The sequence below is a fragment of the Folsomia candida genome, unplaced genomic scaffold (genome assembly GCF_002217175.1).
Source record: "Folsomia candida strain VU population unplaced genomic scaffold, ASM221717v1 Fcan01_Sc021, whole genome shotgun sequence".
Classification (NCBI taxonomy): Eukaryota; Metazoa; Arthropoda; class Collembola; order Entomobryomorpha; family Isotomidae; genus Folsomia; species Folsomia candida.
The window spans coordinates 1,391,823-1,674,744 of NW_019091213.1; the positions used below are offsets into that span (position 1 = coordinate 1,391,823).

Consider the following 282,922-nt stretch of genomic DNA (forward strand, 5'->3'; position numbering starts at 1 on the left):
TAAAAAATCCACAACACCTAATTTGCATTGCATGATATTGAGTTTCGGTTTTGTCGTCATTTAAAGGCTGTTTGGTAACATTTGGATCTGCGGAATAGTATCTAGCAGTATGAAAAAAGTGAGAAAAAAGGAGTCAAGCAGATGGCAAGTCAAGTAGCAGATGAGATGAAAATAATTCAGCTTCTCTTCTCCTTACCAAGTCAAAATCTAACCAAAAACAACCCTTTTAAAAGAGTAAAAGGTCCCGTAAACCTGATTCTCACCTCCAATAACGTGCAACATAATGTGACGAGGACAGTGAGGAGGATGACGAGAATAATGAGGAGGAGACAATAGGATTGGCAACACAATAAAATGAGAAGAATTAAAACACGTTGGGAAAAGGTGTTTGTCACCCTAATCAAATTCAGTTCAGTCAGAAAACGAAACTTCCTTCCTTCCTGCCTGCCTGCCTGATTTACTTGCTTACTTTTCAGAGCAATAAAGCACAACAATTTTGACACCAGGGAGCAGAGACACATCTTATGAGCAAGATCGGCTTATTTGTTCTACAAATAATCATTGTTCAAAAATTTACAGCTCTAAAGTTATACTGTTTCTTTCTCCTCTCTTTAAGAGCGGCAGTTGCACAAGAGACTGAGAGAGAAGAAGATTCAAAACATGGCCATCATTTCAAAGGACTTCCTCCACCATTGGAGATTTTGACGTTTTGCTTGACACGAGTTAAATGAGACAAAAAGAGTGAAAACAAAGGGTATCAAGAAGAACGGACGGAGAAGTATGCAAGATGAACAAAGAGGTCATTTCATTACACAAATGTATACGCAGTAGTGAAGCCACTACTGCGCTCTCATGTACATGATACCGTCAACTTATAATGGATGCGGATGGAATGAATAACAATGAAGCATGCAAAATAATTAAGATTTTCAATAAAATTAGATCGAGGAATACAAGCAGCAGCAGCTGCGGTCCGGTTGACCGCAAATAAATAGCCCAGCGTTATTATGTATGTATGATGTATCATTGTTACGTATTATGACGCATGACGCTATGCATATGTATCCTTTGTTCGGCCGACTCTCGTGCCTAACTTGGCCATAAAATCAATACAACAATACGATCAATCCCCAATAATCGTACTACGAATGGGTGAAACAGTGTGAACTAAAAATTTTCATTTTATACAGAAAATTCACCAGTCATTATAAAGAACACGCTCCCAACCAGCACCCGACAACGTGTCCAGAAAATGCATCTGCCTGCCTTTTCTTTTGTTCTTTATCGTCACACAATACAATGCAAAGGAAAAGACATCTGCATCTTGCTTCTTTTGAGAGATCACGGGTCAAAGTCATGGTGGCCAGGTAGGTAAAATCGTAATATGCATGATGAGGCAAAACTCCGTACCGATGATGAACAAGGTGAAAAAATATGATTCGTTTTGCATTTTTAAATCGTTAACCAACTTTGGACAATTAGTTGCCCGTTTCGTTCAACTTCCTTCCTTTGTCCCACCACGAAAACATATAGTTTTAGTGGTCGTACGTAGTAGATGTTGAAGGAATAACAGCGACAACACGAATGACGAAATGGGAGAACCTCTCACAAAAAGGACGACGCAGATATACATCCACAAATTTGAGAAACACCTGGCGTATTCGTTTTTGTGACGAAAAAAAAGAAAAGAAAAAGATCTTCCGTTCCTTCCTTCATCCGGACAAAAAGCTATCAAACGCATGCATGACACGCTCTTTGTTAAGTCAGCAAGTCGCTGTTTTAGGTAGGTCAGATCGTCTGATGATGGGTGAGACTGGGTGGGTTTTACTTAATGCTTTGACAATACCACACATAGAAAATAAATATATATGTACTGGACAGGAAAGAAGAGCATGGCGATGGTTATTATGCAGCAGCAGCAGCGAACAAGACGAGAAGGCAAAATTAAACGTGGTAATAGAAAAAAGAAATTGTTTTGCAATGTCGTTCTTCTCTAAAATGCGAAGATATTTAGATAGATGAACGAGATGGCTGGTTGGTATGTGTATGGACGTACATAAAAATACATACGTACCTATTTTATAGCTGAAGCTCTCCAAAGCATAATGTACATGAAAGTCTAAAAAGGTGGACAAGTGAGCGGACGTACAGTTTGTAAAATGGAAATTAGCTATATCTCCTACTTCTGAGCAGAAATTGCACACACATAACATTTCATACCGACGGGGCGAATATAGTGCAAAACGATGAGACGATATGAATCGGCAGCATCATGAGACCTTCAGACCTGTTCACTGTTTAGTAGGTCTGGCTCACTTTTTATTTCAAAAAGGTGCCAGGCGAGGATACTAAAAGGCTTGTTAACTACTTGTAAAGAGTTCCATTGTATTATCTTTTTATCTCTGGTTCGAGAAGAAAAAGGGTCGCCTTTCTTCTTAAGCAGGTTGCCTAATGACTCCGCACTGCAAGTAACAACTAACTACCTTTGTTTCTTCATCTTCACCATCCGTCGGACTTTGAAATTTCAGAATGGTCAAACAAGGAAAGAAACGAGAAGAACCAAGAAAAATGCAACACAAAAAACAGCCTACCAGATAACCCTTTCCGTTTCGGCAATATAATGTAACGCACGCAAACAATGTTCAATAAAATAAATGAACAACATTTCTGGGAAATATTATACGCAAGAAAGTAAACATTTGATTCTGCACATTTGAAATGCAAAGTAGATATAATATTGCAGGGATTTTTTGATGCGGATTTGTGGTTTTCGAATGTGTTTGCAAGAATGAGACGTGTAGACGTACGTATGTAAATGGACTATGCAGCCACACTGGCTATTGCAAACTTGAGACAGACTTGAAGACACAATCTTTGGGTTAAATCGCAAAATTTCCAAGAAGTTAAGCTTATCCTCTGACAGTGCTGACTGAATGAGATCATTGTATTATTTAAATACAGATACAACGAAATGATATTCACTCGGAAATCTTCTTATATTTTGGGCAAGTTGATTAATAATAATCCAGAAAGAGTTTTAAAAAAGTTTCAAATACGTTAATAGTCACTCACCTTGTGTTATCCAAGAATGTATATGTCCAAATCGGCATAATGAAAGTAGACATACCTAAAATCAAATCAAACAGTAATCATTATTCGTCCAGTTTAATCATAACTTGGTAAATTACAACTTTACGAATAACTAAATTAGCACTAACTATTTACCTTTAATTCTGATCGTGGATAAAAGTCCATCAAAACAGCATTGTTTAATTAGAGTTTTGCCTTTCTTTGAAACTCTATTTATCCAAGCTCCTACAAAATAATCAGAAGTATGAATGTAATTCGTACTAATGAACACGTATGAATTACACAAATCCAAGTGCAAATTTTCTCAACAATCTCATGCAAATCTCACCTTCTAATTCAGTAGAGTTATTTCCATCCTTTCCAATTATAAATAATATTGAACAGACCCACAATAATTATATACAATGAAAATACGATCACTAAATACATTTTTTAAATGAAATACTTTGTCTTCAAACGTGAACAGTCCCGACATGCGTCTCTCCTCTTCCTGAACCTGAGTGAAACTGAACCTCTCTTCAGCAGCAACACGAGAGCCACCACAGAAAATTTTGCCCACTCTTCCCTTCGGTTTTCACGCAAGTAAAAGCCTAAAACAGATATAATGAACTAGAGGAAACGAAATGCTGAAATTACAAAATTTATGCAAGATGCAAGCCAAGCAAGATGTGAAATGGATATATTTTCGATATATTTCCTTATGCCTCGTTTGCTGCCAAATGGTTAAATGATTCAAAATGGGACATTTTTAACATTTGAGTTAAAACACACGGTCATGAGGTCAAAAATTCCTTTGAATTTGCAAAGTACCCTTCTTATCCTTGCAGAATAAATAGATCAGAAAATCTCAACTGGCCTCACACATCTCAATCTCATCAGCCATTTTCTCACTTGACCCACCGACTGACTTGATCTTGACGGCGAGTTGGCGCTTCTTCATCACAGTCATCAACCAGCCGGGTTCTGTTTTGCAAAATTTTAATTTTTACCATTTTACAGTTAAAGCCAATTAAAATTTTATGACATAGACAGGAACGTCGACACGACGCGATTTCGACAAGTAGTAAGTGAAAATGAGGTTAAGCTGTATCTTTTCAAAAATCGTCTCTCACATATATTACGATTCGTAATTCGTAATTTACGAATTACGATATCATCGCCACAGTACAAAATATCAATAATTCCTGTAGTGGTCATGTCGCATGTCGTTTTATTAGTAAAGTAACAATTATTATTATAAAATCTTTCCGCGATCAATGTGATAAAAAGCCGATGAAACAATTTTACTAGTCAAACATCAATTTATGGTGGATAATTTAAGAGAAATTGTTCAGCCTAAAACTATTCATTCAATAATTTGTTACTAACTTTCTTTTCGTTTGAAACCTTAGAATCAGGACCACCCGACACACCCATGCCGAAGTTAAATGGTGTTGCTGGTAAAACCTTAGAATCAGGACCACCCGACACACCCATGCCGAAGTTAAATGGTGTTGCTGGTAAAACCTTAGAATCAGGACCACCCGACACACCGATGCCGAAGTTAAATGGTTCTGCTGCTGTTAAGACAGAACCACGATCAGCCGACACACCCATGCCGAATTTAGATGGTGCTGCTGCTGTTAAGACAGAACCACGACCACCGGCCACACCTGTTCCGAAGTTAAATGGTGCTGCTGATGAAGGCGATGACGACATCCAAATTATTGAAGCTAGTGAAGAAGCCCCCCCTGATAAGAGATACGTCCCGGTATATGATCCACGAGCACAAGCCATGACTGTCTTTGATCCTGAACTTGAAGAACTCGACTTAGAGTCACCAGATCCTGATGTAAGTGGAATATACACGTTTTGGTACCTTGTTTAATTTAACTGGATTCTAAAAAACTTTATCATCGCCTATTAGGAAGAAATATTACCCCAATGGGCCCAGGACTATTGGGATCTTAAAAAGAAAACATGATTTCCTTGCATTCCATTCAAATTAGTATCATTACCAATTAATATTTGAATCATTTGCTATTTCATCTATTGTTATTTAACTATTTTAATTGTTCTTATTCAAACAACTAATTCATGTAGCTTTATTACTTCATAGTGCATGCATTACATGCATTACTTTTATACTGTGGTATGGTAGTAATCTCATATTCATATAAACTAATTCTTAAAAAAAATGTCTTCCATGATACAGTTCAAAATTCAGTACAAACGAACAAACTTGTTAACTAGCTATTAATAATTGAAATTTCAAGTTATTTTTTTGAAAATAGAAGTCGAAGTTTTAATGTGTGTTTTCATGAACCTGCAATAAAAATTTATTGTCAAGCTGCTACTGTAGTAGTTGGTGTATGTAATTGTGCCATACACATACACGGCGTACGATTTTGGTCGCATAGTGACTCGCATGTCACAACATTGTATGTAGAGGTGCTCACTCACAATTATGTCCTGATAAAATACGGTTCTTGTATTTTTGCCAATTCATCTTACTCCTAATGTTCAAGCTATATCGTGATTACGAGCGTAATGGACCCAACAATTGAATTTGCAGTAAGTTGGTCATTTAATATTAGAAAACATAGCCAAATTTCTGATTAATTTAAACTTTTGCAGAGTCGAATAAAACATGCCTGTCGCAATGGATATTTTCACGAAATGCAACGTGTTGCGGATGATGCCATGCTGCGATTTCCAAACGAAGTTATCTTCAAATTCTACAAGGGACTAGGCCTACTACAACTTAAGAAGAATAATGATGCCCTAAGAATTTTCGAACCTTTGCAAGTAATTGTTTTCTAATTTTTCATGAATATTAAACAGCAACCAACAAAAGATGAGGATTTAAACTCTGGTTAAAACTTGTATTTTTATTTATTAGAGAGAACATTCAATCTCATTGGCAGCTTCGTTGGCATCCATCACCGCACACAAAGCTTGTGTACAAGTGGATCGAGAGTCTGTGGCATCCCTGGAAGCACAAATTAAGGACAGTAAGAAATTATCTTCACAAGACGTAAGTTTAGAGTTTAGACCCACCTGCAATAATCAGAAATAAATATTAAGTCATGTCGTCACAAATTAATTAATTCATGTATGTATTTACTAGCAATTATGTTATGCCGGAATGTTCTTCAGTCTCACTGGAAAACCAGAGAAAGCGAAGGAGTACTTGGACCAAGCACTTAAACAGCCTGGAGCTGGATCGCAGGCAGAAATCCTTTGTGCAAAGGGATGGCTGGAGCTGCAGTTTGCATGGAAAGATAATAAAGGAGGACAAAAACCTGCATCCGAGTATTTTGAAGCGGCTTTGAAAGAGTAATTAAGGAATCCAAAATTATTTCCGTTTATGTATACTATTCCATTTACTCATTTATGCGTAATGATTATTTTAACAGAAATAGAAAACATTTTGATGCTCTTCTTGGACTTGCATACAATTTCGAGTTGAATCACAGATTTGAAATGGCCATCGAAAAACTGAATTTGGCAATAGCTATTTCGCCAAATTGGATTCCCGCATTTGTAGAAAAAATGAAAGTTGTTGTCGCAGTACCGGATTGGGATCAAGCTCAAGATATTGCAAATAGGTGAGAGAAAAGTTTAATAGTTTTGCTGTTGATGCAAATAATTAAACTTATTACTGGTTTCTATACTTGAAAAGGATTCAAAGTTTTGAAGACAACTTGGAGGCTCGCCGTGTGAAAATTCTTTATGTTTTATGTCGCGAAGGGAATCTAGACTTGGTGATACGAATGCTACAAGATTTTTTTGCAAGTTGCAAGAAATATGAGCCCCACAATGCCAGCTACTTTATAGAAAATGCGAGGCTTTTCTCTCAACTCGCCAGTTTCAGCATGCCCGTCCTAGCAGAAGCAATCAAATTTGCGAAATTTGCGACAGAATTGGAAATTGATAATGCAGAATACCTAACGGATGTAGCCAAGATCCATCTATTGATGGGGAACTTGAAAGAGGCCCAGCAGGAATTTAGGACTGCTACAGACATGGACAAGACTTCAATACCTGCTTTATATGGTGAATATCTGTTATGCTATTACATACATATGTTACTGGATAAAAAGGAATTGGTTAAAATGTCAATTTATTATGCAGGATTAATTTCATGCAAACTTGTAGAAGGAAATGTGGATGATGCAAATCAACAATTGGAATTTCTACGAGAAATGGCAAGCTCCATTGACAAGTCTCCCGAACTCTTGTACCTCTCTGCAATTGTTGCCAGAGCTAAGAACCAGTCGATGGAAGTGGTTGTAAAATTTCTTGGTGATGCTCTAGAATCACATTTTGCCAAAATGAAAGGATTTGCATTCAATATTAATTACCTCAAGCTTATCAATCCCGATTTGGTTTTGAAAATTGTGAACGAATATTTACAATTTGCTCCTGAACAGGTAACTATTACACGATCTTATACATTGTAGAGTTTTATGAAAATGTAAAAATTTATGATTTATAAAGCCAGTGGGGCCAGGGATTCCTATTCCAATTGCAGTTAAACAGTCTGTAATAATTTTGGATACAGTGATGAAAGTTTGCCCGAGTCATAGGGATGCACTTTTCATAAGTGCTCGATGCAAATATCTGAGTGGGGATGCGAGGAGTGCAATTGGCACGTTGGACCAATTAACCAAAATTGGTAAGCATTTCCAATTTGAAAAATAGTGTATAGGTCCAATTTAAATAATATTTTCTTATGATTTCCAGATTCCTCACTAATGGGAGTACATTTACTTCTTGCACAGATCCACTTGTCACAGGACGAGTTTGATCAGGCATCAAATGCTTTAGATAATGGACTCAGTTGCAATTTCAAGGTAAAAAAATACCTTAATAATAATCTGACTTGGTTTGACATATTATTATAAATAAATACTTTGCAGATCAGAGAGCATCCAAAATATCAATTGCTTCTGGCAAAAGTACAGAGACACAAGGGTGACCTGCGGAGTGCAGCCAGGACTTTGAATACAGCCTCAACCATTGCAAAGTCTTCAACGGGGTCAGGAATTGGGGACTTTAATCAGATTGACAGAATGGACTTGTACATGGAACTTTTGTCCTTGTACCGACAACAAGGGAATTATGAGGACGCCGAAAACTGCATGCAAGAAGCTCTGTCTGAATTCAAAGTGATTTTACATATTTAAAATATTGAGTAAACTGAAAGATAATTGTCATGCATTTTGGAATGAGTTTTTAGGGAACTCCGTTGGAAGGTCGATTGGGACTTATACAAGCAGAAGAAATGATAGACAAAGGTAGCAGTGGTTTTCATTTTTCATATGTAATTAATAATATTTGGTATAAAAATAAATTAAGGTGAACTCGACAAGGCGATTGCTCTGCTGAGAGCTGTTCAACCCGAACAAAGTCATTTCCTGGAGTCGAGGAAGCTTATGTCAGAAATCTATTTGAATTATAGGCCTGATAATGAGCAGTACATTAATTGTTTCACGTAAGCTTGGTCCACTTTTTTATGTGCATTAGGAATTTTAAAATAAAGTAGATTTGGTTCACTTTAGTGAAATCGTCAACAATAATCCTGTGCCTGTAAACCTGGTTATGCTTGCTGATGCGTACATGTCCATTCAAAATCCTGATAAAGCTGTCGAGGTTACGAATATACGTCAACTTTTATTCACTAGTGATTTTTTATCCATTTTAATCTATACAGATCTACGAAATGGCTCTCGCCAAAAATCCCCGTGATCCCATCCTAGCATCAAAAATGGGCCAAGCTCTCGTCCTCACACATCAATACAACAAAGCAATCAACTATTACAAGGAGGCTGTGAAAAATGATGACACTTTCTCCCTTCGATTGGACTTGTCTACTTTACACATGAAGTTGAAACAATGGGACAAAGCGGAGAAAACCGTTCAGCAGGCTTTAAGTGAAATGAACGACAGTACTTTGAATTCATTAATGATGCAAGTCAAGTTTTTAATACTTTTAGCAAAGGTACCCACATGTTCCGTCAGTATTTACTAGCAATTATATTTAGTAATAAATTTATTTATTTTCTACGCTCATTTATTCAAAAGGTTCTTCAAGGCTCCGGAAGCAACAGTTTAGCTCAACAAAGTTTAGTCAGGGCGAAGGAGAGTCAAAATCGAGTTCTGAAAAGGATCAGCTTCGAGCAACCGTCAAACTTGGAAGAACAAAAAACCCAATTTTGTACAATTTGCAAGCTGCTTGGAGACGTCGCAGATAGGCCGAACGAGATCGATTTTGCTATAAGAAGTTTGAAAGAAGCCTTAGAGATACGCCCAGAAGATTGGCAGAGTTTGATAGTGTTGGCAAAATTATTCATGAAGGTATTTAATGACTTTTCCTTCGCTATATGAATCACATAACTCCGAATTTGTCGATTAAAAAATCTATTTCAGCATGGAAATCACGTCCAATGCCAGCAAACTTGTCAACAATTACTGAAAGTTAAGAAGGATTGTGTAGAAGCCAGTTTAATGCTGGGCGAACTCTATTTCAGGTTGGGTTTAGTACATATGCAATTTTCAATGTTTGTAAGTTTATTTCTGCCTATTTTTCATTACAAGATCGACCTTATTGATTATTTTCAGAAAAGCAGATTTTCAGAGTTCTTCATTCCATTTCCAGCAATTTCTTGGTGAGCTCGCACCCCGATCTTTTTACATATTTAATATATGCCTGCCTAGTTAACAACAAAAAATATGCAACTCTTGTAATTTGTAGATAGTAATCCCACTAACTGGAGCTCTTTAATGTGGTTTATCGAATGCGGCCGACGAATGGGTAATCTTTCCGAAGCTGAAGTCTATTTGAAAGCTGCCTCCGCCGTTGCTGACCCGAATGACCCTGGTTATGGATATTGCAACGGGATATTTGAGTGGTACAGTGGAAACTCTAATGCTGCCCTAAAAATGTTAAACAAGGCGAGGAAAGACACAGTCTACGGTTCTAAGGCACTAATAGCCATGGTGGACATTTATATTAATCCAACTGGCATCGTCATGGGTGGGGATGCGCTAGAAACTTCAGGATCTGGGGATAGTTTGGCAAATGGGAGTGGAATTAGGGCTGACTTCCGGGATGTTACGCTAAACACGGCCGAAACATTAATCAATGTAAATAAAAATATTATGATAGACTGGAATAGTAGTTGCATATATAAATCAATAATGTTAGAACTTATGTAGTCCAATTTCCTCTTTTTATTTACAGGAGTTGAATGCTAAAAGTCAGGATGAAAAATTTCGTCGTCATATTCTGGAATGCTTTGTCTTGATTGCCAGCAAAAATAAGGCCAAAGTGGAGAAAGCTACTCAAGAGTTATCTGGGCTCATCACTACAGATGCCGGAAAGGATTCAGTGATGTTGATTTATGCCCTGGCAACAGGGTACATGTTTGCAAAACAGGTTCCCAAAGCACGAAATCAACTGAAACGTGTTACAAAATCTAACTGGTCAGTTGAAGATGCCGATTATTTAGAACGATGTTGGCTTCTCCTGGCAGGTAAAAATTGTATTGCTAATAATTAGTAGGTCCTGTTAAAAATTATTTTTTTCCTGACAGACACTTACATCCAAAATTCAAAATTTGACTTAGCCACAGAGTTGATAAAGGTACGAGAAATGTTGTATTCGTAATGAATGAATTGTGTTGTTAGTAGCCAATTAATATATACCTTTCTTAATGTAGAAAGTCTTACAATACAACAAATCTTGTTACAAGGCAAATGAATATTTTGGATTTATCATGGAAAAGGAACAAGCTTATGCGGATGCTGCCGCAAACTATGAAGCTGCTTGGAAATTGACAAACTGTTCCAATCCAGCCATGGGTATTTGTGTAATGTCACATTTTAAATCAACCACATTCTAATTTTCAGTCTTATTAATTGTCTTAGGTTATAAACTTGCCTTCAACTATTTGAAAGCAAAACGATACACGGATGCCATCGACGTGTGTCACATCGTGATTGATAAATTTCCAACTTATCCGAAAATCAAGAAAGAAATATTGGATAAAGCGAGGGCTAATTTGCGGCCATAAATTAAGAAACTAAGAAAACTATAAATATTTATTTTGTTATTTGTGTAGTACATTGCCTCTCATGCATAAAATTAGCATAATTATTTTATGTGCTTAAAACTGTTATAAGCTCAAACATAACTTGGATAAATTTCCATCTTGAACAATAGATTGAATACACAATGAGAGAAATTTGTACTTGATTCCAGTAGCCTGCATACATAAAATACAAATTCATGGTTTAGAGAAAAGAATATTCAATTTCATTGATTACTATCTGCTACTAACCGATTGCATCATATCAGCTTGCGATTTTTTAAATCTGACGTATTTTTCATTTGTAACATTATCTCGTATGATCTCGACATTTAATTTGCCTAGGTCCGTGTGGGTTTCATCGTTGGAGGAATACAAGAGTTGTGAGGTTATCCATGATAAGGGAATCTTGCAGGAATCTCTCACCCCATATGCCATGCACATTATATGAAAGGCAAATCTGTGGAACATAAATTACATCATTCCACTGGTTTTAATGCCTTATTGAATTAATAGAATTTGCTTATACTCACTGTCGCATGGATTGGACATGTCGTTCACAGTACATTTGCAAAATGCATGGCAGTTGTCCAATTTTTCTGAAGAAATCGACAAAATTTTTACACTGATATGCCAGTGCCATTTCAATTGAAATGTTTAAAACATTCGAATTCCTGTAAAACAATAATTACCAATTGGATTGTTGTATTTTATAACGTTAACGTTAAATATTGGTTTGCTCACATTTCAGTCCTGATTGAATACGCTCGTGTCACTACTTGGTAAGAGTTTATGGAGACGAGACAATTCAACGCCTCGAATTCATGACGTGACGAGTCCTTGTAATTATTAAATTCATATAAGACCAACAATTTACGAAGGCAATCGACTAAATGTTTTTGATTTATGTGAGGATCGTAAATGGATATATGCTCCTCTCGCAACCTGCAGATAAAAGATTGCAACATTGAATAGGGCTAAAATTATTACTTAAAATGCTTATTTAATAAATCCACCTAAATTCGGCGTAAATATGGAATTTGACAATGGTCTCTAAAATTTTGATAGCGTCATTATCTTCAATCCTTTGAATGACCATATCTTGACGAATTGCTCGCAGTCGGTCAAATATAAAGTCATACACGATATTGAATGGACAGTCTGTTCTCGGAAGTATACTAATAGACGAAATTTACAAATTTAGTATCAACTTTGTAAGCTTTTGAGTAAAGTTGCTGAACTAACTCTTTACACAAGTATTCCACGGTTTCCTTCAGAATTATTGGTGGTCTCAAATCCTCCGGAAGGGTTTTATCTTGACCCGCAGCCGATCTCGCGAAAGACTTGATGGTCCTTTTTGAGTCTGCTTTGGGGAGGAGTTTTCTATTTCCCCTGCCACCATCACCGCGTCTCCCATTTCTTCCGTCTCGTAAGATTTCACACGGTCCAACATTACCAGAGCTTTCAACAGGCCATGATGACGAGGACGACGTCGGATGCTCAAATACTTCAAATTGGTGGAGAAGGCCTTCACGTTCCCGTCTACAAAATGGTAGAGTCATTAAACTTGTTCAAAAATAATATTAATAATAATAATAGATGCTCCAATCCAATTGACCTTACAACAATCTTTCCTTTGCGGGACACATCTCTCTACAGACGCCAATAATTTTAGAGGCTCCTTTCGTCGTCGTGGGTCCTTCTGTGGACAATGCAAGTTGTCTTCCTCCTCCTGGCCTAGGGACACCACGACCTCTTTGATAATGATTGCTAGGATGTCTGTGACCGCGACCTTGTCGACTATAACTACTGTCCCCAGCCGAGTTATGAGTAGTTGCCGGTCTTCTCCAATTCGTGTCTCTGTCAGGACCACCATAATTTTGACCTTCCATAGTGTTGGTCCCTCTGCTGGTGTCATGCTGGTGATAACTTCGCATTTCCAGGTTTTTTATCCTAACTTGAATGTACTCCAATTACCTATTCGCAATACCATAAGGAAATGATTAGTGTAAAAAAAACTATGATCAATCATATATGCGCAATTTATACCAATAATTCATGAATGCATGATATAAATATTTATAAATAATTGCTTAAAATTATTTTAGAGAAAAAAATAACGATTAAATTCAATGATTGAAAATTGAATCGTTATTTTTCAGTGAGAAATCAGATTGAATTTCAATCTGATCGTCGAAATTCTAACACCAAATATATGAAAATAAAATGAAAAAAATTCTACACACATTTATATAAATACTCTTACCAAAATCTTTTATTGGCTTCACGTCGACTCAATTTCCATTTCAAGTCTTACTCCATCGTGCAAGTGTATTCTTATGAAAATCTTAAAATTATTGTGCAACCATTGTGCAACAAACTACGACTTCCCGGCCTATAGATTTTTTAACAAAGCTGAACTTGTGAGACGATGAGCTACACAGTGTGAAACCATTGTCTTTGAACAAGTAAAATCCATCACCCGTCGGTTTTACATACTTCACTTGCGTTATGATATGACCATAAAATACTGGAAGAGCTGTTGTATTGGAAAGATGAGATTGGTATTGGTATGCTAATCAAGTTTTGATAGATGGATGAGCTACTAAAGCAAAATCCTACTACATATGCGTGAATATCAGTCAGTTGGTCATCATCATCGTTTAACGTGAATGAATACACGGTGATTGGCAAACTTGGCTGTGAATATAATTTGCTTTCACTGTATTTAGATTTAGGATTGACATAGTTGAGGCGTGCTAATTTATTTTTTATAGGAGAGTCAATACTCAATATCTGCCACTTATAAAATTATAGGCTTCACCTCAGACACATATTCTACATAGGTATATGAATTACTGTGTTAGTGATGTGAAGTTCTTTTAAATGAGATCATAATCATCGCCATTTTCGACTACTTATTAAAGCTACAAAATAAATATTTTGCTTTTTAATTACAACTTTTGGGAAAAAAATATGGCATCCGGCAGTAAATTTGGATTCGGACTTCATTCCGGATTTGGTCACCCAGTTTTGAGACAATGGCAGGAAAACAATACGCAGATTAGTGCAAGTAACCTGATGTACCCGGTCTTTATCTCGTAATAATAAATAATTCTAATCTCACCGAATTACTGGATTAAATATAATTATAATCTCGCCAGGCATGATCCAAACGGTGAAGAAGAGATCCCATCCATGCCCGGGGTCAAGCGTTGGGGTCTCAATACGATTACAACTCATTTGAAACCAATTGTGGAAAATGGATTGACGTCCATTCTAATTTTTGGCGTCCCAAAGACCGATGTCAAAGTAGGATCTTGATTTTATTATGCATCATTTATCCGACTCTCTAAATTGTACAGTGATTATTTTTTAAATGATTAGGACGAAACTGGCTCTGCAGCAGAAGACCCAAAACGTTCCCCGGTCGTGCCAGTGATCCAATTGATTCGGAAAGCATTTCCTAATCTTTTGGTGGCTTGTGACGTTTGTCTCTGCACTTGGACAAATCACGGCCACTGCGGAATCATTCCTCAAGATGCAAATGGACAGATTGACAATGCCGCGTCCATCAAAAGATTGGCGCAAATTGCAGTTGCCTTTGCGAGGGCTGGGTGTCAAGTTATTGCTCCAAGCGACATGATGGATGGGCGTGTTCTGGCGATTAAAACTGCTTTAAAAGAAGCCAATTTAGGAAGACAGGTACATAACGAGTCATTAAAGTAAGAGAACGTTAATATGCAATTGCGCAACAATAATTAATTAAAGACGGAGAAAATAAGCCGTATGAATATTTTGTACGACAGTTAAAGGTTTGTTCCTCTAACTGGCAATTTAGTAATTAGGACGCTTCTTCGAGACCGTAAAAATCTTTCTTGATTTTTCATAGTCAGTCATCATTTGATCTTTTTATACAAGGTAGGATTATACGCAATAATCGATAAAATGGTCCAAAAAAGCTTTATTTGTTTGTACTGACAACTTGTTCTTACTTTATTTATGTCTTTCTCTCTCTGTAAATCACTCCAACTTATGCTCGTAAATAGGCCAAGTCAAGAGTTTTGTGATGGTGACGACTTTCTTCACTTCTCATCCTCCTTCCTTTGCTTTGCCTTGTCGTATGTAATAATGTTCTTTTCTCTCTCAATACGACCAAGCCACTAAAACCAAACCACCAGCTTTCTTTACGTCTGGCAATGACACGCTGGCAAATAAATTGCTAGAGACAGTTGACGCTTTAGGAACTCAAAACGACATCCAGGCGGCCTACGTAGCGCCTAGCACATTATTAGCTGAGATGGACTAAAGTACGTGTATTGAGATGCGACAAATTCAATAAAGTATGCTTTCACTTATGCTTTCACCACCTAGTTGTATGTAATAAATGGTAAAAATGTACTATGTACATTAGAACTGGATGAGTCAGAAGCCTATGTTTATTTTTCGTATTTTTGTCTCTGTGATCAGGTTCCTGTGTTGTCGTATTCTTCGAAATTTGCTTCCTGTCTCTACGGCCCATTTAGAGACGCTGCAGGATCTGCTCCTTCGTTTGGAGACCGGAAAACCTACCAACTCCCATTAGGATCGGCAGGATTAGCAATTCGAGCAGCGGTTCGTCCATACAAAATCTTAGAAAATCAAGAAATTTAACGCTAAAAGATGTTATTCGTTTAATAAATTTAAGGATCGGGATGTTGAGGAGGGTGCCGATATGTTGATGGTGAAACCAGGAATTTTCTACTTGGACCTCATTTCAAAGATTAAGGAAAGACATCCAAACCATCCCATGTTTGCGTATCAGGTAAAAAACAGAAGGCATATATACATATGTATTTCTGACCAGTTCTACTTTATTATTAGCTTAGCTTCTTCTTCCCAAGTGTACAAATCTTGCATACTTCATTTAGCCCGAGTCAGTGAATCCCCGGCTACAACATTTGTAGAAATTTACTTCATATTCGTAAATCTGAGTGAGATGCACTCTCGCCTTCATGTCAAATTTCAGCAATTTCTAATCAATTTCAAAAACCAGTGTGGATCACAATGTACTCTCTGGTGAAACTAGGTTTTTTTTAAAATTTTACTTCATATTCTTTCATAATGTGCACCGACAAATTGTAAAATTGACCACTTATATATGCAAATATGTGACCCACACAGATCAAACACTGCGCTGCCCATCTTCGAACTTATCCCAAGCCTTGGAGATGTTCGTATTTATTTTAAGACTAACTTAGTCAAAATCAGTTCAGTGGTTCGTCCACTACTAGCTTGTCACAGAAGGACAGACCAGCAGACAGACATGGCGATCCCATCAGGCCTGACTCGGACTAAAAAAATGAAAGGAAATAAGTAAGCGATCAACATCGAAAGGCTTGAGAACCCATCAACAACAAGACCAATTTGGAATTTCCTTTCTCCACGCACGAAAACATGCCGCAAAATTAGAATTGAGAAGAGAAAGCAGAAAATTCGTCTACAGCCCCGAAATTCTCATGACTTTGACTTTAACTCATCACCATTTACATTCACACAGTCAGTCTGTCTGCTTGTCAAACTAAACAGACCAATGAGAAAATTGAGAAAGTGTGTGTATATGTTATTGTAAGGTACTTACGACTGACTTACTGACAGGTAGTCACTTAAATAGGATTAATCAGATGAGCCAGAAATGAGCTGAATCACGATAGTTTTCTCCATTCTCAATAAACATTTGATCTCATCCCGTTACAATTCCTCTGTATCTTGTCTAACACGTACCTATTGCTAAAACCCATGTATGTAATTCCGTTTTTAGGTTTCTGGCGAATATTCCATGTTGGTTCGAGGATCAGAAGCAGGACTGTTTGACTTGGATACGGCCATTATGGAAGCCCTCCGCTCGTTTAGACGTGCTGGAACTGATGTCATCATTTCCTATTTTACGCCACGAGTCCTGGAGAATTTGCGAATATCGCAAAAAGTGTGAATCCATAGATTTTGCTTCACAATAAATTTGCCTCATTTCCTCTCCTCCCTCCCACGAGAGGCGTTTGATAGAAATTGTAAGACATTTGTAAATGCTTACAAATAAATGAGAGCACATTATGAAGTATGAATTCTTTGAAACATGTTTTCATTAAATAGATTCAGGTTACTAGTATTGGTTACTAGTATAGTTATCACGCATGATTGTCTATTTTTATGTAGAGTTTGCATGCCTCCAATCCCTCGTGGATTTATGGAACCTTTCTATACGTAAATTCTGTCTTGGTTGCATGTTTAATAAATGAAAGCCTGCTATTTTGCATCTTTGTAAAATTTTTACTAGTACAATCATCTCAGACAGATTCGTTTCTGACTTTTCACAAGTTCCGCATTTTTGGGTTCTTTTATTGAACATGGGATCAATCCCCATTGTTTATTTATAAAAATATATCAAGTACTGAACGAAACAAGATTGAATACAGTTTCTAAACCCAGGCCACAACTTGTGCTTGGCCCTTGTCATCGTCGCAATGTTCCTCAACCCAACCCAAGCAAATCTTCTTGTTAGCGAAGAAAAGTTCTCATTTGAAACTTGTACCATAAAATTTTTCATTCAAGGCTAAAAGTTGAGTTGGATTTTCTCTAAATATGTATCCTTCCAGATTTTTTGTAATAGATGAAAGAGGGAAATGATGTTTTTGTTTCTTTTTTTTGAAATTCCTCAGAATTCAGTAAAAGGAAACCAATTTGTTTCTTGTCTCGCAATCTGCTCGTTATGCTTCCCTGAGAACATGCAAAGTGTGCAGTGCAGTGCAGCCATGCTTTCTGACGAAATGTGCGAAGGGAAAGTGAGACGAGGAGAAAGCAAAACGAAACGATATTAGTCGAACCCAGGCCTTGCTTTCGTTTTATGTTCATGCTCGTTGGGAAAATGTGTTCTTATAAATAGATCGAGATTCTAGTAATTCTTGGTGAAAACTGCATTTTGATGATCGTAGGAAAGCTTATTTGTTTTGTGACAAAGATTAGTGTGAGAAAATATGCAGGCTTAGGAACATAATCAGCAACTTAATTTTACATAGCAATGCATGATGAGGAACTTTCTGACCTATGTTGCCAAAATTATTAATAGAAAACGGCTCACATTTTCTATCAAACCGCAAAGACCAGCCACGACGAAATGTAACTTGATATAAGCCACGGTATAACAGAATAAGTAAATTTAAACCAGTGTTCAAAGGCATTTGAGTAGAAGGAAGATATGAAATTTGTACCATTTCAACAGTTTCTTGAACAAGTCTCAACTTTCATAAGAGAAAAGTGATTGTTAAATGGTTTGGATGCAGACCGTAGATCTTTCCCAGGACAAAATCTCAACAACCGCTGGCTGCTCTGCGTACATTTTCCGTACAGTCATAATCGCTCATCCTTTGTTTTACCCGTGCAAAAACATTTCACCAAGTTTGTCCGCAAACTTCTGCGGTCGGGTAATAAATCTACTCGATGAAATACATACATTTATAGTGGTGACCCATTGAATTATTTTGAGCCTATTGCAAAGCCAGATAGTCTTAGCATTCAAATGAAACAAAAGATCTTCAAAGCTTTAGGTTAATTTGAAAACAAGTGGAAATGAAAGCGCAGAAAAGTGTGGCGCAGCTCAAATTAGAAAAGCTTTGCTCATCCTGAGTAGAAAGACATGGCGTTTACAAAATTCTGGGTGACAAAAATTAATTGAAATTTAATTATGATCAATTTTCGTAATGTCACTCGTGATCATTCGAAATCTCGAGTCCAAGGACTTCCCATGCACTTAAACCTATTTTTATTTAAATACGCGTATGAAGCCAGATTTTGTTGATTTGAAATACAAAATATAATTTGTGCATTATAAATTTAATTAATGTGGGGTATACACACACAGAAAACGTCACTTACATCAGTATGTCGATTTTATTGTACGGTAATTTTTGTATAACGAGATTATTATAACATAAGCCATCATACATTTAGATTGAGATTTATTTGGAACCTGGCTACTTATTCATTTCAATCTATGAATGAGACACATCTAAAATAGAAATACGAATTGACTGACTGTTCTACTGCATAAGCCACGTTTGAGAAGTTGAGATAAGACTGACTTTTAAAAGTTAGTTAACACCTATAATAAGTACGTATGTACGTATTTGACTTTATCCTTCTGTTCTGTCTTTATATCATCGTAAGTGTTGAAGTGATCCACTCGTTAGTAAAGTTAAATAATGTACTAGATAAGGTATGTAAACTGTAAGGTAACTGCATTTTATTGTTGAGTTGGTAGAGAATCCAGGTAATTTGCGTGAATATATGACAATACGTCTCGTTAACTAATTGTAAGTATCCCGTCAGAATGGGTGTAGATTATGCAACTTATCATCCTCGTACGTCCAAAACCTCGAGACAAATCTCTCAATTAAATAACCGTCATTCATAAATTGTACATTTAACGAAATTCGTAAAAAATATCTAATTATGAGCTGGTTGGAAGTTGAATATCGTCAATATTGAAAAAATACCAAGAAAATTAAATTGCCGTATGTGCACCATAATGATGAACCGTGTGTATCTGACTGATATATGTAGCACGCTGAAGGAAGTCTTTATGAAACTCTTGCCTAATTATTTAATTTTTTCACCTGTTCATACTGATAATTGAGAATCTTGCATAGCATAATTTTTGTTATTTATTTATGTATGTAACTCTTAACGAACAGCACCACGAAATATGCATAAGTGCATCTTATTTCATGACTCATTGCATCCGACAAAAGGGCACTCGGTTATTCCATGAACTGACGACGCGGTCATGTTGTCGATGATCGTGCAGTGGTTGGGTTGGGGTCCTCGACGCTGCTTCGACGCTACCTGTACTAAGGGACCTTCGGAGTTGATGTTGATCACCACACCCACCACCACCGCCCGGGGGACTGGGGGACGACTTGGACCTCGACTCCTTGTTGTTGGTCTGCAGTTGTAGTTGAAAAGATGCTGATACGGTGGGCAGCGAGCGTCATCTTTGACTCAAGGTCAATGCGAGGGTTGAAATCATCGGAGGACGCTGAAAAAGTAAGTTAAATTTCCGAAATTGTGGTACAAAAATGTGAAGAGTGTGATAGGTGAAATAAGGCAGTAAATTCTACGAAGCCAACTTACCACGGGTCTATTGTCCAAAATAGTCTCTAATTCGTTCATCACTGTCGAAGTGAGCCGTGGGATTATCTGCGACAGGAATATTATTCAGCTTTATTGTTATCCAAGTATTTTTGTATGGGGATAGAAAATTGTGGAAAATTCTCCTTACTTGTAATGCCTGCAAGTATCCGATAAGCTCGGAAGTGGTGGTCGGCCCGATGAGCATGCAGTGTAAAGTGTCATTCTTTAAACACCAACTGATCACTAACTGAAATATTATGTCATTATAAAATTATGTCAGGATTGCTAAAATATAAATACGTGTACTAACTTGAGCCAGGGTGCAGCCATATTTTTCTGCGAGTTCCGCAATTTCACGGCTTATCCTTTGTTGAGTCACTTTCTTTTGGTTGTACGTTTCCTCAGAGGAGATGGACCTGTCGCGATTCCAACCCTGGAGAAAAAAGTGCAATTTAGTAAAGGAATCCAGCCCAAAACCAGCGTGTTCTCATACATAAACTCGTGTTTTATTTCTGTACACCATGCCCACTTAAAGTTAATCTTTTATTATTAACAAGCCTATCCGACAGACCAACACATCACAACAATCTAATAACGGAGATCTATGTTGATGATACATCCAGTGCCCATCCATTTTTCCGTAATAGTCTTCCGAACCAATCTTGCTACTGAATTAGTAATAAAGTCTCGAAATAATGGGCACCCCAGACTTTGCCCAAGTTTTATGTTGCTTTCTCTCCTAAGAAAATTTAGACTGTGCCTGATCCTGACTCTCGCGAGAAGTGGCAATTTTTCTCTACCTGACGAACCCAGCACGCAAACAGTACTGTCAAAGGTAACTTTCTCCCCGGTTCCTTCTATTTTTACCAAGGAATCTTGCCAAAAGATGTAAAAACAGAGAGTTGTTGGTCTCTCAGACAGAGTTGGTCAGGCTTTGGGGTCAGAAATCCAAGATTAAGAGGAATTTAGGAGCGCTCTTTTCCACTCCACTTTTACTACTCTTTTCTCTCTTCGTCGTATTATTATCACCAACTGCGAATCCTGCCCTCACTCCGCCGTTCCGGTTCCCATTAGACTCAAATTCCACTCGGATTTAAGGACATAAAAATGATAAAAACCACTGCTGAAAGATGACGCAGTTTGCGACTGACTGCTACTACAATTCCATTTTCACACCGGAGTGAAAGTACTTAGGCATAATACTCCCTTACCTACTTCTATTTATGGAATGCTCAATTAGTAATTATATTCTAGGAAACCTGCCATTAAAAATCTACTCATGTTGACTAATTTATTAACGACCTAGATAGCACACACATACATAATTGCTGCATGACAAGGCTGAGTCACTCTAATGAAGGAATTGTGACCAAAGAGAAGACGCAGATGTGACCGATAGCGTATCTAAAGAAATGTGCTGATACGCAGCTATACGGATTCCAGTGGTGCAGATGTGAAAGCTACTTTCACCAAGGAGCTAATTGATGGTTACACGAAAAGGGTTGGTCGCATTTTGCCTCCTGAGCACACCAAAATTACAGGATGTGCAGACATGTATACGTGCACGTGCTGCTGATGCTATGCACACTACGCAGTGCCAATTTTCAAATGTCAAGTGTATACACTGATCCTGAGAGTCCTTCATATTTTAAAGTCGTCGTGTGAATAATCGCAATAAAATCACGCTGCTATTTACTCCCCACTTCATTCAGAACTAGTGCTTTCCCCTCACACAAGTTTATGACTGTGAGATGAACAACATAAAATAAAACTCGGTTGAGCAACAGAATTTTAAACGGTCTTAAAATTCAAATGGACAAAAAAGGATTTATATAAGGCCATTATGCAGCACTTATTTTGTGCTTTCCTTTCAACAAACAACTTACTAAATATTACCATCAGAAAGACGTAACACTAAACTCGGCCAACCATGTCATGCTTAAATTCTACTTAAAATAGTTTATTTGAATTTGAGGAACATCAACAATACCTCAGCTTTCCCTGATCCAGTCTCCTCCTCATTCCAACTGTATTGTGAAAGGTATTTATTCTGCAAGAAGGGCAATGAAAATTGTATGTGCAGCAGGCCACACGTAATCCTTTTGCAATTAGGGAGGTGTACAAGTATTTACAAGGCAAGGATTTGCACTACATTCATTCATACACAGCTGCATCAAAGTTCATTAAGGATAACAGCATAAAATTCGGGCTTGAGGAGACGACACCTTTTAAGTAAATACTTTATCCTATCGAAGAGTTTAGTCTGCTGTAACACACCACTGACCAACCAACTATTCGACTTTTGCATATGTGAACAAAGGCATTTCCATTAATGCAGAGCTTAGCATAATTCCTTCAAGTATTTCAGACAGACATCTTCTCTTTCATGTGGTTCACATTCTTTCAACATGAAGGATTATTTCTTCTGGTAATAGCAAGACTCCAGTTTTAATTAAGAACTAGTGTTGCCTTAATAATTTACCGAAATAATTGAGTCAATTTGCCTCACTGTCTTTTTGTTTGTCATGCATTACTTATTTTCTACTATGCAATATTACGTATGCAATAATGGGTTAAAAAAAGTAGAGATGTCTTTGCAGGAGGGTCTTCTTACCTTGAAGGAAGAAGGGCGCAGGGATAAGGCCATCGTCTCGTCCGTCTGTTTTCCCAAGGTTTTGTAGAAGCTCATTGTCAGCGGGGACCACGTCATCAGACCAACTCCTGAACACAAACCGTCATCTTGTTCGTATTATTAAGTTATGAAACTCTTCTTATCAAGATTGAGTATGTAGTGATGCAGGGAAATCTCGCAATTTAATTAACACGAAGAGTAAGAGGCTGCCTGCTGCACTAATTTCTTACCAATTTTGTTGTACAACTCTTGCATGTACAGTTCTGCTTTTTCTCTAAGGATATAAAGTTATAAAAGTTATACAAAGATATTTCTCTTATAGAATATCATTTATAAGTAGATACCTGGCGAAAAAGTGATATTCGACTTGCTCCATGATGGGAGTCACGCAGTTGAACTGCCTGCAGTTGGAATACGCTTCCATGATTTCCGTCGGCGTCCATCTATTGATAAGTAACAAAAAAAGTTAATATTATGCTGCCGGACACTTCACAAAGTTGACATTAAGAAGACCAACGCACTTTGAAGTTCCCCAGTACATTGCGAGTCCTTGGTTTATCACGTAGGTCATGGCTCGTACCACTTCTGCTCAGCGGAAAGAGGGGAAAAAAAGTAGAATAATTTATTCCCATATTGTAATAGATCATAAAATGTTGAGGGATGATTGTCATATGGATAATGGATCGGTAGCGTGATGGTTATTGATGGGCATTTTGGTAAATATACACAAAACACCATTAGTCACCATCACATATGTATGTATGTACATGCATGATACGTAATGTCCACAAGGTTTTAGAGTGAATTTGCAGCAATAACAATTTGCAGAGAATGCTCTATTGTTTGTTTATACATGTCTTTATTTTGGGTGGTGTGGTGTGGTGTGCTGGGATGGCGAGATTGGTTATATTATTGCGTGTTACTTCAGTATTTACCTTCCATGGGGCAGCTTCCATCTGCTCGGTGGACGACGATTACGTCGATAAATTCCAGTTGTAACCGATCTAGAGATGCTTTCACAGATTCGATAATGTGTTTTCTCGATAATCCTTTCTCCTCGCACCTGAAAATCGTGATGTTTGATTAGCCAACGTTGCTTCGGATTAGTAATGTTCACACATGTACAGGATGCCACAGTTTTGGTTCAATTCTTGTAAACTGTACAGTCCCATTTTATACAGCCTCGTCTCCGTCAAGGTCCTCTGGGTGCCTTAACATACCTAATTCTCTGCAGATATCTGCTTTACACGGACGACTCTGCGACGCGTGGCCCTACTTTTCCCGACGAATATGTATGTACGTAACAGTCTCATCCTCATCATCCGTACGCTCTGTGGGATTTGTTTTAAATTCAATTTGCTCCAGTTACTTTATAACATCGTGACTGGAATTGGGCGGATGGAATTTAAATTTTTTTTTTGAAAGGAATGGAAAAATTCAGAATGTCACATCAATCTGTGTGACAACTCGTACTGCAACTTGAGAAGCTTGTATAGCTCTTTGTCCCATTTAATAAATGTGCCAAGGAACAAATTCATCCTGGTGAGAGACAGGCTTGTTTCTCAACTGACATCATTTTATTTGCAGAGAGAAATAACTTTTGTCCATGGCTCGAGTACATAAATAAACCTGTTATTTGAGCTTACTTGTTTGTCCAGTAGATTTTGGTCAGCACGACGAAACTCGTCCTTCTCCAGTTTTTCTTCTTGATAATTTTACCCAGCTCGACCTCCGCAGAAGTGCCGGAGTACGCTTCGGATAAGTCAAACACATTAATACCACTATCATAGGCAAGCGTTATGACGGATTCGGCCACTTCGGGGTCCTCAGAAGACAGCATCCATGTAGCTAGGCCTACATTTGAGACGCGAAGACCACTCTTGCCCAGGTTTCGGTATCTATAAAAAGAAAATAAATCAGTAATAAATGAGATTTTGAATGGCACTTTTAAAGCAATTTTCACTTATTACTACTTAAGTACCTGAGCCCAGGTGTGTTTTGAGATCTGGAAGTTGTAGCTCCTGGAAGAGGTGATGGGTGAGGTGTTTGCCCGTTCGTGAGCTCCCCATCGTTCGAGGTGTCGGCTTGAAGGAATATCTCCATTTCATCAAAACCTTCCTCGTTACATGCCAACGGTGCTCTGTACACGAGAGAGAAAAAAATAACGGGTTTCGTAATTAGCGAAAACTTTGCAAAATCTGATGATCCCGAAAAGTAAGGTTGAAGCGTATGTACATAAGTATTTAGAAATAAGCTGTCTTCTAGCAAGAATAAATAGACAATGTCGCATTAGGATTTTGTGGTGACAGCGTGAGAACAAAGTGTGTAAGCTGATTATTTTTTCCGGTAAGTAGGATTATTCCCGTACCACGCAGTACCATTGCGAGACATTTGACCACGTCAGGAATAAAAAAGCACGACAAGACATGGTCGCCATTATCTTATCAAGATGATGGCGACGAAGGAGAGATGTTTATCTGTGCTTTCTCTGATGCTTTCTCCAACTGAAAAAGTGCAGAGGGACCTTTACTCAGAAAACCAGAGATGGTTTCACTCTAAGCTTAATGGATCGATTAAGAGATTTTTTGTCTTATACTTAGCGAAGTAAAAGGCGTGCCTATAATTGTACATCTTTTACAACCATCGCTTACTTGAAATCATGGGAGAAAGTGAACTAATATTTCACGCTTTCTCCCACCAACTTTCCCCAATAAAGAACATTTATCCTATTAACAAATGGCTTTGTCACAAATGGATTTGTGACAGCTCCGGATGTCATGTTATTCATAATCCTAATTAATAAACATCCTTCATTACAACAATCAGCATTATGTAAGCAAGTTTCCGTCCATAGCACTGCACTCGTACAAACATATTATGTATTCGCACTACTACTGCGTGTACCACATACTCTCGCGTACTAATCTCCGCTTCTCTAGATCACGTGTCTAAAATAAAACTCTATCCTTCAAAAATGATTTATTACATTAATTATTTTACGGCCCAAGCAAAAACTCTTGTGTTTGACATTTATCCCATTCTCGTGCTCGGAGAATTCACTATTTTGTGTTCATACTCACGCCCTAAAACTAATTAAAAAAATCTTGCGAGTTATCAAATAAGGAAGAAACCTTATAGGTACAGATAACTTGTAAAACTACTGCATGCACGGCTGCCCGTCTCCTCAAGATAAGCGACTTATCTTCATTACTTTTAATTACCGCACTTGGCCATGTCATATTAAATTTCTTCAGCAATCATCTCCTCTCTAGATTTGAACCTTGGCCATGTCGGTCTAACGAAATAATTCCAGATGGAAATCCATCCAGCACCCCGTTTATTTTTCTTGCCTCTGTAATCCAGACGTACAAATTTCAGCAAAGAATGCGTATATTGTTTCAAGATTAAGAGAAATCTGTGCCTGACATGTTACAGAGTCTTCACGTTATGATTTCCACATCAACCTTTCCCCCTTTGTGCATGTCGTACGTAGGTAAAACTGGTAACTAACCAAACTACATATTAATGCTGCATGGCTGGTCTGCAGTCGTACTTACGCGTACTTTACTTGGTTCGTTCGTGTAAGGCGAAGTGTGTCAAGAGCACGGGCACGATTGCAAAGTTAGATCAGATCTTTCTTTTGTGAGAGAGCAGGCCAGGAATTTTGGCAGTTCGCCCTTGGCTTTCCACCGCTTCTGCCATGCCATGCCATGCCACCACTGAATTGCTAAATACGTATGTATGTACATACACTCGCACGGTATTACGAGAACTTGGCTGAGAATCAAAGAAGGAATGGAAAAGCTCAGTGAATCGTACACCAGATAAATTCAAACTTGATTCTCTCGCGTTGAAATGAAATGAATTCACAATAATAGTAATTTTTCCATCTGCAGAATATTGTGCGCCTGTCTTTTTTCCTACGTACCTACCACTTGAACTGCTATCAGATGCATTTCCCATGCTTCCGTCCTGCAGATATTTTTTTATCCACCCCTCGTAAACAATTTGATTGTAGGCAGGCAGGGAGAAAATGAGGGCTGTGCGCATTGTTTGATGTGCCTGTTGATAAAACACAGGGTTTGTTTGGAGATGGAAATTTGGAATAATTTGATAACATTGAAAATGTGCTGAACAAGGAGAGATTGATTTATAGATTTGTTAGTACCAGCAGCGGCACATGTGGTGTCGTCAATTATTCAAAATTGTAACCTCGTCGTCGTCGTCAGTATAAACATGCTATTTTCTTGTTGGGCTATATATGCATATGGGGGAATTGTGACATCCCATTTATTTATCAGTACATACATGGAGAAGAGATAACATTGTCGTACCATAACAAATCCAATATCCGCAGTCAAACGTTGTGAGTTTGTGGAATTTAATATTTTCCTGGCCTTCCACTTCCACACCACCTCTTCATCCTCTTCAAGAGCGGAACTCTTAATAAGACGAGAGCGGAATAAGAAAGAAAGAAAGAAAATTCAGTCGCATTGCCACTTTTAAACAAATTCTTAGCACAGAGAAGTACGAGAAAATTGCTGGAAGGCTCTCGACTCCTAAAAATGTCGGGTGTCATGAATTTTTGAAAAGATTTTTTTTTCTCTCTGACTTTTCCCTATCCGGGAGCAATTTGCATATAGGAGGACAAGGAATATGTATGTCGAGGTTTCGTTTTTGAGAAGGAAAGCGTGATGATCAGATGGCGGATATGGATTTACGAAAAATTGCTGAAATATGTATTTAATATTTACGAAAAAATGCCAAAATATTTACTAAACATGTACGAAAAGGACGAAACAAAATTGCCTCATAAGTTTGTATTTTATGTTCTCCAATTTCTTTACGCATAGAAATTTCCTCCAACGTCGTTAAAATACTTACAAAATATGTGTATTTAAAAAAAATATTTGAAAAATGGATGTATTTAAAAAAATATATATTTGAAAAATGGATGTATTTTTTTAAATGATAGCAGAAATATTTATAAGTATATTTACATGTCTGAAACCTAGAAATATGTAACAATATACATATAAATATTTTGAAACTTTTGTGACCTATGCGAGTCAGGGAACATACCCACAAAGTATGCCTGTCAGTCGTCATCAAATGAAAAACTTGAGTATAAATACATATCCGCCCTCTGCTGATTATGTCACCATGGTTGTGACACGACGGTCGTATTTGAATGAATGATTTGAATTGCAAGTTTGGTAGCTTCCGCTAAAAGCTGAAAACTATGCAATTAATTGCTTTTCCAAGTATTGATTTATTCATCCTGAGTGGGCCATAAATTCACATTTGCTTTATGTCTTGTTAGATTTCTGGCCAAATTCTCATCGCGTTCCATGTTTAATTGATGGGACTTGACTTTTGGTTTGTACTACTTATTGCTTCTCCTCCTCATCCTTATCACTAGCACTTTGATTGCGAAGAGAAGTTATGGTTGAGATCCTTGTATTTATTTATCGTGACGGTGAGAGGGAGAGAGTAGAAATGTATTTGGGGAATTTGGGATTCCTGGCAGTGGAATTCCTTCCATAAGAACATAACGACATTGATTCATGTACCACCGTGTTTGGGAAATCGGATAAATCATCGTTTAAAAAGTTGGCCGAATTCAACAACATTACTCACTTGTCACGACCTGCTTTCACCGTTCAAAAATTGCAATAATCCCGTATATTTCAAGTTGAACGAATTAATTTAATTCCCAACTTTTCCAAATCATTGAACTAACGCAAACTACATAATCAAAGAGCTTAGAGTTACAGAAGGAGAGGTTTCTCTCACAAATTGCTACAATGGGTTTCTCGATCCAGTCCAAACTGCCATTCTTCCTGATCCTGGATTGGAGTGTAGCAGAGAAAGCAATAAAATCGTGTCAACGAATACAAAAAGGTGGCGTCATATAGTAAAACGTAAAATGATACCACATGAAAATCATGTGACCATTGACCTCGTACTCACGGTCATGGGTTAGCCGGAGGTCAAAAATGTTGACTTTGTAGTGAAAGTTCTTTAAAATGACCCCCCATAAGGTTAAATGTAATTTTGCACCATTCCCCTGGCACTGTGTGGGGTGGTCCGATTGACCCGGTTATCGACCTCGATAACTAAAAATTAGAAGCACAATGGCGAAAACGGAGTATGATTATGGTGAGAGACTGAGAGACGTTCTCGAGATTTCTGCCCACGGCCGGTTAGACAGACCGACAGACGGACAAAACGATCACAATAAGCAGCTGCCACCACTTAATAATGCCCTCCCATCCATCCACCCATCCGACATTATAAAAGTTTATGGTGTAGCAGGCAGTCGGACTGGTGATGGTGGTAATCTATAATCACCTACTTATTCTCGTAACAAGTTTCCCCACTTTAATTTCAAGTGTCATTCTCATTCTCATGGTGCGTCACTTACAGTACTCGTACCAGTCGGGGATATTTATTTACTTTGGTGCACGCTAAACCTAAACTTGCTAAACTGTATCATTGCAGATGCAAAACTTTCTCCGCGGAAACTGCTCCAAATCCGTATGAAAATCTGAGGCGAACGAGTGTGATTATGGAGTCGGTTGTAATGTTAATGTTAATGGCTGGTGAGTATAAAGTATGCCAAAAGTTTAATTAGCATAGTTAGAAAGTTGGACACTTTGCGTACTCCCTCGCTATTACGGGGATTCCACACTTGGGTGGAACTAATATACAAATCTCGGCAGATATGGGATCAAATCAACATCTGGTGCAAACAGGAAGTAGGGATATTTCTGTCTATAAAGGACAAATTTGGTGACTCGAGCAGATTGCGAAACTATGACATCAAACCAGGCAAAGTAACAATGGAGGTCTCCCAGCGTATGCTCTCCGATTCTGACCAAACATAATAGTGCAAATTAATTTGAAATTTGCAAAAGACACGATCTGTCAATATTCAGGTGCATGTTTAGCGGAGATATTTGCATCCGAAAACGCTCAGTAAATTTGGAAAGTGTAAAATTTGTCAACTTTAGGGCCCGTTTTCTCCTCTTCGGATGCAAATATCTCCGCCAAACGTGATCATTGGGAGATGATGTCTTTTTTAAATTGCATTATAATTAAATTCGTGATCAATTGACACTAATTTGGTCAAAATCGGAGAGCATACGCTGGAAGACCTCCATTATAAGGTTTGATACGCTATATATTATATGCACCAAATTATCCTCTGACTTTGAACATGATTAGTTTCATTTGGAACAAATCGAGTAGCTGAATCTGCCTGATTTCAGTTATCTCAATCATGCCACCCCATCGTCCATCCATTTGCATGAGAGAAAGTTGTTTATCCCGAAAAAAAATCAAACCCCATCGTAATTACTTTGCAGGACTAATTGTAGTTTAGGAACATTGTGCCACACCCGATACTATACTATTATTGCCTGCAGCCATGGCACGAACCCTGGTGTTCGATCCAAATCAAGACACGACACATGGAATTGACACAACCGGCTCTATTATAACCAGCGGCGATTCTTTGCGAGTTTTAGCAAACTTTCACAACCCAATAAATTTATGGGAGTTGTCTTGTTTCGCCCAATACCCAATCCGTTATCGTTAAAGGCACCACCACTGGAAGGGAATCTTGTATGTGGCTCGTTCCTATCTGCAAGATCTGAAGTGGCTGTGGCAGTTTTATGCCATGCCATCATAACCATTACAATATCAAGATCTATTTAATGACGAGGCTGTATGTACGACAGCCGTAAAATTTCCATGATAAAAAAATAAAAGGTTTATTTTGTATCTCACTCCTCACTTCGTGCCGAATGAATACGCAACGTTTATTCAAAATTTGACAAATTGTTGTTATGCTGGCAAATCCTGCCCCTCCATTTGTTTATACTTTGTAAATGTGACATGATGGAAAGTAAGCGAGGGCATTTAAATCCATGTTGGATTTGCATAATGGGAAATTGTAGACATAACTTTAAACCTTCACCCTGACGTCTCTCTCTCTCTTTCCGGGTGGAAATGCCTACATACATGGATATATGCGAAATAAGGAAAATAGCGCACCGTGTAATGCCAATTCTCAGGCAAGAAAAGAACCCTCAAATCCAAACTTAGCCCGTCTGCAGGGCGAAAGTATGTATGTATTTGTACGAAAGAAAGGAGCAGTCCAGACGGAATGGCATACAGAATTTGTGGACGAAGGTGAAAATAAACTGCTGCGCCGGAATCTGACTTTCTCCAACATCCGGTGAATAGTTGCCGCTATTTCAGTTCAGCCAGCCTAGTTTTTGTAGTCGCAATAAATCTTTAAATCTAACCGAATTATGTAACAGTAGGCAGCGTTACAAGGAAAGGGAGGATTCCACCAATGAAAATGAGACCTTCGACAAAATTATTTCGAAGCATTTGCAATTTTTAAAGTTGTAGATAACTTTCTCAATCTTCTCCTTCTCGTACCGAGTTTCACATACACTTTGTTCAGCTGACCTCGACCTGGAGACTTACGAATGGCATGGAAATCAGCATAAAGTCAGGCACAGAAGGTTACACCCGAGAATTTATGCAGACGAATAAGCATAGCATGGCATCACCACATTTCCTTTCTCTCACTTAACAACTTTCTTCCTCTAAAGTTTCCAACCTGACGAGGAGTAAAGGGCGATTGACATATACAGTTTGGACGCAAGGAGGCAAACAGGCAGGCAGGCGTTAAGTTAACTGCATCAAAATAAAAGCGTCAAACAGATCGATACATTACTGCTGCCAGCCTAAGCGCGTCGGGTCAGCAAAAAAGCAGCGAGTTTGGTTATAATAAATGTTGCGTTTTTAGCGAAATGTTCCACGAGAGACTGCGGCAGCATGTACATGTGTTTTAGGCTGGTAGTATATTGTGCAAAGTCGGAATTGTTGATGGCTCCTTCGTCGTCTGCATATGAGGTGAGGTGCGGAGGTAAAAGGTTTGATGATGAATCGAGGCAAAATGGAATGTCACTAGGAAGCAAATTGCTCCAGAAACGGCTCCCCTCGATCATATCAACGGCCACTAATAGGACCTGGTTAAGAAATAATGGAATTTCCAAAGGGCAAAAAAATGGATTCTTCACTGTTTTATATAACTTTTTCATATTTTTAGATTTCAACTACATACATACGCCCATGCTTTCCAATGTTGTTATTTTCGCGTAATAATGATAGACTGAGAGACAAGCAGGCTTAGGATTGGCCAAAATATTTATGTAATATACATATGTAGTTAAATTGACATGTGTATAAATATATAAACCAAATTGCCTGAATTATGCACACACTTTATAGTTCAATATTCAGTCCAGTCAGTTATGCTATGCATGGACGTGTTGTGTGCGTGCATATGCGGTTAATTTCGTACGTCAGACACGCAACCGTTCCCAGTCTGAGGCGATTCATGCAAAATTAAATCACAATACTTTCCCACTCTAAAGTTTTTGTTGCGTTTTAAAGAAATTAATAATTTGCACTGGGTTTTTGTCCGTGCAAAAACTACAACTTACCAATTCACAAAAATATGCCAATTGTTTTACAGCCTAATTGCTTATAAATTCTTTAAACAAAAAAAATGGATGGAGTTAAAAATCAACCTTAAACTTCACTCAACATTAACTTTTTTTAACCTTCTTAACTCTTCAAAGACATTTTGTTGGCAGCTGAACCTTGTTTTGCTGGCGACACGTACGTACATATAACATTTTAATATTCAGAAACTTAATATATGTTTGCAGGATGCAATTTATTCTTGGCTCACGAGAAAAAATGCTTCCTTTACACATATACGTATATGTACACACATGCAAAAAATTATGAAAACTTGACCTACTTTATTAAACCGAATGTTGAATAGGCATTCATACAAAGTAAACTTTTAATAGTGATTTTTTCCTCAAATTGAGCAATTCACTCAGCACGCATGCAGTACTTAATAAGCTTTCGAATATTGGTTCACCTTTTCCCTTACAAGAACTAATAATTGATTGAATAAAGGAATTTCTTATTGACTTTCAAAATGCCACCTGCCTGCCTGCCTCCTTCCTGCCTTCCTGCCCTATGCAATGAATTGATTTATGAGGAAATTGGAACTTTGAGCAAAGTAATAGAGTCGGTGGGTGGAAGGGGAATGAAGCGGCTGGTCGTGGTCGTACGTGCCTCCAAGTAATATAAAAAATGTGACCCCAGAGACTTTTTTAAACTCTGAGCTTGATCACGCTGCTGAGATGAAGTCATGTCAAATAAGTTCATAATAATGTCTCAACCTCCGCTTTATTAATGCCTACGCAGCTATGTACCTGACCGAATCAAGTCCATATATTTTACTTTATTCCCTCAGTGAAACTTTTGTGGGAAAAGCAGAAAAGTGCAAATACTGATCGCACTGAATGTATGTACAACCTACGGACGGAATGACACCACGATTCCATTTTTTGTTCACCTCCTCCACTTTTATTTATGTGGTCAGAGACTTTGATCGATACTCCAAAAAACCATATGGATCAATTCTGTGACGAATAATAAAAAAAGTAATGTCGCGAGTATTCCTGGAACACTGCCAAAAAAGACGACATTCAAGAATATAAGAGGTGATTGACAGGGGGATGCAGTGTTACTGCTGCCCATGGATAAGTATTAAGTGATGGGCTTTGGTGTGCATGCAAGTGATGATCTAATCGTCACTAATTAAACAAACCTGCTACTACTGCTACTCTTCCGAGAGCGGAAAGTAGTCGTGGCCAAGAGTGACTTTGTCTCGTCGAATGCGTCTCCTTCCTCCAAATCGTCTTGGGGTGTGGCCAGTGTGGTTATCGTGGTCGTCGTAGGAGCAGAATTCCCACCCTCGTCCAGTGGCATTTTCAAGTAATTACTCATCTTATCGATGCAACAAGAACTAAGAACAACTAGTAACTAGCACTATGATACATATATCACTATTCTAAGTCAGCATATGTATATAAAGGAAGAACAAATGTCATAAAGGATGGGTACACACATTGATGGCAAATATCTTATAATTTGACGAGTACAGCACAGGCAGGACACGAGGGGTTTCACTAATCTATGCAATTAACTATAACAATCGGCACAATTAATGCAATTAAACAAGGTACATACGTTTAACAATTATCAACTTTCACTGTGGAAAGTATTATTAGCACCGTTGCATAAAATCACATTATACGATACACACGAGGAGCGATACAAAAGTGGAGAGGAGAAAGTCTTTTTGTAATAAAGAGACGGAGAAACACTCACAAATTGGTTTGATCTATTTCCCGGAATGGATAATTTTTCCTTCTCACTTGTCCAGTGAAAAGGCGTTTTTTTAGATTGATACTTGTCGATAAGTCTTAATCCCAGCGGATTACCGTAACACATTCCTCACATCACCTCGGGTCAGGAATCCAATAAATTTCGTTGGATTTAAAGACTTGAAAACTAATCCAATCCGATTCGAGAGTGAGAGTGAGAATTTTATTGTTTTATTTTGAGAGACAGGTAGACAGTCGGAATTGGAAATTGGAATGAAAAAGTAGGTGTTTCATGATGTATCACGTGGCATTTCTCACAACCAGACTCAGACTTATTTGGCTTTATTCTTAAATAACTAAAAAAACAATATATTGAGATATTTTAGAAAGGAGGAAGAGTTGGATAAATGCGACCGACCGAGCCCCTGGTCTGGCACTGGTAATGTAGTGCACCATTATACATGGCCAAAGTATGCGACATTCGCCTATTACTAATTCAACCTCTCGTAAACGGTGATGAACCACGTATGTATGTGTGCACATACATATTTCTTGGAGAATTTGGGAATATTGGTATTCAACTACATCGATGACATATCGTCGTAGTGGTGGCCGCGAGGTAACTATTGACATAACAAACTGCATAATTTACTATTGTGCTGCCCAAATCGTTCCAAAACCAAATGTCATAAGGTGGCAGACAGTCAGCTAAATGAAACTTGTTCAATGCCGAGGAGAAACACAATTTCTTGCGTAATAATAATCAACAAAAGTAATTCTGTCATGTTTGACACATTCTAATCGGCGTATACAATCTTTCATCGATTGAAAATTAATAAAATTACTTATGTATATATTCTGCTTGGCGGGTGGGCGGTCGGTGGGCAGACCTCCTCAGTTTCTGCATGGCCTTATTAGCACGAACGTAGGCATAGACAAAAAATGTCCGTGAAAACATCGGAATTCGTAACAGGACATGAAAACGTGAATTGCTTGACGACACGGAAGAAGAAAAAACGGGCGCATTGTGATGACACGGAACCAAATCAAAAGGCAAACTACGTATGAACTGGCACATCGCGGAGCAGCAGTGGCAGAAGAGAAAGAAAGCAGGAGGAGAAAGCCCAGAAAGAGAAAGCAGACCGGCTAAACATCTGCATTACCGGCGGCCACCACTGCACTGTGTGATACACCAAAAACTACCAACTCCTCGACCAACCAACCAACCCAATTTGTTTCCCCATGCAAAAAGCATGAGCATTCTGCAATACTCTTCTGCACTCTGTATTTACTACTACGCGAGCTAAAATTCCTCCAAATCCACTACTCCATCCACGTTGGCTTTCTCTAATGGATGGGAAGGAAGGAAGCCGTATATATGTGGGTCTGCCTGTACTGAATGTATCATGACTTTCACTCTGGATGGACCTCCTACACAGCGCAGTAAATAAGTAAGTAATTGCCATGCATTGTTTGGATCTTCGGCCTTACACAAATTAATCATACGTCATTATTGTTACACCATGAAGATCCATGGACTATGAAACCGCAGGAGTTTGGTGGTTTTGTGTATGTACGTGGGTGAGAAGGACCACATCACAGCCACAAGCTTACATACGTAACAATACGGGTTTGCCAGCCACTTGGCTAATTAGTCTTGTCATCATCCTTTATTGTTCCTCCAAAATAGCAAAGGAATTAATGAGGCGAGCGTTCAAAAGGCTACGCGATGATTAATTTGGGATGAAGGGATCAATTCAATTTTAGATCCGGTAAAATTATTCGTTAGGGTGAAATCTTTGAAGGATTTTTAAGAAACTTTCTCCCAAGATTGGGAAGAACTCTTCTAATTAAAACTAAATTTAGCCACAATTTAATATTCAAAACTTTTGCGTGTAATTTATTGCAAACACTTGATCAAATCAAAACCTTGCCGAGAATCTGCACTCATCGTCGCATTTATCCAACCCGTGGAAAGACGTGGACGGACACGTCTTTCCACTTTCACTTCTTCTTGGTCCCATAAATACATATATCCCAATTCAAGAGATCTTTTCCACAACCTTTGTGCTCCTTCACAACCCGCAATCTTACCCAATCCGCTTTCTCAATTTATAAATCTTAGGATTTCCTTGAGCAGCAACTCAACCACAACTTGTACTTGTCTTCTTCTTTCTCCACCATATATACATAAAACCAACCCGGACAGGCCAAACCAAGCCTTGAAATGTTTCAAAGCCCCCGACTACTTGATCCACTTGCTTTCACCCAGCACCGCACCAGCACCACCAGCACTACACCATACACTTTATTCATTATGTAATTTTATCTGCGAAGGGAGACAATACACAGCATGTGCACAAAACCAGCGTATCTTCCGCTCCAAATTCCATCCCAGCGGACGCACTATGAATTCTTTATGTTGGTCAATTCTACATTTCCCAATCGAAATATTTAGTCCTCTCTGGGTGAAGGGAAGCAAGGCCTGCCAAGAATGGACAGACAGATATGATTTGATGCAGAGTTTCGCAATCACTGCATCATCACATTGCATTCTACAACATACGAGTATTTTCCCCAAGTCTCTCACGCAACCACAACCACCACGGCTAAATAGCAACTACTCTTGAGGAGAGTGAGACGAAGGAATTTCTACACCATTTCTTCTTCTTCTCATTCCCCTTTCTTCCACTTAACAACAACAACTGCTTCTTATTGGACTAGTTAAGCTAAGCTAAGCAGAGAAGGATGGCCGTGAGTGCACCGAGTAAGTAATGCAATGCGGGTAACGTATTTTGGCTGGAGAATGGAAAAAGGGTAAGCCATGGATTTGGATTTGCTTCAATAGTAACGGAATTATGAACCACCACAGAGAAGAAGAAGAACGAGGCCAGACATGAAGTTGGTGAAAGCAGCAGACTTTCTCTCCCTCCTCCGTTCTCGCTGTGTGTCCAGTATTGTGAAATTTTTTTTCGCATTACTTCCTCTATTTCTTCCATATTTTATTAACTGCGTAAAATGGGACGCCTACGACGAGTTGTAATATGTGCCATCAAGAAGAAGAAGCAGGCGGCCTCGAGTAGGACAATAACTTTACAACATGGGCTTTCTCTTCTAAGAAGTCGTGGAAAAAAGAATAAAATAAAATAAAGATAAGACAAGAGTCGTCTAAAGACAATATTGGTCCTGGTTTGGTGATTTATTTAATAAAACAATTTCTCAAGAGATCATAAACCCAATCCGGAGATAAAGTTTAAATTGTGAGAGATGTAGCAACGTCTTATAGAAAATAGTTTCAGAGTGTAAGCATGTCTCCATCGTAAGGATTCCCTGGTCTGATGTCACAATCAAAGAGAATTCAGAGTCCACTTTACTTTCACTATCTACGCTTCGTTTTTTATACTTTTGGTCTCATCTTTTTCTCCCACTCTCTCAAATTTTAATGAGGGCGAGACCGGGAGCAAAAGTGGTGGTGGTTACTCAACAAGTTCATCCATTCACTATATGGTCCAGATCATAATGCTTCTTTCAGAGATCAGTCTCATTTTCCTCACTTGAGAATGAGATTGGATGATTGTGGAAGAGATTGTGGGCTCGGTTACTACAAGGTTGAGACTGCTTTCTCTCTTCTCACTTTCTCCTCCAGCCAACCCACCATGCACCAACCAATTCTGCTACTCCACTACGAACAACGACCACTGCACCAAGAACTTTCCTCCGCCGCATAAAGCGAAACTTGTAAAGAAGGCAGCCAAGCAGCCAAATATCGTGTCTGCATAAGACGCGAGGCGAATGCAATAGTGCAACATACGTATGTATCCTTATATACTTACCCTTTTCCGTATTGCTGTTACTGCATCGCACCACGATGTCGTGTCGCAAAGTCCTGCTTTCTTCGTCCCCAACTGCACTTTAATTTACATGTTACACTCTCACTTTCACTGGCAAACAGTTAGTTACCTATAGACGCGGGGAGGAGGAGGGGATATCCGTTCAATTCGGTTTTGTCGCAATTTTACGTTAGTAGGAGAAGAGTCGTTTAAAAAGGGGACTTTGGTGGTGAAATGGTGGATTCAGTCATCAGACTGTGAATGAGGAATCAGTGGAGAAAGTAACCCGCACGGACGTGGACAGACAATGGAAGAATGAGAGGATAATAGAAGAACGGATGACCAAGTTGGTGTAAAGTATTTGGCAGGATGAAACCTTGGCAGTTTCGACTCTGCAAGGATGTATTCCATCCACGGCACAGAAGTGATGCTGCTAAAAGCCAAAGTGTGGTTAGCTGGGAGAAGTGTCTTTCTTTTTATGTGTACAGGAGTGGATTGGATGGGGTGCGTGGTAACAAACTGCGACGACGACGACGACCAAGAAGCGACTCAACTGTCCTCCCATTATCATCGTGTGCTCCCCTGCAATGCTGAAAACCGACTGAGTAAAACTGACATGCGAGAATACTTGGTGTCTTTCGTGGAGGAAGGAAAGCAAAGCATGAACTGCGAATTCTCCCACCATTTCCCTTCCTGTTTTTTCTTATGCATGCCACCCGGCAGCAAACCAGACCAACTCTAAGCTAAAACTAGATAGCAACTTTTGCATGGTAGGCAAACTTAGATTGGGATGAGAATCCGATCCGTAGTATTCCGTAGAATATATATGGCTTACTCTTTTAGATAATAATATGTGAGTAGTAAGAGAAAACAGAAACGAGATGCACACATGAATTTGTACACAGAAATAGAAAATTTCAAATTTGTACAAAGGCAACCATAATTACTTTTTTATTAAGAGTAATTCACGACTGCTTTGACTTTTTCTTAAATACAAATAAGAGATACAAATAGGAGGAAGTACACGTGCGAATAAATTAAAGGCACCGTTCTTTCGTTTCATTTCATTCATTGTTTTTAGTAACAATTATAAATATATGTAGAATGGATTATAAAGGGAATTAAGGGATTGATTTAAAACATGATAAACAAAACAATTATCAAATATATTCTATCAATTGAGAACAAATCTAACCGACATGTTTACACGGGGTAGATTGTAAATAAGTCATACATCACAAAAAGCAAAACAACAGATTACACTGTTGAAAGTAATTTAATTCAAGTTTTGAACTCGGAAATTCTTGAAAAAACTGAACAAGCCATGATAAAGCATTTTTTTAAGCTAAGGATAAGTAATCAAATAATTTATGGTTTGTATTTATGTATGTTTAGTAGAAATCTCTTAATCACTATTCACTAGGTTCCGTTTCTTAGTCCACTTGGAACAAAATATTTCAGCATATGGTGGAAATACATTTTTTAGCGACTGCGAGTAAATATATATGTATGTATAAAGCTTTGGCGATTATGCGAGATTAATATCACAATGATTCACATTCCACCATAGCGAAATATTTTACACCAATGACGTAATAATGTAGTATTATACTAATATTAATATACCTATGTATATTTCTAGTTACACACATACATGTAAATGTGTACAATATATTACTTGATTCGTAGCTGTTTTTATTATTTAATTCGTGCTCCCACCTTCTCAGAAACTTTATACTATCAAATTTATCGAGCTCATTCATCTCACAACGACGCTCAAGGACACGAAGATTGTTATAAAATAATCGTTTTGGATAATCTAGACAATTCAGATTTATAGAGTACAAAATTAGTCAAAATTAGTTTGATTTTTGTATGGCTTGGTGTACAGAGTAAATTCTATTGGTACTGACGCAACGCATGTACTTATTCATTCCAATATTCTGATTTTCATGATCCTGTTTTTCATCAAATTTGTCATCAATCGTTATGGTGTAAGGGAGATTGTACGATTTTAACGATATCGTCGCTGCACGGGTCTTCGTCTTGGTTGTGCTGTTGCTTGTCCAAGGTTGAACATATTTCCACCAGGAGAAGGAGCCGTTGGAGTTGTTGATGCTGCTTGTGATGCAAAGTTGAATCCCCCAGAAAGTCCTAAAAGTTAAAAAAAAAGTTAAAACTTATGGCATCATGGATTAATTATTACTTTGTTGGTTGGATAAATTGACCACATGCCCACACCGGCTGCTTGAGGTGCTCCTCCGAATTGGGAAACAGGAGGTTGCTGCGTTCCTGCAGTAGCCGATTCAAAGTTAAAACCTCCATTGGCTGCAGACTGAGGTTGCGCTTGCCCGAATGGGAACGGCGTTGCTATTTGTGGGGTTGCCGCTGAGCTGGTATTTGTTGCTGCTGAAGTGCCAAATGCGGGAGTGGGAGTGGTCAAGTTTCCACCACCACCGAATGTCTGTGAAATTGGGCTTGATGCAGGTAATCCAAAGGCTGGGACAGATGAGGGAAACCCAAATCCAGAAGTGTTGTTATTGTTCGCTATAGGATTTGTCACTCCTAAAGGAAACGATGGTCCACTACTAGTGGCAGCAGATTGACCAAAATTGAACCCACCAGTCGTTGGAAGGCTTGTAGTCTGGATTTGATTGGCATCTCCAAACCCGCCAGTCGTCGTATTAACACTGCCAAACACGGAGGATGATGGATTTATCGATGCAGGTGAAGCTGTCGAACCAAAAATTGATCCTCCCCCACTTCCAAACATGGGCGTAGTGGATCCAAATGCAGGAGGTGCTGAGGTTGTTGTCGAAGTCGGAGCAGACGAGAATCCACCCAAACTAGCGTTGTTATTGGTAGCTGCCGGCGCAGAGCCGAAAATGCTGGGCGTTGTGAATTGTTGTGCGGGTTGTTGATCTAATGGAAAAACGGTAATTATATTTCTTAATAAAATCATATTTAATCCAAATCAATAAATGTACCCGTACCTGCACTGGCTTGAGGCATTCCTCCAAATTGGAAGGCAGGGGGTTGTTGCTCTCCTGCAGAAGCAACTGGTTCAAAGTTAAAACCTCCATTGGCTGATGCGGGCTGAGATTGAGTTTGCCCAAACTGGTACGGCGTTGTTGCTTGTGGGGCTACGGCACCGAAACCCGAGTTGGAATTCGTTGCTGCTGATGAGCCAAATGCTAACGTAGTAGTAGTAGTCGAGTTTCCCCCACCAAATGGTTGTGAAATTGGGTTTGGTGCAGATAATCCGAAGGCTGGGACAGATGAGGAAAAAGTGGAACTGCCAAATCCAGAAATATTGTTGTTGTTTGTTGTAGTATTTGACGATGAGGGGGTCAACGATTCCAATATATTGGATGGTGTAATGCTATTGATGCTATTTTGTCCCCCACCCAAAGAAAATGCCGAGCTGGATGGTGCGCTTGTAGTGGTGGTAATTGTCGTAGATTGACCAAAATTGAACCCACTTGTCGTCGTCACCGCGGTAGACGCCTGGACTTGATTTTGATTATTATTTCCAAACGTGAGAAGTGGTGCGGCGTTTGCGCTACTACCACCAAAGGATGCAGTTGTCGTTGTTGTTGGAGCTGCAGCACCAAATTCCGTTCCACTTCCAAACACTGACGTAGGCGCCGATGTTGTTGGTACAGCAGACGAGAATCCGCCAAAACTATTATTGTTAGTAGTTGCCGGCGCTGATGTTGTCGTCGGAGTGGAAGAGAATCCTCCAAGACTAATAGTGCCTGCTGGCGCAGATCCGGGAAGAGGGGGCATTGTGGATTGTTCTGCAACGGTAGTCGTTGCCTGTGACCCAAAACTGAATCCTCCAGTGCCTTCTGTTACAAAATACAAATAACAACACGTCTTCAAATTGCACATAGATACTTTATAAATATATTATTAGCTACATAAGACTTTATTTAAAAAATTATTTAAATACCATTTTTTATCAACTCTGTAGTCTTTGTGTCGAGTTTTGGCTGTATAAATTGGATTGATTTGGCATCAAAAGCATCCGCTGATGTCCCGCCAACCGAGTTAGAAGCCGGGATTAAATTTGCTGCACCAAATGTGACCTTGGGCGCTTCGCTGACGATGGTAGACGATGATGCATAATCATTATTGCTGGCTGTATAAGTTAATGTGGTCGTGGCTCCTGTGACTAGTTGCGACAATGAAATCGTGGATGTCGCAGGTGTAGGTGGAATAGCTTCCAGGGTTGGCAGCGGTGAAATTTTATTAGCATTGCCGTCCATCTCATCCATAGGTTGTTGATCTGAAATAAAGATGTATTAAATTTCTCAATAATAATATTCAATCATGATTTCTAATTATTCTATGAAATATGAAATTACCGTCTTCTGCTGGTTTAGTCGGTTCTAATCCCAAAATTCGCTTAAATCTTTCAATACGTTTTTTTCGATCATAATCATACTTCTCCTTTGTAATGAGTGTCGGCTGGGTAGCCCTACTGTAATTTTAATTAAGTATGAGCATTTGTTAACTACATTAATTAAAATGTGATTTTTTCTTTTCTTTATTTGACACTCACCGTATAATAATTTCCGGCGTGGTCATCTCCATGTGGTCATAAGTCGGGAGAACGGAAGAAGTATTCATTTTAGAAGAAGGAGACGCTTCAAAAGTTACAGTCTTTCTTGGCAGTTGAGCTGACGATTTTGGTGGGGATGCAAGTATAACATTATTATTCTGCGTGGAAATTCCAGCCGCTTCCGCATAGCACTCGTTACAATGACAAAATTTCCCAGTTTTCGATTTAGGATCTTGAGCAGTTTCGTTATCTTCTACTTCTACTATGCTGATCCCGTTTTCACCCACTTTCCTTTTACGAATTCCACTCAATGGGGTGTTGGTGGATAACTTTGTCCTCTTTGCAGCCGACGTTATTGGACTGACGTCAGGAAAAAAGCGCTTCTCTTTTTGATTCGTTTGTTCCAGGATGGATTTCGAAGTCATGAGGTTATTTCCAGTAGGCGGATCGCGGTATACGTCATAATTTAAGAAGAAGCGATTCGAGGGATGCCCAATGTCTTGCCCGGTCAAGTATTTTACTTTTTTTGTAAACTTATTTTGGTTTCCAGAACTCGTGAAGGATTTTGGAGTTGAATTTGAAGGTCCGGCCCGATTATCAATTGGGTCTGCTATTGTAGAAGAATGAACGCTGCCGTCAAGATCTCGACCCCTGTGCATAAAATAAATAACATTTAATTTAATCGTGCCTTGAAATTTAAAACGTAATACATTTGTTTATTTATGTGGTGTACAAACACCTCACCTCTTTCGATTGTGCATAACACCAGCATCAAGAATACTAGGATGTATAGGATACGTTCCCATATATCCAGTTGAAGGTGGTTCAGGTCCGTTACTTGTTCCTGGATAAGGATATTTATCAGGCCACCCAAGCCGACTAAACCTTTGTGCTAAGGGAATCCCACCTAACCCAGGCGATGTAGGGGAATTTGAACGAATTTCTCCTCCTAGTATTCCCATTGAGGGACCGTAACTACCGTATTGCTGCTGGTCATCCCAATCGAAATAATTATTGTAGGAATAGAGGCCACTATTTTGGATAGGAGCAACGGGAAGCCCTTTTAAATCGACGGGGGCTAGCTTGACGAAAATAGTCCCGGCTCCATTCACGTCCCTTTTATGAACTCGGGAGAATCGATTGAAAGAAAAACTGCTTTTATTCGGCGACGGGAAATTGATCATGGCAGATGTCTTCCTTCTTGGCGAGGTTGAAGTCGGTAGTTCTCCCAATCGCAGGCTTAAGTTTGGCGATCTGTTCATTGAGGCTCGGTTGATGGTTGGACCTCCAGTAAACGTTCTCAGATTTTTTGAAGCCACGTCCTCCACTCCGTTTCCGTTGGCTTGTTGCACCGCTCTGCTCGTAAATCCGGGACTGGTGACGCTGGACCATACTCTAATGAATAATTCAAATCAAGTCAGTAATTGGTGAACAAATATGAAAAATATACATAATTAAAACTCATTTGTATTAATTGTGTTACAATAATAATTAATTAATTATGAATATTTCAAACCACATACGTACCGAACATCCAACGGTTCTCGATTATACGACAAATAAGATCTATTTCTAATTCTCCCATTATTAGTTCCTTCCCGATTCCCACTGTTTTTCGTCCCGGACAACGAAGAACTCGTAGATTTTGAATCAGAGTCCGAATTATCTTCATCCTCCTGGTTGGCACCATCGTCATTTAAGTTCCCATCATTTCCACCCAAAACACTTTCATCATCAGGAAGAGACCATCCCCTTCCGCCTGCGGAAGAGCTGTCCCCACGGAATAGAAACCCCGAAAAGGAATTGTTCAGAGTTTGTCTGAATGACGAAACAAGTCTCGAAGTGGTAGTTGTAGTGGTCACATAACCATTACTTCTCGTCTCCCCCAATAAGGTCACGGATTCGCCTTGCTCGTCAATCCCGTCTCTGGTCCGGATAGAAATTTCACGTTGGACAGGTTGACTCGTGCTGCTGTCCTGCTTTCTCCCAATTCCGAACAGCCACATTTTATTTACACCAAAACTTAATTATTATTTCACAGGCATGTCTTTTACTTTATATTTCTATTTATTTTTTGTACAAAAATATTCGAACACATGCAGTCAAAAAGATAGATGAAAAAGGTGCCAAGCACTTTTGCCGGGTCGTCGTCGGGGCAACTGGTGAGCGAGGAAGGAGACTGGACCGTCTGCTGCGATGAGATGAAGAAGAATGAGACTTTTGCTCGTGAATCTTCCAATTTTAATTCGGTCTTAATTTTGAGATTGAATGAAAATCTATATTGTAACTAAATTTTGTATTGTGTGCATTGTAAAACTACCTCCGTATTTGTAGATATGTTGTTATCTTTCCGGTTCTAATATAAGTTGATTGAATGAAACAAAAGAGAATCAAATAATGCTGCTCTGAACACAAATGAATGGATCCTATTCTTATTTTGAGCTTATCGTAGGAATGTATCATGATATCAAGTAGAATTATTATCAGAGTTTGACAGGATGTGCTATTGTTACTCAGAGTAGCATCTCGGGAACAAATACATATGTATGAAGTTAAGAAGAACAACGACAAATTTTGTAACCTTTGTTTCATGTGCAGAGAATTGGCGACAAAAATAATCCCTTGAAATATTTTGGCCAAACGTTTTCGTAAGTTCAAGAAGAAATGAATTATTCACGTTTTAATCAGTCCCGGATGTTTATTATTCTCTGCGTTATCTTCTACAATCTTATTGTTGGTCTGACTGAGCTTCTTTTTCTATGAAAATTAAATCAACTTAACATTTCATCCAACTTAATTCAATAACCTAATCTTAAAACTTATACTCGCTCATTAACAAGGGCGTCATTCATTTGTCTCAATATCTTTTGTTGCCCCAATGTGGATGTACATACCACAATTTACTACGTACTTATTACTGATGCTACTAACACAAATGACAATTTACCCCAAGCAGTACTCTATTTCAGGCAACCTTTTATAGTTAGTCTTTACAGTTTACGTTAGTTTACGTTAGTTTTATTGCTAGTCTTTACAGCTATTACATCCACCATTGTGCAAGGAGAAGGAGAGCCCCTGTGGTAAAATGAGACTTTAGAGTAATATTTTACAACGTTAAAGCAGATACTGAGAACTCGGCACAATGGATTCACATCTCTCTCTCTCTTCTGTTACGGTTACATAATAATACCTAAAAACACAGTAGTGAGTGCATAAGCAACATTATGCAGAACAGTGTTGCCTGTTCACATCTGAAAAGGGTGGATCCCGTGGAAGGAGCATGTGACTGGGATCTGCGAATCCTCAGCGAGAACCCCCTCACTGCGCACGCCGCCGCGCCGAACCAATCTCCTTTGTTGGCTCAAACAAGCTGGACGACCAATAAGACATGTCCTACTAGATTTTCCCTGCTTAACAAAGCAACATGCCAGATAGTGGGGGAAGAAGATCAAATGACAAAGGAAAGATGAGACAATCTTGACGATAAGTACGTGAAAATGAGCAGCTCTTTTTATTTGGAGGCAACTTGATACAATGTGTGAAATTGTTACAACAAAACTCTGATTTTTGTATTTGACACGAGTTTAATGAAGTATGTAAATGTTTTCATGCAACAATAAGAGGTCACCGTTACAAAAATTGTTGGTGATTTGAAATTTTTACTTCTGAGTCATCAAACTGACATAATTGTAACTTTGGGTTGAATTTCCTTTAAATATGTACTTGTATGTATCTTTAAGGAAACCAGTTTACTTAAAAAATTAGGTACTACTTCTTACTCAATTTCCACTTTTTCAGTTCTTATGCGCACGATGTGTATAACATGTTGTCTTGTTAAAGTGAGTGTATTATATTTCTAACGATTGCTGAAACAAAGAACTCCTAGAATTTCTAGAACAATTAAAATATGTAGTAGCGGCGTTGCATTGGGTAGCGGGAAATTGAGACGATCCATTCGTGCCACTAATGTTACATCAATGTCTTATAAAATCACTACTGATTTGACTTGATCATGAAAACATGATGTTCCATGTTGAAGTTGACCAATTGTTTTACATACTCATTGACGAACTGCTCACACGAGAGCATATTCGTGAAAGCTTGATCAAGTACATAAACTACATTAACACAGATCCAAAAACTCCACTGAACTTCATCATATTTTGTCAAATTCTAATGGCTGCTTTCGTCCTGTTAGATGAGGTTTTAATAACTATGACCACTTGCCTAATGTCGACCCTCTGCATCTCCCAGTGTACCAAATAATACATAAGGCATTCGGTTGTCGATTTTTGGTTGGTTCTTAACTTTTACATAAGCTGGCCCTGAGGGTAGTTTTAGTTGTTGTTTAGGGCTTTTATGGATTTTCAGTCCGTCATGTTTCTGAAGTAATGACCCAGAGTGAGATGACTATCCTTCAATCCTGGCTGGAGGCAAATCATTGAAGATGGGGTGTATCGGTCGAAAAGCTGCCCACGTTCAAGTACACCCCTTGCAAGGGATGTCTGGTGACTGTATCTACATGACAGTAAGAGTAACAACCCCTAGCCAACTATTTCCACAGAATCGATTTAGCAATTTATTTAGTCGCAGTCTCAATGGGTGGTGACGAGCTGGTGGTGGGTTGACGTGGCCCAAGGGTACAGATTATTAATATGAAGGCCTCGGCCCTTCAAATGCTGCTTGTAATAAAACATTTTTAACGCGCAAACGTCTCAAACTGTTTAAATACACATACAAATGATCACTTATGTAACACCTACAGTATATTTTTTTAGCATCCTTGTTCTCAAATTAACATGCAGCATAACTAAAGGATTTCTGCATTTTAAATGAGGTAGTGTCATATTCAGGGTGTTATAATTAACTCATTATTAGCAATTAATTTGGAATTGCAATTTGCAATTAAGCATAAAATCAGTCTCATTTGTAAAGAATAAAATAAATATGGAAAAAAATACAAATGCAAGAAGGTGGAGGCAAAGTGGTTGAGCACCTTTCCTTGAAATACTTTTTACTGAAGGATGCTGCCATTTATTAAGCTGCATTTTTGGGTACGCACAATAAGCGTAACGCATGGTCGGATGATCTATCAATAGCCTGGAGCCGGATACAAGTTGGAGAGAGAGAGGGGAATGTTGTAATAGTTTGGACTTTGGGCTGCTAGTGGGGGGAGAAGATGGGAAGGGATCACAACAAAGAGGGTCTTTTTTGCTGCCTCTGTCCGTACGTGCAAGGGAGATGCTTCGACATACGTGACGTAGGTCTGTGGGTCTCACAAATACAGTGGAAAAGGTGGTCTCAGTGCTGTTGTGGAAGGGTCGTTAATGCTTTTTTTCGGTTGGTTTAAGCCAAGTTTGGCTTGGCTTAAATTTAGTCTGTTATATGCTCATCCTTGAGTTGTAGCTGAATAATGCCTCCTCTCATCTCATCTCACAGTTGAAGCACGAATACGAATCATTACCTCGGTATCTTGACATGCTAAGTTTTGTGGTACTAACTTGGAAGGATGGGTTTAATTGGTTCTCAAGTAAGAAATCAGTTAGTGGTTGATGTTAACCAATTAATCTAGCTCATTATGTTAAGTATTAAATGCGATTTTAGCGTGGCCACTCCCAGATATTTGATTAGCATCTTTGAATTTTTAGCAACTTTGTTAAGCTACCAAAGTATAGCGTTTCTCCATTTTAGGCAGGGTTCGTCTGCATGTTTGCATTATATATCCTTCGGGTAACGCTGTTAAACTTTTAATTGGGATAATATCTATGATCAATTCTACCTAGTCATCCTTATGATATGAAACAATACAAGATTGAGATTCTCAAGATGAGAGTATAGAGTGTGTGCACTTTCAGTGAGTGCAAGCAAGTAAATCGTACTACGGGGAGAACGTACGATGTTTGCAACTCCAAATTTTGATGCACTTTGGTTGAATATGTCGTATGACTTATGAGTGTAGAAAAACGAAATAGAGGTCCATGTGTGCATTAACGCTGGCCACACCCCCCTAAATTTTTCCAAAGCATACAGCCATTAAAATTTGAAAAGTTGAATAAATAGTTTTCTATTAGATTTGACATATTCAGGAACTTCAAAAATTAAACAAAAAATGCTTCATTGCGCAAAATAGAATTTTGGTAAATTTTTTAATACACGCAAGGATTTGAAAGAGAGTTTGAGTGGTTTTTAAGGTTTAATACCTTTTAGTGGGTGTGGCGGGTGCAAATTATACGGTTTAGTACGCTCATGGGGTACCACAAAATATTAAATATTTTAAAATTTTCTGCGGGCATCAAAATTTGTGAGTGATTAGTTGTGAGGCTCTCCTCGTAAGCTACACAAATCTAAAGCTGACTGCTAAAGTTGCACAAAGACCTATGGCAGTGCTTGAGCAGTCATTTTGTTAAGCTTGTCCTCATTAGTCTTTAACGATCGCCGATTTTTTGCAACTGTATATTCTGCACCTGTAAATTCTGTTAGTTACAATTTCTTCAATTATATACGAATTGATTGCAATGTCAAACCGTTCTGTATGTAACCTCATGGAATATGAAATCTTTAATTTTTAATGTGTTCGTGCTACCCGTATCATCTCGACTTTTATGACTTCCGTAAAACTACATCCCCCTGAGTATCTTCTAGTATCATCACGTCATCACTTGCATTTAGTACCACCAACCAATACCCACGCCATGTAAAATCCACTGCATCTCTCTATCCCTCAGTATTGTCTCATGCTACCAAAATCCCCTTTTTTAACCAACACTTTTACTCTCTTCTCATCCTACTACTCATGCTCAGTAAAAAACTCCAATAATCTCCCCAGCATTGCGAGCACAACGCTAACTTCCTTCTATTTTCCTGCCTGATATAACGCCGATGATTCCTCTCGACGTTTGTGGGGGCACGCCCTCTCCTCCGAAGAATAAACGATGCCTTTCCATTGGTCCAAGCCCTGTAAACCAATCGAAACTTGGGACGAGAGGACGAGTGTTTTGCGTATGCCTAAAGCCAAACCAGTCCTCTCGTCAGTCGCCAGCAAGCAACCAAGCAGAGATCTTCTGCCAGCGTTCCCAGATATCTTCCTGTGCTAAGTTAGCAGAAGCCAATTCGCCCAGTTGCCAAGTTTCGCCCATCGCAAGTTCCGCTAGCACTTTTTAACAAGACCTCGACCCACCGGGCTACGCCACTACTATCAAACTTCACCAATCCAATCCACACGGATTCAATAAATAACATATAAGATTGTGCAAAACTCTAACTAATAAGGAATGAAATGCAATTCCTGAAATAGTTTACGTATCAAGGAAACATGCCGTAATAGCATTCCAGTTGAAAATAAACTTTTAATTAGTAATCTTCACCTAAGAAAATTAAAATTCGAAGGGAAGTTTACCATTCACATTTTTTGCACGGTTTTAATATTTGCCAAATTTGGTGTCAACAACTTAATCGGAAGGAAGAGACATTATACACGTTATAAAGGTAAGATAACTCAAATTTCGGTTAATTCGTCAAGTTACTGGTATAGTTAGTTATTTTAGCAAAATCTATATTTCTACATATCAACTACTTCCTCCTGCAGTACTTTATAAAGATATATATATTCAACTTCATACCCGTTAAAAAGATTTGTTCATTCGTCTACTAAAATATTCAAAGCCAAAGTAGCCAGCTCTTAAAAAGTAATAAAATATTAAAAGCCTTCCTGAGCCGAGGTGCACATTATGCATTATTAAGTGGTGAAAACCACTTTATGGGAACGTTATGTCTGTCCGTCCGTCCGTATGTCTGTCTGATCGCGCTATAACACTTCAAAAGTAATGGCAAGCTCAATATTCAACACGATAAGTCAGACCCTTCACGGTCAAAGGTCACAGGTAAATAATGTTACATAGTAACGCGCAACATGATACGCATGATACACATCATTCGAAAGATTATTTTCAATACCTTTCAGAATATATACGACACTGTTATCTGTGACCTTTCCATAACCGTTAACCACGGTCAAATATCAAAAAATCATAATGTACCGTGTGGCATATCGTTTTGGGGTAGAAATTAAATCTAGCTAAAATCCAAAGATAAAATGAGATTTTCAACTTCGTTTCACGTTACTTGAGTTCATAATTTTGAGTACATTAGCCGAATTATTTTATTATTTGACATCAGTTATTTTTATTTTGGCGTTTAAATTATTCAATTTCGTATGTAGTTAAACGGAGTTTAGGGTACATTGAAGGTATAATAGAATTTACGATTTGTTCGAAATACTAAGTAGAATGATATGATAGATGATCAAACTACATTTCATGAAGTGTAAAAACCAGGTTTATGTTAAAGATATCTTGAAATTATTTTGAAACGTATAACCACGGTTTTCGCCACTTTGTTACATCCTATTTACACTGCTTTATTTCTTTAACACAACGAACTGCAACTGCACTTTTGCATGACATTTTTCACAATTCCTTCTCCACAACAAAATGAAATACAACTTTTTGCACAATGACTCTTCCTTCCTCTTTCCTCCAGCGCAGCATCCAGGCAAACCACATGGACACAAGATTACATAAAAAGCGTAGTCCGTCCAATGTGTATACGGGCACAAAATAAATAAACCTTTAAAGGCAAGAGCTCACTTTTACTTTATCATTGTGCTGCTGCTTATAAAGCTCGAGGAGAGAGCCCGGTGGTGGTGGTGGTATAAGGAAGAGTTCATTCTAGGCCTAGGTCGTTGTGCTCGTGTGTATTCTCTGCTACTTCAAGCTGCAATTCTCTCAATCTCTCTTCACGTTAGAATCCCTCTCTATACGAAACTTACGCACCGTCTGACTCAGTTTTCAAGCAGGGTGTTTGGTTCATCAGGAAGAATAAGACCGGCTCTCATAGGTATTAGATCCAGGCAAATATATCCCCTTTATGAGAGAAAGATGAGCTAAGAGGAACCACAACGTGCTCAAAATTCTGCTGCTAATAAGGACAAAATCTCGAGATTGCATAATAAACACAATTCCTTAATGAATCTTATTTTTGGACCTGAGTTTTTCTCGGAAATGTTATGTTATGTATGTCTGTAACGTTATCAAGTGCAAATATTGTATGTATATTTCCAACCAATAACTTTCTTATCATTGTACATAAATGTAAGAATTTAAGAAGAACATCATTTATCACTTTTGACGAAGCATCACTCATCCAATAATAACAGATTCGTTCGTGGGTCCATCTGAGAAAAGGGAGAGGATAATAATAATGATGGAGAGTGAACAATGAAATGAAGTCTTCAAATATGAATCATGTCGGTAGGGAATAAAGTTTAAGATAATTTACTATTCGTTGTCTTACTTTTTTAAATGGTATTCAAATTGATGATGTGTCGAGTTACGAGTTGGTGGTAACAGCGTCCTGGAGAGTGGAGCGTTCTTTTTGTTGTTACTTCATTGGGTGTAATATGAGTTACCTTGGGCTTTATTACTTGCGTGAACATTCTTCTCTCACTCATTATGAGTTTTTTTTACAGATTAGCGAATGTGCTATTTACTACTGCTCAAATTTACTATTCATTTAGTCAAGGTTTAACCAGTGAGTGGTTAACTTTAATTATTATGAGGGCATGAAAAACTGAAAAAACAAAACTGAAAAAAAACTGGCCCGAAGTGAGGAAGATAAGAGATGCTAATAAGGATTGTGGATATGCGCACAGTTTTAATACTGGGTTTATTTTGAAACTCGTTATCTCGAAGCGAAATTACTTTTTGAAAGGTGTATATATTGAACTGTAGATTTTTCCAAGCGAGATGAATTTCAGCTTTTCCAGCCTTTTTTGGTGTGGCAGATTGATCCGAAATATGCATGCAGTACCCTTGGGTGTTAGAAGAATATTCTGATTCCTTTAGCGTGGGATGTAAAATTTTGACACAAATTTGAATTTTTGCTTGTTTAGTAGCCCGAACAAGTTATATGGGCACAAAAATAATTCCATATTTTCCCTAATAAACCCTAATTAAAACAATGCGCTTACTTAATATGGATACGATCCTTATCTTGCTCTGTGTACTCCGTTAGCCTGTTTTTTTATTCTTTTCCTATTTTGTGAGTCACAAAGAATACGTTATACTAAAATTGAGCAAGATATGTACTGTGCGGGTGGAGCCTAATAGTGAAAAACCATAGATTTCTCCTCTCTCCAACCAACTCTCTTGTCCTGAGGCCTACGGTTTTTCACTATTAGGCTCCACCCGCACAGTACATATCTTGCTCAATTTTAGTATAGTGCGTAACATAGAGATGTCAACGAGTTAAAACTGCTGGAGAACCAATGCTTCCAAGGTCTTTATCTTGTAATGTGCATACCTCCAGTAATAGCAGCCGTGGCAGCGTATATTACATATTATGCTAGAGCCATTTAAATCTCAACTTTCCATTACAGAAACAGAAAAACAGGTTTCCGTTTACTTCTAGAAATATAAAACGTCACTTCTTATCAATATCGAATGACGACGACCCCCATCAAGTCGACTACTTGTCAAATGAACCAAATTGTAGAATTCTGGTCACTGTTACATTAAACTTAGTCCACGTCCACAACGTACATTGATCCATATTGTTTAAAAATTAACGACCAACGAGATTCTGTAGGAACTAAGAAAACCATAAAATCACGTGACTTCCCAATAATGATCAGATTTAACTCACTCGCTGCAGATTCATTCTCTCCGTGTATAAAGCATCTCAGGCATGACTGCATTAATCCCCAGAGTGTTTTTAGTGTTCGTCTAAAACTTAAAGCCTCTCTCACTCTCTTTCTTTCTCTCCTTCTTTTCTCATACAAGATGACGATGACAAAAGTGCATTTCTTGATTAAAATGGCTTCCACGTAGAAAATCTCACGTTGGAGGAGTTAGTTAGAGGTAGGAAAAGAAAGACGACGAACCTTTACAAATAATCGATACGCCTGATCTTTGCCTTGGCTATGGAATCCTTAAGAAAGCGTGTTTGTGCATGCATTGCATGCATGTCATAATAATTTAGAATTTTACAACTCAATTCTTCTGGTCAAGAAGACGTCAGAATATTTAATAACATGGGGTTGTTTCCCTTCCAAGAAGAACCTGACCGGTCCTTTTCTAGGGTTGAAATCCGTAATTTTAAATGGATTCAACCCTTTTGCAACTGTAATATTCTATTGCGCTTAATTGGATGAATACCGCCGGAAAAGTGGAGTAGTTTGTACATATTTTCGCCATCACTTCATTACGAATGGATGTAGCCATCTCCTAATATATTAAGCAATGAAGGAAGGACCTGAACAGCCTCAGAGAGAAATAGTAATCCAGCCAAACTCATCCTGGCAAGAATGAGATTTGGTTCGAAGATGATGAGAATTTTGGCCTGGAGCATGAGAGTTCTTTACACGAGAGTTGCAGATGAAATGAAGTGAGCTTGCTTGGCAGCGTTGAGAGAATTCTAATACCCAGCAGCAGCGTATGTAAAGAAAATACAATGCCATAAGAACAAGTGGGGATAAGAACGGCTGGGGATGATTTGGTCGTCTCGTGGCTTTTACTAGATCTCATCTCTCTCTCTCTCTGCTGCGTTATCCGAGCCGTTGTGGGAGGGAGGGTTGCATTATATTCCATCTTCTCCTCAGTTCGAATAAGTTGCACGTTATCAACATTATTATTTGCCTCCCTCACACAACTCCTGCTGCTGCTCTTGCTGCTCGTGACGCTGGATACCTCAGTTTGTGGAAGTAGACAAATCTCATTGGGGGCGAAGAAGGCGAGTGTAAAAAACTAGCTCTCTCTCTCTCCCTCCATGCACAGCCCTCTTTGAAAGTTGCACCTTCTGCTGATGCTGGATAAAAGTAAAAGTAAATGAAATATTTCGAAAAGATGTCGAGCTTCTAACTCTCAAGGAGCAGAAGAGTAAACCCATGCCCATGGGGATAGTCTTTATTGCATGGCAAAAAAATCCCCTGTCACTTTGCATTAATCGATTGTGCACATAAGAGAGACGTGTGCAATTAATTGGATGCGAAAAGCAAGCACTCGAGATATGCCATAACTTATTTGAGCAATGCAAGACTCGAGAGGGGCGCAATTCCACGAAGAATATATTTGCAAATTCGCATCTTCGGTGGTGCAATATGATTCAAGCTGGAGTGAAGTAATTTGATTTCCTCTGCTGCTCCCCTTCCACTGCATCCGCTGAGAGGTTTCCTCCTCTTTTTGGGAGAGATTCAAGCCCCATAAAAGCATTTCCAATTCCAAAGAAGAAATTTACTACTGTCAGCCAACCAACCAACTGCTTAAAGGCATTCTCTCCACTATTCCTTCATTCATTACCCAGCACACTTCCGCTTTTCGGGCGGAGATGGAGAGGGAAATGAAAGGCGAATAGTAGATGCGTAACGCAGCAACTTTACCCAAAAGCTGCTACCCCCACGACGACGACGAATAATAACACCCGGGTTTTTTACCTCGCATCTTTCTCTTCACGGGAGGGAGATTGCGGGTGCAACCGAATTGTGTGTAATACTCGTGGTGGAAGGAAAGTTTTCCCCTCGTCGTCAACTATGGTAGCAACAACCCTCCTCGTGCTCTTCGTGGGGTATTGGTTTTTGAAACCCAGATGCGTATTCCTTTCTTTCACGAGTTGAGAGCTTATAGGATTTTGTAATTCACATCTCCTCGCCTTCCTTCTTCCTTCCTTCCAACTTAAGGGTGGTTTCATGTAAGAGCTGCAATTTTAGCTTTTAGTCTTCTCAGTTCCTTCCTTCTTTGTATGTTTGGAAGACTGGATGAGATCCGTGTAACCCGTCCATGTAGTAAATATGTACATCCATGCATGGTTTGTAAAACCCATGGCTCAGGTTAGATTCAAGTGGATTAGAGAAACATGGATGGACTTGGATGCATACTACTTACCCACGCTCACCCAGCTTTTGCTATAACGGTCGTCATCATCATTCATCATTCAGCATGTGTAAAAATGAAAATAAGAACCTTTTAGTAAAACATGGCTACCATCCCGATTTTACATTGTCACTCGAAAAAAAGCATTTCAATTCATTGATCCGCATCATATTCCTCGAGCGTATTTATTAGTCGTCCTGCCTGATTTTATTGGGTGCTGCACAACTCTTAATCCTATCGCGTCGCCTAATTAGGAATCCTCTCAACTCAGGATCAGCTCATGTCTCTATGTGAAAAGGGTGTATCTCTAGACAAACAAAGGACGAACCAATGCAATACGCTACACACAAAAGTACATATGCACACGTAGGCAAAATATTAGAAAATAATATGGATGCATTTCTCTGTGCTAGTCTTTGTTTCGCTTATTCAAATGAGTGCACAATAGACTATTCACCAACCACCACGCTCTGTCTCTTATCCCATGCATGACCCGTGTACTTTTTGGTATAATAGTACTTTAGCTAAAAAGCAACCCCGTAATTTTATTCGTCCACGCAATCCATCCAACCAAGAAAATTCTTTAGAAGGCAGATTGCTCAACCCAGCTCGGTTTCAATTCAATTAAAGTGTGTACCTATGCTATGCCCATGTCTGCATAAAATGGACGGGTGGGGATCAGTTGTGTACATACAAATACATACAGCCTGCACACATAAGAAGAACCAGTCTTTTACAATACTTAAAGCAGGGGAGAATAACATGCTTACTTCGGTTTCAATACATGCATATTTGGCCATCAGAATAGCATGGGCCGAGGAGGAAGAAAGGTGGATTGGATATTATGAAGGAGGGTGGATACGAACGGAATGGATTTAACAACATGGAATGAAAATGCAGGCAGCAGGAGAGAATCAGAGAGGTAAAAACAGGTAACAAATGAAATAAGAGAAGGTGAGAGCACACAGCACACGAGGGGATTTTATTTAACAGGCCAACATATACCTCTGCATGAGTAGGAATAGTAGGGGAATAAATAATAAGAGTGGTGTTGCCAATGTTGAATTTCCAAGCATCCATTCAAATTACGTGATGGACACGAACTGAGAGAAGAAAGAAGTAAGTTTCGAAGGGAGAGAAAGGGTTGAAGTTGAATTCCATTAACAATGCACGTACGTACATACAGTTGAGATGCATCTAGTTGTATGTATTGCTTATCATCCTATTTATGTATTTACTATTAGTGTGCGTACAGCATTGCATAGATGCTTACGTAGTGGATTTCATTTCACAAGCACGACTGAGGAAAGGGTCTTCTTCTTCACCCAATGAAATACACTTTTGTAAAGGTCTCACGATTTTTCTTTTTGCTCGAGGAACAAGTGTTGAAGTTGAATGTGGCCTTAATTAAGATGGAAATTGTATTGAGAGCTTTGTTATGTTAAACTAGACTATAAATTGCTTCGAATCCTGTCCATTTGCTGGGATGGTTAGAAATCTGAGCTTATTTTACTTGTGCTAGTCTCGCATATAGTCTGGTAAGTGTATTTAAAAGTGAAGAATATTTTCCCGAGATTGGAAGAGGAACCCTTTTTCTCTTGTCAGTTTGAGCGAGGCAGTTTGCTAAGAGAACCTTATTTCTCCCTTCCTTTTAAACCGTAATGATGATAATGATAGACAGCCATGCCACGCCAAACAAAATTCCTATACTTTTGTCTGGAGGAGGATGCGAGGATATGCAGGATGGGAGGGATGCTGGCAATAAGTATTGGTCTGGGCAACGCTGTTACGTAAAGCTTTGTTGTGGGCGAGTAGATATGTAGAAGAGTAGTTGTTGTTAAGATCGGCAGTATAAATCATGCATCATTATGATGGAAAATGCTGGACAAATAAACCATTGTAAGACACAGAGTAACAAAGTGAGCGAAGCAAAGCTATGGTTTGGGCATTAGAAATAGACATCGTTTTTTAAATTTTTAAATATTTTGGCAACTATGATCAATTGTAAAAAATAAGCTCGACCAACAGACGGATAAGCCGTTTAGATAAAGTAACCTTTGCTCACTTAATAAATTGTACAAGTTGAAGCTTCGTAATATGCATGTGAAAGCTTGAATTGCAATTTCAAGTTAATGCCATTATGCATAGTCATAAACCTGAAAAAAAGTAGTGATGAGATGAGACGATGAAAGTGTTCAAAATTTTCTGAAATTTATTTTATTCTTTCGAAATGCGATAAGCGGAGTAATCTACTAAACAGATTTTTTTTGTACAACTTAAATGATTGTGTTGAATTATACATGTTTTTTTGATAGAGATAAAAACTGTGGAAAAGGGGAGGAGAAGGAGATGTCATGTAAATATGAACATTATTGTGTTTTTTGTACTTACTCGAGTATTATGCACTGCATGTACATATCATGCGAGCAATGTTGAATCCAATGGCAGGAGAGACGTACACAGTTAATCTATGGGCTCATGATGAATAAGGAAGGATCCCTTTTTACTCGGTTTAGTTTTTGTAATGTGATCTTCTAAACGAAATAAGACCCAAGCCAACACATTAAAAAAAGTACGTGTAAAAAATTGGTGGTTGAAAGGTGCAGTTGTCCAAGTCGGATTACTTGCACTGGAAGAAGAAGGGATGATGATAGTAATAATGTCGATCCGTTCAACAACGGATCCATGTAGTTGATGCCAAAGGGGGTCCTTCCAATACTCGATAAATATTCGATACGTATGTACGGAAGTCGGTTTTAAAGATGCTTATTAATAGAAATGGAAAGTACACTTTGTTCCGAATTCTAAAAGTAGCTCAGCAAAAAAAAACTGCAGGTGAAGATGTCTACCGGTGCAAAAGTACCTATATTTACGGATACCTATTGACATTTCCAGCGTAAAAGCGGAAACGACACATGCATGATTTAATTGCAAGCTTAACCGTTAAATATCCAAGGAACTGTACAGCCTTTCTCTTTCTATTATAATTGCCATAATCAACGTACTTCTTTCTTGAGCCTCACACTAAATTGCATGCAGTTAATGGCCGGATGGATTAGTTAAATGAGTTTATTATAATTACTATACTGTCTCCTCAAAAGCTCACAAAATTCTTCTTTTATGCAGATGTCATCAGTCGACGTGCAGAACCAGGGACAGGCTTCCGGGGGGTCGAACAACGACCAAGGTCAAGGGGGTGGGGAACAAGTCGCTCAACAACAGCAGCAGCAGCAGCAACAACAACAATTACAACTTCAGCAGAACAATGCTGCCCAAAATGTTCAAGGGAATCAGCAACAACAGCAAATGCAACAGCTCCAAGTGATCCAACAACCCCTTCAAAATCAGGCTTATCTTCAACACGTGTACAACGCCCAGGGCCAACCACAACTTATCATGCAGCCCAGCAATATCGCTTTCAATCAGTTAAATCCTCAAATCCAGGTAAATTAACATGACTTCTTTGATGACTAAGAATAATAAACTCGATATTACATCATCACATTTGCCCATAAGTATGAGAGCATACACATATTTAATAACTTTCCTGCCATGCTGCTCTAACTACTTTTCCTTTTTCTCATCCTCCTGCCTGCCTGCCAATGATTATTGGTTTCATCCTCCATCATACATAAATGCCCACATTTTTCCAGCTTTGACATTGATTTATCGAGGTGCCACCAACCAATTACATAACCACCAGAATTGTCTTTCATTTCTTCCCAGATCTCTAGTAACCTCACAAATCTTTGAAATTATTTCAGCCAGCACAACTTGCTCCTTCCATTCAGGTATCACATCATATCTGATCTGATCCTTGCTATATACGCCGAATTAGCTAATTCTACCCCCGAATGTGTATTATGCTGCACTTGTCTAATGAATGCACTAACCTAAGATAGAGGATATACGCACGATGATCAATAATTATTAGTACTACTTATTTCTACAAGTATTGCCCACTTTGTGCTTTCCCTTCACATAATTTTAACCTCTGCAATTGCACCATTAAAATGTTGCTTATCTTTCTTGAAATCTATTTGCAGGTAATCACAGGAAAACCGTTCCAACCCAACCAACTCAGCAGTCCTCACATGCTCACCACAGCGAGTAAGTTTACGTTTCAGTCTCATTCTAGCCTTTTGCCAGAGAAGTAGTCCTGCCTTGTTAGGTTTTGTAGTTAAAAATTAATATTGAAAATGTATAATTTTTACCCGCACCACCCTCACTTCTACCCGAACCCTCCTCCTCCTCCCACTAAAGCAGCCGGATACGCCACGATCCCCACCAGTGCGGCGAATAGCGCCTACATCATCGGAAATCTGGGACAACTCATCAATTCTTCACAGCAAAACATTCTCCAACACCAGCAGACAAACAAGCCTGGGGAAATGCAGAAGGTACTTGATAAATATTTTCAGGATTCTCATTCGTACATACAGAATTTGCATGCGCAATAATTTTACAACATTCCATTCCATCTATTTTACAAAGTTGAATATTGGCAAATAAGTAAGCATTCACCTCGGACATTTTTGTTTTAATATTGACTTAACTGAAATGCTTGGCTCCGTCGAGAGATGAATGATACGAGTCAGTCTAAATTAAACATGACGGCAAGCTAACCTATCAGCTTTAAGCCTACACAATCTCTATCTTTGAGAGAATTGAGTTGCATGCACATTAGCCATTTAATCAGTAGCATGTATTATCAGGAGTACATATATACATTAGCAAGATATGTACATATAGTATAAGACCGCTGCTTATGTATGGCGTTGCCAACCAAGCACCAGATGGATGCAATTGGCAGGTTAAGTTTAGTTTTTGCCATATACAACCTATGCATGTATGTATTATGTACGTATTTATATGTATGTTGTACACACGTAAATATGAGATGCGATGTGACACGGGATGAATATGAAATAAAAGCAATTCAACTTGTTGTTAACTTGTTGAACGATACGATATCATATCACAGCCCTCAAAGCATGAGACCACTACCGACCCATACATGCACACATACGTAGCGAGTGCTTCTTGACGATAATACACGAGTTCAGTAATAATAATAATAATTATATTTTGCTAACACATTTGTCTTTTTTTCTACCTGTGTGCAGGTGATCCAACCACAAATCACTCAAGCCCAGTTGCAACAAGGGGTAATCAAAAATATTTAATGATTTCATTAATCAATATTTTATAACAATTTGCCCACTTTTTCGTGATGCCAGTAACATATCTATGGACTTTAGTATAACGGTTAATTGTTATTTTTTAGATAACGTGGGCACCCCAATTATTTCAAAATCTCCAAAATCCCATCTTTATCCGGGGCACACAACCGGATCAACAGCCCATGTTTATTCAACAGCAACAACCACTTCATAATAATTCCGGATCTCACCAACAGTTCACTATGCGTGAGTAAAATAGTAAAATAATACAAACCAGATTAATGCTTGGAGTTATTAGAGGACGACGACGACGACGCGTTGTGCATTAAGTTTTCTACTGGGCAGTAAAAGCAGTAGTTGATGTATTCATTCATTCATTTATGCAATATGCAGAGAAAGTGTATATCTTGCCAAGTTTGGTATTTCCTACACTTTCTGCGAGTGCTGCATGCAAAATGCGATACGCTAGCCGACTATTCCTTATTATTTACACAATCAAATCAGTGGTTTGCCCAATACCCGAAATATTGATCGTCGTCCTTGCCAATTTGACACTGGCACAAGTTTCCTTCCTGCTGTATGCACTTCATGCATATCTCTGTGTGACGCATAAGGCTGATGTGTCACGACATTTTCTTCTGCAACTATATATTATGTATAGAATCGTTGTTGGTTATTTTAACGAGGCGTTTTTCTTATCTCTCATACATATCTAGCGCTCACTGCCACAGGTCACACCACCACGTCAAACGGTCTCCAGATCTCGCAACAGCAACAGCAGCAAAATCCACAAACGTCTCAGTCGGCACAATCTGTGATGTCGGTGCAGCAAAATCAAACCCAATCAGGAAATGGAAGTGTGACCTTGACTCCAATGAAGGCTCCAGGTGAGCAAACTTCACTTGATAAATACCGATAATGGCACGTTAATAAAGTAATAAATATTTATCTCTTTCTCTCCAATAAAAAGGTCAAGCAAACCTTCAACCGAAACCGCAACCACTCCAAATCCAACCTAGTCCTACCAACCAAACCAATCAGCAACAGCAGCAAGCCACGCATCATCAGCAACTGCAAAATGTGAACGTATCCATGGGGGTTGGTGGTCCCCAGTTTCAAATGATTCCTCAAAACTCGCAAGCCAATGTGCAACAGATTCTTACTCAGAATGCGCAAGGCCAGCTCACAACCCAAGTCATACAACAGCAACAGCAGGGAGGTCAAGGGCAACCTCAGCAGCAGAGACATTTGACTATCCTCCCCCAACAAGGTGGGGGACATCAACAACTCACCTTCATCCAGCAACAGCCTCAACCCCAACAGCAACAACAGCAGCAGCAACAACAACAAATCCGACCAAACTACACGGTCACAGCAGCTTCTCCTATTATTCAGCAGGGCGGAACTCCCACGACAGCGACAGCCCCACAGCAAAGACCCAAAATTAGAAAGCCTGGCGTTGGACGGGGAACCGTGAACCAAAATCAGGGTCAAAATGCACAATCTCCCAACCAAAAGGCCATGTACCCCAGACCAACGATGCCAAACGCTGTAGGCCAAGGAGGGCAGATCCAAGTGAAATCAGTGGGACCTAATCAACAAGGTCACGGATCCCAAACGGGGGCCACGATTTCAAGGATAGCAGTGGCAAATGCTGGTCAGCAGCAACAACAACAACAGCCCTTGAAGACAATCAACTTGTCTGCACTGCACACCCCGCCCACTTTGCCCGACGCCACGTTAACACCTCTAATCCCACAAAGTAATCAACAAATAACGGCAACCTTAATTCCTCCCCCAACTCAACAACTGCAACTCTTTACAACGACTCATCTGCCCACTCCAAATATTTCTATTACACCGGCTCCTCTACCAACTAAGAAGGATGAAAGTGGTGGTGGTGCAGAAATGGGTGGAGAGCATAGAGGGTAATTTAATCAGCAATTTTTCAGTAAACGTTTCGAGTCTTGTGGATAATTATAATTTGTAAACTTTTTTGCTTTGCAGAGAGACTGAGAAGGAAAACACAAAGATGAAGCAATCTACACAGTCTTCCGAAGATGATTCCAAGCAGAAACTGCCCAAAGCAATGGTGAAACCGCAAGCCCAAATTCTGACCCATGTTATTGAAGGTTTTGTCATCCAAGAAGCTGGTGAACCGTTTCCTCCCGTCCATAAAAATGGAGAGTGTGACGAACCACCGAGTAAGTTTGATGATAAAATTGAGATTATGCTTCCCATTTTCATGTAAGTAAAGCTTACTGAAATTATACTTCATTTTACAGAAAAGAAATTGGCTCTAGCCCACTTGGGACAAGCTGGTGGAGAATTTGGAAAGTGCGAAATGTGTGGAAAGCTTGACCTAAAGTCGAAATTTAAAAAGAACAAGCGTTTCTGTTCATCCGCCTGTGCTAAAGGAAGCAAAGCTCAGTCCCAACAACAAAACAATGTCCCACAAGTTAACAATAGTAATAATTCCAAGGCGGCTCGGAACAATAAGAAATGGGTACGCATATTCTTAATAAATAACAAATTGATGACTCTTTCTTTGTGACTCGTTAAACTATAGCAGAAACTTGTTGTTTCTTTATGCAGGTTGAATCAGGGGATGGAGAATTGACTGATGAAACGAGCAGTTCCATGGGGGATACCACCTGTTCATCTCCAGCCATTCATGACGAACCTGACCCAAAAATGAATCCCGTTAAGTGGAATGTTGCAGAAGTGGTACGTAGAATCACCATATTCCGCCAGTTATTCTGAGTCTTTTTAATTGGAATTTACATATTTGTACAGGTTGACTTTGTTCGTTCTCTTCCTGGATGTTCTGAATATGCTGACGATTTCGCTGTACAGGAAATTGATGGACAAGTAAGAAATCTCTTTAAAATATTAATAATACCTTGTATGTGAATACAAAATTAATTTGATGTACGAATCGTGATCTGCTTAGGCTCTCATGCTTTTGAAGGAAGACCACCTCATGTCCGCCATTGGCATGAAGTTAGGCCCAGCGCTTAAACTATGTGCTAAAATTGAGGCGCTTCGTATCGCAAATTCTGGAGGGGATCAAAGTTCTTGTAAAGCTTAATTCAATCCATCTTTACTGCATTCAACAATAGCTGATAATATGAATTAGTTTGTAAGTTTGTTAAGTCTGTGTTCACGTAGCTAGTAATATTTTTGGACTTGCATAAACATAGTAAATTATTGTAAATTATTGTGTAACTTATAATTATAAATTTTCGATAATACATGTGTATTTTATTTGCTCATATTTTTATACTAAATGTCTACAATTAGTCAACGTTTTTTTGACGAGTCAAAATAAAATTGAATAAAACCTGAAATATACATTTCCAGGATTAGTTGACATTTGCTTAATTGTGTAGTTTTACGTAGAACGTCTATCAATTAATCATGCTCCATTATAACCGTATTTACCGTAATGTGAGTGCTTAACATTTCAATGAAATTAGAACGGCTTAGCAACACTGGTACAAACAAAAGTTTTAAAACGTTCCATGATGACGTCCAATTGTGGAACTATCTCATCTCATCTCATATCGTAAAATCAGGAGTGAACCGCAAGGAATAAGTTATCCTTAACATCAATCATGTCTTTCCTTCGATATTCAGGTCGGCCTTATACGGTACGTAATTTTACTCGTTTCGTAGAGATTGTCAAAAAACCACATGAACAAAGTTATTCACAAAAATTCTAATTCAGAACCAAAGCCGTGAGGAACAATTTCTTCGCTACTTTCGGGACTCGGGAGCCTCACAAGCACTCCAAAAGGCGATGATCCTCCTCTTCAAAATGCCTATAAAACCTACAAACTTGGAAGAATTTTTTGCAGAATATTTGGATAACGGAGCTCGTGATTTAGTCCAACTCAGCCTTTTAAAGGCAGAACTATGCTACAAACACTCCGAGGTATTTAGGCTACCACGCTAGTTACTCTCAATAGTTATTTTTTGGAAAATACTTTTTTTTGTAGACTCAAAATATGCATCGAAGTATAAAGCATTTGCAGAACGAGATTCAGGTATTCGAGTCGAAAGGGTACGGAAAAAACAGACCAAGTCGTCCGGAAACCATTCTTGAAGAAAATATTGCTCCAGGCCCCGAGAAAAACGCTCCACTTTTCGGAGACGATCAACAATATCGGTTCAGCGTTCTGGAACGATTTCTTGGAGATTTAGATGGAGCATCGCAAGGACGACCTTCCGTCGCAAATACGGATGCCAATGTGGAAAGTGGAGACGAAGAGGAAGAATCACAAGATTGGACTAACAACATCAAAAAATTGGATCCGTAATTTATTTTCCATCGCATATGTATCCATAAAGATATTTTGTGCATAAGTAACAGAAGCACTATACTCTAATCCAGGTGGGGAATTGTATGCACGACGAAAACAATGAACGTTCGACCCTCTGTCGCAACGGAGGACGACATGATCACCAGTCTCCAACAAGCTGACGATGCTGGTGGGAATGGAAATAGGAAAAGTAGTACAGGAAATGGGCGAGCATCTCTGGACCAAGCCGACGTAGAAGGCAAAGAAGTTATGAGCGAAATTGTGTCCTCATCCTCGTCCCGAAGTGATCCAGAAGACATGAAATATGCAGAGTCGGATGAAGCCGAAACCCTTGCAGAGATTTATCACTCTTACGCCACTGCTTTTGATAAGCATGCGACCTCGCGGAGACAAAGTGACGACCCGGTTCAGCGGAGTCTCAAAATGCCGATTCATCACTTATACCGACACACCCACCATTGGAAGAATGACATCACAATTCCCGCTGATAAGGAAATGGACACAAAATTCTTATCTGTGGCCCAACCCCCCAAAGGAGCCAGTACACCCACTATTCCCAGCAAGCTTGGTGAAATGATGGGATGGTCTCGCTACTTTTGTAACACAAACACCAGTGTTGTTGAGGACCAGCCCACGACCTCTTCAAAATCCATCTCGCTCAACAAGCCTTCCATCTTCCCAAAACCAAACTGGTCACAATTCACCGAACTTTACAATGAAGATGATGATGCAGACGACGACGGAGGAAGAAATGTGGACCCCTGTCTGCAAAATGTCGATTTCTACAGCCACCTAAAATGGCAGGATGACGATACCAAGAATTTTCCAATCTCTCCAAAAGACGAAAGTTTTCTCCTCGATTATGAAATGGCTCGTATTGCGAGAAAAATGGAAAACGACGACCCCGGATTTATGTTTGAATTCTTGCAAAAGTTTGAAAACGCAACTCCGGTCGAAAAAGATGGAATTTGTGGCCAGTGCAAAAAATGGAAGAAACCGAAATCATCACCTACTAAAAGACGGATCGATGCAGCTACAAGCACAACTGAGCTGGATGTTTGCCAATGTGAGGATGATTGTCCTTGCGACTTGCCACCACCACCCTGGTCAAGCAAATCTTCATTGCGTCAACCTGGAAAAATGACAAATTGGACCAAAGACTATGCCGAATATCCTGGGGAATACGAAGTTGGTGGTGGCGAGGGTGACTATGCTGGAAAGATGAAGTCAAAAAAATCTCCCACGACCACTTCATTAGGACAATTCCTCCACGAGTTCATGGACATGGAGGACGTCATCACACAGGTCAAATCCTCTTGCGAATGTGGCCTCGATGACGATGATGACGACGAAGACGACACCCTTCTCTATCCCGACGAGTGTGAACATTACTGTAAAATTTCTGCCGCTTCAGAAGAAGATGACGGCAAAGAGCAACGGGGTCGACAACAGTCAAACGTAGTGAAGCGCGTCAGCGGTGATGGAGAACGAAGAACATCCATCGATCCAGAACTGGAGCGATCCTTCCGAGAGAGTGGAGGTTATGCGATGGTGCAAGAGTTGAAACAACGACAAAGGGACAAAGCATCGTCAATAAGTCAACAACCACAAAATGATCTGGATGCTGAACTCCAGCAGCCAAAGTTCCCTTCGGAAGTGTACGAAACTCTAGATTTGAACGTCGAGGTCAAGAAAGCGTTCGGAATCGACTAATCAATATTAAATGATAATTAATCTAAACATAATATCGACCTAAAATCATGATTATGGCACATAAGATTTTCCAGTACATACATCTTTACCACTACTCACTATTGCTTATCATGAAAATACCGATAACCTAATTTTCGAAATAAAGTTAATCATTTTGTTAAAATTTATAAATCTGATTAGGAAAATTGGGATTTATTTTGAGAGTGAAGAAACATGATGATCAGAGGTCATTGACCGTGAGAGAAATTTTCAGGTTTCGTTTTCAGCAGGTCGGAAGAGTCGGTCTCTGGAAAAAGAGTCAGTTTTTCAGTCGTTTTCTCACCTCCACAGAAGCGCATCATAAAACACCTCTTCGAAATCTCCGTTTTCTAAATTTTCGAACATTATCATAGCATCGCAATTACTAAACTTGAGGAGCAGAAACCCTTGGTAAGCTTGATTTTGTATTAATTTGTAGTACACACTTAATTCTTACTTATTTTGATTCATACTTGATATTTTTTCATTGGACTTCTCCCTAAAGGTCAAATCAGTACTTACTTTCTAGAAATGAGCCAGTGGCAAGCTGAAGGAATGGGGTACACGGAAAATAACGTAATTCACGTTGAAGTTCGAGACATGTGGAAGTTTGAGGAAGTGGAGACTGTTGAGTCGTCTGGAAGGGGAGCAGGACCTTCAGTTCCGGTAATGACGATAATCGATGAGTCGGAGCTGGGTGGACAGAAGTTTGTCGAGCTGTGCGACATTTCCGAGTTGGATGCAGTACCACCTCCTGTTGAAGGGGATCTCGGGGGATGTACTATTTCACACCAGGATCAACTGGTATGCATCAGTTAATGATATTTCTTTGCGGTAATCACATACATACGTATGTGCAATTCACAAATTTCTAATTTCAGAATAATGCTGAAAATGGATCGGTGTCACAAGGTGTGTTTCAATGTACAATGTGTCCAGAAGGCTTCGATAAAAAATTGCTCCTCAACAATCACATGAAGAAAAAACATGGAATTAATTTTGTGTTCACTGAGAGGGGGTGAGTGACCTGTAGTTCATGGTTCATTCAGTTTTACTATTTTAGGTGAAGTCTTAAATTAACGAAAATGTGTAATATTTAGTCGAAAAGTGAAATTGGTACGATTGCCGGAAGAAGACACACCAAAGGGAAAGGGACATGCTAGTACTTCAAAGGATGTTGAACAACAGCGTATTTGTGAAGTACTTGAAAATAAATCTGATGAAGATGAGGTGAGTTAATGGAAATAATGATTGAGAAGTGTCTATACGTTTAATATATAACTTTGAATTGGTTATATCGTATTTCAGGAAGGATCTGGTCAAGGGCTTGGGTGTGGTTATGCCGTAAAAGTTGACACTCCAGCGTACCATAAGGCAATAGAGAGGAACGAGATCCCATTTGCGGCATTCTTCCCTATAAACTCGAAGACAGGGTACTTGCTAAGGGTGCAAGAATACGGACCCAACAATAATGTGAGTGCAATTATCAGAATTATTCATTATATTACTTTGTATAATTAAGTATTATTAATTATTATCACTAATAATTGGATATATTTTGCTATTTACTAAATATTTGTTCTTTGTGGATAGTTATTGGACCCAGCTAGCAGGAATGATGTCATCAGGGCGTTTCAATATCACAGACAAATCGGTTCATCTTACACGGCAGGAGACTTATTGCCAATTGTTGCATTTGTTCGTCAATATTACAACCATACCACGCGATCAACGGATATTAGCATTTGTTCCCCGGAGAATATCCCCGACTTGGAGATGAAGTATATAAGTCAAGACAATTTCACCACTATTGCTTTTGCAAATCCGGGAAACAATGTATCAGTATGTACTAATATTCTTTATTTTGCTTAAAAAAATATGGCTATTTCGAAATAAACTTTGCAATGTAAGGGTGCTAACATATTCGATGATTTCATTGCATTATTAGAGCTGTGATCCTGCCGACGATGAAGAGATGGATGATGAGGATCCACTACCACCACCCACACCAAAACCAAAACGACGAGGTCGAAGGACAAAGAAGGAAATTGAAGAGGCAAAAATGAACGCGATCAAAGCCGCACAGCCACTGCTAGCCACATCGTCCAACGCTCATGTGGAAAAGAATGATAATCTGCAAACTGAGAACGCTGAGGGGTCAAACCTTGGAGGTGATGAGGGCCGAGAGGTGACACCAACTGCAGCTGTAAATGATAATGCAGACAACATGCCGAAACTAATTCCTGAGGTTTTACAACCGTCGTTGGATGTGGTAGAAACACATAACCCACCAGGTATGATTAAAAATCAGTTGAACATTCTTAAATTTAAATAACTAATTTATAAAAATATTTATTCACTAAGAAATGCCACTAGTGGAGTCAGATCCACTACCCCCAATACTCACACAGATGAAAGTGAAAGTAGAACGCACAGATGAAGAATCAATGCATTTGGATGAATCAGTTTTACCCGTCACTCCATCCAAAACAACAACTCCAAAATCACGAAAGGGTGATGGCAAAACTGGCAAAGGTCGAGGACAAAAGCCGAGGTCAACTTCGAAATCAACGGGACTTTCTTCTCCCAAAAAACCAAATTCTGCCCAGCACGTGAAGATTACAAACGTGAAGGAAGAACCAATGGATCTGAGCCAGAATTCGAACACTCGCAATGATTTTGAAGATGGAAATGACAAAGATTTTGTTCCATCGATTACATGCGCTCCGAAACGACCCCCACCAACAGGTCCAAAACGACGAGGTCGCCCACGTAAACTCAAGTTTGATGAATGTAGCGACAACTAAAGTCAAATCAATCTCTCTTCGCCTCCATCATCACACATTTCCCTCAGAATGGAATTATTTATTTTCAATTCAATTTATTTATTTACAGTCAAGAACAAGTCAGTAGTAGTACAGCCATTTAGTTTGTTCATTGCAATCGCAATGTCTATAATTTGTGCATAAGTTATGTATGTAATAGTTAATAACTATTTTAAAGTAATGTTGGCAAAATTGAATTCTCAAAATTTGAATTGTTGGAACTTGGAAGCACATTATATAATTTTGGCACAGTAATTCACTTGTATCAAAGTCTTAGTTTCTATCATCTTCGTAAAGATTATAATAATATATAACAATATTCTACTACGTTATGTAATTAAATACTATTTACAGTCAAATAATAAGCATCTAAATAAATGTAATGCATTTTATTATTGTAATAATTATTGTGAGTCTGCATATATTTATGTATTATGAGTAAAAGCGTGGAAATCAATATCATTTAATTATGCTCGTTTCTTCTACTAAAGGGAGGGCAGCCTGGTGGATACGAATTTGGCCTTGAATAACCCCGGAACGGTTTGTCGTAGCGGGTCAAAATTTTGAACAGACGAGCATGTTATCCTCAGATAGTTGTGTGTAAAATTTCAGCCCTCTACTTTCAAAAATGCCTCCCGTACAGCCCCCAGAAGTTGAGACACTCATTTCAATTTTTTCCAAACTCCGTCTAAAAAATTCGGTCTCCGCAGAAAGAATTTCTTTTTAAGTATCCGAACCCAAAGAAGTCTATTTGACTTATATCAGGGGATTGTATAGGTATTTCACTATTCGAAATGATTTTTATTCCTAATCTAGCTTCAAGGTCATTTGCATAATCTTGGGTCAACTTTATCGTCTGGGAAGACGCTGCGTCACGATAAAAATTACCTTATTTATTTTTTTACCGTGCTATTTAGGAAAATGTTACTCTAAAAGTGGTTTCGAGACACGGTCAGCATATTGCTTTGCAGATTTCTTCACTTTTTGGGGGACTTTGATACGTGGGAGGACACCACGATCGGACATTGCACCCACAACTTAAAACTGTTTACAAAAGTTCTCCTCACGGGGAAACACCAAATTCCGTGAATTTTTTTTCGGCATTTGTCGTGTAGTAAGCTCTTCGAGCTCAATTAGTAACTTGTAGAGAAAATAGTGCTTCGTCAAATGTGACAAATAACTCACTCCTATTCCTCAACAGAAAATTTAAATAAAATTTTTTGTAAGCACGAGCCAGATTTTTTCTGGAACTATTTGAAATGACTATCTCAGCTTCTGGGGGCTGTGGGGCAGGCATTTTTCAAAGTAGAGGGCTGAAATTTTGCACACAACTATCTGAGGATAACATGCTCGTCTGTTCAAAATTTTGACCCGCTACGACAAACCGTTCCGGGGTTATTCAAGGCCAAATTCGTATCCACCAGGCTGCCCTCCCTTTGGTAAATATATTTATTATGCCTTAGACACACCTTCTTCGTTGAATGCTGGCTGCTTCTCACGGACTAATTTATTACATATAATTTACTACATAGTCTACACCCTACAATATAATGCTGTCTGTCATATGCAGCAATACATACATAATTACCTTATTCGTACTCAAAACCGTTTCAAGGAATAAATGGAAACTTCAAACAATCGGAATGACAGGGATTTAAATCACTTTTCTCTCGGGAAGTATAATAAATAAAGAATAATATTACTAAATAATTATGATGCGACAAAATCGTATAGTATTTTATGAGGAAAATTGGCTGGACATTTACTTAAATACCGACGACGCGACGACTCTCTACAAGAAGACATTTATTACGTAAATATATGACACCACACACCACGAGACAGATGAAGACAGATTTCTAATTGTATGTAATTAATTCAGAGAGTATTTATCTATGTATGTTAAATTTAGTAGTAGTGGAGTAGAAATATTTTGAAAAACATTCGGCATCACATTCCATATTAAGGACTATTTTAATAATATTGTCTCAAGTTCGTCATTGGTTGTTTTGTTGGTTGGTTTCAATTGGTTGCTGCATTATATTAATTAGTTTAGTAGTAATAGTTTCAGTTTTGTTTACTCGCACTCAAAATTATTATTTAGAAAATGATAAAATAATTAACTATACATTTAAAACAACACCATGCTGACCACATTAACTATGTCATGTTGGTTAAATAAGTTATTATGTTATGCTTGCATTTGCATGCAACTAGTAAAAAGCTCTCTCTGGATTTAGCAGTGGTAATAAAAACTATAAAAATCTGTCTGACTATGAAAACTGATTGTTACACATTCATCTCTGCTGAATGAAAGCTTGACAATTAAATGAAATTGCACGCAAATTATGTAAATGATTGAAAAGCAGGATTCTTCCGCAAATTAATAAATTCCGCATGTACTGCACTGTGTAAAAAAACTAGAAACTGATTAACTGATGTTGGAGACTAGGGTAATAATATGTAAAAATTAATTATATTCGTATTAAATTATAAGATTATGCAATCATGGCTTTGGAAAATTAACTGATTGACAAAATCATGATAATAAATAATAATATAAAACGGTAACTTTTCCACCTTGGTTTTGTGGGGGGTTCTCGCGAACTGGTAAGTTAAATATTTAAATAAAAGTCTCAATTGCGTCTAGTTTCCCTTTGAGCATACGCGTTGCATAAAAATTGGCACACAAGTTAAAAGATAAAAGCTGTACAGATTTGAATCTAGATTGAACAGCTCGTTATACTGAAAATATTATGTATGATGAGTAATAATTTCATTCTGTTGACTAAGCAATTAATATCTGAAATGACAAGCGGTTACATAATCTTACTAAATAAATCTTAGCTTGTAATATTTAGATTTAATATATCATCTCATCTCATCACTACCTATTTCTGTTTCCTACAATACAATATGCCAGACCAGACCAGAGTCGTCGTCATATTATGCTCTATGTTCCACTAATTTTGAGTATTTTCCACAGGTACCCCCTGAATTTGAACGTATTTTTCCAGACCGAATAATAAATCAATCAATGTTAAATGTTAGTAATTCTGTTAAATTTTTGGCACAAAATTTACAACTTTCATACACACACATGTAGATACATGAATATTATGCTTTAATTCTACACTATGTGAGTACATATACTTTACCTAATTCGTTGATTCTTTCATATCTAAATTCGATGCATAAGTAAAGTAGCACAGTTTTTAACACAACTAAATATGTATGTATACCTAGTTTGTTTGGTAATATCCTCATTTTACATATATATAATTAGAATTCGTTGTGGTGAACCTGGCTCAATGAGTTGTGAAAACTGCATTGTTTGGCACATATTTACTAAACACGATACATAGACACTAATTTATATTATCTAAATACTTTCGTTATAGTTGAATATATGTATTTAATCTAAATACGACCCGAACTACAATACAACAAGGAAGAGTAAGAGATGAGAACTGCATAAAATGTTTGCTAACTATTTTTCATTTCGTTTACAACAAAGCGCCCATTCCTTATCTTATAAAAGTCTGCGCGAGAAAGGACCGACTTTCATGAAGAAAACTGGATGGAGACTTGTAGGCCTTTGAAACTTTAAGACTAATAAAACACGACGAGATTACTTACGAGACTTTGATGGTTAGATAATGCATGCGCGTTAGTTACATAATACCATCTATGGCTTAATAACCATGCAACATGTAGCTACATACATAGTAAATATTCCTTATTATTATCTGTACTGAGAGTAGTTTGTGGTATATCAGATCCGTGAGTGAAGAGCGTCATAGTTCTAAAATACGTACTTTTAATGAGGTGGTGGTGAAAGGAGTCGTAGTGACGATGATGCGTCGGGTGGACACAATTGGTTCAGAGGCGAAGTTCGCATTTCACAGGAAGTTGACCTCCCCCATTGTCGACGCCACCACCGCCACGACTTTGTGGTTTACAGTATGCATAACGATGATTCATGTGTTGACTGTAAGACCCTGAGTGAGAGAAACGCTTTCCGCACTTATTGCACTGGAACGGTTTTGCTCCTGTGTGAAGTCGGAGGTGTTCAGTTAAGTGGTGTTTATGTTTGAATGCTTTTTCGCAAGTGTTGCACTTGTAGGGCCTTTGACCTGAGGAATTAAAAACACATCATTAGTATACAAATTGTTTGTATGCATTTGTACATTCTGAACCAAACCGTGCACATTTTTGTCATGTTATTATGAACTTACCTGAATGTTCATATTTGTGCCGAGCAAGTGAGCTTTGTTTGTTAAAGGATTTCTCACACTGGTCGCATGCAAACTGTCCATGTTCATCCGGCATCGAACCAATTCCACTATTGGTCGTAGAATTGGTGCTACTCGAGTTGACACCATTTCCATTCGTTTTACTCACACCATTGGATTTTCGTTTTTTGGTGGGGGTTTGTGCAAATGCGGGATGAGAACGTACGTCAACCAGGGACAAACCGTTTACGTTCTCTCCGGAAGCAATGAGGTTTAGAGGGGAATTGGAGTGGTTGTTGAATCCGTTAGTGTTTATCCCGGGACTGTTGCTGTTGGACAGAGCTAAAGTACAAGAAGCACGCGTTAAAATATGTACGTATATACACAGTTCCTCAGTGATGATAATACTAACTTATCTCACCATTATTAGAAAATAGGAGTGGCGACGACGAGGGTGCTGGTGGTTGAGAGAGTATCTTGGCGAGACGAGACGACGAGTGTTTGGGGCTGGAAGAATTTCCATTCAGGGTCAGATTAAGGTGAAGAGTTTCTTCAGACATGGCAAACTTGAGGGATGTTGGGGTCACAGTGTTGCTGCTACTCATTTTTGGGCTGGAACTTGGTGATGCCTTCTGCAAATATTTAAATTATGACATGTCAATTGATAATATGACTAAAATTTATGTATTTGTTAAAGTAAATGTTACCAAATTAAGGGGCTGGCTTCCATTACTGCTATTGAGACCATCTTCATCATCAGAACTGACCATGTCTGAATTTATCAGAGACGGTCTTGGAGAATTTGACGGTGTGGATTTCTTGGTGGTCAAATCCAAGGGCTGTTCACCTCTTCCTTCACCCCCACCGACAGAGTTATCCTCGGGCTCGGCGTCGTCTATCGACTCTGCTGAAGTGTTTCTCATCAAGTTCCATCCAGCTAGACCAAGCCCCATTCGAGAAACGGATGGGAAGCTGTTATACAAGGCGGCTGCAGACATGACGCTGGGAGAAAGTCTTCCACTTCCATGTTGTTTGGAATTATATGAAGAATTTTGTGGGGGTCGACCTTCTCGACGATCGCGAGCACGAGAATTTTGGAACCACACCTGTGCATAATATACAGAAAATAATATATAGAAATTGCTCTTGCTACACATATCCGTCAAACACAAGTTAATTCCATCCGTGTAACCTGAACAACTCTCAAGGGCAGAACCAATTGCTGAGCCAGGGACAAGAGATGCTCTCGTCGAGGACGTGTGTCGATGGCGTAATGATGTCTCAAAATTGCGAGCTGAGACTCACTAAAGAGTGACCGAACTCTGGCTCTTCTTCCTTCATCCTTCATATCCGTGTTACTCTCGGCTACAGAAAAATAAAATTGACATAAATACTCACTCTACAGACACAAACTTGTAAATTCTCTCTGATAAAAATCATTTCGAACTTACTCTGCTCACCAGACTCATTCTCACTCTGACTTGAGGGAAACTCGTCCACATCATCAGCCCCAGATTCATTTTCTTCCTTAATAAATTTTTGCTGTTGTAGTTGCTGCTGCTGCTGTTGTTGTCTTTGCTGACAAAGTTCCAACTGCAATCTTGCAGCCAATCCTTCAATTCCATTTTTCTTTTTGAGATTCAGACTCTTGAGTAGGCTCATTTTCCTCTTTTCTTCATCCTTACTTTCCTCGTCGTCATCGACCGAGTTGTTATTATTATTTTGGAGTTGTATCTGACGGAGCTGTTCTTCCTCGTCCTTGTTGTAAGATGATGACTCTGATAATCTCCCAATTCCAAGGTTTGACCTTGAGCAGGGTTCCTCCTCTTTGTCGGAATCCTCCATCATGTCCGGACCCCGAACCCCTCCATTCATAAAGTGACAAGCCTGCAAAAGTTGTTGTCTAGTCACATTTGCATTCACAGTGTCCAATAGTTTTCTCACTTTGCTGTCCATGTCTTCCTGGTCTTCTTCATCCCCATCTTCCATACATTCCCTCTTGGGTATCACAGTAGACTTTCTCTCGTATGGCGACGGTGACGAGTCTTTTAGTTTGATCATCTTCAAATCTTGAGGTTGGTGGTGGTGGTTGTCGTCATAATTGTCAATGTCCTTTGAATGAGATTGGATTTTTATGTCCAACTCATCGTCACGTTCTTTTTTAATTTTCTTTGTATTTCTGGAGGAGGAGTCGGACCTTCCCATTGTCCAGTCTGAAGGGGACTGGGACCTGGATCTGGACCGACGACGGGATGATTTCAGCTGGGGGTGGTGCTGATGATGGAAGGGGGCGGCGGGTGGGGAGCCGTTCTCCTTGATGAGGGATGACAAACCCAAGGGGTTCAAGTGTGCAAGGGACGAAGGTTCCATGTCCAGAGTGGCGAGTTGACGCAGGGGAGAATTTGCTGGGAGAGAGCTGAACAGGTTGGAGAGAGCGTAGGGGTTAGCGTGAGGAAGGGCTGAAGAGAAAATAAAAATGAACCACGTTATTAGTAAATAAATATGAATTTCAAGTAACTCATTATCGCTAAATTTTGAAATATGAACATGCTCTACTCACCTAAACCAGCAGCTGCAGCAGACGACATGAAGAAGGGATGGAAACCTGCGGCTGCAATAAAATCACACAATTTTAACAATGTCCATCAATATCTGAGTAGCGTAAGATCGCGGAATAAGTGACCACATCTAAGCGATTGTTACTTTCACCACCAAGTAACAATTGACAATGGAGGTCTCCTAGCCCAGCGTATGTTCACAGATTTTGACCAAGCTAGTGTAAATCGATCATTAATTTAATTAATGTGGAATTTGCAATCTCCTAATGCGCAGATTTGGCAGAGATATTTGCATCCGAAGAGGAGAAAACATGTCATAAAGTTGACAAATTTTGCTCTTTCCTTTTCTCCTCTTCGGATGCAAATATCTCGGCCACACCTACGCATTCACCAATCGTGTCGTTTGCAAATTTCATCTTAATTAAATTTGTTATCAAGTCCTACTAGTTTGGTTAAAATCTGAAAGCCTACGCTGGGAGACCTCCCTTCTGAGAGTAAAAAGACAGACAAGAGAGACAAGAAATTCCAATCCAATTTCGGACACAATGATAATGTCCTGAACGGAATGACTGAGAGAAACGCCATAATCGTAATAATCCTGGTGCTGTTAAGAATGTGGGGTAATTACCTGCTGGAGGGAGGAATGGCGTTGAGGTTGGTGGTGAGGTGGATGGATACTCGTTCCCTTTATAGCTTATCATTGCATTATTGTCATTCGGACTAATCGGCGATTTGGTCACCAAGTTCCCTGCTGCTGAGAGCAAGGCATGATGTCCAGGGAAAGATGAAGATGCAGTCGTCCCTTCGTAGCTTGCCGTGGAGCTACTCGAGCTGATTTTCTTGCTGTTTCCAGACGGAGTAGACCCCGAGGAAGTGGCTGAAGTTCCTTTCGTCTCAGAGGAACGGTTGTTGCGACCGAGCTAGAATGTAATGTACAAGAAAAAAAATGAAAATAACCCTGCGTACAGGAAACTTCTCACCCCGAGGCGCATAGTTACGTAATGGGGATGAGTTTAGGCATAAAATAAAATGCACATGGAACGAAACACACCTTTAAGTTCATAATCAGACACTTTTTTGATGTCATATGAGAAGAGTAGGATCCCGAATGAGAAAAACGCTTTCCACAGTTTGTACACTCGAACGGCTTTTCTCCAGAGTGGATTCGAACGTGTTCCTAAAAAAATTAGACAATTATTAGTAAAACAGACAGTAACAAGACAACTAATATATGTGAAAATCATGCAGTGATAAGTAGTGCTTTTGAGCAAAGAAATAAAATAAATAAGTGTATCATAAAAGCATGCATATTCCAAGACCGGACAACTTGAGACAAGAATAACAACACATTAAGAACATAGTCGCACGCTTGCATCGTAAGAACAAAACAACTACAACAGCAGTATAAACATGGTTATTCATTAATACGTAAGAACTCTCTTTAATCATACTGTACAAAACTAAAACTTTGGATTAATGAGGGAGAGTTATGTACAAACACGACGTTTACGTAACACGACACGAGACTCGGAAGAATGGGGCATTTTGGGATTTCTGTCCTTTCTCAACTTTCTCTTCGTCTTCACGATACTGCTATTCTTTCAGTTTTTCGAATATTTTTATCCAGCAGCACTGCACACATTTCGAATGTGGTCAGTGATCTCTTGCGTAATTAAAACTTTAAAATAGACTCGAAATAATTATACAAGTTGCATTTTCTGGTCGTTCGAGTGGTAAAAAAAGTTCGAATCCCGTCACCAACAAGAATTACCCTTCTTACCATAATTACAGTATCATGTGGTAAATTCCTTACCAAATGAGAACTTAAGTACCAGTGCAATTTTCTGCTACACACACACATACACATCTCTATAAAAGTCGTTTAATTTAATTTAATGTAATGTGTATCGCGTAACGGTTATTGCCTTTAAAAAATTGAGCAAAATAAAAAGTGGTATGCGTGGCATGCTTGAGGAGACCTTACAGCTAGAGGCGCATGCAGTATGGCGTCATAAAAGTAAGAATTAGGGCCATTAACGAAACAAAATGCAAACATTCAATTCAATCTGGGCAAGAAGGTATTTAGGCAAATTTTTCTACAGTTTAATTGCCAATTGTTCATGCAGAGGAGGAAAAAAGAAGGGTTTAATCTTTAATTTAATGGGATGAGGGGATGAACCTTTAAATGATGTTTGAATTTGAAGGCCTGCTCAGTCGTCCATTTGAGAAAGATGGGAAGTGAATTGCATGTAAAACAAAAACATCATAAGAATCTGATTTATTTGGTCAACGATGCTCGCAGGGGTTCAATTGAAATGTGGACAATTGCTGCATTATCGTCGTAATAATTAAGGGGATAGGTTGAGACAATGTTTACCTTCTCGCAGTCGGGGCATTTAAATTTACGTAACCCTGCGGATTCGTCCTGAAATAAGGAATAAGTCAAGTATGTAAAATCAGGTGTATCTTGACGGTCTGAGGTTGGAGTCCAGATTGAGATTTATAATTTATCTGCCTACAACTACATGACACATTTCTGCTGTTTTTGATCACACGAATTATTGGACTTTCATTCGCTTTTATGCATACTCCGGATTTAATAAAATTCAATAGAAATGAGAGCAACTTACGTGGCTTATCATGTGTCTTTGTAAACGGTAGACGTTGGCAAATTGCTTAAAACAAATTTTGCACGACTGTAATTAAACGAAAGAAAAATGTCATTTATTAGTTCCAATATATTTATATACGTTTCAGGATGGATGGAGTGGAATATGATCCAAAAACGAGTAATCTGATCTATGAAAATCATAATGGAACATGAGGAACGTGACTTTGCATCGTAATTAAGGAAGGGACACGTTTAATAATAAAAACGATCATAAAATTAATGGATCGATTATAGGCACTCGACAATTTGGCCGTAAAAACTTGATTTCTCGTGAGATAGCAAGTCTCGTACGAAATACAAAATTGAGGTTGAGGCTACACTACCTGGCTCGGAGTGGGATGGGACACCTCGTGCTTCTCTAGCTCGTCCCTTCGACTAAAAGTTAGGCCACACTGGTCGCAGGTGAAAGGTCCGCGATGTCGTCCACCAGAAGGTAAATTTGGATTTGGGCTGAGTTTCGAGTTGGCCAAAACGCTTAAAGAGTCCGACAAGGAGGGGGATGAAGGGATGGAATTGTCATCTTTGGAAATCACCTCCGATTCACCACCAACAATGTTATTTACGACAGAATCTGAAATTGAGTAGAAAAAACGGGGTAATTATTACATTGTTTTTTTGTTATTGTTGCATGCAGACTAGGAAGTTTTCCATAGAAGACGCTATATCGAGAAGAGGTCATTTCACGATAACCACTAATCAATCAGCAGGCAGGCAAACAAGCTTGGAAGAAAAAACATTTATTTCCTGTTGGTGGAATGCAGGAAATGGATAATTTGTTCACGACATACGTAGATACTGACATCATCATCAGCCCAAGTTAATTGAACTTGGCCATTAGCAAAGCATTTAAATATGTACATGAAACTAATGTGAATCTCATTGCTAAAAGTTGGCAGCATGTATTTCACATTTTATGTCGAGCAAGGTGATCATGAAATACTAAATGAAACCAATGCATATGTTAACAGGCTAAGTATTTACAACCCAAAAAATCTTAAATTGTTTCCAAATCCTGTTCCAAGAAGTGGTGATTAATTGCTCATCGTCCCCTCTCAATAAAAATAAGCCAACGAGTATCATATCCTCCTCAATGTTGCCTTCTCCACCGGAACTTGTGTTTGGAGAATCAATCTTGTTCATTCCAAGAAGACAAGTTCCATCCACCCCAAACAGCAACACTTTGCTACTAATAAACCCTAATGACCAGACCAAATTGGGCTTACATAAAGTAGTGACTGACCCCTTATCATCACCAACTCTTAATTTGTGTGCCATGCCATAATTTAAGAAACGAGTACTCACTTCGATAAGCTGTCCAAACATGAGCAAGTCTCCAGAGTCGCATAGAAAACGCATTCGCACTGCCGAGAGCACTATCACCACCGTTATTGTTATTATTTGTGTAGCAGTCTAAACTCAACATGTTCCTCACCACCATCTCATGTTCCTCACTCAGGTTCAGATTACTACAGCCACCCACACTTGTGAACATGAAGGATTTTTATGAGGACTAGTTTTTTTTATTCATAAACCGTCACCACCACCACCACTTGGAAGATGAGATGAGATACAATTACGGCCCACATTTTGTAGTCCAACGAGGGTAAAAGTAGCACCGGGAAGTGTAACAGGTGAAAAAAGGGAGAAGGTGAGTCGAGCAACAGCGCGTGTGGTCGGACAGATAACGATCCACCAATGTTTCATTCACAAAAACCTGGAAAAGGTGAAAGTACTGAACTGAGCAGGTCTGACTGCTGAGGTATGAATGAGAGAGAGGTAAAGGTAGAAACTTTCTCCACTTTTTCCACTCTACACCTTCTCCAGGTGGGGGAAGGTTGTGTGTTCCTGCAATGTCTCAAGATTCCCCACGTCTTACTTTCACCCCTTATCCCAATGTTCACACAGGTCGCTCTGACTGCTACACCTTGGAAAAACACCTACTACTTTTATCTTTTACTTTCTGGTTGGGGCTGAACTATGACTTATTTTTGATTAGTTGATTGTCTATTATTCAAGGGATTGCGTGACTGTAGAATTGTTGTGTTACACCGTTCAAATTTTGGCAAATGGTTTAAAGCTTTTTTCTTAATATTTCTTTTCCACTTTGGTTTCACGTTTCTCTTTCGCTATGTAGTGACTAGATGAGAAGAGAGAGAGATGGATACAGAGAGAGAGTGAGAGAGAGACGAGAGAGCAGCTTTTTTGTGAAACAACCAGCAAGGAGGGTTGATACTTGCACACTGCTCAGACTTTGGTCTTCTGAGAGGGAAGCAAATGTGAAAAAGTCGACGGAAGCACACCACCAAGTTTCTGTTTCACTTTACTTTAAGTAGTAGTAAAGTAATGTAAGGTTGAACTGGTTTGGTTGGGTGACACAGGGCTATGCTTGGTTGCGACGGTGTGGTCTTTGTGTGTTGTACACATCTTTGTACTCTCTCTCGTAATATTCAGTGCAGGAAGAAGAGAACAGGGAGAGAGAGGACAGGAGGGGAAAATTGCTGATACATTATAGAATTGCGCACTGACTGATCCAATCTCAGAGTGAACCTGCTTTGCCTTCCTTCCTTCCTACCCATTACAAACCACGGCTGGACCCCTTCTACTTACGGGCGCATCTTTCTCATCTCTCATCTGGCAGAGGAGGAGGAGGACAACGAGACGAGGGTCCATTTATTTATTCAGAATTGGGTCGAGTCGCTCATATCTCGGGTGGGGAATAGACAGCCAAAGAGAGACACACACGTATGCAATTATTGTACCTTCCCCCCGGTCGTGCATGCATTTTTTGAGGGAAGGGAGGACGGGAGAAGGGATGCTCCCTTCATCTCCACATCAGAAACACAATCATCCAATATTTCATGGTGCAGTTGGGCAACCGAAAGTCTGCTCAGCATTGTACGAACTTGCACCCTTCTCCCATTTGGAAAAGGTAGTCGTGTGGACAAAATCAGGGTATTTCTTTCTCCTCGTTGGACAGAGAGGTGCAGTTAAATGGATAAATGCGATTATCTCCAGTTCAGCCAGATGAAGGATATACATACATGGAAATGGTTGTAATTGTAATTCTGCATTTTTTATGCTCCTACTCACTCAAAAATCCAGTCTTTGGGGAATTTGATACAATTTAAACGTGATTGTAAATAAAACCTCTACTTGAGCAGACGCTAACCATTTTCCAATTGTTGGATACTATTTATGCACAAATATGACCGTGCCACGTACCGTGTGTGCATAATCCTGTTGGCCATTATCACACCATTTGTACACCATTACGACTACACTACAGGATCAGGTACGAGAGCCACAACTTATCATTTTTCCAATAATGGCGCGTCATACATAAAGACATTAACACATCGTTTGAGTAAAGCTTGCGACTATTTTGGTCGAGTATTATGCATGCATTGCTACACGAATCACATTATATAAAACAATTTCACGGTAGAGTGAAACACCGGGAAACAACAACTTTCTGTATTTACGGCTACATGAGCAAGCATTAGGAGATGAGTGACGAGAGAAGAGAAAGTGGTGGTGGAGGAGGAGGAAAGGTATTAAAATATTTTGGACGATGAGGAGATGAGTCAAAAGATAGATGAGAGATGAAGATGCATGACGATATCGTACCACGAGGAATATGGCTGTACACGTAGTAACAGGTCTCCACCTAACCCAACTTTCCAACTTTACCACTCTGCCAGCCACCACGTTTTCATACGGAATGAAGAGTCAAGGCAGAAATTCTTTAATAACAAAATCAATATTGAAGAATGTGCTCAAACGTCTTCCCTCCAACTTAACAAAACTTAACAAATAATATTTCTACTTTCCCTTTTATGACGTTGTTGTTGCAAATATGTATATTTCTGTACCGATCTGTACGTACGTACACGCTCGATTTTTTTAGAAAAAAAAATCCTGAAGAGGAGAAAGGTTCCAAGCACAAGAGTATCACAACAGTAGGCGACGGTTATTGCAGAAAAACAGCCGTTTTACATACAGTCTTTCACTTTCCAGATAAACATGGAGAATATTATTCAATTTCGCCCCCAGCCAATATAAACGACCCATCCGAGAGCGAGAGTCTGTACAAAAAAGTATGAAATTGCTCCAAATTTCAGACCTTCTATTCCACATTTTTACCAACATGGCACGTAAAATGTGTACTAGGTGTAGCCATTCACTTCATCCTCATAGCATGCCAAGTTAGACAAGGTAACATCCGTCCAACGTGGACTGACTTTTATCCATCCGGTCCGAATTTCCACTCCGTTCACCGCCTGCCCACATTTCCTCCTTTCGCCGCATACCTTTCTCCATTTATTCAGTGTACATATTTCGAATATGCGAAAGTTGGCCAAATCAACCGAAGGGAATCCAATCCAGCACCACTAACACCAACCAACCAACTAAATCAAAGTTCATAAACTAAAAGTGAAGTAAATCTAACGTAACTACACCGAAACACTGGTCTCTCTCTCTCTACCTCGTCCAGCAGCAACCTAGGAACTTTGTTGCTGCTGCCTTCTCGGTTTGTTGGCTGGTGAGGTATGCACTCATTCAATAACATAACATCATCCTCTCTCTCTGAGTAAACCTGGGCGAGGAATTTTCTCCGGTTGGATATTAAAATACCATCCCATACACGGACCGGAATGAAGAAGGGATAAACTTTAGTGGAACGGTCTGCTCTTGGTCATCCAGCCAACCCACGGCTTTATTTCTCCTTCATTATTAGATGACCCAGGGGCAGGGAGGACGAAGAAAGGGTGAAGGCAGCAAAATAACTTGCATCCAATTTTGAATACTTTCCCTTCGGAAATATCCAACACACGTACGTTCAGGTCAGTCCAGCTTCTTCCCATCATCGTACAGAGCTATTTAACGTGGGAGAAAGGTAGGGAAATGGACATTGCTTTTCCAAAAATATCGCTGACCTCCCTCTCGTACATACCATCACCATATAATTAACGGATTCCACAAGACAAGAAGTATGTAGGAGTACGCACTTATAAAAGCAACATGAATCGTATTGCCTGCTCCTGTGCCAACATTGTCCATAATTTTACGCTCCCCACACCACAACTGGCTGGCTGGCTGGCTGGCGATGAGATGAGCTGAGAACTAAACTAATTGAAATACCACGACTCTTGACATGACTGACCATCGGAGGAGTAATGAAAATGAAATGAAAAGTCAAACAGTAAACAGCAGTAGCAAGCAAACCAAACCTGGCCTGGCTGCAGTAGTAAATACCAAAAAGGTCGTAAAATAGGACACAAAATGCCCACTTCCTCCATCCATTTCCCTCTCATGCTCGCATCCATCCACCATCAAACTACCCAAATCAAGCGAAATTCTATTAATCCCAACTGCAAACTCGATCCAACCGACCCGAATTTTGAATGAATTACGCTTCAAAATTAATTCACCGAGTGACCAAACCACCACACATCACATCACTGACTACTTGCCTTTCGCCTTCACCGGTTGTTTGCTCAAGGACCGCAAAAGGTTTCGTGCAACAACAAAAACGGAAAGGTAACAGTTGGCCGAATGGATTCATAATATGGAGAGATGGAAACATAGATGGGAGTGGATTTTCGATTCATAGAATTTTGAAAATGTATGTAAAAAAAGGTCCCAAAACTCTTCTGGTGAAAGCATCAACTTGCAACAATTCAATTAATCTTCTCCCCACTTCTCTCCTTGTGTTTCCAAATTCTAATTCCACTTCCCATCCAGGATTAATTAGTGTCTTCCCAGCCACTCAAAGTATGTATGCATGTAGTAAGTAAGTACGACTAATAAGTAATTTGCATGCAGAAGAGATCGCTCTTTGAACATTTCTTTCAAAGAGTGTTCAACGCAAGGCGGATTTTAAATGTAAATATGATTTTACTTGCGTAGGCCACTGGATATCCAACCATCATCATCATCTTCCTACTTACACCAACTTTTTTGTGGTGTGGTTTTAAACATTGAAAATAAAGAAAGAATTATCAACTTGTAAAGTAAGAAGTAACAAAATTGTGTTTTATTCCTCATCTTTTGTGACGGAGAGAAATAATGATGCGGGATGATGATGATGATGATGGGTGTTGGAGCGAAGAGCTAATTACCCACTTGTATTTGTAACGTTTGACTAAAAATTAACCACATTACAAAAAAAATATATAAACCCGCATCGTCATCACGAGATCATTAGCAGCTTGCATAATCTCGAGGATTATGTTGCTCCCAAAAAGTTGAAAAAGGTATTGAGCCGTGACGACTGAGACGGTATGGAAAAATCCATCCTGCTGCTACTTCCTCATAAGAGAAAGTATGAGGGATTTTTCTGATTACACAAGTCCCTGCACAAGCCCAAAACCGTGACAAAATTATGTCTAAAGAATCCGTCTAATTCACCATTTCCACGTGTTACTTGAAACTATGTAAGTAGCCCCAGTCTGGCAGCTTCTTGAGAGAAAGGTGCATGGTCGTCTCACTTTATAGAACAATTTAATTCTATTAGTTTCCTGGGGAAGCCATACCATGCGTGCAGCAGCACCACCACATTTCTCTCCTTCTTTCCTTTATCCCTTTTATGCTTTTACACCCAGATTTGAGATTGTCAAAAGAGAACACTTAATTAAACATCTGTGGCTTAAATGAATCAAATCATTAAAGTTCTATCATGGACTTAATCACACCGCTCTCTCTCTCCAGCAGCTTACACTTACTCACTTGCTTCCCACACCGCACACACTTTTCCTCTCCTTCTCGCAACTTGGCCCAAGTAGTAACGAAGTTTAGAAATGGAAAGGAAGATTCTCAATCTCGACTACAAATCTGAAAAGTTTTACTAGCCTGGTTGGTGCACAGACACAATTCCAAAATCCGAACCAGGAGAGGATCAGGATCAGCTCGGATCTTGGTTTCAAGTCGAGCAGTGAAGGGAGAGAAATCCAAATCTGGTTTGGTTTTGGTCTTTACTTTCTCTCACGGTGAAATAGTATGTAAATCAATTGGATTATTGTACACACAGAGCGAATTCTTTCACTATTTAAATTCAAGTAGATTATGAAACTGTGATGAAATGAGGATGATTATTTGGATTTGGGGTAAATTGTATAAATGTCGGAATAAACGAGGTACAAGTAGCATTTTCCCATCGTCTGTTGGACATCGAGGTGGAACTTTATTGCGTGTAATAAGAAGACGGGGAGGAGAAGTTACGTGAGAATTCCCTCTGGAGCCTTTTAGCTCTAACCTAACGCCGAAAAGACCAGCCATGTCGACGAACTACCTTTTCTATCCACGGCGGGAGAATGTCTCTCTGCCACCTTTCATTCAATTGCCAAGCCATAAAGGAAAGGAGACAACCGCATTAAACCGCAATCGAATTCTGCTCGACGGAAACCAAGTGAGTGGAAAATCACAACTTGCTCATTCATTCATTCAGGAGGTTCGATCTCTCGAAGAACATTTACCACTCTATTTTCAACTCGTTTACAGATATTTCCACTTGCTGCACCCAACCGACCGACTGTGTAACAGGTAGCAGAAGAGGCATTAGCGAGCCGAAAAAGTTTAACATAATGCTGTTTGATGGGTCCAATTTTAATAAAATTGAGCCAAATCATGGGTGAAATATTTATGCCCGGGAGAGAATCAACAGATAGCTGAGGAAAAGGCAAGGTAAACAGAAGCACGGCGATGGGACATGATCTTTTTTAGAGGAGAAAGATCGTAAGTTGAGAAAGGGTGAGAGGGGAAGAAAAAGGTGAAGAGAATGGCAATATTTTTCTCGAGATGTCGTAAACTCGGGGAAAGTGGAGTAAATTGTGATAATGTGCCACTTTATTGGGCGAAAGGTAGCAATAAAGTGGAAAGTTTGTTTGGCCGAGGCAATTTGAGAAACCCAGATAACTTTGAGTTTCTCCCTGCTGGTGCCTGCTTACCGAGCATTATTATTAAAACTGGATTGTGTCATCTTGTCGTGACCTTTGCCAGTAAATAGGTGCATACATACATACTCTTTTGGACTATACGTAACGTGGGAGATTTGCCATCTTAACAAATCACCGTGACTGACTGAACACGGCATTATACGGATTCTTAGTGAATATGACAGTAAGCAAGGAGGAAAAAAATCCATCCGTGAATCCTGCCACTGTTTCCAGCCAAGCAAATCGAGCCCAATCCGGACCCAGAGGAAAGTATGGGAAAGTAAGGAGAAGAAAGTGCATGGTGTGAGGATGAGTAAGTGGAAAGTAACTGAGATCAGGAGAGAGGAATCCCCATTTCCTTTCGACATCCACCAAAAACTAAGTTTCTTCCACCGCCGCCGTCACCTTCTTACTTTACCATTAGGAAAACGGATATCACTTTCACCTAACTTCCACCCAATCTAACGCCAGAAAACATGAAAACATGCCGCATCCCTGCCATCACTTTCTTCCTTCCTCACCGAGTTGCTGGTGCACAGAGGTGGAAGCACGATTTGTTCCCTTTTATTGCATGCAGTTGGAGCAAAAAAAATTGTATGATGCTTATTTTCACAGTAGCACAAAAGGAAAATTGAAGAATCCTTTTAAAAAGTGGACTTGCAACGGGGCAAAGTTAAATAGGTGAGAGATTTTAAATGAATAAAAGTTCACATGGTGGCTGAAATCAAATCTACAGTGCAGACTTCATATAGCCCGAGTCAGGTCTATTTGTGCCTATCACCCAATTCGACTTTTTTTGCATGAAATTTTTTTGTAAATGCATATCAATGAATCTGGTCAACCACCGGATTTATTTGGCTTATCTTCGAACTTGATTCCTAATTTGACCCATACAGCTGCAAAATTACAAGCCCATCGGAGTATTTGTACTTACAGTTATGGCAGGACAAATAGACATGACGGGTACATAAGCCCTGACTTGGGCTAAAAATTACCTGCTTACTCCTTTTCCTGTGCATATGTCAATTTTCACCCAATGTATATCCGGTTCAGTGCTTGAAAATATTAATTTTCCTGCTCACATCCATTACGAATATTACCTTTTTCATACATTTTCATCTCCTTTCCTCGGAGAATGCTCTTCTCGTACGCATGCATGAGATCATTTTCAATTAGCCAGATTCCTCTTTTGTGCAATGACGACAATGACAACCTCAATCCTGAATTCTCAACCTTTCCCAGCAAGCAATTTTCATTCTTACCACAAACTTAAATTCAAGTCAAGTCTTTTGTGGAGTATTCACAATTGATGATCGCGAGTGAACAATTGGCTCTTCTCATCCCTCAAGGAACCAAAGTTAAGTCAAGTTTATTAAGAATTCGGCTTTCTATCTAATTGACTCCTTCCGTATTGTTCGATATTCATTGTGTATTTCTCTGTTAAGAAAATTTAGGTGAATACAATCACGTCACAACCACAAATATTCAGGATTGGCTAAATTGAATAAATTGCTCCTTCAATCTCAACTCAACCAACACTCAATTACTGAGCATTCCACAAATACATTCCAAATACTTAAATATCTTTAACAACAGCCTCTTGCTTGCTGTGAGAAAATTAAACTTCATAAATTCCGTTAAAATCCAAACTTTAAATTAGGTAATACGGTACCTTTTGTATCGCTGTACGACGTTCAATTAAAAATATGTATATGTATATGTAGCTGTACTCACTGATAATGCGCCTCAAGGTTGACAAGAAATCTAGTAAAAAATCACTTTCATAATGTCCACCACTTTCAGACAACAATAGTGTCATTTCATTCCAAGTCCTCCATACAACTTGCAATAATAATAATAATAATTCCCGTGCTGAAGGTTGCCGTTAGTGGGCTGCATTACGTATGTATGAACACATAGGAAAACTGTATGCATGTGCTTCCTACTTCCCTTTCCTCTGAGGAGTATTGGACCATGGGTAAAAAGCAATCACTCCTCCCTGGGCCTGTCACTACTAGATAAGAAATCGAAGAAAAATCGTGCAGCTTGTCATCCCCTGACCACTCGCTCAGAAAAAGGAAAGTTTATGGAGAAAGTGGAAAGTACAAGTCGGCTGAATGTGTGATGTTTTCGCCTGTACCCTCATTATTAACGGACTGGTGCTCTTTTTTGGAGGCGTCTCTCCAGAAAAATGAAAAGATTCAGACGCGTATGAAAAACTGTGTGTGACCATCTTATTTATCGATTTGGTCATGTAATTGCATCACAGGAAAGCACATGCATATGTACTGGATACGTTACGTAATTCGTGTAATCACTCATGCAATTTGTAAACTAACAATGGAGGTCTCCCAGCGTATGCTCTTTGATTTTGAGCAAATTAGTGTCAATCGATCACAAATTTAACTAGTATGAAATTTGTAAAAGAAATTATCTCCCAATGATCGGTGAATGTGAAACGTTGTTGACGAAGCTGACAAGTTTGAGAATTTCCAAATTTACTGTGCACTTTCTCCTCTTTGAATGCAAATATCTCTACCAAACCTCTGCATTAACAGACCGTATCTTTTGAAAATTTCCTATTAATAAATTTGTCATATTTATTTGCTCAAAATCTGGAAGCATACGCTGGGAGACCTCGATGATAAGTTTCAATTCCTTCTACGTGCATACATACTTTCACTAAAAATTTTCCTCCCACCTTTCCCCCATAAACATTATTTTGAGCAAATACACAGCCTTGGGCACAAAACAAAAGACGACGACGAGAGAGAGTTGTCGTTTAGCAGTGAACGTCATACTTTAAGATGACGACAACTCGTCGCACAAAGAAGCAACGCTTCCTGCGGCAAAATGCAAAACAGGGACAAGCAAGAGCAAAGCAAAGGTTGTTCTCTTGCCAAACATTTGTAAACTAAATCCAAAGGAGGAAGGGGACATTTCCACTAAAATCTTCCCTTTGTGCCCAAGCACGCACCAGCCCAAGCTACGCAGACAAGGATGTGATATTATTATTGCCCTGCTCCTCTACAAGTCACCTTCATCTCGTCGCAACAGTAGCCGGATTCGACATTGCTCAAATTGCAAGTTTAATATTATGCAATAGATGGATATCCACCTTGAAATGACAAAACAGAGAGAGAGAGAGCAAGATAAAGTTAGAATCGCTGCTGCCTGTTCTCTGATCTTTCTCCTAATAGTTACACCTCATCAAAGTCACGAACCGTTTACTCTTTGTTCTCTCGCTCCCAAAGAGCATTCTGTTACGTAACGATGCTACTTACGCAATCATTCCGTAGGGTGACGATTAGTTTGAAAAGTATTCAGAATATTTTTAATAAAATGCTCCATCATTATATTTCAATTTTTCGAAATAATCTTCCTTTTTTTACTCAATCATGTAACTGAAAACTACATTGTCACTGCGTGCCGTAAGAAATCAGCATCCCCAACGGAACCTGGGATCCAGGAAACCTTACAAGTTTCTACATATGCGCATTGTTTGTGTATTCATACTTTCTCTTATTTTTACTACTCACTCGCCCAAAGTAAAAGTCTTCCTCTCATTTTCACATGCCTACTAAACGTCACCCTGCCCATTTCCGATATGATTTGTCAAGTGAAGTTGGCAGGAAATTTAGTGCGAGTGGTTTGGGACGCATTGTATTATTTTCTCCTCCTCGTATATATCAAATCGTATCGAAGATGGTTGTTGATACAACAAGGAGAAGGAGAAGAACCCCATCATCAAAAAGTGTCATACGTCCGGTCCCAACTCTTCTGAGACATCCATCTTCCATCTCTGAATAAGTAATGCGAGTCCCCTTCACCTTCTCTTCCTCCTTTCTTTTGTCAACCCGGTCCTCAGTCAATCCGTCCATCCATCCATAAAAGTACAATGCGCGAGAGTGTGTGTGCATGTGGGAGAGAACATCAACATAATAATCCCTCCTCGTCCAACTGGGCCATCCAGCCAAACAACTGGGTTTGGGATAAGTAAATAAAAAATGAAAATCCGGAAGGCTCCTGTCCACCCGGGAGAGAAAAACCCAACCGGACAATTTCACGACGGTGGACGACAACTCTCAACAATTTGACAAATGGTGTTTGCTCTAATGATTTCGGACGTGATGTATACTTTTTTAAGGAAAAATCGAAATGTTGCCTCCCTTCCGCTTGTTCATATCAAGATCAACTTCATTATTCAATGGCAAGTCCATACATGCATATAAGAAATTTGTAATATAAGTAAAGGTCAGGGTGCATACTATGTATTTATTTATAGGTGATCGTAACAAATGTAGAGTAGCCATGTCCTAATAAAATCTGGTTTTAATCGTCTACTGAATCCTAATTACTCTGCAAAATATGTAAATAGTGACATAAAATGCAAAAATCCCAACCACATTGAATAGCAACAATGTTTATTATCCGATGCATATCCCGCTCTCTTTAAATTATTCCCTTGCAACACAGTCTGGGAGCCTTTCTTCGACTGTGTAGGGAAGATGCATCATCAGTGGAAACAAAGAATTTTATGGGTGGAAAGTAAGTAAGAAAATTATTTAAGATGGTTCCCAAGCAAGCCAGCTCAAGTCCCTTGACAAAGAGAGAGGGCAATAATTAAGAGATGAAAAGACTCATCAGAGGATAAATTACTGTGGTGTTGTATGTAAAGATGTTTCAACTTTATGCGTTAAATAGGACACCAAACAATACTACAACTACATAAATAAGAGGATACGGTGATGGGAGACAGAGCGTGAAATGCTTTTAAAAAGTGGCTCCGTTATTATTACTTATCCTTGTTTATATATATTGTCCTGTAAAATGTGCGTGCTTTTAAAATTTGCATAAAAGACAAAAGAAAGAGAAAGTAAGTGAGTTTAGTTAAAAATTATATACGTTCCTCATTTATCAATCATTTCGTTTTACGAGCTTGCAGGTTCACAAAAGTAGCAAGTAGTACTTACTTGCTTACATATATGTAGTTACGATATGAAACCTTATTCGTGTCCAAATCTCAAGGCGAACAAGGGAAAGTTTGCCTTGGCCTCGTCTCCAATTTTGGCAGAGACTCTGCTCTTTCTTGAGCATTATTACGGAGCTTCTTCTGGTACGAATATGGCTGGTGCAAACTCCGGAAATGTCAGAGTATAATTGAACCCCCGAATCTAGTGAAAAGGCGAGAGAGATTGGTTTCCTCGTTTTTATTTTACTTTGTCTCCCCCCAACATTTGCATTTATTCTCCAGCAGAAGCCAGCCAGCCAGCCTTGGTTTGGTTTGCTTCGTTCCTTCGCCAGCACCCAAGTAGAACATCAAGTTGGGGGAATTAAAAGAGGAAGCTGGCAAGTTAAAAAGCAGAACGGAACACTGGATTCTAATGTAAATTCTAATGTAATCTAATCCAATCTAATGTAATGTTATGTATAATGCAATGTTATACATACAATGCACTACACTACACACATACGGAGATACACATACATACGTACACAGGAAGACGAGGAGTTTGATGCTGGAGTGTTTTATCCAGTAAAAAACTGCTACTTGGCTTATTCATTCACAGCATTGTCTTGTATATACTTTCACTTTAGTGATATTGCCCCTTGTCTCGCAGTCGTGTTGTGATACGCTCTACGACGATGGAATGGTGGGCGAATTACTTGGTATCTTTTTTACGTGGCGTAAACTCTACAAAATTTGCATAGTAATGTGGACCTTTTCCTCTCTGTTGTGTTTTGGATAATGCGAATGCCGCGATTCATCAACCGCTCGACGCGACTGTAATGAGGTAAACCTTTTGTGTAACGATTTCTTAAAAATTTTTGACATTTGCACAACACGCTGATATTTTTTCCTTACATATTTCCCAATAGTTGTGCATCCCATTTTCTTTTAATCCATAATAATACTAATCATTCCTCCCATCAAGAAAATAGTAAAAGTAACACCCAATCAACAAAGTGGCATGATTTCCTTTCTTGAAGACGCAATCACCCATAAAATTAAGGTGATGTGTTTTCCTCCAGTTAAACACTATAATTTCTATGCAAAGTAAAACTGGGGTGTAAATGCTAAAGGTAATTGTACATTTTGCATAAAAATTACGTAAAACTGGTTGGTTAGTGGTTTCCTTCCAAACAAACACAAACAAGGCGAGGAGAGTAAATACCGATATATAGTTCAACTGGTATCCTAGTTAGATTATTGGCTCATTCCCCCAACGTGGCAAGGTACGGGGTAAAGGTAATAAAACCTATAAAAGTAAGTGTACGAGTTACTTCTTGGCTGGTGTAACGTGGAGGAAAACAAAACGACCCATTATTTCCCCCAGATGAGGATGCCATGCTCAATATACATGCACTCCCATTTGGTTGAGAAAGAGCAGCCAACAACCGGCAAGCTGTTACCTTTTTAACTTTTCCTTTATATAAAATAATGGGAACAAAGATAAAGTAAATATGGGTTGAATTGCCCAATATTCTATTCTTTAGGGGCAGGATGATATTATTATCTACTTTCTCTCCCCTTTCAGTAAAAGGTGGTGGTGGTAGGTGGGTAGATTACATCTAATCCCACTTTACCCACTATACAGATAAGGGGGACAATTGGCTGTAAAAATTTACTACTGAATTTTGATGTGGAAAGATGAATAGTTTACAGAAATTGTCATCCGATGATGATACTCAGGCAGGTGTCGTACAATTCACAAGAAATCAGGGTTACACATCACGCTTTGAAGGAGACCAAGGCGTGTCTCGTCTCAATCCTTTTATCCAAATTGGCACCTCGACTCCATCATCTTCTTCTTCCTCGCAATGGTTTATCATTGGACTTTCGAGTTTATAGTCGTTCTCCTTGACGATTATTATTGCCGACTGCGACTTGCTTGCCCATCCCGGCCGACTATGTACATATCTAATGGCCATTTATTCATAACTGCTTTTCTCTCTCTCAAACACAATAGGTGGTGATAGTGAGTGAGCGAGCTCATGCAATGCCCACCCAGCATCTCGTCTCGTCATCATAAGGTATCATCAGTACTTTAGTGGGAGGCAGGATGGTTGAGTATATAGAGTGCATGATGATGGCAAATTCTTGCCTACCACCCCGGCAATAATGGCCATTGAGAAGGAAGTGGTAAAGTAAGGGCAATAATAATACTGGTGAAATATAATATACAATTTACTCACTTTGTCTACGCAAAGATCTTCCCAGCCTCATTCATATCATTCCAATTTTATTACTCCGTCGTTCGGTATATGTACGTTCGCTTTCTCTCTCTCTCGCCATGCCCAACCACTCCACTTTATTAGGAAAAGTCTGACTGAATAAAATAAAAACTGGAACAAATTTTGAATTCATAAAATAAATAAGGCATGAATGCACGTAGCAGCAGCAGGGGCAGGATTCATTTCAATCTTTGAGATCTGTACAAGTGGCCATGTTGTTATTATTTTATGAAGAAAAAAAGAAGTGAAATGATAAAAAAGAGAGGAAGGAAGAAAGAAAGAGGAGGATGAAGTGATGGAACATTTCGAGAACAAACACCTTGTCCCTCTTGCTTGCACATATGTAAATATGGATGGAGAAAGTACAGCAAAGTGAGTGAACAACAGATGCACCTTATTATTTAAACGGGTGAGCAGAGGAGAAGGAGGCAAATAAGTGGCAACAAAGGCGAAGAAAGAGGAGCATCAATCCCTCGAGGAAGGGTGAACCCAATGCGGAATCGTGAAGCTATTTATTTACAAACCGAGATTTCTGGGTGTTCCATTTTTTTATACTGAAATAAACTATCCCATTGTTACTTTGGGGCACCCACCAGCCCACCACCATCCAGTCAACCATGCATCCAAAGTAAAGTGGCACATTTGTGCTTGAAAGTGGAATGTATTGCAACTTTGGATTTTGCATGAGGAGGCATGCATCCGAATAATGATCACGGATTCGGGCAGGATCTCACAACAACATTCAAATTCAAAGCTCTTGTGCTTTCTCCGCTTCATCCACTCCTCCTTTTCCTTTCCAGCCAGACGTGTTTATATTTTATGTTATGTTCACAATCACAACACGTTTTTGACATGTTCTTTCCGCTCCTCCGCGACATAAAGCACAATCCTCTCTGCATAAATTTCACATATTCTACTAGGCCGCCTAAGCAGGAGAGGGGCTGAAAACGACAGGCAGAGACGGTAAATAAATATAAGGTGTTGCAGTCTCGGATTCATAGGTCGGCCACTTTCATCAAGAGAATAATAATAAAAAAGCTTGTAAATCTGATTACGAGTCCTCGCAACTCAAAGAACTATGAAGCTTTGAATGAAGGTACATATGACGAACAACCCTACGCCACACCTTCCCAAACCCACACCTGAGGCTCCCATGAAAAACTGGATCAATGAAAACCCAACCCAACCCAGCATTTACCAAGCCCTGCCTTCACCTGCGTGCTCAGAGCAGTCAGCCACCTGTAACACGATCATCAGTCCGCCCACCGTCGAAAGGATCGCATCCATCCCTTCACCTTTTAGACCCCTTTTCTAATTTTAGTATATCAGTTGAGTTTGTCCAGCGGAGGAATCAATTACTGCATTTGTTTGATTTTTGAGACTAACACAATGCGATGAACTAGCAAATGAGCGAGTTATGTATTCAACATGCACGTCTGAATATGCATTCAAGTCCCATTCTCTCCTACACACGCACATGTATTAATTTAGAGAGTGGAGGCAGCGGAGAGTAGGTGAAGAGGAAAATGGATACAGTCTTTCCGAAATGTGGGGGGAATCGAGTCGAAACGGAAAGGGACGTATAAATCTCTTAGGGAACCATTCATCATGCAAAAGTGTCAAGTGTCCTGCGATCTACAGTGTGTCCAAGCTAAGCCACCTGGGGCAATCCTCCTCCATACTTTCTCCTCTGTCGCCGTGTGTTCATTCATACCCACCCAATATTACCATTACGTTCATCCACTCACTTTCGGAATCATTCAAACTTTATGAAATTTCAAATATTTTCCAAAATTTTACATCAAGTTGTACCTTAATTTTAATAAAACATTGGATTTTTCACGAATTACATGAACCCCACCAAAGAACATACATATTCACCTAGTCAAACAACTTTCTCAACTTTCGCCCTCCTCTCCCCCCACTTTCATACGGCGTATCATGTAATTTCTCCCATGCTCAATCTGCACCACTGCCACCAACACGACATATATATCTCATACTTAACTTTACACTTTATAACTTGAATCTATCCTGTCGACTGTCATCCAAGTCCGGCGAGGAGGAGGAGGAAATCTATCGCAGGCCTACCTTCCACGAACCCACGACTCCCTACGAATTATGAAGTGGTGAGAATTTATAGAATCGCGTCACAAGCCAAGAGTAGTAGAAACAGAGGAGGAAGGAAGGTGAATTCCCTGAGCTAAAGTTGAGCTGATGCATCGCATCGCATTTATTCCTGGTCATAAATCACAAAAGGCAGCAGAATAACCAGCCGTGTTGGATGTGAATTGGACTCCGGACATGAGTCCAACAATAATAATATCGCCGCCTTCCTACCACTTTCACAATTCGGTATGAATCCATCCTCCACCGTGACCAGAGTCAAATCTGTATCTACCTCCAGCCAGTTTTTGGGCTGGGTGAAACCTTTCATTTATTTCGTATCATTGCATTTATGGCTCTTGCATTGGCTTTTGTATCGTGTATCACATCATAAAGAACGAGCAGGGGACAAAGCATAATCTATTGCTTTCACTACTACCACGACTACTGGTCACCTCACACAGCGGCTCCTTTACAATCGCTGTGTCAGCGCGGTGCAGTTGGAGCAGCAGCAACAGTAATAAATCATGGTGAAAGTACGGGGAGATATACATATATATTTTTGGGAGGAGGCAGTCGACTAAAGGTAATTTCACACATCCCTCAGCCCTCAGTCAGTCACCACCTAAACGCGTATCCACCTTTCTCCGTGCCGTGCAAAAAGCTACTTTTATCTCATATTTATTTCCTACCAGTAGAGAGACTAACCACACAGCTGCGACGTGGAGCTTCCTCCCTCCACATTATTGGTAGTTTGGCACCCAATATAATAACATCCTACATAAACCATCACACGGCCGGCCGTACGACCACATTAACCGTGGCAAGATTTAGATTAATATCTCCCATTCACCGTGTCGTCGTCGTGAGGGAAAGGGATTAATAAATAAAGGGAGACTACCTTTTTTGGCCGCGGTACGTGAGAAATTGTTGCCTGCTGGCTCACCATCAGCGAAATAAAGTCTCCCCACACATGTTCCGAAAATATTAATAATGGGCCTGCCTGCTCTCTTATAGGTGAAGGATGGATGGATGGATGGGTGGGTGAAGGAGATGATTATACAGGAGGCCTCGCAGGAGGAGGAGGGTGTTGGTGGAAAAAGTAATCATATTTTCTACACAAATAAATATCCACACAAAAAGTGACACGGGGATGGACGTTGGTCGTCTCTGTTTGTGTGTCATAACCAACACTTGCCACTCTGTCACAAAGGACTAAAATATTTACAAAGCATCCTAAATCCACCACATGCACCCACCTTTTCTTAATGCCGTCGTCCACCCAGATATTCATTTTCTCCTCTGACGTATCACTTTCTCTCTCCAATCCATATCGTTAGTCACCCAAGTGGCAACGTAACCTTCTGTTAAACAAAAGGTTGTTCCTGCTGCCTGATCCGAATGAAATATCCCAATTGCAGCACAGAAGCAGCAGCACTGTCCTTATTCTTCCTTCAATAAATTCTCACCCCATTCCTTCCCTGCCCACTTTGCATATTGATCATCCCGGATAATCTAATCAGCCTGAGCCATTCCTTCCTTCCGAGGATGACACAGGCAGGCAGAGGTGCGAAGTTGGAATCCAACTTAAATTTATTTTATTGCATTACAATACTTTGACAAGAAATAATTTCACTGGCTCGGACTCGCCCTTTATTCCAGGTTTCTACGTACGTACGTATTAGGACAGCATGGCATAATAATACCATTGTCATTTATTACGGTACAAGGTGGATGAGACGATACCTATTCTGGGACGAGGATCCTAGTCAATTTCGTTTTATAGTGGGAACGAGAGAGATATTTAGAATTTAGATAATCCAAATCTCCAAATCAAATGAAACTGGGAAAAGTAAAGTAAAGTGAGGAAAAGCTGAGGAGCGACTGTCTCATTACAGATAAGGTTCATCCTCTCTCTTTCTCGCCCCGCCATCATCATCGCCGAAAAAGGTATGAAATGAATACGAAGTGAAACAAATTCACTTCTCAAACTTTCCAAGGTGGAACGAGATTATGTAATATGCACGTCTCACTTTTAGGGGTCTGCTACTCGCCGTCTTTATTAGATTGAGACGACTATGCACTCTGGTATCTTTGCGAATATTATTTTTTGCTACTCGCACAATGTCTGCAGAAATGAATTTAATTACTAAACATTTTACTAAACATTTGCTAAATATGCATGTGCGTATAATTCCAGTTAAAAAATGTAGAGAGGAATTTGATCAAGTGCATTCTTAGCGAGGCATTTATTTACATAGAATCTATCCGTAATCAGGCATAGATTGGGGGAGAGAGGAGCTAATCCTCGAGCCACATTCCTGCCTGGCATGCAAATCGCGTCAGGAGTGAAAGAAGGGCTTTGGATGAAATCAATACTTTTAAAATTTGGACTACCTTCCGTTCCAACACAGAAACCAATAAATAAGCAAGGACGACGATGTATATATGCAGCATTAGGAAATCAGAAGGGGTCGTTGGTACGTACGGCCGGTCGGCTTTTCTCTCTAATCTTTAGATTGAATTGAAGTCAGTCAGTCATCCATCCGTCGCCGTTGAGGAGGCAGATTTTCACCCTTTATTTTCACCACCACCACCACGACTACCTACTTAACTTTATATTAAAATCTTGCCCCCTCGTCTGCGTTCTTGGTTCGACATACCTTTGTTTGTAAATCCAAAGAATGGAAATCGACCCAGGGAATAAATTTCACGGCTTCTCTTTTCACTTTCCCCTCCACACACATACATATTATTGGACATGGTCAGCTGGATACAATTCAATGCTAATAGCGATTGCCATATCTGACCTAACTCACAATTTAGAATAGTAATTTAAAAATTTAATAGTTTCCACTGCATCCAAATTTTATCATTCGCAAATTAAGCGAGATCCAATCTAATCTCATCCAGGATAAAAAACCTTCCCTCCAATTCCACCGAGATTAAAACGAGGAAATATAAATGATGCGGAAACAGGCTATTCAAACTATGGGATGGATGATGATAAAGGACGGCGAGGTAGACAAAACCGTGCCACGTCCCGCAGTTGGATGGCATTAATATGCAGGAGAGAGATCAATTGAACATTAATTTCGTTTAGTTTAGCCCAAGATGAGTCGTCGCATCCTCGCATCATCATCCATTTCCGAGTAGCATCTGATGCCTTTTCCACGTTGTTGGCTGCTCTTGTTGTGTGTGTGTCGCATCACTTGTGCGATAGGACTTTCTCCATGGGTGAGAGAGTAAACATGGACAAAAACGGTGGCTGCCTGCCTGCCTGCGGATGCTCTTTATAAATTTAAGATAAATTCATTCAGGATCAGGAGCAGTATCGCAGAGCCAGCCCGACCGTCGTTGCTTGATGATGATGATGTGATGCAAAGTGAACAAAGATCAGCCAACCTGAAAAATCAGGGTTCTTTCTCCCACCCCACCTTCTTCCTACCCCTCCTGCCTGCTCCATTCCTACCATACATATCCCATCATCATCATCCATCCAGTTACATAAGTACGTTATCTTCATCCAGAGACCGGTTGGCCTGCTGGGTTTGCAGGAGAGCGCGACAACAATGAAGGACATAAATATCACGTAAAAAGGGACACGTCCCACGTCCACCGTGGTGTGTGCTGTGGTGTGGTGTGTGTCACTTTCTGTATCCCTGGCCTATCCGCAGACGACTGTATCTACTCATCCTGGATGCAGTCGAATGAATAATCTCCAGCAAAAGGAGAGATACGTATGAGCGCATAAGATTATACAACGTGCACATAGATCACCTCATTCACTGCAACTGAGTATGTATGCATGCAGTAGATATGTATATATGTTTCAAGAATTATCCAATTTTCGAAATCAAACCTAAATCTTTATCAAAATTGGAATCATAATTTCCAATATAATTTTCTCTAATCTCACACCTTATCACTGCCCTGCGACAACTGCACATACATAAATATGTCTCTCTGTAAGTAGTGCCCATCCGTCCATTCTCATTGTTCTGGCCAAGTCTCCCTAAAGAGTCGTATCGTCACACAACCACGAACCAAGGCTCGTCATATGGTGCCCTGCTGCTCCCTTAATTGTGTCCTATTCATCCTCCTCTCCGGATACGGATCTCTCCTCTCAGCTCTCGCTTCCGTGTGCATTCTAATTCCAATAATAAAAATTCCCTTCATTTTCATCCAGCCTAATCCCAGGAGTCAACCACTCTGGTCTGGTCGCCTCTCTCTCTGCTCCATCACTTGTTACTTCATTCCCAGGAGGCAGCTTGATTTCCTACGTTGCCTTCCTCCTTCCGAGTTCGACATGACACGATAAAAGTGTAAAAGTAATGAAATGAAAAGAGACCGGGTATGAAATGAATTATGAAATCAGGGGAGGCCAGATTTTTCCCTACCTCCGCATCAGCAGTGACGACCACACTGCTCCAAAAAAACTGGGTATTGTTACGGTGCACTTTGTGATTGGATTTGAGTCCCTGACTGAAAGCACTCAATTGGCCCAGTCAAAACTTTACAATGGAAAAGGTGACCATGTGTGTGCACATGAAAAAGTTATTAAAATGCAAATAGTCGCCTACTTGGATTTCTTTTCACTAATAGTAATCATGTTGCATTAATTGGATAAGTGGGGCACACCATTACCCACTGACTGATGGAAAGTGGGAAGAAAGAAAGTGTGCAGCAGGAGGAACAGACCACCCTCGTCATTTCCATAATCATCATTATCATCATCTCCGTCACACCGGGAAGGCCATTTATCGACTGAATTGGATTGGATTTATATTTATGGGGATGAGTCACTCTGATCACCACGGGAAGGTACGGATTCTTCAAGTCTATCGGGTTACTATTTGTGGTAGGAGCGAGAGCGAGTTGATGACGACTAGTGGTATCAGGAACCGAAATGACGACCACCGCCACGGTTGCTGTACATTATTATTACCGCTTTCCCTGTTCGAGTAGTCGAAGTGGAGAGAGAGTATGAGCAGTAAGTAAGGTATTGTTATCAGATTTCCGTTCTAATACCCGTGACAAAAAGGAGTATGGCTGAACCCTTTCCTCCTTCCATTAATAAATCATGAGAGTTGTGCTCTTCATCTAAAATGAGTAAGAGGATGGACCCCTGTGGCCCATCTAAAATCTGCTCCACAAGATTGAGACTAAACGCAGCTTAGAGCTAAATCACCTTCAAGGTGGTTACCACCAGAATGCGTGAGGCGTTCATAATTTAGAGGAATGGAACATGAGGTTGAGAGATTGCAGAAAAAATGATTAATTGCCACTGACACGGAGTAGCACATTCTTTCTTATTTATTTACCACGGGGAGACAACAACCAAATGAGGTGAATGAGTAGGACGGAAAGAGGATATTACATGATATGCATGTACATTGCACCTACCATCACCAGGACCATTTTACATTAAATCAACCTGCGACACACACATTACCGTGTCGTGTCGTGATTGAGCCGTCATATCGCCAGGCTCCATTAGTGGGGGTGCAGCTACTATATATTGCCCACGCTATTTATATCTCTCCGAGAATCAACCATCATCATAATTCATACCCTGATTTCTTAAAGACTTCGACATCCAATAATATCCTGTATCGCCTCATTCCCCACGCAACAATTTATTATCTCTATTTCCCCCGAGTTAAATTACACCCAGCCAGAAAACTTTCCCTTTATTGGTGAAAGTCACTTTCCTTAAAACTTGAATTAAACTTTTTCCATCTTCTCAGAAAAAAACTGAGTTACGACACGCACATTTTTATTTTTAATTGCTCGCTGTTTCCTACATTGTAGGAAGGAAATGGTATTTTTCTCTAAAAAAGAAGCAGAGACAGCTAAAAATAGTGGGACTTGTGTTATGCATCTTCTCCTCCTCCCAATGTGACCTTTACTTACTTTTGTTCATCCCCCGCTCAACCATGTACCTACAACTCATGGATAACTAACAAGTTTATTTTTATTCTTATGCGACTCCACTTTTCCTCCGCCGTGTGTGTACTCAGTCGTTCATCCAAATTTTTTCCTTCTTGGGAATCCAGGAGTGCATTAATGAGAGCCGCAGGAGTGCTTCAACACTTTCGCTCATTACGGGGAACGAGTAATAATTCGTAGAAGCACAGCAGGACATCGCCTCCCTCGTGAACCTCCAGACGTGCTTTTACTTTTACTTGGCTTTGCGAGCCAGGTTTCTCTCTCCATTCCTGGATTTTTGCCACTTGGATGTACATACACTCTCGACAACAACATTTATATTTACATTATGTTAACTTGACATAGTGAGTGTACTTTACACTTGGATCGACCATCCAACAATCAGCCAGCCAGCAGCAACCTTGGTGCGTAGTTGAACCGGGAGGAATTTTTTAGCCACCTTTATAGCAGCGAGCACATAATAGGATGTCACGCAGAGAAGTAAATGTGCTACGGGAGAGGAGGTGATAGGAGCAAGAGGTTCACTATTTCCGTGATCAGAATTTCAATATAATATCATATTTTATACTTTCTACAAAACTTAGAGGGCGTCGTATTCGTATAAATAATTCCAAAAAATTCTCAATTTCTAGAGCAGCCATTTTCTCAGAGGTCACAAAAGTGCTGAACAGTCCACACCTCTCTCATCACTTACACTGTAATAAAAGAAAGAAAACAAAAATGTTGATCCACTTCCGTTGTTCCTTTGTACCCTGCCGAGTCTCGGTGGTTGGTGAAAGGAGGCTGAGAGACACACTTTTCTTCTCTCTCTCTCTCCTTCCACAGATGTGTAATAGTAATCGTAATAAATGTTGTGTTCACGGATTGTGGAGCAGCAGGTTTTTCTCCTCGGAAGGTTGTACGAACATTGGCTTTTCTCTCCTTCATAAAGAAGCTACACCTGCTACTGACTGGATGACGGAGGAGAGAGAGATGGAGGGAGGAAGACGACAAAAAAGCTCAGTGTAATGGGTGTCATCGCAATATCATGCTCAATGAATGAATGGCTGCTGCATGCCTCTTCCCAGAAACATTTACTTTTCTATCTTTTCGACTTGTTTAATGGATTGAACGTAATGATACGGTGTGTAAAACGGCATTTTTTAACCGTCACATTTGTCAAACTACAGGTTTATTTTATTTTGATTGCAGGAATTTTTTCGTATTTTTCTACACTTGTCTCGATCATTAGAAATATTGACAAATAAAAACACTTTCCTCATTTTTCAACTTCTGCATGTGTAATCCAATTATTAATTTATTTTACTAGAATTTATGAAAAATATAACATTTGAGCCACACAATCTCGCAATGGTGATTTCCCGTTCATGCAAATCGGACCAAAGAGAGAGAGAAAGTCCAATAAAATTTCACCTTCAAATGATGCAAACTACGGAGAACGTAGCTCTCAAGAGGCCCACTTTTACTTTCCTCTCTGTTCACTTGAACTGCCCAAAACAAGCCATACACAAAATAAGAGTACATCCATCCAGCCAAAACTACATAACAACCCAACTCTCTCAACTGTCAAACTAAAGAGGAAAGTTTGCCCCCAGCTAGTCAAGCAGTATTAAAAATCGAAGCAACTTTTGATAAGGTAAAGAAGAAGTCGGGGAGAAAGTTTCCCTTGCCCACCTTCACTCCGCACAGAAAATTCCGACAAAATAGACTGAGAACGAGGTGATTTAGTGGATTTACGGGCTACTAATGTACCACAAATCTACCCCAACGGTCCATCCACAACAAGAAGAACACTGTTTATGAAAAGCCAACCACCACTACCATCCACCTTTTCCAAGCAATAACTCGAGGCTATAATAAAGTGCACGTAATTTTATTGCTTACTAACCCAAGTCTGGCAGGAGAGGAAGAAAGACTAATATATTTCTCCATCCATTCATCCTATCCCTACTCCAAACCCACCTTCTTCTTCTGTGGAAACCTGCAGGATCACCACCACCACGACGACCACATGAAACGAAATGAAATGCACACCCAATATAATAATACCATACAATTTGGTCCGTGGACGAGGATGGCTTTGCTTTAAAGTTAAACTTTCTCTCAGAGAAGAGAACTCGCTTGACTGAAGCAGAGATTTGAAGATATATTACCCTTTCTGGGAGGAAAAGATCTTTGCTCACTTTCCGAGAAGGAGAGAGACAGATAATAATGATGCACGGAAAACCCCACGCAACACGGCAAAAGGTGAATGCATGCCTCATAAAATTTGAGGAGTCAAATTTGCAAAAATGTTCCACTTTAACAAGCAGAATGGAAAGTATGAATGCTCCCAAAGAAGGTAAGCAGCGAACGTGAATAAGTAGCGTGTATGTAGAAGGAGGAGGAGGAAGGATGTACCGTAATCTGTCTCAGAGATGTAAAGTAAAGCAAAGTAAAAGGTGAAGTCAAGTGAACGATTATACAAGTCAAATGCCTTCAAGGATCAACTTTGGGCATTTATCAAAGTATTTATCAAAGCATAAAGTTTGCTCTTCTCTCTCTCTCCTGTCTCCTTGTTCTAAAGATGAGAAACTTGCATGGCAGTAGTGTTACACGCATATCGTTGTACTGGGGAAGGAGGAAAGAAAGACACAATAATAATGGGCTTCACTACTATGCTCACTTTGGCCCTACTTTGATTTCCTCCACGTTTATGAAGGCATAACGGAACGGGGCAGATAAGAAGAGGGAGAAATGATGAAAGAAATTGATCATGTTAGATACACGTTTACAAAATCTTGTTAAATAAAACGTGCACAAGAGTTCAACCAGAGAAAATATTTCATATTGTCAGTTGTAAATACGTGAATGTAGAAATTCTTACAATTTAATGTTTTCCAATCATAAATGTGACTTTTAAACGTTAATCTGTGTGCTCACTAAATTAGCCGTGTCAGTAAAGAGGGAAGGTTTGATAAATTCGCATAATGAAGATACGGAGTAAAAGTTGGACTGAATTAATCCAATGTCACCACGAGAGAACAAGTTCAAAGTATTATTATCTTCTTTCCAACTCGAAACCCACATCGCCCACGTTCAAGATTTAAGATCCAACTTTGCTTAAACCCAACCCAACCTTGCTTCCGTGCAGGCAAAGGTGGCGGAGGAGGTGAAAGTAAGTCGGAAGGAGGAAGAAGCAGGAGAGGGGAACATAAATCCTTCCTAATTTTATTTCCTCCATCGAATCTACACGCTCACCACTGCTCAAGGAGGAACAAGGTCCAATTAACTCGTACAAAATTGTAATAAATTCTTACAAAGTGCTGCTTCACAGATAACCAGCTAGAGTTAACAAGATCTATCTTTTTACGGTGCAAATTATTACTAGTAATTGACCCAATTATCCGTATATTTATTTATGCATGTAAATATATCCATAAGCCTATTTTTAATCGATCCCTGAAAAATCAAAGAAGCACAAACGTAGATATCTTTGACCATCAAAGTGATGCCCAACTGGTGTGGGACAGTTAGACACACTCAGGATCAGAGTAACCCTTTAACTGCGACATTCACATTATTATTGACTTTGTAATTTGTCGTTGTGCAATTGTCTCTCTGCAAATGTTAGTAAGTGGGAAGAGGAATGGAATGGAGTTTGATAGTCGCCGAGGGACCGTTTTGTTCCAGATTATTGTCTTCACTCCGACTCACTGACATGTTCATGTTCCCCGTCTTTCATCGGCCACTTTAAGCAACAAACCAAATTGCAAAACCAACCTCGTTCAGGGGAAGTGCCCAAAATTTCAGGTTAACACGAGCAGACGTCGTTCTCTTATATCGTTCTGAAGTATTTAAGATGACGTATTTCTATCTAAATAAATCCCATTCTCAAACCACTATCAATCGCATGTCTCAACAATTTGAGCATGTTTTCTTCTCTCAATATGTGGAATGTGACCTCCACCCAGACCAGAAAACAACCAGAACGCACCAGAACGTCACCCACACAAACGGAACAATTGACTCCATCAGAAATATAATGGGCGGCAGTTAGTGCAACCCTGACTGAACCCTGTCTAGCCTATACTTTCACGTACAATTGTAATGTAACAACCATCATCGTCGTCGTGGTGGCCATTCTTAGATAACAACATTAACCCCCACATTAGAGAGGAAGATGCGATACATTCCGCCTCCACTTTAAGCAATTACACAGCTACTTACACTTGTACTTGGTCGTTTCCCTCCATCCCCTGAAGAGTCGTACCACCACCACTGCTACTCCTACTGCTCACTACTTTTTCTCGGTGCAGGGTCAAATTCCGCCAGAGAAAGTACCAACCAACCAATAAGACACCACATTACCACGAACGGTCCATAATAATTCTGGACAAATGGTTCAAAATCGGGATCAAAATCTGGCAAAAATTTGGCTTCCTGCCATCCAACTGACTGACTGACAGTCAATATCGATACGAAAACAAAAGGCTCGGATTGTTATTTGAGTATGCCACTAAATACATAGAGCAGAGCTTCTTCCGTCTGTGAAATGTCATAAAATTCTGAAACTTACAATCGAACAAAAGGTCTGCAGACTTTCACCCGTAAAAAGATGACACGTGTCAACGAGAGATTGATGTAATGGACATTTATTCTTAAAAACAGTTAGGATTATGACAGGCTAAAAGTATTTCAAGAAATATATAATATTCAGGACATGCTGCCATGTTCCAATTTTTGCTTCTGCTACACATGTAGGCGTCTCAGTATATGAGATTGAAAAAGTCGATCCAATCCAAGCCATCAACAAAAGCCCAATCTATTTAAATCATCGCCTACTACGAACAAATCTCCGCAGCAGTCAAGTCCGTCGAGCTACATATAAACCTCTGTCAATTTTGTCATTAACATCGCTGCCATCACATTAGCATAAAACAAATTATATTTCATTTCATGAACCAGGCTGATATTGATATTTCCGAGAAAATGTCGCTTCCATACTTCTCATTCATTTTTACTCTCTCTCTCCTTCCCAATTTGTTAATAAATTCGATTCATTTTCATCCCCTGTCTGCTTAGTAAACGAATTCTATGCATTTAGTTAGATGATGATGGTGTGTTGTATTGTGTTGCTAATGGGTTTCATCATCCCGTACGTACATGGTATACCTTCTTGGTTGACTTAATCCATTGCATCGCCACCACTGCACTACCGCCCTGTCTGCTCTCCCTTCCGTTATTATTTCATTTTTATATTCTATCCAATTTATTAAACAACGCTGCTGTTTTTTCTCTCGGAACGGAGTCGTCAATTTGGCTGGTTGGACTCATCTCTACAGATCCCTCCCGTGAAATGACTTTGTCCTCGTTTAACACAATTGAACACAACCTGAATAAAATTTTAGGACGCAGATTTCATTTTTTTCCTTACGTAAATAATGTTTTGCAACAATTGTGCATGCAAAAAAAATATATTGTAACGTTACAAATAGGTAATTGTGTCTTGGTACGAAATTGTATGAAATGCAATTATTCCCCACTTATTTTATCAATGTGTTTGTGTTATTAAACAAAAAAATTGTATGAAATTAACAACCACTACTTTTCCCATTTTATCGTAACGTGCATATTTTCACGTAAGTAACACCGCACTCATACAAATATTGCTTCTTGTAACAATGTAGTTATGCTCAAACTCTATTCATCTTTAATTCACTAAAGTGCTTTATTATCCATCCACCACTACCACTACTACTACTCTCCACCACCTACCATTTCCAGCCATTGCATTACTTTACATTACACCAATTTACATCTCCCTCTCCTCTCTCGTCGCCCTTGTAAGGTTACCACCACGACTTCTTCTTTACTACACGCTCACTAAACTAATTCCAATTTTTATTTCCCTCTTCTCATTTGCATGAAATAAAAAATTGTGTGTTGATTTTTTCCAACGAAACGAAAGAGAAGAAGAAAGCGGGTGAGTGAGTGAGTGAGCTAATGTATTAGGTATTCATCATCAGACGGGGTGGTTGTGAAAAGTGAAATTATATACGGGACAGGATGGCTTGATTACTTTCTTTTCGGGGGGAAATAAAAGAAGAGCTGCAATAACGATGCGTAAGTAAGCACAAAGTTGGCTTATACACAAGGACAAGACCTCTCGCGTAATAAAAGCGGGATGAGATGAGATGGAATGAGGTGTTGTTATTGTATCCACTTTTAGTGGTGACATGATGACATGCATTGTGTAAATTAAATAAGGAGGAAGATATTTGGGTAATAAACTTAATCGCTTGCGTGTCTCTGGGAAGGAAGGAGGAATATAAAAGTGTTCATCCACCGCGGTAAGAAAATGCGGTATCCAGAACGAGATGGATACACTGCTAAAAAATTCTCAAAACAAGATGACCTACTCGAGAAAAGAGAGCGATACGACCCTGCCGAATTCCTGCAGTGGATTGTTACTGCTCTAACCGACTTGGACATCACGGGATCGTTTCGTTGCTTTGGATTCCCTGAAGTGCAATACAATAGAGACACCGACCACCAAGGCTGCTCTAAGTTGAGGATAAATAGGCAATTATTTTGTCAAATCAGTAAAATAACGGGCGAGAGGACAAGAACAATTGGAATCTTTCACCTTTGTTTAGTCTGGAGGAGACAAGTAAGTAGTAGCCACTAAAGACCAGTGGAGAAAGTGAGTGAGTGAAAAAGATGGATGACAAGACATTGCTCTATGGGCGAGGAGGGTAAGACGAATTAAATGGCTGGATATAGCCTCATGTTTCTCTTCCTGAAAGTATTCCACCATTTGGAGAAGAAGAAGGTTGGCTCGGAATTCTTTCTCCAGTTCAGAATTTCAATGCCCAGGAGAAAGATACGTTTCCCTTCCTGAACAGAGAATTGGAATTGGAGAACAATATGTCCTCGTTACAAAACGCGGTAACAAAAACTGTCCCGTCTTTGTCTTGGAAATAAATTCTCACGTGAACGGAAGCCAAAATAAGACAACCAAACCGATTGGCAATTCAGAGGAGAAGAGAGAAAGTCCGGTCTCGGATACCTTTCTCGCTTTCGGGAAAGTCCTTTCTCGGCGTAGATTTAGAAAAATGATGGTCATTCAAACCTCCCGAGTTCCCAGGGTCCATTCCGCTCTCTCTGTACACGTATATGTAGTACCTGAGTAATCTGGTGCAGATCCATTTATCTTGTCTTGGACTGACTGCGGAAAAATCAGGATGAAACGGACAATTGGTATTTGCTGTCTCGCTAAACATTATGCTACGTAATTGCAACGAGACTACACTCTTAGAAAACTCGTATTAAATTATCACTGACCAGAGTACATAAGACGACTCTACGGTACGGGTAATAACGAGCATTACCGTTTAGTAATTTTGTGGTAATTAAAAACTTACCGCTCAGAAACAAACTACTACCAATCCCGTAAAAAGTTATTACTAAATCATTACCAGTACGGAGTAAATATGCGACTTTACCAGATTTTTAATATGGTATATGGTTTAGTATGCTCGCTAAATAGATGATTAAATCTAAAATGACAAAACTTATTTTTCTAATCCTCCTCCCTGCACCTGGGGATATTACGTAACTACTAAACTAAACCACATAGCGGCACCACTACACCCTATATTTCACTGCCTGCCGTCAGCCACCCATCCGAATTATGTACGTCTTGACATAACTTTAAAAACGACGACGAGGTCTTTTTCTTTCAGAGTGAAAATCCCCCACCACGACCAACACGAGACAAAAGTATAGCCAGCCACCGTCACGAGGTGGGTAATGCGATGCTTTCACCTTACAAAAATCCGAGTCAGCCCAACCAACCAACCAGAAAGGCTCCAATTACACGGTAATCAGACGCATGAGCCTGTCACTTTTTACAGTCTCGCTGTCCTCAAATGATGAAAAACTGCCTTCACCTCGTTTATAAAGTAAAGTGGATAAAAAACCTGGTAGGAAAAACACTAGGAACGAAATAGCAGCAGCAGGAGGAGCAGTGTGAAGAAAAGTGAGACGACGTGGAATTCTCTCCTCATCTTCCTTCCTGCTGGGGTCGGATGGCATTCTTACCGTTTTTGGAAGAAGGCTTATCAAAATTAATGAGGATGATTAATTAACTTTTTAAACAATTTGTCACTCTTCAAAACCGTCCTCTTTACTTTTTTCCTGAGTTTTGATTTTGCTCGAAAGCTACTATAATTTTCTTTGTCAATGTATCGGTATTTAGTTGATTAAACCATGTAAAATTATTATATAAGAAATTTAACAAAGTTCATCGTCAACTGATCTCAAACTGCCCTCAATATGCTCGATACATGATTACAGGGTGAAACCGCTTTATGGAAATGTCTAGTCTGTCTGTCCGCATCTACGATAACTTTCGAACATTTTTAGTTTTGACTGCCTTAAATTTAGTTTTAGACGAAAATTTCTGAAATTGCCCTCATTTCGACGTGTGACTAATCCATGCCCGTGTCAACGAGGTTAGAGGTAGAAAATATCGAAATTTTTGTTTAGATAGTTTTTGACGTTATTTACATAACCATTTGGTTTCACCCTTGTGCTACATTTTGTTAGAACGGTCTATTCGTAACGGAGAACAGTTTCCTGAAAAGACCTAAATATAGTGGTAGCTGATTTTCTACGAAAGGCCGACCCATGATTACAATCACTTGATTAATGATGAGTCCCTCCGAATTTGAGGACGGTAAGCTGCGTCGTCCCATATTCCATTTCTGGAAGCAATCGGCGGCGGTGGGCGAGATAAATAGGATTAAAAGGGATTTCCATACATCAATTCACTCCCCATCCATCCATCCAGCCGAGTCGATTATTCAGTACGTACGTACATACATCCACCATGACGGTGTGTGTTGGTGAATTATGAACGAATTTAATATATTACAAATACATGCATGCATATAACCAATATAAAGACGAAGAAGAGAGCTTATTCCGCGACAATTATTACCCCGGCTCCCTTTCATCGTCATCGTCATCATATGCTAAAAATTCTGCTGGCAGATTCTAATTACGAGGTGGATTGTTCCTCTGATGAAAATTTGGAATTGATGTTAATTCGATACGATTAGACTCGGTTTGTTCGTATTCTTATTGCCTTTCCAACAAATTTTCTGTGCCGGTTGTCATTGCTCCATTTAATTTACGGAAACGAGTAAATGGGGTGACTCGGTGAGAGCAGTTTGGGTTAAATGGAATGGGCAAATGGAATTAGATTTGAAATTGGATTTAGATTTACAATAAATGACCACTGCATGCACGCTGCCAACCAAACCACCCTTTCTTGCCTTCCTGCTCCCACTCCTCTCCTTTCCGCAACTCATCTCTGTTCAGGAAAGAAGGACTGAATGAAAAGGATGCGAAAGAAATAATAAAATCCAATCGGCTCCAGATACAGAATCCCGTCGACGCCATATATACGCTCCCACCGCCAGTGCAAACTCTGCTGAAAGTGACACATGCATATAAATTGAGATGAATCGTGCGTGAAATATGTCAGGCAGACAAAGAGCATCAAAGTACTGGCATTTACTTCCATACGTTTGCATATATATAGTTATTCAATCACCAAGTACCAAGTACCACGTGCATGCATACATATGTGAATAAATACCGGGTAGGTAACACGGGTTGTTCAGTTTATATGTACCCAGAATATGGGAAAATTTCAAGAAAAACGTTACTAACTAATAGTTTAGCGAAATTAAAGAAAGCCAACTTTTCTCTCGCTTTCTCCAACCTTATTGTCTCTCCATAGTTCAAGAGAAGATCCAACAAACACACACACGGCTATTGTCATCCATCCAACCACCTCCCATTTTTTCCCAAGGACAAGCAGCAGACAAAACACACCCTCCTCAAGATTGAATTCATCTCGGAGAAAGCAACAAAGGAAAGAAAGGTGGGATTTATTGCTGGTTGGCTCACTCACTGCTGCCGGTGACTTTTTAAAGGAGAAAAGAAATCCTTCCTTCCACCACCACCACCACTAAACCTGTCTCTCAAGTGATTGAGACAACTTTACCACACATTATTTTCATAAAAGACAGAACAATACGGAGCAGGATCACCACCGCCGCCGCCACGAATACGATCATCATCATATAAATAAAAAGGGATCTCCTGTCGACTCCTCCTGCACATCGACAGCAGAGGAAGAAAGAGATGAAGAAAGAAGAAGTGAGTAGTCGAGCGTTATTCATGGCTCTTTTTACTTTATGTTATTTTTATAAAAATTCATCACATCACAAAAATAATGGCGAGCAGAAAAAGCCGAGTCACTCGCTTGGATGGGTGGATGGAAATCAAATCCTAAAAACCACAAACATATCGTTCAAGTGTGGGTGTGTGTGTGTAGTGCATGATCATGTTCATATGCTTCGGATATTATATATGAGCAGAGGGCGGATATGCATTTATTTTCAACTTCTTCATTTTACCAAGTCAAACTTTGTGGGTGTTTCCTTAACTCGCATAGATCACAAAAATTTCGAAATATTTCCACATATTGTTACGTAAATATTTCACAATTTTTTCAAAAATGTTTATATTTTGTAAATATTTCAACGGTACGAGACAAAATTGGTTTTCTCAAAGAAATTCAACTAAAAAAATCTAGAGCATTATATTCAGAGATAGAAATTTTTTAAAATTTTGATTTTATGTCGTTTTTCGTACACATTTTATAAATATTTTTGTGTTTTTTTCACATAAATAGTAAATGTAAATTTCAGCGAGGTTTCGTAAATACATAACCGCCCTTTGCTCATGAGTTGTTGCATGTAATCCACGATACGTGCCGTGCAAAGAACACCATGATATTCTCAATCCTAAATCTTCAACATAAAAATCTACTTGTAATTTGACTCGAGAAAATTGAATTTTTTTTACAATTTTACACAATTTTGCAAGGAACCTATTCTATTCTGTACAAAGGGAAATAGAAGGTATCCTTCGTCCCGGATCATAATATTCTCGTAGCATAATATCCACTACCCACTTTTTATCAATCACCGCAGAAGGAGACTCACAGCATGCGAGTCTTCTTCTCCTCCTGTCTCCTTTACTTTCTCCTTTCATCCCATTCTTCACAATAATACATACTTTTGAGGCGACTGGGCTGAGGAGAGGATGAGAGGAGGAAGTAGTCGAGTGGATATGGCGGTGAAAGAGAAAAGTTATTGAATCATTTTTAAACCATTGAGTCCTGATTCTGAAAGAAAGCCGGGAATCGGATTCACAACTCAAATCCAGATCATTGAGGCATAAACACGGAAGAAAGGAAAGCAGCGTTCCCTTTCTCCTACGCATTTCTGGAGACAGGAGAAGTGAGACATGCTTTCCTACCCAGTCATTTGTAAAATATGTATGTGCACTCTTAGAAAACCGGTATTAAATCATTACCAGAGTACATGTGTATGAATATGACTCTACCGGTATGGTAACAACATTGCTCGTTTAGTAATATTGTGATAATGAAAAATTTACCATTTAGAAACAAGCTAGTACCAATCGGGTAGGAAGTTATTACCAACTCAACACCAGATATATGCGACTCTATAAGATTCTTAACAGTGCACGTCACTATACATGAAAGAGCGAACACCTTAAAGTCATGCTTTACCCCGTAGTCGTTCTTACCACCCTGTTGTGATTAAAACAGTCTCACAATCTCTGTCTCCACTGCTAAATATTTGTCCAGACCAAGGCAGTCCCTATTTATTTACAAAGCCAAGAAGGAGAGAAAGTAAGAGAGAGGAACCACATAAAGTTAACCACTTGAGAGAGGTAATAACAATAGCCTCTGTCTCACGGAGAGAGCAATATCAATTTTTCCATCCAACAAGGCACACAACTAATGGTGAAAGTAAGCCAAGGTAGCAGGGAGAAGCTCTCTCGCTCTCCTATCTCTCTCCCGTGATGAGCACGATGATGATAATGGTACAATGATGCGGTGATACAGCTAAGCCGGAGAGATAAAGTTGTACAACAAAACTCAAAAGGGCTGTAAAGGTAGCAATTTTCACGATTTTATGGCCCGTGAAAAGCACTCAACTTTGCCCTGGAAGATTTACCTTTTCCCGTTCCAAACCAAACCATAGCCAAAACCAAGCTGTGTGAGTGGTGAGATTGTGTACCTACAGCGACAAAGTTTGTCCACCCCACACCATCAACGTTTCAATGGAGACTTTCCCCATCAAAATTTGTTTCAAAGTTGTTTTGTCGTCAGCATCATTTCATTAGATAAGTAATAAGTGCGTCCCACATATAAATTATTTATTTTTATGTAATCAACATACGAAAAAAATGCTATTCTAAAATCTGGAATAGATTTTATGTATCTCCAAAAATCAAAGTGACGCCAACTTTCTCTCTTATAGTGTTCAAACTTTGGACAAATAAATGACGCCTACATGCTTTGAGTTTGATTTCATTAAATGATGCCATAATCTTCCCCAATTCAATGTTTTAATTATATTTCGCCCATTCCTCCACTGTATCAAGACTGGAGAGAAGAAATCCCTAATTTAACAATTCCAAACCCCAAACAAATTTAGAATTTAGATGGATTTCTACTCGAATAAAGAGCGGTAGTGGTGGTGGTGGAGAGTAATAAAGGAGAACAAATCAGTCATTGAGTTACTTCAAAATTAAAAGGGAAACAACAAACAAGTTCGGAGTCCAAATATATGTACGAAATAAATGTACTTATAGGTTTCACATCCGTCGTAGGACTATCGTATTTATTTATATAGGAAGCAGCAAACGGGGTGGAAATAAGTAAACTCATTTGAAATTAAGAGAAGAATCAAGATCCAAAAACCAAACCCAACCAAGCATCACGACAAGATGAAGATGTGCAATTGGATGAATGAATTGGAGATCTAATTAAATGTCCCCTTGTCTCTGAAGAACAAAAGTTTGAGTTTTGGACGCCAGCGAGAACAGTGCTCATCTTGCTTATTCATTATTCCAAACCTGACAATATTTTCAGGTTTTCTGCAAACGTCCTTTGCGCCACGGGATGAAATTGACCCACCAAAACCTTGGAATGAGGAACGAGGTGGTGCAGACAGCAGATCTCTTCCTCCTTCTGGAAGGCGGACATTAAGCAAAACCATGTCAGAAAGAGAGACTCTGAGATAAATTTGGTATTCCAATCCAACCCTGATTACTTTACTTTTCACGGCACGGCACAATCCAAAGCTTCAAAACTAAAACTAAGAAAATTTGAGAATTCACGGGATTCTGCTCTACTCGTTGGTCTGTTGGTGACGTGACTCGTTAAAATATGAGGGATCCATACTTTCTGCGAATTATTTCCAAGAGGTGGAGAAACGCATCACTTTTTACATACTTTTATGTCCATATACTCGTTACCACTACCTAACTAAAGTTATGAAATGCGGATGTAATTTAAAAAATCAGCATTAAATTATCCAGTGACCAACGAAATTAATGACGTTCCATGGGTACACCACCCTTGAAGAATCACTCAGAAAAATTCCCAACTTTCCTTTCCAACTCGGCGAGAGAAAGATCGGTGTAAATTAACACGAAGAAAAGTCCTCCTCTTCCTACGCACTCATAAATCCTGAGAGAGCATGAGCATGGCACGGCATACCGACACCGACCAACCGGTCGTGACGACGATGATGAAAGGTTGGCAAATTAATTATGGGGATAATTTTTTCCTTTCTTTTCCCCATCACGAGAGAAAAGGATCGCCTAAAACTGAGGAGGAGAGAAATTAAGAGTGAAAGGATTTTGAAGAATGGTCCTAGTGACTGGAATGAATCAGGCTTTTAATTAAATCTCATTATATAGGAAAAAGTCGAGGCAAAAGTGAAGTCAAGTGAGAGAACGGGAGAAAAATAGGACCTGATTAAAAAATTAGTCATAGCACCGACCAACTAACACTACACTCAACTGCAAGATCAAATCTTGCCGTTGAGCCGACGAGCTTGTGAGAAATTAAGAACTTCTTCTTGTCCCCACCACGTCAAGTCGGTGGATCGTGTCATGTAGAAACAAAGGCAAAAGTAGGTGCTCCATTTAATAGCTTCACATCCACGCACGCAAGCAGGGCACCTTATGTTTCGGAAATGGCAGAGAAAACACAAACATCACGTCAGTTATGAGAGAAAAAGATGCAAATTGTGACGCTTTTGTAGATAAAAATGTCTTCCCTGACGCTGAAGGAAACCACAAAATGTTTGCATGCTACGTCCCAGTGACTAATTGATAATTGACTTTTTCCAATTTGCTCTCTTTCCTTCCTTTGCAGAAAAGAGAGCGGAGGATGATATGCCATAAGCATGGAATGGATAGTGGAATGAAACGAAGCGATGAAGATTACTTAGCACTATGTACGACTGCCTTCTTCTTTACTTTGTTCGGTTTGGTTTGTGAAGTGGAAGAGAAAAGTGAGGCAGGAAATGAAAGAAACAAACGATCACAAATTAGTCAACGAGTCTCACTTCTGTTGAGGAAATGTGTCTCCTTCTTCCTAAATAAGTTTGCTTTTTCCTCTCCTTAATTACTGCCCCTTGTTCTTTAGCCAATTCTTGTCAAGGAGAGAAAAATCGGGGAGGGTGGGTGGAAGGCAGGGGAACATGAAACCTTTTCTCGAGTAATTAGGCTACACGCTAAGAGATAAAAATTATTTACTCGTGTCCATGCTGAACTGTTTTCATAAAAAATAATGGAAATTAGATAACGTATAAAATACAAAATTTTAACCCTAATAATGTTTATGCAGTAATAATTAATGTTATGTGAATATCTGGAGTTGCTTTAATCATTTGCTTGTAAATAATCTAAAATTACAAGAGGTGTTTTAAACCAGGGTGCTAATTTGTATATGTTAAAAATAGTAATCTACCTTAACGTAGGAGTCGATGACTCATCACAAAAATGGTCAAAAACAACCTATTTTAAATCATTTCTCGGCTCTAAAAATTCCTTTTAAAATTCTGAATTTAATAAATAATTAAAATCTATCTAAAATATTCTAATGTTATACAAGGTTGCATAAAGTGTTACATAAACGAACGCACAAAAATTTTACCCAAACTGCAAAAACACTTGCTCTCAAAATGATTCACGTGCCACGAATTGTTTCAAGACATGAGAAAAATGAGGTTAGAAATTGTCAATTCAAGTTGCAAAGCTTGGATTCAATTGACCAATTTTCCCCACAATTTCACCAAAGGAATTCCAGTTTTGGTTGTGGCTCAAAGTTTAGAGGAGAAAGGGATGAAATCACTATCTCGATTCATTTTCAATTGATTACTAAAAATCACGATGCATCCAAACCTCCAAAATAATTACGGGAATTAGGACTAAATTTCTATTCCGTTTTCCACCCCGTCCACAAATAAATTGAATAAATACACGCATCACCTACATAATTCACCTTTCTCTCTGTTTCCTGCCTATTTGTAAATTCAGCTCGTCAACAAGTCCACGTCAATGTGAAATTCACCACCAGCATCACCTCTTTCCCCATAAACATCCTTTCTCCACGTACAAAATTCTAGAACGTCACTCTCTTTCACTCCTCGTCATGTCAAACCCAGTCAATCTCGCATTTCTGTTGGACCAAAAAGGCGAGGAAGCCGACCGAGTGGAAGTGGAGAAAGTGTGTGGTGGGGTTGAAAAACATTTATACACGTCCAAGGTGTATTTCCCCACTCGTGGTGGGGCGCCATGCCACGCCACGTATCCCTAAAATACATATATCTCCAATATGGCGAGCTAGTGAGGGTGGTGGAGCTTGAAAATCTAATAAATATCGTCGATTCCTTTCCCGTCACTTCTTCTCTCCAGGTTAAAAGTTAACCTCGGCAACCCAACAGAAATGAACCTCTGCTCTCTCGTCTGGTGATCCCAATCTGCCAACAAACGGATCATCTCAACCCAGTCTTGGTTGCACACATTCCCACACAAATGCTTATGTAACAACCTCAATCCCGATTTATTTTCCGTCTGCAAATGCTTTAAAAATTAGTATGCTTCCGAATCCTGCTTTGTGTTGGTGTTGCATTTGAATTTTATTGTGATCTGGGTGGAGTGGAGTGGAAAAGTGAGTGAGGAGAAAGTAACTTTCCTCCTCCATGAGAAATATCCTCTCATCCGTGGTCATGATGAATAGCGAGCCACTTTATTTTACACGGGAGGTTAACTTAGGTAGACGTGGGAAGAAGGGATGCGGTGTCTATGTGTGTAATTTGTATGGTGCTTTCTCCCTTCGGTTGACTATGTACGTGTTTTGCTTTTTTGCATACTGATGAATGCCCTACAAAATATGCATGCATGCTGGCTGATACATGTGTACATATACCGTGTAGAAAGATGATATTTAAGCGATGAACCGTGGTAAGTTGTGTAAATACTTTATCAGGGAAAAGTAAGCACAAGGTTTTTTTGCGAAAATAAATACTTGTAAATAAAAGTAGACGATCTTACCTTCGTCGATTGTCATCTTGTCACTCTGCGGTGATGAGGGTGAGTCGACTGAATTTATCCGAAGTGGATCAGATTCCTCCGTTTCTCCATTTCCTATTCCAACCGTGGTCGCGGTGGACGTGTTGTTGGTCGGACTCATCGAGCCACACCTACTGTTGCTATTCCCGGATTCTGGGGATCTGACATCCTCGTCGATAACCAAGTTGTCGGAGGCATCTTCTTCGAGATTTTCTGCAATTTGAAAAGAATAATAAATTGATAAAAGAACTATACATTCCACATGTATGTAAATACATACTTCAGTATTTTTATATAATTTAGCCACTAAAATAAACACATAAATAAATAACTGCAAAGATACGAGTGAATGTTGACCATACTTTTGGTAGAATCTCGACCAGATTTATACTTAAAAAACCGCACACTCATCTTGCACGCTTCACTTCTAATGAATTGATCACTTTTACAAATTGCACATAGGCAAAAACTGAACAAAGTTCGACTTTAAAATTCTGCAAACAAAATTCTGCAAACAGCACTAGCACAAGTCCTGAGAAGAACTGGTCAGGCACATTTCTCTGCATTGGTGACAACGCCAAAAACAAAGACCACTATTTACAATTCATTCAGACAGGAGATTGGATTGATGACTCATCATACAAATCGTGGGTCTGGGTATTGCACCTTCTTAACACCTTCTTCCTTACATACATATGTACTTATACCCATAATACGGTACCAGTAAGTTTAAGTCATGAATGGACCATGCACCTAATCCAACCCTTTTCCCCTGCCTCTCACCACTGCATATCCAGCAGGCCAGTTAGAAATACGCTGTTTTAAATACCTTTTCTATCCTCACTACAATGGAATGCCTTGAAGTGGATAACACCTAACCAACCATTCATTCTTGAAGCTTATTAATATTGACCAAAAATAACTTATGTATGACTAAATATTGTTACCCGTAAAAAATATGAGTCATCACTTTCTCCCCAAGTTTACATACATAAAATTAACCCCCAAATATAAAATTCTCAGACCTACAGCCAGACTTATGCACATCTCAAGCATGTCACGGTCCCCAACTACTGTTCATTCAAAATTAATATGCAGTAAAAAATCTGAAAGGTTATTTGGCGGATGATTTTTTTTCCATGACTTGATTTTGTTTAAAAATCCATTATTTTCCAACTTTCGACTGATTTTCGTTTAAAAAGTAGAATAATTAAATAGTTGTTAATGACAATCAATAACTTACGCCATTTGACTTTTTAAAAAATTTTGAGGACTTTACTGCATATTAATTCTGAACGAACAGTAATTTTCTCATCGAACCAACCTCCATCAGACATGTCCTCAGTAATGAATTGGGCAGAAGTAGTAGGTGGAAGAAAACATGGCAAGTCAACCAGAAGTGATGGGTCAAGTCGTCCTCCTTGTAATAACTACAATAATTCCTAACTCAAGTCAAGTGCGTCTCTCTCGCTCTCCGATGTGAAGTGACGAGTCGGAAAAAGTACACCGAGACGACGACGACGATAAAAGAGACACAACAACGTAATGCGTTACCGGAAGGAAAACAGTGTCTCCTCATCACTTTGTGATGATCTCTGATCTGATGCGATGTGATAATAAATTGGAGAGAAAGGTCTCCAAGCAATAAGTTTCCTTGTAGCTCGAGAACGACACGACACACTTATCCTCCGTCCCCTTCCACCATGCAGTCTCCTTCTTTTTCATTATCATCATGGCGATGATGATCAGAAGAAGACGACCAGAAGGACAGAGATATGAAATAAATACGAGTTAAAGGTACTGCATGCCTCGTCCAGGGAGAGTCAACGAGGTTATGATTTGATATGGAATGACAACAGGCCAGAGGGAGCGGGTAGAAAGAAATGAGAAACAAATTGTCCCTATATTTTCTTTCATCACACACGAAATGAGAAGAAACAGAAGTTGGACTTTCTTATTTGTTTATTCAAGCACATATTTGTCATTGGCAGGAGAAAGTGCAAAAATAATTCGTCGCCATTTCTAATAAATATTGGCACATAAAACCTGCTTAAAATCCGCCTTCTTTCTACGTCTCTACATGTGCGCATCAATCCAATAATTAATGCAATCATTTATTATTTCCCACCCATTTTTTTGACAACCCAATAAAACTATACAACTATTCCACCACACGACTACGCAGTTCAAGTAGAGATGCACCACCGCAGAAAAAATACAATAAAATAAACTAAGGCCCATAAAACAAAAAGTTAGATCCTACATTGTGGGACGAGGTCGGTCGGTCTAATTCCACGCCAGTAGCAGCAAGCAGCACATACACACAAGAATAAAACCAGAGGACAATTCAACCAAGCTGCAATTTAGTTATTTAACACGATACCTCCACAAAGGAGGCTCGTGCAATGTATGCAATGCACAGTATCACATAACATCGTATAGACGAGCAGTAAAGTAGTATTAGGACCCATCCTACAGAATTGAAAGACTTTTTCACTATTTTGAGCAGTTTTCTCTCCTCCTACGTAACGGTACGTCTACGACGACTGCAGTGAGTGCTGTGGTAATAATACAGATTACATTAGAGAGTAATTTATTGAGTCCGAGCGAGCAGTCAGGCCAAAACCCAGGGAATAATGTAAAGCCTCCTGTTCATTTGCGAAAAGCCTTTCCTGGCTTCACTCTCTCTCTCTCCCTCTCCCCATTCTTTAACATTAACATTATTTAGGCCCATACTGCCAAGGAGGAAGAAAGGGCAGCAAGAACGAAAGCCATCCCAGACGAAATGATGACGATATTAACGACGATTTCGGAATTCTTTGACTTGCATCTTACATAATTTTTATTAAACTTAATCAACCAACGGAAGAATCATATCATCAGTGCGTATTCATATTGAAATGGCAACATTCTCATCCTCATTATGATTTTGGTCACACATTTCTCAGCCTCACATTTCACTAGGAACTTCTCTTTTCTTTCCACCTCCGCCCACCTATCCCTCCAACGTGTGGAGGACATACAACAGTGGAAAAATTGAGTTCATGAAGAAAGGAGAGGAGGAAATGCTCAATAAATTGTGTGGCCGTCTTCATGCATGGGAACGAGAATAAGACATGATCCATACAGGACCACCAGATATGTAGCATTGCACAGGAAATGAACCAGTCTGCGTATACTTTTACTCTGTAAAAATAAAAATATCCAGGGAGTAAGTGAATCCTTCTTATTTTACCTAATGTAATAGAATCTAATGTTGGACAAATTTATGACACTTTTCCTCCCACCGACAACCGACTTTCTCAATTCCCGCATACATTACCATCCCCATAATTTTTATTCCAGCTAAAGAAAGACTCGAATGGGATCCCAGGTTCACACACACGCACGTTACTTCTTACTTTACATTTTACATTAAAAAGAGTGGGTGGTGGTGGAAGCTTACTTGTGTGCACGTCAAGCCCATTAAATTTACGAAGGGTTGAAGAAAATAATTCTTATTTTTTTAAAACATTTCCTACTTTAGTACCTCCTTTTATTACGGATATATTTTAAAATAATGTTAACCATATAAAATTTACTTTATCAAATGTCACTCAACAAATTAGTATCAGCGATAACTTTAACAATCCGTTATGTTGGGACGAATTCCATCGGCTTCCGCCTGCTTGACTCGAGCTGTTTGTTTCCCTGTTATGCAAATTCGATTGAATTCAAATCAATTAAATTCTTTTCAGAAATTCTTGCTCATCCGGAGATCACTCTCTGCTCCGAATGTGTACGTACTACGTACGTACATCAGAAGCTACTCACACTCTTTCTTTCTCTGACGAAAAATGGAGAGAAGGATCTCAGCCCAATTTTCAATTACACATGCGATCAGACATGGAAAGGCAAACGTCTTCACGTTTGACTTCACTTTAGTACGGATTAGGAATAAGAGAACAAATAAAAAATCCGGACTTTAAGGAAGGAAAGGCAAGAATGTCCGGGTGTCAATTGTAAATTCCTGCTTTTGTATTGAATTAAAATTGTCATTTCGCTCCGTCCATGAGCTTATTGCCAATTTGGTGATTTCAAATCATTGAAGCAGAAAAGAACGGATGATTTGATTTGTTAGCAATATTCTTGTAAATAATTCCACCTTAACCTACCAATTATCTCCTGTTGTCTAAGCTTTTACAACAAAAACTTTTAGAGTGTCTCTTCTCTACAAATACAACCAGGAAGCCAACTCAAGAGCGAAATGACACCCAAATAATAATAAAAAACAAGGGCGACACAAATAAAACGAAATAACAACAAAGATCAACTGTCTTATTTTCCTTTGACTGCTCAAAGGAGGAAGAAAAAGATGAAGAATTTTTCAGTCTCTTTCTTTCTCAAACTCGCATAAGAAGCGTTGTCTGCATAGAATTAAATGTTTTAAATGCTTGTACACATCACCACTGCCACCAACAGTGTTTGGTGTCTGTGCTGTCTCTGTTTCTTGACTTGGCATGTAATTTCCTTCGGAAAAGAAAAGAAGAATGTAGCAACTTTTATGTATAGTGAATCCTGATTCTGATTCATTTCATTCGGAGACACCCCATAGCAGGATTTGATCTTGATGACAAATGACAAAATGAGAACGAGCACTTGTACGGAGAAAAGCGTAGAAAAAACATTGCTTCCTCCTTTTTGAGGAATTTGCTCATTTTTGTTATTGTCACTCTGGAAAAGGCAAAATGTGCCTCACTATCTCTCTTTGTGAATAATAAACAAAATGGTTTTCATCCTCCTCAGATTTTAATGCACACATCAGTTTATCCGATCTTCGAGAGACAAGTTTTGAAAGTGTGTGATAATAATGAAAATGTCAAATTTATATGTATGTAGACCTTGGTTGGTTTGGGGTCAAAAAGGTTTATGACTTTGTCATTAGATACACTTTGAGAGAATCTCAGCCCTTTCCTGCCCTGTCTCGTCCGCCTCTTCTCTCCTTCATATCCATTTAACGGTACATTTAAAATGGTGGACTCTCTAACGCTAGTCCAAAATCACTGAAAAATGTAATGTTGTTGTTTGACTGAATGAGATTCTTGAAATGGGGACCATTCAACGGCAGATGGTCACCTCAAAATTTTCAAGCTCTCCTCAATCTCAATAAGCCACTAGAAGAAGAAGGATGCAATAACGGTATTTTGCTCCCTTGTTTTCTTCCTATCTTGGAGAACCCCTGGTGCCAATCCTGATAAGAGAAATGATCTAATAAAAATTCGCTTATGTTCCAATCAGATTTTGGCACCCTGCATCCTGCTTGGAAACTTTGAAAAATAAAAATGGGAAAACAAGAGACCCCGAAAAAAGAGAGATTTGTGATTTGTCTCCAGTATTGCATTTTTATGCTCTCATTTAACCCCTTTGCCCCCAAATAAATACAGTTGACGCCATTTTTATGCCCCAACTCGCCCTTAGAATAAATATTAAGGAAAGTAAGCGGATGTATGAAATGCGAACCTAAGCTATCCGGTAGATCACATCACGATCTAAAAAAAATCCAATTTCACCCAGGCCCAAGAAACGAGTCCTGCTGCTGCTGCTGCTCCTCTTGTATAATAATAATATGATGGAATAAGAAGTGAGCAGGCAACCTTCACATGAGATTATTATCTCCTCCTGTCTGTCTCTCTCCTCTTCTTCGGCCTATGTCTTGGGATGAAATGGAAGCAGCAATATTATTATTGTCCTGCCATACATTGTGTATCGCTGGCAAGACATGAGTGGAAATATGTACAACAAATACAACTAAATTGTGAAGAAAAGCGAGATCGTGTGGCAACCTCATCTTATTATTTCAGAAAAAGATGCTCCAGATACATATGTTTGCTACCAAGAATTATTTAATTTGCCTAAAATACAGAGATTTTAGGACGCATAAGATTAAAAACATAAATTATGAATTTGCCAATGCCTTCAAAATTGCACCTTCAAGTCCTGCCGCTCAGAAATAAAAAAAAATATATTTATTACCTGCTCGCCAACTTTTCATGGATAAGTCCATCTTGATTCTTGTCTAAATATTTGGCAGCAGATGTTCAAAAGTTCCGAAATATCAAAACTGTTCAAAATATACGGCAGCAAAAACTAACTGTAACGGTAACTGTTTTTTTTCCTGCCGACAACTATGAACGAGTTATTTGTAGGGTTGCGGATATGGAGGAACGAATCAGAGGAGAGGCACGAACAACAGGTGGGTTGAAGGTGGGACAGGTGGATGAAGGAGGTGCTGCCTGCACGACGCACCTGTGCAATAGAATTACACCTCCGCCCAACCTTTTACTTTCTGCTGGCTCGTTACACCTTTACGCTAAATGCTATGCATTTCCATAATCTGGCGTGAAAACCACTCAGAAATTAATTGATTACACGTCTCGAGCACTCGAATGGAACTGAATGAATTGTGTTTGACGAGCTTTTGAGAAAAATATGGTAACTTGAAAATGCAGCAGAGTTGTGGTACCCACCTCAGCCATAATAAGTAGAAGATGGACGCCTCGGTTGCTCTCTAGTGTCCACTGTGGTACCCACCTCTTCTAAGGAACGCTCATCCATCCATTCCCATCTGTATCACGGGCATCTAAACCTTTCTCAAAATCAAACAAAACCATTGGTTCGACTACGACGCAGTTACTTATCTGATGAGAACTGAGCTAACAAGTTGGACGAGCCTAAAAACAAACCTTGAGCTCGACACCTTTTGTGTAAAACTCATAAAATGAGAGTATGAAACATCAACATGGATCCAACCAGAGCTAAACTTTCGAGGTGACGACGAATCATGCTTGCATTCACCTATTTCGACCAAACGGATGCTTGAAACACAAGGATTCATTGTTTCCAAAAATTTCGGGCCAATGTTTTTCTTTGTTCTTAAACTGAAAATCACGGGAGCAACATACATATCTATCAGCCATGATGATGATGAAGAAGAAGTACGGTGAGCAACGGCTGAACTGACCTGACCCCAAAAATCTTGATAAAATTTAAGTAACTACATACAACTACAAGGTTAGATTTTGAGACGAACAATCACCAATTGTTGATTTATCCTCTGGGAGCAAGAAGACCATGCACATCCAATCGTACATACATATAACCTTAAAATGAGGTTGAGGTTTAACCGTGTAACCAGCATGCAGCAGGATTATTTAGTAGAAACAAAAAGAGAATTGTGTAGCATCGTATCGTTCAAAGTGTTCAAACCAAACGAAAACTTTCTTGTTTAGACAAGGTGGCCGACTTCATGGACTTACTTGTTGTTCAGACGCAACACATTTACGGAGAACAGAGGCATATCAGTAATTACATACGTATGTACAGCTGCAAAATAGTTTACTTATTTGAATTTAAAACATGGAATTTTCCAAAAAACCAATTTCCATGCAGCGGATTACGTCACACTAATGGATTCACTTTCAAATTTAAATCTACTAAATTGTCGTCTAATCGATTCCTCCTTTATTAATAATAGCGGTGAACTGAGAACAGGTTCATCTCATGAATATGCATTGAACATTACTACCTCGATACATGCACATCCACCTCTCCCTCTCCCCCGCAAACTTGCATCCAACCAAGTTAAGCTCCGTCACTGATTAAACCTAAACTTGCCCGTTAATGGAGATCCGTGTCATAGTCCTCGGCTTGTAAATCAGCAGCTTTGTCCGTGTACGTGATCCATTTATCACCGTTCTATTTCAACCCCTCTTATCGCCATGACCAACAACCTTAGACCAATCAGCGAGACAAGGAGGTGATTGTTTGGAAATTTACACAGGATAATAAAGGGGTGACTAATCAAGAATCCAAAGTCCTCCTCGTTCTGTTCGTCATGCAAACAGTAATCCTAGGGCTGAAGGTGAATGTGAGACTTTCTGGCCACTTATGTTCATGAATGGTCGTGGGTTGAGAATCGTACCATAAAACAATTACATTTCCTGTCCCACGGTCTGGACAGGGAAGAAAAGTTGTCAAAAAAGGATTGATGGGGACGTGTTAAAGTATAAAACAATAAAATGAACGGGATTTCAAAAGATGAGTATTTACAATACAACAATCTAGTAAGCGATGTGTACACATGAAAAGGAATGCATAATAATCATGGTGAACCAAGTTATGGGAATTTTTAAAATTTAAACTATAACACGTTTAGAAGAAATTTATTAGATTTGTTCTACACCCAACTTTAGATCAAAACATGCCTATTTCATAAATTGTAACAATTACGAAACACACAATTTTACTTTCCAACTTTCAATTTAAACTCAACGGTTCTCATTTTGTGACGTATTCGTTCTTCTTGCAGCAAATAAAGGCATATTGGAAGGCAAGGACAATACCAAAACTCATCACCACTGCGACCAGTTTCTTAAATAAAAACTGCAGCTTTCTCCATCATCGCACTCTGTCTCACCACTCACTTTTCCACTCACACAATTCATTGTTTACACACGGGAGCAGTGAGTTCATGTACATGGTGGAATGAAGAGACGTCCACCACGGCGCATTTCTGGGAGCCGAAGGAAAGAAAATTCCATTAACTTTCTTTGTCAAAGGATTTAGGTGGAGGAGTGAAGTGTGAAAGCCACAGCCACCTGAAAAGGCGTCCATTTGTATCAAACCAAGGGGATTTCCATTCCTCCTTCGCCACGTAAAGCAAAGTAAACTAATGCCACCTTAATGCCTTGTTATACTCACTGGCTCTCATTGTCCACGGATTCCCATTGTGAGCGGAGGTGAACGGCTTGAAATAAAGTGGTGAAAGTAACTAAAGTGAAGTGAAGGCATCTCTTACTTATTTTACTTTGCTTTCTCTTCCTTCCACCTCGTTCCTCTCCTTTCTCTCTCTCTCTCTTTCTACCTACAACAACAACTACCAAAAACCAGGAGCACAAAGAGAGAAGGTTTGCTTTGCTGGGCTTTGTTTGTTGACTTCAATAAAGTTTTCTTCGTGGTGGTGGTGATGCTCCAATGCGGTGTGCATGATGGAGGCCCGGTTCATTTTCCACAATTTCCAACCGTGTTTCAGAAATTTTGGCAAATTAATTTAGTACGATTTTAATTCTTAACTCTAGCAGATTAGTGCATATTACTAATGTTTGGGGATTGCGATGATACTGGGATGATGATGCAAATGTGGTTACAGTTCTAAGATAGATAGAAATTGAATTTTCTTCCATATGCAAAGAAAGCTGGTGAAAAGTTCGAGTAGATTGAATCAGGAATTGATAGATAAACTGCAAACATGAGGCTAACTTGACAGAGATGAAGCGGAATTCAATTGATACAAAAAGTTGAAAGGATCAAACGATGTTTGTTTGTGGCCTTTCCTCTTCGTGGAAAAGGTAGGTCACCACCGTAAAAGCAAGTGGTCGTGGTGGTGGTGGAGGGGGAAGGGAAAGGAAATGGAGTAAACAACACATAAAGAGAGACGAAGAAGAAGAAGGTAGCTGAGAAAGTCCAACAAAAGTATCCAAACATTTCCTAGAATGGATTCTTCAAGGTCTGGCTAAGTTGAGAATCTTGTTATTGGGTTCTCCTTCTCTCTCCGGTGAGAATGGCACAGCAGGTTTCATACGTACGTTTATATACAAGTTTGCAGTGTCAGCTTATAAATATATGACGAGACGGTCTTCAACATCAGTTTGCCAAATTTCTTACCGTAATCACGTCTCCACAGTTTGCTCCCAGTGTGGATAAGAAATTCATACTAGGTCCAATCCAACCAGTACATCCAACTTCTGCACAACAGGACAAGGACAAAGCCGACATGGTGCAGGTGTCATTGTTCTCTCCTCAAAATTACGTCTTGCCACCCTTCTTCCGACATCCATCCATCCCATCAACTAAAGTGCATCTTGATGTCCAGGAGTGTCATAAAAACTCTGGTCCATATCCCTCCCCACGAACGGGGAGTGAAATACATATGTACGAGTTACGCAACCACGACCTCGGCATATACTCGGAAGAGTCGGCATTGTTCATACAATTACAGATCACATTGCAATTGTTGATTGGAAGATTTAATTTAAAAAACATACAAAAATTACAGGAATCCAACTCTTCTTAATTACTCAAGGTCGCAATCCAAACAAGATCTTGTTGCCAGCCATTGTGCTAAATTAAATTAAACCCTGTCACATCTTTTCCTACTTTGTGTTCACCCTGGGAAAAATTAATTAAAAAATGTTGCAGAAAGTAGTAGATGGCAAGCAGGAGGAGAAAGTAAAAGTTGTCGTGGAATTAGTCTCCTCTCAGAAATCAACCCTTTTCTCGGGCCCCATTCCTATTTTCTTCTTTTCCAGATGCATTGGCTCATCCAACAAATAATTTTATTCACAAAAACACAACGTTTTAATTGAATACTACAAGGCAACCAAGCCACACAAAAACTTTAAACCCAGTAAAATTAAGCATCATGAACCATTGTTCTTCCCATTATACACCTAAAATCCTTAATTCAATGCAATGGGATGGGAGGGAATGGGAAGGAGGAAACAGACGCTGTGAGTATAGTTGCTTTGCATGGCAGTGAATAAGTGTTTCACTAATCTCACTAATTTTTCATCCATTGTTCTCCACCAACTTTTTCCGACCAAAGTGAAACTGAAACTCATCCTTGGGGAGATTTACATTTTAATCCAATTAAAGAAATGAAAGAATCGGAAACAAATGGAGATGGGGAGCAGATAGCAAAGGTGGGTGGGTGGTTTCGAATGATGGATTAATTCCTGTGTGAAGAAACGACAGATGGATTCTACCACAGGATTTCTTAAAGTGTGTAGCAGTGCATCTTTTAGAGATGACGCAAATAAAGTGAAAGCTCGTATTTGGTTTAATGGTTATTGTAGGTAAATCAAGGTCTGTTATATAACTTGGTGAAGTCCGGAGGACGGAAGTGCATTGGATTTTGTGTGCATTTTGAATTTTTGGAAAGATTGGTGATAACTTTACATAACATGGAATCTTTATATAAGATTTTCCTAAAGTTATTTCAAGCAGAAGAAGGACACTCCAAACTATGTAATTTAGTTATGTGTATTTACATATATCTGTGTTACGTATTTTTTACGTAATATTGCAGAATAAAGTATTGCGAAATATCTAAAGTTAATGGACTGCAGATTTCGTCGTAGACCGTGATAAAAAATGAAAGAACTTGAATAGATCTTCGATTCTGTAGCCAACTAACCAACCTATCAATATATTTTTTTGAACTCTCAGTTTCAGTACGATTAACGATTTTTCAAAATACGTAATACAATCTTGTCACTTTTGTAAAATTGTGGTGAACCCGATCATACAAAAATTGAATCATAAATAAATATCATTTTACTCTCCCAGACCTGCTCAACTGGCCAAACCAAGCCAAGTAGGAATAGGAATTATAATAGTTTCATCATCTTAAGTAACTACTGCTACGTAGAATCGGTTGGATTTGTACATTAGCGTACTTCTGCCTGACTGCTCGTCTAGCTGGCTGCCTGCCTGCCCTGTATCTGATCCTGGGATAAAGCAGAGAGATAGAGAATCAGATCACCCACCAACCAACACAGGATCAGATCCAGCCAGAAATCTTTCCAAGAATAATGTTGCGAGAGTTGCAGGAGTTCTGGCGATGGAGGAGTCTTCCTCCTTTTCTCGGGTTTTTATAAATGCAGGAAAGTTTCACTTGCTTGCATACAAATGATGTTTCTTGGGCACTTTGCTACTTTTAATTGGAATACCCATTTGCATTTGGTGCGGTTTTCGAGTGGATAAGGAAGGCAGGGATTGTGGATGAAAGCACTGAAACTGAAGAGCCAAAAGTCATTTGAGACAGAAAAGGTCTCATTTGAATCTAATGTAGTGAACGATTTACTTCTTCGGTGGTCACAATCCCATTCAGGCACAGAGATACTATTTCATTGAAATGAGTGAATTAATATTTTCCAGGAGGAGGGACAACTCAAAGTAGGAAAATTATTACGTAAAGGTTCCACAAACTTGTGGCATAGCTGTTGACGAATACATAACTATTTAAATACTATAAATATGCAGCATCCAAACTTCATTTTAGCAGCATGATCAATTATTAAAATTAAATAAATATATAGTAGACTGTTGGCACAAATACATATAAAATCTAAACAACAAAACGTGAATCTGTAAAAATCTCTACCAACCAAACTGAAACATGAATTTAAAGAATCGCACCTCACTTTCCCCCGAATCAGTCCAACGGTCTTTCACTTACGCATAATTATTTCAGTCAAGAACACACACAGCTAACCCCCCATCACCCCCTCGTTACCCTCAATTTCGTCCAACCTCCAATTTGCCATTGCATTTGCTTCTCCTCCTATACAACATCTCTCCTCTGATGCAATTACAATTAAGCAGCAAAAAAACCAGAGATCCAACAGCAGACAGGCTTTCATTCATTTTCATCTTGTCCTTTTCCTCCCGTGCCCAAGTCTGACTAATGTCTCTCTTCTTCTTCTTTCTTCTGTGATGTTGTGTAATTAAAACGAGGAAAAAAATCCAGTCCGTCACTACTCCTGAGCTAAAGTAATTAAATTATTCTTATGAGCCTCTTGCTGCACAATGTACAATAATCACAATTTCTCTTCACGTCACTAACCACCGTCACCCTCTAATTTTTTCGTGTCGTGCCATCATCATCGTCCCTCCGGTCTTTCTTCGCCTTTCTCCTCCTCCTCTGGAATCATCATCATGCCAGCCATCAACGTGATGATTGCTTCCCACCAACCAACAAAGCAACGAGTTGCAGCAGCAGAAAAAAAAGTATTTGTCATTTCACCCAAATGAAAAAAAAGAAGACCAAATTGCTTACTGCTGGCTGGTAGGAATTAACAAAGTCTGGCGTAAAAGAGCCAGGTTTCATTTATTTAACCAGCGAAAGAAATTACAAGAGGGAATTGTTCATTTTATTATTTTTACAAAAAAAATGGGGAAAGCACAGTTTTCCTTAGATATCCTGCACACACAAATAATAAAGAAAAATCAAAGTCGAGTGAGTGACAGACATGTTAATTGATGGTTGTACAAGTAGTTTAGAAAATAAAATGCAAGAAATAACGGGATGAGACAATACAATCGACGTACAACAATATTTCTTTCTCTCCCTCGCAATAATTCTGACTTTTATCAGTTTGACAGAGAAGAAAGGAACGACGGCAACAATACACGCGAAACGACGGATTGACAAACTATGCACCGAAACCAATTCAAACTGATTCATCCATTCTTTTGGTTTTTTGTGTTCTTTTATATATGTAAAGTCAAGTTGGACGTTTTCGTAGTTTTGTGATGTTCATGTCATTGTCTAACTGTCGGAGGGTTGGTTGGTTAGTGAGATCGTGGTAAAATTTGATATCATATCGTGAAGGGAAATTTCATAACCTGTCCGACCGTCAGTCACCAAGCTGAAAGGAAGGAAAACTCTATTAACCTTTCTTCCCGCATCTTTTACTTTTGATGACATGTTGATAAGATAACCTTATTTTCCCTCTCGCAACATTGAGTGCGAGGGAAAATGTATGCAATATGTATGTAATGCGATGGGTAATAAAACACCCTTTTATTTCAGACCCCACCCCCCTGGAATTTTCATTTTTATGGTACCTCTGCGTTGCACATGACGCGGCACGGTTTCAAGAAATCTAACAGGTTTTAATCATGATATGTATTTACGAAAAATGGATGAAATGTGTGCTTAATATTTACGAAAACACACCAACATATTTACGAAATATGTACGACAAAAATCTTAAAAATATAAACTTTCTCAAAATTCGTATTTCTGAATAGTATAATGCTCTATATTTTTTGTAGTCAAATTTCTTTGAGCAAAAAAATTTCGTCTCGTATCGTTGAAATAATATATGCATATTTGAAAAAAATATCTAAATTATTTACGTATTTTTCAAATAATAGTTGAAAATTAGAAAATAAATGCATATCCACCATCTGATGATAAGGTACAATTACGTGCACACATTAATAATGTGACAAATACGTATATCAAGAACAAAAATATAAAAATCTGCCATTGCCCCATCTTGCACTATCCTTTATTTCATTGCCATGCACTTTCCGATCTCTCATCAACCTCTGTCTCCACACGAAGAGCGTAGGAGAAAGTCGGCATTTCTCCCCAAAAGTGGAAGGATTTAGACCGAGCCTTAATTCCCTTTAAATTCTTTTAATGAACCTCCTTGTTTTTATCCCTAAATTCCACCTCGAAGGAGACCGTGAGGAGGAGGAGGAGAAAGGAGGCAAGAATAATGTAATGCAACACAATTGCTCTCACCCACCCGACGGAGAGAGAGAGGCAGAAGAGTCTTAATGGCTTCGAATTTTGGAGACCTGACTCTTGAAGGAGAGTGAATTACATTACTACACGAGAAGACAAAATTTACTTTTCTACTTCGTTTGACCCGCAGATTGTCTTTTGTGGCGTCTAATGCCGTGGAAGGGAAAAGCGTAGAAGAATCAACTGGGTCGGTTGTTGGCGGTGATTTGATGGCGCAAGTAGAAAGCAACCTTGTTTCCTTCTCCTACAACTCCTGTCATACATATACGACAACCAGATACATACCTAACCACCCAGTACCTTTTAATGCGAGGATCGCTTTCTGGAGAAAGTCAGCTCAAAAATAAATTTACTTTGCGTGGAATTGGGTCTATTTGGTCGCTGAGAGAGAGAGAAATCAGGAGTCAAGTGAAGTAACCAAGCATTCATAATTCCTTTGTAATCTATGAGATCTCACAAACGGGATGGGATGGAAGGATGTGATGTGACGATACAATTACGAAGAGGGAGGGAAGAAAATGCTCGCTTTTATGTATTTCTTCCGTAAACTAACTAACTAAACGGCAAATTAATACTTTCTCATTCATTCGTGATGTCTTAGGTAGGCGATATATGTATGGGAACATAGTGGTACAGACAGACAATTGCCGTTTGGAACGTCGCATTATAAATGTTGAGTATTAATGGCAAGAGACAGCTTGAATGCCATGAGGCTGATTTTTATAGCATTATTTATGAACCGTAGTAATCAGACTTAGCAAATGCTGAATGACTGACTATGTACAACAAGTACGTAAGTAAATGGTCTCGCTACTGCTACTTATTTTCTAATTCGAAAAGAATTAGAGGGGCAGTGACAATTAAATTATTTTTATTGTAGTCATTTCATTCTTCCAAAGTAATTAATGGGATTAAAGACAATGTGGAAATGGGAAGAAGGGAAAAAAGAGCAAGTGGTCGAGGTAAAAAGGACTCGTGTTTGACTTTGTAGATTTTTTTGTTACCGTCAAAAAACACGAGGCACACAAATAAAGAAGAAAGCTATTTACCAAGCAACTGGAAAACGGTGATGCTTTCACTCTTAGATACCTTCTTAGTTCCATTATTAAATGTTAATTTTTCAAAATTTCAATTCACACTTTAATTCCGTGAGATATTCAGAACTAAATGATAATAAATTTGGCGCATAATTGCTTTTTTGTACGTCATGCTTCTGTAATAACCATTAACTTGTTTCTCTAATTTTCCTTCATTCCACGGAGGTAAATATCTGTAAGTAGGTGCTCTGTAATTTACTTACAGGTTTCTTACTCCTCCAAGTTACATGCTAACATAACAATCATCATAAAACTCTCCCTTCCCCCACCACGTAAAAAACGCACCTACTCACTCGCTCACTTTTCGGGCAATCTTATTACACTTTTTCCCCTGTATTGCTACATAACATTCACCTCATTCATCGTGTAGCTGAGCAAGAAATTCTGCTGTACGAGAATACTTTTGCAGAGCGAGAAGTAAATTACAAAAAGCAGTAAAAATATTTGGCAATCCATTCTCCCATTTAGTTTCTTCCTCCGGTTGATGAGCCAAATAGGAAAAAAAACTTGTCACATTTTATTGCTCGTGTCCTCATTACTTGATGGGAAATTATATCGTTTACCATCTCACGTTTAATTCTCTCGTACATATTGCAAAGTGTGGTTTATTACGGCAATGCTCTAGCGGAAATAAATTAGTGAACCTATTACAAAATATTCTTATTTAACATGCACCAATCGAGGCAGGTTTCCTGTAAAAATTCTCATAACGCAATGATGCGCTCTATAGTTCAGTTTTGAACAAACTGTATTTTTCTGTTAAAGAATAACCTTTCCGTAGGAGTCGGGATGTGTTAACACTTAACATAAAGTATGGCATACGTATTTATGTAGGTACGAGTCACAAGTTAACGAGAGACACTGACAGCTAATTCCTTTTTTAATTTAATCAAATACACCGACCCCACAGTTCTGACTTTCATTTCACTTCTTCCCATGTGCAATGGGAAACATGTGTGTTTTCTCACCAGCACAAAATTCCTGTCTCATCACAACATCACCAAGATTATTCGAGAAGGAAAGGAGGAAAGCACTCGAAAAGTTAAGAAATTGCGATAATTTTGCATCTTCTATGTTTTAAAATATTTCAACGAAACTGAAGAAATCCTGTTTATTCCAGTTTTCAATCCTTAAATCAGTCTCCAACTAATTTATGCAAATGCACATTCTCCTCACAAACGGAGACAGAGTACATTAATTTTTACCACTCCGTGTCCATTAAGTTTATTTCAAATTGTAACCTCATCTCTTATTTTCTTTTAATTTTCATGTTTTTAAAATTCACAAAGGCCGAAGCCACAAGAGAAGGAGAGATCCCACTCTATCCAATGAAATTAGAAATCTGTACTAATTCAATTAATCTTTCACACTTTCAGCCACAAAAACATTTACAATTCTACAAGAAATTAAAAGAGAAATGGAAAATCTTTCCATGTTCTGGGCAGGTTCGGTCGGCTTCTCTCTTTGTACGTAGTTCCAGATTTAGTACGGGTGACATCATAAATCTTGATGTTTTGTGTTCACTTCGCATCATGTTTACAAAAATTTTGTTATTTTGGACACTCAAAAATAAAGTTTCTCAAAAATAAAGTTTCTAATCCTACAAACTGCACACTGTTAAAAATCTGGTAGAGTCACATATGTATATCCTCCGTACTGGTATTGATTTGGTAATAACTTTCTACCGGATTGGTAGTAGTTGGTTTCTGAGTGGTAAATTTTTCGTTACCAAAACATTGCCAAATGGTAATGCCCTTTATTACCAGTGCCGGAAGAGTCATATACCTATTATTATGTCCTCAGTAATGATTTAATACCATTTTTCTAAGAGTGCCATTGTCTCCGACATAAATTATTGTATCAGACGTATTTTTAGGTTTTAACTCTCTCTCTGCTCCCGTAAATAAATCTCGCCGCGAGAGGATTGCATTTTGTACTCTGTTTTCCCGTGGTTATTACAAATAACAATAAACATTCATAATAACCTTAAGTACGTACATACAAGTACTCAACGAAACCAACCCACTCGTGTGTTCTTGTTCATCCGCACACAAAAATGCTTTCGAGCAGTGAAATACGTACATTTACTTTTACCAACACCAACTATTAGCCGTTATGAATTGCCTACTTTACAATAAGCCGCAGTAAAGTAAAGGGTCCAAGCCAAGTGGGCGTTACAATAAAGGACATAAAAGATGATCCAGTACACCATACATTGTATAATAATATTATGTACACTTAAGGAAAGAGGAAAGGAAGACCACCACGGGCAATAATAATAATCATCATCATGCTTCGCTGCTACGTCAAGTCGGACCAATGCCTGTTTTCGGACGATATGATAGCCACAGCCACCCAAAGTGAAACCAGTCCCAGAGAATGGGAAGGAAGAAGAAGAAGAGGAGCTGAAAAACTGACGGGAAAGGAAGGAGAGAAAGTGGAGGAGCATTATTATTATGCCAACAAGCAGCGAGAGGGACGAAAGGTATATCCAGTCCGAGATAGAAGAAAAAAAAGTAACGGAGAATGGGAGGATAATGGATTTTCAGTCCATGAGTAGAAATTTTTCAGTTATCTGATGAAAGAACTGTCCATCCATGTTCACTTAAACGCTTCCACTTTCACCAACATATTACCCACATAATCTAATGCGCAATGTACTTCCGAATAATGCAATGTGAAGAAAGAGGAGAAAAAGGAGGAGAGTATAAAAAAAAGTGTACGAGATTTTCACTCGGGAAGAAAGAAAGCCAAATTATTTGGTGGAAAATGTATGTTTTCAATGATTACCTAACCAGTTAAAAAACTTTCGACGAGTCAAATCTCTGAATTCTTAGTAATAAATAAGTCACAATTCTTTTAAAAACGTAGCCGACGTGTAATCCATTTCGTGTAATATATTTTCATAAAAAAACATTGATTGGGACACCCTTCGCATCCCATCCGAAAAAGTTGGCAGACCGGAACCGAAATACATTTATAGATTTAATTTTGGCCTCTTTTCCAACAATACCTATGTCCACCATTCTTACAACAAGTCTGGCACATGCTTCGACCCAGCGAGTATATGGAGATTTATTAACATAATGGAGTCAAGTGGAGAGTTTGAGTGGAAAGGATGCAATCTATGGTCCATTCCTTTCCTGGGAAGAATGTATATTTTCCCCTCTATTGCATTTATGTATCAGATTATCCTCCTCCTCCTCAGGAAGGAGTCTGTCCAGCCTTACGTGCTGCGAGACGAGTGACGGACTCAACCCTAAATAAAATCTAATTGAGAAGATTCAAAGCAAAAGTATGGCAAAAACGGGATGGGAAAGAACAAGTCCGCCATGATACAGACCGTCACCGCGCCCAGTAATACACCAGAGTGCTTTTCAACAACAAAGGAGAAAATAGAAAAGTAGTATAAGTTGCAAGAAGCCAGCCGCCGCGGTTCCTTCGTATTATGACACCATTACATTACACAAACGACCCTACACTTCCCATGACTTGGTTTGGTGGGATTTAAAAATATGATTTAAAAAAGTGCAAAGCATGCAATGTGATGAGAAGTGTGCAGTAATTGAGAGAGGAAAGTTACCTGGACCATTAACATCTTTTATCGGGGGAAAGGAAGCTTTAGTAGCGGCTGAAGTTTTACCTGAAATAAGAAAAAAAGTAATTAATTTTTTATTACGAGGTAATAATTGCTACAGCGTTATTTGCCTGAGCGTTGTTCAAAATATAAGTAGTGATGCTCACAATGGAGGTCTCCCAGAATATGCTCACATATTTTGACCAAATTAGTGCCAATCGATCGCAAATTTAATTAATATGAAATTAAAACGAAAAGAAAAAAATTAAACGTAAATTTAGAAAGCGTAAAATTTGTTAATTTTAGGGCGCTTTTTCTCCTCTTTGAGTACAAATATCTTTGCTAAACCTTCTCATTGGGAGATCGTGTCTTTTGCAAATTTCATACTAAATAAATTTGTGATCGATTGACACTAATTTGCTCAAAATTTGTGAGCATACCTTGCGAGACCTCCATTCTCCTCACTGTAATTCAGTGCATATTACGATTTACAAACCGACTCCGCCAGGTATTAGGAATAATACTTCCCTGCATATACATATTTAATACTGTAAACTCCCAATAAAACTAAAAGCCACCTCAAAACTTTGTCCATTAATCAAACCCCACCACTTCAAATTCATACAAGTTCCTCGTCCACGCAAACTTTGACATTGTTGTGGAGTAGGTAACGAGAGGACAAGGAGGAAGCAAATGAGACTACATAGGTAAGAGATGAGGCAGAGCTGCGGGGAGAGAGAGACAATAAATAATTACTTGTTCTATCTTGCCTCAAAATCTAAAACAATTTAAAGATTGATGATAAAACCTGCTGAGTTGGGGCAGGTATTGTCTACCAAGTTTGTATACACATAAAGTAAAGTGTGCGTGTGTGGGAGGAAGAGAGATGAGTTTGTGGTGTTAGGTAAACGAAATATGGCTAACACCACTCCTTATCACGTTGATATGCCTCCACTTCACTCTACTTATTACGATACGGCGACGACGAGTATAAATAAACCTGTGAGAAGAAAGGGAACCAAAACTGATCTAATCCAATACAATCCATCATCCTTTGAGATGCTTTTGGATGACATCAATAAATACCAAACCAAACCCGTGAGGGTTGTGGAAGAAAAGCAGTAAAAGCACTTTGGCCGACTTCCTGTACAAGTGGTGAGAGAGAGAAGAGCGTACTTGGCAGTGGTGGTAATGTACATTAGGAAAAAAAGTGAAGTGGACATTTCCATTTTAATCGTGTACCCTACATAATGGAGTGTTACCCCAAATTACGAAATGATAACGTACAAAAAAAATCTGTTGGAAAACATTTTGATTACAGTTTTTTTTTATTATGTAAGAAGAATTAAATACTGGGAAACAAATCAACTTCGTGTATCTTGATATTTATAAATATGTAGTTCACTCACAAAACGACGCCAAAAGAACAACCAACTTGTTAGCAGTTTGGCATTGGTACAAATTCCCCCTAATTTTTCAACTGCGTCTAATCTGACTGTTGAATGATCCACCTCTCATCCTCATCCATTTCATTCCCTCATTACATGATTCCCCAACTCTGCGCGATTTCCACCACCAACAACAACCATGATAGATACGTACGTACAACGCTCCGTATAAATGGGGAAGGTAAATCAACAAGCGGATAAACCAGACAAGATTCCAGATTGAATTGAGGTTAAACGTGGATTTATTCAATCGGCTCCTCGACTCGAGAGAGAGAGAGAGAAGAAACAAACCCACAGAATAAGATCTGTACCAATTCATCTCATCTCGGTCTTGGTTGGGTTGGAAGCCACCCAACACAAAGACAGGAAGGGATAAAGATGTGGGGATTGGGACCTTTTTCCTCTCAGGAGAAACATACCGTTCCCATTAAACACGATCTATGGATTGAGGGGGACGCATGATTGGGTTGTGAATATGTCAAGTCAAACCAACAAAATGAACAAACGGCGACAATTAGTTTTCTGCAGGAAAACAACTCATTCCTTTACTTGATACCTACCAAGAAGTCGCCGCTTATTTTATCAGAGTAAAATATTCCGTCAGCAAAATTCTACATTTTGCATATCCAACTTAATCGCAAGTGATGTAACACGGAGAAAGGGAAGCAAGGGGGAAAGTGTAAAAGGAAAGTAAGTGACTTGAGCTGGTCGTGCCATGTATATCTTGTAGTCATCATCATTCTTCCAATTCAGACGCGCCAGCCTGGCGACGGCGACATACGAATGAAACCAAATCACATCGCACGAGAATAAAAGAAAGGAAAAAGGCCAAATGAGCTTCAACCTCGATAACATATTATATATACAAATTGTGTAATACAATGTAAGAGAATATTCGCACGGAATTGGAATCAGAGGCAGTTCTAAATTCTCCTAAAAAAATATCGCCATCAATTATAACTCAAAATTTCAAAATTTAACTATTTTAAAATAAGCAACAATAAAGCATTGCAAGGTTGAAATCCTCCTGTAGCATAAAAAATAGCTTTAATAAAAACATCCCTATATCCCCTTAAAATCTGGAAACTTTGAAATAATGAAATCCTGCCAAGTGTGGTGTGCCCTGGAACATAAAGGAGGAAAAGTCTGTCTCATATACCTCACGAGTAAATACATACAACGCACACACACATAAATAGGGAGCCACACTTCTACTACGGTACATAGTCTCATCCTTGTCCTCCTATCCTTCCCATCTCACCAAGCCAATTTTCTCCCGAGAATTTCGAAAACAAGTGCAATGCAATATATTCACAGATTACAGCCAGTTGTTGGAGGAGCCAGGGAGGAATAAGCATGTGGATGGAAAGGGTGCAAAAAATTTGGAGAAAGTTATACTCTTTCTAAAACAACACATGCCCCCTTCTGCCTTTTGGTGGCAGTGGTGGTGGTGGTGTTGGTGGAAGAATCAAATAAATAACAACATACATAGCCCTCTCTCTCTCTTCCTCTACATATTGTTGTACTTTTGAATTAAATGAATCTCGCTCCCACTTTGTCTTTCCTACTTATTTCTTTTGTTTGTAACTCTTTTTCATTTACTTGTACAAGCAAAATGTAACAAATTGTTTGGAAAATAATATCAATTTTGGTGAAAAGGCCGCGCCCCTTCCGGCCGGAGGATGAAGCACTGCTTGCTTTCACTCCTCTCACAAGAGCAGTGAGCAAATTCTAAATTTCAAAACCCTCCTACATAAAATTATTATTACTTTGTTGCACTCCTTTCCACAGAAAATTATCGCCTCTCACCACAAAACATTTCGAATGTACAAAACACTTTGGTTGATGATGATTGAGCTCTTTCTGTTGCCCTGGTGGGACTCTCTCCATCACTTTCTTCTTCCACACCACCAAAACTCTCCAGCCAGCCAGCCAGCAGCTACCTTGTTTCGCTTAATTCTCTCTTCTCATCATTTAGCATTCATCCATTCATTCATTCCTTAATTTTCTCCAACTCTTCATTTTATTTCATATTTTAGACTTGGAGGAGAAGTGAAAGCGAGTGTGAAAGCACCTTCTTCTTCTTCTTTCTTCTCACTCCAACCTCACCCATTCTGACACAAGGAGTCCATTTATAATGCATAAACTGTTGCTGATTCTCTCACTACTTTCTCTCTCTCTCAAAGTGAAAATCGTTTCCAAGTGGTGTAGGCAGAGATCAAATTATCAACTTTTAACTAAATTCTCAGGAGGGGAATTAGCATTTGGTTTACGAGGAAGCAACTCGTTTAAGTACCTTTGCGCCGCCAGGTTGCCCTCTCCTGCCCGGCCCCGTGCGAGTCAACAAATTTATGTAAACTTTTTACCCGATTTATGATCATTACGTGTGAGTGAAAGTTGGAGAAAGTTTTTTTAACTAGGCAAACCGACTGGGGAAAAAGTAGTCAAAATTTGTTCGAATATTAACACAGTAACAAGTTTGTAGTTATACGCAATCAGTCGACGATTTCGGCATGACATCCAAATCGGTTTTAAAAGTCTCTCTTGACATTCATACTTGAACATGGGAGGGGATAAAGATTTAGAAACGGCACAGACTTGTTTTCCTCTAAAAAAGCGAATCAATCAGTAAAAGTTCAATCCCTTCATTTATCATCATCAGAACTTTATGTATGCAATGATTTTAAGTTCAAAGAGCACAAAATGCAAATCAAAGAAGGAACCAACCTGCATCGAAATCTGAATAAATAACAACCTGTCATCCCATCAACCAACATCAGCCAAGCGAAAGTCAATACTCGACATTTTGGCCATTTATCAGAGTAAAAGTAAATTCAGAGATACGAAATACTACTCATCCTCCCACTCCCACAGACTCCTATATGCTATATATACGATATATCTATCTCCTCCATAAATAGGTAGCTGACGATCCCACCACAAATTTTTCTTCTTCTCATGGCGTCTCGGCATTGTGACGAAGCGACAGAGCACATAAACCTCGAAAATACGATGGTTATGTGATACTCTACTTAAATAATCTTGTAGCGTAATGTAGCCCATGAATGTAGTGGTCGCGGTCGATACATAAGTATTAAATATTATCTGTCAACAAGTCAACACTTATATAAGCTATACGACTATTACAAAAAAAAGTAAAGAAATGGGTTGCGTATGTAGTCTCAATTCAATACTCGAATAGAAAAGACGCCCAAAAACCACAACATAACTCAGGATCAGGGTGTTTGAGTCATGATGTTTTGTGACAATAAATACACACAAATGCAATACATTTATCTTGATGGGAAGAAACCTGAGATGTAATGCGGACCAAAAAAAATACCAAAAAGAAGAATATCTTCCTCCGTCCTCCTTGTCGTCCTATTTATAAGTAAGTAAGTAAAGATCCTGACTTTTTTTAACTTAATTTTCCAAGTGAAAGTAAGAACGTCGAAAATTGCGGCGGCAGCAACGGAGAAAGTTGAGACAACTTATTCGAATTAGAGAATTAAAGAACCACCACAATTCTCATCCCATCGCAGAACGAGGAAAGAGAGAGATTTCTTATAAATCCATCGTCTCCTCGAGAGTTAGTTGCGATAAAAATAAGACCCCGATCATGATCATCATCAGGCTGAGATTGAGCCTTCTCTCCTCTCTCACCGCCTCCTCCTCCCACTCCTCCTGGCTGGCTGAGCATCGGAGCAGTGAAAGGAGACCAATTGTTATTGTATTGTGCCCAAATTTGTTTGAAGGGAAGGCACACAGCAATAAATTACACGTAACTAGAACCAGACTCACTCCGAGTGAAAGTAAAACTGTTGTGTGTCTCCGTACGAGGAAAGAACGGGGCCGAGGACGAGGCTGCGATGGGGAAATACAAGAAGAAGAAGAAAAGAATGAATACTTTACAAGCGGGACGACAAAATATAATACCTTTGTGTGCCAGTAAGTAGGCAGGGACAAGGCGGATGGGAAAGAGAAATGAAATGAGATACAACAATAGATCACTTACTTACTTTTAATGGAACGGATACACATAAAAATAAAATAAAATACGACACAACAGTGGAACGACGACGGCTACCTCTGTCAGGAGAGAGAGAGAGAAATAAAAAAATTTCAAAAAAACGAAGTCAACATACTTTTGTATGCGGAATAAATATCGTGTAAAAAAAGAAGCTATCTATATCTCATCACATCCCGATTTTCGCCCAGCCAGAGAAAGTAGGAAACGATTACATATTTTGATTCCGAGTTGAACCACACAATTCGGGATCGGGATAATTTGTAATGATTTTTGAATTTCGAAATCCCAATCTCATTTTTTGCTGGTGGAAGCAACCCACCTAATGTCAATATGCTAATGTGATGCGCAACTAATGTAAATCTAGAGATGGAAATGGTAACAAATTATTGCCCCACAGATTCATCTTCTTCCTTTCAGACACATTCAAAACAAATACACAAAACAAACTGGGTAGACGACTCCATTCTCCGGCTGCTGGTTTAAATTCAAAGGTTTTCACCAAACGAGAGAGAGAGAGAAAGAAAGTGGTGCTAGTTCTGCGAGATAAAGGCTTCTTTTGTCGCTACAACGTGCATGAATCTATCTTTACTGTCTCATTTGCATGTGAATATTCCCACCCTTTCAAGAAACTTACTGCTCATTCGTATGTACATACATAGGTGGATTTTGAAAGTGATGTTTTATAAGTACGATTACTGATACATACGAATATTGAGAGGTTGCATAAGTATACATAAGTACACTCTTAGAAAACTGGTATTAAATCATTACTGACCAGAGTACATATTTGACTCTACCGGCACTGGTAATAACTGGTATTATCATTTGGTAAAATCGTGGTAATGAAAAATTTACCACTCAGAAACAAACTACTACCAATCTGGTAGAAAGTTATTTCCAAATCAATACCAGTACGAAGTATACATCTGACTCAACTAGATTTTTAACAGTGTCCATACGTGGCTAAAATAACTAGCACATCGTCTTAATCATGATTATTAACCAGTCCAAAATATAAATCAATGAGATACTTAATGCGCACTTGAGATGAAAAAACGTCCCAAATTACTGTGACTGTCCATATTTTCCTAGTTGACCAGTCGACCCACCCCACCCCCCACACACATGAAGGAAAGCACTTCTTTTGCAATTTACTCCAGACTTTGAGAGATTGAGACATTCATTTCCACATTCCGCCGCAAATTACACCACGCTTCTCCTTTAGCTCTGTACACACTCATACCAAGTGAGGAATAAGAGACAAAAAGTTGTTTGGCTTGGACGAGCCTGGTCATTGACAAACTTTTGTGACTAAAGTAAAAGTAAAGTAAAATATTTCCTTCCTGGAGAAAGTAAGCGCCGTCCTTCGTAAGGAACCAAAAACACAAAGATCTGTACGCTTTGCTCCCCTCTATAATTTACTACATCTTACGTAAACAAAGTCGCTGTTTTTTTAAGTAACAAATGCATCAAATCCTGCACTTCCTACATTTTAAATTCAGACAGAAGCATTTAAAATGAGACGAATGAGGAGGAAAGTAAAATGATCTATTTCCTTTCAAAGGGGACAACACTGGTTCATTTTGGACAGGGGCAAAAAAGGCTTCCTCTCCTCACACACTACTACCGAATCTAATATCAATTATCCTTTGCGAGCTTCTGATCGTCGTGTTGCAAGTTGTTTGTGTGGAAGGAATGGAAATAATGTCTTTTGGCCGAGTCGACCCCTGGACAGCAGGAAATTCATTGGTCGTGTAGTTGAAGTAGGCCCAAGTTTACTTACAATGTCCTTGCTCCTCCACACATCTGGTCAACCCGACTGGTCCTCCAGCACACCATCAGTTAGTTCCGTAGTTGAGAGTGAAAATTGACTAAACTAAAGTTACATTAGTTAGTGGAGGAGGAGGAAAGGAAAGTAAACCACTTTGCTTGGATGAAATGAGATGACCAATCTGCCATAACTCTCGAAACAAGAACATATCCGATTCCGACGAGGATGCAGAAACTCATCTCATCTCGACCATCTCTTTCCCTTTCCACATCCGCACACATACATTCTCATCCGCACAAACTAATTCCGACCAGCAGAAGGGACCCGACAGCGAATACTTATTGGACCAATAAGATTTTCTAATATTTACTCCTTCGATCCGTTATATGTACCTCGAAATTGTTGAATATGCTATATTTATCTACTTATTTTGTGTGTAATTAAATCGTAGAAATGCGTCTGGTACACATTTTCTAATTGGACCACAATTAGTCCAACTTCCCAAGAAAGTCGGGTCTGGTGCCATAATGTTGCCGGAAGAGAGCAGATTGGTACACAGCAGAGGCAACCACCACTATTGTTCCATTGCACAGAATTGTGATAGCACACGTAGTATCGCCACCACATCTCATCACCCGTAAATTAAATGGTTAGCGGAGAGAATGGACGGACGGATGGACTGCGGTGGTTCAATTATCAGGAAATGCTCAATTATGGCTTTTCACTCGATTGGGTTTCTTTACGGTGATGCCCAACCCTCGGGACAATTAATGCCATTCCTAACTTTGATATTCCAGCATAGATAATTATCAAAATTTACCGTTTAAAAATATCATTTTCCGTGCAACAATAGGTCAGACAAAGAATAATAATCAAGCCGTTGTGTCCGAAACATAATGAATTTATTTCTGGTGCACACAGAATTGTCTTGATTTAATCCATCCGAGAAAGCCCATTGCCAAAAGACCTCCACCATTTCTCTTCCCATCCGTCCAACTGTGAAACCTTTTAAAGGCGAAAGATATCACCGACGTTGGCTGGCTGGCTGGCCGTGTATATCTATTTACTTTTACTCTTGTGATGTAGACAATTACCAGACGAAACAAGACAACCTTACTTATTGTCTGACCAAGCAGTTTAGATTACGTGAAATTGTGAGCTGTCAACAATAAATAAATGCTCAGTCATGGACAGCCCCACAACAAAGCAAAGCAAGAAGCAATCTCGGACCGACAATATGCTCGGCAGCCGTTATACATTTGACTTCACCGTCTAGTCAACGAAAACCGCGAGGAGCAAGAGAAACATTTTATTTTCTTAAAAACTGAGATAAACCCGAATCCCGAAACGTAATGATTTTTTTCTCATCTTCCAAGATGTAGCAGTATCGTCCAGGATTCGCCCAATTTAATTTCCTCCACCAGCAATTTGTTTTGTATAGGTTGCAACTTTTTTCATTTAAATTGCCCCAGAAAATAAAGCATTTGCGGAGTGAAATCAGTAAGGAGGAGTATAGCAAATATCAGTCACAACGTATGTAACCAAGGGGTGAAAGCAGTGTGTCATACGTCACAATGATGAATGAATATCATATTGTGTTTGCCAATCAAAAATCTGTAAATATTGACACGTGTTTCGACATTTGTGACCTTTGGCCTCGTTCACACGGTCGTTGAAGTGTCACAGATCTAATAGTCTAATACCTCTTGACGTAAGGAACTTAGTCCAAAGTTTCAAGTCTGAATGGCATTATGTTCACGAGTTATCGGACCAACAGGCAGACGGACGGACGGACATACAGACAGACGGACACAACGATCTTATAAAGGGCTTTCACCCCTTAATAAATGTTGCTAGTTGGACGACGTGGACGCATTGGATAATGATGATGATGATCAGAAGACTGAGATTTCCTTGCTTCTTTTAATCTCGCCGTACGAAAGATTGAAGGAAAATGTCCAAATTTTATGTGATTTCGAGCAAGAAATTATTTGAAACATACGAACATTACGGGAAGGAGAGAGGATGGGATAGACCTTGTTGTTGGGATAGATTGGCTCAATGAAATCTTGAATGCTCGCTTAAATGCGGGGTGGTGAATGTGGGGAGATATCAAGATGAAGTTTGTTGTGTTGTACGGCCCATTTCATCTCACAGTAATTCCAGTTCTTGTTTATTTAATCAACATTTCGACATATTTATTACCTCTTCTTTCAACCAGTAGTTAGCAGTTTGTTGGGATGACTGTTTTTACAAGGCTTTTTTTCTTGTCCAAAAGCTACAGTCTTTTATGAGGTTGATGATGCGGTGTCGTCGTTCGGGAGAATGAGACGTGTGCAAAATTGAAGTTTGTGCTGACTTTGTCAGTTTTCGGGTAGGAATATAAATACAAACAAACAACAATGCAAAGGGTAAATACTCGGTCAGTCCTAAATATTTGAAATGATGATCAAGTTTAATTATGGACTAATTAAACCACAAAATGAGTTACACATTCAAAATGTAGTGATTTCAATATTTTTACTAATTAGGACGCATTTCAAGTATTTATGGTTTTCTTACTAGCTTTTTTATATATCAAAACTAATTCAAGATGACATTTCAGAATGCTCATCTCAAGAAAAGTGGTAGAATCGGTTCGAGTGAAGGAATCCGATGTCCACACCCTCTCTTTCCTCACCCGGGTACTCGCTCATCTCCCGGATTCCTCCCGACCCCGGAACAACTTTGTCTCTTTGCTCTCTACGGCTTCACTTTTCTGCATGGAATCATGGTCCACAGACAACTTTCATCCTTCTGCTTAGCCTTCGAAAAACATTTCTTTATTTGGGCTTATTTCCACATCAGTAAATAATAGCGACATAAAAAATTATTCTTAGGTATTTATAAGTGCTAGAACATTTTACTCATAATGGTCTCCCAGCGTACGATCATAGATTTTGATCAAACTAGTTTCAATCGATCACAAATTAATTTAATATGAAATGAAGCTTGCAAACAGCACTATCTTCCTAAAACTCACCCTGAAGTTGACAAATTTTACACTTTCCACTGTGCCTTTTCTCCTCTTTTGATGCAAACATCTACGCCAAACCTGAGCATTGGCAGATTTGAGATTATACCGTCTTTTTAAACTTCATATTAATTACATTTAGGATCGGTTAACACTAATTTGGTCAAAATGTGTGAGCATACATTAGGATACCTCCATTGTCAGTGCACAGTTTATTCACGTCGTTCCACACTATACTCACACGTCGACTTTCTCTAAACTTTCTTAGCTACAGTTTGCTGCGTCAAGTCAGGAAAAGAAAAGCAGGCGCGTAAGAAAGATATCAGGTTATCTATCTCGCGGAAGAAAAGCAATTCAATTAAATATCAAGAGAGATTTTCTCCTGCTTTCTCCTCATCTCGTTCCACGTCCTCAGAGTCAGAATGGAAAGTCTACTTTCATCAGAAGGTGTGTCACTTGTAATGAGATCAGGAATCAGGAATCAGATAAAGACACCTCATTAAGGTGCGAGTCTCTGAGCAGAGAGGAAAAGGGAGAGAGAATGATGTTCCTTCTCGTCCCTGACTTAAGACAATGACAACGAGCGAGCAAGAGAGGGGTGGCTGGGCGGAGGTGGATAGTTTTAGTTACTTACTCAATTTTCTTTTGTCCTTGTCGTATTTTCTTAATTTCGTATGGAGAAGAAGAAGATAGTCAAGAAGTAAGGTGAACTCGCTCAAAGTCTTTTAAGATCTGGGATCTGTTGTCGACTTTGATGTTGCTCTTTGCTCGGAATTTGAGAATCTATTTTGTACGCTGCATTTTTTCATCCACGCTGATTTTAGGTTCTTCCAAATATTTCTAAATCTGGCAAGTCCCAAAAGAAAAGTGGGGAAAAAATCGGAAGGTTTGCCCTCATTGAAATTCAAGCTATCCCAGCCACATGTGATTCATTAAGAGGAAAGGTGCCCTGTGGGACCCTGTAACTTTAATGGGAGCTGACTGATCCCGTGATCGTGATTTGAAGTGGTTGTTTGTGCATTCATTTCCCTTTTTCCCCTGACCATAAGGGGACCACTTCACCTACACACCGCACCACCACCACCACCACTCGGACATGCAGTACATGCGTCCATTCGTTACAAAAGAAGGTAGTACTTTGCTATCTGGTTGATCTGTTTTATTTTCAGAGGAACAATTCTATTCTCGAGAGACTCTTCGTTCGTACCGTGGTGCGTGCATGTTTCTGCTTTCACCACTCTGCCAACTTATGCTCCCTTTTGCAAGATTCGGCTTAGATTTGAATTCATTCTGTTTAGACAGTCTCACTGGCCCCATTTACATGAATATTTCAAGTAGGCATAGACTACGACGACAGGGAGAGAGATATACACATGCATGCATGCATTCATTCATTCGCCACATGGCAGGAATACTGACTCAATGATTGTAAATATGCATGTATTTGTAGTGGTGAGGGAGTAAGACATATAAGAATAAGGTGGGTCGGGGATTTGGAAATTGTGGCATATTTTGGGTCAAAATCACCTCCATGCGTGCCTTATTACATAATATTTTGTATTATTCGACATTCCTTTATACACATTTCTTTGTTTGATAATACATACAAGTAACACGCCACTTCAAACGTAGTAATGCATCTGCCAGCTTTAAAATCCAGGCCGCCACGTACGTAAGCATGCAGTCCATCGCGCACCACTTATGTATCTCTCTTCCTTATCTTGAAATCGCCACACCAGCGTAACGACGGGTTTCCACTTGAAGGAAAATGATGAACTAATTTAAAACCTGTCGGTGCCTGAGCCAGATGGGGCACCCCATCCATCATCAACTTTCACTTGATTTCCTCCAAATTCAACACACTAGGTTGGATTTGATTGGAATTATTATTTCATTGCTGTACACGGATTGATTACAATTCTACACCAAGCAGGTCATCCTCCTCACGATATGTTTTCATCTCAAATCCTACACCAAAATGCAACTTGACCAGAGCCAGGTCACAATTATTTTATTATTATTGGATGTCACATCCCATCTTTAACTTTAATTTTAATCGTGCCTGGAATCTACAAAGCTCCAGCGCACGGTGGGCGAAGAATAAAGGAATGATGCAAAAAATGTGAGTGTACAACAATAAAATGATGACATGATAGCCTGTGAGCGAGGGCGAAGGAAAGGGGAAGGATCTAAATCTAAAAGCTAACCAACCGGTTGGAATTGGGGAATTTCATTTACGCTCGGGCTCCTCTGACCTGGGCAGCAGATATTCATTCACCTTTCAGACAACCAACAGACATACCTTTCTCTTCTCCTGGCGCATAAACTGGAGAAATTCACCAAGGAGGAGGACGACGTTGGTGGTGTGAGGAAAGGGGGGAGAAAACCTATACCTCCAACTCTCTGAAGTAGATGAGATGATCAATCAATATTCTGCAGAGGTTTTCCCCACCTCCGCACCTTCTCCCATTCCGATGAGGAAAATTCTCGAGGTGATGGGTGGACGTGGACGTGGAATGGAATCGGGTGGCAATATGTAGCTCTGATGGTCAGGTTACTAAACAAGAGATGGAAACAAAATTCTGCTGCACGATGGGCAACAACGTGTTCTTATTTATAACTTGTTCATCTCCTCAAACTTTGCTTACCTGCAATTTGCAGCTTTTATTAATCCAAAGTTTGTACATTTTGAAATATCTGGCTCCACACATCACAAATAATCTCTGCTTCATTATCCATTGTTTCAGATCTATAAATCTTCACGAGCAGAGAAACTGCAGAGAAACAACAATTCCCCTCAGAGTTAGTGAAACCCGACCGAAAGAAATGTCTCATGGGATGCAATCAACTTCGTGTTTCATGTGATGTTATGTGTTGTTACTTTATTTTCGGGTTTCTTCTCCCACTACGAGATAGCAGTTTGACCAAATCCATTCGAGAGTGAAGGGGGTGAGGAAAACCAGGCGTGCTTCGTGGTGGTGAAAGTATATGGAATTGACTCTTGCGCTTATTGGGGATAAGGTTTCCAAGCATAGCAGTAAACAAAGTTATTAGTAATGTTGTTGCGAAAAAGAGGTCACCGAGGCTGTAATTGCGAAAAAACTTTTCATCTACATCCTCGCAACGAGGTATATTCATTAGTCACGGACAATTTAATTAAGCAATAGATATGTACGCAGTAGATGGTGGAATGAAAGGTACCGCATTTTCTGCACCTTATGCAACACACAAATGTAGGTTTGGTACTGCAATTTGCAAACGTATCGGAAAAGCTGCTGCACAGATATGTAAAGTCAATTTAGCAAGGGTAAAACCTTTGCCAAGAATCGGAAAGAAGAACCAATCATTTTTCCCGTGTCTAAAATCTTGTGAATAAAATCACCGATAATGGGGCCTTGGGGTTTGATAACTGAGATATCATGTTATTTCTCTTGGCTACCAACCCAACCTCTCTCCACTCTCGTCCTCTTTAGCTCTGTAAGCATGTGCCCCTTTCAACTCAAATCGAACCACATTTATTTCCTCTTTCTCCACCTATTTCTCATTTCACATTTCCTTCCTTTCATCTCATGCTCACTTTATGTATATCTGATTCCGTGGGATTTGTCCCCTTCTCGCTTCGCCATGAGTAACGTAGCGAATATCGTGTCGTGCAAACGAAGGGGGTTGGAACCTGGCCAGGTTGGTTGGGTGGTTGGACAGTTTAAATAAAATTGTACGAGTTCATTACCCAATTCTAATTTTTAGGTGACCACACAATCGCACGTTTCATGTACACGATTACTTCCAAAATGAAACCTGTGCTTCTATCAGAAAGTGGATGTTGCTCTAAACAAATTCATCCATTTATGTATTCCAAAGATGGTTTGATACCCCATCACCGCAAAACTAATGGAATCATCCAATATTGATCCATTCTTGTTTGCAAATGACCAAAGTTTGTTGTTGTTGGTAATAAATTGTGTTAGAAATTGGAATTGGGGAAAGTTTGCAAAGAGAGATGTGAATTTGGAGAACCAACCATAAGCTCGACCGGAAGTGCAAGGCAGACAAACTTTATGCTGAATATTAACGTATGTAAAGTGCCCATTCTGCAAAACTTTTATCAAACGAGCCAATTCCCTGTGTTTACACCTTGATTGAATTACACGTTGCAAATAAAACAATCTTACTTTGCAAACCTGTATAATGCACACATGTCGATTAACGACAACTATACGTGGACCGAATCAAGCCTCCATTTTCTCCACACACGGTCCTTGTTCACATTCATCCCTCGTAAAAAAAGCTGCTTTCTCTATCTTCCATCCATTTAATGGAGTAAGTAAGGAATTTGAATTTAGTCTACCTCACGGGCTAGATAGGCAAGGAGCCTTATTCCATTCCACATAGATACGTAGGTAAGTACATACACGGTTGAGCACTCGCCTGGGAAGGTGGAACCGGGTCCTTATTCCACCCTCCCATTGATGCGATCAACTCAATCTTCAATAAACCACATCATATCGGGAATATTATGCAAAATGGGTCATAAAGAAGAATGTGCCGTGCAATACATGCCCCAGCCAGAGATAAAAGAAGACATGTAGACTGCATTCTGCACAAATGCAGAGTAAATCTACATACGTACATCCACCACAAAAACACAATAGCTTACAAAACCACCTCCACCAGGATCACCTAGCCATGACTTCTAGGCAAAGGTATGCATGCCCAGGAAGGGAGAGAGAGATACCTTATCGTCACATCCCACATTACGTTACGTAACATTGCTGGCACCAAAATGCGAACGAAGACTAAATCGGAGTAGGATATATGTATGTCGTTCCTAGCTCTGTCTACCTGTCGACAGATACCAGAAATTAAATGCGACCCACGTACGACATAAGGATAAAGTAAGGCATGTCCCTTAAGACCTTGTCGGAGTATCTTTCAACTCGCTTCCTAAAATCCAAATAAATCCACTTCCTTCGTTACACCGCAATCTTCAAGGTTATTCCAAATTTTAAAGAGTATTCAATTCACACAGGAAACTAGTGCATACTGTTTGAACTAAAACGTTATGACTCAAATATGTATGTGCAGTATATGTACCTTCATGAGAGGGTTTCCTCCTTTTATAGAATCGATGCGGGTAAAGAAGACTTTTACATAAAAAGTTCCTACTAATTAACGGCAACAGATCCAACTCCATCGTGCTAAATTTATTGCCACCACTTATTTATTTTCACTTTATTCACAGTTTTAAACAAATTTAACATTGTATAAGAATTTCACTGCACATTTTACAACGATTTCACTCCACATTTATGACACTTCTGCATATCATGAGGATGAAAAGTGTAGTGCATCCAAACTCGGGAGAAGAATGGCTCTGTTATGTGTAAAATAAACGAACATCTTGACCCATCCACTGTTCCTTGTTTGATTTCCTTATCAACTGACAAGGGACACTCACGACCTGTCGTTTGAGTCCAGGGTACCCACTATGTTTTTTAGAATCTACTAGGACCCCAGATGAAGGATTCATTCATATTTCCGTGTAAAACTCATATTTGGCGACGTGGCGTGGCGCCAAATTCGCCAAAATTGAATGTTTTTATTTTTGAAACCGCCATAACTTTTGAAATCCTGGACGGATTTTCAAAATTTTTGGCAGAAATCATGACAAAGAGTTTAACTTTCTTATTCCATGAAATTTTTTCTAAAATTATCGCTTTTAACTTTTCGCAAAATTTCGTAATTTTCTTCGAAATGGGGGTTCGTCGAAAAAATCCTAAAAATATTGCAAAAATTAGAAATTTTTTATTTTTATTTTTTTGTCAAAAATTTCGACTTTTGTGATCATTTTAAGCATAAAATTTTGAAAATCCGACATAAAATGCAAAAGTTATGGGGGTTTGAAGTTGGTCGAAAATGCAAATTTTTAAGTTTGGCGCCACGCCATGGCGCCAAATATGAATTTTACACGGAAATATGAATGGATCCTTCATCTGGGGTCCTAGTAGATTCTAAAAAACATAGTGGGTACTCTGGACTCAAACGACAGGTCGTGAGTGTCCCTTGTGAGACCACAAAGTAAAATTGTGTATTGATGATGGTGGTGAGTGAGTGAGGTGACCGAGATATTTGGATCAGGTAGAGAATTACAAGTCGAATCTACGAATGTCATATCTTTTACGAAGCATTTGTGAGCAGAGGTGTTTACATTACAAGAATCCAGGTAAGTTTGACATATTGTACACATACCTATGTACGTATGTACATATTAATGGGAAAATAATTTGTGAGGATTATTATTACTTGTGTAGCTTTGGTCATGGAATGACCATGACCATATCACTTGTTCAATGTATGTTCAATTCAAAGCAGAGTCGCTCACAAAGAAGTCAGTATGGAATGTGATAATATTATTCATTCTTACATTTGAGAATTGTGTTTATTTATTTAATGGAAAATTATACGAACTTGTTTAAAAAGGTGATTGGATTTTGCTTAAAAAAGACGCAACTTATCTACTTGAAGATAAAATATTTAACACTGCTTGTTATTTTATTACGACTTTTGAAATATGCAATTTTGTTTCATTTTACAGGCTTTCAATTTATCAACTTGATAAACATATTGAACACTAATTGTTCTAACGTCTTTATAAATTTTAGCTCATTTTACAGACTTTAACAGAATTTCTTCCTGGAGCAAAATATTGAATGGGCAGGTGTCACCACCAACAGATTTGCCGTGTGTTTGAGCATTGTGCACAAAAATGAGATTTTTATCCCTTTTTAGAGGTGCACGACTATTGACTAGGACTTTTCCCAAGCTAAATCTCTTTCCCCCCTTCATCCCACAATGAACTTGGCATAAGTAAACCTGGCCATACGGGCCCCCATAAAACTCACACACACACCAGCAAACGGTTCACCTCGCGAACAAACAAACTTACAAAACTCAAAACAATGTCGGAAGAAGAAAAGCTGAATGGAAATGAAATATAAATCTGCACCGAATTCAATCGGCTGGGTTGCACGGTTCATTTATCCCCCAAGGCAATGGCGTTATAGATTTTGGAACCTTTTCATTTAATCTTTTTTGTGCATGATGGACCTTTTGCCAGGTAATGGAAAGCATGCAAGTTAGCGCACACAGTGGGGAGCAAATACATACATCCGAGTCTCGTACAGATTGACGATTTATGCAGACATTGATGGGTTCATTTAGCCTGCACTATTTATTTAACGGATTTATTTATGCATGTTAAACGGGAAGATGTGAGGAGAAGGTGTTTTCATCGTGATGCGTGACCATGTGTGCATTTTCAAAGGATATTGGAACTGGCTGTTTTCTGATTAATAAGATCGGTAAGGACAAGTGACACAAAGGAGAAAATTTCCAAATAACGAGTTTCACCCTTTGGTTCACTTTCAGTGTTCTGATTTGTTGTAACTGCTTTAAGTCTGATAAAGTCGAATGCAAATATTTGCGACATCACGGAAATCCAGTCGGTCTATTTGTCAACAACTATTCATTAATCAAACATGGGTACCTTCAGGATTAGCAAATTTTGTCGTTTCATATAAAGTACAAAAGTGCCGTCTAAAACCCCTCAAGCCCTTACCGACCTTTAAATCTGTATTGACATATATACAAGTAACTGATACTCCAAACATGGCATTATATCAACAGCTAAATATAGTCAAGAACCGCTTGAAACAGGTAATTACATGCAACCTACAAAGTTAAGTAAAATGTAGACAGGATAAAGAGCTATGCTCAAGACAGTCATCGTCAAAAATCAATTGTAATAAACATCTTTTTCCAAGTAGGCAACCACCCATAGCCGGGATCTCATCTCATAAAGTAGTCACAGAAGGAGAACCTGGTCCAAAAATCCCATAATTGCCTTTCTAACAACTCTAATATCACCACTTGATGGTACGTATTGTTGATACTTGACTCAGAAACTGAAGGTCTCGTCTCACACCCAAACCACTTTTTTCTTGGAGATAGAGGTGTAGATTTCGTGTAATAATATCGAATCAAAACCAAACCCAAACCACTCATCCAACTTCTGGTCTTACTTAGTTCACTCTCCCGGTAATATTGTAACTCACACTAAAAGCTCGTTTATTATTACTTCTCTCCCTCTCTGGGCACAGGAATCAGAGAAAAAATCACATTGCCGTCTAGCTTTTAGTGGGAAAGTTACCAAAAAAGAGGAAGGAATCTGGAAGCACCTTGCTTTCTGATTCCTGGTGCGATATTATTACACACACCGCCATTACATTCAGTTACTTTATGCTCACACCCTCCACTCCAACAAACAGACCCATTGTCACACTTACATCACCACCACCACCGCCACTCCAGAGCTAGTTATCAAGGTGAAAAACAAACTTTCCCCGGAGAATAAAGTCCATATAGGCCAAAACCTAAGTAGATATAGTTGAACTAGATTTGTGGTAAATTTCTTGAGAATATTATTATTATTAGTACGGCACGAGTGGAGGAGGGAAAATTTTTCTGTAGAGTTGAGAACCGAGGTGGAAAGTGGTTTTCTCGATTTGGAGAAAGTTTTTGCATTTTGATCCAATTTACTCCTCAAACCCTTCTTCTCTCAACATGACCACATGGACGCACTCACTCAAACTCATTTAACTAATGAATTAATCCATTAAACTTTTTACACCTTTTGCAAAGGCATAAAGTTACCTGAAAACAATGGAGTTCCAAATAATTAAACTGGAACTACTAATTTCAGCCCATACCTTGGAAAGAAATAAAGCAATTTTCCCCCATTAGAGGAGGACAAGGCTGTGCAAATGTAGTCACAGGACGACGTACGGACAAAAGTATATATAAAGTGAAATGAAGAATGAACCATGCTCTGGACCCAATGTCCCATTTCACTCCACTCCACGACCTGTAAAATAGGCACTTTATTTCTCTTAGTGAGCATTTCCATTGTGCTTTTGAAGTACGGGATTCCTCAGCCCGGTGTGGTCGTGTCGCGAGTATACTTATAGAGATTTCCTCCCTTGTACATACACCTACAGACCGTGTGGATTGGATGCATGTAAGGTTCCACTATGTATGTACTGCTTTACTTATGCAGTTGGTTTTGGCTGGTGGAGACGAGAGAAGGACAGGAAATTGAGGAAACCCGACAGGACGAGAATTAGAGATGGAATGAGTACTTGTGGAAGCAGTTAGGGCGACTGGTGTTGAATTTAATGGGATTAGTTACTCACTCACTCGATGGCTTTGGTAAGTCCGTCGAGAAATTGAGTGAATTCCTCATCTTACCGACAACGACGACGACGACCAAGCGTCACCTACCCCGAGAGATGAGGTTAACACTTAACTTGGACCAGTGTACGTACATACATGGCACCGGGAAGAAGAAGACTACATGGAGCAGAAGTGAAGTGGTTTTGTATTGTGCAGACCTTATCATGAGGAAGGTGCTAGATCTGGATGAATGGTGTGAGGGAGTCATTCCAATTTGAGAGTTTGACCATTTCATTCTCTTTAACGGCTTCCAAGGGCTATGCAGAAACTGCGAGAATTTCCCAATACGCATAATCAAAATGTTCATCACCTTACCACCACAGACACGATTTGATCAACTTGCTAAACATATTTACCACAACTTATTAAAACTTGTGGATTTGCAGTTTTTAATTTGGGCAAATGTGACGACGCGATTCGGAACAAAATGTATGCCTATATCCCACAATTTGTGTTATTTTACTCCAGATCTACTTCTCTCTCCCTGGAAAAGGGAGACAACTAAACAAACCGCAGATGAGAGAGAGAGAGAGCAAGAGAGAGAGAGAAGCAACCAATTCAGCATTTAATCATCACATCCGTGAACTGCTTTATGCCTCTGCTGCTGTGGTCTTATATATATTTAGATTAAATTAAGAGGAGACGATAAAGCCCTGAACATAACCATCAATTAGTCTTAATTTCCCCACTTGGACTCTGGACACCAGTGCACCTAAATTGGCCTTAATAAGGACAATTGCCTTTTGACGTTGTTCATCATTCCCCTAAATACTCACCACTTCTTACGAGCCTCGTACCTCATTCAAACGTACACATTATTGCGTACGTAGCATCGATGATGTAGCAGAGCAAATATTTCCCTTCCACGTGTAAACTACGGTTCGAGAACTTTGACCGATGCGAGCTGAACTGTGTACTTATTACTATTTACTAAAATCAAGCATATTTCCGAAACCTGATCTAGCAAAATGCATGCTCACTTAATATTCGCAAATCGGTAATAATGTATCGTGCTGATCATCCATATTTGATTTGTTTTACTAAATGCGCAATTCATGAGAATACGCCATAAAATTTAGTGATTCCATATGAATTAACGCAAGATTCGATGACTCATCACCAAAATAGTCAAAAACAGCGCATTTGTAATCATTTATCAGAAATTATTTTAAAATTCTGGACCAAAAATTTGAAGTCAGTAAGATTAATAGAATTGCGGTGAGGCTTTTTTAAGGCTTCTTAAGCTTATGCACAATCTTACCAACAGTACAACGAATACGTTGAAGTACATAAGAATCCAGTAACACATCCTTACCTGCAACACAAAAAAACATAATTTAGCAACTCGGAAAATTATCTCATTCCAAAATTAATTTTTAAATACATTGTTCTATTGGAAATTGTCCATTTTATTTCACATCCATTTGTTTCAGGCCAGACGTAGCTGCACAAGACGGACGGATTTTATGGGAAGGATAATAATCTCTCTCTTTCTCGCTATTATTGATGGGGTTGAGCTTTAGGTGTGCATTTAAGAGCCCTCACGACTCATCCCACCTTTATTATTCTGGCTGACAGTCAGCAGTAAAATTGTCATTGGATTTGGCCCAGACTCAACACTTTTCCTCCTTCTCATTGATAACAAACTATAACTAATAACCGGAATCGGAATCCAAAAAGTGTGAAGTGACACGGGAATGAATTGAATTGAATTTCAGCTTCTTCATCTGCGAAGAAGGAGGTACAAAAATAAAGTGTGCGAGCGGAATACGAGTGCGGAAGGGATATTATTATCCTAACCAACCAACCATTATATAAGAACAGAGAAAGTTTAACCGCTCGAGACAGATTTATAATTCAATTCAAACCCCACCATCGCTCCCTGTATGTACCCTCCTTAATTTGTAATGGATGATGAAAGGAGTTGGATCGGATTCATAACTCCAAAGAAAATAGAAGCAGGAGCCAAGAAACCTTTTCCACCTTTTAGAACCGTGTCATTAATTCCACTGTTTGTTCGGGAAATAGACCAGGCTAAAATATTTTTGAATTGGAGAATTGTTAAGAAGAGGACTCCACTCGGAATGGAGGTCGCCCCGCGTGTGCTCTCAGATTTTGTCCAAATTAGTGTCAATCGACTCAAATTTTACCAATATTTATGAAATTTGTAAAAGACAAGATCTGCCAATTATCAGGTTTAGTTGCATCCAAAGAGGAGAAAAAGCCCCCTAAAGTCGACAAATTTTACACTTTCCAAATTTACTTTCTCCTCTTCGGATGCAAATATCTCCGCAAAACCTGAGCATTGGTTTTTGAAAATTTACTACTAATTAAATTTGTCATCGATTGACACTAATTTGGTGAAAATCCAAGAGCATACTCCTGGAGACCTCCATTGTCAGAGGGTGACTATTCGTACAACGCAACGGATTATCTGCACATAGTTTACTCAACAGAGTTTTACAAAATGCTACGTTTTACTCATTCAACAAAGCACTTAATTTTGGCAACTGTTCAGCTCCCACCATTGCGCACGATGATAATTTCTTCATCCATTGAAGACCATACTTACATGGTTGATGAATGACAAAAAGTATAAAGTAATGTAATACTTATGACGAGCAGCGCTGGCTGCGTAACATTATTCGGAGGAGTAAATACGCAAGTGACTTTCGTTCGTGAATGAGTGAACCGACCTGGGAGTTGTTCTTGTTGGGGAGTTGAAGAAAAATTAAGCAGAGAGACAGACGCAGCAGAGTTCGTTAGTTGGTTAGTTAGTGAAATGGGAGAAGATTGGAGCAGGTGATTTCCATATGTCGCTCTCATTTGTATGCGTCCACACATCCAATCCGAATTCATCCATCCATTCAAACCCTTCCTGTCCTCTCCCATCCCGTTCCTACCTTTTCCCGTGACAACGTAAATGAGCAAAGTAGCAGCAGCAGCAGCAGCAAGAAGATGAGATGGTGCCAGGGGAAAGCGTCAATTGTGCAAAGTTATTCAAGAACGATGCATAGCATGGAATGGAGGGGCGATGGGTGGGTGGAATGGAATTAAAATCAGGAAGACTCCATATTTTCGCCAAACAGCGTCAGTTAAGATACATATGCAGCACATTTCAAGAAATCATGTGATGATTTTCTGTCCCGGTAACAACTTTTGCTCTTTAATACGTATGTATGTACATAAAGTACACTCTTAGAAAACTGGTAACGGGTATTACCGTTTAGTAATGTTGTCATGAAAAATTTACCACTCAGAAACAACCTACTACCAATCCGTTGTAAGTTATTATCAAATCAATACCAGGTCGGGGTACACAAATTTGTATGTCTGACTCTACCAGATTTGTAACAGTGTGCAGATAAGTAGAAGTCCGTAAACTGCATAAATATCAGACAAGTTTGCCTACCCATGCATACATACATGGGTATGTACATACTTGCACATTCAGCCAACAAGGAAAAATGGAACCACGCAAGGAAACCAATTTAATTGATTAAATTACACGCCTTTCCCCAGGTAGGAATTCCCAGCCCAACCTGCAATTAGGAAGCACAATGTAGAACAAGCTGCATACATATTCCATTCCGTCCTACGTACATCTCTTCCCAACCCGAGGACAGAGACTCGACACTTGTGCTTACTAATTGCTTACACTGCTTTCCCTGAATTATTTACTGTCTCCGTCACCACATCCACCTCGCAATCCTCCAGGAGAAACTAAATTCTCTCCCTGGAACAAAATCATGTCCATGTTTTGCTCATCCACCACCACGCACAGCATACAAGATCATGGCTTAAGCGACACTAATTTATCATGAATTTAACAATCTCATATTTTATGGAGGCGACTGTAGTGCCGTATTTCATGCCCACAATTTCTAATCTCTCCTTGACAAAGGTAACAAAAGGTGGAGGAGAGAAAGCCAGGCATTATTTCCTCTCCTGATTCCATCAAGCTGTGTAGATACACATACAGAGTCACCTCATTCACTCACTCTCACTCACTCATGCACTAAGTCCACTTGGTAGGGAAGCGAAGGTAGTGGGTAAAGATATTCTGGCCAGAGAGTCAGCCCTAAATCCCATGATCCCACGGAGCAAATGGAACATTAGTCATAGCAGCCAAAGTCAGCCAAATTGCATTACCTCACCATCAACTAAGCCAAGCTTCCTCCACTCCACCGAACTCAACTATCAACTTATCAACACGAGACACCATTGCAATGAATCAATTTGTCTTTCTGCTCATGGGGCCGAGGCAGAAGGAAGCAGGGAAGGACAGACACGTACATTGATCAGATGAGGCTATACATACACACCTAAGTTACGTTACGTATTCAATTCACTCTTCTCCCTGCACACGCTATTCACTCAAATAATAAGGTGGATGGCAGCAGCAGGGGAGAAATTTCCGGCGTGTCTCCCCCATTTACCTTCCTCCATATCATTTCATTAGAAACAAGGAAGGAAGCTACTCAGCACGAGGAGACGAATCTAAGAATAGATAAAAAAATCCTAAAGTTACGCAAAAAATTAAATGCACCCGTAGGAATCTTGAGAGACTGTAACAAGTATTGAAAATCGATTAGTACAGCACCTCGATAAATAGAATGTGCTACACTCGTAGTTTTAGAATTGCTAAATAAAACCTCTTCGTTTTCCGGATTCGTCACGGAGAATAAAAAAAATCAGAGGAAGTAAGAAAAGCAATCAATTTAATCCGAGGTGTTGTATTTTTTCCTCTCTTTTACACTGTCGCCTACTTGTCACCAAAACCACACCGTGAGGAAAGAGAGAAACCGAATCCAAATTGAAAATGACTCGACTTGACAAGTCATGGAGAATGGGAGCGAGTGAAAGTGGAAGAATTTGGAGAAAAGTGAGATGACACGCAACAAGACATTTGACTCGACACATGCACCATTGCTACTGCTCTCTCACTCACTCACCTTTTCGATAAAATCAACTCAACAACAAGGTGGAAGTAGTGTTCAATAATAAAACGAGAAAGTCAAGCAACACGCGAGAAGAGCGTGGCGCAACACACGAAAAGAAACGAGTGGGAAATCAAAATAAAGTGTGGCAAATCAAAGAGAAAGGTAAGGCGACACGACAGGGAGGCGACATATGTCATGACATGAAAAGCGGCCGGGTAAAGCGGAGTCAGGTACGCTTTACACCAAAAAGTCTCCCAGCAGAATTGCATCTTTTCTCACAAACGGCTCGCGCAAGTCGTACGCTGATTGACAGCCTACTTAAATAATCACGTCGAAAATGCATCAAATATTACGCAAGATGTATACATTTATGGGTACCTTCTTCCCAATAAATATGGATACGTTTCTCCCCAATAATTTACAAATTCCGGCACCATCTCGGAATAAAACCTTCACCACTGAATCCATCACAACCCATCTGCACAATCCGTTTACGGGGAGAAAACTCGTTGCCATTTTCTCCCAAGTTTGGGTAGTATTAGGCCTACTTAATCCAAATGTAAGCAAGGAAAGAGGCAGCAAAACTCTGGAAAGTAAGTTAACAACCGGCGTTCCATTCGAGTGAAAGTTGCTGGGGTGCAGGCACGCACGCATCAAGTTTAGTCTAATGTATTCACCAACACCTTGGAAAAGTGGGTAGGTAGACGAAGGAGGAGAAAGGTAGACAACAAATTCGAGGCGAGTTGTGCAAGCTGCTTTCCCTCATCATCACCATCAGCAACCCACATTAGCATCGCCATCAGCACCACTATCACCAAACCCGAACCAACTTCTTCTTCCGACCAGACCAGACCAGGAAAGAAGAAGATCCATCCTAATGTCTTTTCAATAAGGTGATAAACTGGGAAAGGGAAGACGAGAGTAGTAATGGTAGATCTGGGCTGGAAGTGTGTACGTACTTTACTTGGTTGGTTGGTCGGTTGGTTGGTTCGTACTGGAGCATGAATAAGGGAAAAGTGATGCAAAAGGTGTGCGAGAGATGATCCACAGACAACATGTCCCTTCCAGCAGAATGACAAGGTTCTTCAGCTCGGAGGATGCGAAATGGAATAAAATTTGAACAGTTTTCCTGCACCCAGCTTGTCTTTCTCTTTGTGTGAAGCACCTGTGAAGAAAGTTGAGGCAAACAATGTCCTTGAGGAGAGAAGGAGGATATTCAAATATTCAAATTTACCTTTCTCTCTCTCCCTTCCTTCCACTTACTTCCACTTCTAATGCTTAATTGCCTCTTCAAACAAATTTCGCTTTCACATCAAAATCAACACCTCCGCAAAAAGGGGAAAGTTTGAGAGGATACCTTTCCTCGTGGAGCGAGTAAACATGCCTCTTACTCGCACCGGTATAGAAATGTAATTTTTTTAACTGAATCGAGTCCCACTTTCATCGAGGACTCAGTGTTTCAATGGAATGATGGATTTTCAAGTATTTATTTTTTTCAATCCAACAACCAACTCAGGTAGCGTACGGGGAGAAAGTTTTGCTGCCATGAAATAATCAGGAGAACGGTACACTTATCTGTGTGGGAGGCGGCTGTGTGCCATGTCATGAATGATGCTGAATGATCCTCCTCGTCGTCGTCGTCGTCGTCAGTATATATTGTCACTGGCGCAATATAAACAATTCTTAAGTGCTCTCTGGTGTTCCACTTTCTTCTGCAAACTTTACTCAGATGAAAGAAATGAAACTGTTTTCTTTGCCCTTTGCCAAATTCAGGTGTGTGTGCGGGCACGATTCAATTTGTCTGCTTTCTCCCAACATCGGTACATCAAACTACTTTTACAAATTCTACATAAAATACCAATTAAGCCAACGGAATCCTTGTATTTCGATACACTCTTAGAAAACTGGTATTAAATCATTACTGATCGGAAGGTACATAAATATATGACTCTACCGGCACTGGTAATAACAGCAATCTTGTGGTAATGAAAAATTTGTCAATCAAAAATTTACCGATCCAGTAGGAAGTTATTACCAAGTCAATACCAGTACAACCAGATTTTTAACAGTGTATACATATTTCCCAGTTCTGGAATTTTCTACTCCCACCAACAACAATGAAACCACACCTGTCTCTCACGAAATCGTAAATATTTTGACATTTGCTTTGCGCCTGCATGCATGCATACCTATATCTGCGGCTTCTATCTGTTTACGACACCCACGAAGGGATAATGAAAGACCACCACATTCATTCAATTGCTCAACTCACCTTCAAACTTTCCCCATCTCAGAACAACAATACACATGACGTGTGTCCTTGATTTCCTTTTACTCCGGAGCAGCAGCACAACAACCCTCTTCCAACAAATAAAGCAATCAACCAACTCTCGGGCATCAAATCACACATTCCTCTTCCTCCGCCTCCTCCTTCCTTCCTCCATCAAACCAACCATGCACGACGCTACTCAGGTAAGTCGAAGCCAAGCAGTGGAACGATGAAACGTCAAATGAGCAGGAGTGAGTGCTTGTCATCAGACTTCTTTCCAACAGGCAAAGTGATCATTGGGGAAAGTTCACGGCTAATGTTAAGTAAATCCTTAGCCAAAAAGTGCTCTCCTCTCGAGCAACTTGAATAAAGTGAGTGCTCGACAAACCACAGAGTGTGCATCTCAACGAAAATTCATTAGTTTACTTGGTGGCTGTATAGTAATTTAAAGAGGGGAAAGTTCCCCCGTGATGTCAACGCAGATTGGAGCATTACTTACAAAATCAATGAGTATGTATGTGTACGAGGGTGGACGTGGACGTGGAGGTGGTGGTTGGAGGAAGGGGGAGATTTCTACCGTGACATGGTGGCTCTGCCAGAATATTTCCTCTTCTATTGGACATGTCAGTCAGTCAGGTGTACCAAATGGAAGGTGTTTCCCCCAATGCAATCGAGCAACAAAATGGAGAAGGGAAAGCGCTGCTGCTGCTTGGATTCAATGGACGCCAAGTGAAAGGCGAGATGCCGGCGTCAGCAGTTTCTTCTTCTTTGAGCATTCTCGCCAGACCGGATGGATGCTTGTACATGATGATAGCGGATCGTCTTCACGTATAATACGTATACATACACGTCATGCCATCCATATATACGTACACCACAGAGACGAGCAATCATCGAAACACTCGAGACTCAAGTTGTTGTTCAAGACCTGAATTGAAGAAAACCTCACCCACCCACCACCACCACGATCATCATTTAGTCGAGCAGGCAGAGAGCGAGTGATGGCTATGGACGATGATGGCATGCAATTCTTAACCATGTGCATGACATCCAACCAAATTGAAATATTTTTAAATCCTCTGCCATTTAAATCTTAGCCGAGTCTGGGCGGCGAGTATTTTTTCAAGCACGTCAAAAACTTTGTTAAAGGAATGAGTAGGCGGCGGCGGCAAGGTGAAAATATACCGAGTGGAAAGTATTGATTCCTCAATAGAAAAGGACGAAAACCAACATACATACACAAAACCAAGCCAATTTTGTGTATGGATGGGCTGAACCAGAATCAGAATATTTCATACCTTATCTCCTCATGTCCATGTCCAAAACTCCGATCCGGCTCACCTCACCTCACATACAGCAGCATCCTTTGCCGTCATATAGACTGAAACCCATGCATGCTCAAGTCATGATTCACGATTCACTAGTTATGGCGAATTTTAGTACCTGCTTCCCTTCTTCCCTGTGGTGCCATGGACTCCTCGCACCCACCAAAAACCAAGCCAAAAAGTTGTATGACATGTATCGAAATCGAAATACATAACCAAACCAAGGCTTTATACATATATTACCAAATCCGCCATACAAGACTCGTGACTCGGCTACGTGTGACACCAAAAGTAAATAAAATATCATCGCTGGACATTTTTGTGAGTATCTCGCCTTTTCAGACATGATTGACCTATTCTCATAATCATCTTTCCCTCTCGGTCGCCTAACCGAATGCGAAACCAAGACCAAACTGCTTCTGCATAAATAGAAGAAAAATATCGACACAAAATCCGATTCAATAAGAAAGAAAGGTGTTTACTCAAGTGGAGGAAATAATACTTCACAAAACTTTGACTTGTGTGAACTACACTCGCAGGGAGAGAAAGTCGTGAGTAATATTTCCACTTCATATGTCAACCCATACATAGCTCCCACCTCTCCACCCACCCAAATACAGAGTCACAAAAGGAACCACCTACAAAAATAAGACATCATACGTACGTACACGTCAGTGTATAATATGTGGTTAAGGTATTCCGTCTGAATTCACAACTGCTACGAACTCTCATATTCCCCATTTCTCTACAGCATGTGAAAAGTCTACCGTTTCTCCCATTTTTCACCCTCACTTCATTTCACTCACCTCGACCAGACCACCTTCTCTCACTTTTCTTCCTTCATTCCACCTTTATCTTCACTTTTTTATAGGGAAAGTTCAACTTTAGCAAACAAACTATATAATACCGAGTGTGATGGGGATGTAATAATGCAGTGTGGGAATGTTGGGTGGACCATGACTATATGGACGGCGAAAGAGAGGGATTCCCTTCCCACCATCATCAAGCATCCCTGAGGATTCCATTAAACGGACAAGTACAATCAACACAAGGCTGAAGGGAGACCAGGGGCAATCGACTTCATCCAACAAGGCTAACCAGAAGAATACTTCACTGTCCTGCCACCACGACAAGGAGAACATGCGGGAGGGAGAGAGAGAGAAAAGGAGAGATGGACAGATTCGAAAATGAAAACACCTTCTCCACAAAATCCATAAATTTCGTCAAAATTCAACCTTTTGAAAATTAATCGATACGAAATAGCTAGTCATGAAGTCAAAATTTGAACGTAAAATTTTTCTAGTGAGCCATTACGTTAATTTTGTACGCGCTCAGAATTGATGGTGCTCCCCTCATCCACTGTCCATCTCATTGAATGAAGTACATCGTCCATCCCGGTGCTGTCTTCGCCTGCTCCCCCACTTCCTCCTTCCTTTCTCCACTACTTCTGGTCGGTTTTCTCCTCAAGTGAGGATTTCCACATACACAACGAACCAACTAGCCAAGTCAATATAATAATAGACAACTTTTCCCTATAGGACGGCACTTGAAGCGAGAAGGAGTACGTACATACGTACACACGCAGCACGGGGTGGCGGTTGGTTGTGTTGACTCATTGCATAACGTGAAATGACGGAAGATGAGTCAAGTTTGGGCATGGGCTGCGGATGAAGGAAAGGTGCGAGAAAGTAGTGAGAAAGCAGCGGAACTTGTTTACTCCGGACAGAATTTCTCTCCTCCGCCAGTCTCCACTGGCTGCGAATAGGGCAAATATTATTCAAAATTCAGGGCACATAGCTAACTATCCCATTCCAATTATCTCCCGTATTGTATATCGAAGTTCTATATATGTAGGAACAGGCTTCACCTTGCTAAAAGAAATTGTCCATGTGAGAACGTACATAAAACTAGAATTCCTGAGACCCTGGTGAAATTCTTTCCCCATTATTTTTGCCATTTTTCAAACAGTATTTTTGCAATTTGGTAAGATTTCTTTTTTTTTGCAAATGATTATGCAAAAATTATTATGCATTATGCCCACCGTCCTAATTTCCCCGGCGCAACTTTCCTAATTGATAGAACAAAGAGAATTAAGATTCCGCAGGGGTTGAGAAAGTGAAACTTGAGGGAAACTTTTGATGATGAAACACGACTCTGGAGATTTGACTCTTCTTGACTTTCACCTTATTTTAATCACTATCCAACCCAACATCAAAACCATTAAGTCGTTAAGAAGTTATAAATTGAATGGAACGGCTTCTCACCTTTACAACTTTGCCCATTATGTTACGATGAGTTAATTAATCATGTAATTGATTTCGTAACACATAGTTGATGTATGTGTAACATATTTATTAACCCATCTCAACCAACCCCCAATAATACGATGTATTTACACCAATATTTTTCCGCAACTACATACGACGTGTGAAATAAAGTGTGTATACTGCTCGACAATAATCATTCAGCACGAGGAACGAGCAAAACAACAATTCCGTCCAATTGGCAAACATGGTCACAAAGTAAACTGGAAACAATAGCAAACCATGTATTTGTCTCCTTCGCTCGTCCTTCTCCAAAGAATTTTATCCAGCCCGTTCTTGTACGAACATACATAACTTCATGTACTGCCTGCCTGGCTGCTCGGTCGCATTAGAAGGGAAAGGTGTAAAAAATTGATATTCAACTCACACCCAGAACTCAAGACGTGTTGTGCTCATTCGAATTTTCAAATTCGTCATCGCCTGCTTTCCTCGAGTTCCAGTTGCTTTGCTCATAATGTCACAGCTGCATATTTCGCTTTACTGTTTTTCCTCGTCAGTCAAAGTCAATACGGGCAGGAGGAGGTAAGTATTTTTGCAGGTGGTGGTGCTGCTGGTGTTTCGAGTCTGGCAACACGTAAGTAAGGAAATAGTCGAAAGTGTAAAATGCTTTCTGTTGACTTGATGTACAGTAATTTTTCAGTTTGGCAGCCGATTTTTTTACACGAGGCCTGATGGAAATAAAAACATTTTCAATAAAAGGTGGGCATATGCATTACGGCTGAATTCAGACAAACAAGGCGGAATTGTGCAATACTGGAGGAAGCATTTCTCTCTTGTGACTTTTACTCGTAATAGCATCGGTGGTGGCATATGTGGCTGCACTCTAAGAAATTTTACTACCGGATTATCACCGACAAGTAGGTATACCTGATTTTACCGGATGGTGATAAGATAAGATGTCACAGCTCGGATCACCACGTGGTAACAGCACCCACCACTAGCTAGGTGAAAGCCTATTGCATCTACCACCGAAACGGTAACAACGCATAGTCGTTTAGTCACGTTTGTCACCGGATTTTGTAGAGTGTATGTATGTACCGGCGAATAGTTTTTGTGTTCCAATTATCCCGTTGGTATTTGTAAATCCAACTAAACCAAGAACAAACTTTTGTTAGTAATTAGTGCACAACACGCGGAAAAAGTTATCCGCAACTAAACATATTAGATCCCAAGCAGAGAACGTATGTACACAAAGGATAAATCCCTGCCTGATCCACCTTTTGTGTAATTGTGTAATATCAGCTTCTTCAATTTGTACTCTGCACTTTGTATCAATTTTCCTTCAATTCTATACAAACCGTTGAAAAATATTGTGACTTTCACCTTCGTGCCCATTCACCATTCTGCCTGTCCCTATTACTTACTATGCCATTCTCAAATCTGTTGGCAAATATTTACCCAAGCGTCTTATATTGCATGCGACTTGAAGTGCATCACTACTGCACACAACTAACTTACCTTCACCCTCCATATTTATTATTATGTATGTATTACTCCACGATATTGCTTTCCCCCTTCACTCGCCGAGATGGTGGTGATTTCACCTTTCCCTTCACTTTAAGCAGAAAGACAAAGACGGCAAAGTTCATTTAATCGTTTATGCGTTACACTGTATGAAGCATGAATGGGCAAACAGTGCAAATCCTGCAAATAATCGTCTTTCTCAATTAATGCCGTTATACATACGGATATATCTAACAGCGGAGGTCTCCCAGCGTATGCTCTCAGATTTTGAGCAAAATTATCTCAATCGATCATAACTTTAATTAATATGAAATATGCAAGGCACACAATCGCTCAATACGCAGGTTTGGCCGAGATATTTGCACCCGAAGAGGAGAAAGCTCACAGTAAAATGTAAAATTTATTAACTTTCGGGTGCGTTTTCTCCTCTTCGGATGCAAATATTCCTGCCAAACTTGGGCCTTGGGAGATCGCATCTTTAGAAAATTTCCTATTAATTAAATTTGTGACCGATTAACACTAATTTGGTCAAATCAGAGAGCATACTCTGGGAGACCTCCTTTGTACGCGACGGTGAACGTTTCTTCTGTTTCGGACGAATATGGAAAGCAGCCAAGCGGGGAGAGGGAGAGAATCTCATCACCACACACAACGTTGACTGACTTGACGTTATATTATCTTACTAAATCATCAATAAACCTGAGATGAAGAGAGCAGCAGCAGCACGGAGAGAAAGCAAATGTTGGATTGGGTGTAGATTTGTGCTGAGAGAGCAAAGCAAAGAAGAAACCATTTTAGTTTAGTGCAGTCTTAACCTGAAACTAAGCTAACGAACACACCTTATCTATCCCCACGACTGCTAGTTGGTCGGATAAACCAGAACAGAAGAGGAGATGAGCTTGGTTGGAGGATGATGGGAAAGAGTAAGTAAAGGTTGCTGGGCATGTTGGGTCAGGTGACTGCATGGAGAAATTTCCCAGATCCCGTTCTAGATCCACTCCCCTTGTGCAGATTGAAAGATCTTGTCTCGTCGGTAAAAGGGAGATTGCATGTGCCTATAAAAGTTTGGGGTTGGTTTTAACTAGAAAATCTCCCACTTGGCCTCCTCGCCTATGTAGATATACATGTTGTTCGTGGGGTAATTAGCGAGTGCCGTGTGCAAAGACAAATTTGCAACAAATATTACAATTTTTGCAAGCATATTTGTAATGCGTAAAAATCCTGTCGAATTTACTTCCGGATAAATACTCATTTTTCCTCCGCGCAAAGAGCGACCATGAGAAAAATGATGAAATGACATGATCCCATCTGGCCTACCATCAGACGCGATGACTTGTGTCGCCATTAGTCTGCTCCCTATCTACGAGTGCCGGTAAAATGACTAAATCTCCCACATCTGATGACTGGACAAGCTCGATTATGGCCGACCGACAATAAAATTGCAATTGCATTAGGATTCGATTTCGCGTAATGTATACCAAATCAGAAAATCATCCAGATAAATTGTCTGACCTCCTTCCTCCCACAGACCACGACAAGTTGTCAAATTTACCAAAACGTAAAAAATGTCCCGCTTGTCTCAAAGTTGAATCAAATTGGAGAAATACATAAAAAAACCTTCAATTCATAAAAAGAGCGATATTGCATTTCTTTTTTGTACTTGGAGCCAGAGGTGAGATTTAAGATGTGTGATATCGATTTGTGGTTTCAATTTCCCTTCCGGAGAGAAAATTACCTTAAGAAAGTACTTTTGTGTCAGAGTGACAGACTGTCCCCTCATAACGAGCCGCTCGCCAGCCTCGACGTGAATGTGACTTATGAAGAGTGTGATTCTGACTTTTGGACCAGACCAGACCACGGTCCGAGGAGGAGATTTTCTTTCAAATATGAAATTCCCAAATTGGATCCGTTTCTCATTTTGCGTATTTCATTTGGGGTTGAATACATTAGGGAAAGTGGGAAACTGACCGAACGAACCTCCTCCCCGTCCAGAGATGGACAGGAATTTGTAGGGAAAGTGGGGACAGCGGACAAGATGGTCAAATCAGAGAAGGAACGCCAGATGCGACCACCAACTTACCAAGCAGTTCAACACACCTAAATCTAAAAGTAAATTATAGCACAGGAAAACCTTGCACTTGTTTTGTGGTGATACTTCCTTATACTAAATATTCCGAGGCAAAACTCTGCATTACAATTTGTTCTAGTCAAAGTATTAACTGTAAATTTTAGCATTTCAATTTTTTATACAAATTTTGTAACAATTTTGATCGCATTTCTTACCAAGGAAGATGAAAAAACTCTAATTTGCATAAACCACTCAAATACACGTCATCATAAACACATCATCACAATCCTAAAAAGTACAGATATCCACTGCCATTTACTCTAGTCTTACATATATCAGACTGATACGTATTACCAGTACCCAAATTTTAATAAAAATCTGCTATCTGTCTCATACCCAGGAAAAATCTCGTCCTCCTAATAAATCTGACCAGCGAGTCTATCTCGTCGTAGTAGTAGGTGAGGTAACAACTGTCTCACACCCCACCCAAATCTGACACCAACTGGACACGACCTAAACGTAAAATGTGTGATCTTAACTCAACTTTATATCCTTTGCCAGGTGTGTGCACGACACGACAGGAGGCTTGAGGAGAGAAGAGATGTTCACCAGCACCACCAGCCAGCCAATTTCATTCCTCATAAAAATATGACATGAACCGGACTGGCGGATTTTCCTATAAAGGAGCAAGAAGTTCATCGCCATCGAACCCACCACCCACACTCGGAAAGCAAGCCAAGACCAAAAAGAAGAAGGCACTCTTTAAGGTGGTATAAAATGTCAAATTGAATATGGTTCGAGTTTGGGTGGACAAATAAAACGTGAGAGTCTGCACCCCAACCCGACCACAGTACAATATAATGCTTAATACCGCAGGAATTTCTCCATCATAAAAATCCCGTAGTGTAAGTCCAACTAACTGATGAAAGCTGTCGTAAAAGCTTTCACTTCCCAAAGACATAATCTACCAACCCGGCAGAAGAAATGACGACCACGTCGACATAAGGTAACACCACACAAGTAAAGGGTGCAACTACCAAGGTGCTTGGTTGTTGGTGGTATTGGGTGGATTGGGCATTAAACATTTTTAGATGTGCAATAACAAACCCAATATATCAACCCTATCGGTACTGGACTGTATACGTGCATGTTAGTGCTCGTCGGATGCAGTTTGGTTAGCAGTACCACGGTTAACTGCTAATACCTCGAACACGTTTATATCGAAATCAACATTTGCAAAGGGGAGGCAAAAACCACAAAAATGTTACTTTTCTCTCCTCTCCTCTCATCGAATCACACAAGTTTGTCCTCTTTTTACTCAAACGTAATAAAAAAACAGGGTGAACCCAAAAATTTATCCTGCTTAATGTATGTCAGACGACTTTAATATTTTGTATCCTTGATGATGATGCACTTGGTCAAATACGTGTCCTGCCAAGATGAGAAGAAGACTCCCATGGAAAAAAATGGGACGTATGGACAAAGAAAAAGAGCCGTGTTCTTGACTCTGTTGACTATTAGTAGATGAACACTGTTTGTTGCATTGACATTGACGGGCCCATTCAACCCGGATAATTACATTGTTATCTTGTAACGTGAAAGGATCTCATATATAGCACGGCACTTTTTACTACCACGCTACCTTAAGTAACGATTTTTACTACTTTCTTTTTCCTCCCGAGTTTGGTATGAAACTTTCTCTTTCACATTCTTTCTCCTCTTTTTCGCCCACTTTTTATTATTGAGCTGGATACTACGGGCGGCGGGCGGAGGAGGAGGAGTGTTCATGTTGATGTTGGTGTTGACTTGACGGTAATTGCTTTTAGCCGGGTATTTACTACTACTTGAGAAGGTACTGTTGGATTGGAGCTTCTAATTCGCTTTTTATACGTATAAACCAACCCGAGTTTACAGGTTTATCATGAATTAAAATCTGTAATTATTTCGCTTTTTTTACGGCGTGTGAAAAACTTATATTTTTACACACAAACCGACTTCGTAAAAATTTTATGGAGAGAAAGTTTCAATATTGAGAGGAGGCAGCATGTGGAATGAAAAAGTATAATAAACGCGTTGATAATATTCTGTTGCAAGTGTTGGTCTTCTAATCGGTCAATGTCACCGATAAAACTTGACATGGTTAAAAGTTTGTTACTTGATTAAAATTTGCTTAGAGTTTATCCCCCAGTTGTGATGTTACTTAGTTTGGTGAAAAGTTATCAGATACTTTTGGACAAGTGATCAATATTCTTGTAACAAACAAGTGTTGTTGGGTCGCTGTGTGAGTGTTGGATTAATTTACTACGGAGTAGTATTCCATTTGACCCGACAGACCTAACAAACAAACGCGTGGAGAGTGACGACGACCAGAATGAAAGAATGATGATGTATGGGATAAAAAGTCTCATTTTCATGTTATTTGATCATGAAGAGTGATTTGCATTGGGTGATTATACCCAGAATTTTGTTTCGCAGGGTTGTGTTGGACATATATATGAATTAAATAGGAGCCTTCATCCTGGGAATATTTTTGAAATGATGCAGAAGCATTATGTTTAGGGTATTAAATTGTAGTGCTTGTTATTGTTGATGGACAGGTTGAATGAAGATGGAGTGTCCACTTGAAACATCCATTATTGAGTTGATGGACATGAAAGTGTAATAATGTAATATACTTACTTAATAACAATCAGTGTGTTGAATAGTAGGTCGTAATTCTACTTGATCAATTTAGCAAAAAAATTGATATTTATTCAAAAAGTATATACTTTAATGGATGTCTCCCTGCGTATGCTCTCAGATTTTGAGCAAAAGAGTGTCAATCGATGGCAAACTTACTAGTATGAAATTTGAGGCCAATCCTCAGGTTTGGTGGAGATATTTGCATCCCAAGAGGAGAACAAGCACAGTAAATTTAGAAAGTGCAAAATTTGTCGAACTTTTGGCGGATCATGTCTTTTATAAATTTCATACTAATTATATTTGTGATTGATTGACACTACATAGTTTGGTCAATATCGGCGATCATACGCTGGGAGACCTCCATTGTTAGTTTAGTTACATATATGCAGCACCTTTAACTGACTTTCAACAAAACACTACAACGCACATTTACTATACACTAGATACTTTCAAAACTCAATAATGACCAGATCCCCCACAAAACTAGGAAATCATTAACACGACCAAAATACCAACCAACCAACCACCATCAACATCGCATCCAAGTGGTAGCATTTCAATTTCCATCGGCACAATCATCCAATTCCAATTCTACCCATTTGGTGATGTAAAAGTGAGATAAACTAAACTTTCCTCTCTCTCTCCCACAGCACCAGAGGTCCAGTCGTACGTACGTACATACGCAATAGTGCAATCAGCACAACACATGCATGCAGGAGAATAATTGAATATGGAAGCTACGTACGTACGTAGTCCTCGAAACTCGAAAGTTTCCTAAGAGATCCCATCATCATCATTAAAACAGTCCCCTCCTGTTGTGATAGTAGGGGTCCATTCATCCAAAGGACGCCGCGTAGGTGCACAATGTGGGTAGAAACAGACCATTTACCTTTTCTAAATGAAACCATTACCGCAAATTCATTGCAGAATGTTATGTAAACGATATTTAGGCGATAATTGGTGGGAAATATTTTCATTTTCGTAATACTTTACCTCGAAATAGAAATTCGGAAAGGTGGTTTTTTGGTGCAACGCAGCACACACTTTTGACTACCTACAAACATACATACGTACATACGCACATCGGAGGAGCGGATATAAAATAAGTCCCCTACTTTCCCCTCCCTTCATTTACTTCCTTCCTGTGAACCCTCCACCCTAAAAATGAAGGAAAAATACGACAGCCGACCTAATGCCTATTGTGTTCCTCTTTTGAATCCCCTTCCACAACCTGAAAGCGTTTTTCACTGGGTAGGAAAACACTATTTCTCTGTCAATTAATCTCACTGCGCTCAAATTCTAAAGATTAGCGGGAGGGTGGGTGAGTAGGTAAGCATTGCACACGGTCCGTCGGTCGGCCTGCCTGCCTGCTTCCACTTGCCGAGTTTGACATGGTCCACTGCTTTGTGAACTCACATGAGGTATTATCTTCATATATTATTATTGATATTGGATCTTGTTGAGTGAAAAGTGAACAGCATATACAATTCTGCCCTCATGCCCTGATCTTCCAAAACCAACAATCACCAGCCCATACATTTTGGTAGCGTCCTCATTCTTCAAACCACTTTTGCGACCTGACGCACATTGGTCACTCTAAAGATAAAGATTTGTCATATTTTTGGAACATACTTGACGACATGGCTAAAATTAGCGGGGTCCTAAAATGCATCAAGGGAATAATAAATTGGATTATCAAAACAAATTCACCCACGCACGCTTTACCAAGAAATAAGCGGTGGAAAGATCTCTAATTCGAAATTATACCTCTCAATCATCATCATTTGATATTACGTGAATCACATTGCTTATAAATAATGTGTCTGTTATTATTATTTTCATGGCTAATATTTGTAGCATCTCATCTTACCTGCCGTTTGCCCTTTCTGATTTCTATTATAAGTTTTTATTCCCATTCAACAATCCTTCAGCCAGGCAATTCATCTTCTACTCGTCATAATCACCGCATGGTCATCAAATTCCCAAATTTATCATCATCACTGGATTGTGGAACCGTTATGTTATGTAATGCACCACAGAAAAACAGGGTCGGATTGAATGACAATACATGGTAAAATTTATCTCTCCGTCTATTCAGACGACTTTCTCTTTTGTTAACAGCACTTATCCATCCTCCTAAATACCTAAGGCAGTTTACATTTATATAGGTTGTACATAAGTGGATATTAGTTTGATGGATGTTTTAATACGTTCTAGAGAGTTGTAAAATCTGACGTATGTAATTCTGGAGTCGGAGTGTCTCTCATGTCTCGAAATAGTGAGTTACATCATCATCCGAAAATGTGTAGACGACCCACCTGGCAACCTTAGTCGAATAGGTATACATACATATATATCGGTAGGACAATAATAATCAAAAGTGCTGGTCTTAAATTACCTACGTATTGTTGACAAGGTACGTATTTCTTTATACGCAGCGATAAGAGACACATTAAATCACGTCGTTTTATTACTTGGACAAAGAAAACAAAAGGTAGATTAAGTTGCAACATGTCCTTGAATGTCTGCCTTGTCTTGCGAATTTTTAGCCAAGTCAATGGACCATTGTCTATTGTGAGCTAATGTGTTTTTCTGCAAATGTTAAACAAGGTGAAAAACAAATCAAGGTTAATTTTCATTCGGAAATGGTGACGCTGTGTAGCAGGATCCTTTGCACTTTGTCTTTTGGTTTTTACATTTTTAGCCTCCGCAAATTCAAGACCCATTTGGCAAATGTTTCTAGCTCATCATAATAATAATACTTGGAAGTAAAACATAAACCGACATTTTCGCTTAAATGAGCTATAATCATCGTAAAATTTTTGATAAGACAAATAAACAAATTTTCTTTTTCGGTATATATCCAGTCGCAGGCAGTTTACTAACCAGCAGGCCTTTTGCGCAAATTTTTGCACACAAACCATCACAGCTATGCGGTTGGTCTTAAAAGTTTTAAAGATGTCAATTTTGTTTGCGCTACAAACCCCACAGCCTGCCAAACCTGGGCACCCTGTGTCTGAAATGAAGGAAAAGTCAACAAAAGTTGGTATGACTTTACGGCATTTCTTGTTGCAGTGTGCCAATTACCAGAGTCGCACCATTCACATGCCTTCCATTGTGCATTCCCTAAATACGTAACCAGCATCGTAAAATTATGTAATCACGCATTTATTAGAAACACGCTATAGGTTCCTGTAAATTTTTAATATTTAGCATGGGAAATTGAAATGCAAATGTGTTTTATTAAATTCTAATAAACACATAGTCTCAAATCAGGCTATGTAAATACACCAAGAAAAAACCGAAAACACTTTTTAGCCAAAGTTGCCTAAAGTTTAGAGTTTTTTTAATTATCAAACTTCTCAGGTAGTAAATGCCTCGTGCATTTTTGTCGAATATGTTTTTAATGTAAAATCAAAGAAACACTTTCCCTATCGTAAACTGAACCCCGGACAAGTCCACAACGTCAACGTGTGCGTCTCTCTTCCGGTTTGTGTCAGACAGAAGAAAACTTTTTTTGCCTCTGGTATAAGTTTTAGTAGCACAGGAAATCTAGATTTTACACGGCTCTCACCGGGACAGAAAAGCACGGGCAAACGAAATTCGGGACAGAAAAATGTGGATTAAACCTGAAATAAACACATTTCCTCCATCCTCCACCTTGCCTGCCTGCCTGCCTGCCACGCACATAAATACACACACACAAGAGAAAAACTTTGCTAAGAGTAAAATGTGTTTCCGAATTCCGGCAGTCTCAAACTAAAAGCTCACCTTCCTCTCTTATTTTCTTGGCTTGAGTTGTGAAAAATTTTGGATTCTAAAACAGGACGAGGATTAAAAGTATTATATATCTGCGAAAAATAGCAGTACACTTAAATGGGGAGCATACGGTTTACGTATTTTATATAAAAATGTATGTGTGCCATGTTGCTCAAGAAAATCAAATGCTGCAAAATATTTGATAAAAGTAGGCCGCAATTAGTTACGAAAAACAAGCTTTCATTCATCTTGGTTGGTTCGGTTGGTGATATTATTGCTCACAACATAAAAGGTGGAGAAGGAAGGCAACTTTTAACTTTATCCATCCATCCATCCCCCATGCAGAATAACACAGAAACCAGTACCATAAATACACACAAAGTCTTTTCACTCGTAAAATAAAGAATCGAAATAGGTGATCAACCATCACATTCAAATCCACATCTGCTTCTCACTAGTTCACAATTCACATACGTACATACGCTGTACGTGTAAAAATATGTATGTTAGGCAACAAGGCGCCTTGGAAATCTCGGGTGAACCAGAACCGTGAAAATTGTGAGAGACCAATGAAATATTCGCCATGAGGTTGATGTCGATCTTTTAAACTAACTTGGATTAGAATGAGGCATGGGATTTCACAGCCGGGGGCAAACTTGTTTAGCTAGCCTGCCACAATTTTTGGCCCATTATTATACATATTAAATACCCACCTATGCAATGCCTCACCAACAACGAACAACCAACTAATGCTTACAAAGTATTTAGGTAAATATGCGAGTGAGTAAAAGATGTAATTCCACAGATGCTTCTCTCTCTCTCCGCTTTTTATCCCTCTTTTTAACCCTTCTCACAAAACAAGTGAGACAAGACAAGGACAAAAATAGCTCCAACTGTTCTTTTTTTCCGTTCCTTCTTCTGCTCTTCCTGAATCACGGGAGAATCCAGGATGCACAAATGCTTACTACCTGAATGAATTCTAAATCAACACCTCTCCTCCGATGCCACTTAGGACGCTATGCTACATGCTCCTCTCTCACACGCTAACTACCTCCACTTGTTTTCAGAGCGATGCGACAGCGACAGTGACAAAACATTTTCTTCATCTCCTTCATTTCATCCATTTCAAAACATTGGAGAAGCAGCCAAATAACTGGCAGGATAAATTTCCCGAATGTAAACTTCAATTGCAAACTTTAGCTTGTCTGATAATGGAGGTCTCTCAACGTACGCTCTCAGATTTGGACCTTAGGTTTACAAATTTTATACTTTCCTAATTTCCTGCACGTTTCCTCCTCTTTTGATGCAAATATCTCTGCCAAATCTGCACATTGGCAGATTGTGCCTTTTGAAAATTTCATACTAATTAAATTTGGGATTGATTGACACTAATTTGGTCAAAATTGGAAAGCATACGTTGGGAGATCTCCATTGTGAGTTGGAAAAGGACCAACAGCAAGACATAAATGTAATATTTTGTAAATAGGTATAAGGCTAATTTGCTGGATTGCACTCTGAGGATTGATTAAAAGTTGATTATCTTCAGCAGATAAATACCAACATTTAGTTTTACGAGGACTTGTATAATGACGGCGACAATTTTTTCTTAAATAATTGCCTTGTGGTCTAGAGACAACGGATCATATTTAGTTCATGAAAACAGCTTGAAACTGCGAAAAAATCGGGTAGGTGTACATATTTCTTCGCTGTCATTAACGAGCCCAACTCAAATTTCAATTTGGCAATTTGGACCAACTCACCCGATCCAAACGAGCCAATTTGTAGTCAAGGTGGAATATGTACTTTTTACATAACGAAGATGAATGGTGGCAATTAGCTCTAATTAATTCTCACAAGACCTCCATCCACCACAATTTACGCCAAGCAAACCGACCAACAAGGAAAAGTATAGGTTTCAAAATCACTAATTTGACAAACGCCTGTAATTGATGTTAGTTGTCGTTAGGATTTAATGAAGATGGTTCCATTGGACGTAATAAATACACATTTTGGACACTTTTGGTCTAGCTATCAATTTACAAGGACTAACGACAATAGGTAAAATTACACCTTGGCTCGGAATATAATTTCCAATTATATTTCGAACTACAAATTTAATTGCTTTGTAATTCCGCATCTCTCCGCATACTGAATTCCTTCGCGTGCCGCTTTAAAAAGGTGTCATGCATGCAACTGCCAGTTGGCGACAAGTTCTCGAAAACAAAGCGGCAAAGGCATTCACCTTCCTTTCTTATCAGTGCATAAGTCTGTTCAGGGTGACCTTCCAATTGTGTATCAATAGCTTGACGTCATGATTATTATCGCGGAAAAGGAGGCAACAACCAACAAACTTTCTCTTTAATCTGGACGTATAAACATTAATAAGTTACCAAATATATTCTGCATTTGAGCATCTCGAAGACTAGTCACAGCAGGAAATATAGCATCTCTTTTGTGGGACGTTTTCTTACCTGGAATACAAAAGAAAGGAATAATTAATGATTGGATTACACAGAGATTTTAGTGGAAAGCGAGGAAAGATTTAGCTCTATTTGTTATATTTTGATCTGCAATTCATTATCAAATACGAAAAATTTGATAATAAGAATTAATATTTATGTAGTATGCATTTTTTTAACTGAAATTCTCTCCATTTAAATAGTGCCAGAACTCATTACATACAATTTTCCGTCCAAATCAGCATAAATAAAGTGACCCGTACCACAGAATATAATGAGGAGCAGTAATGAGTATGTCCAAACCAAAAATTGCGACCTTCTCTCACAACATTCCCACCAATACAACATCATACATTGCATGGCCCGTTGTTCTTGTTGCATTTAATTTAATGGAGGTTGTTGGTTGTGTTGTACTGCTGCCAAAATTTACCTCTCTCTCTCTTTCCTTTAATTCAAGAGCAACCTGGACTGGTTGGTTATTTGGCTCGTTCGAAATCTGTTCACTCAACCGTATTTAATCGACCTCAACTCGCTGACTTATATCACCGCACGTGGCCTCGGTCGTCCCCTCAATCCCATCCATCCGAAATTCTGAATAAATCCCTTTTACCTCTGCTGGATGGAATACAATCAGTTCCGTGGCGTAGCAAATCGTGCAAAAGAAAAGGTGGGTGGGTGGGTGGCTTGGTAGTTAGTTGGCTTGGCTAACGATGTCCTATTCATTCATTGGCTCATTGATGGAGATGAAATGAAAGTACAGTAGGCAGCAGCAGCCCAAAGTTGCTGTTGCACACTCGGTGCATTGCATATAGTCATCAATTAAGTCGCATTGTCTGTCAGTTCTGTCAACTGGCTGGCTCAACTAACCGAATATAACATGCGTATCGGTACTAAACTCGGTGGAAATATTGCATAATGAAATAAATTGTATGTCTTCACAGAAAGGGATGTGATTTCGTGGTGTTTTCAACTTTTTCGACCTGTACATACAGCACGCAGCATGTTATTTAGCAGGGGTTGTAGATATGTATGTGTACGTGTTGTTGGAAAATCTGTAATTTCACTACCACCGCGACACTTTGCACCAATTTCTATCTGGGTCGGGTGAACTGCTCGTTTAAATTGCTGTACACATACATATTCACCTCCACGCTCTAGTTGGTGCGTTTTCACTCAAAATTCAGAGACCTTCAGTTGACCTCATCACATCTCCAATCTTCTTCTCCTACTACACCTACGTCCTTACGTATAATGCGACCAAGGCGAGGCACGAATACTTTGCATGGGAAGGATCGCATTACATTTCATTTGGACGGAGAAGTAGTCAAGTGAGAGAGAAAGCCCTGAAAGGCTCAACTTTCTCCAAGTCTCATCAATCAACTCTGTTCAATATCTGTCTGGCACAGGAGCTTGGAAAGGTGGTTCTCGCTCCCTTGTAACTTACAGCCGAGCCGTTGAGATTTACAGGGTGGAGGAGGTGAGCCCAGGCAGGAGGGCTCTGTGTACTACCAAACCCAGCGAAAAATAAAGAAAGTAAATCTGTAGAATTAATTTGATGAATGTTCTTTCAAATGAAAAAGCTAAATACATGTCAATGCACGTGAACTAATTAATTACTAAACTGTTCATTTTTCAGCATTACAAATTCACGTAAAGAACTATTTGTTAATTTTTACCTTATTTCAGCAATATTACCAAAAAATAGTACTGGAAATACAAAATTTTAACTTTATTTAAGTATGTATGTATGTGTGTTGAACAAATGGAAAACAGATTACAAATCCAAGTATCATTTTCCATGCATACAACTTTTTTCCCTCCTCTCCACTCATACCCTGAATGACACGAATTTCTGACTTTTGGTGAAGGTGAAGAGAAAATGGGCTGAACTGAAATGAATGAAAGTGGGAGAAAAAAATGAAAAATTAAAATGGAGTCGAGAGGGAAACATTGATTGATAAGGGTCGTAAGTAATAGTTACTGCACTTGAGTCAGACACTTGACTTCACTCAATCGTGAAGCCTTTTAGCAAGAGAGAGAGGGAGAAAGGTGAAAGTAAAAGGAAAGGTGAGGAGGTAGTCTGACTGAACAGCCACTTATGCCCAACTTCGACTTTCCTCCTCTCACTTTTCTTCTTCTCCTCTTCTTCAACTTCTTCTCCTCCACCAAGGAGACGGTCTGACAGGCTGGGATGAAGTGGGTGAAAGTAAAGGTGATGACTCTAATTCACGAGTCCTCATTCGCCTAACTGTATAATTCTCGCATACGTACGTACTTCCTCTCATCATTTACGGACCGGGCAGGGAAAAAATTCCGCTATTAATCAATTCAGAATATGAATATGGTTGGTGATAAAGAAATTTCTTTTCCAAAAAAGTTGTACCACGAATCAACAAACAAGCAAGTAGCAGCAGCCAACCTCCTTGAGAAATGCATCCATCCCGCTTATTATTGCGTGACATTTGTTAGATGGATATTCCTCTGGGTACAAAGAGGGTTCATAATACTTTTTCTTCTTACAAACTACCCATGCACCTACGCGAGAGGATCTTACTACTTTACCACCACGACCACTACTACAACTGCCACCAACCATCTCCTCCTCGTCTATGCTACCTTTCTTCTCAAGTCAAGGCAGCTTTATTGGATTTTGTGAATGAATGAGCCAAGTCAACGTCAATTGTTGAGAGCCAACTTTCACTCCACTTCACCAACACCGGGCCAGGCCAAGCAGGACTGAAATGAGGAGAACGTGACTCAAGTTAAGTCAAGCTGAGGGATGGATGGATGCAGGTATGCGTAGAGGAATAACATCATCTCTCAACTAGGAAGAGTATGATACAAATATTTTGTGATCAGTTTAATACTGAGATCTTGTAAGCAGAAATCCGTACTGTAATTCGTGACAGTTAAGAATCTTGGGATGAGACGATGGGCGAATAAGTGTGGTTGCACCCCCCACTTCATGGCAGGTACGACTACACTACTACAACTAACCAACTCGTAAAGACAGACAGCACCATTCACGTAGTAGTGAAAGTAGTAAAGCTACTCTCACTCACTCGCAGAAGAACTGTTCAAACTCGTCTTTTGTGAGTGGGTTGACTGATGCGAAATGTTTGGGTGATGTTGATCGTTGGCTGTTGAAGTATTATTAGTACCACGTTAGCCTTATATACTGCAGCACCCTGCCTGGTTTGTGATGATCATGATGATGATGACTTTTGGACTTTGCTTCTTCCTCCGTGATGACGGAACTGGCGAGACATTTCATATTTTACTTGATCCACGGGTGCCCCGTCGTAATTAACTGGTCGCTTTCCCCATTTTATTCCTTTTTCTCGAGGAAGGAGGAAGAAGAGTGGAGAAAGGCGAGAAAATCACCTGGCTCTTCGTGGCAAGAAGGTCGGAATGGGTTCGACCTGAGGAAAATGGGTTAATGCGAAGTAAGGTTTTAACTCGTTAACTCCTCCAAAGTAATAATACCTTCGTCTCCCTCTGCCCTTTAACATTTTAACACCTTTCCTTCCTAAGTGCAACACCTGCACCGCTCCTTAATCTCTCCCTCCGCCTCTCTCGCTGCTCTCTCACTTTGGAAGGAAGGAAAGTACTACATCGGTGAATGGAGAGAGAGGAGAAAGAATAAGCGAATAAAGAGAAGGTGCTCGCTTTAAGTTGAACCTTGTTCTTCCAATAATGTAATCTTGCAATTATGCTGAGAGAGAAAATGGAGAAGGAAATGTGCGCATACCTTTACTTTACTCACCTCTCTTCCTCTCTGCCACTCTGGCCGAGATTTCGCTACTCTAATAAATTAATATTCCGAGTAAACCTACTAGAGCGGAGGAGTAGATGGTAAAATAAAATTAGGCAGACAGATTTTCCTCCATAGTAAATCAGGTAAAACAGGTGACTGCTGCTGCTCCTGGTTTACACTGATTTATTACTTTTCCTCGAAAATCAGACTGCAGATTCATAAATCATCGCATTTGAGATAAATCCTGCTTTCTTTACATTTGGAATTAGTTGTTACTTACCATTCTCTGAACATTATCGTGAAAAGTTAATGAGAAAAATAAACTATTACTGGCATCCGAGGAAAAGGGAGGGCGAGTTACATAAGTCGAGATGAATTGAGGGGGCAGTGGTGGTTGGTTGGTGAGTGAGTGGGATGCGGCTGCTGAGAGTTAGTTTATCTCCTTCTTCTCTCTCCACGCAACGAAACAGAGATCAAACAGGAAGTTGCTATTTCCGATACGAAAAGGTAAACTAGCCATTTCGTTTCACCATCTGTCTTTCTCTTTTACCTGCATTTCCCCAATTAGAGGAAGGATCGATAAATAAGAAGAAGAAGATGGGGGCGAACAGTTGAAAAGAACAACCATCCACCGCATAATTCCACTGAATAAAGAACCTTCGATGAGATTGGTTCTCTTGTAGTTTTAGGCATTAGTTACTCCTACGAGGAGAGAGAGTGAAACAGAATTACATTTTCTTATTTACCATCTGGTATGAAAAGTTAGCCCAGAAATGGTATTATTTTCTAAATTAGTGTTCGAAATCAATTACAGCAACATTATTCCAATTTATTTGTTTTTGCCTCATTTTCATGTCGTCTTCAAAATGGAAGGATCCAAACGAGACATTTGGCATCATAGCAGGAAGAACAAGTAATCGAAGAAAGTACTTTCAAAGTATAATCAGGCTTAGGGGGAAAGTAGGTTGGGGGCGAGGGCAAATATGTATGTAGAAAGTATACGTATACCTCCACCACGTTAATGGTGGTGATGCTACATAGTGAGTGAAAGTTCCAGGAGAGTAGAGATCAGTCAGGTAATAAGAAGGTGGGAGCAGAAACGTGTGTTCTTCTCTGTTCGACACAGAGTATCGTAAAGTAAACAGGTAAAGAGAGAGAGCGAGCGAGAGATGGATGAACAAAGAAGATTCAATTGGAATTGGACTGGAGAAAGTACGGGTTGTTGAGAAGGCGTAGAAGGCATTTGTCTGATTTGATTGAGAAAGTGTACAGGTATGATGGTATGGTTTTATATTAGAGAACTCCCTCCGCCCGTGGTCCTGAACTTGTGTGTGTATTGTAATACTAACAGTTGAGCACTGTTGATGCGAAAAGTTTGATCTTTTCCGTACAATGTGATCTATCGCTGTTTCCACTTTTGTTTCTACTGCTGCTCCTAATACTTTATTATTTCGCCACGGTGCGAGGACTCGGTTTGATAAATGAGTGGGTGGGATTTACTGCTAAATTAAGTTCAACATTTGGCTAAAAATGCGTATTTAAGAAAAATTGTATTCATTAAGATAATGAAATTAGCATTAGATTTTTTTTACTAACATCGAGAAATACTTATATTTTTTCCTAATCAGAACCATTATCTAATCAGTCGTTCTCTAGAGTAAAGGAACCAGGACGCCCATTGCAAAGATAAGTGAGGGAAAGCAGGTGAAAGTGAAGTGAAATAGAGACAAGGGAGCAGAAATTCTCCAGAGACGGCGACAACCTGGACTCGACAAGAAGACAAATAGTTAGTATTAAGTGACCAGGTTGTAGTAGTCCTCCTCGCGTCATCCTATGGACCAACTAGTTTTAGGAAGGTGGTGGTCTATTTATATACGGCACAAGCAGCAGCAAGAGTCGGTGTGGTATTAATTGGATGAAGTTTCCTCTCTCCTGGTGGAGGTGGTAGTGTTCACTTCACAGGATTGCAGCCTCTCGTCGCAGGATACACTCTCCTGGTGAGAGAAAACCTCCTGCTTCTCGAGTCTCCTAACAAGAAGGTGAGGTGAGACAAACTGCATGGCATGTCGCACCTGGTACTCCGTGCTACTTAACAGATTACTCTCATCGCCACCCCAGCCCTCCCCCAATCCAATAATCTCTTACATTTCAGCCAGGGTGAAAGTACAGAGTCGCCATAAGTGTGGAATGGTGAAAGCTTTCCTGCCTCTACAAAAACTGCCTGTTTTCTGCCTGTAATTGTAATAATACGATCCGACAGAATACCTTTGTTTCGTCGTCGTTCCGCGATTACATAAGTATGTACATATTAGCCTGTTTACATTTCCATGAAAATATACAGGCAGACAGATCTTAATTGTATTACTTGATATAAGTATTCGCAAAACCATTATTACGCAACTTGCCTCAAACAGAAAGTTCATAAACTTTATTCTGCATAAACAAGTTTCATAACTTAAAAACTTGTCACCACTTTACATACATAACAGTGTACCTACAATCAGATACGTATTTATATGTGGTATGTATGCGTCCCCAAAAAAAGAAGGAATGATTTCACACCTCTTCCACCTCCTTGGTCTGAACGACCAATTCTGGACGGTTTACTTGGTCGAGTTTTTGTGCGGAGAATTTGTAGATGACTTTGAGCTTGGTTGTCGCGCAGGAATGGGAAGTTTTGACACATAGTGAGCGAACTGACTGCTGTCGTGTCGTTATCACTAGTGGGCACTCATCCTTTCGAACGAGGAGCAGCAAAAGCTGAAGCAATCCAACTTTACCAAACCAAATACCTTGCTTCATTTCCAGTATTATTCCTCCTCGCCCCAAATGGACAAGCAACCACCAGAACCATTTCTCGATATATATTTCTCGAACCAGACTCTATCTCTGTCCGTCCGGCACGCCATTCCACGACCCAACCAACCACCCACCCACCTTCCTCTCTCCTTCTCATTCTGCTCTATATTTCCTGTCCTTTACTTTCATTTTAGTCTTTCTGTATCAACATGAGCATGAAATGAAACTGGCCAACTTGCTCCTGTTTGTCCATTTCATGGAACAAACTACAAAAGCCAAGATGAAATGAGTTGATTTTGCAAGCACACATGACCGCCATATATTATTAGTTGACATGGTCATGATTTCCCCCACAATGTATGTAGGTTAGGCGGAGAGAGAGAGAGAGGCCGGTAATGTGTCTGGTAAAAAGCAAAAATTGATTGGAAAATTTCCGAGTCGTGAGTTTAAAGAATATTTCACAGAGAGGACAAATCTAAAAATGACCCATCTATTTGTGTGCTCATTGAACTAGGAGAGCAGAAGAAACAAGCAGCCGCAACATGAGGCGATGACTCTAGGACCACCATTTTTTCCTAAAATTCTGGAAAATGTCACATAATTTTTAACATCCATTCCTCCCTTCCATTCCTCCCTGTTCATTGCATCGTTTTGGTATATAGGTACATACTTTATTTTACACCAGCAGCAGCAGCCCTGGCCAGCCGTGTGCAGCACTGGACATACGTAACACACATGTACATACATACCACCCCATTAAATCACCTCTGCAAAACTCACCAACTGGTCCAAAATCCGAAAAATATATTTCTTTTTAACGTCCTTTTCTCTCAGTAAGTACAAGTTGCTACATACTCGGAGTGAGTGAGCCGGTAATGCCATGTAAGTAATAGTCTCTAGATGTTGCGTGGCATTATGAGATGATCGTTCCTTCTTGGTGAGTATGACGTAAGGTAGCAAAAGTAAGGAGTAGTAAGAACCACAGGTCTTCACTTGTAGTACATATGCAACCCATGTATGTATGTTGGGTCATAATGTAAAAGGTAGTTTTACTCGCATTCGTAACGTCTACCTCCCATTTACTTTTTGGCCGAAAAACGCAGGATAAAGGAGGTAAATCACCGGTTGGTTGGTTGGTGGACGTAGTGGAATCTCTACTGCTCCACTAAAGCTATGGATAATATTTCATAAAATACTGTTCTTCCTCGAAGTCAAGCCAAGTGACAAAAAATCTTGCCCAACAGCTCCTCTAGCCAAGTTAAGTATGGGCATGTATGTACCTATAGTACTACGAGCGTCACTTTTACCTTTACGGTATCCACGGCTCGCTCGCCTACCTCCCAACTTTTACTGTGTCACTTCTTTCCGGTCTCTGGATACTTACTTATCCCACGCCACGGGTAAAGAAGAAGAAGTAAGAACTGTAATAATGTTAGAGTGAGAGGGGAAGTACCTTAACTTGTAGGTGGATTTTTGGGTTTATGTGTGTGCAGTTACAACTTAAGCTATACCTCATTTCATTGCTTTACTTTAGTGAATATCTTTTAAGACATCCAATCCAAATCCGGGAGACATAAACGATGGATTTTCTCTGGAAGAGAGAGAGAGAGAGGAAAGGGCACTTCATTAATTCTGGGAATTGAGTAATACCACACCAGACACGTAATTTTGACCAAATCTTCATCATCATAACCATCACGAGGCACCCTTTATTAAATTGTTTCGTACATACACGCTCCACGCACTGTACTACACTTCTAATTTGAATTTTGCCAAGTGTTTCAGGAACTGAGCGGCTATCCCGTAAATCAACTTAATTTCCCACATTTTTCGGACCAAATGACTCACATGGCACATCATTTGTATTGGATAAACATTAGAAATAAAAATGATATCCGGTCGTCCAGTTTCTTCACATGATTTATGTGTAGCATGCTGCGACCGAGGATGTTAAGGTTTAACTCAACTTGGCCAAACTTCCTTACCTGTCTGGCGCCAGGTCCGTCCCACCTTTATTTTTATATGTATGTACGGTCGGATCCACCTTGCTGATAAAAAAATGTTGGCTTCTTGGCATAGCGAATCTTGTATCGTATCAAAAAATTAGGGACAAGTGCTACACACTTTCATAGCTGCTGCTTGGGAGGAAAAAGGAAAGGAGGAAATGCGGATACAAGTTGAGAAAGCCGTGTACACAGTTTTGTATGTACGTTGTTGGCTATAAACTCAACCTGAGCTGGGTTGGCTTATGTTGAATGAATGCGATGAATCATCTCTTTTCACTTGTTATTTATCTCTTGAGTGCGTCTTCCCCTAAAAGGTTTCAGTTTAGGAGTCCTGCTCCTTTCTATAAAACGACGACTACAAAGCGCTATTGACCAAGCATTGAGCTTGACCGGTGGCCATGTAATCGTCTTTCATTTGTGTGTGATGCCTGTATCTTTTTTGGTACACGTACACATTACACAAGCCCATTCTCGCTCTCCTTCTTCGGATTGAATACCACACTAAAGTTTGTCTGTCGCCTCTTATCCTCATCTTTTGAGCCCGATAGTTTTTATGGGCGATGTTCATGTTCAAATCTTAAAGACGTGCTTCCACCTCCACCTTGGCAGTTGGGCTCAACAAAGTTGAAAATAAGGACTGTTTGTTACAAGATCTCAAATTTTATGGGTTTGGCTACTTTTTGACGACAGAGGAGGAGAGGAAAAGGTAAAAAAGGTTGTTATGCAGTTAGGCCATGCTCCTTGTTGGCTTCTTGTTGAATGAAGGGATTTGAGAATCTCGTAAAAATTCCTTCTTCATTCATCTCATTAATGACGAGGTTCAAGTGGATTTTATTTTTAGTGTGATGTAAAGTGAAAGATTTTCTATGACGTGGAACTATTGCGCAATACAACAAAATATAGTATTCTGTAGTACAAACACTTTTAGAAATCCAGTATTAAACTAATACAAAGTGGTATTCATGTATGTACGACTCCATCAAAGTGGTATTGATAAGTAATATGTTGTAGTAATAGCTCGGTATTAAAGTTTTACCATTTTGGCAGCAAATTTTTATGGACCGGTATAATTTTAACACCAGCCAGTGATAACTTTAATACCGAGAAATCAATACCTATTTGACTATACCAGATTTCTAACAATGAACTTTTACTAGTTATATATTATCCTACATATTTACGTACTTAAAAAGAAGGCATTGTTCAATCTATGAATTTAAAGTTATTACTCTGACCTCTTTTTCTAACTGAAATTTCCTGACCTCTGACCTTACAATAAATACCTAAGACGCTTCTCATCTCATCACATGTACATATTTAGCCCGACAATGATCAATCATTCTCTCCATCAAACGTCCGAAGGAAACCCCTCGTCGTCATTAGTGGGCATCAGCTTATGTCAAAGTTTGGATCAAATTTCAAAATTAAATAAATATTAGTGAACAACTGTTTGTAATGATATGTACGAAGGATATAGAAAGTTTGAATGTGACGAATACATAAGTAAGTGATTATTCATCTCTAACAATCGGTGACACCACTCGTGACAATGATATAACGAGAAAATTATGGGCAGCATATGTGTATCCAAAAGCATTACTTTTTGGACATGGACATTCCTTCAATAATTCAGTTACAAAAATTGCCACTGGTTCATGAGCAATTTTCCATGTCCACCACCACCGCCCACTCAATACTATTTAGTTAATAGGTATCAAGGAAACTGAAAGCCAAGTAGCTGGTTGGTATAGTTAGTCAACTGGATACACATGTAATTTAACAGCAGTAGCGTCGTATATGTAATAATTACAGTAATTATGCCCACTCAACTCCTCGACACACTTCTCTCTTGAAAAATCCAACGATGACAAAAACAAGGTACTTGGGAGTTGGGAGTGATTAGTCAAAATCAAAATCTCTTTGGTTGATTGGTGCATCCGGTTGCTCAAAATTCTGTCAAAGCAGGTCCAACTAATATTATCCTGCACGTCCACCCACCCCTTATTGCATCCATGCAAAGTAAAGTAACGCAGAGTAAAATAAAGTGTTGTCAGTCATTATCATTTGAGTCGTCCATTCTCTACACGGGAGTCCAAATTGGATCTTTACATTCAGAAGGACTACGTACATATTATGTATGTTGCCACATAGATATTCGTGCATCTGGAGTTTTGAGAGTGAAAAGATTAATCATCATCCTCCCTCGTTTCACTTTCCTCTCTCTCTCCTGTTGGACGTATTTAGTAGTGTGTAATAACGACGAGGGAGAGAACAGTGTGCCCTCATCAATTGTCAATTAAGCATTATTTGCTTCATCTATCTAAATGCCGAGCTACGCTTGATAATTCGTATTTCCACTAATTCCTTCTCCTCACATATCAACCCACATGTCCTGTCCATTTATGTTCATCCCCTGCGCTGCCATCCTCCTCCGTATCTCGCTATCTCTTCCCTTCATTTTTGTCAATTGGATCCAATCAAAATCAAATGTGTGTGTGTACGTGTGTCAAGGAAAAAAAGAGGAAAAATGAAGGATGTGCCGTAATAATCCACGTACACATGTACATAGACGAAGATTTGCTTCGGAAAAATGAGGATTTGTCAAAATTTTATCTTTCCATTTTGAACCATGCATTAAAAGTTATTCACATGAAAGCCAGTATCAATCCATGATTCGTCAACAAGTTGAATAATGAGTAAAAACAAGCGCTTTTCCTCAAGCTGTTTGTTACTTAAATAGATGAGACTGCAGAGTGTTAATAACAGAGTGAAAATAACAGAGCAGCAGCACCACGGATCCGTACACACCTCTAAAATTATCCAGCCCAATCTAATCAAAATCTCAATAAACATTTCATTTATCACAGTCTCGCCTACTCACAATGCGATGGTGTGAAGTGTAACCCTCCGATTTGGCTGAAATTTTGAAATTAGGTGGTCCAAGTCAATACAACTAACGTTTCTTCAGCCAGTTTGTGCGATGGTTGGAGTTACTCAAAATATTTGAGGTCAAAGTTGAAAAAACGGCCGACTTTTTTCAGGTGGAGTGAGAAAACTCCACTTCGATTCTCTTCTCCTCGCATTGATTTTCACCCCGGAAAATAATTCATTTCATCAATTTTAAATTTAATTCATTATAGAAAAACATTAATTTTTCATTGCACCTGGGTCTTGGTCTTTGTTTTCAAATGAATTGGAAATCAAAATAACAAACGGTTTCGAAATGGAATGTAAGTTAAGTTTTTCCATGTTTATTTGCCGTTAATGAATTTATAATCACATTGTTTTTAGTCATGTTTCTCACACATACGATTTCATACACAAGCATAAGCAGTGATGCAAAATAACCAAAATAAAACATTACTAAATAGGAATTAACTTGCCTCATACTCGCTTAATTTAATTCATAATTGAATAAGTGAGATTTTTATTTCTTTGCATTAAAAATTCATACAAACATTAATTTATAAATTCATTAACGGCAAATAAACTTGGAAAAACTTAACTTGCTTTCCATTTCGAAACCGTTGGTTATTCTGTCTGATTTCCAATTCATTTGAAAACAAAGACCAAGACCATGACCCATGTGCAATGAATAATTAATGTTTTTCTATCATAGATCAAATTTATCATTGATGAAATGAATTATTTTTCGGATTGAAAATCAATGCGAGGAGAAGAGAATCGAAGTGGAGTTTTCTCACTCCGCCTGAAAAAAGTCGGCCGGTTTTTCAACTTTGACCTCAAATATTTTGAGTAACTCCAACCATCGCACAAACTGGCTGAAGAAACGTTAGTTGTATTGACTTGGACCACCTAATTTCAAAATTTCAGCCAAATCGGAGGGTTACACTTTACACCATCGCATTGTCAGTTTGACTTTGACTTTGTCAATCCTGCTCAGAAGACTCGGTGGCTAATGGCATTATCACCAATCACCATCACATCAACATCAACATGACGATGCACACAGTCTTAGTTGGCATTAACATATAAAATCACCTTTTACTATCACCTCTCGCGAATACATTCATATATCACTTCGCCTTCTTCTCCCATCCAAATACGCCACTCTCTCATCCTGATCCCGTAATGATTTCATTTCACCTCTCAACACAACCTTGATACTTCTTCTGATGGCGTAACTGCCACGCTCCAATGAAATCAAATCACTTAGCCATACTTTCCTCGAGAAGACCCACCCAACCAACCAGGTTAATTTCCTCCCAGCACCAGCACCAGCACCAGCAAAGCAAAGACTGATATAAAATTGCATGCTGCCTTCGCTTTTGCATAAGTACTAAGGTAAAAATGTAAGAAGAAGAAGACGAGTCAAGATGGAAAAGCTTATTCACAGTTGAGTTGAGTTTTACTTTATTTTATGTCTTTTAACCTTACGGTATGCAATGCGTAGCGTAGCGTCAGACTCGCCCATTAAATCCAATCGGTCTGTCGGTAAGTAAGTAGCCAGTCGTGAGCAGGGGACGCAGCCTAGTTGGATGATAAGGTTAGGATTTTCTTGGAAAAAAGAACAACTATTTACTAAGTGAAGCAACACCCAAGACCAAAAACCAACCATTCAACAACATGGAATGATGATGATGGGGAAGACGAAGAGAGAGAGATGAGTTTGGCTCGAATTCATAGGCTAGGCACAAACCAAGCCAAGATAAGCCAGGTAGTTAAACGTGTGCTACAAATACGTATGTACATATATCGTGCATGGCAAGTTACCGTGTGGTTGCATAGAAATGATTCAACGTATGCATACGCAGGCAGAAAAGTAGACGAGGTTTGCATAATGGAAGAAGATCTGCTAACTATCTGTCCATGCAACATCGCCATCATAAAACAACATGGTTTACTTAAATGGGAAATAAACGTATTTATTAAAAGGTGTACTGATTTTTGTTTATGTCATGAATCTTCTCATTCCTTTATTAGTGTTACTTGGCTGATGAGTGAGAAGAGAAATATTAACGATATCGTAAAAATTCATATATAAATATGTACCACCATCACAATCAGTTTCTTCTCAAATAACGAGCAAAATCCACATAGATACGTACCTACTAAAAAGGTATGGATTTAGCTCATCGCCAATTTTTCACTCACCACGGTGCAGTCATAACGCGAGTTTATTGCATGCATGCATTTTCGTACACCTTGGTATATATTTTAGCAGCAAATTTCCAAGTCAAGTTGCATCATCGTCGTCGTCTCTCTCTCTCTGATGATGATCCCGTTCGAAGCAACTTGTCCCAAAATAAACCAGGGTAGAGGGGAAATAAAATGGTGCACATACGTGTGGGGAAGGTGTTCCATTCTCTTTATTTATACACCTACGCCAACCAACTAACAACCAACTTTAAGTACATTTCTCTCTCCCAGACGGAGTCAACTCAACACAAACACAGGAATATATCGAATCCCAACTAGGAGCATACCTTCAAATGAAATCTTCACATATTTTTCGAGGGAGCGAGAAGTCATCAAGCTTTCTTCTGGTGATTGCAATAACAACGGGCAGGCAAATAGGTGCCATACGGTGGATATGGAACCAAGCCGAAGAAATGGAAACACATGAATCTGCTGTAAAAGAATACCGGATATGGCACAGGTTTTGGTGGCTTCGAACGCATGTATGTACGAGAACCAAAACTGCCATTGCTTTTTGTCTCTCTTCTCTCTCCTCTGCAAACATTCACAATTTCGGGGTTTAAAGTGTATGCGTATGCATGTATGTACGTGTCGGTTAGCTTCGACTACTTCAAAGTGACTGAACATATGTCGAGTAATGTTTTGTTTAAATTTTGTACACCTGTGATGTCTTCGTCATATAGGAAAAATTCTAAAATTACGTTTGATTCACACTCTCTGGCGACCGTCTAACCTGTGTTTGTTATCGTATGCGTCGTATATCGCACAATATTCCACTGATTTATTTATAAGAAGCTCGTTCCAATGGCTTAAAGTACGTACGTACCTTAATAAATAAAGCGACACAATCTAATAATATGCAGTAGTATAGTTCTTCTCGAGAGAATTAACTCAGTTCAGTCAACCTCTCGCCACATTTGTAATATCGAAAGTATAAACATTTTATATAACCAGCGCATCGGAGGAATACATAAAAACAGTCACGTATGTATCAACGTGGATAAGCGTAAATACATCTACCAAAAGTAAAAGAATTCTGGGTGAAAGGTCACTTTTCATTTGATTTCATTCAACAGACAGGCAACAGGAATGATTTCCTAATCCATGATCACCTTATCAAGCCGAAACCAATATGAATGCAGTCACATCCAATTAAAAAGAGTGCAAGAAGGCCAGGTCAATTTTGGCCTGAACTAAACTCAACTTCTCTTCTGCTGCTGTGATTATGTTGGGACATTACATTTTTGTTTTTCACTCCTTTTTATAATCAACGGACAAAGACGCCCATTCAGTAAAAAACCCAAGAATCAAATAGTCTCATGACATGTGTGATGATCCGCCCTGTTCTCGATAACATGCGATTATTACGGAAGTGAAAATTGTGAGTGAAATGTAATACCTTCTTATTCCATGGAAAATAAGTATGTATGGAAAAACGAAAGTGAATGAAACGACGCCTATGTGAATTTTAGCTGGCTCACTCACTCTCGTAAACATGAAGAGCGTGCAATGCACGCACATAAAAGTAAAAAGAAACGGCATTAAGAAATTAAGGCCAGGTCGAGTTTAGTCAGTGGTAGTTTCTTCAAGAGATAAACAACAAGGAGTCATCAACATTTTCATTTCAACAACCTACTAAACCTGCACGTTTGTACGTAGATATGCAAATGTATGTGCATAAGTACATATGTGTAGTTAGTGGACCACAAGTAAAGTACATATGATGGTTAAACTATTATTATTATTGGTTCCAATTTTTTTATGCCCGTAGAATTTTCTGCGGTAAATATTTCCTTTACAATCTGTAACATCCTTATATGTAGCAAATTGAGGTTAGCTTCATACAAATAAATGAAAAGGTATGCAAGTCAGAAACGAATGAACGAACTGAAAGGTTACGGAAGAGGTTAGGTCAGGTGACCAACCAAACCAACACTGACTGAATCAACAAATCATGAAAATATGAACATTAAAGTTGGAGTACAAGTGTTTCGTATGCGTGGATATAATGGACCCTCGTTGTTGAGACAAATGGCAATGACGACAATAATAAAAATTAATATGTACAGAGAGAGAGAGAGACCAAGGTGAAATTACTTCGTCTTGATATATGTACTATACATACGTGGTAGATAAAAAAATCCTGCCTGACATTCAGAACGTTTATGTATGTATTATCATCGTCACGAAAGTACTGTCATTCTCGCCAAAAATTATAAATAACGAGGTAGCAGCAACTAAATACCATGAGAGAGAGAGAGTACTCCTTACACTTTTTATAATTGCTGATAAGACAGATGTCCCGTCATCGTCGCCGTCGTCATGTTGTTGTGTATTGAATAACTGGTTGATGAAACAGGCCAATGCTCACATGCTTGATAATTACCTTGCCTGCTCCTATTTATTTAATAATTTATAATCCTTCTCAGTCATCACATACCAAAAACTAAATACTTGACATTTTACAAATTGCCCCAGACCACCACATACTGCACATGTACGTACGTACATATGCACATATGTATTTGCAACAACTTCTGGCCATTAGACACGGACAGTGTGTTAGCGTTTTAGAGAGATAATAATAATCCCACTACGCCATTCACATTTCCGTTCGCAAGGGTGTCAGATATCCATCTCTATTATTATTCAAACTGTGCAAGAGTATGGGTGTACCTTTATACATACATGCACCACGATTTGACGGAATTGAGTACAAGGTAATAAATGTGATACCTTGGCAAAAAATCTGTAATGGCTACCAACCAGAGAGTGAGAGAACTGCATAAGTTTTACATTTCTTCATCGAATGAAATCATCTCACCAATCTGCCCACTTTATTTTATCACCACCAAACCATACAGATATCCTCCTGAGAGATGAAACAAGAGGACGACCAGCAAAAGTGAACCAACGAATGTTGCACACCTTATGGATAACACGGTTGAACATCAGAAAAATGATACCTCGTGCACTCACTATCCGTGCGAAAAAAATGTATGTATCCCTCAGTCACATCCAAATTCCACATTTTGCTGACGATGGCACATCAAACATCGACAGAACGGAATGATGATGGTCATCATACCACGTCGTATTTGGGAGGAAGAGATGATGTAAATGTCAAAATCTGTGGGGCTCATCCGTACTCTGCATGACGTGCTTACACACGATTAATATGGTGACATGATTATACGCTGTGCTGGACAAAAGGTAGGTGTGAAAAATTATGTGTGGTGTGAAATGAAGACGTCACGTCAAACGGTCACAAAATCTTTGCACCCCATTCGAGTGACCTGACCCTGCATGTTTTTTGGTTAATAAAGCTGTAGCTTTGTATCGAAATCCATCCATACCTTGGTCTACACCCAATAAAGAGGAAGGGAAGGTGCATGGCGTGCTAGCCAGCCAGCCAGGAAGCAAATCTAACCACTAGGAAGAATATGTATAAGATCTTGATCTGAGGAGAGGAGATATCGCTACCAGATCACATCCCATGCGATGATGATATCATATTGCAGAGATTTGAAAAAGAAGAAATAAAATAAAAGTGGAGTGTCTCAATTCTTGGACAGAAACAGATTTCCCCTCCGCTCAGACTTCCCCTTTCTGTATCTCTCGTTGTAAAATCACCTTGACACGATCAGCATTTTTAAAACCGAATTTTCTTGAATTGCTCGAGATCTGATACCTTGAGGGTTGGTGTTGGATGTAATTTTGCTTAATGTCATACGATGAAAAAAACTGGATGATTGAGAGATGGAAATTTCAAACAGCCTTGATTTGATGGGTTTGATACTTTTCAAAAAGAGAGTTGGCTGTCCTATACATCGCTCTTTTCTGCCACTTACTTGCGCTTGTTATAAAAGTCGAATTTCACCTCATTTGTCCCTCATCGTACTACTTGACAATAAATGGTGCAATATTTCTTAAATTGCACATTTTCCAAATATGCTGATCTCCTCCCATAATAATTTCTTGAGTCCGGACTGTCTGTCTCTAGTTCGATTTTGGGTTGGTATGCAAAGACAATATATACGTAAGAAAGATCATAGGTTGGTTATGAAATTTAGGTATTTCGGGTTAGTCATTTCACTCCTCAGGAATTCATCCATCCATAAAATTGCACACATGAGTCAGATTTTCTTCATCACCTCTTTTTAATCTTTTTTATTATTTTCCAGCCATGCATGAGGAGAGTGATGGGTGAAAATTATTACTAATATATAAAGAAGGTACCTACATAAGTACATACACTTTTGCGTATATTCTGATTAAACGTTCAACACCTCATAAAACAAATTCCCTCATCCAGCTACTTTACAACCCGCGTGCGAAACAAAGTGTTTTTCGCACTGCATGAAGTGTGTCAAAAGTTTCATTGAGACCAAATTAACGGTCCTCGTAATTTATATATTTATTCTTTTGGCCGACAATATGCTTTTGGATCCCATTTATTTCTGGGTTGTCAGCATGAAATATTTTGTTTGTCACCTCGAGCAAGAGAAGAAGATGTAGGAGAGCGTGGCGTTGGAAGGGGAAGAGGATGACGCAAACGGTGCAAAGAAGAGGACATTCAAAGTGAAATAATAATATCGATAAATCGGAAAGTTTTCGAATCTCGATCCAACTCTGTGACTCTTGGATTGAAGTGGAAAGAATCACCTCACAACTCTCACTCACTTCACTCACCTTCCCTTTTTGGTCGACTGCCAGGGAGGAATCAGGATGAGCAGCCGACTTAATGACGACACGGAGATGAAGGTGATCCATCCACCATTCAACATCCTCAACATTACTGCACATACATACACCAGATTTTTCCTTTAGCGTCTCACATAAGGTAGTCACTCGCTGAAAAGAAGGGGTAGTACGTAGTAGGAGGGGTTGTAAGAGCAGGTATTACGGTATCTTTCTTGGCACTTGCTGTACATACATATATTTCTTATCCTGTTCCTGGAGTGGTGGGTATATTCGTACGAATGGATGTGATGTCTGACTACAGAAGTGGAGATAGATAAGTGTGTTGGACGAATATAGAAATGAGAGGAGGAGGAGGATCTTCTTCTTCCTGAACAACCTGTCTCAATGGCACCTGTGACAGACAGCCATTTGTCCTACCTGAGAAATCCATCCTCCCACCTTCCATCTCCATCACTCATTTGGCGAAAGGAGGAACACCCTTCTTCATCTTCTGGGAATACGGGCGACTTTCACTTTGTCCACTTCGATCAGTTTGATCGAATACGTAGGTACGAGCACCCGGGTGGGAATTGGTCGTGATGATGACGATGCTTAAAACAATACGTTAATAATTGCGACAATGAACTATGGAGTACAAACTATCTATAACCGTAATTAGTATCAGTCATCATCATCATGGTTGATAATTTCGTCCCCTCTGGACAAATCAGTCATTATCATGCTTGGCTATCAACCAAGCCCTCCTTATGCAAGGGGAGCATTGTTTGCTGCAAGAAAGATGAACCATCCGCATTATCTCTCTCGTTCGTTCCATTGTCTGCATGCCCACCTTTTCTCCGTCGTTACATCCTAATCTATCAAAGCACTTTATCATCCGTGCTCAATAGCAATCTGGTGAACGAATCGGGCGAAGACCGAGGTGGTCGAGGTGGAGGTAGCATTATAGGTAGGCAGGCAGGCAGATGGATGAATGTCTTCTGCCACCAACTATCACATCCATTTGTTCCAATTCTAACAGATAGAGATGTGTAGAAGGTACAAACAGAACACAATCTGGGCTTTGCTGTAAGTGACGGGTAATAATGACTCCCATAAAGTAAAAAAACCCAGTGCCACGACGCCATACCATTTCATTTCGGATATATAGCCAACCAACCAGAAGTAGAGAAAGGGATGGGTAGTGGTTGTCTGTAGGGGGGGAGAGATAGCACAGTATAAAGTTAACGACTTCCTCCCACCTGACCTGATAAGTTGAAATGTAGACAGACAGGTGCTCCATTTTGTGCAAAATGGAGGTCCAACCAACCAACCAAAACCAACCCAATCATTAGTTACACTTTTATACGACGTATTTACTTTTCCCCAAATGTATTTCATCATGAGAGATTAGTACGAACTGATTAACAAGAACTACCCCGAGTGCATAACTTTAGTAATAAATAGGTAAATCTTATGAAGTTGGGATTATGAATGACTCTTACTTAACGGATAATTATTATTGCACTACATACATATCTGCTTGTCATGGAAAGTCCATCAATGCACTCGCTGCTGCACGAGGTCAACAGTACTTAATTAATTATAATCAATCCAACACAAGCATAAGAGGAATGAACTCCGCATGTACAGAAGATATACGTAATCCAATCATCCAGCAAGAATTCAACAGAGGTTGGCATCCCGAATAATAATTTATGAATAACGCAATCTTTCTTTATCAAGAAAAGTAAGTAGTAGTCACTCAGGACCAGGGGCCGCAGAAGCCGTGGGGACATCTGGGGACATTGACATTGTAGGATGGGGGAGGGAGGAGGTTGTATATTTAACATGGGCAGATAATGGGGACATTGAATAACCGTGGGGACATTGTCCCTCTGCCCCCACATTTCTCTGCTCTGCCACTGCTCAGGACAGTTAGCTAGAAGACAAGACAAGCATAATGTACATTATATTAAATCCTCCTCTCCTGCTACGATGCGTTGTGAAGCGGAATGACGCAGTTAATTTAATAATTGGAGCAGGAAGGGTGAAGAAGGATATGATAAAAAGACGTGAGAGGCAGGATTTTCCATCACCATTTTCATTGGCTGGTGGTAAAATATATAAATATGGGAATGATATAAGACGAAAACTGTTTAGATTTCCCTTCAAAGAGGAAGGATTGATTTTGACTGACTTTTTAAAACATTTCTGGTCAAACAGCAACAGAGGTACATGTACGATTTTTAATACTAATGATAAAGTTCATATACTCACTTTCTTCCTTTCGACAACCCAAAAAAAAGCATGTATTCACCTCTCAAGCTCAATCCTTGCTCTCAGTCATCGAGAACCAACTGCATTTTTCATTATCTCTAATTCGTGACATATTCACTTTCCTGTGAGGCAGGGATGGATGTCAATAACAAACTTGACATGACAAGCATACTACCAACCAGGATGAAGCTTGCATATGACTAAGCCATCGCATTTCTTTATAGCCAAACACATACATACTTACGCAGTTAGTTAGTTATTGTGACTACACTAAATATTTCTGGTCGTTGGTAATGCATATCTTTTGACTAGTGGACAACAACCATCGTTAATTTTAATGTTGATTAGTTTAGCGAACTTTCAATTTATACAAATACATACAAAATTCCACGTACGTAACATTGCATGCAACGCTTTAACCTGAAACATATACACACTACGAAGATTTCATTACAAGACGAAATGCCAACCCCTCCATCCATTCCCATCATCAACTAAAACCACCACCAGTAAAGGAAAACATTTCACGGTAAAATTTTAACTAAGCTGAGCAACAAAAAAGTTGATAAATCTAAGACAAATACAGACTAAAAAAGAAAGAGAGAGAGAGACAGACGCTGACTCCAACAACTTCGTCTCAGAGATCAAATCCAGCCCACCAACCATACAAAAAAACACAAAGTCACTAATCCACCATACATTACGGACTGTGCATCAGTACCACCTCACATCACACACGGAGCCCAACCTTCCTTTGCGTCTTAGGTACTTTTATTTAGTAAAGTCCATCCAGGTTTTGGTTTGTTATTACATTACACACCACTCACTCACTTCATGAAACTATGTACTCGTACATGTGGCAGTAATGGTGCGACCTTATAAGACAGACACCAAACAACAAAACATGCCTCCTTCTTCAAAGTGAGAAATCTTTTTATACAAAGTTAACCGAGTTAACTTGGGAATGAACAGTAAGTAAGTACGTAATGGATCTTCTCGAATGTAGTCGTGGTGTGGTGGTGATCTCTTCAAACGAATAAGTACCACTGCACTGTTGCCTCCTCATGTGTTAAACATGTCCAATCCTCAAAAAAATCTCATCAACATTAAAAAGCAGGTTCGAGTTCGAAACTTGGAGTTCGGTTGACGTTGTTGTTGAGCTGGAATGAGCAGCATCTTTTCTGACAGAGAGAATCTGTAGCAGGATGGAATTAATAATCGTTAATTCTTATGACCAAAAACAGAATGGATGGCAAACTACTTTTCATGACATTTAAATTAAAATAAGGTGGATAATTGAAGGTGCACAAAGCCATAAATTGGTTTCGAATGACCAAAGTCAATCAATTCAACAGATTAAAATACTTACTTGCACACATATATAATTTGAGACGTATGGAATCAAAATTCAACAAAAAATCTCTTCCATTAAAGAAGGCTAAGAAAACCACCTCCACTTTGTACGGCAAGTGTAAAATATACATATGTACATATGAACACATATTCCCATGCATGTATCAACCCCACCCTCAACTTGAATCTAATCACTTTTAAACTCAACTCTTTATTTAATCTTTCCATCCCATCTCATGACCATCATCTTCTTGAGTTAAACAAATTAAATTAACCACACCGGACAGCCGACAGATGAATATTAACAGAAAAGAGTTCACTCAATGCTGGATGGAACCACCAGTTGATTTCATTTAAACAATTTTCTATTACATACAACCATCAACTCTGGCAGGAATGCTAAATGTAAATAAAAATGACATTGAAATTTCCCCTTTGCAAGGAGGAGTAAGAAAAAAAGTAAAAAATAATCCCACACTTTGAACGACGACCAAATCCAGTTGGAAGATGCACTCATTAACGACAGGCAGGTTGAATGGTTCAAAAGTGGTATAAGAAATGTAGGAGAGAATTGACAGGAAGAATATGGACGAGGCAACGGCAAGGCACATGTGGTCGCATCCGGAGCAAATTGGTTAAATTTTAATGGCTCAAGAAAAGGCTTTAAAATTTCTCCTAACCATCCACCTCCATTTTCAATATTATTTTACTACCGGCAAGCAACCAGGCAGGGAAGGCAGGCTGGTTGTTAGAAAAATAAAAAAAAGTGGATACGACAACAGGAGAGGGAAGAGAAGAAAGGGATGAAAAAGAAGGGAGCACATTATCATCATCTTATGTCTCGGTTAAGGTACTTTTACAATTGGATGCTGCTTTTTCCTCCTTCGCCGTGATCCTTGTCAACCCTGTTACATCAGTGGGCACAACAGATGATATACATAGATCCTAAATGTCTATGTACATGCACAAACTCCAACAAAATGGATACCACCTTTTCCATTACTTTGCTACTACCAGAGTTCTATATGCACGTACGTAAACCAAATACCTAAAGAAATTGCTATCAGTTTCAATTATATATGTAGAGCTCAAATGATTCCCATGTGTATCTGCGTATATATTTACTAATTCTTCGCCACATATGGCGTCGTCTTCATTAAGAAGTAGGTGAACAAAAAGTGAAGTGTTCTTTGTTCAGGAGGCAAATGCAGGAGACGGATGAGTGCTTAAACCAGCCGGGAGGTCCTTCATTTCATTTCATCCATATTTTCTACCACCACTCAACCTTTAATGTAAGTCTTAAGGCGTCACGTAACCCGACTTGGAATAAGTCAGCTTGTATTATTGTTGGGTGTAACATGTGTAAATTCATAGATTAATTGCATTTATTCCAATAGCCATGCCTCCTGCGTGTGATAAAACACACCTCTTCTATAAAACAAAAATTTCAAAATGTGCCTGTAATTCTGCCATGAAAAAACTAAATAAAACCTGTGAAGTAAACCAGAAACCTTCATCTCTGCATCGACTCCTGAGAAAGAAAGAAACATTCCCATGACACTGAGGTCTCTACACTGCTGCTCCAGTTTTAAGGGTTGCTGCTGCATTACACGACTTATATGATGATCTCTCCTCCAGAATTCTTCTCTGAACCTTTATTTATTAACCGACAAACCAGAACTTCACAAATCGTCTCGACCAACCGAGACAATAATAATAACGCACCGACCTGTTTCTTGGTTCGTTCTGACTGCCTTCATCTCCAGATAAAGTATAGTCAAGGGCATGCCAAGGGAAGATTGGATTTAGGATGTGTGTGTGTGCGTATGTGTGATGAGATAGTAAAAGTTATGCACAAGGTTTGTCAGAATTCGAAAAACGACGACGACGGTCGGTCAGATTACAACAGTTTCTTTCAACCCTGTTGCTCAGGACTAATCCCAAAGTTTCAACCGTACACAATAATCCATCCAAATCCGATGAAGTACAGGAAAAGTGAAACAAAGGGAAAGAGGCAAATAAGAAACCGTGAGATTTTGGAAGTCGCATTCATGCGCCGAGAAGAGGAAGGGTGATAATGAACAGGACATCGAAATATGTACTTCATTTTTATTATTTTGTATAAGGCAGTCAAGATAAGATTAACGTGTCCACCGTTAAGCCAAGTTGTGGCGATGCATAAATAAATAATATAAAATTTTGTGACTTAAAAATCCAATTTTCAAAGGTGAAATTCCAAGAATCTTTACAAAAAAATAAACAAATAACCATCACCTTTCTTTTGTCATGTTACATAGATTACTACAATTAACTATTACCTATGCAAATAAATACGTAGGTGTATAACACGTTCATACAAAAACAAACAAGGAAATTAAACAAGAAGGTGTACACATCAACGTAGTAAATTTTCCAGAAGTGCACATGCCCGATTAATGATATGTATGTACGAGTAAGGTGAAAATGAAATCCGAGCTGGGCGTACCTTGCTCTTTGCCGTTATTACCAACCAAGTTATTCACCAAGTCTGACAGACATGAAATTAAGCAAATGTTTCATACAATTTGATACTGCACAATGAACCCCATCCACATATTTGCACACATACCCAATGTTATTGCTACATATTTTTAACAATCGCCTGACATTCAGATTTCTATCGCAATTTAACACCTTTGATAGTTCACCTTGAATTTGGAGGAGGAGAATGTCATAAGAATTTTAATTCCCATAAGAATTTTAATTACACAATTTTGTACCAGCACATGCACCGTCTGAACATGTTGGACAACGTTTAATTGCTTTGGTGTCTACCCGAATTTTGTTTTTGTTTTCTCATATTTCTTGTATCCATATGCATAATGAGTAGCGAGACTGGCACTAATTCAGCCATTTAAGACGAGAGTTAGGCAACAGAGCGAGGAAAACAAAAGTCCAGTGTAACATGCCTGTCAATCAGCAACCACTCCCAAAGTCGGTCCACTAACCGCAGCCCATTTTTCACATTTGCTGAGAAAGGAATTGAATTCATCATGTCAAAAATCGTCAGAAAGTCAGTGTATGAAACCAGAAGGCTTGGTTTCCCATTAATAATAATGGTTCCCTCTCCTCTGCATACCTACCTACTTTCAAAAACGCATTCTTTTTAAAACTTGTACAGGAATTTGGAGCAGTATGAAGTGAGATATCTGAAAGCTCTGCGGACTGGAAGATGATGATAGAAAGAGAGGACGACACGACAGGAAATGGTGGATGTAGATCTCAAAGAAACCTTCTTATTCCAGAAACCAAAGGTCAGTTTCTGTCAAGGGTGGGTGAAAATGGAGCCGAGGGACGACAGGGTATGCGTATGTACGACAGTATTACATACGAGTGCATATTTCTGGGAGGGGGATGAAGTTATATACAAGGAGCAAGGATTGTTTTTAACAACTTTAAACGCACAGAATGTAAAATTCTGAAAAATTCTACCTAAAATAATAACGAAATACAATTTTTTGTAATACTTGTGGACATCAGAAACTTGCAAAAATTATAAAGGGCATCACGTACATATATATTTTCGTGATATACCCGTTTAATAAATTTAACTCTACGTGAAATGTTCTGCAACCGGTTTTTGTCACCACACCTGAAAAATCCCCCCCTTCTCGAATAAGTATACTTTGTACGACCCGAAAAATAAATCCCTCGCATTGATCCCATTATGATTCTGACCAAACGGAACAACCCCGCTTAAGCTTGGTCCAACACTCGCAAACAATGCACACGATTTTAGATAGAGCGACTCTTACATAGAATTTTGCTTTAATTGTACCTTCTTCCATCACGTAAGTAATAGGCTATGAAACTAAAGATTCACTAAAGTACATAATGGTGACATTATTGCATGACAGGTCAAACATGTATAGCCGGCAGTGCATCCAGGATGCAATTCTTTGAAAATTCTGTATGTCATGGATAGCATTTTGTACATGTAAAAGCTGCACTGCACTGCACAATGCAATCCGTAAGCTCTGCGTGGAACGGACAGATGCAGAGCTTGATAATGTAATGATATTAATGACTTTGTTGGAGGAACTGGGGGTCTGAAGTGGGACAACAGGGACTTGTGCACCATGCACACAGCCCTTGGCTGCTTTTGTCAACGGTATAATACAAATGCAAAGCGAATCTCTCTCTCTCGGACCAACCCCACCGTCGTCGTCGGTTCCTGATCTTCCACCATGATACCGGATTTAGGGTTGACACAACACGGCAAACTGTCACGGAATAAGGAAATCGGATGATTTGGATGGATATTGACATGGTCAAGATAGAGATGTATTGGATAATGATGGAATATTTTCCGTGTTACAAGAAGAGGATACTTATTGAGAAATTTCATATTCAAAATACTGACTTCTGCGTCCACATACATACATATTTAGTTGAAATTCCTAATTACGCCTGGTAGCTCGGGTGTTACCAGGTTTCGCAACGCATATCAGATTTTTATTCCATGTGTCCCCTCACAAAAATCATTCCCATTATCGCACCAACAATCCGAAAAAACTAGTTACCCTTCTTCGGGACGAATCCGCTCCTGAGTAAAACCAAAATCCGTGCAGATGAAAGGCACGCTTACACCTTTGGACAAAGGGACAGATTGTGACCCTATCGCCCTATTCAGCACCACACACTCGCGCATTTATTCAAGGTATTCATCCAACTTCAACCTCGTCCAATCTCGCAACTAACCCAGCAAGCAAGCGAGATGAGAAAGAGGGGACATGAAAGAAACTCAAAAATACATCCCAACATGCACAAAGTACATACATACAATTTAATCTTCGTATCCCAATCTGACGACCAATGCAAAAATAACAGAGACACAGATACGTAGAGAGTATATGCATGTGAGTAAGTCGATCTGCTTTTACAATCTATTCACTCATCCATCCAACCAAAGCAACGGTTAACTTGGCGATTTTCATACAGAGATGCAATAATCCAACACACATAGATATCTACCCAGGTTTGTTTCTATTTCTGCTTACTTTTTCACACCTAGAGCAAAATTAAGCATTTGAAATTCAGATAGTGTACTCGCCTGTCTAGGGAAAGAGTACATAGAATAAACCAAAATAATTCCCAGTGGTAAAATCATAGTAAATAAATTGTCGCTGAGCTCTCACCTGAATATTTCGCTGGATAAATATAAATACATACAAACAGTCAAAAAGTACTATATAAACTAGGTGTAGTTGTGAATCAAATCAAGTTATGTTATGAGCTCTGTATTTTGCTACGTACATACGTAAATCCACTTGGGATTCTCTCTCTCTCTCTTTCCCCATCGTCGCCCTCGTCGTCTGCACAATATCTTTCACACTTCACTACAAATGCTCGAATAATAAAAAAAAGCCCAAAGGTAAAACAAGAAAGAAAGACGTTTACGAGGGGAAAACTGCCACTAAGTTGGATTTGATGTGGTGCAAAACGCAATAAAAATGATTTTCAGCTTTCAACATCAAACCTTGAATAAATCTTTGAGAAATTAGAGGTGAGTTGTGTGTGAGTGCTGCATCAAAACTTTTCCACCTTTCTTCTTCTTCTTCTTCACGGAGTAAGTATGTATAAAAGTAAACGTACAAATGATCCGGTATTCAAGTGGCAATATCTATTACGAAAAGTCACCGACGGAAAGAAGAAACTAGTCCAGATATTGGGTAGATATTTGATAAAAACACTTTATAGAGATCATCTCCACACATTTTAGTTTATATAACGGGATGTTTGAAGCCCCAATTCGAGTGAGTAAAATAAAGCAAAGAGAGTTGGATTTGGAGTCCTTAGGGAGTATTATCCCCCGGATTCGGTGGGATTGGCTACACTTTCTTTGAGCTTTGTTTGAAAAGAAGAGAAAGAGACAAGGAAGACGAAGACACTTTCCTCTCTCTCTCTCTCTTCAAAAAGTGAGACAGAACAGGATGGGAACATAATGGAATACATCAAACAAAACATTTTCAAAGACCAAACAATATTTATACCAAACAATTTAACGTGAAATTCATTCTGTCATGTAAAGCGATTTGCTTTATATTAAATAGTCAACCTACATATTTAACGTTAACACCAACCATGCACACTCAATTAATTATAGTACATACTTAAATACACAGATAAATGAATGGATGAGTTATTATTTATCAATATAATAGTACAATTACTCATTTTTACTACGTTTTTCTGTCAATATTTGATCATAAAAAGATGTCAGTCAACATTATAAAATCAACCGACTAAACTTTAAAACAAATCGTACAAAAGCTAGTGAACCTTGCTTAAGTAAACAATATACGTAAACTATTGACAAACCTTTGTCTCTTTTTAGTGTCAACTATTATTTATCATTCATTAATACTTGGTTAGTTTAATCTAATTTTTTTAAACTACATCAATGAGGAAAATGCAGTTCAGTATTTATTTTGTCGAGGTGATTTTGTAATTTGGCCTATTTTACCAAACCTATTAGACCAAACCTTTACATAATAATTTGTAGTGGTTATTCTTTTGCGTTTTGTATTGTCAACCAAAACCAATTATTATTTTTTAAGCAGGTCGGTTATCGTGAAATGTTAAGGAAAAAATTGACAAAATTCTTACCTTTTTTCCTCTTGGGGACGGCTTGTTTCCTTCTGCACCTGGCGGACGCTGAATTTTCTGCCGAGATTTTACTGCTTGCTGTACCCCCGTTACAATGAAGAACAGTTTTTACCGAATTCAAACTCGCCATCATTTTTCATAACAGATTATTTAAGAATTTTGTACAAATTTACGCATTAAAAGTATGGTTTGAACAGCGAATAAATAAAATCTTTACGCGAAATAAAATGTACGAGGCCGTTACTTGATTTGTCAGAAGGAGAAAAATTTTCATACGAGTTCACTTTTTTCTCAATTGACCTTGCACGAAAAGTTTTAAGATGAATTATTATTGTCACTTTTTGGATGGAGTGGACCAAAACTTTTAAAAAAATATTGTGATAATTATGTAATTAATTAGTTTAGTTAATTAATCTTTTAAATTGAACTAATTGAGCTGATAACTAATTATTCACAGATTATTAACTGTTAATTAATATTTTAATCTAATAATGCACTGATTTCCGGTGATTCATTATAGTTTTTTGACTAACATGGATTGACGTAGTACGTATAACGAAGGTATGTCTTTTGTCTCTTCATTAAGCAATCTGATTCTTTTTCACAAACCTAAAATTTCACGTAGTCTTTAAACACTTTTATGTACATGTACATCGTCTCAATTTTACCAACTAAACTGATCTCTTAATAATAGTTACTAATTATATAATTCTAATGACTGGACTCCATGATTATTCACTTTGACAAGTTCGTTATGTGATTTGATACTTTTCTTACTCTATACAAAATCCAAACAACTAGTTAAAGTGACACAAAGGAACAAGACGAGACTGACTGCATTCGGTGTGAAGGTTAAAGGTGAGAGTTACTTAATTGATGACGCATTGTTTCCCAATTATCAATCCCTGAATCAGTAAATACTGCATAACACGAATTGTGTTATTCGCAAGGAACCAGGGAACAATTAACACTTATTTATGTACTACCAATCAACCGAATCACCTATTATTATATTTCAACTTTTTCATGTCCAAGTTTCTTTTTTACAGTTTAATTACTTAATGGGACTTTTGCAAGGAAATAATAACGTGCATAAAACTGGAGAGGTTTAATTTGGCTTGGGTTTTGGTGTATGAAAATGGTTAAAGTGGTGGTGAGAATAGGGGAGCAGCAGCAGCAGCAGGGTTCGCCTGGCATTGGCACGAGGAGAGAACTGATTCTCAAATCCACCTTTTCAACGTAGAAATAGCAAGTAAAACTCCAACCCACAAAACAGAGGGCCATACCACAAAGTTACGTAGTGCATTGGTGAACTGCTAAAACAGAGTTGTCTGTTAGTAGCAGTAACAAACTCATGACGGTGTGATGTGCTCAGGTTTTCCGAAACCTTTCCCCCTTCGCAGTACGTTCGTACATGTAGAGGAATGGCAGAGGAACGGTGTCAAGATCCGATCCGGGTAGTATGTTGGAGCAGCGAGGAGAATCTTGCCATTCACTTTCACGGGTTTTCCCATGCCTCAGCCGTGCCGGTATGGAACTGAGATTGAGAAAGTGAAAAAAGGACGAGCGAGGTGAGACGACAGTTTTACCTTGGAGAAAGTTTAGAATAATAAATGTCGGAGAGAAAGGCACGAGAGATTTTTTTTAAACGAGTCAATATTGGAGAGTTTAAAGTCAAATTTTTATCCAGAGTTGGGGCTTATGGAATCGTCATGTCCGTCTGTGATAAGCTTGTGGATGAACCACTGAACAGATTTTGACCAGCGTAGTCTTAAAATGCGGATCTCGACGAGGCCTTGGATGAATTTGAAAGTGGGTATGATCCGTTCAATGGTTGACGTTTATAAATACGTGGTATTTATAAAAATTTTGCCCCACAATAAGTTGACAGTTTGACACACATTGATTTTCTAAATTGGCTAGAAATAGCTGTAAACAAATATACCATAGAATTAGGTTTACGAATATCAAGGAAATTTTTAGAAATTTGCCAGCAGGAGGGTGACCCATCCTACTTTTTGAAATTGGTCTAAAAAGTAAAAAAATTTTTCATGCTGGATAAATACAATAATAATGGATATGTCAGGTATATGGCGAATTGTGCTTAAGAAATACGTATGAGATGTAACCAGCGTCATTAAATTTTTTAAAATTTAATAATTGTCGTGAGATTATAGGATAAAAATTTAAATAGGGCTCTGACCCTGACTCGGGCTGTATGAAGTCTGCCCTGTAGGCTTATAATTTAAGATTTTTACATTTCAAAATATAGCTTCGATGCTTTCTCTTCCTCTTTCTCAGTTTGTAAAACGTGTAAATTGAGAAATCAAGTGCATACAATGTCACTACTAAAACTGTCATGTAGCTCAAATTATGACACCAAGGTACACAACAATGCGACAAGTTACCAACTTGAACGAAGCCACCTGCCATCAAAAGGAAGGCTTTGCAGCTTTGGCTCTCATAAATCATTGCAAGGAAGCGAGAGGAGCGAGATTGTAGTGGTGAAAGCTTTGTGTGAGATTTTCTTCACCACCTTTTCTCGACAACAGGCGGTGCCCACCAGGTTAAGGAAGAAGGAGTAATAAAAGGTAGGAGGAAGGCACCTAAGGGACGGCTTAAACCTCACTCACTCCGTCGGTCGAGAGAATAGCGAAGAAAGAACAACTTGACTTTTCAACAAACTCTCTGACTCATCCTTTATTTGACGCTTTATGAAGATGGGCAGGTTCCATGGAGGATAAAAAGGTGTTAATATCAAGGGATTTGTTGTTTAGCGGAGATTTCGGCTTTTTATTAAACTTGACTCGAATTTCACTAAATAATCGGCATGATTTACTAGATTTAACCTCAAACTACTTAAAATGATAAATTGTGACGCAATTTTGAAAATCAGATATCATCAGCAGAGAGTGGATATGTATTTGCGAAAAAAAAACGCAAAAATATTTCAGAAAAACGTACGAAACAAAAATAAAAATAAGAATTTTCACTAAATTTGCTCAGGATATGTTGTGGTCCAATTTCTTCAAGAAACAAATTTCGTCTCACATCGCTGAAATACTTATTTAATACAAAACATGTGTATTTTTAAAAACATCAAAAATATTTACGTATTTTTCAAATAATAGAGAAATACTTATAAATATATATATTTATTTGCAAACCTAAAAATAAATATGACACAAATGTAAAAATATTTTGAATTTTTTTTATTCATAAGAGTTAGGGACACGCCTACAAAATTTGACCGTCGGTCGGCATTAAATGAAAAAGTCGAAAATAAATATGTAAAAGTATCCGCTATGTGATCATCAGTGTTGACTTAATAAAATATTAAAACTTTCTCCACAAGTTTAATGCACGTATTTGTTGAAATTCATATATTTATATAAGTAAGCTTTGAAACACGCTTCAAAATCTCATCCAGGAAATCAGTATTTCCGTCAAGTCCTGAAAAAGTGGGACGCAGATCTCAACACAACAAAAAAACGGTATCATCCGTATTGTCACCTCACATCACACGTTGAAGATGATGCTAGGAGAAAGTGAAAGTGAAACTGCCATCTCATCCTCCTCGTCACCTTCAACCACTTCAAAAGGTTGAACGACAGAGAAAGTCAGGAGAGGAAAAAAGCCTCCATGACCAATCGTAACTTTATAACGTGGTTTCATGCGTTTTCACTTTTGTTGTCCTTGGCTCGAGGGAATATTTATTTTTAGAGGTGTCAATATTCGTAAATCAGATAGCTTTACTGTTGGAAAATGTTATAAGATATTATCTACATGTCAACCTGTATGTAGGGATGACTAATGAGATAATGCAACATATAATGAAAATTAGGTGTAAGAATTTTAAACAATGATTAATTTATTATAACTTGATTAATCAGTTTACCTGCAATTAAAAATTATTTTGTACCAAATTTTGAATAGGAATATTTTTTATCCAGCAGACTTATAATTAAAATCACATTGACAAATATATTGAAATCGCGTATAAACTTAAAGTTCCTGTGCTTTAATTAAATTTAAAAACTGTAAAATTGAAATTTTCCAAATATTTAATTATATATACTACGTAGCTTATTTTATTGAAATACTAAACTACTAAAAGACTAAAATTGCTACTCGTAAAAGTTGTAAAGCTGAGATATGCACATATTATTATGTGAAATGGAGGAAATACATGGAATTGAGCTACATTTTACGTATTTGTGCATTGTGATGATGGACAAAGTCGGGGCAAGTGCAAGCAAGTGCAAAGCACGTGAGTTTTGCGACGTTACGCAATACAAACAACTCGAAGCAGCTGATCCTCTCATTTTCTTTCAGTCAGAGGAGCACGAAATAATACAAATTGTATAATGCAATAGTTAATTTATATAGCTTCGCCATCGCCCATCTTTCATTCATCCATAATAAACTTGAGGATTATTATGTCCTACAAGACGGAGTTATAATTATGGAGGTAAGTACAAGCAAGGCAGTTATTAAACTTGTGTTGAACAAAATTTTGTGTTATTTTGTATTTATTTGTGATAAAATTAATTCAATTTGTTTCCAGATTCTGCATGGAAGATTCTTTGTAATAGAGACGTGATGTACCTGGAATAGAAAACAATTACTAATTACCACTACAAACTATTGTGTTTTAGTGGGTGTGCCTCGCTCTCTTTGAAACATCGTTGAAAATGGAGGCGACTGGGTTGCAGAAGAGTCGACAAAAGAAAAAGAGCAGCAACAGGGTTGAAGAACTGGTATGATTGAAGAAAGAAATTATAATAATAATTAATTGTGAGTTTAAACACACTCTGACTGTACTTCTTAACCTCTGACTCAGGAAGGACCTATTCCCGAGCCTCCAAAACTCGAGGATTTTGTTGGACTTGAAGCAGATCACGATTGTGGGGAAGATATCAAAAGTGAAAATGCAAGTTCTCCTCCTTTGTCATCTGGTAGTGACCCTGCAACAATGGCGAGAGAAGAAACATCTTCAGTAACATCACCACGAAATTCCATTGGTGTCGAAGCAGTTGAAGAGACCATCCACGGCTCTGATATTGTGTCTGACGATACATCCTCAATTTTTTCTGTCGACCCATGCGAAGAAGCATTGACAGAAGAAAATCCACCGTCGACATCAGTGTCAGCTCCAAATTTAGACGAAGCAGATTACTTTGCCCACACACAATTGTACCCAAGTCTCCCCTTAACGATAGACAGTAGTCTACCCTCAATGGCATCTTTAACGACATGGGAAAATATTCCAACTCCAGAGCACCAGTCCAAGTCCAAGTCGAAGAATCTTACCACGGTCTATACTATGTCGTTCGAAGTACCTGTGGAACTCCTTCCTGCTGAATTGGACTCTAAAATTCATCACCTTTACGCAAATATGATTCTTGAAAGCAGTGATGAGAAGGTGAAAGAGTTTCTCAAGGGAACAAAAACGTCGTACGATGGATTTGAGCTTTATGGTAATAAATGTTTTTATCTCGTTGAAATTTGTGGAACTGCTGTTTTAATTGTGAATGGAAAGTAATTCTGATAAATGTCATTAAATTTCAGAGCTCATCTCTAGTTATCAACGAGCTTATAATCAACTCTCGGGATGTGAGAAGAGTTTAAATGACTTGAGAGAGACCTGTATGAATCTAGAAAAGGGTTTATGGACCGTTAATAACGATACCATGAGTCAAAATTCGTCCTGTGCTGATGGAAATATCGTTTCCGCAAGTCATAAGTACATGGTAGCGAAATTCGATAAACAAATCTACGTTCAGTTGGACAAAGTGCTAAAAGGGACGAAAGAATTGATTAAGGATTCATTCTCGTTGTTCACTTATTCTGCACAACTTTGCAAAACTCAGGTGAACCAATTATTATCAGACTTAATATAAATAATTGGTATTTGTAATTATTTAATTCTGCAATATTAAAACTCTGATTAACTCTCACAGATAAACCATTTCTTCCACAAGTCTTTTAAGGGCATTAATCTTCAAAGCTTCGATGTTCAAGGGTACTACTCTGGGTATCCGAATGGAGAATTACAAAATTGTGCCAATTTACTAAAAGTCTGCCTTTCTACTCTGTTCATTTTCATTCGAAGAGGATCGACGCACGCTCAAGTTAGAAAGGACTGTCAAAAATGGTTGACAGATTGTGTGGGATTGTTGCTAAGAATTGCGACGCTGGATGACCATCTATTCATTTTAAATCATGTAAGATCTCAATTTATCACCTCCATGAGCACTAGAGGAGGAGGAGGAGGATTATTTGTATTTTGTCATAACATGTCGATGATTCGACTTTGTTTATTCAAGGCCATCCGATGTCCTCCTGGAATGGTTGGAAAAGGATTGACATGCTGTGTTCAAGGTTAAAGACATGGAATTATTTAATATAGTTTACTTACTGCAAAATTTCAATCATCACAGCTCATTACCAATGATGATTATTATTTACAGTCCCCAAGATTCCAATTCCCTCAAGTCCAGAAGATTATTTCAACTCTGGATTTAGCAACCTAAACTTGGATTATGCTTTAACCGTGTTGAAGATAATTCTGAATCCTGTTCCAAAGCGAGACGAATTTCTGAAGCAGGTCGAAGTTGGACTTCGAGTCATTCCATCCCACGATCCAACGAACCAGTGGGTTGTTGTAGATTCTGATGGGGAGGATGATCCAGAAGATGTTTCTTTCTTCAAAGAGAGTGACTTGATTAGCTTGCTTCAACAAGTAAGTAGTAATAGTCTATATTTTCGAGTATGTTTTTGGCTTTGGCTAAATGAGACTTTTTATTCCATACTTCAGATTCCTTTCGATAACATGTTCCGTCGAATTCTTCTCATTTCAAAAGTTCAAAATCAAGACATTTATGACATTAGGGTAGCTTCAGAGCGAAATGTACTAAAACTATTGGCATTTGGAACCCAGCTTGTAAATATACTCGGACAAGGATTCGTTTCGTACTATACTGACCGGTAAAAATATTAACTTGGAGCCTAATTGACTAATAATCCCTGTAATGTATTTTAAAATTTACAGATATCGCCAACTAATCAAGGTAAGTATGTATTCAAGTAAGTTTGTATTCAAAGTTAACAGAGTAGCATAACCAAATATCATAAAACGGTCAAAGCAACAAGAATTATTGTGCAGGATTAGGAGTAAAATAGGTAGTTCTGGGTGGGAATGTGTATTTCACCCAAGGATGCTTCTTCATGTTTTCGTACCCTTGAACAGGGTAAAATACATTTGTCCCATGAATCGAAATCTGCTTCAACTTTTCATCCTCTTCTGGAGACACGGCAGTGATGTAGTTCAATTTTTGCCCCAGTTTTTTGTTAAGCATTGTTATCTTCATGCCAGTCTCACCACCAACTCCATTAACTAACACAATATAACAAACATATAACAAACACAACATCAATTCATTACTATGTAATGAGACAATTAATCGATATTACTCACTTGTTTTGTACTGGGCTAACACACAATAAGGAGCTTGCCAATCCATGGCTGCTTTAAAATTCTCTTCCTTTGTGCCCCCTTCAAATCTAATTCTCTGTAATTAAGGTTAACACATATTATAAGTACTCATTGGAATTAATGATAATTTGTATATTATTCACTTGCCATAACATACGTTGAGTATTTGTCAACGATACCCCATTTGGTCACCTCCGAACGGGAGTTTTTCGCCAAATGTGTGGTGGGACACGGACCTTCCTATATTATCAAACTGCTAGTTATTAGCTCACCAAATGTAAAATATGAGGAACACTAAAAATACAGAAGTACTTTATGCATCACTTACGCAATGGCTGACGTCATAGAACCATTTCGATTCAAAAGTAGGATCCTTCTCGAATCTCAGCCACATCTCCTCCATATTCATATTGGGGTCGTCATCAGGTGGTTCAAATTGACAGATAACCTATGTTATCATACTGTGCAATTTATACCATAAATTATAATTTACATCAAAAAATAAATATTCAATTGCATACGGTTCCATAATAAGCACTCCTATTTATCTGCAAGGAGTCTTCGTATTTTCTCCTGTTGATGGTAGAAATTTCAGCATTTATTCTTGCCTGCTCCCCTGTTGGTTCAGTTCCAATTGGAAGAATGGGGAAAGTATCAGGTAGATCCTGACATTGTCTACTCAATTGGAAGAATGTTATTTTGTAAGCCATACTGTCTTCTTGTCTTGACTTGTTTGCTTTTAGAATGTCGTCGGCCTTTTGTATGCTAATGCTACACAAAACAATTTTAAATGAAAACTTGTTGGGCAAATCAGTTCCAAATCATGCTTACACTAACGTAGTTATTCATAAAAATCTTACGTTTCCTCACCAGCGTGATTGCGACTATAATGAAGGTGAATACTCTTGCGTGATACAGGATGAAAACATGTTGATCCATCCTTCAGTTTCTCTAAACAGCGACCCATATGGGAACCCCCGGGCTTCGGGGGTTCCCATTTGAAGCTGCCCGAATAAGTACTTGCTATTTGTGATGGAGCTATAAATTGAAAAAATAAAAAAAGTTATTGCCGACGAGTTATCGTCTTTACATAAACACAGTCATACGGGCAAGGCGGCTGGCTCGGGCTAAAAAAAAAACTTTGCATATATTTAAAACATAACGACAACAAACCTACCTTCTTGTTGGGAACGACTGACCGAAAACTCCCCTGATTCCTTTGGTTTCTTTCTTGGCACAAAAACATCATCATCACTGCAGCTTTCGAATCCACTACTACTTTTATCCATTCTTAGACTACATAAAGTTTTACCAGTAATTACTAATGTAGCACCGAGATAAAAGACTAGATTTACGATATTTGTTGTATTTTTGTACACATGAGTTATGAATTTCCTGCTCCTCCAGGAATACTGGGGTTATTCAATATTTGATATTGTTTCATCCCTTAGATGATTGGACGCCTAGTTCTCCATTGTGTTCAATATATCACGGACCACATTGAATCGCTAATAAGCAGCGACTTTGGACGTGATTGTGGTCAGAAAGGGAGCTTGATACGAAAAGAGTACGACTTATTTTTCAGGAGCGCCGTTGGTATTCTGTTTAGTGGAAAGAATATCGGTTCGTTGCAGTTCCTTGCAGCAATGCCGTTTCAATTGATATCATCGGAAATGCTCTGGCATGTTTACTGTGCAATTACAAAGTGGACCATCAGCGATCGTTTCAAGACGGACATATCTTCCGAATTTGAAAATGAGTTGGTTTCTATGAATGAGTCGGATGGGTTTTACTTATTAACAACTTTGTGCAGTATGGCCACTGCGAGGGAAAAAACTGACGCAAATTTTACGAGAATTGTGACTTTACATCTTTTCCAGGTACACTCATATTGTTATCTTGTTACTTTATGTCACGTATATAAATGTTAATTAATATTACAATAATAATAATATGTTTACTCTTTTTAGATTGGATTCCTTAGCCCCTTGACGAGAGATTGTTGTTCTAAAACAGCTAGAGACTTGCTGGGAAATCTGACAAGAAAATATCCAGAAATCATCACCATTTTGCTGCATACAATCGATTCGAAGATGCAGATCATAGAAACTGTAATGATGTACACTTTTCTTCTTATAGTAAATATTTGTGACAAAAGCATTTCTTGTCGTTCCAGTTTTCACTGTATCTGTTGAAAGAATTGGCGTTTGATTTGTGGATTCCAGTAAGTGCTTTAGTAAAGATGTATGAAACATATGTAGTCAATATTCCCTTGATGGTTCCAGACTGATTTGGATATGAAGCTAATCTTCCATTGGTTGGTCAGTTTTCCGGTGTCATCGACCGAAAATCAGACTGCAAGATTCGTCATTCAGTCCATGAATTGGAGTTTCAATGCTGCTGATGGAAAATTGTTTCTCACATTTGATATTCATTACGAAGTACCCAAATCATAAAAATAACTATCATTTATCTTCAAAAATGCGCATGACAAAGATAATAATTTAGCTCATCATTTTGTTTCTAATAATTAGGTCGCTCTTATGATAATGGAATCTAATGCAAAGTGGGAGAAAGGTCAAAACTTCATCAGCGAGGGAATGAAACAAATGAACCCTTTAACCAGTAAAAGTCAAGATAATTGGGCTTGGGATATGTTAAAGAGGCTACATCTCCATGTCTTCGATAGACATGCTTATTCTAGTCATGATCAACTGCAGCAAATTTTAATGGTAAACAACTACAATTCTGATACATCAAATAATCAATTTGCTTATGTCTTTTTGTGTAACTTTTATTCCAGAGCATGGCTACTTTTGATAGCAATCCAGAACTCGAATGTGTCAGAAAAGGAATAGAAAACAAAAATCCACTGGCTTGTTTTCTGGCACTTTATCTCACTCCTGCAGGAGTATCAGTCCCTCTCATTTGTTCAAAAGGAATCGATCTCATTGAAATCATCCTACAAAATTATAGACTGGAATACGTGATGCATGCTCTTTTCTTCATCACTCCCCTGTTTATTGACTGCCCTGAAACGTTACATGCAATTGACAAGTAAGTTCAAACATGTTAAATGCATTAAATATTAAAATCACAGAATCAGAACGATTGGTTTCATTTATACCAGATTTCGTAACATTTTGACGGTTTTATTGGCTGCTGACATGACTTATGTTCGGATGGCGAAAAACCTTATTACGACCGACTTTCCGGGAGAAGCAACAAAACTTTTTGGGGACATGATATCATGTCAGGTTAATCAGTGTTCACGGTAAGTCGTGTTTTGGGTTAAACCACAAGTATGTACAAACTACACTCTGAACTATGAAGAAACAATTACTATTTTTATTAGATTCGGGACTGATGAGAAGTCTGTAGTCGCCTTTTGGACTGAAAGCTTTACGAAATTAAATGGCTGGAATAAAGACAACAATGTTCTCTATCTTTTGGACATACTCGCGAAATCTTCCTTGACCAGAAACGATTGTCATTCCTATTTTATGCACCATTTTGCAGATATATATAAAGTGAGGTTATATCAACTGCAGCTGCATCGTTAGATCAGTTAAAAAACATGTTTCTACTTTTTTTTACAACTTTTTTTACAGAATATGCCAAAATCTAGTCATTCCGGAATTACGTCTTTGTTCAGCTGGACAGCTTCGGCAACTACACTTTTGTCAAATCCTTCGTACTCTCAGATTCCATATTTTACCTACTACTTGCTGTGCATCGAAATGGAGTTGGAAAATCAAACGGGTTTTTGGAAAACGCTTTGCATCAAGCTGAATAATCCAAAGGTTCCACTAGATGCAGCTGTTAAGGTACTGCTGTAAAATAGTAAAATATGCATGACTGGTTAAAAATGAAAGAGCTTTCATGTTTCAGAAATCTGTTAGCGTTTCAAAATTTTCAACATCGACGAATTTCATAACAATTTATCGATGGGGTCAGTTGGCTCTGGATTTGCCAAATAACCACGAATTAACGTTTTTGGTCTGGCAAAAATTTTTCCTTCGCTATTTTCATCGTGTTTCTGAGTACGTTCTATTTTTTAGTGTCTTGTTATTAAGTATCAGTAAGAAAATGTGTATTGAAGTACTTCTACTAATTGTTTCAGTAATCAAACAACACAGTACGCTTGTGTGGCAAGTCGGTTTTTTGAAGGAATGATCAATTCATCTTTTTATAACAAGCTACGACGAAAACTCAATGATTTGTTGAGTTACGTCAAAGAAAAGCTGACATCGTTTGAGCAAAACATAAATACCTCTGAAAATGCGTCTGAAAATCCAGTAATCATGAAAGAACTGCTCATGGATAAAATAAAGTAAATTATCTTTTTTAATTTAATATGCACAATATAATCTGAAAGAACAATATGATATGTTAAACTTTTACTTCATTTATTTAGTTTGGCAAATGCTTTGGTCTTATGGATTATGGATTGTCAACTGTTGCAACCAACCTTATATCTTCCTGCCTTATCACCGCAATTTATGCCCACCGTTTTACTTTCTTTGATGGACGGCGAAGAGGCAAGGCTTATTAAATGAACTAGGAAATTTAAAGACTTTTACTTGAATAGTTTTTCTCTGTATGTTTTTAGATATCTTGGAGCAATTATATTGACTTTGAAGTGATTTTATCAGAAGATCGAGTTGCTGCAAGAACGTACATGACCACAATTGGTAGAAGTGGCTGGTTTGATGGATTTAAGCTGCCTCGATTTTGTGACCTTAGAATCTCATTGTCCAACTGTATTGAAGATGTTTTAAAACGTTTAAACTCTTACGATAGTCCCAGAGAACCACCAAATGTCCCAGTTTTTGAAGATATTATTCCAACCTCCCCTCCCATGATGTTGGTAGATGTTGCTAGTATGAAACGCGGACTTGAGCCACACTTTTCGCAATTACGCAATTTTTCAAAGTACGTACCTACTTATACCAGATCTAAAAAATGATTCTTAACTAATGTTTCATTAATTAAACATAAATTGTAATGCAGGTCATTTGCCATCCAAATATCTCAACTACTGGCATTAAATTGCTCATATTGCGAGTGTTTACCCGAGTTGTATTTAAATAGCCCTGCAGAGATGGTTGTCAATGCCCGGTGCAGTGGTAAAAGCGGAAGTAGAACTTTCGAAAGTTGCGCTGGTCCTGCTCGAATTGTTTTCAAGGTAGAAATTATCACTGCTATATTTCATCTTTACATTAGTATATGAAAAGATGTAATGATTAATTTTTATGCTTAGTACACAGAAGCAAAACTAAATGAAAATTTAGGACACAAAATTCATCAAAATCGGATCGAATATCAAACCCTGTTGGATGGCAAAGGCACACAGCCACCTCCTGAAATAGTTTGTACTGCGGCAGTGTTCATTGAAGACTTTATAACTAACTTGGTTGTTCATTACCGTCGTGCTTCGTCAGATGGCGAAGAACGAGTTAAGGTCTCCGGGTGAGTTCACACTTTTATCATTACAGTATATTCCCTTAAGTCATTGCCCCACACCAGCACGTGATAAGGCATGCTGACGCCATTGTCCGTACTCTTGTTTTTAGGATACTAACTAAACTAATCATCGATTATATTTATAAAATCACATAATTGCTAAATATTACTATTACATTGCAGAGTGGGATCCGAACTTTTCTACTATGCTGCAACTCTAGTTAACGGTGACACTGATTTTTATCCCCCAACTCGTCAGTTGCTGTCATCCCTGCTTGAGGTCCTCGGACGAGAATTTATTTCAACGCATCCTTCCCAGTGTCATCGTCTTGTTACGACGTCAATCAGAAATCCAAAGCTCGTTGGAGCCTTGGCTACTCACTTGAGCCTTACGGCTTGTCAGCCATCCATGTTGATTGACATTTATAGAGAAGTCTCGTCAATCCCTAGAAAAGATGTGGATTTAGCTTTCGTAATATTAACAAAGGTTCATATTATTGAAATGAATTATCGATATGTTAGCAGTTATTGTGTTGTGTACTAATTAAGCATCTCTATTTACAGTTTGACATTAATAACTGGTTGAGAACAACAAAACCTAAGCTAAACGACAGATCTCAATTATTGCAAATAATGTGGAAAGCTATCGTTGTTGATGGGTTTGCTCCTGAAGATGATAGACTTATGGTTCATGACACTTACCGAAATCATTTTAGGAGTATGCTCGTCTATGATTTTCCACAGCATTACGGAGAGGTAAGAGTACTCAATGTTTATTATACAATTAAACGTTTTATATTGTTAAATGGGGGCAATGGATTCGAGTCTCCGTAATGTCACCAAGACTTTATTTGGACATTAGTTTTGATTATTTTTATGTTCTTTAGATCCTCGCACTATTGCTTGAAGGAATAAAGCAAAATAATGTCTCTCCCCAAATCTGGTATGACTTTTGCAATGGATTAAGTCGAGACACTATTCGATTCTATCCTGGAATGGATAGTTTTTTACGAAAGCGAGAAGCAAAAAGATTTGCGACTGGTAATTGTGCCGATTCATTTATCAATAAATTGCATTACGTTAAATATTAATTTAGTAATAGTTTCATTTTCATTTCTTTCAGAGGGCAATATGTTGGGATATCATGAGGTAACGACACGAGTTTGAAATATTCGTTCAGATATTTGTTAAAGAAACTTATAATTAAAAGAGTCTGATCTACAGCTCATGGGGACTGCGCAGCTATTAGCTCAACATTTTACGGATGAGAGATTGGCAAATGGACTCTATGGATTATATTCCAAGTACCGCAATTATGTAGAACCTCTTTCCTGTTTCCTGCAAATAGTTGCGTACAGTGTTGTCGCATGCACTTTAACAAACTCACAAGGAACTTTATCGCAAAACAGTAAGTATTTATTGAAAAATAATATGTTCCTGGGGTTGAGTGGTGAATCTCAATATTCAACTTCTTTGTGTACCAGTTGTTGATGCAGTTTGGCCAATAGTCAGAAATTTATATTCTCCTTGGATGCTGCCTTATAATCAAAAATTTATTCAACAAAATTGTGCCCAGTGGATCCAACACATGAATTTTGATGCTACAAACGTGCTGCAGCCTTGGATTAGCAATGATTCCCAATTAGCGATGATAATTGTGAATGATTTTACTGGTAGTTATAAATATTTATACGGTATTTGAGGTTATTACGAACGAATATATATATAATTTACCGTTTGACCTATGCAGATTGCTTGATGTTCCTTGCTGAAACATTGCCAGGTATGTATTTAATTGTTTAATTGATTGGAAATTCAACATTGCATGAGCTACATTAGATTTATTTTATTATCAAAGGAAATACTGCAATTTTTTCGTACCTGTGGAATTTCTATGTAAGTACAGCTTATTCAATTAAAATTTCATACATCTCAATCAACAAAATGTCCACACATATTTCTAAAACTTGGTTTTACAACTTGTCTTCCAAATAGATTGAAAACTTTGCCTTCATCGGAGTCAAGGAGCACGTTGTGGGTGTCGTTCATAACTGTCTTGTCAGCGTACCTTGGGCATCATTTTGGCCATCATTCAGTGATGTAGAATTATGGGTTAGGGTGAGTATTTGGATTAAATTTTATCAGAAAGACAGCAAAAAATACAGTTAACATTTTTGTAATTCATTTAGGTTGTTGAAAAGTTCTTGCCTGCATCTCACAGCTTTTTGAGCATTGTCTTCGCCCAGATCTCATGGCTCGAATGGATTGGCCAGTTGAGCCCAAAATTCTTTGGAAAAGGACATGCTATGTTACTCAACCTAACCGTCAGACTTGGCAATGACACCGTGGCAAGAGAGGTGATTTGATTAAGGAAAACTTTTTTGATTTTTTAAATATATTGCAAGATGCATTGTTTCTTATTTTGAATAGTCGCCCACATGGATGCAAGTACTGGAAACTGCAGAGACTCGTATTAATTGGCTTGCTATTCCCCCAAGTGGCCTTGAACCAATTTTAAACTGGTTAGTTATGAGTATAGATCCTCGTGTTGTTTTGAATCTGGATCTCACACATCGAATGGATAAAGCCCTCCTAAGGTGTGCATTATATTTTATGAAACCTTTGTGTTAAAATTAGAATAAAGTAACAAATTTCCTCGCTAGATTACTGGAGACTGCTTGTGGCTATGGCCATACCGAACAACTAAGCACAAATTCTTCTTGTAACTCTATGGAACTTAATACGAAGAGATATTGTTATGTCCGATCGTATGTCAAGCTTATTGTAAGCGCTTCCTCGAAACATAAAAATCTTCTTGAAAGTCATCCAAAAGCTTTTGAAGATGCCATTGGAAGCATGATTTCGGAACTGGCAACATCGGTGAAGAGAGAAAGTAAGAACGTTATTACGTTTTGCTAATTGCAGTTGAAGTTTAGATTTAAATTACTAAAATCGAGATTGTCCTGTACAGATCAATCACCTGATTTCTTCATGTCGCACCTTCGTGAGTTGTTGGCTTTGATGTCCAACCACACTCTGGTAACCATTGCCAGAAATGCGGTGCTGGAATGGTGCAATTCTACCGACTCACACACACTAGTGTTTTTAATGACAGTTATTCAATTAAGTTGTGGCGTGCAAGTCCGGCCGTATATTGTGTGCCCCTTACTTGAAACTATTATTAATTTGTGCTTCAAATATCCTGGTAAAAAACTGTTTAATTAGTGTGGCTATATGTACATTTGGGTACGAGGACCTAAATTAATAATTCTTTCTCAGATGTGTCCTGGACGTCAATTCGAGACCTGACAGTAGTGAACCCTGAAGAATTAAGCAACTTTTTCGATATTTCTTCTAAGGACGGACACTATCTTGTCCTTCATAGTTTACTTCTAAGACGATTCCCCATTTTTATACAAGCAGGATCGAACACCATTAGTGTTTTTACGGATTTGTTAAAAAATATTAAACCCAAGTATGTTTCATTCCATTAATGACATTTAATTATGCTCCGTAAGTCACTGCGTGAAATGAATATATGCAATTACTAATACATATGTATTTGTAGAGAAGCTAACGAAGAAGCACTGTCTTTGATTTACAATGAAATTTTAAACGTGATGATTCATCTTCACAAAGAAGCTTCCGAACACAGAAATGAAGCTGTTTTGATACAAGGAAAGAAATTTTTACTTCAACTGGCGCAACATGCATCTCTGGTTGGAGACGATAAGCAAGGATGGGGTTTGTTGGGTGCGTTTGGAATTGGAAAATCGTCTCAACTTAGCGTCAGGTAAGTTTCCTTTACCTTCATTAAACCAGGTTTCTCTGCCGCAAAACTAATAATTTGTAACAATTCTTCAGAGGACGACTCTTTGCAAAGTGCATCGGAACCTTTATCTTTGTTCAATTGCCAGTTAATTTAAATGTTCGAATCAACCCTAGCTCGGAAGGTCATTTTTCACAGATATCTAATGAAACGTGAGTTAATAATGGATATTTTTTTATCATCAATGACAATAGATGACTTGATTAACAATGATGTATTTAATATTCACAATGTCTCGTGTTCAACTTTTCAGTTCAATAAAACCTCATCCCGAAGTGCAATCATGTCTTGAGAAATTGGAAAGCTTGAAACAAAGTCGTCAACACACCGACTTGATCGAATGTATTGATTTCGCCACAGAATTTATCAATTTACCGGATAACGCTTTGTCATCCTCTTCACTCTTCATTTCAAAATTGAATGGTTACTTGTTTGCGTCTAGATTTTTACCACGTTCATGATTATTAAGGGAAATATTTATATTTTTTAAACTTGTCAGTTTCACATTTGCGTTGATTTATTGTACGGAATATTTTACTATTAATTGACTTTATCTTTGTTGACTTTGATGCCTTGTCACTTGTTTTTAATGATTAAATTAAGCGAGACGATTATTTATTTTTAACGGTAACAAGTCCCTTGAAACCTGGGTATAAAAATTGTGATATTTATAATAGAACGGTTGTGATGTGTCTCTCTGTCCTACCTCGATGCATTGCATGATTAAGTGAAACTTAATAGCTGACAATTGTAATAAAATCATAATCATGTAAGATAAAATGGTAGCGGTGTGGCAGAGTGTATTTCCCAATTTTTATTGTCCCGCAGCTATTTTTCAATCGTCATATTTTCATAATGATAATATCTACTAGCTCAATAATTTCATGAGGGATATTCACACTTTTTGCAAAAATTGCTAGAGCTAAAGCTTTACTTCTGTTAGAAAAGTAAACGGAATGCTAATAAAGATTAAAGTTTTAGGTAGAATTAACAGATCGTATGGAGGACAATTTGAGTTTGTAGATTAAAGATAAAGGTTTGTAGCTCGTTTTGGAAAAAGAAGAGGTGAGATCATTAACAAGGTTACCTTTATGGCCAAAAACGCGGAATTTTGAATCGGAATGAATAGACTGGATAGATAGTTCGTTCGTTTGTATAAGCTGTACATTTAATTATTGTTTTTCCAAAACGGAAAATTAAAAGTAAAAAATTTCCCAGGCACTGTGGGTTCTGTAAAATTTTTGGGTTTGAAACAGTCTAAAGATTCAATCCATTTTGTGTAGTATGAGACTTCTGTGTACACTCCAGGAAATTGAGGTCGTGCGCTAGAAAGGAACGGTGAATAATTAGCTATGTCAACTTAATTCTTATCCATTCAGTATGAAATAAGGGTTCCGACTTACCAGCCTACTCCCCAACTAACAATCCCCCTGAGTTGACCATCACAAACTAATCCTCCGCCACTGTCTCCCTACGATTAAATCAAACATGGTCATCATACATTCTACATATACTAATCATGAAAGATATGTAGTTAATTACCTGGCACGAGTCGACCCCACCCTCTGAATATCCGGCGCATAACATTGTATCAAAAATCTCACTTTTCCCATAAAACTCTCTACACTTATCATCCGTCATTGTGGGTACTGTAGCACACATGAGACCTTTCGACACGGATCCACCCTCTTTCTGCGATCCCCACCCACTTAGGATGCATTGCGTGTCCGGCTCTATTTCTGACTTAAAGATTGGCAGAGGCACTTCCTTTATTCCGATCCCAAACTCAACTTTTCGATTCAGCTAATTTGAGATTATTTCACAATTGGTCTTTAAATCTCAATTAAGGCCAAGTAAATCCTATAATTCGCTCACCTTTAAAATTCCAATGTCATTCACAATGGTTTTTGCCTGTTGGAAAAGTTTAATTAAGATTGATAGTAAATGTTTAATTGTGCAGTTTAGGATAAATATTTGCATACGTCGTAGGTTGGATGAATTATCAATTTGTCGACGTAATATTCCTGTGAGAGTTGGTCTCCCCACAAGGACACTGATCCCAACCGGACCAAAAGATCTCGTTCTTTACGCCTAGGACCAAGACAGACTTTGTAAATTTTGTGCAACAAGAAGTATTTTTAACTTAATGGGTCACACCCTTCGAGGCAGTGTGCAGCAGTAACAATGCATTGGCCCACCTGTAAAATGAATATCATCGTATATATAATTTGCACGTGCATGATAACACCAGAAGTAGCGTCCCCAAGCTTAAAGATAAAAACAATACCCACCAAAGCACCTCCGCAATAATGCACCTTCGTCCCCAGAATGGAAAGTCGTTGGATGGACGCTTGGTACGGAAATTCTCCATGAACGGCTGAAATTTTGTTAGTGGTAAATTTTTATAAATACCTAAGCAATTCTACCAAATAATTACCGAAACGGCCACCAACGATGCGATCTCCCTGTAGAAAAATAGCAATTATGTTTTGAAAATCTGTTTAAATAGTGTGCAAGTTAAATTAGTATGTGCACAAACAGGATTTAGAAATTGCTTTCCAACTGTGGAAGCAATGCTTGCCGGAACTCTTGGCATGTAAGCCCATGTTGATTCTGGAAAATAAAATTAGTTTATTCTCAGGAGGATAAAATTAAGGTAATTTCTTACCAAGTTTGAATAGTAAGATGACAATTCCAAGACCAACTAAGAGTTGGGTGATAGTTCTTAACTGCATAATTCTTGTACAAAGAAAGGAACACAAGTGGAGTTAAAAGTTTAGTTATGAAAATAAAAAAATATGGCTAGTGAGGAAAATGCAAATAGTAACAGTTTATATTAAGAAACATGTATGCGTGTACAGTAACTGTATATATTCTTGAAATTGAAGTGCACTTAACATAGAGTTAGTTAGTATCATTATTATACGTGTATACCCATGCATAAATTTAAGGTTGAGTGGAAAGGGAGATGGATGCATGCACTTGGAAACCTTAAAAGTACCGTGATTTTACAAGTCAACGAAAAATGACACATGTGACATGTTCTGAGCAGGAGACCTAGTCATTGACAGACTCACAGATTTCGATGCCCCTTGGATATGTTGTACTCGTTGTAGTAATAGGTGCATTTACGAGTGAAGGGGAGTTTATTCCAAGGCCCCATACCCCCAAGGAGAACCCCATGCTGAACTCTTCGCATTAAAATATTCACCAAAAATCCAAGTTTTATCGGATTTTCAGAATTTTCGAATTTTCATGACCACAGATCCATCAAGCTCAATTTTATAATTTTCTTCAGTATTTTTGAAAACATTTTTTTACCAGGTCCCAGTAATGGGGTGCCTCATTGAAATATAATAAATAAATAAATAAAAATTGTCAGAATATTTTCGAAAAAATAAACATTTCAATGAAGTTGAATTTAGTATTGGATATGGTAAAGCACGTATCTAACAAGATATATAAGATATAAAAAAACGCTAAAATTATGAAAATTCGGTCAAGTGTGGATTTTTGACGAAGCTTTTATTGAGACAAAACGGTATTTTTCGCCACTTTGAGGGGTACTGCTGCGGGTGCAAATGGGCATGGAATAAAACACTCTTTAATTTTTCGTTCACCCTATTTAGTACCACAATATATCCAAAGGGCATCAAAATCTGTAAATTTGTCAGTCACAAGTTGTCCTCCTGGGCTAAAATAGTATGGGGTGGATATATACATATACCACTTTGCTCGTTAACTAATGTACTTTCTATTCATCATCGTCATGTATGTATTATGTGTGTATATTTTCGATATAAAAATGTTCATAAAGTGAGAGCACAATAAATGCTTTCATTTTACTGGACCGTCGAATCTATAGTAATCTTATTAGCGACATTTTTTTCTTGGGCATTGTTTCTGAGCAAAAATTTTTAGCATGACTAATCGCCCAGCATAATACGATCAAGTTCAGCCGTCCTGTCTTTCTTCAAAGATGACGAGATATCAAGGTTCCATTCCCAAGAGGAAAACTGGCCCTTTGCCGCAACCAACGACGCCCATGGTGTCAGCTCCTCCACCAACAGTCCCCGTCCGGGGACATAATTCTGTCATGAGCACCACGAGCGAAATCATGGACAGAGAACGGGCCAGCATTTTTGCTTCCAGTAACTCTGCCACTGTCGGCACAACCGCCACAAACCCACTGACTTCCACTTTTGACGACCCCTTCGAAGATGAGTCAGGTTTGGAAGGAGATGAGAATGAAGTATGAAAATAGCAGGGGTGGGCAAAATGCAGTATTTTGAGCCCCGTTCTTCCCAGGGTTTGCATTTTCAGGGCTATTACCCCACAAAAAGACGGGAATCTGCATACAACGATCACACCAAAATATATGTTTTCTGAAGAAATTAACTTTTATCGCTGTCAAAATACATTTTTCACGATTTCTTGAAAAGAAAGTATTTTGACAGCAATAAAAACTTAATTTCTTCAAGAAACCGTGTTTCCGTATGACTGCCGTCTTCTCTACGTAGATTCTAGTCTTTTTATGGGTGTAACAGCCCCGGGCCAAGAATTTATACCCTGGGAAGTGCGGAGCTCAAAGTACTGTATTTCGACAAAGTATTTAGTCCACCTCTGGAAAATAGTGTGACTGAAAATGCTCAAGTTAAATTCTCCTAATTTTGGACTAATTCTAACTATTGTCCCCTAGTCGACTTTGCTTGGTCCAGATTCCAAAGCAGAATCCGTGACCAATGTGGACTCTAACCAATATCTCAGCACCAAGAAGGCACAATTCCGCAAGTACTTAATCAAAACGGGATTTAAAAATGCCATTATTCGATCATTTGTCGCCTTATATGAAGACAAACAAAAGCCTGATGAACCACTGGCTTGGATCATGGGTTTTCTGGGGCATGGAATCCCAACATCAGCAGACTTGGAAAAACACCGAACTCAGGCAAAAGAAATTCGGGAGAAAGTAATGCATTTCCGTATAAGTAAACATTTCTCTTTATTAGTTTAAGCCTTGTCATTTTGTTAATGCAATTTCAGATTGAGAAATTACAACAAGAAAATTTCGAGCTGAGGTTGAAAATTGATGAGCGTGAGCATGCGACGCAACCAGCTTCGTTGGCTGACCAGCAGTTAAAAAAGTTGATGGATGAATTGACCGAGTCTGGAGCATTTGCACCGATCGCAGGAATGGAGGACGAAAATGTATAAAATAATGACTTCGAATTTCTATATCTATTTTTAACTTTAAAAATAAATATATCCTTAAACTATTTGATGTGGGCAAAATGCATCCGTTTTCATAAACAAGAGAATGGAGAAGAATAAGCATAGTCCCCTCATTTGTTTTCAGTTACCTTTGCAATTGCAATTTAGTTTTAAAGGACTCGTTACAAAGTCATAAATGTTTTATTAACACAAAAACATTGATAAAATATGAAGTACAAGAAAAATCATATGTTGGTGGGTTGGGAAAACGTCCACTTGATTCGGCGTCCGAGGTCATCATTCGAGATTTTTGAATATAAATTGACCTGTCATTTGAAACAAAATTATTCCTCCAATCTCGTTGACTGGGAATGGGAAGCTCCCTTAATTGATGCCGCATTCCCACGTTCAACTGCTAAGCTGATGAATCAAAAATTCTGTCGACATTGGTCCAGTGGCATCCTCCTCCAACATCTTTGATGAACTTCAACCTTTACTATTTAGTTACCATTTAGTTACTATGGCCTTGGCGTTGCGTTTTTCCTCACTACTGGCCTTAAAGAACTGAATTTTCACTAATATTCAGCATAAACTCCATTGATTTTGTAGCTTTGATTGATACCAACCAGCTTATTTTATAAAATGCCACGAAGTGGGAGTGGGAGTCGTGGTGGTTATCGGGGTCCGGCAATGGGATCCCGATCCTACTCAACCGGGTTAGATTAATAAGTTTTCATATTCGCTTTTTTGTAAATTTTCAAGTATTGAAATCATCTTCATATTATTACATACAGGCGACCGTCTTCTTCCTCTTCCTCCCCACCTCCCTACAGGCCACCAAATAAAACTCCATCCACACCCTCAAATGTAGGCCAACCCAGTTTAATGAGACAAATGGGAGCTGTTGCAGGAGGTGTGGTTGCGGTATGCACACAATTTTATAGAGTATCTTGTAATTACGGACAAATTTTACTATAATATTCCGCCAGGACCATACATATCAATTAATTTTTAGGGAAATCTCATTGCGTCAGCAATTTTGGGTTCTGCCCGTGTCCCACCCGAAGTTTCCTGTTCTGAAAATGGGACCTGCACCGGAATTTCGGAAGATGACCCGTGTGCCATGGAACTGAAGAAGTTCGTAGAATGTGCTTATCAAGCTCAGGAAATTACAGCTTGCGATGGATACAACACTTTGCTGAAGGAATGCAGACTTTATCAAGGTACATAATTCCATGCAACACTCTATCTGTGATAATTCTTATTTCGTCAACATTTATGACGCACAGAACGACATGGAAAGCGTTAGTGGAATCGAACAGAAACACACATTTTATGTACATCTCCAAATTTTGTATACGTTTTAAGCATACCAACGTAATTCAATCCCAACTAATAAAATTAGTAATAAATAATGCGAGATGAAAATTGCATTATCAATCATGAATCACAACGAAACTCCATGTGTACACGTCCCCCGTGACAAAGAAAAGTGAATCAATCCCATCAATCATATTTTGCCAGCCAGCCAGCCCCATAAACAACTCCCGAGAAAGCTAATCAACCGAAATTCGGAGAGCTACGAACGATTGCACACCAAACCATCCAAGCAAGTTACCAGCATCATAAACGTTAGTTTTTAGGCTTTAGAAAGCAGTCGACTATCATGCAATGCAGTCTGCTTTTGTTTGTAAGTAATATTAGGAGAATAGGAGGCATAATACCCACTTGTACATATGTGCTCAGAATATCCGACCAATATCTCACACCTTGGCCAAAAGGGTTGTATTGCACAGGTTGTTCTCATCTCTCTCTACACACACAAATTTTGCAATGTGGTGTTTGGCTAGTTACAAAAATATTCCAAATCCAGACTTATACACAAAAACCTAAACATATTGTCATAAAATTGTATTCCTAATAATATCGCGAATTATTTATTTATTTATTTATTTATTTATTTACGACATCCAACTGCGCAAATTTCCTTATCATTCCATCATTCACTCACTATTGGTCAGTTTTTTATACATGCATAAAACTCAAGATGGGTTAGATTACAGTGTACTATTATAACTGAACTGACATTAGCATGATATTGGCACGACTATTAATAATGACATGTACTTTGATATTACTTTCTGCACACATATGTGATTTATTAACCGATTGTATTTAGAACTACGAGTTAGCGAGGTAGGTTACAAAAAATGGAAATTCGCATTACTTTGTAACGGGATTTATCTATAAAAAAAATAGCTTTATACAAATCTCTAGTCAGTAACAGTACTGGTAAAAAGTATACACAAAGATTTACTGAGGAAATAAAAGAAATTGCGAGGAATGTTGTGATTCTCACTCTAAATTAAATTTAAACCTTTGCAAGTGTGATTACTGCTGTTCTTAACGGGACAACGTGCATAAAATACTAATTTATAAGACAAGATGACATCCAGCAGTATAAGCGGATCTAGGTCATCTTCCATCTCCCACCAGCCGCAACAGCGCTATCCGTACTACCAAGATGCTGTCAGGATATTTGTGCAGGTAAGTATTTGCAATCAGCGTTAAATGTATTATACACAAGTTGAGTTACAATATCATTTTCTTGTACGTATGCTAATAAATCCTAATAAGTAAATCCTTTATAAAATCTTTTTGCAACACCAGCAGGTCAGTAACAGTGGTGAAGATGAGGATGGGGAGATAATAAATAATTCATCCGACCCTATGACCACATCCACGTCTTCTATTGGAAATTCTACTGGCGCAAGTCGAAGATTTTCGGTGGATCCACAGCTAACAAATTTTGATATTTTAAGAAATCTCATCGGTAGAGCCTTTGATATGAAGAGGTAAGAATTCAGATCATTAAGATTAAGATGTGACTTATTGTTTGTTTGAGAGGCCGGTATAATTGTTGAGCAATCACGATAAGATGTTATCCAGACACTGAGGATCGTCAGGCTATTCTTATCGTCGTAGCAAGTTCCAAGCGACAATAACTTTGATTTAGTGGTGGTGTGAGTGAGCATTTAAGAAAATTGAGTAAATACTTTTCATAGTAAAATACGAATCAATCATCGTATACACTATACACAACGTGCATAAGTCAGTGGAATGTATTGAGAAATTAAGTAACAAGTAAACGCATCATGTTATGAGTTTAGTTTTACAATGTCACTTCAGGTTAGCAACAGCTACTGGAAATGCCAACTTTGCTTGTTGGAGTTCTTATCAAAATGAGCGTCGTGTATCGTAATTCTTGCAATAACTCCTCTGCCGGAATTTGTGCACCAACAAGTTAAATGGTCAGAACGGAATACAATTTGAAAGTTACGTGTTGTTTTGTTTGAAATGTATTTTGCTCCTCCGAAGAGCACTGGTTAATCCCTTGCTGGCTTATCATCTTGTGCTGGTTGGTTGGATGGCAAATATTAACAAGCACCAGAAACTGCCTCAAACTAGGGATGGTGGGTGTGTTATTATTACTACATATACATTACCGGCAGGCAATCTGGCCATGTGATTACAATTTTATTGAGAGAAAAAATATACAACAAACTGTTTTCAAGTCAAATACGTGCTCACAAAGCTCACGATTAGAGTTGGTTATTATCTGTATCTGTCAAATATCAATTTTTAACAAAAAAGGGCATGAATTTAGAGAATGGGTTGCTCCGTGGTTCCCGAATGTTACTCTCCTGATCAATTAGTGGTCAACGAATGTATCGGATCACTTGATTTTCGAACAATACCTAAATATAAGAAGAATAAGGCGATAGATAAAGCAACGTGATGTGTATGTATTGTACTACAATTGATTAACAGAAAACACCTAGTTTGTTGTTCAAACTCATACATAATGATTGAGGGGATGTACGAAGGTGACTTTGGGTGCATAATGTACGAGTTAAGACGAAACCTTATCATCATCCTCGTCCTGTTTATTTGTCAGAAAAGAAAACAGGAGGAAAAGAGGAAGGGAGAGAAGAGAGATGTTACCACGATGAGCTACAGGCATCGAATGGCTCAAAGGACGAGAAATTCTGGCTTTTTGACTTTTCGATAAGCAAACCTCATGTGGTTTGAACCATTTCCGTCAGTTCTTGTTAGCAAGTATGTGTACATGGCTAAATTGTGGTTTAGTCCATTTGCTAAAAGTAATGCATGCATGGTGTAATAGAATTACCAAATGGAAGAGGATGTTATGAAAAGTAGTTCCCAAATTAGTTTGCAAAGTGCATAATCTTGTAAAATCTTAAACGGTGAACAAGCTTTTAGCGGCGTCTACAATATCTTGTAAGAATGAATTAAATTATCCTACACCAAGTACCATTTTTTTCTCTGTGTGTCCAGTCCCCTCACCTACTACATGCACTTATCTGCAGGGAAATACACAAAAATACCATCGGCTCACGCCAGGGGTTCAAATTATTAAATTTATAAGAATAGAATTTCCAGAAAGTGAATCATCCACCCAACCAAATTATACATAGACATTAACCCGTAGCTTTATCCTCCAATAAATAAGCGACTCTTCCTCCCATGCAGTAAATGAGAATAATACCGATATCAACAAGATTAAGATTTCATGTATGCCCAAAAATAACGTGGTTGGTTGGTTTACTGACTTAGATGCACGGCATAACTAGCATTTATTATATTCATTAAATATATTGTCGTACTTTACGTATGTACTTCTCAGCTCACGTAGACAATAAGTATCGTATCGTTATAATATCTGGAATGGAATATAAAAGCAGAAGCACTCTGTTACTCGGTATCTCATTTCTCTCACTGTCTCGTTACACAAAGGGTCTCGTCGTTTTTCAAAATTTCCACTAACTGCTCACACCACCATTACCACTTTTCTAATCTTAATTAAAGAAAATGGACCCACTTTGTAACATGTATCTTAAAATAAGGGTTATTATCATATTTGTAGTAGCCACAGAGAGTCCAGTATTAGTATTAACTTCCAATTCTGTAGGAGTGGCAGTAATCATAATTGTCAATAACGCGAGTTATCCCTCATCAAATCTCAACTTGCTCGTCTCCTTCTAGACAAAGTTATTGACTTTTTGTAGTAGAACAGAATAATAATGTTGAGTTATTATCATTATCATTCAGCTAGTTTAGTTTGGTTTCTGAGCTGACGCCCTGAGAGAAGAGATCGTGCAGTGGTAGACAGGGAGGTAGTTCGGTGGAAGAGGGTTCTTCAAGGATTTCTCAATTTCATCTTCTCAAGGAGTTATGAATCCGTCGAAATCTTCTCCGAAATCGAGATGGTGGTGGTTTTCCTCTCATCGAAAACACCAAACCGAGGAGAAACCGGCCACACCCCCCACGTCAAAAAGAGTCCCGAGAAAGTCGAAAAAATTAAAGTTTTTGCGTTTTCTCAGGGACTTTGCCATCTCGTACCGGGCATTTGATGATCTTGGGGGCGAGACCTACCTACCACTCGTTTCCGATTGGGATCTCAGTGCTGCATTCTTATCTGCCTCAGATCCTGGTGAGCAGGCATAATCTTACAAAATAAAAATCTTAATAAAGTTGAAATTGCGATTGCGTAAATATTTCCAGATCTGCAGCTTTTGATTGAACCAAAAAACAATATTCCTTCGCATGATGTGGAGCTGGACGACGAGCCTTGGGATGTAGTCCAATCCACTGAAGTGATACGCGATGCTAGTCAAAATATTAACCATACAACGCGGCCCTTGGGTTCTGAAGTCCATCTCGATTTTAAAGCAATGTCCTCAGCAAATTCAAATAATCATCATCATCATAATTATCAATATTCAAATGACCAACATCAGCAGAATTATTACCAGAGTGGTAATAAAGCATCAGGAGAAGGAAGCAGCAATGGGTCATCGTCCTCCAAAGTCTTGTCAGCAATGTCTCAACTGGGCGGTGCCGTGAATCAATATCCAATCAGTTTAAACTCCAAGATTAACACGGTCGGAATTTTCAACACGGTAAAATTCCAATAGATACGAGCCAGGAGAAAGTTGGTGAAAGTTAGTTTATGGTTTGTTCCCATTATTTCAGATGGAAAAGTGGGTTCAAAAGGCAAAGACGTTTGTGGAGGATTTGTCCGTCGTTACGACGCGCCCACCCCTGTCTGATGTCGAATTTAGAAATTATCTTGACCCTGGTGGTGTCCTGTGTCGCCCGAGAGAGTTGAGGTACGCCTGTTACCACGGCGGTATTGAGCCTGGATTGAGAAAAGTAGTGTGGAAACATTTACTCAATATTTATCCGAACGGGTTAGTTAATTTATTCTGATAAATTAAGTTTAGTGGATACTAATTGTAAATAATGTTAATTGTATTTCCAGGCTGTCTGGAAATGCCAGAATGGAGTATGTGCGGAATAAGTCGAAAGATTATTACGAGTTGAGAGATACTTGGAAAAGTTCGGAGGTTCGAGCAAAATAATAATAAGATTAATTTTTTATTATTTTTGAAAATCATTTAATGATTTTATCGTGATGTCGAAGTAATAAGATTTATTTCTAAATAAAATAATTATGACCCTGCTTCAACTTGCAGTTGAGTGAAGATATCCAATGCATAAGCAATATGGTACGAAAAGATGTTTTACGAACGGACAGACATCTGCAGTTTTATGCTGGACAGGATGACAATCAAAATATTGCAATGTTGTTCAATATATTGACAACGTGAGTTTGGAAAAACAAAATGGTTTGTCTGAATGAAAAACATTTTGTACTAGTTTACTATTTTTTTCAGTTATGCATTAAATCATCCTTCAGTGGGGTACTGTCAAGGAATGTCGGACTTGGCTTCCCCACTCCTCTGGGTGAGCTGGAAATTTTATGAGTGCCAATTCCTCCGAAAAATTCCGTTATCGTATATCTAATTGGTCTTGACTTATTTTTCAGACAATGGGAGACGAAGCTCAAGCATACATCTGTTTCTGTGCTTTAATGGTGAGTAACGACTTTTAATTATGAGACTTAAATTATCACTCATCAACAGGCATATTAAATTGGGCTCCAGTTAGGTTAACATGGTCAATGTTCTTTTGGGGCATGTTTTCATGAGTGAGTGAAGCATTGAGCAAATCTTTCAATTCCTGGTTGTACTTTTGGAGAAAGTACTTTGACTCCCCTGTAGCCATGATTTTCACGCAGTCGAAGTACAGTCGAGCAAACCATTTGAGCTGGGAGGCAACGATGAGTGAAATTCCATACACACCGAGAGGGAAAGCAAGGTCGGGTCGCATCTCATGTCCCTTGGCTCGTTCTGTTCTGGCTGATCCACACATTTCAACCCAATTTTCACTCTCCACATCATCTTCATTATCGTCTTGGTTGACAATCTTATCACAGGCGTTGACGATTGTATTCCACAAAATGCGAGCAACATCTTTGATATCGCCAAATTTGGTGATGCAAATACTGATATCCACCAGCTTCCCGTTCTTATCCACCCACGGTATAGCATAGAGTTGGAATGTGCACCCGTACTTGACTAGAAAACCATGTCACATATTAAGTTAGAGTTTTGTTTGATATATAGCGAAAATGCAAACTACCTGTTAAATATTCCGGCTTAAATAACTTCATGTCGATCTTACGCTTTGATGGAGAGAAAAATACTGGTTTGCCGGTGGGTGTGACATGACCGAGTTTTACATGACGCTGAAGATTATAGTCATAATTCAATAACTTGAAACAATACGTACAAGTATATTTGAGATCTGCAATTGCACAGTATATAAGTATAATTAAGCTTGAAACAATTAAGTTTAGTTATAATTGTTTACCAAAATGTTTGTTCATGACATGTCTTCTCAATGTTGAATAATCTTTCCATGATTTGAGAGGACATCTTTTGCACCCAAATAGACGCATGTTCAAATGACTTCTCATAACATGATTTTTGGCATTCTCCATCCTTGCCAAACTTTGTTTGCAGTTCGGGATAGGACATGAAATTTTGATATTGCAATTTTTCCGATCCGCAATCTGTTTCTCTATATTTACAACTGCATTGTTGTACTCTTGATTGTCAGTGGGAGGAGGTAGTTTCACATAGTAGTCCTTGATGGTCATCTCAGGAGGAACTTCAGTGGCATTTTTGACATGTTCGTACTAAAATTAAATAGAGATCTGTTAACGATAATTGTATAGTTGTATATTTTTATACAATTTAACCTGGTCTATAAAAGATTGCGCATGTCCAATTCCTAATTTTCTGTGAGCCCCTTTGACATTATTCATGTCCACTTTGAGTTTTCCAACAGCAGAATCAATCTGACTCAGTTTCCACTCATTTAGATCCGCCTGCTAAATTCATAATCATGATAGTAAATCATGGCTTATCATAAAACATATGCTACGCGCAAACCTTTTCTTCTATCAATTCATCAGGGTCCTCTAATCCATCCTCATCATCATCAGTACTTTCACCAACGGTGACGTCATCATCATTGCCAAAAACTCCTCTCAACTCTGAACGTGCTGCTGATGAACTTGTTCCTCCCCCTGATTTCTTAGAACGAGTCACCCTACGTGGTGTTGATTCATATCCTAATATGAAAATGATAATAGTGATACATGATTAGTAATAACAATAATTGTCCAAGGAGAAGTTGACTAACCGGAAGTATCCATATCTTTTGACAATCGTGGTCTTTTTTTAGGGGTCGTGTCATCACTGCCACTCATTTCATCGTCATAATCCGTAAAAGAATCGCTGTCGTCCCCTTTCACTTTCATACTTTTGGGTGGCATTTTTCTCTACATAAGCATTAAATTAGTGATGACTTGACAAACAACGATAATAATAATATGTAACTGTTGCATCATAACCATACTTACAATTTCCGATCAAAACAATCCGTCCACTTTCAGCAGTTTTTATTTAAAACACTTTGTTTGGATTATAGCAACCCACGTTAAAATCTAAAACTACTCACTACACTAGACTAAAGTTATGATTGATGTAATGTGACGGAAAGTAAATGAAAATTATTATTATTCCCCCTTTATTGATTCTTTTAAATTGGGGAAATATACTCTCAGAAATAAGACCAGGTGTGGTGGGAAGAGGAGAGTATTAAGAATATTCCTTGTCTTTGCTTTTGAACACACTGACCACCACCAAATTTCATAACGAATTCTAAATGAGAGTCCATCAGTGAGGCCAGGAAGGAGGTTCCCACTTTGGTTTGCTTTGTGATAAAAATCATTATTGTTTTTCTAGGTGCAATGCATGCAAAGGTAAACTGGTTATGTCATATTTAAATATGGCATAATTTGTATTTTATTTGAACTAGGAACGGATGAAGCCAAACTTTAATTGTGATGGGCTTTCCATGTCATTAAAGGTACACGTGCAAACACGTTTATCAATGTATCATGTTTTAACCAACTAACTTTTCTCTGTTGTTAGTTTTCCCATTTGGCGGAAACCGTGGCTTTTTACGACCCTGACTTTTGGTCTTATCTGAAAATGATTGGAGCGGACGATCTCCTTTTCTGCTATCGCTGGCTGGTAACATGTTTTATAATTTGAATTGAAACTAAAATAAGTAAACATGCAAAAAATAGATATGCACAAAACAGAGATAAATTGTTTCATCTGAATCGGGGGGAATCCGATGATGATGATGATAACAATTCATATCATCATTCATTTATTCTATTGCACTCAATGGTTTATTGAGTTGCATATTTATTTATGTATTTATTTATACAGATCTTGGAACTAAAGCGAGAGTTCGCCTTTGAAGATGCCTTGAGAATGATGGAAGTCTGTTTTGCCTCACTTCCATATAAACCTCAAGATGTTCCTCTATTCGAAGTGAAATTCACACTGAGCAATGCGCACGCCATCCCAATTCAGGTCGCAAACAACAGTCTAACGTCATCTTACTCTCGAGTTTGTGCTCTGCGACGCTCATCCACCTCGTTATGTGGTGGAGGTAGTGGGGGTTTACCAAACGTTAGTGAACTTCGGGGTCGACGTTTTTCCCGGAAACCGAAAGCAAATCCACTTTCTCTCGATGAAAATTCTCTCACTTCCGTGTCCTCAATTTCTACATCCCTTACCGGCAGTGGTGGTGGAGGGAGCAGTTTCGGTGGCAGTGTGGTTAGATCACACACGAAACCTTTCTATAGCTTGGACGAAACGACAGAAGGTCTATCAGCATGCGATTTCATGACGGGCTCTCCATTCGAAATGCTAAATCTAGATGGAAACCTATCGTCACCAAAACCAAAAAAGCTGATTAAAAATCTCAAGGAGTTTTGGACCATAGCGAAAGGATCGGAGGATCCGTCTCCAGACTCGACCCCATTCTCATCAAAATCTTCCACAATGTCCAACTTGGAAGCGGCCCTGGGTCCAATGACTTCGGATTCTGATTGCAACGGTGGAGCTGTTTTCTTTGATGATCTTCCCCCAGAAAAAATAACGTCGATAAACTCGCCAATCTCTGTCAAACGTCAAAACGTTATTAGTACTAGTAGTCCACCCCTCACCACGAGGTCGCGACACAGTTCTTGTAATTCATCTTCTGGAAAAGTAATTGGAGTAATTCCACCACGAATGACAACCTCTTCCAACTTTCCAATGTCTGCAGTAGCAACAGCCACGCCAACCAAGACTTCTGGTTCCACCTCTTTCAATCCTATTTCACCACGAAGAGGAGGGGACGAGCAAACTACGAATCTCAGTAAAAGTGAAAATAAGTCTGAACAATTTGCTAACCACGACGACGATGACGACAATAATTCATCTTCCCGAGGAGGAGGAGGAGGATTTCTTCCCATTCCAACCCCCGCGTCGGATCAAGATCCTGAGAGAACATCACAAACTTCTAATGCCGACTCAGAACATGATTCGGGACATTGTTACGGAAATTCGACAGAGTTGTTTGAATCCTTGAACGATCCACAGTTTTCGAGGGGACGAGCCCATGTTAAGATGCCTTCACCAGATATTCTGGGAGGGGGAAATCCATTCCTGATGTTTCTTTGTTTAACGCTCCTTCTCCAACATCGGGATCACATTATGAAGAATGGAATGGATTACAATGAGACGGCAATGTACTTTGATAAATTAATCAGGAAACATAATGTCGGCAGGGTGCTCGCCCACGCGAGAATGTTGTATTCCGAATATTTAAAGAATAATGCAGCTCGGGCGTAAACGAGGTGGTATTTATTACTCAAAATTGAGTTTTACTACTACAGAATCGAAATTCTATAAAAGGAATACAAATCTATGTGAAAAAGACATTCCCATCATCGAGTCGATTTGTTGTAATAATTATTGTTGTAAATGAGATTTGTTATTAAATGTTGGTACTTATAATACATTTATACATAGCACATTCTTATGAACAATGAATACTATGCTAAACTTGCTTGATAATTCTTCTTGTGTTGTAAATGATGGAAACAAAATATGAGATATTGATAACCAAAACGAACTGATGATGTCACGTTAAAAATGTTCCACGCACTACAAAATAAATACATAGATCTTAATTTCATAGGTCTGCTGGCTAGTTTGCTTTCCTGCTCCATGATATGTTTTTTTACGGTTTTGGTCATAAAAATAACTAAATGTGATATTAGAATATGAAAAGTAATTCAGTAGATTATTATATTACGGAAAAAAATTGATCATGTTTCATAAAATGTTGACGTTGGTTTAAATTATCGAAATAAAATTGAAAGAAGATAAGAAACGAAATATTGTGTAAAATGTATTAAAAAAATTATTCGCATACACAACTATTTTAAAAAGGAACAAAGTCATCATCATCAAATTGTGGCTTTGGATCTTTCTTTATCGGAGGAAATCCCAATTTTGGCACTGAACTAAACACTATTTCCGAACCACATTGCAATTGTTCAAATATTGTGATGGTATTTTCACCCAGTTTCAAGAAGGGGGCAGGAAGGTACAACGCCTTCTGTGGTCCAACATTGAAGTAGCGTCCCAAGTTAAAACCATTAATGAAAACTATTCCCTTCGTCCAGGAGGTCATGTCAATGAACGTGTCGCCAATTTCAGTAATGGTGAAAGTTGATTGCACAAGGATGGGGGCCTTCTTTGCTTCATTATGAGATTCATAGTTATGCCAATTAGTTAAGTTGTTGACCCAGTTTGACTTGAATTCCAAAGCAATGATTTCAACATCTTTAATCTCCTGCCCGTCCAAGTGGTAATAACTTTCATTCGGAGAATTTACGAGTCCTTTTCTCTGGAGAAAATCTTTTGCCCCACCAAAATTTATACGCCCCATATTTTCAATTAATAAGTCAATAGTTTGCTCTTTCCCATTCATTGGGAGAGAATATTCTTGCACAGAACTTAGCCAGTATTTTGTTGATCCATTTTTATCTTTGGGAAAAGGTTGGATATCTTGGTCGAGGAGAAGGATCCCGAAATCGCGAACTGGACCAGCCTAATTAAGCCAAATTACATATGTATGCACTTATTTAAATTGTTGTTCTTTGATTGACGGGCAATCGTTTTTTTTAAATTTAAGTCTTGTCAAACCTTGAAAATTGCAGTACCGTTCCCAAAAATACCTCGTTTCCGGTACAAAATATATCCCTGACTTTGTCCACCGTCATTATTCATGTTCAGATTTTCCATTGAAGTTCTTGCTTCCAATTGGAACTTTGAGGTGGGTGGAATCTGATCCAAAATGTCAGAATATGACAGGTATCTCTCCAGCGGGATGGAAGGATAAGCCAATTTCCTACTTTCTAAGGGCAAAGGAGGTCGCCGAAGGGGAGGAATTGCGTATATGGCGCTCATCTCTAAGATTTTGTAGTATTTGGCCGTATAATCTCCAGCTTCTGTGAGTGGTGCATCATAATCTGATAGGTACATACACAAGTCCAAATTAAGGAGAAATCTGTGGTGAAAGTTGCATAACAATTTCGCGAATACCATAACTGGTAACATCGGGAGCATAGTGCGGTGCTTCAGTTTGTGTATTTGCACCCGCATTAAATCCGAAATTAGTGCCCCCTTCAAACGTGTAATAATTTACAGATGCATTGTAGCCACCCAAAATCACGTCCAAGACACTGGTAAAATCTACAAAAGATGTAAACGTACACATTTTAAGAAGGTGAAAATTTTTGAAGGTTCAAGGATGTGTGTACCATTTAAGGAAGTCTCGCTGTGGGGTTCAAACCAATGATCGAACCACCCCGACCAATACTCCATAACCTACATAAGGCCCAAACCCATTGATTACGTTGGGCTGGTATTCATCTAAAATCACCATAATGAAATTTACCATGGGAGGCTTGTCTGGCTGAAATCTTAAAAGGTCGTCAAGATTTGATTCCGGTTTAAATTGAAAGTTGGCTGTCTTTAAGAGACCTAGAAATGTGCAAGAAATTCACATTATTTTGTACAAACCTTTGAATAACATGATTATCATGATAACGTAACAAAAACAAGGAAAACCAAGCTCAGAAATACTCAATTGATTGCTTTGTTGCTTCATGATTTCAGTATTTCAAGGTGAAAAGTTTACCCGGAAGACTTCCTTTCACTCCGTTGTAGGAGCCATCGGACGTAAAGAGGAGAGAATTAATCCCATGGTTCAGATAAGTTTGTCGGATAAACTCGAGATAAGGAGGCTCAATAGTATCAAAGGATGCATATTCATTCTCAACCTGGCAAACATGATACATATACATATTTACTGCATATAAAAATGAATAAATGCAAGCGTGAGAGAATGCGAGGTGAGTTATTTGCATCATAAATCCATTGAAGTGCATTACAGATAACTGTCTGATATGAATGAACTCCACACCACTTGCAAAAGATAATGTGGATTAAGGAAGTTACCTGAAGCGCAATAATTGGTCCACCTTGACTGAATTGCAAATCAGACACGAGTGGGAGCAGGTTATCAAAATAAACCTTTACACGATCTAGATACGGTTGATAAGCGGTTCTAACTCGCATGTTGGGATCTCGCAATAAATAACTATCAGAATCAGAGGGTAAAAGCGGATTAATAAAAGTATTCCTACTGAATTTGATGTACATATATATGTAAGAAAAACTACCCACCTGGGCATCCCCCCAAACTCAAATTCGCCGCAGATGAAAGCTTTACCAAAAAATGTTAATTCAAATGATTGCATAAAGGAAAAAGTAAAGAATAGACTCACGGCCCGGTCTGAGGATTAACAAAAGATCTTCTGCTTGAGCAAGCTGAATGAATTTCCGGATATCCAGAAAGATTGACATGTCATTCTTGCTTTGGTCTTGGCCAAAATCAAATTCATTCTTTTTTGGCTCATGAAGGTTCCACGGGACATAAGTTTCCACCTGTAAAATGAGACGAAATGACATTTTCGTGAGACATGTTCATAATGATCTCTTTCATTTGTATCCATGTACCGTGTTAGCCCCAGACGCCCTAAGTTTCCTTAATCGATCAGACCATACGCTTGGATGAGACCGGAAGTAATGAATAGCTCCAGAAATTATGCGAATGGGCTTTCCATTCAGCCTAATAAACAACAATTAGTTACAATTGAAAAAAAAATATTTTGCTTCATCAATAATCTTACTTGAAACCGTCTCTCTCTGCTAAAAGTCCAGTGACATTTTGACCTTCAGAAGAGTCAAAGTATTCGTACAAAGTTGGTAGACTATTTTGACTTTGAGTTTCCTGAAATTATTAAATATTTCAAAAATAATTCGCGAACAATAATTACATGGAAAGTCATCATTCTGTCACAAACATTGCTGATAATTATAATTTCTCAGAATATTTACTGCATTTATTTACCACACATAGTCTAAACTAAACCTACCAAAATCACTAAAAACACAAAAAATAAAATCCAGCAAAGTTGACGTCTTGTATTTCCACTCATTATTCCTGCACTTGGTCGGGTTCCAAAATTTATAACAAAATGATGCTACCAATTCTGATGTCACAACACCGACGCCAAAATACTCGCCCCCAAGTACGAACCCTAACTGGACCAACATTCTGGAAAAAGGTCTTTTTTATCTTGGAAGCAAGATCAACCCCACTTTCTGCCCTTGTTTGTTTAATCGTTCATTTAATAGTACTGGCGTTCGATGATGCGAAACTTTTTATCAGTAGTTTGGAACGTTACATTGTTCGTGTAAAATCATGTGGTACATTCCATTACGCAAAAACCTAAATCTCATAAAGGAGGAAATGGGTTAAATTATTACTGACACCGTACGTACGTAGACGTATAGATTCGCCATAACGATATTAAGTGGTCCACCTCCACACCTACCTTTCCTACTTTTACCTCCTGCGTCGCATTCCGATGCTCCATTTCTGCAACCACAGCAAGATGACAAAACAATGGAACCTTGACTGAATGGTATTGAATTTGTTTGATGATCCGGATAGTACTGATCCAATGTCATCCACACTAAATCTTTAGCCTGGCTTTTTACCAACTCCTGCTGACGACTGGGCATCATTAGCAAATTAGCACACCTGTGCATTGCGTCGGCTGAAAAAGTATGTTATACAATACTAACAATGAATATTATATCAGCCATATTTTAATTTGCGCAAAAGCATGTTATGCATAAATATGTATTTAGTCAGCAATTCCCTTTCCGTATATGAGTTTGACTGCGTGGTGTGACCCATTTATGGTAACAAAGTAAACCGTTCGTGTGTCTCAGTAACGAAACGCTGTAGTTTATGGATTTCCTTAATCGGTGTAAGCATAAATCGCTAGCTATAATAAAGTAGCATGCATCTATACTAAATAGAAGCAGATTTAGTGATTTATGCATGTGGGGAAGTTAAATAATGTTAATACAACTTATTACTAAAAGTAGTCTAACATAACCTCCAAATTTTTGGAGCTATACAATTCTATAATAAATGCACTCATTTGGTATGGATTTTGCAGAACATTATAATCCAAAATGCATGTGATTGTAAATATATTGCACGCGCCGATTGTTTAATTAATTTACAAAAATTTATATCTTCCGTAATTCTACGTAATTGAGAAAGTGAAAGTTGAAGAAAGTCTAAATACCTCTAAAAAATAAGATATATAAATCTAAGAATTTGTATTCGAGTTTTCTGCGTTTGGTGTCCAGAGCTGAAAAACAGTACTTGTACTGTGTCATAGTTTTAAAACCAGTTTTGTAAACTGATAACTATTAACACGTGAATAAAGGTTTAAATCAAATCAAATTAAATCAAATCTGACGCTTGTTCGACACCCTTAATAAAACCTAATCAATCAATCAATAAGAATGATCACCCGTTTAATAAAAATAGCATGTCAATTTCGATTTGCATAATTGTTATTCGTATAATGTATATAATGAAATCTTGATTTTTCAACTTCAAACGATATTGACGTATGATAGTTTAAAATTTTGTGTACATTAAGAACTGTTAGTTATTGCTATATAAGCCAAAATGGGCGAATCCTTTCGTTAATTTCAAGAAATTCAATATTTGACTAAAACTCGACTAATTTTGGTATAATTCGATCAATCGGAAATTTGGCGAAATTTCTCGAACGTGGGGTCATGGAACCCATGGTCTTGGGTTGCGACATGTCGATAACACCAAAAAGAAGTATCTGTCGAAGTTTGATGGAAATCGGACGAGAAATGGCGAAGTTATGCCATGGCGACGAAATTTGGCGAAACCAAGGTGGTGGCGGTGGGTGTGACCTTGCGACATGTCGATAACACCAATAAGAAGTGTCTGTCTAAATTTCATGCAAATCGGACGAGAAATGGCGAAATTATGACGACAAAGGTTGTCGCCATGCCATGCATTTAGGGGGGAGCTGTTGGCCGCCCTGAAAAGGGCGTTTCCAGAGCACACGACGAGGACGTCGCTCCCTCGTGCTCCACGCGGGTCGGCCCCCACGGACGCCCGAATGCGTCCGCGGGGGTCTACTCCCACCGACCGGGAAAGCCCTGCCCACGTCACCGCCTCTGCAACCGCGTTCCCCTAGGGGGCCCGTCTGACCCTCGCCTTACGAGGTGGGAGCGCACCCGTAAATCGGGCCCCATTAAGACTTCGAACTCGGGAACCCGGTCGGCCCCAAGGGGAGGTATCGCTAAAGAGCGGCGTCACCCAAGGGTTGGAGGTAGAGAGCCCCTCTCACTTGCCAAGCGCCACCCGCACTTTTGGCAAGCCCCGCCGGCTCCCCACCCGGTGAGCCTGCTTGGTGGGAGGAGCATTGGAGGGGGGACCTTCCCGTAAGGCTCTCCCCTTGCAGCGTTGCTCCCCCGGACCACCCCTCCAACGGGAAGAGAGTCGGGGCTGTGGGACAAACCACGGGTGGACCCGACTCCCCAGAGAGGCAGGGCGGTCCAGGGGCGCAGCTGCAATGGGGAGCTCACCCAGGGATACGTCCCCCACGAGCGCCTCCCGCAGACTAAAAAAATTGCGGAACGGAACTTGTACTAGGCAACTTTGTCCCCCTAACCACTAACCGTGGTCACTTTTGCAAGGAAAAGTTTCAATGACCTAACTTGAAACTGGTCAAATCAGCCTATTTTTTAGTTGTAGGGCAGTATGATCTTGCATGTTGTGCATTAAAACTTTCAAAAAGGTCAGTGGGGGTTTTCAAAAGGAGGGGTGGCTTATGGCTGATATGCCAATATCTACATGTCCACATGTTCCGTGTTTACCATTGTTACAAATAATTCAATTAATTATATCAACGTTGTTGGGGGTGGGAAAATATCGATTCTTATAGTTTTTTGGTCGCTGATTTCGAATCTGAGGTCAGTTTTTCGATTGGGTCATCATGGGAATGGGCACAGGCCCAGGATTCTCTGCTTCACATGCCGATCGACGGGCTTATACACTAGTAATGACATAATTTGACGTAATTTGTCTAAGATTTCCCCACATGACACAAAAAATTAAAAAGCTACAAATATAAGGCTGGATTTTGTAGTGTGAATAAATTAGAAGCCGACATAAATTCTTATAACGCAGTATTTGGGAATGAAAGCATAGTGAAAGATGCTTTCCGTCACAATTTGAGGCTTGTTTTTGCACGAGATCAATCCATTCTGCTATGAGATCAGTGTGGGAAGAATGTGGTATGAATTTTACTCATTTGCATTGCAGCATGTGCGGCGTGTAGCGATAAAAATTAATAATTTGTACCACTGTTTTGTACATTAATAAAACTTTTGACTTTATCTTTGGATAAACGTTTGCCGCAAAATAAAGGCAAACTGGCACATAGTGAATGTACGTTATTAACTTGTTAATTGAGCGCATAATTTTTTGCACTGCTAAATCCGACCAGAAAGAATCAATTCAACAGGTAAACTTTAACTATGGCGTAACGTGCACGACATTATTTGGTATACGATTAATAGTGCTAAAATGATTATTTGTAGTAACAGAACAAACTATACAACGACATACCATTTTGCGTGGACATTGATTTTGTGTGAATGGCGACAAATTTATCCGTCAAAACGTCCCGATTGGTCGTTGGCCTTTTCTCGAACATTCGAACCCTGACACACCATAATCACTGCTCACCCAGCATTGCATTGTGGTCAAGGTCACTGGAGAATATTTGTCCCCTTAACAGATCACCGTTCCTCCCTCCTTTGAGACACTTCACAGCAAAGTTCGATATGGAGAAAGATCCCAAGATCAGTTTGTCACCTTCTTGTGAAACTGTTCAAATTCAAACTGAAAAGGACGTTGAAACAATTACAGAATCAGTAACAACAAACGTAAATGACAAAACAATTGGAGAACAAGATTCAAATATTGGGCTAGTCACGAACGATGAGAAAGTTGTAGCACCCCCAGAAAAGAAAGAATATCTCCGCCGCAGGAAGATGGTTTTAATGCTAAGCTATTGTGGACAAAGCTATTTTGGAATGCAGCGCAATCCTGGGACGAAAACCATCGAAGATGATCTTTTACAAGGTTAGTAAGCACATCTTATTACATTTATTTAAAATTGATTTCACTTACTGGTGAAAGTAATATTACTGATGAAGTTTGTAACCTTTTTTCTATTTACTTAAAAGCCCTCCTCAAAGCGGGATACATTGATGAGGAAGCTTCTAAATTACCACGAGTCATGCAGTTTCAAAGAGCAGCTCGAACTGATAAACACGTCTCAGCTGCGAGGCAAATCGTCTCCATGAAAATGCCTGACACCATCGACGTCGCAAAGGTCAATTCGTTCCTCCCTGCAGAAGTTCGAGTTATGGGAGTAAAAAAAGCTACCAAGGGATTCGACTGTAAAACTAATTGCGATGGGAGAACATACATGTACATGATTCCTTCTGTACGTAACTTCATATAAACACATTATTCCTCGAGTGCAAAATTAATTAATGGTGTTAATAAGTAAATTGCTGATTTATCTGTCATTTGTTTTAGTTTGCGTTTGTACCCATTGATCAAAGCGTGACTGAAGATTACAGAATAAATGAACAAGTACTTACCAGCCTGAGAGCTATTTTAGAAAGTTATGTGGGAACTAAGAATTTTCACAACTTCACTTCACGGAGGAAACCAACGGATCCGAGTTCCAAGCGATATATCATTTCTTTCACCGCATCGGAACCATTTATGAAGGACGGTCTGGAATATTTAATCTTGCGAGTGAAAGGACAAAGTTTTATGTTGCATCAAATCCGTAAAATGATTGGATTGGTGGTCGCCTACATGAGAGGATTTGCAGGAAAAGATACGTTTGCGAAAGCTTGGGAGTCGGAGAGAATTGACATCCCAAAAGTACCTGGAGTGGGTCTTGTCCTAGATCATGTTCACTACGAACGATACAATCAGCGGTATGGCAGTGACGGGATGCACTCCCTCCTAACATGGGATGAATTTTCGGACCAAGTTGAAGAGTTTTGCCAAACTTATATTTATCCTGTCATAACAAAGTCAGAGAATGAAGAAAAGTCAATGTTTGAATGGCTTACGACACTTCCGTATCACACGTACGATATGCGAGAAACGAATAGAGACCCAAATATCAAAAATATTAGTTTTGAAGATGGAGATGGCAGGGGGACGCCGAGAGAATACAGCAAGATTGGTCAGGCTGGACTTATGGCGAATGGAGGACGTCCATTAGAAGAAGATGAAGATGAAGGCGACGATTCGGATGGGGATGATGTTCGTAAAAGCCGTAAAAGAGATTCTTCTCGTTCCAAGAATGAGAAAGTCAAATCCGATATGAATAATGATGAGGATAATGACGATGACACTGAATTTGTTCAAGCAGAATTAGCAAAACGGAAAAAAGCTATCTCCTAGATCTTTTTACTATTGCATTTGTTTATTATACGAATTAGAGCCCATGTATATATGTATGTAGGAATATGTATTATGTATAAGCAAACACATTTCAGATTATCGGCTAAAATATTATAGTAATAATAAATGTATTGTTTGATACTTTTAATTTCTAATACATTGTGTTAGTCAAAGAAATTGGATCATCTCATGTTTTACAAATTAGCAATAACCAAAATGATTTATAAACAATTATGGATGCATTTTTCATTATAGCTTAGGCATGTATCTGAATCATAATAATTGACCTCCTGTTAAAAATCAGGCCCGGTCGCATGTTCGCATACAATAATATGGCGTTATTATTGGTGAGGAGGGGGTTGTTGCTGTTGTGGAGGCTGTTGATTTGGTGGATAACCGTACGGATTGTAACCCATTTGTTGTTGAGTATACGGCATGCTATAATCTGCAGAGAAGAAAAGGCAAAGTCAGTTATTGCTGATAGAAGCCTTAAGCAGATAATATAGTTTTTTACAATTGAACATTGACAATGAAAAATAGAGGATAGGGTTATTTATTAGTATTATTCAGACTCACGAGAAGGAAGTGGAAAAGTAGCGTAAGGGTGATAAGGATAAGGCTGCATTTGCGGTTGGTATGGCATCGGCATGTTCTGCGGATAATTTGACGGGTATGGAAGTGCTCCCCCTCCCACAGGCATTGGTTGGGCGCCAGGGTATGCAGGAGGTGCTCCTGGCATGGGAGCATACGGGGTAGGATTATATGGCGGCTGAGCTGCGGTGTTGACCGGAGTGGGTGCAGACGCCATAGAAGGCAGTGATGGCACTGTTGATGGAGGGGGAGGTCTTGGTGGAGGGGCAGCTGCAACCGCACCACTTGACGCATCTCTTGTAACATCTCGTAATAACTCTTCCTTCTCAGTTTTCCGAGCAAAGCAAAAGTCGCTAATTTTATTTTGGAAAGCGACCAAAAGTTGGGTCAAGTCATTGTAGAATTTTCTTCCTTCTTTAAGATTGCTTTGTAAATCTCTGTAAAAACAAATGTTAAAACACATTAAGTAAGGGAACGCACAAAATTATGTACAAAATAATGAAATATTTAGATTAAGCACTAACGTAAAGGCATCGTATCCTTCAGCAACTTTGGTTCCATAAATAAAAAAAAACATGTCATTAGTTTTTGTTGTGCAAGTACAAACTTTTGCTTTGCAGTACGTTGTTCATCACAATAAATTACATGTCCGTTTGACAACGATGGTAATATGTGCATACTTACGCTGTCGCATCATTTGGTCCCGTCGACTCAACGTGTCAGTTGATGTATTCTTTTTCCCAAAGTATTCATCACTGTTTTGCTGAATTCCAACGATGAGCCCTTCTTGTTTTTCCAAGTTTGACTTAACCTGTCCTTCCAGTGGCCCTAGAGCCTTTCCCAATAGTTCGACGGACATGGCAGGTTCATTTATGGCACCGTCTTGAGCGAGCGCCTAATAAATAGTTTTTGGGATTCAATTAAATAATTCACGTAAAAAATGTAAATAAATATTTATACACAAAAAATTCACTTCACATACCTTTAAGAATGGAGTTTTCATATCGAATGCTACAGTTTTTAGGGATGCCTCCAAAGTTTCGCGTTCCCTTTTTAATTGATCCACTTCCAACATGAGTCCCTTCAGATTTTCACGCGCAGACAAGGAACCAGTGGAAGATGACCTTGTAGCAGAACTCTTGGGAAGAACATCACCGAGACCATGCTCACCTCGACTCAGCATTTGGATTGCTTGCTCATGGGTCGCCATTTTCCCACGCACGACCTGACAAGAAAATAATTGTTTTTCATTGAGAAGAGAAACGGTATCAAGTACTAGATTAAAATTCCCCTAACCTCATCTGCAGCGAGGGCGTTGTTTATGATTTCCCTATAGCGAGCAGCATTAGTTTTAAATGTAGAATTTAATTTATCGGATGAGGTTCTGGTCCATTTTTCTTTAAGTTGAGCACGAAGTTGATTGTCTGATTCTTCCTCTTCTCGAAGTAGTCGTTCAGCCTCGTCTAAGATTTCCTTATTACGCTACAATCAACAACAAACGTTTAATTCAACACCTGCTTACCCTATTTAAAAAATTGATCTTTTATGAAATACCTGCACCAACTCTGGGATTTCTTGAACAGATGAAATTAAATCTGCCGAACCTCCAGCTTCTTGTACCACTTTAGCCTTCTCTTTCAAAGATTGAGGAACGTCATCAGTCGCACCTTGAGTATCCTCAAGGGCTGCAGGCAAATTAAGCGAGGCTAATATTGAATTTAACAAAGAATTAGCCTCGCGAAGTTGATTAATCTTCCCTCCCGTCATTTCAGTCTTGCGGACTTCACATGTAGCAATGGCTTGATGAACTTGGACTGGAACCATATTGGAAAATCTGAAAAACAGAATTAAAGTTAAACTCGATATGTACAATTATCAACGATTATAATTAACGTGCAATGGCCACTTACAAATCTCGAGAAAAGTTTTCACACATCTTTTCTTGAAGTGGCAAAACTTTTGCAATTCTGGCAGATGCGACTTTATCGATTGGCGTCAATGCGGAGGCTTCAATGACACGCTCATGATAGATGAAATCATTGTCTTTCTTCGCCTGTGTTAACAGACGGTTCGCTTTGTTTACATAATCGACAAAAAAATTCGAATTTCCAGATCGTTGTTGCGCCTGCTTTAAAATCTCCAGTGTTTGAGTCAGCCTTGTAATTTGTTCGCCAACTTGCTTCTTTTCAGCGCAGACTTGAGACTGGAAGTATTGGGCAAGGGCAGAATAGGCTGCTTGCTTTCCAGCCACCTGTAATTACGTCCATCAATTTAATTTAGGATACTTTTTTTTATAAAAGTATGTAATTTGACGTTGAAACAGAAGTAGAAATTACCGTCGGGATCCAATCCTTCTCCCAATTGTGTTTGACAGTGTCTCTCTGCAATTGCTTCAACGCATCGGAATACATGTCTTCGCATTGGATACACAATCTCGCAACTTGTAGGGTATTAATGACAAATAATTAAAATTTACATTAGACAAGTCGTATTTATTCAATTGAGTCTCTTACCTGTTCCGTCTTTCATCTTATCTGCGATCGCTTTCTTAACAAAGATTTCCTGTGCTTGAGCCAGCATAAGAGCAGACAGAGCAGCAACAGTGTCACCAGCCAGGTCCGGAGTTGGTTCTTGACCACCTGCATTCATTATTTATTAAACAACTATTTGATGTTGGTGATTCCAGTCTTTTTGCACTAATAAATATAATTTTGTTTACTTACCCATTGTCGTCGGGGCCATTTTCAAATGTGCGAATATCCCGGAAGCTTGCTGAAACATTTTTGCAGCGCTTTTCATGTCCTCGTCTGACTCACCTATTCTCGTATGGGCTCCGACTTGAGATTGTAACGCAGCGATGTTGAAAAGCACGCATACTTTCTCATACGCCAATGAAGCCACGCCTAAGTACAAAAAATAATTAGTTACAATTAATTACAATTAATATTAAGAATCTGATGAAAATTTTAAATCTTACTCAAGCTAACTCTTCCTCCAAATAATCCTCCCTTATCGAAAGCATCCTTCCACTTGAAAGCAATTTGGACTTCTTGTGGAGGAATTTTATTTTCTATGCTGGATATTTGATCGTAATACCTTCAAAACATACTTGCTCATTATTATTTGGGCACTTATTTGAATATTATTATATCATACATGTTTCAAAATAAAAAGCACTCACTTGTACAACAATTCCAATGCTGCGGCGGATTTATCCAAACTTTTTGACACTGCTTGTGTTCGCATGTAACTCAGTTCCTGAATGTCTGCACTAAAGTCTTCCGGATTGTCGGCAGTCGAATAGAGGGTTGCAATTATGTTCTTCAGCGGCTTCACGATGTCCACGTCGGACGCTTTTTTCAACGGGACACATATAAGGTCCGTCATCTTGATTAAAGTTTATCACACACCTGAAAACAAACAAAATCGAATAAATAAGTAACCTTACAATTTTCTAACTCGAATAAATCTAATCCTTAGTTAATTGTCAATTGCTATTTTCATTTAACCTACTATAAACATTCAACATTTAAACAAAACAATTCAACCTTTCAACTCTAAAAATATAATTAATCTATATCGTTTAAAATCGGACAGCTGACTATCTAACGGAAGCCGAAAAATTAGGGTGTGGCAAAAACGAATTTCTTTTAACAAATTGTCATTAATACAATGCTAATTAATACACAAACCACCCACCCAAGTCAAAATATTAAATGTAAATCAACCTTTCCTCCTCAAACAAATAGAACAAACGAAACAAGTAAATAACTGGACTTGTGACCGGATATACTGAATAAAAATCCCGTTCATTGTAGTCTCGTCATCCTAAAAAACCTAACAATCAGCATAATATGTATTAAATTTCTTACCGAATTTATTCTGCGAAATCTGCTGATTTTTCTTCCTCGACCGTACCAACTGCCAGTTTGCCAGCGAACAATTTACTATGCCTCCTTATCTTTTGGTGATGATTAGTCAGGGATGATAAGTCTTTGTTGGCAGTGTGTAATAAAGAAAATGAAGACCGATGTGTCAGTTGGTGGATTGTTGACTGAGAGTGCGAATGAGTCATGAATGACAAAAAAGAACTCAAGTATTTGGTGCGCGGTGGTGGTGAGGAGGATGATCTCACGAACCAACCATTACACGAATTCGTATAAAAGAGACGTTACATTACAGTTTACACAATAGCATTTATGACGATTGACGACGCTTCACTGAATAAGAAAGAATATATGACTAGACACAAATTTAATGCAGTATGCATAAATCTCGCCTTACATAAAATGAAACAGGAGAGGTAAGGAAAGACGAGATAAGGTGCAAGATTAACTGTCGTATTTAAACGAAAGGTCTTTAAAAAATGTTGTGCGTTGTCGCTACAACTAAATGAATTATTTATCATGGACGTGTAATGTCAAACAATTATCATTTTATTTAAGCATTTGAAACACAGGAACAATGTTTATGTGACATCAATAATATTAATAACGTGGACAATACACAAATCAAACTTTCTCTTCTATACTTTCTCTCTAAAGGGTAACCTACAGAATGTAACATTGTAAAATGGAGTATAAGGTTCACTGTAGCATTTTGGCTTATCATAATTGACACAGGTTTACGAACAATACTTTAGAGGTATAACATGTTACACGTATATAGTATAGTATATCAATGTAGAGTATATTTTGAGAAACGGTCAACGTTTACACGGAAAATCTTAATTATTATTTTAATTCGTATGTAATAACACTATATAATCAACATTTGCATATAAGTCGTCAGTCCGAAAAGATTTGTGGACTTTTTTATCATGGAATGGATGATTGTATTTCTTTTTGTTTTTAGCATCTCAATTAAGAATCTTAATCTCCGCCACCTCCGGCACCACCTGCATCGAATCCAGCACCACCACCAACCCCACAGTCTCCGCTGCACCCTGCATCCCCACACCCACCACCGACAAGACCCAATTCGCCAAAAGCAGGGGGTTGAATCATCATGATGGCAGCAAAGTCGCTGGCATTGTTAGTGGAGGAGTTTTCAGCAGAAGAGTCCAGCCCCCATGCTAAATAATGAGAATAAACATGATTTTATTGTGATTTGAGTCATCTAGATCAATTGTGCGGTGAAAGTTAAAGAGAAAGTGGAGATGGCGAGGTGCAATAGGATGTTAAATTATATAAGGGCCTTAAAATCAGGCTTAAAATTAATATTAAATTAACCTTTTCTACTCCAAAATCCACTACTTTTATCATCAATCTTGTGTTGTTCATGAATGTCGGGTATCGGACAGTCTGAAATGTCGCAGGCTATAACGCCTCCAACGATGGAATCGGCATAATCCGGGTTGGGGTAAAACTATCGTGTTCATAAAGTTTCGCATTACTCGCTTTTCATGAATGGTGTAAAAAATTAATAAAGTTTAAACTCACCAAATCGTAACACCCATAGCACGCACAACCAACCACGATTATGAAAAATGCTCCAATCGGGAGAAAGTAAATGGGATTTATGAGGTCCAAAATCGATACCATGTTGACATTTGTTGATTTTTTTTACGTATTATTTACTTTATAAATGGAATTTCGTCTCACAAATAGTTTTGTTTCTCAAAAATGAGCGATTTTTTGTATAATATTTTTGTACAGTTAAATAAATTACAAAGCTGATTTTTCTTGTCAATTTAATAATTCGAAATTTGATTACGTTTTACAAAATGCAAAGCTGATAGCAAATTGTTTGTTGAGCATCGAATTTGGAATTAGTTGGTAATCCGAATTGTGTACTCTTTTTGTTGTATGTGTAAAGTGAAGCAGTCTTGAATTCTTATATTTATACTTTTTTTAATAGAATAAGATCAATCAGCTTATAGCCAACTTATTTTCGGAAACCTTACAAATGTGCTTGGAATAAATGAGTAGTGTTGTTTAAAAATGAGAGAAACGGTCATTCCACGCGAACAAGTTGGCTCTCTCGGTACTTTCTCTTCTACAGAATGAAACGCTGTGAAGCTACAATTGTGTCCCTCGTTCCCTGAGAAATAGTCGTCGTCCTCGTCGTTAGCAGAAGAACAAACTATAACGGAAGTCATGAAGTAAGTCCTAATACAGTCCAAGAAACTGTGTGACAATTCGTGAATATTGGTTATCCTGAATCTTATATTTGCTCTCCACTCGCCACTAATACCCTCCTCGCCTGACTGACAAGGACAATCGTGAATGACCCTGAATTGTTCTCCGAGATGATGAAGTGTACCCGTGCCCGTGTGCCGTGAGGAATTCGGAAACGTGGAAAGAAAACCCGACCGATCTCTTTGCGCCTTGCTAAACTAACTCTCCTCTCTCCGCTGCTCGTTCATGAGCACAGCTACAAAATTCCGAGAAATTATTGATTTCATCTCTCTCACCCAACCAACCGTACATACAAACCAAACCACCAACAAAGGAGCATCGGAGAAGAGAAAGCAAATAACCTGGTCAAATAAATATTCTACGTGGAGAAAGCTCACTTTCGCCAAACTACTACTTGTGGCAGCCAGGTGGGAGACAACAAGTGTGCGTGAAGAGAGAAGACCTTGCTCTCAAATTTGGGTTCGGATTCAAGATGTGAATACTAAATAATGTGCACAATACATACTTAAAAAAAACTTTGGAACGATGCTATATAAATACATATAGCATCTTTTTTGATATGCTTTGTTTAGGTAAATTTGAGCCTATTCGCCACCACCGCCGTCACTATCGACGCCCAAATTTCCTTCAGAGTATGCATCGCCAGTAGTGCTTTTGGGATTATGATATCCTCCAGTACAGCAATCGCATCGTCTCCCTTTTCTACGACGACGACACGTACTGTTAGCCCAGCATCTTTTGCAGGGGTCGAGGCAGTGTGGGAACTGCAATCAATAACTAATTTTTAGTAGGGGTTGCATACATAATTTAGTGGTTTTGAATGGTTATGATTCTTTTTGGGGATTTGAATTAATTGATTGATTACCAATCTTCTGGTCCAATGCTGGATAAAATAAATGAGAAGTATGGATCCGCAAACGATGGCACCGATGACAGGGAAATTGAACTCAAATCCCATTTTACATTAAACATGGTAATTAAAAACAGCAGCAGCAGATTGTCACTCTCTAGTAAATTGATGAGACGGCCAAAATATCTGCTGCTGACACCTTTTCTACGGCTGCTGTGTGGTTTTTGAGGTCTGTTCGGCGGAAGTAGTAAACAAAATAATATAAATAAATTTTAAAAAACAAACTTAGGTGAAGGACGCGCTTAAAATATTAAAACAAGAAGCATTAAAAAATGTCATAAATCGTTTAATATTTATTAACTTTTACTTCACCGTGGGCCCAACTATTAAATTTTCAAAGCAATGATAATCAACAATAAATGTAGCTGAACCAATGACTTGATTAAATATTAAATGCAGCATTACAGAGGGAGTTATTAAAATACGCCAGAACATGAACAAATTTCCTTTGTAAGAAGTGTCGCGATTTATTGAAAGATAACCATTCAAATCTTGCAAGTTTAATATACAAATAGATATTACGTATTTCGTATAATTGTTCCAAATGCTTGAAAGTATAGCTTTTTTCCTGTGTTAGTTGGGCCCCCGGTAAAGTAAAAGTTAATAAATATTAAACGATTTATGACATTTTTTAATGCTTCTTGTTTTAATATTTTAAGCGCGTCCTTCACCTAAGTTTGTTTTTTAAAATTTATTTATTTAATTATTTTTAGTGATTTGTGAATTTATATGCATAAAATCAGATGCAATTATAAAATCTTAAACGTTGTTAATTCTCCTGTGGGTGGATGCGCGGTAAACCAATTTATTCCCCCAGTTTCTGAATTTTAAGGATTGCTCTGTTGCAACATGCGTTGACACTTAGCGATCTAATAATAACGTAATTCGATTGTCTAGCAACATTGGTTATGTTGAGTATTGAATATCGATGCTAAATAAACTATTAGCGCACGTTAGCAACCAGTAGGTTGCTTAATGGAAATATTTCAAAAAGCTATAATTCCGTGAGTTTTCATCCGATTAAGTCGAATAAAGGCTTAAAATTTGCGTATTATCCTGGAGAATAATAAAAATGGCAAGCCCCCGGTCGGAAACACTTCCTTGATGCCAAGAAATGGATTTGAAATTTTAGGCATCGGACTTTCTACCTGAGGGAATTAGAATTTTTGAAAAAATAAAAAAACGTATCTGTAAAACAGAATTCTCTGGTTTTTTTGTTTCAACATGTTTTTCATGCAATGCACGGTTCGGGCGAAATCTCAGTGCGACCTTTTCAAAGTTGCAGCTGAATGCATACTTAGGCTTCGCCGTAACCATGGTGATCTTTTAATATGATCACCTTATGCTTACTTTTCCTTCACCTAAGAAAAATAGTTTCGCTCGACCGTGACTTTGATGAGATTTCGTTCGCTAAATATTGCATGCCGCACATTATTAAAGGTAATTTACATGTGGCAGAGAAGAGGAAAATGAAAATGATGGACATGTATGTCTGTAATATGCATCCAGCACAAGGTATGTATATAATTTAATACGAGCTGGATGATGGTATGCACGCAGTAGTTTTATTTTGTGTCAATCATGAAATTAGACATCCTATACACTTTACTATATGCAATTTCCCATGCTGCACAATTGTCTGGAAATTCATGTCTATTTACATCAGCAAATGACAATAATTTGATGTTTTGAAGTTGTGATTATAAAACATGGAAAGTTTAAATATATTTTTTTAGAAATATCAAGTTGAAAATTTAACTCGATTTTGGTTTAATATTTTTACCCAGGACATTTTCTTGCTTTCCGCATTTAGAATACCGAACACGATAATCTGCTGGTAATCTGCAAATCTGCAGCAGCATTGTAACAAATGATAACGTCATTTAGCAGTAATCCATGATTGATTACAATGGGAATTTCAGTGTAAACACTTTATTTACGTGCAGGATTATCTAAATTACGCACACCATATTGTATGCATTTTTACATCTCGTCTCAAGTACGTACATATGCACACGTCTACGCCATTCCTAATTAATTAATTACTGTAAACTATCCCCCCACGAATAGTACCTTCTACGTATTCATAGTCATCCATCTTGCTCTTCTTTGGGTTTCGATCTCCAGAAGAAAGATGGTGAATCGTGTGCGAGTCAGACTTATTCTGTAAAAACGATTAAAATAAAAATAACTATTATACAATTGCATAATTAAATCCTTCTCGAATACTCACCCAGCACTTTATGCACTTCAAAATGATAACCACAAGAGTCAAAATAACTGCTAAAAACAGTCCAAACGCGGATACAACTGTGGTAGTGAACCTGTCAATCATGATCAGCAGAACTTTAGACATTAATTACCGTTGATGGGAAAAAGGTGCATTTGCAGCTGAAAAGTAGTCCGCCGTGACCTCGTACATAATAATAATACCATTTCATGGAATTTGTAACGAGGTAAATGCATACATAAATATAAGTCATTGAATAAAACCGCATTTTTCCACCTTTTCTAAATGAACATTATTCACCCACATAATTATAAAATCGAAGCGACGATTATATAAAAAAAGTAGTGGCTGACTGTCAACTGATTAAATAATAATCTGAATGTGACGACGTGCGGGATGCACCTGCGACATTAATGAAATATTAATTAATAAAATTGGATACTAACGTTTGATGGGGATGACGATTCCCACCGAGTTATGTTTTTGTGTGGGTGAATTTAGTGGGTGTGGCACTTGGTGGAAATGTGGGTGGATATGTTAGAATTGTAGGTTGCACAATAAATGTAATTGAAACAGGACACTTGGTTTCAGTTGAAGTCAATATATTTTACATTAGGAAAATTGAGACGAATTATAATTGTGTTGGTCAGAAAGATAATGAATTTGAGTCAAAATAGATAAAAGTACATTGAATGAGAGAGGCTCAAGACTGACAAGAAATCACATAAGAGAATCACCCGAGAATGGGTATTGCACCCTTATTTATAGTTTTAGTGAATGAGGAAAAAGGTGCATGAAAATTAGTGTACATAAATAGACTTCGTGGAAACATGTTACAAAACTTGGTTCATGGAAAGAAAAAAGGTTCACTTAATTGTTAAATTAACTTAACCAAAATTGTTGTGCGTCAGCAAGTTAAATGCATTAAGATTATAGAATGTTGAACTTGAATGATAACTTTACAAAAATGACAAACTGAACAACGTTCATTATGTACATGTTCTTAAATAAAAATGGCTTTATTAGCTTATTTTAAACATAATAATCTTAAATATAATAATATTTTTAAAAATTACAATTAGTCAAAATGTCCAACAATCTTCCTCTGCATTTGGTGCTTTTTTGCATTTACCAATGCAGCAGCAATGCTATCCCCAAATTCTGCACTAATTCTGTACGCGACATTACTTAAATATTTGTCTTGCACGGATTGTTCCGCATTTACAAGTTGAGCTGCCAAATTGTCAGCCAGTCTTTGTCTTTGTGCAGCAGAGAGGTCCAACTCCAGATAAAGGACGCATTGCGAAAAGTTGTCCTCATCTGCGGTGTCGACACGGTTAACGTCACCGCTAACGCGAAACGCCGTTTGTGCCGCTGATGGTTCTTGATCCAGTCCTCCAAAACTAAATTTATGAATTATACACATTTGAAATGAGTAACTTTTATATAAAAATAGCTATATACGATGAATTAGTATAGGTTTTCGTACCTGTTGGGAAAATAGTTGGGCGCCCCATTTCCATTCGTTCCCCCACACATGTGACCGTCCCTCATGTAATTTTCCACGCGAGAAGTGGCTTTGTTAATTGGCAACTGGGCAAAATTGACGCCAAGTCGGTACCGTTGTGCGTCCTGATAGGAGAACATTCTTGCGTGAAGCATACGGTCAGGTGAAGGCTCGACTACAAATCAAATATGATTTATGATGAAGAATTTTAGAGGCATTTAGACAAATATGAGGTGAGTACCTACCCCCAGGAACCATATTGGCCGGTGAGAAAGCAGCCATTTCAATCTGTGTAAAATAATCGGCTGGGTTCAGGTTCAAAGTCATCCTTCCCACCCTTCTCAAAGGATATTCTTCTCGTCGCCAGTGTTTCGTAATGTCGAATGGGTTTTGAGGATGGGCTTCGGCCTGAGCGAAGGTCATAATTTGGACGTAAAGGTCCCACGAGGGGAACTCGCCTCGAGCAATGGCGTCGTACAAATCTTGGATGGAATAGTCGGGATTTTCTCCGGCCAAGAGGGCAGCTTCCTCCTTCGTGAGATAACTCCAAGTTTGGTTTGAAATCCAGTGGTATTTAATGTAGACTGCCTCATTGGCCGTATTCGCCCATTTGAAGGTGTGAACTCCGGCCCCATTAATGACACGAACACCGTTGGGCGAACCTTCGTCAGAGAACAAGTGAAGGGTGTGGAGGGCAGATTCAGGTCGCAGACTGGTGAAGTCCCACCACATTGTGGCGTCACGAAGATGAGTTTGTGGATTTCGCTTTCTAGACCTGAATTGAAACGAGAAGGGGAATTTGAGACAAATGGTTTAAATATGGCATAAAGCGTATGGTCGAATTTTGGTCGTTTTTGAAACCACCCGACAATCTCTGGTTATCGATCACCATCATCGTGTTAAGTTACATATCGTCGTTGAATATGTATTCTAGATAACACGTCTCCGAAAACAGTAAACAGTCTCGAAATCCTACGCATTAAATTTGTGTCCGAATGCATATTCAACGACGACACGCGACCTTTCCGGAGATCAAGGGCATCGGTCAGGTAACAACAACAACTTGCAAAATTTACAAAATTTCTTAATTGCGTCGTTAATGAATTAGTTGTGTATTATTTACCTGTTAACATCAGCAAAGAGCATGGGATCTCTGATGGGAAAAACTTCAATGTTATTCCCAACGAGGTCGTATATGCCGTCCTCTGTATAAAATTTGGTAGCAAATCCCTTTGGATCTACCCAAGTATCTCCAGAGCCTGATTCTCCTCCCACTGTCGAAATCCTTACGACAACATTGGTCCTTTTACCGACCGTGTTGAACACCTTGGCCTTGGTCCATTGGCTGACGTCGTCAGTGACTTCGAAGTAGCCCAAAGCTCCGGCCGCCTTGGCGTGGACGACTCTATCAGGAATTCGTTCCCGATTGAAACTGGCCGTTTTTTCGAGGAGGAAAGCATCTTGGAGGAGAATGTGACCATTTGTTCCGATGGCCTGCGAAGCCACTAAACTTGGCATTGGAATTCCTTCCTGAAGTTGGTGAAAAAGTAAAGTTGTAGAAATTCTTATTTATGAAATTCTCAGATAAATCCTGCTAAAAATAACACCCTTCTTTTAGCACATCTTTTGCATGTACCTGATTAGTGGCAGTGCCAGGATTCTGTTTCAGGTGTGTCTTTGCCCATTGTGAAAGTTGAGATTTTGCTAGAATTGTCATTATTGATGAGAACTCGTATATGAGGCAAGTTGAGATAAGGATAATAACTCGTTAAATTACCATTAGGACAGCTCCCAGGATAACCGGATCCCAATGCCATACCTGGACAACCAGAGGATACAAGTTGGACCAGGAAGTTGGCAACTGTATAAGAAATCCACAAATTGCAATACCAATTAGTAGACAAGTACATTCTCATGAGTTTAATAACAAGGTGAGAAAAATTTACCCACGACGAAAACTGCAAACCCCTTCATCTTATAATTTCTGCTGCTGTATACTTCTAAAGTATACTCACTGACTGACTGAGGATGAATTGTGTGGTCGACTGACTTGTTCAAGCCTCTCCAAGTAAATGATTCCGCTGTACTGGAAGTGAACCAATTTAAATAGATAAGCTCATCGCATTTTTTTTTAGATATGTATCGCTCTTGTGAAGAAGGATGTGCTGATTATGCACTGGCCAGGAGAATGCATAATACGTACCTAAGACTCCGTTACATGCAATACACGAATAATGTGAAATGAATGGATAAGATTGATTAATTCCTAAATCTACACAAGTAAAACCAGACTTTGTTTGTGGTGATGATACGCTGCTACTGGTAATAAACTGGTAATAATGACCAACGGCAAAGGGTTTACTAGTACGTTACACTATTCAAAAGTCGCTTTGTCCTACATCTCTGTACGTACGTACTACCCTGTTCCATTAAAATTGTGCATTAGGCTTACTTAATAAAATAAACAGTTATCTTCTTATCTAACAAAATTATTATTATAATGTAAGCCAGTTTATTACAGTCTGATTCTAAATGTCGTAATGGGTAATTTTCTGTCCTGCTTGAAAAGTGAATTGTCGAGAGTGATGGTGATGATAATAGCACAAAATGTTGACGCACAAGCATATGAAATGTTACGTATTATCTTGTTATGTTTGGTGAATTATTATTAGTTTTTTTTACATAATAATGTTAAAACCTCGTATTTTATAAACTGGGTTTGCTTGATTCCACACGGTTGCATCATTTAATTGTGATTATTTGTGAGGATCTTCTTCCCTGTCCCTAACACAATGTGAAATTTCCATTATTTCCATCCATTGTCATTTTTTTTCATTTCATGCTTTTTAGGTCGGTTAACTTCCTTGAGCTGGATAAAAAATATACAAGTGAATGAATAACCACGTTGTACAGTAACATCAGTTCAGAGGTGATGGTACATGGTTCGACTGGGAAATTGAGACTCAAAACTAAGGCATTGTTAGTTAGTACAATACCCACAAAACACAATTTAATTCAAGTTTCATCAATGAGATATATGGTTTAACCCTGAGGTTGAATTTGAATGACAAAATATTTCAACAATTTTGACATGACACATTTTTTTTGTAAATTTAATGTATATATGTCAATTAAATCAGAGATGAATCTAAAAATTTAATAATGCTATTATATAAAATATAATAGTGACGAGGTAATAACTTTTACTTACAAAATGTGACATTTTTAGGTTATATATGCAAGTGGGGTTTATTCATCCTATTACTTAATTCAGCACGACAGATTTGTCCGTCAGCAGTATACACTCCGCCATCTGACCACTTACAGCAACGTGTGATAGCACATTCGAAAGCTTAGTTAAAGACGGTGGGAGCCGTCATAGTTTCAATAGTGTAGGTCACACCATTCAAGGTCACGGTCACAGGTCACCAAAATTTCACCTAATAACCCCCAACAAGTGGGGTATCATTCGAAAGGTTTTTTACATATCTATCAGAATATATAAGACACTTGGGGTCTGTGACCTCACTGTGACCTAGAATAACGGTCAAAAGCTAACTCCAACGCCAGACTACACACAACAACGTATGATAGCGCATTTGAAAGCTTATTTCAAGGCTGTTAGAGAGGTCATAGTTTGATTAGTGTAGGTCACGCCATTCAAGCAATCAAGGTCACAGGTCACCAAAATTTCAACTGATGTCACCCATGAAGTGGGGTATCATTCGAAAGGTTTTATAAATACCTTCCAGAATATATAAGGCACTTGGGGTCTGTGACCTCACCGTGACCGAGTAGACCCTGGGAATTATTTAATAATATGACGGGTTTTTTGCTTTTCCACGCCCCGTACTGGGAGTCACAGGCCCCGTCCTTGGACGGGCTTTTACTCTAGTTGGAGTATAAATCGTACAGGCAGACAGTATAATTTGTGTTCGCAGAGTATACATTACATGTACTCATTTAAATTGTATGAAAGCTGCCAAGCACTTTTGAAAAATATTAATTAATTACAAGAACCATGTCGGAAAAGCTGACCAGAAAAGGAATCGAGCATTATAAAAAAACTCATAACCTTAATTTAAGAAATGATGGAATTAAGAAAAATTGAATTTAAAACAATACAGCACCTCCAATTCTTTGCCTGGAAGCGCGTGTACTTTAATTTACATAATGTTACATAATAATGAACTCATTATTATGAAGATATTTTCATTTTCATTTTTTTAAACACTGGGAAAGTTTATGTTACATAAATGCGCACGCAATATTATAAACTACAATTCATTTGAAAAGCATACAATGAGAATGATGCAACAGTTTAAGAGCTTTATGTTTTATCTATGTACTGCCGTACAGTCCACCTGCTTATCTTCAACAAACTATTGCATCACACATATTAATTGGTTAGTGATGTTGGTGGTCAAGTATGACAGACGATTGACGTATCGATATTCATTACATCATGAGTTCTCCGCAAGTCCACGGCATTCCCACACGTTACATGTGCCCCCAGCGCCCGTGGGGTCAATAGGTTTGCCCTCTAAAGTTAACAATTCATTATCCATAATCAGTCGATGTTATACATAATGTCACGTATGAACAATTATTACGTGACCTACCTTTACAAGCCATCTTATCCACCTTTACACCAAGCTTCTTCAGTAGTGGCTCATATAAGCTTGTACGTGCTACAGCTTCAGACCGTTTTTCCTCAAGATCGAGACACTGTTTTTCTAAAATCTTTGCCTTATTCTTGTCCTTTGTATACTTTTGTCGTAAAACTTTAGCTTGATTTTTAATGTCTTCTCCTTCATCGATGCCTTGCCGTTTTATCTTTTCAGTTTCTTCCTTATAATTCTGGATAGATTGGGTCTTCCTTTGACATTCATCTATGAAACATATAAAAATATAATTCCAAAACATCAGCATGCCAGTTTATTTATGGTTTATTTTCTCTTGTGCATACCTTCCAATCGTTGTATTAACTTGTCAGAGGCCTCTAAATTCATTAAACATTCCTTGTAAATTTGACGGTTATCTTCATGGTTGTTGTTACTACTCGAAGTGTTTAGGGATGTGTTGTTTGCTGCAGCCTCTTTTTGAATAAACATTGACTGAAACTCGTTGAACATGTCATCATTCGCCTTTGCTAGTGCCGAATATTCCTTGGAGGAATTGGTGTTATTATTCATGATGATAAAAGACTTCTAAAAAACTAGGATAATTATTTTGGGCGAATTAAATGGATGAAGGGAATTAAGTGATTTAATTTAACTCACTTTATTTATCTTTATTTATTATCTGTCTGCATGCAGCAACGATGAGCGGTTAGTGTTCGCGGGTTCAAATTCAAATTCCTGCTGAGGCACATTGAGATGTGTTGGTCATGTTGAAAAGTACAGAAATAAAACATGTGCTCGCTCTTATAATTAAAAATTATTATTTATTTCTGTATTTGTCGTTAGTTTAGTATTGTTTCGGGATCAATTACTTTAAGCAGGCATTTTTTAAGACCTTAAGGAAGTACAGAACTTGGTAAATTATTTAATTTTGCATGTGTTTATGTTAATAAAACTCCACTGTATTTGTATACTTAATTTTTCAATGTTAATTATTGTAGTGACATGTTTCAACTGTACGAGTTAACTCGAGAGGTACGAATCGAGCCTCATAATTTGGGCCATGACCGGGTTGAAGCCATAACGGACGAATTAAACAACAAACTAGCCAACAGGGTAGTTCTCGGTGTGGGATTATGCATGTCATTGTGGGATATCAAAGAAATTAGAAATGGTGTCATTTATCCTAGCGATGGTGGTGTCCATTCTGTCGTCAAGTTTAGATACATCGTCTTTCGACCATTTCAAGATGAGATACTAGTCGGCAAAATTAAAAGGTGTACACCGGACGGAGTCCATGGTACGTAATGAATATATGTACCAAGTAATTTACAGTAGTTTAGCTGATATAGTTGGATGCAATATTTATGATTATTTTTATACCGTTTAGTAACACTCGGATTCTTTGATGATATTTTCATTCCTCAAGAAGGACTTCAACACCCTTCGAAATTCGATGAGCGAGAACAACTCTGGATTTGGGAATATAAAGCAGAGGAAGACGATGAAGTCCATGAGATGTACATGGATAAAGGAGAGAACATTCGATTTCGAGTTACTGGCGAAGTATTTTGTGACACCACCCCAATTCCTTCCGGGTCGGGGGATGGGAGCTCAGTCGGTGGACAAGGTCAGATTGGGAGTGGACCTTCGACTAGTACTGCAGGTGGTGGGGGACCAGAGCAGAGTGGAATGGAGGATGACAGCAGTACCAGCAAAATACCTTACTCTTTAACTGTAAGTTAATTGTTTGATAAATTTTAATTATGATTTTATTTATAGCGAAAATAAATAGTAATTTGTAAAATTTCAGGCATCCATAAATGAACCCGGGCTGGGCTTGCTATCCTGGTGGAGCTAACTATAATTAACCATTATTATCATTATTATTTATTTAATGACTGGACGTATGCATGTACATATGTAAAGTAAAATAATCTCGCTATTTGTTAATATAATTGTTTTAAAGATAATGTATAATATTATTTTGACCAAGTACATGACTAGAGGTAATAAATTTTTTAAACTCAATCAGGTATTTAAACTCAAAACATCAACATCATCGACAAAATGACTCGCTGCGGATGTTCTACTGCAGTCTAACGCCATGCCGTCGGGAATAGAAATTGAGATGGCAGGATCTCCTAATGTGTGGTGCCTGGATCGAATATGTCTCTCAAGATCGCGTTTTCTGACCAAAACTTTTTGACAAATGTCACACCTGCAAAAATGTTAAATTATATTTTACTACATACAATAGTTTATAGCTACGATGAGTTGAATAACTTTTCTTACCGATAAGGCGTGTTTCCATCTGAATGCAGTCTAATATGCTTATTTAAATTACTTGGATCTCCGAATGGACGATGACAAATTTTACATCTCAATGGTTTGTACCCAGTGTGGGTTCGGATATGAATTTTCAGCCCGTACTTTCTCGAGTACAACTTTCCACAGTATAGGCACATGTGGTGTCCATTCCGTGCTTTCCCCATGTTACTTACTATTGATTCTAATTGGGCTTCCGGGTCTGAGACAGAGACTGAAATGGTCTTTTCCACGGAAGGATTTCCACATCGTTTTCCACTCTGAGGAACATGATGACCATTGGTCGACCTGGGCTTTGAGGGTCGATTTGTTGTACTGGGTTTGTGACCATTATTGTTTCTATTACTACTGGAATTGATCTGCAATGATGACGAGATATGAGCCGATGAAGGTGTCGAATTGTTTGAGGATGAACTGCTCGTGACTACGAGGGAATGTCGGGACGAGTGGTGTGGTAGTGGGGCTGTTGTGAGGGGGAAACTACTAAAATGCATTCGCACGTGTGGGTGTGGCAGCTGATTTTTAACTAAAATTGAGACTAGTGAAGAGGGCGGCGTGTCGTTGGGTGGTGGTGACGTGGAAGGATTTTGAAATGCGGACCAAGGGGAGGAAACAGGTTTTGGGGATGTTGACGATGACGAAGCGAGCCTTCCCCATAAGACGGAAACGGGAAAAGTGTCACATTTTAGGGCAATATGCACCTTGAGATTATTTGGAGCTTCGAAGGAATGTCCACAAATGTTGCAAATGTACGAGTTTCCACCTGTAATTATAGCCGAATTGTAACCACGAAGTCAAATTATATTAATTAATTTCCTAACCTCTGATATTAACGGGGCTGAGATACGGCGGAATGCCCATTTCATCCATGAGAAGGTCCTCGTCAAACCAAAGTAAGAGTTCTTCACCGGAAGTTATGTCCTTTGTCGCTTGGAGAATCACTTCCGTCCTGCTCACTCTGGAGAGCTGGACATTTTGAGCGTGACAATCGGGTGCAATTTTTATCAGCTTGGGCCAAAATGGGGGCAGTTGTGCCATATTCAATGGTTGGATTTCACAATTTGTCCAAATGCCGACCTACATAATGAGTAAATTGAGTTAGTCTCATGTTGCCTCAACTCCATTTATCCAGCTTTTGGGGCACTTTAGAATTTCTCATTTTGCCTCATTTTCTCTAATATTCTCACCAAGACTCTTATTAACACACCCATTTCTTATCTAATTAGACTTACCTGGACATTGCTGTTCACCAAACTTCCAACGTCGTGAAGAAATGAAGAGGATCGACTCAAATGCAAATAGGCAGATCTTGACCCTCTCGGAATTTTTGTCACCGCAACCACCACAATTTTTCCAGCTTTCTCCATGCTTTCACCCATTACCTTTCGAGAGGAATTACCCAAATTTGTGTGAATAGTACTTATCGTGCTAAGTTAGTAATTAGTCGTATAAACTTGCAGAGGTAAGATGAAAGCAACTTGTTCAAATTGACCAGTTAATTGTGCATGGCACGTGCCCCACAAACACCGAACGAACGACTGGCACGCGACCGGTGAGTTGTGACCTGTTTTAACTAAATCCTCCATGTGAAGTAACAAGTGCACTTAAGTCATCAGGGTGGGTGCATGTGCAGGGCATGCATGGTGTGTAAGGGTGCGGATGAGAGCAAGGAAGGGTGACTTATGGATGGATGGGTATCATGTCATGTGTCATATGCACATGTTTATTACGTTTACGTTGATGCTGATGATGATATCAGTATCAACAATGGTGCATTTAGTGGGCTGGACACTATGCACTGCAGATCTGTAGATACCCTTTAGGCCAAGTTCATACTTTCACTACTACGTACGTATGCCCTGTGTTAAGTTGTGGCATATTCGAACCTCTGACGATCTAATATGTAGGACAACAATGCAACAATAGGCCCCTTGAGTTACAATAATGGTGGTGTAATTGCATTATGAAGAAGAGGCAAGGGTGCAAAAATCTGATAGAACATATTGTTCACGTTGATTTCGTACTTCTTTTAAAGGACATTATAACCCGTACGTAATACAAGATTACCGTTTGTGCCAGGACTTTTTTTTACTTTTACTGAATTTTCGTAAAACAGCATTTATGAAATCCTCATATCGTACAAAAACTGAACAAATTTATGAAACCAGGTTTCCTTCCCTTTTACGAGATGGATCATGATGACGATGACGGATGAGTTTGACAAACCCAACTCTCTCTGTCTGCCTTTTGCCTCCTCCTTCCTTCTCTGGACTGACTGAACCGATTCGAATTTCAATGTTTGTGTCAGCTGTAAACATAAAGGACAATTAAAATGAACCCAGCGAACGATTATGATGACGAGGAAGAGAGAGATGAGCATCGCTGGACCGTCAGCTGAAACCAGATAGAAAGGAAAACACTTGCTTCATAACATGAAAGTAAATGCCCGTGTCTAATCTAAACACGCAGAAAGAGCTCGTCGTGGTGGCAGTGAAAGGAAAGGGAAAGCTAAAACCTCAGCCAAACCAACCAAGCACAATGGGTCATCCTCCTCCATTGTATTTATAGATCCGATATGATTCGTACCATATACACGCCTATAGACTCCGGCCAAAGTTTTCATCCAGTGTTCGTTTTGTACGTGCAAAGCTTCTTGCGCCCAAAAGTGTCCAAAATAATTTTGGACTTTCAAAATTTCCAAAAGCGTCCAACATTGTAAATGAGGTAAAATGCTACAAGTTCTTTATTAACGACTTCTTTTCAAATCTATGTCCAAATATGTAATCTCCCATTAATTATGAGCATTTTAGTATGTATAATTTGGAAAAACTTTGGTTTTACCATGCTTTTCTTATGAGAAATTAAGAAACTTTCTAAACCATGTGGTATTATTTATTACAAACTAAAATATTCAATAATGAAGAACTTTTAACATAGCCCCATTTTCTATTTTGGACGTCCAAAATTCAGTGTCCAAACTGGTTAAAACCGGTTTTAACGGGTGTTTTAGACAGTGATTAAACCCACAGCGAAACCCTATTTTCATATCTCAAAAAATAAGCTGCATATTTTGATATAGGCGATCCACATCCCTGCTGCATCCTCCTCATCTTTTTGTCCAGAGTACAAAACGATTTAAACCCCATTTGTTGTGCTTTATTAATATGAGATGAACCTGGAAAGGGATGGAGAAAGGAGGGCAGATATATTTTTGTACAGTTTCATGTGCCCGAGCACCCTTGAAGGTATCACCTGTTACCAAATGATTTCATCTCAAAGTGCTCAACGCTAAACCGGACTTGCACGGTTTAAATGAATGGGTGACTGAGTTTTATATTGCAAGTTGTAAAATGCAATGGGTTCACTGAGCCATTAACCAATAATAACCAAAACTAAATGGGGATGCGCTTCTCACTTTATTAACTCGTTTTATTAAATTTTATTGTAAATATGTACGCGTAATCGACCGAATGGAATTGACAGCTGACGAAGAGATTCCGCAGATAACTGCATAACAGATAGATAAGCAGGTTTAGCATGTGTCAGATGAGGTTCAAAGTATGCGACCGTCTCAAAATGCTACCTTGAGACATTTGTTACAGAATAAAAAAGTCGCATCTCGCCCCATTGCAACTTTTCAGGTCACTTTTCTGCATAGATTTGTGTGATAAAGTTGGTGCGTCGTCGTAGAGCTCGACTAACTTTACGTCAGGAAACTAATAATGATCCACTGGAGATCATATTATTTGACCATTTTGTATTTTGTGAGGTTTTACAAGCGTGTGGGAATCCAGCATGTGGATAGCACATGTTGACGATCACTTCTCCTCGTTGCACCATCCCCCACAAGACCAAAAGACAAGAAGAACGAAGGGTGTCATATCGGATGGATTTCGAGCTGATACTCCAAGCACTTAAATTTAGACCTGGCCTTTGTATGGTGGTGGTGGTGGTGAGCCCTTTGCTGATTTGATTTAAAAAGGGGACCCTTCAACTCTTCTTCTCTTCCAATTCAGCTCGGATTGTGCACGGGTATTCAACAACCCTCGTTTAGTTCATGGTTTCAAATGTTCGGTGCGTCCTATTTTGATGAGCATAACCCCGAATGCCGTACATCATGCAGCCTGAAACGAATTCAGGGTATTAAGTATTAAACGAGAGGGGCAAGAATATAGATCCGCAAGCACTTGCACTTGCTCCTTGTACATGCTTTTTGCTAGGTTGGATTGGGCTTTGAAGGTACCACTACAAGATTAAATGGATGGAAAATAAATATCCATAAAAAATGGGGTTTTAATGCATTGTCGAAAGTGGAAAAGTTAACCCTTGGGTGACACCCTGCTATGGGGAACTTTCTTCTTTTCTGTCAAGGGGTGAAATAAAATTGAGATTTAAAAAATACACGATTGTATTGCTATAAAGGAAATATTTTACTCAAAGAAATTACGATGTGAATGGTAAAGTCAAGTCAGGTACGTATGTACGAAATATGAAAAATTAACAACATAGTTTATAAGCATTTATATTAAATATTTGCAGATTATCAGCCCTTGGAACGAGACGAGGAACTACTACTTTTGGAGCTGGAGCTACTGCTGCTGCTTGGACGCGAAGCTGACGACGACGAGGATTTACTCCCCCAGCCAGAAGATGAACTTGATGATGACGAAGGTTTTGATGCAGTAGATGATGATGATTTACTCGACGAACCACTCGACCAACTTGATCCTGACGAAGACGACGAGGAAGGCTTCGATGTCGCCCCCCAACCTGTACTTCCGGTTTGGCCTTTATTTTGTGCAGATGACGAACACGAGCTACCAAACCAAGTTGAGGATCCTTTGCTTGATGATGAGGGAGATAAAGGCTTGGAAGTTATGCTCCACCCCGAAGGCTTTTTCGTCGTTGCAGAAGCAGATGAACCACTGATTCCACCGGAGCCCCAACCTGATCGAGAAGAAGTACTTCCTATTTTATTGTTTGAAGAAGTTGTGGGAGTCACATTGCTTACAATTCCTTTACTTCCCCAGCCACTACTTGGTTTTGCTGTGGTTGGAGTACCGTAGCTTGACTGGTATACTGATCCCCCGGATGCTATATTTCCCCCTCCATAGTTAGCATTAGGTTGACTCCCTGACCAGGCAGTTGTTCCACCATTGTTTGACGGAGGAAGCCATCCAGCAGAAGGGGGTTTAGCTGTATTCGATGGGGTGATAAATCCAGCAGAAGGGGGTTTTGCTGTGTTCGGTGGGGTGATAAATCCAGCAGAAGGGGGTTTTGCTGTGTTCGGTGGGGTGATAAATCCAGCAGAAGGGGGTTTTGCAGTATTAGATGGGTTGATAAATCCAGCAGGAGGGGGTTTGACATCACTATTAGTATTTAAATTTGAACTGGAGGTGGGAGGACTGATCCATCCCGCATTTTGACTACTTTGCTGCTGGCCGAAGCCGGGTTGTTGCCCAAACGTTGGCTGACCGAAGCCGGGTTGTTGTCCAAGCGTTGGCTGACTGAAGCCGGGCTGTTGCCCAAACGTCGGCTGACCATAACTTGGTACATTTGTTCCATAATGATTTCCCCCTTGGCTTCCAAAATGCGACTGACCAAATCCAGGCTGACCGTATTGTGTTTGACCAAAACCAGGTCCGTAATTTCTACCTTGGTTTGTTTGTCCCCCGTAATTCGTTTGTCCATAGTTCGGATGCTGGCCGAAGGTCTGATAGTTATTACCTCCACCAAAGTTTTGCCCAAAAGCGGATCCTCCACCCCCAAACATTCCTCCGTTTCCATACTTATTTCCATATCCCTTATCCTTAGATAATTTACTCGCTACGACCGGAAGAGCTGCCATCATTATTGCGGTTTTATAACTGGGTCGTTTCATCCCAAATCCTCCAAAGCCTTTGTTCTTTTTTCCCCACTTCTTTCGTTTTGGACCCTTGAATCCGATCCCAAAATTTTCAAACGATTCTGATGAAGATGAGTCGAAACCACCATATCTTCCAAATCCACTCCCGTATCTCCCATACTCGTCGCCACGACCATAAGAACCGTACGAAGAAGGTGCACCCATTTGGAAGCCATATCGGTCGTTGTAACGTCGCTCGTATTCCGTAATGACACGCTGCGTCCTTCGACCTTCTCCACCTTCACGAGACGTTGTCGTGTCCTCCAACTCTCCAATTTCACCCTTTTGAAAGTAGTCTTCTATATTCGTTCCATTTTCTTGCAGCTCACGAATAAACTTGGCGTCATGTGCGTGGTCGGTAAGAACGGTGAAAACATAGTCAAAAACAGTCTTGATCAATCCTCCTTCAGTCATTTTCCTTGGAATTTCATCTTCAATGTCCTAAACAATCAAGCGTCAAATTTCTCAAGTTAAGCATTTGTTATTAGAAATGATTATAGAAATTGCATATTTTTTCAGCTAACCGTTTCATTATCGCCACGAGTGAGATTTGTTATCAAGTTAGTTGTGGCGTTGTAGTGTGTTCCATTAATGTAGGTCGAGTTCGCTTCAGGAATAATGGAGTAGTTGCTGCTGTTGTTAGCTGGGGATACATCCGACGAAAGTGATGGTGTCGTCGTGACGTTAAAGTCAGATGGAGACACGAAGGGGAGAAATTGTGCTATAAAGGTCATGACCAGCCATTTCAGCAGGGGTGGTCTGATTCTCATTGCTGTTAAATTAGTCAAGAAAATTAATTCCGTCAATTTGCTTAAACTACAAAATTTAATAACTGATTTAATAAACTCTTGCTTGAGCGATCTCTAAATCACAACTGCTGATTCCTAAACATCATCCAACTTACATGTATGAATTACTATGAATCAGTTTACATGTTATGAATGCCTTCGTCTGCAAAAACATCTTAAATTTGATTAGAATGGTTATCTAGGGGTTTAGGTGAAATTATGTGTCAACGCCGTCAATGGAACAAAATGAGTCTTGAATTGGGGTTATCTTTTGATCATTTGATAAATTCTAATGTAAAATACAATGGGGCAAGATGAGATAATGCACAAAAATGAGACTGATTCATGCATTAATTTATTATTATTATGTAAAATGAATCAAAACTGAAACGTGGCTTATCTTAGTCTACTGCACTAATGCAAAAATGGTTTGAAGTAATTTTCCTTGATTACGAAGGTCGGGTTCAAGATTTAAGAGGTCATGTGTCAGCAGGACTGTGTGTACATAAATAAAACACACTTATTTAATGGAAATACAACTTACACATTGGAAGATTAACTATGTTAGATAAATATGTATATCAAATTATCAATTAACTGCTGACCAAATGTGCAATAAGCCTGTGAACGTTATCCAAAGCATTAATAAATATGTAGATTATGTATTACTCACACTGACTCGAGGTGAAACTGCAGATTGATCATCGGAAAATTAAGACAAGTCAAATATGAATTTTGCATAGTTGCAGTACTAATATTTATTTGACATTAAAAATTAATTGAAGCTTTTACAAAAAATCCACATCAGATCTGACAAGATCTTGTTTTCAGATAGACATACAAATATTTGTGGTAGCAATTTGCAAACTATAAATTTTCAGAAATATTTTTCAAAACTGCAGCTAAATTTTCCGATGCATATTGAAGTGGCGTTTTCTTGGCCTTGTTTTCCTTGCTGATATCTCCACCATGATGCACCAACATCTTTGCTTCTTCCACTCGTTCTTCTTCACAGGCCAAGTGCAGTGGAGTATTTCCGGCGCTATCACGAGCGTTGACGTCGATCCTGTCGCCCTTGTCGAGAACCAGTCTCACAATTTTGGTATGTCCTTGCGACGAAGCTCTATGTAGGGGTGTAGCGTTAAGATTATCCGTAATGTTGACATTGGCACCGTTGGTGATAAGCAATTCCACAATCTGCATATAAAATTAACAGACAATTTTAATGTAATCACATTTGTCTTAAAGCTCCTCAAATGACTCACGTCATAATGATTCTTCGATGCTGCATATTGAAGAGCGGAATGACCTCCAGAATTTTGCGAGTTAATATCTGCTCCCTTGGCTAACAATAGTCGGACAATATCCGTCCTCCCAGCAGCAGCCGCAATGACAAGCGGTGTTAAATTTGACTAAAATAACATAATATATCATAGTTAAATAAATATTTATTGATGTGTGACAATTAATAACGCAATTAATTAATCCACACATCATCGGTAGCGTCAATATCCATGTTGGGAGCTTTCGCCAAAAGAAATTCTACAAATTCTTTATGTCCTGTGCTTGCAGCCCAGTGGAGTGGGAGGCGTCCGCTCTAACAAAATTAATTAATGTTAAGTTACAGGACCATTTAATTTACATTATTAACGCATACTTACATCATCAGTTTTCTTTAGCAGTTTCTCGTCTTTTTCAATCATATCCTGCGCCCGGAGGATGTCGCCTTGTAGAATCACGGTGTGGATGGACGGGGATGGTTTTGCTGCAAAAATCATTAAAATACTAAATTACCATTTGTTAATTAGTTTTATGTAATAAAAATCATGGTCAATTTTTAAGGCATCGTTTCTCTTTGTTGTAAATGGCAATGTTGGGGTAAATGAAGCAGCCCGGTAAACAGATTACGGTATATTTGTATAAGAATGATTCACTTTTTTACTAAAAACATTAAAAACTCCCATTTTGTTGGGACTTTAACTCTGTTAATGCTCTTAATTTGTAACAGTTTTAAAATATATAATTCCTCGTAATTGAGTGCAATTTACCTGGCAAAGACATGTTCCTGTGAACTCGAAAGTGCGACTGACAATACACAATAGATACAATTTCTTGTCTTATCACTTAAAAAATTAGTGATTAACTCAAACGGTTAAAATGTCCGAAAAACTGGAACAGGTAAAGTTGTTAATTTTATAAAGGTTAATTAATTAAGTGTTCGGGAGATATTTCAGACGAAGGGAAATAAATACTTGACTATGACTTGAATGAACCCCGAAAAACTTTCCTCCCTTTTCAACTAAAGGCAGGGTTTAGTTGCGACATTCTTGACTATTTAAAATATTTAGTAATTTGTATGAAAATTTTTATGAAAACAACAGCACTCTTATGATAATAATGCGTCTTTTTTAATTTAACCATAAATCTAGATTGAATCGGGGTTTGAGTTTTTACGGGACGCTGCCAAACGAAATGAACATCTAACAAAGAACTTGACTGGGATTTTAGAAGAATTTCAAGGTTAAGAGAAATATGGTCAATTTTGTAATTATAGGAATCGTACGCCTAGTGCAGTCACTCATTAATTTGTATTTGTTATTGTTCATATTTATGATAATGATTTGTTACATTATTTTTTCTGCAGATCGGGTAGGACGACTTCAAGAAACCATTTTGCCAGTTTATCAACAAACCGAAGCTTTGAGGTTGAAGCAACAAAGTAATTGAACTCTTCTGATGTTACAGAATATTTTATGGGTAGTTATATTAATGAACGATGCATTATATTGTATCATTTTTAGATTTGGAGAAGACGTTGAAACTCGTAGATGAGGTGGTCAACTTTTATAGTGTCAGTAAAGAAGTTGATGTCATCATTCAAAATGGTCCTTCCGGTGGGAACTTGGACACGTTTCTCCAAGCGATGGAAACTATTGAAAATGCTGTGAAATACTTTGAGGTAAAGTCAGATTCGTATGATATTAACTTGCGAAAATGATGTGCATTTTTATTTAGAGCTAAACATGACTAGATGATGGACCATAATTGATTTGTTTTATTGTTTTTTTTGCAGAAAAATAATTCACAATCTGTAGAGCTGGAAAATTTGGTACGTATTTAATTGTAGCAATTTGATCTAAAAAAGTGTAATACGCAATTTACAAATATTGTATGTATTTTCCTAAGTTATCATTATTCAATACTGGATCAGACGCCTTGAGCAAAGAGTTTAGAGATATGCTGACGAGACATTCGAAGGTTTTAAATGCTGTAGCAATCCTGGAAATGATTGAAGAAGGTGTGAAGGAATAACAACTAATTGACAGTATAAGTGAAATTTAATTAATTTACTGATTGGTTTGATTAAAGATTACTCTAGCCAACAAAATTCCAGTACCTCCATGCCTGAGCATGTTCAAGGTAACTTTAAAAATATGACTCTCATAGGATACGATAAATATTAATATTGTTCTTATTTCTTCCAGGAGATTTGAAGAAAATCGCAGAATGGTTAATGTACCATAATGTCGATACTTACATGAATATATACGCATCGTTAAGGTCAAACGCATTACAAAAATCCTTGCAAGGGTTGAAGGATTATCAAAAGTCAAGCAGCCTAACAATGGCAACAACCGGATCGGCTGTGGCCAGTCCTTCTTCTCCTGTGATGGTAATGAGTCTAAAATTTATATACAAATACGTGTTGACATATTCAACAACATAATTTTACAATGCAGCGACGGTCAGGAAAATTCGACACACCCAGCAGTGCCGGAAAAGGACGACGGATTCAAAGTGCATTTAAAATGTTGAAGAAAGCCACAACAGATCACTCACGAGGTTATGGATATGGACTCGGCTCCAAGAAATTTGGTAGATCCTTTGTTATTTTCGTGTGGCAAACTGAATGAATCTCAAGTTTTTTTTTTCTTAATTCTGAATAAATAGAGAACAAAGAGGACACCGTGTCCGACAGAGAATCTGAAAACTTCTTGATATTAACAACAGCGATGTTGAAACTTATGCAGATTGAATCTCAACTTATGCTTGGCATTATTCCCATGCAACATAGGAATAAAATTTTTGAAATTATTTCTCGTGATAGTTTCGACTTGCTGTTTGCCGATGGCGAGGTAATTCATTATAGAAAAGAACATTCGAATTTCAAACGTTGAATGAAATGCAGGACCATACTTAACATTGCTTTACTATTTGTAGAACATTGCAAGTAGGATCAAGAAAAGTATAAGCCGGCAAGAATTCTCAGCAATCCTGACCTTATTCCCGATCATTAAATGCCTGCAGACCTTACAACCTAGTTTCGACGAGATTTTTGTTGGCTCTCTCCAAACAGCAAAGGCAAACAAGTTGACAATATTGCTCAAAACATTTCAGACAAACGTGAGTGTATTTTATCAAGTTTTATTTTAATATTTAGACCTAATAATAATAATATGTTACACATATAACATGGTGTAGGGAATGAGGGCGCTTGAAGAGTTCATCGAAAATGTTCGTAATGAGCAGGCATCCCAACTACCAAAGGACGGCACGGTTCATGAGTTGACGAGCAATGTTTTGATGTTTTTGGAACATTTAACTGATTACATGGACACCGGTAAGTTGCATGCTGCAATTATTTAACAGGGTTTAAAAATTTTGGTGGTTGGTTGGGTGATACTTATAGTTTAACTTTGCAGTGGCTAACGTTCTGGCACAAGATCCCACATATAGCTTGACGCCCTCTCCAAGCAATAAAGTTTTGGACGAGAAAACGAAGCGTGGTTTACTAGGTGCTTACATGAGTAAGTGTGGTCATCATTTATTTGATGTAATGTATTTGAGAATTGAATTATTTAATATGTACTCGATATACCATTATTCACACAAACTTATCTGTATTATATTTATATGTATTCCTGTTTGTATTTGTTGTAGAACGTGTCCTTCAACAATTAAATCTTACCCTCGTAACGTGCAGCGACCTGTACTACGATCATTCCATAAAGGCAGTTTTCCGACTAAATAATGCCTGCTACATTTTGAAATGCCTTCAAGGATCAATTCTCCTCGACCTCCTTAAAACAAAGGAGCCTGACTGCCAACAGAATTACATTGAAATGATGGAGGACCAGCGGAAGGCCTATCTAATTGCAACGTACGATTTTGAAGTTCATTATGGCTTTCTTGATAAGCACTTTAGTTTCCTTTATCTGCTGCTGGTAGTTTCTAAGCAGCAATACTTATATAATTCACGCATTCTCATTCCACCACTGTCACCGGCCATCCCTTTTCTTAAGTTGAGTTAAGTTGAGTGGTGCTTTTACTCTCTCGTTATTTAGGTGGAAGAAAGTTGACTATTCCAGCAAACTATTCGGCGCAGATGATATCCCAGTCGCAGTTCTACAAGCAGGCAAGCTGAGGGATAAGGATAGGCAGATTATAAAAGATAAGTTTTCTGTAAGTTTATGGTTAAAACGTGTGCAGATGTGAGGATGATGTCCTTAATCGACTACGTAATCATTACTGGTGCAATATTATTAGGCATTCAACCGAGAAATGGACGAGATATCAAGACTCCAGCAAGGATATTCAGTACCAGATCCTGAACTACGAACTCAGCTACAAAAGGCTTCTCGAGACTACATCATACCAAAGTACAAGGAGTTCTTTGACAAATATTCCAACGTGCCTTTCACCAAAAATACGGAAAAGTATGTGAGATTTACTCCAATGTCAGTGGCTGACAACATTGACACTTTTTTCCTCCAAAATTGTTAAACTCTTATTATTAGTTAATAGATCTGTCCACTTTATTATCAAAATGATGAGTCAACAAACTGCTTATTTTTCTTGCAGTCTGCATTATGTACCTAGTTAAGCGCAACATAATCAGTTTACCAAAGTTCATAGTATAATGTTATCAGGTTAGTCACTGCTAGTAGTAGTATATACCTCGTTTAATTTCTCTAGTTTTTTCAGCATTGTTTTAAAAAATCTTGTAAATTACATGGTAGAGGTTCCACAAAACAAGAGATTAGATGCAGCATTGTGCATTGTTTGAGGCAATAAAGCTGATCGCATTTTTACTTTTTGTACACTCACGTAGCAGAATAATCCATCCATGCCCTCTTCATACCATTATTATTGTGTTTTATCCCTGTCCCTC

At 38.8% G+C, this 282,922-nt stretch overlaps 25 protein-coding genes and 6 long non-coding RNA genes across 55 annotated transcripts; 14 read left to right on the forward strand and 17 right to left on the reverse strand.

Moving 5' to 3' along the window:
* Positions 1-3,997: 3,997 nt before the first annotated feature.
* Positions 3,998-11,317, forward strand: LOC110858565 (tetratricopeptide repeat protein 21B). The gene is made up of 24 exons (XM_022107382.2): positions 3,998-4,153; positions 4,482-4,921; positions 4,997-5,643; positions 5,707-5,877; positions 5,972-6,106; positions 6,200-6,408; positions 6,489-6,680; positions 6,755-7,128; positions 7,207-7,505; positions 7,573-7,750; positions 7,819-7,928; positions 7,995-8,243; positions 8,315-8,372; positions 8,434-8,569; positions 8,637-8,727; positions 8,789-9,076; positions 9,160-9,432; positions 9,505-9,605; positions 9,697-9,743; positions 9,830-10,221; positions 10,319-10,610; positions 10,671-10,720; positions 10,797-10,938; positions 11,005-11,317. The coding sequence occupies exons 3-24, from the start codon at positions 5,620-5,622 to the stop codon at positions 11,148-11,150; spliced, it is 3,957 nt and encodes a 1,318-aa protein (XP_021963074.1). The 5' UTR covers positions 3,998-4,153; positions 4,482-4,921; positions 4,997-5,619; the 3' UTR covers positions 11,151-11,317.
* Positions 11,152-13,675, reverse strand: LOC110858419 (SAC3 domain-containing protein 1). Its single transcript, XM_022107195.2, has 8 exons — positions 13,432-13,675; positions 12,789-13,142; positions 12,411-12,707; positions 12,182-12,343; positions 11,910-12,110; positions 11,699-11,839; positions 11,418-11,625; positions 11,152-11,342 (listed from the first exon to the last, which is right to left on the reverse strand). Exons 2-8 carry the CDS (start codon positions 13,100-13,102, stop codon positions 11,253-11,255), a joined length of 1,413 nt encoding a protein of 470 aa, XP_021962887.1. The 5' UTR covers positions 13,103-13,142; positions 13,432-13,675; the 3' UTR covers positions 11,152-11,252.
* A 136-nt stretch (positions 13,676-13,811) lies between these two features.
* Positions 13,812-17,325, forward strand: LOC110858391 (delta-aminolevulinic acid dehydratase). Its single transcript, XM_022107159.2, has 6 exons — positions 13,812-14,266; positions 14,330-14,477; positions 14,553-14,870; positions 15,636-15,779; positions 15,853-15,969; positions 16,966-17,325. The coding sequence occupies exons 1-6, from the start codon at positions 14,142-14,144 to the stop codon at positions 17,134-17,136; spliced, it is 1,023 nt and encodes a 340-aa protein (XP_021962851.1). The 5' UTR covers positions 13,812-14,141; the 3' UTR covers positions 17,137-17,325.
* LOC118438469 lies at positions 15,976-16,901 on the forward strand. The gene is made up of 2 exons (XR_004836814.1): positions 15,976-16,233; positions 16,329-16,901. It is a non-coding gene; the product is annotated as an uncharacterized LOC118438469 (long non-coding RNA).
* Positions 17,326-19,065: 1,740 nt separating the features above from the next.
* Positions 19,066-38,677, reverse strand: LOC110858339 (voltage-gated potassium channel subunit beta-2). Of its 3 annotated transcripts, none has more exons than XM_035858810.1 (13): positions 38,069-38,677; positions 24,944-25,102; positions 24,609-24,860; positions 23,898-24,025; positions 23,484-23,547; positions 23,307-23,405; positions 23,193-23,236; positions 22,945-23,051; positions 22,321-22,380; positions 20,641-20,763; positions 20,479-20,577; positions 20,331-20,396; positions 19,066-20,235 (listed from the first exon to the last, which is right to left on the reverse strand). In XM_035858810.1, exons 2-13 carry the CDS (start codon positions 25,063-25,065, stop codon positions 20,188-20,190), a joined length of 1,212 nt encoding a protein of 403 aa, XP_035714703.1. In that variant the 5' UTR covers positions 25,066-25,102; positions 38,069-38,677; the 3' UTR covers positions 19,066-20,187. The 3 variants fall into 3 exon arrangements, with proteins under 3 accessions (XP_035714703.1, XP_035714701.1, XP_035714702.1); XM_035858808.1 differs by lacking the exon at positions 38,069-38,677 and adding an exon at positions 33,677-34,087; XM_035858809.1 differs by lacking the exons at positions 22,321-22,380; positions 38,069-38,677 and adding an exon at positions 33,677-34,085.
* Positions 38,678-38,980: 303 nt separating this feature from the next.
* On the reverse strand, positions 38,981-44,830 carry LOC110858484 (mucin-5AC). Of its 2 annotated transcripts, none has more exons than XM_022107287.2 (8): positions 44,160-44,830; positions 43,377-44,027; positions 42,633-43,283; positions 42,436-42,551; positions 42,021-42,356; positions 41,059-41,916; positions 40,301-40,987; positions 38,981-40,219 (listed from the first exon to the last, which is right to left on the reverse strand). In XM_022107287.2, exons 1-8 carry the CDS (start codon positions 44,636-44,638, stop codon positions 40,080-40,082), a joined length of 3,918 nt encoding a protein of 1,305 aa, XP_021962979.1. In that variant the 5' UTR covers positions 44,639-44,830; the 3' UTR covers positions 38,981-40,079. The 2 variants fall into 2 exon arrangements, with proteins under 2 accessions (XP_021962979.1, XP_021962980.1); XM_022107288.2 differs by having other exon boundaries at positions 40,307-40,987; positions 44,160-44,827.
* A 4,825-nt stretch (positions 44,831-49,655) lies between these two features.
* LOC110858494 (putative mediator of RNA polymerase II transcription subunit 26) lies at positions 49,656-64,092 on the forward strand. 4 transcript variants are annotated; one of them, XM_022107297.2, is made up of 14 exons: positions 49,656-50,117; positions 58,682-58,999; positions 59,320-59,346; positions 59,602-59,665; positions 59,819-59,955; positions 60,682-60,723; positions 60,843-60,984; positions 61,455-61,625; positions 61,709-62,666; positions 62,746-62,942; positions 63,024-63,244; positions 63,334-63,465; positions 63,535-63,609; positions 63,692-64,092. In XM_022107297.2, exons 2-14 carry the CDS (start codon positions 58,682-58,684, stop codon positions 63,827-63,829), a joined length of 2,622 nt encoding a protein of 873 aa, XP_021962989.1. In that variant the 5' UTR covers positions 49,656-50,117; the 3' UTR covers positions 63,830-64,092. The 4 variants fall into 4 exon arrangements, with proteins under 4 accessions (XP_021962989.1, XP_021962991.1, XP_021962992.1 ...); XM_022107299.2 differs by having other exon boundaries at positions 59,822-59,955; XM_022107300.2 differs by lacking the exon at positions 59,320-59,346.
* A 111-nt stretch (positions 64,093-64,203) lies between these two features.
* Positions 64,204-66,888, forward strand: LOC118438405. Its single transcript, XM_035858618.1, has 2 exons — positions 64,204-65,056; positions 65,135-66,888. The coding sequence occupies exons 1-2, from the start codon at positions 64,749-64,751 to the stop codon at positions 66,774-66,776; spliced, it is 1,950 nt and encodes a 649-aa protein (XP_035714511.1). The 5' UTR covers positions 64,204-64,748; the 3' UTR covers positions 66,777-66,888.
* A 142-nt stretch (positions 66,889-67,030) lies between these two features.
* LOC110858566 lies at positions 67,031-69,946 on the forward strand. Its single transcript, XM_022107383.2, has 8 exons — positions 67,031-67,205; positions 67,300-67,598; positions 67,676-67,812; positions 67,895-68,024; positions 68,103-68,267; positions 68,388-68,636; positions 68,743-69,088; positions 69,159-69,946. Exons 2-8 carry the CDS (start codon positions 67,326-67,328, stop codon positions 69,599-69,601), a joined length of 1,743 nt encoding a protein of 580 aa, XP_021963075.1. The 5' UTR covers positions 67,031-67,205; positions 67,300-67,325; the 3' UTR covers positions 69,602-69,946.
* Positions 69,947-71,089: 1,143 nt separating this feature from the next.
* LOC110858478 (zinc finger protein 1) lies at positions 71,090-210,615 on the reverse strand. Of its 6 annotated transcripts, XM_035858633.1 has the most exons (17): positions 209,398-210,615; positions 137,875-137,934; positions 118,818-119,048; positions 79,404-79,654; positions 79,043-79,108; positions 78,790-78,837; positions 78,592-78,618; positions 77,464-77,589; positions 77,041-77,332; positions 76,415-76,465; positions 75,799-76,313; positions 75,306-75,741; positions 75,047-75,219; positions 74,562-74,960; positions 74,276-74,486; positions 73,858-74,196; positions 71,090-73,755 (listed from the first exon to the last, which is right to left on the reverse strand). In XM_035858633.1, the coding sequence occupies exons 1-17, from the start codon at positions 209,528-209,530 to the stop codon at positions 73,502-73,504; spliced, it is 3,612 nt and encodes a 1,203-aa protein (XP_035714526.1). In that variant the 5' UTR covers positions 209,531-210,615; the 3' UTR covers positions 71,090-73,501. The 6 variants fall into 6 exon arrangements, with proteins under 6 accessions (XP_035714526.1, XP_021962970.1, XP_021962969.1 ...); XM_022107278.2 differs by having other exon boundaries at positions 75,306-76,313; positions 79,407-79,654; XM_022107277.2 differs by having other exon boundaries at positions 75,306-76,313.
* On the reverse strand, positions 168,271-171,669 carry LOC118438416. Of its 3 annotated transcripts, none has more exons than XR_004836772.1 (4): positions 170,586-171,669; positions 169,741-170,510; positions 169,150-169,662; positions 168,271-168,950 (listed from the first exon to the last, which is right to left on the reverse strand). It is a non-coding gene; the product is annotated as an uncharacterized LOC118438416 (long non-coding RNA). The 3 variants fall into 3 exon arrangements; XR_004836773.1 differs by having other exon boundaries at positions 169,150-169,371; positions 169,472-170,510; XR_004836771.1 differs by having other exon boundaries at positions 169,150-170,510.
* On the reverse strand, positions 174,544-182,278 carry LOC118438415. Of its 3 annotated transcripts, XR_004836769.1 has the most exons (8): positions 180,978-182,274; positions 180,646-180,726; positions 176,895-177,088; positions 176,707-176,822; positions 176,367-176,640; positions 175,612-176,092; positions 175,490-175,550; positions 174,544-175,390 (listed from the first exon to the last, which is right to left on the reverse strand). It is a non-coding gene; the product is annotated as an uncharacterized LOC118438415 (long non-coding RNA). The 3 variants fall into 3 exon arrangements; XR_004836770.1 differs by having other exon boundaries at positions 175,612-176,632; positions 180,978-182,278; XR_004836768.1 differs by having other exon boundaries at positions 175,612-176,640; positions 180,978-182,276.
* Positions 182,464-190,268, reverse strand: LOC118438417. 5 transcript variants are annotated; one of them, XR_004836777.1, is made up of 7 exons: positions 188,782-190,268; positions 188,578-188,691; positions 188,051-188,441; positions 187,941-187,986; positions 184,201-187,853; positions 183,098-184,136; positions 182,464-183,030 (listed from the first exon to the last, which is right to left on the reverse strand). It is a non-coding gene; the product is annotated as an uncharacterized LOC118438417 (long non-coding RNA). The 5 variants fall into 5 exon arrangements; XR_004836775.1 differs by having other exon boundaries at positions 188,051-188,691; XR_004836776.1 differs by having other exon boundaries at positions 188,578-190,268.
* On the reverse strand, positions 197,887-201,488 carry LOC118438418. The gene is made up of 3 exons (XR_004836779.1): positions 199,970-201,488; positions 199,373-199,907; positions 197,887-199,290 (listed from the first exon to the last, which is right to left on the reverse strand). It is a non-coding gene; the product is annotated as an uncharacterized LOC118438418 (long non-coding RNA).
* A 3,094-nt stretch (positions 210,616-213,709) lies between the features above and the next one.
* LOC110858568 (ectopic P granules protein 5 homolog) lies at positions 213,710-226,970 on the forward strand. The gene is made up of 41 exons (XM_022107385.2): positions 213,710-213,868; positions 213,965-214,157; positions 214,241-214,877; positions 214,969-215,270; positions 215,361-215,624; positions 215,727-215,781; positions 215,871-216,142; positions 216,218-216,387; positions 216,452-216,470; positions 218,347-218,775; positions 218,866-219,006; positions 219,072-219,119; positions 219,181-219,336; positions 219,430-219,627; positions 219,699-219,952; positions 220,026-220,169; positions 220,251-220,425; positions 220,507-220,722; positions 220,787-220,938; positions 221,019-221,228; positions 221,313-221,436; positions 221,508-221,830; positions 221,909-222,083; positions 222,159-222,367; positions 222,545-222,848; positions 222,926-223,117; positions 223,249-223,402; positions 223,485-223,510; positions 223,586-223,769; positions 223,846-224,034; positions 224,112-224,144; positions 224,220-224,257; positions 224,357-224,479; positions 224,551-224,718; positions 224,792-224,958; positions 225,025-225,254; positions 225,333-225,566; positions 225,641-225,836; positions 225,930-226,154; positions 226,226-226,342; positions 226,444-226,970. The coding sequence occupies exons 2-41, from the start codon at positions 214,092-214,094 to the stop codon at positions 226,649-226,651; spliced, it is 7,527 nt and encodes a 2,508-aa protein (XP_021963077.2). The 5' UTR covers positions 213,710-213,868; positions 213,965-214,091; the 3' UTR covers positions 226,652-226,970.
* Positions 216,172-218,287, reverse strand: LOC110858290. Its single transcript, XM_022106987.2, has 7 exons — positions 218,073-218,287; positions 217,756-217,933; positions 217,417-217,666; positions 217,224-217,343; positions 217,043-217,135; positions 216,878-216,971; positions 216,172-216,796 (listed from the first exon to the last, which is right to left on the reverse strand). Exons 1-7 carry the CDS (start codon positions 218,182-218,184, stop codon positions 216,555-216,557), a joined length of 1,089 nt encoding a protein of 362 aa, XP_021962679.1. The 5' UTR covers positions 218,185-218,287; the 3' UTR covers positions 216,172-216,554.
* Positions 226,971-226,981: 11 nt separating the features above from the next.
* On the reverse strand, positions 226,982-229,017 carry LOC110858291 (trypsin-1). Its single transcript, XM_022106988.2, has 10 exons — positions 228,859-229,017; positions 228,730-228,803; positions 228,628-228,655; positions 228,482-228,567; positions 228,348-228,388; positions 228,173-228,281; positions 228,066-228,101; positions 227,733-227,993; positions 227,594-227,661; positions 226,982-227,515 (listed from the first exon to the last, which is right to left on the reverse strand). The coding sequence occupies exons 1-10, from the start codon at positions 228,923-228,925 to the stop codon at positions 227,359-227,361; spliced, it is 927 nt and encodes a 308-aa protein (XP_021962680.1). The 5' UTR covers positions 228,926-229,017; the 3' UTR covers positions 226,982-227,358.
* A 971-nt stretch (positions 229,018-229,988) lies between these two features.
* LOC110858570 lies at positions 229,989-231,404 on the forward strand. Its single transcript, XM_022107386.2, has 3 exons — positions 229,989-230,442; positions 230,890-231,159; positions 231,234-231,404. Exons 1-3 carry the CDS (start codon positions 230,170-230,172, stop codon positions 231,402-231,404), a joined length of 714 nt encoding a protein of 237 aa, XP_021963078.1. The 5' UTR covers positions 229,989-230,169.
* Positions 231,405-231,662: 258 nt separating this feature from the next.
* Positions 231,663-232,872, forward strand: LOC110858655 (coiled-coil-helix-coiled-coil-helix domain-containing protein 10, mitochondrial). Its single transcript, XM_022107486.2, has 4 exons — positions 231,663-232,117; positions 232,196-232,325; positions 232,417-232,624; positions 232,691-232,872. The coding sequence occupies exons 1-4, from the start codon at positions 232,044-232,046 to the stop codon at positions 232,708-232,710; spliced, it is 432 nt and encodes a 143-aa protein (XP_021963178.2). The 5' UTR covers positions 231,663-232,043; the 3' UTR covers positions 232,711-232,872.
* Positions 232,873-233,166: 294 nt separating this feature from the next.
* Positions 233,167-243,142, forward strand: LOC110858312. 2 transcript variants are annotated; one of them, XM_022107028.2, is made up of 12 exons: positions 233,167-233,948; positions 234,072-234,256; positions 236,807-236,916; positions 236,988-237,385; positions 237,459-237,676; positions 237,748-237,832; positions 237,962-238,092; positions 238,163-238,232; positions 238,315-238,362; positions 240,717-240,767; positions 240,833-240,934; positions 241,139-243,142. In XM_022107028.2, the coding sequence occupies exons 1-12, from the start codon at positions 233,847-233,849 to the stop codon at positions 242,591-242,593; spliced, it is 2,955 nt and encodes a 984-aa protein (XP_021962720.1). In that variant the 5' UTR covers positions 233,167-233,846; the 3' UTR covers positions 242,594-243,142. The 2 variants fall into 2 exon arrangements, with proteins under 2 accessions (XP_021962720.1, XP_021962721.1); XM_022107029.2 differs by having other exon boundaries at positions 234,075-234,256.
* LOC110858314 lies at positions 238,343-240,721 on the reverse strand. 2 transcript variants are annotated; one of them, XM_035858778.1, is made up of 7 exons: positions 240,259-240,721; positions 240,039-240,177; positions 239,786-239,967; positions 239,593-239,724; positions 239,202-239,529; positions 238,971-239,135; positions 238,343-238,906 (listed from the first exon to the last, which is right to left on the reverse strand). In XM_035858778.1, the coding sequence occupies exons 2-7, from the start codon at positions 240,169-240,171 to the stop codon at positions 238,398-238,400; spliced, it is 1,449 nt and encodes a 482-aa protein (XP_035714671.1). In that variant the 5' UTR covers positions 240,172-240,177; positions 240,259-240,721; the 3' UTR covers positions 238,343-238,397. The 2 variants fall into 2 exon arrangements, with proteins under 2 accessions (XP_035714671.1, XP_035714672.1); XM_035858779.1 differs by having other exon boundaries at positions 239,593-239,721; positions 240,039-240,721.
* LOC110858313 (beta-galactosidase-1-like protein 2) lies at positions 242,999-247,247 on the reverse strand. 2 transcript variants are annotated; one of them, XM_022107030.2, is made up of 12 exons: positions 246,715-247,247; positions 246,007-246,107; positions 245,834-245,945; positions 245,602-245,761; positions 245,501-245,540; positions 245,273-245,414; positions 244,953-245,094; positions 244,710-244,795; positions 244,573-244,639; positions 244,355-244,504; positions 243,956-244,281; positions 242,999-243,860 (listed from the first exon to the last, which is right to left on the reverse strand). In XM_022107030.2, the coding sequence occupies exons 1-12, from the start codon at positions 246,754-246,756 to the stop codon at positions 243,189-243,191; spliced, it is 2,040 nt and encodes a 679-aa protein (XP_021962722.1). In that variant the 5' UTR covers positions 246,757-247,247; the 3' UTR covers positions 242,999-243,188. The 2 variants fall into 2 exon arrangements, with proteins under 2 accessions (XP_021962722.1, XP_035714670.1); XM_035858777.1 differs by having other exon boundaries at positions 246,253-247,247.
* Positions 247,248-249,334: 2,087 nt separating this feature from the next.
* Positions 249,335-251,884, forward strand: LOC110858352 (tRNA pseudouridine synthase A). Of its 2 annotated transcripts, none has more exons than XM_022107092.2 (4): positions 249,335-249,756; positions 249,839-250,379; positions 250,484-250,746; positions 250,842-251,884. In XM_022107092.2, exons 2-4 carry the CDS (start codon positions 249,890-249,892, stop codon positions 251,727-251,729), a joined length of 1,641 nt encoding a protein of 546 aa, XP_021962784.1. In that variant the 5' UTR covers positions 249,335-249,756; positions 249,839-249,889; the 3' UTR covers positions 251,730-251,884. The 2 variants fall into 2 exon arrangements, with proteins under 2 accessions (XP_021962784.1, XP_021962783.1); XM_022107091.2 differs by having other exon boundaries at positions 249,336-249,756; positions 249,833-250,379.
* Positions 251,739-256,404, reverse strand: LOC110858350 (programmed cell death 6-interacting protein). Its single transcript, XM_022107090.2, has 14 exons — positions 256,193-256,404; positions 255,502-255,730; positions 255,298-255,416; positions 255,044-255,223; positions 254,834-254,959; positions 254,657-254,760; positions 254,231-254,571; positions 253,875-254,154; positions 253,617-253,802; positions 253,303-253,545; positions 253,005-253,215; positions 252,845-252,869; positions 252,306-252,757; positions 251,739-252,174 (listed from the first exon to the last, which is right to left on the reverse strand). Exons 2-14 carry the CDS (start codon positions 255,705-255,707, stop codon positions 252,071-252,073), a joined length of 2,577 nt encoding a protein of 858 aa, XP_021962782.1. The 5' UTR covers positions 255,708-255,730; positions 256,193-256,404; the 3' UTR covers positions 251,739-252,070.
* A 4,882-nt stretch (positions 256,405-261,286) lies between these two features.
* On the reverse strand, positions 261,287-268,312 carry LOC110858315 (catalase). The gene is made up of 12 exons (XM_035858631.1): positions 268,077-268,312; positions 267,730-267,999; positions 267,570-267,650; positions 265,054-265,193; positions 264,885-264,968; positions 264,744-264,811; positions 264,231-264,637; positions 263,353-263,882; positions 263,090-263,282; positions 262,047-263,003; positions 261,604-261,694; positions 261,287-261,534 (listed from the first exon to the last, which is right to left on the reverse strand). Exons 3-10 carry the CDS (start codon positions 267,596-267,598, stop codon positions 262,679-262,681), a joined length of 1,776 nt encoding a protein of 591 aa, XP_035714524.1. The 5' UTR covers positions 267,599-267,650; positions 267,730-267,999; positions 268,077-268,312; the 3' UTR covers positions 261,287-261,534; positions 261,604-261,694; positions 262,047-262,678.
* LOC118438414 lies at positions 264,919-265,839 on the forward strand. The gene is made up of 2 exons (XR_004836767.1): positions 264,919-265,038; positions 265,243-265,839. It is a non-coding gene; the product is annotated as an uncharacterized LOC118438414 (long non-coding RNA).
* Positions 268,313-268,491: 179 nt separating the features above from the next.
* On the forward strand, positions 268,492-269,760 carry LOC110858479 (DNA-directed RNA polymerase III subunit RPC8). The gene is made up of 4 exons (XM_022107280.2): positions 268,492-268,645; positions 268,731-269,029; positions 269,120-269,466; positions 269,543-269,760. Exons 2-4 carry the CDS (start codon positions 268,735-268,737, stop codon positions 269,588-269,590), a joined length of 690 nt encoding a protein of 229 aa, XP_021962972.1. The 5' UTR covers positions 268,492-268,645; positions 268,731-268,734; the 3' UTR covers positions 269,591-269,760.
* On the reverse strand, positions 269,743-271,436 carry LOC110858572 (PR domain zinc finger protein 13). Its single transcript, XM_022107388.2, has 4 exons — positions 271,290-271,436; positions 270,879-271,134; positions 270,025-270,820; positions 269,743-269,950 (listed from the first exon to the last, which is right to left on the reverse strand). Exons 1-4 carry the CDS (start codon positions 271,434-271,436, stop codon positions 269,761-269,763), a joined length of 1,389 nt encoding a protein of 462 aa, XP_021963080.1. The 3' UTR covers positions 269,743-269,760.
* A 3,027-nt stretch (positions 271,437-274,463) lies between these two features.
* On the reverse strand, positions 274,464-277,014 carry LOC118438427 (filaggrin-2-like). Of its 2 annotated transcripts, XM_035858681.1 has the most exons (3): positions 276,867-277,014; positions 276,487-276,734; positions 274,464-276,403 (listed from the first exon to the last, which is right to left on the reverse strand). In XM_035858681.1, the coding sequence occupies exons 2-3, from the start codon at positions 276,730-276,732 to the stop codon at positions 274,601-274,603; spliced, it is 2,049 nt and encodes a 682-aa protein (XP_035714574.1). In that variant the 5' UTR covers positions 276,733-276,734; positions 276,867-277,014; the 3' UTR covers positions 274,464-274,600. The 2 variants fall into 2 exon arrangements, with proteins under 2 accessions (XP_035714574.1, XP_035714573.1); XM_035858680.1 differs by lacking the exon at positions 276,867-277,014 and having other exon boundaries at positions 276,487-276,845.
* A 465-nt stretch (positions 277,015-277,479) lies between these two features.
* Positions 277,480-278,940, reverse strand: LOC110858476 (26S proteasome non-ATPase regulatory subunit 10). Its single transcript, XM_022107275.2, has 5 exons — positions 278,799-278,940; positions 278,412-278,515; positions 278,243-278,347; positions 278,016-278,162; positions 277,480-277,947 (listed from the first exon to the last, which is right to left on the reverse strand). Exons 1-5 carry the CDS (start codon positions 278,809-278,811, stop codon positions 277,618-277,620), a joined length of 699 nt encoding a protein of 232 aa, XP_021962967.1. The 5' UTR covers positions 278,812-278,940; the 3' UTR covers positions 277,480-277,617.
* LOC110858573 (exocyst complex component 7) lies at positions 278,788-282,851 on the forward strand. The gene is made up of 16 exons (XM_022107390.2): positions 278,788-278,928; positions 279,180-279,270; positions 279,395-279,469; positions 279,552-279,709; positions 279,824-279,859; positions 279,937-280,048; positions 280,120-280,170; positions 280,236-280,423; positions 280,491-280,626; positions 280,702-280,886; positions 280,972-281,154; positions 281,233-281,371; positions 281,454-281,558; positions 281,692-281,911; positions 282,096-282,213; positions 282,298-282,851. The coding sequence occupies exons 1-16, from the start codon at positions 278,908-278,910 to the stop codon at positions 282,532-282,534; spliced, it is 2,055 nt and encodes a 684-aa protein (XP_021963082.2). The 5' UTR covers positions 278,788-278,907; the 3' UTR covers positions 282,535-282,851.
* Positions 282,852-282,922: the final 71 nt, after the last annotated feature.

Bases quoted from the DNA above. Each gene is read 5' to 3' on its own strand.
- LOC110858565 (XM_022107382.2), top strand. From the start codon at position 5,620: ATGGACCCAACAATTGAATTTGCA. The intron at 8,244-8,314 runs GTGATTTTACAT...ATGAGTTTTTAG, and splicing joins AAGCTCTGTCTGAATTCAAA to GGAACTCCGTTGGAAGGTCG. The intron at 9,744-9,829 runs GTGAGCTCGCAC...TGTAATTTGTAG, and splicing joins CCATTTCCAGCAATTTCTTG to ATAGTAATCCCACTAACTGG.
- LOC110858419 (XM_022107195.2), bottom strand. From the start codon at position 13,102: ATGCGAAGTTATCACCAGCATGACACCAGCAGAGGGACCAACACTATG. The intron at 11,626-11,698 runs GTGAGTATAAGC...TATGTTCCACAG, and splicing joins CATGTCCAATCCATGCGACA to ATTTGCCTTTCATATAATGT. The intron at 11,343-11,417 runs GTTAGTAGCAGA...TTATGTATGCAG, and splicing joins AAGCTGATATGATGCAATCG to GCTACTGGAATCAAGTACAA.
- LOC110858391 (XM_022107159.2), top strand. From the start codon at position 14,142: ATGGCATCCGGCAGTAAATTTGGATTCGGACTTCATTCCGGATTTGGT. The intron at 14,478-14,552 runs GTAGGATCTTGA...TTAAATGATTAG, and splicing joins TCCCAAAGACCGATGTCAAA to GACGAAACTGGCTCTGCAGC. The intron at 15,970-16,965 runs GTAAAAAACAGA...TTCCGTTTTTAG, and splicing joins ATCCCATGTTTGCGTATCAG to GTTTCTGGCGAATATTCCAT.
- LOC110858339 (XM_035858808.1), bottom strand. From the start codon at position 33,855: ATGAGTAATTACTTGAAAATGCCACTGGACGAGGGTGGGAATTCTGCT. The intron at 24,026-24,608 runs GTAAGCTCAAAT...CACGATTTTCAG, and splicing joins AAAATCTACTGGACAAACAA to GTGCGAGGAGAAAGGATTAT. The intron at 23,237-23,306 runs GTATCTACTTAT...TTATATCCTTAG, and splicing joins GAATATCACTTTTTCGCCAG to AGAAAAAGCAGAACTGTACA.
- LOC110858484 (XM_022107287.2), bottom strand. From the start codon at position 44,638: ATGTGGCTGTTCGGAATTGGGAGAAAGCAGGACAGCAGCACGAGTCAA. The intron at 42,552-42,632 runs GTGAGTGTCAAA...TTAAAATTACAG, and splicing joins ACGCCGGAAATTATTATACG to TAGGGCTACCCAGCCGACAC. The intron at 40,988-41,058 runs GTACGGGTACAT...TTTTTCCATTAG, and splicing joins AATGCCTCAAGCCAGTGCAG to ATCAACAACCCGCACAACAA.
- LOC110858494 (XM_022107297.2), top strand. From the start codon at position 58,682: ATGTCATCAGTCGACGTGCAGAACCAGGGACAGGCTTCCGGGGGGTCG. The intron at 61,626-61,708 runs GTGAGCAAACTT...TCCAATAAAAAG, and splicing joins GACTCCAATGAAGGCTCCAG to GTCAAGCAAACCTTCAACCG. The intron at 62,943-63,023 runs GTAAGTTTGATG...TTCATTTTACAG, and splicing joins AGAGTGTGACGAACCACCGA to AAAAGAAATTGGCTCTAGCC.
- LOC118438405 (XM_035858618.1), top strand. From the start codon at position 64,749: ATGCATCGAAGTATAAAGCATTTGCAGAACGAGATTCAGGTATTCGAG. The intron at 65,057-65,134 runs GTAATTTATTTT...ACTCTAATCCAG, and splicing joins AACATCAAAAAATTGGATCC to GTGGGGAATTGTATGCACGA.
- LOC110858566 (XM_022107383.2), top strand. From the start codon at position 67,326: ATGAGCCAGTGGCAAGCTGAAGGAATGGGGTACACGGAAAATAACGTA. The intron at 67,599-67,675 runs GTATGCATCAGT...TTCTAATTTCAG, and splicing joins TTTCACACCAGGATCAACTG to AATAATGCTGAAAATGGATC. The intron at 69,089-69,158 runs GTATGATTAAAA...TTATTCACTAAG, and splicing joins AGAAACACATAACCCACCAG to AAATGCCACTAGTGGAGTCA.
- LOC110858478 (XM_022107277.2), bottom strand. From the start codon at position 209,530: ATGATGGCGAGTTTGAATTCGGTAAAAACTGTTCTTCATTGTAACGGG. The intron at 77,590-78,591 runs GTTCATCCCCTC...TAATTTTTTTAG, and splicing joins AATTCAAACATCATTTAAAG to GAACACGTTCGAATCCACTC. The intron at 73,756-73,857 runs GTAAGTTCATAA...TTAATTCCTCAG, and splicing joins GCACAAATATGAACATTCAG to GTCAAAGGCCCTACAAGTGC.
- LOC110858568 (XM_022107385.2), top strand. From the start codon at position 214,092: ATGGAGGCGACTGGGTTGCAGAAGAGTCGACAAAAGAAAAAGAGCAGC. The intron at 220,170-220,250 runs GTAAGTCGTGTT...TATTTTTATTAG, and splicing joins CAGGTTAATCAGTGTTCACG to ATTCGGGACTGATGAGAAGT. The intron at 224,959-225,024 runs GTGTGCATTATA...TTTCCTCGCTAG, and splicing joins ATGGATAAAGCCCTCCTAAG to ATTACTGGAGACTGCTTGTG.
- LOC110858290 (XM_022106987.2), bottom strand. From the start codon at position 218,184: ATGGATAAAAGTAGTAGTGGATTCGAAAGCTGCAGTGATGATGATGTT. The intron at 216,972-217,042 runs GCAAGTGAATAA...CCTTAATTACAG, and splicing joins AATACTCAACGTATGTTATG to AGAATTAGATTTGAAGGGGG. The intron at 216,797-216,877 runs GTGAGTAATATC...ATATTGTGTTAG, and splicing joins GTTAGCCCAGTACAAAACAA to TTAATGGAGTTGGTGGTGAG.
- LOC110858291 (XM_022106988.2), bottom strand. From the start codon at position 228,925: ATGCAGTTAAGAACTATCACCCAACTCTTAGTTGGTCTTGGAATTGTC. The intron at 228,282-228,347 runs GTGTGACCCATT...TCTTGGTCCTAG, and splicing joins GCTGCACACTGCCTCGAAGG to GCGTAAAGAACGAGATCTTT. The intron at 227,994-228,065 runs GTGAGCGAATTA...ATCTCAAATTAG, and splicing joins ATGACATTGGAATTTTAAAG to CTGAATCGAAAAGTTGAGTT.
- LOC110858570 (XM_022107386.2), top strand. From the start codon at position 230,170: ATGACGAGATATCAAGGTTCCATTCCCAAGAGGAAAACTGGCCCTTTG. The intron at 230,443-230,889 runs GTATGAAAATAG...ATTGTCCCCTAG, and splicing joins TGGAAGGAGATGAGAATGAA to TCGACTTTGCTTGGTCCAGA. The intron at 231,160-231,233 runs GTAATGCATTTC...ATGCAATTTCAG, and splicing joins CAAAAGAAATTCGGGAGAAA to ATTGAGAAATTACAACAAGA.
- LOC110858655 (XM_022107486.2), top strand. From the start codon at position 232,044: ATGCCACGAAGTGGGAGTGGGAGTCGTGGTGGTTATCGGGGTCCGGCA. The intron at 232,118-232,195 runs GTTAGATTAATA...TATTACATACAG, and splicing joins TCCCGATCCTACTCAACCGG to GCGACCGTCTTCTTCCTCTT. The intron at 232,326-232,416 runs GTATGCACACAA...ATTAATTTTTAG, and splicing joins TTGCAGGAGGTGTGGTTGCG to GGAAATCTCATTGCGTCAGC.
- LOC110858312 (XM_022107028.2), top strand. From the start codon at position 233,847: ATGACATCCAGCAGTATAAGCGGATCTAGGTCATCTTCCATCTCCCAC. The intron at 237,677-237,747 runs GTTAGTTAATTT...TTGTATTTCCAG, and splicing joins CTCAATATTTATCCGAACGG to GCTGTCTGGAAATGCCAGAA. The intron at 237,833-237,961 runs GTTCGAGCAAAA...TTCAACTTGCAG, and splicing joins ATACTTGGAAAAGTTCGGAG to TTGAGTGAAGATATCCAATG.
- LOC110858314 (XM_035858778.1), bottom strand. From the start codon at position 240,171: ATGCCACCCAAAAGTATGAAAGTGAAAGGGGACGACAGCGATTCTTTT. The intron at 239,530-239,592 runs GTTAAATTGTAT...ATTTAATTTTAG, and splicing joins CGCAATCTTTTATAGACCAG to TACGAACATGTCAAAAATGC. The intron at 238,907-238,970 runs GTAGTTTGCATT...ATGGTTTTCTAG, and splicing joins TAAGCCGGAATATTTAACAG to TCAAGTACGGGTGCACATTC.
- LOC110858313 (XM_035858777.1), bottom strand. From the start codon at position 246,315: ATGAGTGGAAATACAAGACGTCAACTTTGCTGGATTTTATTTTTTGTG. The intron at 246,108-246,252 runs GTAGGTTTAGTT...TAATAATTTCAG, and splicing joins TTGTGTTTTTAGTGATTTTG to GAAACTCAAAGTCAAAATAG. The intron at 243,861-243,955 runs GTTTGACAAGAC...TGGCTTAATTAG, and splicing joins ACGGTACTGCAATTTTCAAG to GCTGGTCCAGTTCGCGATTT.
- LOC110858352 (XM_022107092.2), top strand. From the start codon at position 249,890: ATGGCGACAAATTTATCCGTCAAAACGTCCCGATTGGTCGTTGGCCTT. The intron at 250,380-250,483 runs GTTAGTAAGCAC...TTTACTTAAAAG, and splicing joins CGAAGATGATCTTTTACAAG to CCCTCCTCAAAGCGGGATAC. The intron at 250,747-250,841 runs GTACGTAACTTC...CATTTGTTTTAG, and splicing joins ACATGTACATGATTCCTTCT to TTTGCGTTTGTACCCATTGA.
- LOC110858350 (XM_022107090.2), bottom strand. From the start codon at position 255,707: ATGACGGACCTTATATGTGTCCCGTTGAAAAAAGCGTCCGACGTGGAC. The intron at 254,572-254,656 runs GTAATTTCTACT...ACGTAATTACAG, and splicing joins AGAAGGATTGGATCCCGACG to GTGGCTGGAAAGCAAGCAGC. The intron at 253,803-253,874 runs GTATTTCATAAA...TGTTGATTGTAG, and splicing joins AAATCCCAGAGTTGGTGCAG to CGTAATAAGGAAATCTTAGA.
- LOC110858315 (XM_035858631.1), bottom strand. From the start codon at position 267,598: ATGCCGTGGACTTGCGGAGAACTCATGAT. The intron at 265,194-267,569 runs GTAATGAATATC...GTTCACTTCCAG, and splicing joins ACTTGCGGAGAACTCATGAT to TACAGCGGAATCATTTACTT. The intron at 264,969-265,053 runs GTAAATTTTTCT...TTTCTTATACAG, and splicing joins GTTTGCAGTTTTCGTCGTGG to TTGCCAACTTCCTGGTCCAA.
- LOC110858479 (XM_022107280.2), top strand. From the start codon at position 268,735: ATGTTTCAACTGTACGAGTTAACTCGAGAGGTACGAATCGAGCCTCAT. The intron at 269,030-269,119 runs GTACGTAATGAA...TATACCGTTTAG, and splicing joins TACACCGGACGGAGTCCATG to TAACACTCGGATTCTTTGAT. The intron at 269,467-269,542 runs GTAAGTTAATTG...GTAAAATTTCAG, and splicing joins AAATACCTTACTCTTTAACT to GCATCCATAAATGAACCCGG.
- LOC110858572 (XM_022107388.2), bottom strand. From the start codon at position 271,436: ATGGGTGAAAGCATGGAGAAAGCTGGAAAAATTGTGGTGGTTGCGGTG. The intron at 271,135-271,289 runs GTAAGTCTAATT...CTCATTATGTAG, and splicing joins TGGTGAACAGCAATGTCCAG to GTCGGCATTTGGACAAATTG. The intron at 269,951-270,024 runs GTAAGAAAAGTT...ACATTTTTGCAG, and splicing joins GATGGAAACACGCCTTATCG to GTGTGACATTTGTCAAAAAG.
- LOC118438427 (XM_035858681.1), bottom strand. From the start codon at position 276,732: ATGAGAATCAGACCACCCCTGCTGAAATGGCTGGTCATGACCTTTATA. The intron at 276,404-276,486 runs GTTAGCTGAAAA...TTGATTGTTTAG, and splicing joins CTCGTGGCGATAATGAAACG to GACATTGAAGATGAAATTCC.
- LOC110858476 (XM_022107275.2), bottom strand. The intron at 278,163-278,242 runs GTGTGGATTAAT...ATGTTATTTTAG, and splicing joins ATATTGACGCTACCGATGAT to TCAAATTTAACACCGCTTGT. The intron at 277,948-278,015 runs GTGAGTCATTTG...TTTTATATGCAG, and splicing joins CATCGAAGAATCATTATGAC to ATTGTGGAATTGCTTATCAC.
- LOC110858573 (XM_022107390.2), top strand. From the start codon at position 278,908: ATGTCCGAAAAACTGGAACAG. The intron at 279,470-279,551 runs GTAATTGAACTC...TATCATTTTTAG, and splicing joins TTTGAGGTTGAAGCAACAAA to ATTTGGAGAAGACGTTGAAA. The intron at 279,860-279,936 runs GTACGTATTTAA...TATTTTCCTAAG, and splicing joins CTGTAGAGCTGGAAAATTTG to TTATCATTATTCAATACTGG.